Consider the following 240,000-nt stretch of genomic DNA (forward strand, 5'->3'; position numbering starts at 1 on the left):
AAGCAGTGAGTGACGTCCCTAACGCCAGTCAAATGTATCAATACTGCTTCATTACAGCTGGGACCTAGGTCCACACAACATCACACACACACACACACACACACACACACACACACACACATACACACACACACAAACACATCCATACATCTTTGTGCAACTCTACTTGCATTCTTAGCATCCTCTGTGAGGGTATGTCTCTCGTCCAGCCTTACACCCCCACCCGCCACCTACGGTCTTCTTCAGACAACGTCTGGTGGTCCCACCTCTCAAGAGCGCCCGCTCCCAACCCAAGCTCTTCTCCTGTCTGACCCCCAATGGTGGAATCACTTCCCCACCTCCATCCGATATACTGACTGTCACTCCACCTTCAAGAAAAGGCTAAAGACGCACTTTTTCCGGGAGTACAACGGTACTTAAGAAAGATTTGTTGGATCAGATGTTAGTTTATTTCCTCCAAGAACACAATGGCACTTATTGAGGGACTTGCTGCACTTGTTGGATAGTTGTAACTGATTGAACTGCTTGTAGTCACTGTGAATGATATTATTGCTGTTGGCTTTCCTCCAGGTACACTCTGGCCCTTTCAAGGGTCATGTTGTTTAATTGTAATTTGTTTAACTACATCACTTTGGATAAAAGCGTCTGCTAAATGACTACATGCAAATATAAAATAACTAAATGTCTGTGTGTGAGCGTGTATGTGTGTGTGTGGGATTGTGTGTGTGTGTGTATGTGTGCGTGTGTGTGTGCGCGTGTATGTGTGTGTGTGTGGGATTGCGTGTGTGCGTGTATGAGTGTGTGTGCATGTATGTGTGTGTGTGTGTGGAATTGCGTGTGTGTATGTGTGTGTGGCCCCTGACTGTGATCGCCATCTGTGCTGCGACCCTCAGCCCAGCGGGACACACCAGTGGGGGGCTAAACGGGAAGTAAAATATGACCTGAACCCAAGGACAGCCAACCGCAACGTCCCATGCTCCAAGCAGAGCCAATCACAGGGAACATTGTAGAGGATCGGCTCTGGGACAGGAACCTAGCACTTTCAAACCAATACAGAGTTACGTGGTCAGAGAGCAGAGTGTCTTAGAGATGGATTAGATGGATAGGGGAGGTAAGGAACGTGGAGGAAGGTTCATCAGGTCTGGTAGCGGAGTTGTGGTTACTTTGCTGAATGTAATAACATAGGAAATTGCAAATGTAGATCGTAAGTAACATACCATTGGGGCTCTCTTCGTCTATGGCGACGATGGTGGCTGGAGGACCCAACCTGGACAGCTTACATTCTGATGGAGAGAGAACACAGTATCACTGTCTGCTGTGACAAACTCTACACCTGAAAGAGACACAGAGAGAGAGAGAGAGAGAGAGAGAGAGAGAGAGAGAGAGAGAGAGAGAGAGAGAGAGAGAGAGAGAGAGATTGGAGGGAGAGAGAGAGAGAGAGAGAGAGAGAGAGAGAGAGATAGAGAGAGAGAGAGAGAGAGAGAGAGAGAGAGAGAGAGAGAGAGAGAGAGAGAAAGAGAGAGAGAGAGAGAGATTGGAGGGAGAGAGAGAGAGAGAGAGAGATAGATATAGAGATAGAGAGAGAGAGAGAGAGAGAGAGAGATAGATAGAGAGAGAGAGAGATTGGAGGGAGAGAGAGAGAGAGAGAGAGAGAGAGAGAGAGAGAGAGAGAGAGAGAGAGAGAGAGAGATGTAAAGACAGAGAGAGATGTAAAGAGAGAAATACAAATCAAAAGAGTGAGGGAGAAAGATAGTAGTTATCTTTGTGAGAGAGTTAGGAGAGAGAGACAAAGAGACAGCAACAACTACACCACTTGCGGGAGAGATCTTAGTGACACACAGAACACATCTAGAGGCTACATACAGTATTGTCACAGTACATTAAACTGATTATGGATATATACTGGTTAGGAACTGATTATGGGTGCCGGAGATGGTGTGGTTATGAGGTGTCCTGGGGGGGGGAGGAGAAAGAAGACAGACGAATGAGAGAAAGAGAGGAGACAGGGAGGAGAGAGGGGTTGAGGAGAGAAGAAGAGAAATTAAAATGGGGGAGGGGAGGAAAGGAAAGGAGAGGAGAAAAGGTGAGGAAGGAGAGGAAGGAGAAAGAGGGGGGATAGAGAGAGGGAGGAGAGAAGGAGGGAGAAGACAGGGAGGAGGGAGGGAGTGGAGGATGGGATATTTGTGATTGCTGCAGGTTGTTCCCACCCGGGTCACAGGGGCTAATAGAGACCTAGAGTTCTCAAAGACACGAGAGAACGAGAAGGAGATGGAGAGAATGAAGAGGAGAAAAAGAAGGAAAAATCAAAGAGAGTAGGACACCAACATAAGGGGGAGAAAGAGAGAGACAGGGACAGAGACTGACAGACGGTCGGATGGACAGAGAGACAGACGAACATGTGGTTGGCTTACCTTCATACTGCCAGTCTGGAGTCAGAGACAGTCAGCAGCAAGAGGTACAGAGAAAGACAGGAAGAAGGGAAGAAGACATGAAGAGAGTCAGACACTTATAACCTGTCAGAGAAGAGAGGGCTCAAGAGGAGGGTGTGTTTGAAACTGTGAGTGGGGCTGTTGAAGAGCCCCTCTCTGAGCATCTCCCTCCCTCCCTCTCTCCCTCTCTCCCTCTCTCTCTCTCTCTCTCTCTCTCTCTCTCTCTCTCTCTCTCTCTCTCTCACTCTCCCATCTCCAAGATCACCGAGTATGTGTCAAGTCATGTCACACCTCTCTAAGCCTCCCTCCCTCTCTTTCTTCATCTCCCTCTATTCCTCCTGCTCTCTCTCTCTCCCTCTCTCTCCATCTCATTCTGGTTCTCTCTGGCCCTGCCGGTCTCTCTCTCCCTCAAGCCATATATCCAAGTAAGTAACAAGGTACAACTCTCTCACTGTTTCTCTCTCCCTCTTTTTCTCTCTGTCCTATTCTCTCCCATCTGTCTCCTTCCCTCTCTCTCTCTCGCTGTCCAGCTCAGTAACAGCAACCCTCCTTTCTCTCTTCCTCCCTTTCACCTCCTGTTCCTCTCTCCCTCCCTCTCTCCCTCCCTTTCTAGTCATATATCCAGCTCAGCAGCATACAGAGCAGGCCTGAGGAAGGCTGAGGGCTGGGGGCGGAGCCTGAATAAGTGCATGACTGAGTGATTTGATGAACCTCTCTCCAGGTGCCAGGCTGAGAGATCTACTGCTCCATGGGAGTGCATTTGTTACTGGGGTACAGTGTGTGTGTGTGTGTGTATGTGTGAATGGACTCCATCAGTCCCTCCTCCTCCCTTAACATACACGCGCGCACACACACTTTCCCCAGATATTAATGGCCAGTTATGAGAGGACAGACAGCTTGGGATAAATCACCAGAAAAGACAGAGAGTTGGTCAGGGAGAAAATGGCTTTTCATGGGGGGGGCTCCTGCAGGATTATGGCTGTGAGGGGGGTCGTGTATCTCTGTGTGTGTCAGGCTGTGATGTATGTACATACCACGGGGAATATCGCTAGCCTGCTAGCGCCATAGGTACAGAACCTGTGTTCAACTGGAGAAAAAAATCAGCCCACAGAACCATCCGTCTGCTTGGGATATATTACAGCACACAGGCCGTCTTAAAACACATATTCATTTCTCAGCAGACGAGATAATCCGTTTCTGTAAACTGCAGAAATACGATGACCTGTAGCTATTATTGATTGGACTGCTACGGTTGATTTGACCGCTGCTGTTGGTCTGTTGGAGTTATTTTGCAGTGAGCTCAGGTGGAGGGGGGGGTCGGGATCATAGGCTTCCTGCTCTGTCTGGGTGACACCAGTACTGACCCCTGCACGCCTTCACACACAGCCAATCAGGGACCTGTCAGGTCGTGTGAGGTCTGCCCTATTACCTGCCTGTAGGGAGTCTGACACGGAACGCAGGACCTTAATTACATCACAAGGAACATTCTGGAATGGTATGGATCATGGGGTACTGTGTGTGTGTGTGTGTCTGTGTGAGTTTGCGTGCGTTTGTGTGTGTGGTGGTGGTGGTGACGTCAGGCATTTTTTTCCTTCGCTGGCTGATGAGGGAAGGTTGTGAATAAGTAACGACCCAGGGTTCTCTAAGGTTACCTGATCAGCGTCACGGTAACCGCACACCTGGACTCGTGTTTCTATGGCAACCGGGCTCTAACCCAATTACGTTGTTATCGCCTTGGGACAGTTTTCATTTTCTTACAGAAGCCATGACACTAAAAAACACACCACAAAGCGACAGCAACACAACCAAAGCAAAACAGCATTGTATCACAAGATACTGTTGCAATATCTGTTTACAACGTCTTAATGTACGCCTGCCTGCCTGTTTGCTTGTCTGCCTGGCTGGTCGACTGTTTGTCTAGGTAACTGGCTGGCTGTGTAGCACGATCACCTTACTAATTGTATTTCGATTAGAATAATCTAAGCAATTAACCTTAATGACAAATGAAGGTTGTAGTCATAGAAACCCTGTAAAGCCCAAATTAGATTGGACACATTTTAAGATGCCAACGCAACTAGCCGTCAATACTAGAGAAGAATATTAAGATTTAATAAAGTTAAATAATCATTATTCTGATATCAGGGTCTCATCCAATATTAATCCCAGGACTCCCTCTCCCTTATTCTATCTTTTATTTCAAATTAATAAAAGTTCATTCATGGTTAATTTCCATGTAATTAGTCTTGGGAGCAGCAGGATTAACATGTGAGTGATGCAACACTTCAACATAACCAGCGGCTGGAGGGGGGTGCGTGCAGACAGACACACAGACACGCATCATCCACTGAGGAACATCAGCAATGAAACACTGTTAGAACTCCACATTGCATCATTGTTGCTCTCACTCTGATGAAGACTGTACTTTCACAGGCACACATTCAAATGTACACACACGCACATACACGCACACAAACACACACGCACACAGACACACACACACACAGACAAGCACACACACACACACAGACAGACAGACCAGCACACACACACACACAGACAAGCACACACCCACACACAGACAAGCACACACACACACACACACACACACACAGACAAGCACACACACACACAGAAATATATAAGCCAGTTTCAGAGGTCTCCTTTCTGCACAACGACACGATCACCGCACGATGCTCTGAAGCTCGTTGTTGTCTGCACGTCCTTGCTGTTCTCCTCCGCCTCAGCTCTGTGACAGCCCGTCGCCTCGTGTGCACGGGTACACAGGTACCCCACCTACCTCCAGTCTCTGACACAGGTTGCTAACAAAGTAAGTAAGGGGGGCGCGAAGAAAAGGAAGACAGAGGAGGGCTGTGCAGCTTCCCCGTAGAGAGCGGTACAGAGAGCAGCGAGTATTTATTCAACAAATGACGAATGCTTTTTTGTTGTTGTTGTTAAGAAACTTACTGATGATTTGAACCTGTGAGCTCTAGGTCTAGCTGTCCCCAACCCCGAAGGACAGCAAGAAAAAAAGACAGAAAGACAGAGAAGCAGAGAGAGAGAGAGAGAGAGAGAGAGAGAGAGAGAGAGAGAGAGAGAGAGAGAGAGAGAGAGACAGACAGAGAGAGAGAGAGAGAGAGAGAGAGAGAGAGAGAGAGAGAGAGAGAGAGAGGGAGAAGAGAGACAGACAGAGACAGAGAGAGAGAGAGAGAGAGACAGAGAAAACAAAGAGAGGTAAAATGACAGAGAGCAAAGGAGAGAGAAACAGAGAAAAAGAGAGAGAGGGGGGAGGTGCCCTGTAGCTGAAGGGAACCGAGCCTGAGCTGAGCTGACTGGATCTGTCCCCTGAGGAACACCCATCTGTCCCAAGGTCAGACAGTCAGAGACCTGTACCCCCCACCCCCGAGACAGAGGGATGCATGGAGGGAGGGAGGGAAAGAAGAGGTGAGCAAGAGGGGGGGTGTTGGAGGGAAAGATGCGGGAGGAAGGGAGAGAGGGAGGAAGGAAGACAATTGAGATGGAGTGGAAAGGGATGGAGGGAGCGATGGAGGGATGGAACCGAAGGGCAGGGGGGTGAAATAGAGATGGGATGGAGCGAGGGATGAAGGTGCAGAGAGAAGGATGGATGGACCGATAAAGTGTTGAAGAGAGGGAGGGGTGGACACGGAGAGCAATGGAGTGATAGGGCCCCGGAGACAGGACTCCAACTGCATACCTGCTGATTCAAGCTTAACTGGAAAACCGGACTCTAAAGACGCAGTCAGCAATATGGCTAACTGTCACACAGACAACCAGCGCAACACTCATGAACAAACCTCATATGCTAACACGACAACAGAACACTGTGAGTTTGTGCTAACATGACACCATAAAGCTGTGAGTTTGTTATCCTTGAGTGGATATCCATGACAGGCTTCCACAGGGGCTTCAAACTGTATCAAATCTTCTAATCATCAAATCTAAACACCTGGCATAACTCCATATTGTATAGTATTTGGGTACCTCCAGGAGATTTTGCACGGAAAGAATTGTTGAATACAAAACTTTTCTCATCGGGTACACAGCAACTTTCTGTGTCAATTCAAAACCATGAGTGTTTATTTTACTGGTTGAGTGTTTACTTAGGTTCAGGTGTTTCTTTGATAGAGATATCGGCATAGTCTCAGTGTGTGAGAAAATACCTTGACGGGGGCAGAGAGATATGAGCGTGGGGCTGAAGAGAGGCCTCGATAGAAGAGAGATATGAGCGTGGGGCTGAAGAGACACCTACCATCAGAGTCCTGAGCCTGGCTGGCGCAGACCAGCAGCAGGAGGACCAGGCCCAGACTGCTGAGCGGACATGTCCTCTCCAGCATCTTCACCCAACGTTAACACACGCCAACCTGGAGGGGGGGGGGGGGAGGGAGGGGGGGGGGGGAGGGATACAGACCGCGAAGGATGAATAGGGGGGGTAAAGAGAGAAGGAGGGATAGAGAGCGAGAGAGAGGGGTGATAGAGAGAGATGGAAAGATAGAAAAAGAGGGAGGAACGGAGGGAGGGAGAAAATGATAGAGGAAAGAATTGAGAGAAACAGAGAGGGATAGAGAGACAAAGAGAAGGAGAGGGAGAGAGGGAGGGATAGGGAGAGAGAGAGAGAGATGGTGTATTAGTTTACTGTTCAGGTAGCCTGTGTGTGCAACTGTGTCAGTAGAACCTTCTGATTAGGTGATAATCTCAGACGAGCTGCAGAGCCGTGAGTGCACACACACACACACACACACACACACACAGGAATATATGCACACACAAGCACATACTCAAGAAGGAATATACACAAGGAGCCACACATTTTCAAACTCACTTGCACAGATAAGGTTGTGCATGTTTAGAAACAGCGCACACTCACACACACAATCCGACACACACAATCCGACGCACACACACACACTCACACACACACTACAGCACCCAGCGAGAATACCGTAAAGCCCTGAGCCCAGACATCCTTATTACAGTCAGCCAAGTCAACGGGCTGTCACTGTATCTGCTTGTCTAATCTCCTCTCTTTCATCTTCCTCTGCGCTCCCATATCAAAAACAACATTTCCCACAATGCCCCCCAAGGAGAAAACACAATCCTCACAAGAGGATTTGGGTTCCTTGTCCAAATTATTCACAAATCACACCTTATCCCTGGTCTGCTTTCACTCTCTCTCTTTCGTTCCTTCTTTCTTTCCCTCTCTCTCTTTCTCCAACCCAATTTACAACTGTGAGACATAATGGTTGCAGGCTGGCATGGGTGTTCTTTCCAATCTTGTTCTGGACTGTGACGGCGGGTGGTGGACGCTGGGGGGGTGGGGTGAGGGGGAGGATGTAGACGGGGGGGGGGAGGGGGGGGGAGGGAGGGGGGGGGGAGTAGGAAGGTGGGGAGGAGAGTGGAGGGGGAGGATGGGGTACATTAGGAACATGTTTAACCTCTTCCTTTGATGTCCATAGTGAGTATGACGGTAATACAATGTAGTCCTTCCTCCCCCAGATAGGAATGGCAGTAGCAGCCAGAGAGACCTTTGAAGTTCCCTGCATGTCTCCAGACCAAGTCTAATCACTCACCAGAGTCCGACTCAGCAATTCTCAACGCCTCAGTTAACACATGAACACCTCTCTATCCACACACACACACGTACACTTACATGCACACACACACACACACAAAACCCTCCCCCACACACACACAAACACAGACCCACGTCCAACCCGTTGACTGAAAAACAATGGACGGTATGACAGCTCCTCCAAAGTGAAGCCAAAACATCTCGACCGGTCCCTGGTGGCTGACAGTATAGGTCAGAAGTCTTGCCCTCTCAATGTTGGCGGACGGGACATGAGCCAAACGAAAAAATCGAAGAGCACGTCAAATCATTTTTCCCAATCAATTCTGCAGAGACTCTGGCTCCAAATGACATCACCAGCGCAAGATGGCGCTGCTGATGATGCTTCATTTTTGTACAGTGAGAGGAAGAGGAAACCATTCTGTTTACAGTCTATGACCCAACCACATGCACACACACAAAACCACCACAGCCCTCTGCAAGCAATCCATATTAGACTCTGAGAGCTGGGGGGGGGGGGGGGTGAGCAGCATTGACTGACAGGATGTGAAGATCCAGGTGAAAACCGCCAGAATACGATGTCTTGACGTTGCACTGAATGAACATGATGAATGTGGCAGGAAGGGCACGAGACGTTTCCACAGGTCAGGCGTGTTATTCAGAACGTTTTTGGGGTCTGGAGGGCTGCGAAGATGAAACAAAGGCAAAGATGAAGGGAGAGATAGCGAGAAATAGAGAGCTGAAAAAGGATTGAGAGAGAGAGAGAGAGAGAGAGAGAGAGAAAGAGAGAGCGAGAAAGAGCAAGAGAGAGCGAGAACGAGAAAGAGAAAGAGAGAGAGAGAGAGAGAGAGAGAGAGAGAGAGAGAGAGAGAGAGAGAGAGAGAGAGACAGACAGAGACAGAGAGAGAGAGAGAGAGAGAGAGAGACAGAGAGAGAGAGAGAGAGAGAGAGAGAGAGAGAGAGAGAGAGAGAGAGAGAGAGAGAGAGAGAGAGAGAGAGAGAGAGACAGAGAAAAGAGTGTAAAATTACATGAGAAACGAGAGAAAGAGGAAGCGCAGATAAGATAATGTGCCATGTCTTTCCCAGTCAGAGCGGGTTCCTCTAACATGAAGCCCTGGTGGGTGCGGGGGGGGCAGTTGGGGGGCAGTCAGGGGGCAGTCAGGGAGTAGTCAGGGGGCAGTCAGAGGGCAGTCAGGGGGCAGTCAGGGGGGCAGTCAGGGGGCAGTCAGGGGGTAGTCAGGGGGCAGTCAGGGGCTTTCAAAGCCTCTGAGGGATGGAGATGAGCAGGTTCTTTGTTCTCACAGTTGAGAGGCTCTCCACTGACACAAGCCTAATTCCGTCCTCAAGACTGTCAGAGCAGAAACGTGTCTCTGCCTCTCTCTGTTCCTGTGTCTCTCTTTCTTTCCCTGAGTTTGTGTGTCTCTCTTTCTGCACCTCTATCTGTCTGCCTATCTGTTTGTCTCTCTCTGCCTCTCTCTCTCTCTCTCTGCCTCTCTCTCTCTCTCTCTCTCTCTCTCTCTCTCTCTCTCTCTCTCTCTCTCTCTCTCTCTCTCTCTCTACAGATAAAGCAGACAGAGAGGGAGTTGACCAGCAGTACCAAGCAGAATTACACAAGAGAGTTTGAACACAAAGACGCCTGTGTTTGTCCTCATGCAATACTGCAGCCTCTCTGTGCTTGTGTTCCACTCAGGCTGGGAGTCAGCATCACAAACGGGACTTAGCGCAGAAGAGGCTAACAAACAAGCAAGTACTGCATAACACACAGACAAACAAACACACACACAAACATGGATACACACACACACAAATACACCCACACACACACACACACACACAAGCACTCGCTCACACACACGCCTAAACCTACACACGTGGACCCACACACACATAAGCACACATGGGCATACATACGCAAGTACACATACAGATGGACACACACATTTACCCATGGACACACATACACACACAATTCTCAGTCTAATGGATGACAGAGGTCCAAACATGTAGCTGGTTGGCTGGTTTCGTCCATCTTGATGTCAGCAAACTGCAGCTAACGAAGCTTGCTCGAGGCCCATTACTGTGTTAATGAACCGTGCACAACTCTCCAGGATACACACAACCAGGAAGCTGACAGATCCAGGAAGTAACCCAGCACACAACCAGGAAGCTGACAGGTCCAGGAAGTAACCCAGCACACAACCAGGAAGCTGACAGATCCATGAAGTAACCGAGCACACAACTAGGAAGCTGACAGATCCAGGAAGTAACCCAGCACACAACTAGGAAGCTGACAGATCCAGGAAGTAACCCAGCACACAACTAGGAAGCTGACAGATCCAGGATGTAACCCAGCACACAACCAGGAAGCTGACAGATCCATGAAGTAACCGAGCACACAACTAGGAAGCTGACAGATCCAGGAAGTAACCGAGCACACAACTAGGAAGCTGACAGATCCAGGAAGTAACCCAGCACACAACTAGGAAGCTGACAGATCCAGGAAGTAACCCAGCACACAACTAGGAAGCTGACAGATCCAGGATGTAACCCAGCACACAACTAAAAAGCTGACAGATCCAGGAAGTAATACAGCAAACAACCATGAAACTGAAAGATCCATGAAGTAATACAGCACACAACCAGGAAGCTGACAGATCCAGGAAGTAACCCAGAACACAAACTAGAAGCACCAATAGCAAAGGTTGAGACAATGACATAATAAAAGCAGCAGTCTGGATCAGCTGATCATGACTCATCCATCTCTGCCTGGCCCTCTTGCTCTTGGCCACAGGAAGTGGTTCAAGGCTGACATCATTAGGCGGGTGAGGGGACCGATGCGAGGAAGTAACTCACCGGAATAATGGCTTATCATTGGAAGTAATGGTTTCTCATCATGAAAACCATCCACTGGAAACACTGGTGGAGATGTGGAGTGCAGGATGGTTGAACTGGGAGTGAATGATGGTTTCTAAAGGTGCATGTGGGATTATGGAGGAAGGTCTTTCTACTGAATCTTACTGGGCCTTGCTGAGTCAACGTTAATGCTTCTTGACATCCGAGTCCTTACCGTGGTGCCGCTGTTATGGAAATGTGAAGAGCGAGATGAAAACAGTCCTATTACTGTCCCTACCACAGCACGGTGTGTAGTAGAGAGAGAGAGAGAGAGAGAGAGAGAGAGAGAGAGAGAGAGAGAGAGAGAGAGAGAGAGAGAGAGAGAGAGAGAGAGAGAGAGAGAGAGAGAGAGAGAGAGAGAGAGAGAGAGAGAGAGAGAGAGAGAGAGAGAGAGAGAGAGAGAGAGAGAGAGAGAGAGAGAGAGAGAGCTTTCCAACAGCAGTGACATCCCCTCCATGGGGATGGAACCTTGGTCTTGCTTGGAAGAAGAACATGTCACGAGTTATTTGAACTTGAAAACAGTCCTATTACTGTCCCTACCACAGCACGGTGTGTAGTAGAGAGAGAGAGAGAGAGAGAGAGAGAGAGAGAGAGAGAGAGAGAGAGAGAGAGAGAGAGAGAGAGAGAGAGAGAGAGAGAGAGAGAGAGAGAGCTTTCCAACAGCAGTGACATCCCCTCCATGGGGATGGAACCTTGGTCTTGCTTGGAAGAAGAACATGTCACGAGTTATTTGAACTTGAGGTATAATGAGTACCTCGGTATACAACTCCTGTATGTGCGAATCATGTGAAGTACCACACAGTATGTGTCCGAGTTCTGAGGAGACGATAGAAGTGCTGACAGTCTCTCAGATACTACTGCTGAGGAGGAGATGTTCATTCTGGAGGTATTCTTCTGCTGATCTACAACCCCCAGCTTGACCCCCCCCCCATCCCACTGGGGGAGTGAGAGGGGGAGAGAGAGAAGGGAGGGGATGGAGAGACACACAGAAGGTGTGAGAGAGAATAAGAGATGGACACATGGGGGAGAGAGAGAGAGAGAATAAGAGATGGAGACATTGGGGAGAGAGAGAGAGAGAGAGAGAGAGAGAGAGAGAGAGAGAGAGAGAGAATAAGAGATGGAGACATGGGGGGAGAGAGAGCCAGAGCGAGAGAGAGCGAGAGAGAGAGTGAGAGAGCGAGAGAGCGAGAGAGAGAGAGAGAGAGAGAGAGAGAGAGAGAGAGAGAGAGAGAGAGAGAGAGAGAGAGAGAGAGAGAGAGAGAGAGAGAGAGAGAGAGAGAGAGAGAGAGAGAGAGAGAGAGAGAGAGAGAGAGAGAGAGAGAGTGAGATAAAATGAGAGAGTATGTGTGTGTGTGTGTGACAGAGAGAGAAAGATAAAGAGAGGGAGTGGAAGAAACGAGACAATAATTGGTCCGATGTGATGTGTCTGTGGGTATTATAGAAACAAGGCCTTGAGTGAGTCATGTAGTCATTCAGAGATGAATGAGCCAAATAAGGAGAACAGATTAATATAATTACACCCTCTGTCATCTGCATTGGTAAAAATGAATACTGTGATAGTAGAGCTTTTAGTGTTCATCATAATAAAAGAATTGACGATGCAAAGTTAATTGTGCCCCTGTGGCTCCATGCACCCCCTACCAATCAGCTACATCTATTTGTCCCTGGGTCAGTATCGTGGCCTCTCATTGGCAGATTGATGCTACCACTACCAAGGGTTGTTGAGCATGATGTCCTCTAGCACTGTACAGTTACAGCTTTGTGTGTGTGTGTGTGTGTGTGTGTGCAACCTGACCTCATATTTTAGCTGAACCTGTACAGTTTTACGATTCCTGGGGTGTTCCTATTACGCCAAAAACTGTTACAGGGAATACCGCTGGCAGTCTGTTATAGAGTAGTATGTGTGTGTGTGGGTGTGTGTGTGTGTGTGTGTGCGAGTGTGTGTGTGTGAGTGTGTGCGTGCGAGTGTGTGTGCGAGTGTGTGCGAGTGTGTGTATCTGCTCAAAACAGACTAAGAACCATAGGAAATTCCAACTGCACGAAAGGCCAGACCTGGCATGGGCTGAACAGAACCTACTCCAGCTATGATGAATGGGACCACACTGCATTTGTTTCCACTGACAAGCCTCTTTAACTTGCCTCCATCTAACAAACCGTTCAACCATCACACACACACACACCATCCACACACAACCAAAGATACACGCGTTCACACACCTCTCACACACCCCCCCCACACCGAGCATACACCCACGCACCTCCAGATAGGCTGTGGGGGGGGGGGGGGGGGCGCGATAGATTGTAGAGAGCAGCATCTTGGAACAGCTAGTTAGAGACATCTCCTTGGCTACGGAAGGCTTGGATCAGAGAGCCACACCTTGCCGAGGAAAGGAGCAGGTCCCCTCACTGTGTGTGGAGCGACACAGGAGCAAAGCCTCCACACTGCCCAGTCACCTTCCCTAGTGCGCTCCAGCATACTGGAATGAGGGCTCCTGGGATAACCAAGCTCTCCAAGCACAGAAGCGTAGAATCTAGTCCAAGGAAATCAAGTCCTTTTTCATTAAGACTCCCTTTGAAGAGTTTTAATATCTAATCAAAAATTCTCGTCAAAGCTGGTTTGCCACTGGTCTACAAAAACAACTACTGTGTGTTGACAAACGCATTCCTGTGGGGATCTAAAGGTTGGTTCTGGTGTTTGTGAGGTGAACTTCAGGGATCCACGCAGCAGACGATGATGAGAGATGCTTGCTGACCCTGGCTGGGATGAGTAACTGTGATCTGTGAACACCGATGAGCCCATGGCTGTGTGTGCTTGAGCGTTGTGTGTGTGGGTGTTTGTGTGTGTGTCCATGTGTGTGTGTGTGTCCGTGTGTGGGTGTGTATGTGGGTGTGCATGTCTGTGTATGAGAGAAAGTGAGAGCAGGCAAGCAGGCGAGAGACAGAGAAGGATGGAGAAGGGGAGAGAGACAGAGAGAGAGACAGAGAGAGAGACAGAGAGAGAGAGAGAGAGAGAAAGAGAGAGAGAGAGGGGCGAGAGAGCAACAGACAGAGCGATTGGGCATGTCCTGTTTACGTGGCTCTGCTCTCTGTGTGTGATGTTTTGTACACAGATCACACGACGATACATACGGTGTCACCATGACCTCGGCCGCCTTTGCTGAGGAGCTGGGAACCTAATCTCTCTGGAGATGGAAAGCCCCTGGGTTGAGCCCGGCGGTTAGAGTAAGCCCACTTGTCTTCTGTGGACAGAGCACCCCCCTTGGCCCGTGTGATGGCAGAGCATGGGTCTTAAAAGCTGGTACGACGCCACACGAGCTGGGCCACTCAAGTGTGTGATGCTGCTTTGTGAGGTGAGAGAAGAGCAGCACTCCAGCTGAGAGAGTGAGAGAGTGAGGGCTGTAAAACTTTCTTTTGGGTCATTTTTTTCTTTCTATTTTGTCTACAAAGATGAGTAGACCGAAGCTTCTGGGGGTAGGGGGAAGAGACAGACATATATAAAGACAAAAATGAACAGAACTAGACAGGAGAGAGCGGGGTGAGAGATAGACACCAAGAGAGAGAGAGAGAGAGAGAGAGAGAGAGAGAGAGAGAGAGAGAGAGAGAGAGAGAGAGAGAGAGAGAGAGAGAGAGAGAGCAAAAAGCAGAAGGAGGAGTGAACTGAATTCCTAGAGATAACCGCCAAAGAGGAACCTCCTGCCTGGTTCACGGTCCCGTGCCTAACACGCCATGACGTCCCTGACAGGTGCAGGGGCCACAGGTTCACTGCACACAAATCCACCAGCAACTACTCTGAGTCTGAAGTAAAATCTGTAATGTAACTGAATCACATGAACACATTGTAGCTAGCCGTACCGGTGTCTCTGTGCAGCACCGGACAGAGGAAGCCTATAAACAAGGGTTTATTTCAAACCTTACCAAACAAAAAGGCTATAAAGTTTTTCTTGTGACATGGTTTCTACTTGAGCGCTAATACTGAGTAATTGATAAATTAAATCAACGATAGATTTAAGCTTCTGTTCCGAGACGATCACCACGAGGGATAGTCTCGCTACCCGGCGGCTCTTGAAGTCCTCTCTTGAGGCAACAGATAGTTGGAATGACACCGTAATAGGATGACTCTTTACATAATCCCGCGTGCAATTACGTACAAAAGGACAATGCAGTACTGTAATGCTAAATGCAGTGCTATAAAGACATTCGTTTTCAGCCTGGGTGAAAATACCTATACATTTCGCAAGATAAGGAACATAGTGAAAAAAATTACAAGACGAGAAAAGAACAGACACTGCCTATCCTATTTTTTCGTCATCTGATTGACAATGGTGAAGCAGTTCATATGTTTGTTTATTGCTAAGAAAACTGTCAAACCGTAACAAGCTGTCTGAAACAGAAACGTACGGTAACAAAACGCAAGACATGAACCGACTCTCATTTTTCAGGACCTCGGACAGCGCTTTACTGTAGCTCAACGCTGTTCTTCACAAACAACCAAAGATTTAAACACTGAAGTCTTACCATATTTTTCCGAACTAAAGCTGTTGAATTTCCAAACAGAGAGTGTTGCTGAGGACTACAAGCATCCCGACCATCCAATACTCTGCCGCCCTCTGTCTTTGGGCAACCGTCTCAAAGCGACTTCCCAGACTGGGAATTAAACTCTCTTTCCGTCCTGCGTGTCGACAGCTGCCAAGTTGGCCTATCCTGTGAGAAACTTGCTCGAAACGAGACTCGGTGTCAACAGAAACACTACATTCACCGTAGTACTCTGCAGTAGGTTTCCTTCTAATGCCCGGTGTCACCCAGAGGCTGTCGCGACGCTCAGAGAGCAAACGTCCCTGAGGCTGCATGCGCGCTCACACCGGCAGTACTAGAACGGACATAATCGAATTAGGCGCCACAGTAAAAAGCACACACACAGATTACAGACGCAAATACGGTTTGAGTTGCGCCCCGCGGCGGACCGCACACTGCTCAGAGAGAGACAGAGAGAGAGAGAGAGAGAGAGAGAGAGAGAGAGAGAGAGAGAGAGAGAGAGAGAGAGAGAGAGAGAGAGAGAGAGAGCGTAAAATTACATATCAGAGACAAATAACACATTACTTGTGGAATGTGCTGGGGTGAAACATCTACAATTGCTGACTTATGCCGACGAAAACAGAAAAGTGCCCTATAAGAAGGAACAGCGGCAGCTTTTTATATACACAGGCTACAGGAAATACAGTACACAGCGAATGATGCAATTAACTATGGAGAGGAGTGCATCAGAATGAAAAGGTCTCCAGACTCCGGTATTCTTTCACGAGCCGGTCAAAAGAGAGGTGGGGGCGGAAGTACAATTATAGCTAGTTGGCTTTACCCATCTGTCCATCTGTTGGCCAAGGCTAGGGAGATTACTTTAAAGCCACTCTGAGCCGGGGTACTCACTCGGCCGGCATAATGCAGGAATATCGGCCCATCGTTCTCTCTGTAATAAGGCTTGCAACGCTCCGACCACGAGCTGGGTAAAGTCAACCTGGAATGTGTAGATTTGAGAGGCATTGAAGAGAGTGTCAGAAGTCACTTAGGAGATCAGGTGATCTCCTTAGCAGCTAAGATTGAAATCGAAAGTAAATATATCTGGGCATTCAAGCACAGAACAAATGATTTCAACGCCAATTGTTTGAAACTGAATAGAATAGAAATTATTTAACTAGGAGATGTTAATTTCCAGGTCATTTTGCAAAGCAGATGTTTATTCTTTACGACAGACAGACTGTAACAGTTTAATTATTCCTGATTAATGATTGATATCACACATCTGTAGCCTCAAAGACTAAATTCGACTTTACAACCTGCCAATCTAAAAGTGGGCTATCGTTGATCTGTAAAAACGTGAAAAAAAGACAATGACCTACATGTGGACCCAAACACCAGTGCGTGTCACGTGTGAAACACAAGAGACTGACACCAGCCGACCAAGACCGTTTAGAGCGCGCATCCACATCAATAAGCTGGAAGATGCAGACGATCTGTTTACGCTGACACAACACACTACATTGTCGTGCCATCTCCGTGGCGACAAGATGCCTGTGTACCGTTTCCGGTCTGCCTCGTTGCTCTGTCATCCACCCCCCCCCCCTACCCCTTCCCTCCACCCCCACCCTCTCCCTCCCCCAGAGGACTGGAACCTAATCATCCATCCATCTACAAAACGACAACAAATTAAGGCACAGGACAGACTGGCAGCCAATAGCGGAGGACAAATGTGTTCTTTCTCCTCCGGGTTATTTAAATTCCGCAGGCCTGCATGGCATGTAATTGGGTGCAGGGTGTGTCATAGTGATGTCGAGACGAGTGATTGGCTGCTGGGTTGTTCGGATGAGGTGTGCGATTGGCTGCTGGGTGTGTCAGAGAGATGTTGAGATGAGTGGTGATGGAGCCCGGGTTTCAATCAGAGAACAATCCCAGTGTTCTGGACCTGCTATTAGACAACTGTCTCTGGGAGAATTATGGGCCTGGGTCTTAGTAATGAACACACATATGCATCCACACACACACACAAACACATACAAATGTACACACATGCCATTCATCCACACACACATACATACACACACACACACACACACACACACTCCACAATGCACATGTTTTGCATACTCAACAGTCAGTAAGAGAGTGTTCTGTGTAGAGGAGCTTGGAGAGAACACAGGAAGTTCTGCAGAGGCATACATGAGACCTTGGCGTCGATGCCTCCTAAAAGGACACGTGGACATAATGAAGAGCTTTCAGTCCCAGCACTGTGAGCTGCTGCTCATTATCATCCAACACACCATCCGTCTTCCACTGCAGTCCAGCAGAGAAAACGATACGCTGGAGTGTCATACAAACATGTGGTTTGTCTTATTTAATGATGGGGCCTTGAAATGTGTTCACTGGCCTCTGGGCCATCGGTGTTGTCGAAGCCATCGATTTGGTTATTCATTCTCAAGCTTATGTTTGTGTTTCTGTGTCTCTGAGTGTGAGCCTTCAAAAGGTCAAAGGGTCTCAGACGGGAAGAGGCACAGGGAGAGGGTAGGGCAGAACCGAGGCACAGGGAGAGGGTAGGGCAGAACCGAGGCACAGGGAGAGGGTAGGGCAGAACCGAGGCACAGGGAGAGGGTAGGGCAGAACCGAGGCACAGGGAGAGGGTAGGGCAGAACCGAGGCACAGGGAGAGTGTTTTTGGCAACAAACAAGTCTCAAGAGATTCCCCAGGCAACACGTTGTGAGCCACAAATGGAAACAAAAGGAGGATAAAGAGGTAAGACAGGCATCGTCTGTTTCATGAGTAAGAGCAGAGCGTTAGGGGGGACCCTGGCAGGTGTCTGTCTGTCTGTCTGTCTGTCCGTCCGTCCGTCCGTCCGACGAGGACACTGAATGAACATTGTGTCTACCCTCTGTCGCGTTTCTATTATAAGAACTGGACTTAGGACTAAGAAGGCCCAACACACACACACACACACACCCTCACGCACACACACCCCCTGCCGAGGGGTGGGGGGCTCTGAAGGCAGAGAGTTAAATCGGATCAGGGTCTGAGCAGAGCTTGGGTGACCTTTGACCTCTAACCCTGGACCACCTGTCTGATAGACAGGCTCGCTGGCACATGTCGAGCTACTCTCACTTTAAACTCTCCCTCGAGCAGCAGGACCCCACGACGTCGGGTTAAAGGGCCCGTTTATAGTGACAAGCTACTGTATAATAGAGACTAAGCTCCGCGGTGACAAGCCATCAAACAGTGACTGGAAACATGACTGCAGTCATTAAGCTGTGGGGGACATGACCGTGTGACCATGCTGGCCAAAGAGCCCGTGGTCATTACACACCCGGAGTTTCCAGAGCGACGGCCAGTCACTGGATGAAGCCATGAGGAGGAGCGATGGAGGGAAGGAGAGGAAGACGGAAGGAAGAGGAGGAGGAGAGGAGAACAGGAGAGGGAGGAGAGGAGGCTGGAGCGAGGAAAGGAAGGAAGAAGGTTGCTGTGGAAGAGAGGAGGACAGGGGGAGAGGAGGAGAGAAGGGGCAGGAGGACAGGGGCAGAGGAGGAGAAGACAGAGAAAGGAATGCGAGTGACTACACCAGATTACTTCTGCCTGCCCCTTCTACTCCGGTGAGCCCTGCACACACACACAAACACACACACACACGCACACACACACACAGGGCCCCAGCGAGGAGTCCTGAACCGGTCCTGTGAACCAGGTGAGGGAGAGGTAATTAGCAGCTAAGTGGAAGGACAGGCAAGGTCCCCCTCACTCAGGAGGGCAGGGCTGCAGACGGCTGACAGAACCCTCCGGGCTCAGAGGGGCTGGATATTTACGACCCGCTTACTTAGGCCACTTTACAGCCTCCACTCCATCTAAATGGCAAGGCCTGTAAATCCACTAGGAATGCTAATTCATCTTAAGAAAGGACGTTCATTTAGAAGGGGGCGGGGGGGTCTTTGGATCCATTGTATGTCGAACGCGGTGAGGAGAACGTTTGTGAACGCTGGCCCCGGTTCTCTGATATACTGTACCCCTCGCTAGAACATGGGTCAAAACCATGATTTATGTTCCTGGCAGTGGAACTCTAGTTGAGGCGTAGACTGAACCGGTGTGTTTCTCTGTGTTCGTACAGCTTCCAGAACCTCGACCGAGCTCAGGTGCTGACATTAGCTCTTCTCACCAACACCCAGTAGGTGTACGCAGGCCCAGTCAGGACCTGATGGCAAGTGTGTTTCAAAGGGGTATTTGGAACGAGTATTTCCAAGGGGTATTTGAAGGAGGCACTTGAAAGTAGCATTGAAAAGGTTTATTTCAACGGCGTATTTTCAAGGTATATTTCGAAGGGCGTGATTGAATGGAGCTTTGAGAAGTAGGATTTGAAAGCTTACGTGAAAGGCGGCATTCAAATAAGCGCTTGGAGAAGGTGCATTCGAAAGGTGGATTTGGAAAGAGGGGTCATTTTAAAGGTGGGATTGGAAGGCGCATCTGGAAGCTGTGTTTTTTCCATAGTGCGCTCATGTCTCCATGGAGCTCCTCAGGTAGGTGGTTCAGGTCTGCTCTCTCATAGCCACTTGAGAATTCAATTACCATCCCGGCCCGAGCCAGGGGGAGAGGAGGAGGAGGGGGGGGGGGGGCTATCAGATACCACTGTCCCCCGAGGCACACCTCTCTCAACATCCCACTTCACATCCACCCTCCCTCCCTCCTCCTTCCATCCTCCTCCATCTTCCTTCCTCTTCAGACTGGACCTCTTCATTCCTCCCTCACTCCTCCCTCCTTCCATCTTCCTTCCTCTTCAGACTGGACCTCTCCATTCCTCCCTCTCTCCTCCCTCCTTCCATCTTCCTTCCTCTTCAAACTGGACCCCTACCTCTTCCTCTGTCTCCCTCCCCCTCTCAGTCTCTCTCCCTCCTCCTTCCTGCCCTTTTTCAAAGTTTCCCTCCCCTTCCATACCTCTCCTTTCATCCCCCTCTCCCTCCCTCTCTCTTAACTGTTCTGGCATTCTCAGTAGAGCCAGAAGAAGATGGGCGCCCTGAACAGTCCTGTCTCTGCTGTTCTGACACAACTCATGGATGTGTCAGACGAAGAGGAGTGGAAAGTTGAGGCTTATCACAGTTCAGTGTCTGTGATCAAAAAGCTTTTTTTTTTCTTCTCTAGGAACCTGGAAGACAGACATTTGAGGGGAAAAATGTCTGTCTTTGTTTTGTTTTTTTTTCATTTAAAGTTTTCTAAGTTGCTCTGAACTCTGCTAGGTCAAATCTCCACTCTGTAAAAGAGAGGGAAAAAAGAGAGACTTCTGTACAGTTTGCATTTACATTTAGTCATTTAGCAGACGCTCTTATCCAGAGCAACTTACAGTAAGTACAGGGACATTCCCCCCGAGGCAAGTAGGGTGAAGTGCCTTGCCCAAGGACACAACGTCATTTGGCCCTCACCGCTCAGACATCTGACTCCCTTTTGTTTTGTTTGACGGAACAGAGAACTATCCTCGCTTACACCCCCCCCCCCCCCCCCCATCAACCCCCTTCCGCCCGCCCACCACCCCCTTCTGATCCTGTGGCATAAATAAAGGTCATCTAGCTGGCAACTCCCCCCCCCCCCCCTCATCGATCCTGGGGTATGAACACAGGTCATCAACTGGCTACTTCTCCACCGCCACACACACACACACACACACAATCCAAGGGTTGAAGTGTGCTTGGGACAGATAATGCAGAGATATGGTATCCTGAGGGAGGGGGAGGGAGAGACCCGCGACCCCCCCCAGACACACACACACACACACCGTTGGTCTCTGTTTTAATGAGCTGTCAGCGTCAGGCAGCTGTGAGCAGGAGGGATGCCCGTTGATCTGTGGAGCGTTTAACAGCCCTCCTTCCTCTCCTGTGGATGGAAACATCCGCCCGCTCCTCTTTGAAGACGCCCCCGACCCTGAATACGCACTGAGAGGGCTCTGCCGGATGAAGCTGCTGAGGGACACCGCTAAAAGATGTCGACGTCGATTCACCCAGATGTCCGTTGTTGTCTGGCGAGCTTGCCCAGATGGTGTGGAATGACATGCTCTCCCCTCTCCTCCAGTGTTGTCTGGTCGTGTCACGGGGTGCACGGCCATGCGATCCTGTGGTCTTTTGGCCTTCTGCGTCATCTCTCGACCACTCAGCTACCCACAATGCATCTTGTGCAATACATATGTGTAATAACCATTGTAGTGCAGATCTGAACCAACCCTGAAGAGGACTCTGACACCCAGACATGCCCGGGCCCACGCCGTCCCCGCCGATGACATTTAACAGACATTTGCGGTGTGATTGAAGACGCCAGCGGACATCAAATAGTAATAACGTCCGTGATGAGGGCGGGTGATCAGCAGAAACGTTAAGTCTGCTGGAGCCACCAATGAGAACATCGATCTGTCTCCACGACCACTGGACCTGATAGGGCAGGGATGACACACACCTCACACACACCTCGAGTAAGCCTCGCATACACTTTGCACACTTCATACACACCATACACCATAGACACACCATACACGCACCTAAATCACACCATACACACACTATAAATGTCACACAACATATATACACAACGCACACACACTACAGACCTTATATGACCAGAGGCATCACTACCAGGGACACAGCACAATGTGACAGTACCTTTATCCACAGACCCACCACACACACACACACACACCTCCAAGATCTTCAGAAGGACATCCTTGCACTTCTGATCCTTCTATGCACTACATCTACAGTAGACGTTATTTTATTAAAACACTATTATACGCTTTTGATAAGAGTCTGCTCACAGAATAAAATGTCAAATGTGAGTGAATCTTTCCATGTCTGTCCTGTTTAAGAAGTCATGGTTTGCCTGTATTGAAACTTTTTACATATTATGGCATGGTTTGGAAATAAGATGAGTACAGAATTGAAAGTTTTCTCAGGGTCAAAGGTTACACTTATAGAAATAACTATGATGTCATCAGACATCAGAGTGACTGTCTTTACAAACCACATAAGCAACTTCCCACACTTTATTCATCCGTCCCTGGAGTGACTCCCTCCACCAATCAGAACTCCTGCTCACACTCTCCTCACTCCAGTTTACCAAAAAAACTCGTTCTTATTTCGGCTCCAGGACGATGAAAGGCCAGTGACCAGGACAAAACAAGCTATTACATTCCAGGAGGGCTTACATTTGGGCGGTTTCTCAGAGGCACAAATCGTATCCATCCAAATTCCTCCAGCAGGGAACAAGGGAACAGTGGGGTGGAGATTAAAGGAAAAGAAGGGGGTAGGAAGAGGAGGAGAAGGAGGGAGTAGGACTACGGAGAAGATGAGGAAGAGAAGGAGGTAAGAGGAAAAGGAAGGGAGGGATAAGAGGAAGGAGGAGGAGGAGGAAGAGGAGATATAAGAAGAGAAGGAAGAGGGAGGAGAGAAAGAAGGTGGAGATGGAGGAGGAGGAGGGAGCAGAGAAAAGAGGAGATGGAGGGAGGGAGGGTTCCAGAAGCATTGCAGACTGGCTGGCTCTCGTTCAGGGTTAACGAACCGTTGCCAATGTTCCCAGATCAAAGAGAGGAGCTCTGCTTCTTCAGTGGTGGGTAAATAAAGCTGCTCTCCCTTTACAGCATGATATGCTGTCCACACAGACCTGATTAATACAAGACAATGGCATACTGTTTACATAGCTGTCACTTCTGATCTGGCAATGCTCTGATGGCTGGGACCGACAGCTATAGAGAAAGGGAGGAGTGGAGAGAAGAGGAGGGGAAGGTGAAGGATGACGAGAGAAGAGAAGATGGATGGGAGAGGCGAGGGGAGAGAAGAGGAGAGGACATGGTGAGAGCAGTGGAGGAGAGGGGATGATAGGAGGAGAGGTGAGCAGAAAAGAGATGAGAGCGTCAACACTCTGAAAGTTGCAACTCACAGCAATACGGCCGTGCGTTTTGCATCCACGAGTTGGCTTAAGTACCGAGGACCACTTGAGCTCTGAGATCAGAAAATCGTACAGCCCAGTGCTAAATGTTACAATGTCGACCATAACGGAACGACAGCAGTGTTTTAGCCGGGATTCCTCGAGTCTTTTCACGTCGAGGTTTTATTTCTGCCTTCCCGTCCTCCCTCCAGCCCTTACCTTTTTTCTCCATGATGGAAAGTCAGCATCACTACACAGAGGGCTTCACAGATGCCCTTCATGATTGAGAGAAAGCGCTACAGCGAGAAGGAGAAAGAGAGGGAGGAGGAGAGCGATAAAGACAGCGACAAAGAGGGAAAGAGAGAGAGAGCGAGCAAGCGGAATCGAGACAGGGAGGACAAGAGGGAGAGAGCGAGAAAAGAGAGAGTGGAAAGAGATATATCTTCACTCAGAGTAGGCGCAGACAGAGAAAAGCATGCTAGGAAAGAGAGATAATGGCGACCATGGAGAGCTGATATCCAGAACCACTCAGGACATCTCTTTGCTGTAACAAGCACCACGGAGAGACACAGGGCCGACATGGTTCTGTTCTGCTGCATTGTTTTATTTCACCGTATTTGATTTGAACTCATTTAAAAGGGACCATGTACAGTTTAAAACATGAATGTCACCATTTGATGGACCGAAACAGATTACAGCTTTTTAATGCATCTGTAGTCCCATGAGCGCTGTGGTTTATCTACAGGTGTGACCAACTTACACACTATGAGTTGTGTAACATATTCATTTATCAAGCGCTCTTATCTTAAGCGATGTGCGGAAGGGGATTTGAACCTGTGACTTTTCGATCTGCAGGCAAAAGCTCTCGCTCTAAGCTGTACCCATCACCCATAGCCATACGTTTACTCTCCAGACCTCCTACGCAGCACAATCGTGCTATGGGTCCCACCACAACCCTTCATGTTCCATCCCTGCTCACAGAGACCTTATTTTTGGAATAAACAGAAATGTATTTGCCAGTGTTTGTTATTCTGCCAAGCGTGAAGTGAGGGTACGGTTGTAGTAGGGTCCGTGCTAGTGGCTCACCTCTTCTGTCAGTCAGTCAGTCAGAGCCACCGTCCTTATCTCCCTGAAACCCTGGCCACCATCCATACCTCACAATGTTGGTCTGTGCAAGATTGCTTTTATAGGGAAGAGGATGATGCTGTGTGTGTGTGCGCGAGTGTGTGCGAGCATGTTTGCGCATGTTTGTGTGGTGTGTGTGTGTGTGTGTGTGTGTATGTGGACCTGTCTTTTCTATGCAGCAACTGGGAGAAGAAACTGTCAAGGCTGAGAAACAAGAATTGCCAAGAAAGCGGGAGTGACATCCTTCTGCACACACCTTACACTCACAAACACAAGCATCCTCATAGCTGTCTTCAAATAGGTGGACGAATGAAGGACAAAAGCAAGGATTCGTGCCGGACAAATGGCTGAGCGCAAGTCTAATGCTGACTTTTGCTGTTGACAAGAACGTTGGGTGAAATGGATTTTCAGCAGAAGTGTTTTGTATGTCAGTTCCAGAGGATACTTAGATGGACCTTGCTTTTGAGAAAGGTGCCATGTGCCGCCTGAGCACAGACATTGTCTAATATCTCTATATTATTTCAGTGTTCATGGTTCAGTGCCACAGATTTCAATCTCTATGGCAACTACAAGCAAACCTATTAGGATTTTGTGAAACAAATTTGTGTTCAGCGCACCTATTAACCCTCAAGACAGCGTGTGAATTGAAGGGGCCAAAGATCATTCAACGTCAAACTAACATCTATGTTTTCTGACTTGATGCATTGAGCTACATTTCAGTGTTCCGGTTAAGAGCTTTACAGGCAAATGCCTAATAAGCTCATTATGTCGCTTCTGAAAGTCAGAAAGACCTTCAGGCACACAGGTACAACGTTCTGGTGTGATTAAAGTCCAGAACTTGTTTGTAACAGTCCCATACACTCACAATATCATCTTAGCAACCATCCAAATCAAAGAAACGTTCAAGCAGATGTCAAACCCTTCCTGTCACCAGATGCTATTTTCAAACGCTGGCAGCCAATTTCAGGATGCAACACTCCCAGCATCATCAAAACCAATAAATTGCCTTCTTCTACCTATTACTGTTGGTCTGGTTGCCAACTGATGTGAGGTTCAGTACTCATTGGGGTTGGAGGTGTTTGACAGAGCGTATCTTATCCATCCCAGAGAGAAGGGGAGATGACGTCAGGAACCAGAGTGCTGTTCCTTCCAGGCAGATTAAAAGGAGATCAACAGTTTCTGCTGGACAGAAAGTGTCAGGACGTTGTTGTGTTGGTGGTGGAGATGATGACTGCGACAGCTGAACTAGATCCGTGATCGGTACACCACACACATATGCAAAAACACACACGTACACACACACACACACTAAAGGACTTACATCTTATTTCCAAAATTAGAATCACATTGGAGGCTGGAGATAATGACTTCAAACCCCTTGAATCAGCAGTCAAACCTCACGTACATCCATCACATTAGTCAAACAGACCCTCACGAAGAGGGGACTGTTCTGAGCCTGCGATAGGCTACTGCACGCAGCAGACAGCCAATCTGACCACCACACTATCTCGGACATGCTGGAGATGGGGGGGCCCTCAATGAGCCATCGGCAGCCTGACGAGCGCAGCGTGCGTTCTTATTAAGATTTAATAACTCACAATCTGACCTTTGATATTCAACACATTAGCATGCAGGTTCAGTCCACCCTTGCACTTCAGTTCTTGCTGCTGTCTCTCTGTCAGAAAGCCTTGACTGCTACGCTCTCCAGAGACTGACAGGGATGACCTGCCTGTGATGGACACAAAAGTTTTCTCTTTTTTGGGCGGGGGGGGGGGGGGGTGAAGATAGGGGAGAAGGAAGGAGTGGGAGAGGTGGGAGGGGCAGGGAGAGGAAGGGGAGAGTTTGGGAGTGTGGAGTTGATGTGAATTTCTCGCGAGTGGTTTTGAATAAAACAGCAACAGAAATAGCCTTGAAAGGAGTCAAACTAGAGTGTGAATTAACATGAATGAATGTGTTTGTGTTTGAATGGGTCGGTGCATGTCGCGGCGGTAACCCTCGGACCCGGTGGTGGACTCCGGAGGTGAGGGATGCCGTCAAGCTGAAGAAGGAGGCCTATCGGGCTTTATTGGCTGGTAGGACTCCTGAGGCAGCTGATGTGTACCGGCAGGCCAAGCGGAACGCGGCTCTGGCGGTCGCGGAGGCAAAAACCCGGGCATGGGAGGAGTTCGGCGAGGCCATGGAGAATGACTTCCGAACGGCTTCAAAAAGGTTCTGGACCACCATCCGGCGACTCAGGAGGGGGAAGCAGTGCTCTGTCAACACTGTATACGGTGGGGACGGTGCGCTGCTGACTTCGACGGGGGACGTCCTGGATCGGTGGAAGGAATACTTTGAAGACCTCCTTAATTCCACCAACACGTTTTCCGACGTGGAGGCAGAGTCTGGGGACATCGGGGGGGGCCCTCCTATCTCGGGGGCCGAGGTCGCCGAGGTGGTTGAAAAGCTCCGCGGTGGCAGGGCCCCTGGGGTGGACGAGGTCCGCCCGGAGTTCCTTAAGGCTCTGGATGTTGTAGGGCTGTCTTGGTTGACACGACTCTGCAACATCGCGTGGACATCGGGGACAGTGCCTCTGGACTGGCAGACCGGGGTGGTGGTTCCCCTCTTTAAAAAGGGGGACCGGAGGGTGTGCTCCAACTTTAGGGGGATCACACTCCTCAGCCTCCCTGGGAAAGTCTATTCAGGGGTCCTGGAGAGGAGGGTCCGCCGGATTGTCGAACCTCGGATTCAGGAGGAGCAATGTGGTTTTCGTCCTGGCCGTGGAACAGTGGACCAGCTCTATACCCTCTGCGGAGTCCTGGAGGGTACATGGGAGTTCGCCCAACCAGTCTACACATGTTTTGTGGATTTGGAAAAGGCGTTCGACCGTGTCCCTCGGGGGCTCATGTGGGGGGTGCTCCGAGAGTACGGGGTACCGGATTCCCTGATCGGGGCTGTCCGGTCCCTGTACGACCGGTGCCAGAGTTTGGTCCGCATTGCCGGTAGTAAGTCGAACTTGTTTCCGGTGAGGGTTGGACTCCGCCAGGGCTGCCCTATGTCACCGATTCTGTTCATTACCTATATGGACAGGATTTCTAGGCGCAGCCAGGGTGTTGAGGGGGTCCGGTTTGGTGACCTCAAGATCGGGTCGCTGCTTTTTGCAGATGATGTGGTCCTGTTGGCTTCATCGGGCCGTGACCTTCAGCTCTCGCTGGAGCGGTTCGCAACCGAATGTGAAGCGGCTGGGATGCGAATCAGCACCTCCAAATCTGAGGCCATGGTTATCGACCGGAAAAGGGTGGAGTGCCATCTCCGGGTCGGGGAGGAGATCCTGAACCAAGTGGAGGAGTTCAAGTATCTTGGGGTCTTGTTCACGAGTGAGGGAAGAATGGAGCGCGAGGTCGACAGGCGGATCGGTGCGGCGTCCGCAGTGATGCGGGCTCTGCATCGGTCCGTCGTGGTGAAGAAGGAGCTGAGTCGAAAGGCGAAGCTCTCTATTTACCAGTCGATCTACGTTCCTACCCTCACCTATGGTCACGAACTATGGGTAGTGACCGAAAGAACGAGATCGCGAATACAAGCGGCCGAAATGAGCTTTCTCCGCAGGGTGTCCGGGCTCTCCCTTAGAGATAGGGTGAGAAGCTCGGTCATCCGGGAGGGGCTCAGAGTAGAACCGCTGCTCCTCCGCATCGAGAGGAGCCAGCTGAGGTGGCTCGGGCATCTGATTAGGATGCCTCCTGGACGCCTCCCTGGTGAGGTGTTCCGGGCACGTCCCACTGGGAAGAGGCCCCGGGGAAGACCCAGGACACGCTGGAGGGACTATGTCACTCGGCTGGCCTGGGAACGCCTCGGGGTCCCCCAGGAAGAGGTGGTGGAAGTGGCCGGGGAGAGGGAAGCCTGGGCCTCCCTGCTTAGGTCGTTGCCCCCGCGACCCGATCCCCGGACAAGCGGAAGATGACGAGACGAGAGACGAGACGAGAATGTGTTTGTGTCTGTATGCATGCTAGTGGGTGCCTTTTCCTCCGTGCATGTATGTGTGTGCATTTGTGCATATGAGTGTGTACGTGTGTGTGTGTGTGTGTGTGTGTGTGTGCATGTGAGTGTGCGTATACGTGTGTGTGTTCACGGTGCATCTAGACTTCTTGCTCTGAGGCTAAAACAATGACGATCCACCCCTCCCCTCTTGTACAGTTATTAATTCATAGAGTACAGAGGCATAAACCTATTTTACTGGAGTTGTGTGACAACTCAGCACCAATTTGAGAGGAATTGGATCTAGCATTCAGGAAGTTGAAAGTTTTAAGACAAGATATTTTAATTGTGTCTCAACTATCAACTCAGAAATTCCAAGGTTGCTGCATCTGTACTAGTTCAAATTGGCTGACATTCATTAGTTTATCTTACTCATTCTTCTTCTTCTTCACTCCCTCTAATTCCTGGAGGTCTATCCCTTTACGTATTTTTTGCAATTTCTCTCTGTCTGTCTCTCTCTCTCTCTCTCTCTCTCTCTCTCTCTCTCTCTCTCTCTCTCCTATTCAGAGTTTCTGGCTCTAATGACTATGAGAAGTGGGTAGCAGTAGGCTACAAAGTCTCATTGAGTTCAAAAGCCAAATTAACTTTTAAACCAACTCGCAAAGGACTCATAATAATTAATGAATTAATCGTAATTCATGACAATCAGACCTGTTGATGTATGATGAAGAGGTAGACAGAAGGAGTATTGAATGTTACCAAGAATCCAACTCTTATGTCGTCGATTAAACTATAGCATTAATGACTGGGCCAAGAAAGTACATCGATATAAGCAATTAAACAGTATGATACAGTTATTGTAACAAGTTCAGTTCAGCACACAGGCATTGCAAGTAAGACACTGTGTACACTGTGCTCATGAAAACACGCCTGACACGGCCATTACATTCTAGAATCTTCTCAGAATCTGGGTCACAAAGTCTCCGCTATCTTCTTCCTTGACCTTGGACATGATTCCACATCAACAAAAAGCATAAAAAGTCTCTAGTCTCTGCCACCTTCCACACACACACACCCCCCCAAGCACACACACATTCACACATCTACACAAGGACACACGTCCACACACAAGCGCACACACGCGCCCGCACTCCTTCATTTGACAATTTATAAATGAGCACTCACACAGATTCAATGCTTACACAGAGATTTCCCCATTGGTCACTACTTAGCTTGATCCTCTCTGTTGACAGAACTGCGGCCGTTCACGCACCGCCTTCTCCGCCTCCTCCTCTCCCTCCTCTTTCCCTTTCCTCCTCCTTTCCCTTTCCTCCGTTTTCTCTTTCCTCCTCCTCCTCCTCCTCCTCCGCCCCCCCCCTCCTCCCCCTCCTCCGGATCCTTGTCCCTCCTCCCAAATGAAAGGCTGTCTGACACCATGATGCCTACGACACAAAACCAGCCTCTGACGAAACACCAACCAACCCCCGAGGAGAAAGAAAAGATTCCTGTGAAGGAAAAGCAAGAATGATGGAGTGATGGCCGGAGGTCTGCGACGGACTATAAAACAGAATGTTGGTTTGTTAGGATGAGGTATAAAAGCTGTAATGAAGTTTTGGTCCTTAAGGCCTTGTGTGATGGTGATGCTGCCTGGTCAGCGCACATCGATTTAGCATTAACACTGACTGATCGAACAAGGTCCATCATCTCACACTCCCTCATTTATATCTCTTTGGTTTGTTTGGAAATCAAATAAACCTTGAGGTGATTAAAACTACAATGCTGTGTTTGTCAAAGCACTCAGAAGGGATCAGAAGTGAAGACATCATAAGCTTTCAAGGCTATGCGCAATACCACCGGGTAGCATGTTCTCTGGGTAGCAAAAAATGCTCTTTACTGTAAGATAGAGCGCAGGGCTAAAGTGTTGTCTGCTTCTGGCTAGCCTACAGACACTCACCTGGGCTGGACCACTGAAACAAACCAGATCAGCCAACACAGAACAACACGTCTGGGCCTCAAATAGTTGGTAACCACAACAACAACAATAACAGGATTTTGGAGTGAACTCCCTGGCTTGTCCCTGCAGTACCTCCCATGCTTATTACAGTGCACCGGTTACCGTGGTGTCGGAAGCCAACAGAGACACAATAGGGGGAAAAACGAACCTGATTGGAAATATTCCAGGCTTTATTAAAATGACAAATAAGCTTTGTTTGCATACCCCAGCATTCTAATCAAACCTCTGGGTGATATGTGAAGCTGAGAGAGGGGAAGAGAAAGAGAGAGAGAGAGAGAGAGAGGGGGGGGGAGAGAGGGGGGAAAGAGAGAGCGAGAGAGGAAAGAGAGAGAGAGAAAGAGAGAAAGAGAGAGAGAGAGAGAGAGAGAGAGAGAGAGAGAGAGAGAGAGAGAGAGAGAAATATATAGGGTTATCTCTCTCTCCCTCCCTCTTTCTCCAGAGTGGGAGAGACGTAGAGATGGTAATTGACTTCACTGTGATTAAATATGTATTTTCCCCCTGATGATGTTAATCAATAGAATAATTGAAAATTAATTAATTGATATAGGGCGCAAGCAATCCCCTTACATTCGTCAATCATGGATGCAGCCCCCCTTTTTCCCCCAATCAGTGTGAATGTTTTCAATTAAAACATGAATTAACGAGAACCGCTGGCTAGCAAAGCTAATGCTAAGTTGACGAATCAAATCATCAGGACGTGGTTACAGAGACTGCCCACTTAACCACAGGATGCACCTGACCAGATACAGTCATTGTACTGTACACCAATGGAACCAAAATTGTACGAGAGAATTGTTCGATTCTGAAAGAGCACAAAGACCAGATCAAAGGTAGAACAGAAATCCCTGTGTTGGCAGGAAAGGTAGCTTTGCTGGTTTGAGATGAGAGAACGAGAGACTTGTTAGAGAACACGAGAGCTTTCATGTGCTGTCCCTGACATGTTTCCATGGCCTATTGTAAGGAGATGCAACACCCTTGTATTCATCAAATATTTACAGTGAAGATCCAGAAATCTTAATTACAATTCCTCAGCAGACACAGCAACCCCGATAGGAGGAAAACAGTGTATGCTTGTGTCTGTATGTCAGAGATAGAGAGAGGGGAGAAAGCAAAAGGGAGTTGAGAAAGAAGGGGACTGAAATAGAAAGAAAAAGAGCGAGTGAGAAAGAGAGAGAGAGGGAGAGACATTGTTTTTGTGTATTTTTGACGACTACAGTAAGTTGACTGGAGTGATAAAAGATTGGTTGTCTGTGTTTGATATTTCAGACCTGAAGCCTTTTGAGAACACAAACACAGTTCCAAAGGCTTCGCAACAGGAGCTCCATCAGCCCAGCGTGAGACCGTGGAAGTACCGCGTTGTGGACCCGACCTCACACCCGGCTAAATGTCCATCACGTACCCAGGCTTAGCGCCGGGAAACCCTGGGCCTGAAGACCTTAGACGTCTGGAAGCTTGGAGCTGTTATCGGGTCAGGACCGACACCCACAGTTGGCGAATGGCAGCATCCAATACCACAGAGAGGGGTCGATGCCAATTTGTGTAATGGACTCTACACAGCAGATGGCAGAGAACAAACACACACACACACACACACACAGAGCTCTGAGAAGACAACATTTACATTCTTGCTGCTTTAAAGCCAAGTCAATATGTACATCTGGAGTTGAAGTGTGTTCTCTTGGCCTGGTGCCAGTGTCCAGACCATCACTAACAGAACTGGGCTGGACTGTATCCATATCCTGCCGCATGTCTGCGGGGACAGGGCGAATAGACAGCCTGTTGTGTTGGATACCTGTTCTGGCTGTGTAGACAGAGTTGCCTAATCCATTTACAATGTTGAGTCATGAAGACTAAAATTGAGACATCCTTCAGATTCATTGGAATAGATTTTATGGAATAGATAGAGTTCTCCGCAGGGTGATCCGTTTCAGAATTGGAGCTTTTTCAGACCAAGAAATTAATCAGGTTGTTGCAACAGTGGGCAGTAGAGATAGGCCGGCCAAATATACTGTCTTGCTTCAAAGACTATTCCCTTTAATATACATGTAAAAGCCGGGGTAGAACCCAGGTCTCCTAAACTCAACCATTAGACCAAGAGGACCACTCAAAGTAGCCTAACATTTCCTTTACCTAACGTTTGACTAGGGCCTGCATCCAAACCATTTCTGCTCCACCTTGACAATGACATGCGGGTAGCTGAAAAAACATTAATTCCCGTATGCAACAACTTTGAGACTGCTTGTGTTTCTCTTAAAGACACCTTCTGCTGTAGACTGTGGATGATAACTGTCATACAACCGACACTTCCTCCAAAGGAGATTAGAGCATCACACACACAGCCACACACACACGCCCCCCCACACACAAGCACACAACACACACACAAATAAAGACACATACACAAATGCACACACACATAAAGACACACAAACACATTTCCAAAACCTCAGGCCAGGACATCGATAAATAATTTACAGTGAACACATTTCCTTTAGAAGAGAAAGTATTTGGTTTGTTTCGGTTAAAAACACATATAAATGATCATCACATGACCTTCAAGTATGTTCATCAAATAGGATCAATACAGTTATTTATGTCTAAACAAGAGCCCCCTTGTAAACTGTCAGAATGCATAAGACAAAATCGGTCCAATCAGCCAAACAAATGCCTGAACCCACTTTATAAACGGCGAATTCCTAGAATAGTGGGTGTGTTATTGTAGGTGTCAATTGTCCAGGTGCTGGACACCTGTAGAGAGGCTTAGCTCTGCGTTTTACATTCAAGAGGAAAAACTCAACTTAAACATGCCATACATAAAAATGAAAAAAATGTTTGATGTAGGTTTATGTTGGTAGGTCTTATGAGCGAATTATGATTAATCATGACACATAGCTAACCTATGGAACACAGAGATAATTGCAAAGGTTATGCCAACTGCCAATACATATGCCATGATAATGTTATCATAATGTGTAAGCGGATCGATAAGTCTCGGTGCAGACAAATCCTGATAAGTCGACACGTTGAGTTGATTTATCACTGGCTTTTACGATAACCACAATGTTTATATGCTACAGGATTATCATTGATTATGTAAAATAAATTATATAAAATTAGGTGGACTGGGTAGTCCAGAGAAGGCTGATCGGCTTCTCAACTGCCTCTGACTAAGTCATGATATAGTTAAAAATAAAAAATAAAAAAATATATAAACATGCTTACCCCTTTATAACATCTTCCAGTTACCAGCTTGTAACAAACATCCTTCTTTACTGACCATCAGGGAGGGACAGAGAAAAAATACGAACAATCATGGATCGGTATTCCTTCACTTGTTACCAGCAGCTGACTGTTCCAAGTCTTCAGTTCAATCAATGACCGTAGCGAAAATACGGTTCTATGCCTGCCCGTCGCACATGGACTGGCGTTATAAATCGGTTGGCTTGCCTTGTGTTTGTCTTTCGATGCACTTGCAAAGTTTTCCCTCTGCGGCTCCCCTATAGTGCAACCACTTCCTACCCGCTAAGCAATATCTCCAGATATCAGTGCGCGTGTAGGGGTGACTAGAGATGAGCGGCCCTGAAGGTTTTCCTGAATTCTCCACAGGTGACCGAAGGACTTGTGAGCGTTGAAAGAGCAGCACGCCGGAAGATTGTGAGCGAGAGACGAGACAGCGCGAGAGAGAGAGAGAGAGAGAGAGAGAGAGAGAGAGAGAGAGAGAGAGAGAGAGAGAGAGAGAGAGAGAGAGAGAGAGAGAGAGAGAGAGAGAGAGAGAGAGAGAGAGTTTAAACGGAATGCTTTCCTTGAGCTCCAGCGCCACCCTCAGCGGTGAGAATTATAATTCAAGCGGAACACTGACTGCAAAACCTGGTCTAACTGTAGGGGCTTGGAACCCAATATTTGCCATGGGGGTAATCCATTCATTAAGTGAGCTGAACATATATCGCCTGATAAGAATCCTCTTGGGATTCTTAATGTAAACCTCATATAGGCTATTTTTTATAAGACTTATTTGGATACAGTAGGCTATATTTGTTTTCGGAAGTTTCATTTACTAATGAAAACAGTTTTCAGAGTTCTGTCACTTGGGACCATAGGTTTCTTTACGTGTTCATTTACAACCTGCTGCTGCGCACGAGGAGTCAGGGGGGCACGACTCCAGCTAAACTCATATCTGAGCTCGAGCCTTTCCATCTGTTGCGCATTAGCAGGTGGCGCGGCTAATGAAGTACTGTAGGCCCTCACGGAGGGAGAAACCTGGGAAGGGATAAACGTGTGCGACGAGATGAGTGAAAGTGTTGTTGCAGTAATGCAGTTGGTACCCGATTACACAATGTGTTCTGACCAAAAATAAAGATTTCAGTACCATGGACAGTGGCAGACTGGGGATGAAGTTAAACCGAGAAGTTCAACATCTGCACTTAGTAGTTTGTAAATAAATATCCCAAATCCTATGTCGTAGGACCACCTACTGCCAATCCTGATTGAAAATAATCGATCAATATGACTTTGACAGCAATGACATTGTTTCAAGGCCAAGGCGTAGCTGGTATTCAAGCCAAGCTGCGGACAAGTGAAACGGAGGCATCTGAAATCCAATTGGGGGAGAGTGTCGTCTCTTAATCCTGCCGGTAAGACGGTTGCTGTCCCCCACAGCAGATGGCACACACACACACACACACACATTGCCCCTCAGATGTAACAACTAGAAACGCTTTACCTTCTCTACAGTGATCAATTGGTTGGCTAAAGCAGACTAGTCTGTGGCATATGGAAACGTTCCCCTCCAGCTCTCTGGATGCACAGTAGGAGATGAGTGATTGGTTGGTTCTCCTTCTACAGCTATTGAGATGTCATCAGTCGAGGGACGAGCCACAGGCCAATCAATGGCCGGAGTCAGGCAGCAGACCAACAGGGGGGGGTACTAAACACTGAATGATGAGGTGACCTTTGAACTCAGACCCATCAACGGACCAAATATGACATGATTTTGATAGTACTGTGTTTGTGTGTCTGGCAGGAATTGAACCTGGATCTACCATTAGACCAAGAGCACTATCTTTGTGGTGCAGGGTTGTTTTTTTAGTGTACAATATGTGACCTAGACAGGGTGACTGCGGAGTCATATCTTATGATTGATTCACAGTGTCTATGTTCTGGGGGTTTCCCATTTGAAACAATTCCAAAGCAAACAGCGGTTAGTGTAAAATTGAAGGAGGTCGGAAATGATCCTTGTGGGATTCTTCCTTTTTTGTGTGTGTGTGGAGAGATTTTAGACAATAGGTTCACTGTTTGGTAAAGATTTGACGTCAAATACGATAGTTTTGTTTCTGATGTCAGACGCCTGATCATCTCATTGGAATGCCTCCGCCACAGATAGACACAAGACGGCCACAGAGAAGGGCTGACAGGGCCATGGGGATAGCCTGTTAGAGGAGAAGAGATGAGACGAGAGCGGGAGGAGAGGAGGTAGAATAGTGGGAGGACCGAGAGAGGAGAGGAGAGAGGGGGAAATAAGAACATAGACAGAGAGGAGAGAGACAGAGAGGAGAGAGACAGAGAGGAGAGAGACAGAGAGGAGAGAGACAGAGAGGAGAGAGACAGAGAGGAGAGAGACAGAGAGGAGAGAGACAGAGAGAGTGTGCCACCAAACATCAGGGGGTCATATGACTACTCTGGATTATGGTAATGAAAGTTCTTCTTAGAAAAACGGAATCGACTTTTGATGATTCACCTTTCTGCCTCTCACCGCAGGAGGCTTTTCCAGAACAGTCTAACATGTTTATAAGCTAAAGGTCCATCTACATGCTCACAGGGTGCAGAGAAAGGACAGCGAGAGAGAGAGAGAGAGAGAGAGAGAGAGAGAGAGAGAGAGAGAGAGAGAGAGAGAGAGAGAGAGACAGAGGAACAGAGAGGAGAGACAGAGGGGGAGAGAGCAGAGAGAGACAGACAGAGAGTGGAGAGAAACAGGAGAGACAGAGACAGAGGAGGGAAGGACAGAGAGAGGAGAATCCTATAGAGAAGCCCTTTTTACAGCCTGTTCCAGGCAGGAATGTTGCGCCTTGATGCTGCCTCATAGTTCTTTAGTAAAGGTACGAACACGGAATAAGGGATGTTGTTGGATCGACAATAAGCCAGCAGTGGAGGTGGTCACAGAGCCAGATTGCCGTCTGTGTAAAAGGGAGAGCCGGCATTGCAGGACCACATATACAAGCAACAAAGCTGATTATAGAACGCCGGCATGCTATCTAAAGTCACACACGGCGTGGCATTGTGCTGGCTTGGTTTAGTCCAGTGAACAATAGCGTGGACCACGTCATAAAAGGTATTTTTGATGGCAATATTGTGGGATACCTGTTTGAAAGGGGCCAGAGAGACAGAGAGTATTGCATGTGACAGAACAGCAGGTGTTCTGCATTGTGGTAGTCAAAGTTCTTCTTAGAAAACATGAATGAGAGAGAATTTCCTTTCTGATTAACCTTTCTCTCACTGTTTGACCAGATGTGCGTGATTAAATGCTACAAATTAATGGTAATGGTACCCACACACCAGCACACACACACACACACACTCTCACACACTCCAGCACACACACGCACAGGCACACACTTGAACACATACACACACACACACAACCACACACACTCATTCACACACACACTTACTCGCACACGTGCGAAAAACACACGCAAGTACGTACACACCCACACACACACAAAACAAGCGCACACACACTTATACACTCACAAACATGTGTGAACACACAGGCACGTACACACAGGCACGTACACACACACACACACCAATCAGTGGACCCAGTTTTGTATTCCAGAGGAGGAGCCAACTTGGCAGTCCATAAAACGTAATCTGAGAAGAGACTAAGAGTCCTGCCAAAGCCAGGAGCCATGGTGCTGGATATGAACATGGGCTTGGTGCCCTACAGTAGTCCATCTTTTGTCTCCATCCTCCACACTCCCTCCCTGCTGTCCTGACCAGTGCCAAGGCCTCGAGGCTCCATGCAGTCCTCTGACTATCCACAGGCTGCAGAGTGACAATTATACAACTTCTGCTCCAGGGCGTAAAGTAATATGCACGATTACAGGTAAGAACGATATATATAAATGTATCGACCCCCCCGACCTGTTGTCTTTTACCCCTTTTGGGGGGGTCCAAGTCTTAATTAGGGGGGGTCAAACCCCCCCCGAAAAACCTTTGAACCCTGCACAGGCCCCACACTGACACGCTTCACATCGATAGGTAGAGTTCAGCGTCAAAGTATGGGACTGTAGATCCAGAGGTCGCAGGTTCAGTTCCCCCCCACGCGCACCCGGGTGTGCCCATGGACGACAGCCTTGACTAAAGGAACACCTGACGTGGCCGTCCCGATTGATTCCAGCTTCATGACCACACACACACACTCAGAAGTGTGCGTTAGAGTTCACTTACCTCGTCTAATACCCGGACATCGACAAACAGGTCGGGCTCTTTTCAGCTGTACTGTACGGCTGTGCTTGCTGTCGTGACACTTCACTTCATGATGAATTGAAGGGAATGACTTAAGTCTGAGTCAGCCCATTCGAAAACGTTTTACCAATTCAAGGGGCTGTTGAGATGGGCTTGGCTGTAGGCTCGGTCGTCTTTGTGTATTCATCTTAGTGCTTGTGAGAGTTATGGAGGCGAGTGGATTAATGACACACTCCACCAAGGAATGCAAGGGAGAAGTGGGTGTATTCACAAGGACACATCTGACGACAGCTAGCTTCTACTTGTGCCAAAGGGACTTGTTTCAATGATCAACCTCAACACACACACACAGACAAACACAGACACACACAGACACACACACACACTGGTGCAAACAGGCGCACACGTACACACGCTCCGAGACCTTGCTCTCCAGACCATTTCGAGAGTCTGGGATTGTAATTGGGTGTTGCATTTCAGGTTCACGTCACAGCGAGAGGTTGAAGTTCAGGCCCATCGGCTGACAGGGTACAGTAGCTGCTGAACACTTACCGGCCACTACTGGTCTACTCTCTGCACTTTCCATCCAACACTAACTCCATGCAAAAGTGTGTATCATTGAAGGACTTGAAGCCCATACTGCAGATAGTTAAGCAGTGTAAGCATTTACCATTTGGCCAAGAGGATCGAACATGCTCCTGGACTGAGGGCAACAGACATCCTCCTCACCTCACGGGCTACACCCCCGAGACCTTCCCTGTTTGCCAAATCACAAAAGTATCTTAGTCAAACGGGCACTGCACTAGTATTCTCAATTTGACTGCTGCAGCAATATCTTATCTACAACACTGGATCTCTGTACATTAAACTGTCAGCCCAGTTAGTGAGGTAATTACAGTGTCACAAGAACAGGAGCAGAATGGTCTCGTATCGTTCTTCATATAATTAGGCGCACCGTATCCATGCCAACGTTGCTTAAGTCTGTGGCCCTTACGACGGCCAGAGACCGTCCTGCGATGCTGTAACCTCGTCTTCCCGTGACTTTGTATGGTTCTCGCTCCCTGTGTCTCTGGTGCTCTTTAACGGCCACAAGGCTCTTAACATTGTGTACAAGGTGAGAAGTGGCTTCTTTGTGGTGTCAGTTAGTTTCTCTTTCTCTCCCTATCCCTCTATTTCTCTCTCTATTTCTCTCTCTATTTCTCTCTCTATTTCTCTCTCTATTTCTCTCTCTATTTCTCTCTCTATTTCTCTCTCTATTTCTCTCTCTCTCTCTCTCTCTCTCTCTCTCTCTCTCTCAGTCCTACCTGCCTCAGTAGTGTTCTGCCTGACTGTCAGCTGGGTGACAAGCTTAGCTTTCAATGACATCTGCCAAGTGTGCCACACACATACACAAACTTGCTCGCAAACACACACACACACACACACACCTTCACATATATACACTCACACACATACACAAACACACACAGGCACACGCACATGAACACGCATAGACACGCACACAGTCAGTACAGACACACGCACGGAAACACACACAGTCACATGCAGGGAAGGAACTGAGTGACAGCTGTCTGGTACAACACATAATAAAAGACAATGGCTGTTGTGTTCAGCAGGTGCAGAACTGACATGCTGGGCGTGTCGAGGCTGAGGAGCTGCAGGCGACTGTGTCACTGAGTGCCAGCATCTTTATGTCCTGCGTCTCTCTACAATGGCAGGTAATCATCACCCTCGAAACCCGAGGTTCTCCAAGCACTTCAGTCAGCCCATCGCCCACTTGAGAAGCTGAACCAAGCCCCTACACCACGCAACTATTATGATTACACCCTCATTCTATAGAAACATACTTCTGCCTTTATCTTACGTCCCCCTTCCTCCCCCACTCCGAACCTTAAAAATGCTCGACATCTCCACACACACACACACACACACACAGATCGACAACAATTGCTCTAGACAACCTTTTCACCGGAAAGAGAGGACTAATAGGTCCTCTTACAGCTCAGCACGCATTGTGTTCTATTGAAAATGGCAGTGAACACCACAACACTGCCAAATCGACCCCACACACAACCAACTCCCACACACAACCAACTCCCACACAAACAAATCCCACACACAGCCAACTCCCACACACAGCCAACTCTCACACACAACCAACTCCCACACACAACCAACTCACACACAAACAACTCCCGCACAAACAACTCCCGCACGCAAAAAGAACCCCCCCCCCCACCACACACACAAAGCAGAGAGGACGAAACACGCAGCGAGTACAACGCTGTTGACTCACTGGGTTTTGCCCTGTGCCACAGCCGTGTTGACGATGGCTCCGTGCTCTCCAAACTCACGGCTCAGAGGAAGCAGAAGTCATATCGAGGGGCAGCTCGGGTCCAGCTGTGTGGACCGCACCGCACAGCATCTCCACACACAGGCATACTCAGGTCGAGGGTCCACAGGTGTCCCCAGGCCGACGGAGGAACAATTTTCTTGCGACGAGAGGCAGCTCGGGGTGAAGCTGTGCCTGGCTCGCTGCAGCCTGTGTCTGCCAGAGTCCTGGGTCAGACGGCAGGCAGTGTGATGGAGGAGGGGGAGAAAGATTGGGGGGAGGGCCGGGTGTAGGGCTACATGAGCTCAGAGGAGGAGGATTGGTGGAGGGATACGTCTGGGGCCACCTGGGGTTGCACGGAAGGTGATCCAGCTGGATGGAATTACAGCTGAGAGGGGTGTGCTTCTCCCAGGAAAACAATGGAAGTTGTCCCTGGCAACAACAGCAGACACTCGCTATGTGAGGCCCCTTGTGTGTTTGGTTATTATGGGTTGTTTGTAATGATCACCCCTGGTTACAAGCCTGATTGTCAAGTAGATGGCCTATTTTGTTTCCAGTGCCGGAAAAATTTGACTCTATTTAGTTGACACAGTTCCTGCTGTATATGAAGGCAGCAATCGTGAAAATATCAACCAAAAGAAAAGAGTGAAACTTTAAAGAAAGACTGGTGGAGATTGAAGGATACAAACTCATAACAAACTGCCTCTGTGTTAATGCATCGTATTTTCACGCTCAACTGTTCCTGTTCAAAATCCCTCGCTAGCTGTTTGTGTACAGTTGACAACCCTATATAGATCTCTCTCTCTCTCTCTCTCTCTCTCTCTCTCTCTCTCTCTCTCTCTCTCTCTCTCTCTCTCTATATATATATATATATATATATATATATATATATATATATATATATATATATACATATATATATTTATATATCTCCCCCTCCCTCATTTTCTCCCCCCTATCTCTCTCTCTCTCGCAATATATATATATATATATATATATATATATATACAAAAACAAAATATATATATATATATATATATAAATATATATATATATAGAGAGAGAGAGATAGAGAGAGAGAGAGACAGAAAAGGAGAGAGTGATAGAGACACAGAAACAGAGACAGAGAAGGAAACAGAGAAAGACAGGAAGGAAGTAAAGAGAGAGTGCTAGAGAGGCGGCGTGCGTAGAGAACCATTTGTTCTGGCTGGCTGCTTCTGAATGAGTGTTTTCCTCTGGAGACCTTTTCCTCAAGCCTTCCTTACGACACAAGGTCAGAGACACTGAACTGAACACCTATTCTCTCCCTCCTTACCTCCCTCCCTCCCTTGACATTCTCTCTCTTCTCTCGCTCTTTCTCCTTCTCCCCCTCCTCCTTCTCTCGCCCTCTCTTATTCTCTTTCTTTCGCCCTGCTCCTCTCTTCACTCTTTCTCTCCCTTTGCCTCTATGTTATCTTCTACCCCCCACCACACCCACCCCGCCCCCCATCCGCCTTCCCTCCTCCAGGAAGTGGTAGGGGAACAGCTTGGCGATGACACCTCATCTGAAGGTCGTTCACAGATTAGGTATTGATCTGAATCAGGGCGACGCGGAGGTCTGCTCTCATATTTCCTGCTAATTATGGGCCAGGGCCCCATGATACATTACAAGTACAGGAAGTGGGGGACCGGACGCGTTTTCACTCAGACGCACCGGCTGATTGTCTTTTCATGGAGTACCCTGAGGACAGGGGGGGACGGGGTCTGGGGGCAACACCTGTATGAATTGTCCTTCTCTGTGTCTGTGTCGTTGGTGCTCCAGAATGATGGCGGTCAGCCTCTTCCCTGACCCGTATAGATGAAAACAAGACGATGGGCTGTGCTGTACTTGAGATGTCATACGCGTGATGGTCAGTTGAGGCAGATGTGTGTGTTTCAACAGTATTTTGGTGTGTGTGTGTGTGTGTGTGTGATATGTGGGAGGACTGTTTGCACTGTTACTCTGTGTTCCCATCTCCTGTGTGTGTGTGTGTGTGTGCGTTTGTATGTGTGTGTGTGTGTGTGCGTGCGTTTGTGTGTGTGCGTGTGTCCAAAGAGGACTCACCGGTGTCTCTGTCTGTCCCTGGAAGCCCTGTATGAACCTGATGACTGATTCCTCATATAAAGGGAAATCGTGGGACCAGGTCTTTTCATTACTTTTTTTTGGATGAATTCTTTATTACAGATGCACATTCAGAGGCTGCAGGCGTTGTTAGTGAACTCAGGAGACCGTACGCTGGCAACGCTGGTGTTTTCGTCAGCCACGGGGAAATCACTTCAAGGCTCACAGGCCATTACTGATGAACAACATGGGCCTTTGGAAATCATTCCGCTGCTTTATCTGGAAAACAAGCGGCCCAAGATAGATTTGACACAAGCAGCATCCCTCTCCCTTTCCCTCTCTTTCCCTCTTTCCTTCTCTCCGGCACACGGTAGCCACCTATACACTTACACAAGGGGTACACAAACAGAGGCACACACATTTACAAACAAACCCTAATGAGGGGCCAATTGGAAGTGTGCCATGAATACTCTCAGATGTCCCTTGCACCTGGTTCGACTGGAAGCCCATGGCGGAAATAAAAACAACTCGATTACCTGCCCGGCCACCATTGGCTCTATTTATTTGTTTCAGTCACACCAATTAAGGGTTGTTGTTTCTCCAAATAGGCTCTTGGAGCTGGGCATAGATCTAAGCAGGTGGGTGATGTAGAAGGGCCTTAACCCCTTCATGGATGAAAGCTTGCTCGAGCTCTGTTGGAAGGCTGCGATTATCTTTTGGGGTTCGTTTATTTACCTCGATATTCCAAAGCCCGATGGTTCCATTCCTGGCACAGAACACTGTCCCATCGTTCTCTGGAGAGCGTTGTGTACACGGTCACAGCAGGTGCACACTGGGACAGGTGGGTCTGCTTGCTGGGAGACAGCTGCCTGCCGAATGCTTCCCACAAAAACACCACTCATGTGGTTCATCCGCCTCCAGCTGCCGGTTCAACCTTCAACCTTCACCTAAGTGTGTGTATGTGTGTGTGTGTGTGTGTATGTACATGTTTGCCTGTCCACGGAAGCGTGGTAAATCAAGAGCCTGCCGTTCCACAGTGTGCACGGCACGGCTATACACAATTATCACACTCTTAATTGGAATGCATTTAAATGACTGTTCTGAATGTGCCTCCAGATAGACCCTCCAAACCCTTCGTTGAACCCTTGGAAGCAATTAAGGATTTGATTAGTCAGTGTGATTATAGGAGGGTGTGGCCTATGTGTCGACCCTGGCCCTGGGGGTGGAGAGAACTCATCTACTGAAACCTGCTGGAAAGATAACCTACTTTGTATGGAAGCTGTTCAAGACACTACTGATGCGACTAATGTGAAATTCGACACATACATCTTCTTTTGCTGGGTGTGAGTTTCACATGGGTGGATGTGGAAAATACGCTATACTCAGAGAGCACATTTATCTCCTTCAGACCGTTGAAGTATAAGACCTCTCTGCTCAGTAATTCACTCGCTGTTTCTCTCTGTTAGAAAGTCTAACCATTGCTGCTTTTCCTCCTTCTCTCCCTCTTTTGCCCTCTTCCTTTCTCCCTCTCTCACTCTTTTCCTCTCCACCCCATCTACTCATCTCTCCCCCCTTCTCCCTTTCTCCGTCTCTTCCTCACCCTCTCTCCCTCCATCCCTGTCCTCCTCTCTTCCTCTCTCCATCTCTCCGACCGTAGATCGACCTGCCCCCAGACGTCAGGGAGAATCTCATCTCCATCTCTCTATGGAGGAGAAAAACAAAGACCCTCTCCAGTCTGCTCTCTCTCTCTCTCTTTCTCCCTCACTCCATCCCACTCTCTCGCTCCCTCCCTCCCTCTTTTTCTCTCTCTCTCTCTCTCTCTCTCTCTCTCTCTCTCTCTCTCTCTCTCTCTCTCTCTCTCTCTTTCTCTATCTCTCTCTCTCACTCTCTCTCTCTGTCTCTTTTTCTCCTTCACTCCATCCCACTCGCTTGCTCGCTCCCTACCTCCCTCCATCCACCTATCTGTCTCCGTCTCCCTCTCTCCCTCTCTCCCTTTCTCCCTCTCTCTCTCTCTCTCCCCTTCTCCCTCTCTCTCTCTCTCTCTCTCTCTCTCTCTCTCTCCCTCTCTCACACTTCCTGTCGTTATGTCCCTTTATACTGCCCTACTTTATACTGTCTTTCTTCTTCTTCACTCTCTTTCTCCCTCTCTGCTCTATCTGCTCCAGCTCACTGCTCCTTCATCTCTCTGTTCCTCCAGTCTTCCATGTGAAATGTTCTTTCTCTAACCTTTATCTTTTCAGGAAGTTACTGTAAGATACAAATCAAGACATCCCTGCCCCTTAATGCAGCCACATTTCCAGTGCGCATCTCTGTGTGCAATGTTCAGCCTGACACTCCCCATTCACTGCTTGTTCCCTGATGTGAACTGAAGCCACTTGCTGGCCCATGACACAGACAGTAAAGGATGCTGGCCTTGAACCAGTGGATCTCCTTCAGGGGACCAGAGTGTCCCTGTGTAGCAGGCCCCCAAGCCCAGAGGCAGTGCTTGCTTCCTGGGTAGCATGTGGTGGCTAAGTGGGATCTGTGGCTGGAGGAGACTCTTGTCAGCCACAGGGGATTGTCCCTTAAAATGAGTATCTCTCTCTCTGACAAGCATATTGCTCCCCTAACTCTGACCCTGATCTCTTTCTCCCTCCTCCTCCCTCTCTCTCTCTTTTTCTTCCTCCCTCTCGTTTGAACTTGTCTCTCTTTCTCCATCTCTCTTGTTCTCTATTCCCCTCTCTCCTGTCTAATCTAATCTAATCTAGTCTAATCTTTCAACCGCCTCTCCCTCCCTTCCTCCCTCCCTCTCTCTCTCTCTCTCTCTCTCTCTCTCTCTCTCTCTCTCTCTCTCTCTATCTCTCTCTCTCTCTCTCTCTCTCTCTCTCTCTCTCTCTCTCTCTCTCTCTCTCTCTCTCTCTCTCTCTCTCTCAGACACACGCAGACTAACACTCCCCTGGAGCTAGGGGCTGGGGGCGCAATTTCATCCTCCTGATGAAACCAAATCAAAGCGTATTGTTTGCCTCATACAGTCATTCCAGTATCCGATCCAAACACATAATTAAGATAATCAGCACTAGTGAATAGCCCTCCCCTGGTCTCCCTCTTTGCCTTGTTAGCTTTGATTACGCTGTTGTCTTGAAATTTACCATCCAAATCAAGTCAACAGGCTGCATCTGTGCCTGGGAGGGACGATGTGAGGACGCAGTGGGGACCTGGGTGTGATGCTACTGGACGAGCATGGAGGACAGACATCGATGCCAGGTCTGACATCCCTAACGGAGCCATCACGACCGTGCCCAGAGATGTGCTGCTTCCAGATGACCTCACCGTGTCTGCTGGCTGTGTGTTGACTGGAACCTGCTTATTTTTGCATTTGATCTTTAAGTCATCGATATCTTGTTCCTTGTTGTTGTTTTGTTGTTATCTGGTCTTCCTCGTCTCGTGCGTCCGGTTGGAAGCAGGACCCCGGCCTGTCGCCAGGCAGTGGGATGTGTGTTCTGGCAGGACTGCTCCAGCTGGCTGAGTGATTGGCTGGGCCGGACGCCCGTGAATCTGGGGTGTTCCACAGCCATGTCGCTCACACCTCAGTGTGTGTGTGTGTGTGTGTGTGTGTGTGTGTAGGGGAGAGAGAGGGAAAGTGTAGGTTTGGCACCATAGCACCATCTGTTGACTGGGAGGGGGTTGGTGAGGACTCCACTGAGGGGAGTGGGTCAGAGAGGAGGAGGAGGAGCAGGGGAGGAGGGTGGATGTAGGTGGAGGGAGGAGGGTGTAGGTATGTGAAGGGAGAGAGGGATTGAGGAAGAGGGTGGATGTAGGTGGAGGGAGGGAAGAGGAGGGAGGAGGTAGGGAGGAGGAAAGAGGTATGGAGAAAGAGGTGGGGGTAGGGAGGAGGACGCAGAGAAGAGGAGGACGGAAGGTGGAGAACGGAAGCGAACGGAAGCGAATCGAGAGGACGAGGTTGAAAGGAGGGGTAGGGAGGAGGGGGGGATGGAGGGCTATAAGACTGGGCTAAGTATTTACTCATGAGTATTTACTCACAGAAAGACTGTTGTGAGAAGGGCTGTTACTTGGTGCGGTGCCGCATGCAGACACACCAGGCTGGCTGTCTGAGGATGACTTCAGCCTGGTTTAGTTTGAACCAGACTGACAGGACCAGGGTCGACAAGCGTAAGAGTCTCCAGCCCTCAGACGATCCCCTTCTCTCCCTCTGGAGTCAGGGCTGGAAGCTCTGCTCTGCTCTGCTCTGCTGTGCTCTTTCTCTCTCTCTCTCTCTCTCTCTCTCTCTCTCTCTCTCTCTCTCTCTCTTTCTCTCTCTCTCTCTCTCTCTCTCTCTCTCTCTCTCTCTCTCTCTCTCTCTCTCTCTCTCTCTCTCAATCTCTCTTTCTTTGACCCTAGTCTCTATCTCGCTCTCTTCCTTTCTCTCTTATTTCATGTTTTAATCCCAATGAAACTGCATGCTCTACAGATTTTAGGTTGTTTATTGAAAAAAAAGAAAGAAAACCTGTGTTTTCAGTAGAAGTTACAAAAACCCTTTTCAAGACAAAAGTTGTAAGCTTCATCAAAAGGACTATCAGAACACTCAAACCCGAGAGCTTGAACAGATGTTTCCTGGGAATGAAGACAGCTTGACAGAGTCCTCCAGGGCAGGTGGAGGTCCACTCCCAGCTCCAGGGGCTGCCTGGGGCCGTTCAGACTCAGAGCCCCTGCGTGGAGCCTCTGGATCAAGACCCCCTGGCCTGGGGTCAGGCCCATTGCAGAGGCCCTCTGTATCCAGAGGTGGCGTTCATGGGGTCGGCGGAGCAGTGCGACTGTAATCTCGTCACACCCCAGGAGTTCACATGTCACATAACACGCCTCCTCCTGATTAATGGCTTCACGCACCCTAATCTATGATGCGTCGATAGCTGACGGAGGGAATGTGAGCGAACGCGGGGAGACGCGCCGCTGATAATCTCATCGAGCGGGTTATCGATCATCATCTGGATATACGGGATGGCGTGGCTCGTACATCAGCTGTTATCGATGGATAGATCTTCTCCCAGCTCGGACTCCGTCCTCGCTGATGGGGCTGTAGGGGACGAACGCGCTGAAAGGAGAAACCGGGAGGGTTAGCCTTGTTCAATAATACACAAAATCGCTGTGTATCTGACACCCCGGGCTCGGAGTGGAATTCAATGCCTGCTCTGCTGCAACTGTGTGTGTGCGTGTGTGAGATGGTATGTGTGTGTGTGTTAGATGTTGGTTGGGATAAAAATGTGGATAAGCAGATGTAGAGAGGAAGAATGAGGCGGAGAGGGAGAGGGAAGAAAGAAAGAGAGTATTTCAGAGGAGGAAGAGGGTGAGGCAGGAGAGAGAGACTGGGTAACAGAGAGAGAAAAAAGGGAAGTGAGTGAAAAAGATAAGTATAGAGAGAGAGGTGGGAAAATGACAAATGACAGAAGGCAAGAAAGAGTGAGGGTGTGTGGCTGACAGGGAGAGGGGAAAAGAGAACATGGGTGACAGATGAAGAGAAGAAATGATGTGCAGGAGTCACACTCCCCTCCGGGAGAGACTCCCAGACAGGCTGGCATCCTGTCAGAGCTACCCAGCCTGGCATACCTCTCTGTCAGCCACTCCTCGCCTCCCTGCCCCCTGCTGCTCCACAGCCACCAAGACACAGACAACATTCTCCTCACAAAACCCCTTACTGCAGCGACACCCCTCCTCTACACTGCAACCCCCTGCCTCCATGATAACTGAGGCTGAGCAGGGCAGCAGAGCGGATCACCCCAGGCATGGCGGCTGCTCTCTGGGGTGACCTCTCCGTCTCTCTGCCCCAGCAGGTTCAACAGGTTCTGACGCTGTTCTGAATAGAACCGACTTCTCCACCGGTGTTAAACTTCTGACTCTGTCGTTCTCGCGGTTGATACATTGCAGTTCTAGAGGTGACGGCGTGTTTTAGGGAGGGGTCCGTGGAGCTGGGGAGCGGGGTGTAAGTGATATTAATGAGTTTTGCATCCCCCAGCAGGGGGATCTGTTCCAGGGAGCAGCAGTTGGAACTGGAGGGGGGATTAATCATGATGCCACATCACCTGGTGTACCACTCCTGTCCTCCTCCTGCTTGACTTAGCTTCCCTCTCTCCCTCTCTCCTCCTCTTTCTCTCTCGACTTCTCTGTCTTCATTGGCTCGCTCTTTCTCACTGCATCGTTCTCACGATCTCTCTCCTATACTATTTCTCTCTTTTTACCCTCTCCCTGTTATGGTCCCTCGCTCTATCCCTCTCGTTTCTCTTTATTTCTCTCTGTAGCTTGTTTCTCCCTCTTCTCCTCTCTCTCCTACTCTCGCCATGTTTTTCTCCATGAGTTGTACACAGACATTATGCCCCAAATAAGATGTACTTTAGTAAACCTTTCTCTCCCATCCTGCATTTCCACCCCACAGAGTGAGCTTCTTGTGTGTATGTGTAACCAGTCTGTGTGAGTGTATGTGTGTGCATGTGTGTGTGTGTGTGTGTGTGATGTGGTTTTTTTCTAGTGTGTGTTGGTGTGGGGTTGTGTGTTCGGTGTGTGATGTGTTTTTCTCCAATGTGTGTGTGTTTGTGTGTGTGCAAAGTGTTTTCTCCCAGTGTGTGTGTGTGTGTGTGTGTGCACACTGGAGCAAAAAAAAGAACTAAGACGAGTCAGTTAGCTCCCTGCTGAGTTTTAAAGACCATCTTGGTTTAAACATTCTCTCTTGATCCCAGTTGAAAGCAGCTCGATCCCTTCCTGGGTTTAATTGGAAAAGAAATTAAGAAAAATTCTCGCCTCCTCGATCCCTTTTTCCCCTCTGGTAGATTTTTTTTTTACCCTACGGGTAAACAGGCGGCCTACTCTACATTAGTGGGGAAAACTTTAATCAATAATCTACTTTCCTTGGTAATGATGTTCACTTCTATATCAATAGGTGGAGTGTAAAGGAGCCAAGGAGGAGGACCCGTCGGGAATGCGTATTAAATTGTTAACAGGCGCTTCTCAGGGATGTAAGGAATGTCTCCTGTAGACTTATAGCACTCCAATCACCGGGTGTGGTGGTATGACACCTGCGTAATCTCCGTTTGCGCGCGGCTCTGGGGCATCCAGTCTCCCGGGATATCACGGCACGCCTTTGATGATCTCATTCGGCAGCACGGATGAAGAACTTGTGTGAGCGAACTCCAACTGGCTGACTCTCCCAATCGCTGTGGCGAAGTGTTCGGAGTGATGTTTGTCAGACGTTAACAGCGAGCTTCCATTGGCGGTTTGAGGACGAAAAGTGTTTCACGGCTATTTCATCATTGTCACGGTAACCTCGCCCAACCATCCTATCAGACAGGGCCTTCACCGCGCATGGAAGCGGCTTTGTCAGTGTATTCTCTGGGGTGGAGGACGTCCAGTCAACACAAGCACGTCTATTATCTCCCGTCTTCTCCCCGGCTCTCTTTCATGATCACGGGGGGAATGAGAATGAGATGGCGTCCGAGATGAAAAGAGGAGGAGTTTGTTGATTCTACACAGGAAGCCAGCGAGACATCTCCATCTGTCTGCGGAGCTGTCTCTTTCACTCTCTCACTCACGCTGTTCTTCTCTGTGTCTGTCTGTCTGTCTGCCTGCCTGTCTGTCTGCTTGTCTGCCCATCTATCTATCTATCTATCTATCAATCTTTATGCTTTTCTGTCTCTACTTTGCTGACTATATATATATATATATATATATATATATATATATATAGTCTCTCTTTACTTTTTTCTCTCAGTAACAACAGTGTCTTGTCTGATTCCAGGAAGCCCAGACCTGCCTCCCAATCAGCACTGTCCGTCGCTCCTCCAGTCTGTCCATCCAGCCTGTTCACCTGAAGCAGTCCAGGGGGAAAGCACAGATCACAGGGATGATGCAAGACAAAAGATGATTCATCAAAGCTCAGGTATGGGGTAAACAACCCTTTCTGTAATGTTGTTTCCCTTCCTTTGAAAACAACACTCGCTAGACGTGGGGTGACTAACAAAGCGACGGCAGGGCTTGTCCACCTGTGGAGAGAAGTTTAGAGAACCAGATCGGAGGGTCGCCGGTTCGAATCCCAACTCTGGAAAAGGAATAGCTGCATGGCGGTTGGAGTTGAATTTGTTCGAGTCAGCATCCACCATCGCCCTCGAGAACGATAGCTCCTGGGAGTCGGGGTCCCACGCTCCGTTCACAGGCTCCGACATGGGAACCTGAGAGGGGGGGTTGGGTGGTGGAAGCGATGTTGACGAGTGATTCAAACACACCCTCGAGACTGGAACGTGATCTGAGGGTTGTTGCCCTCGCTTGGACACATGATACACTACGTCTGTGGGCCCTGTCTGCCTAAAGAGGTGAGGTGTATTTACAAGTGGGGCGTGTCCGGAGGTGAGTTTCCTGTAAGCGTATGACGTTTACAGTGGTGCGGCATGTACCTACTACTACAACTCTTAAGCAACGCTCAATTAAAAAACGTTTTCTATTTTATCGTGGAGAGCCCCACGCGTGGTTGTGTGTTTTACATGAAAGAGTCCCTCTACGCCCTATGTCTTACCCTCGAGTTTGGAAGAGCGGGTGTTCTCAGTAAGTGGGCTCAGTGAAAACGTTTATTTAAAAAAAGCCAAGGTTTCCTTAGCAAGAGTGCAGCATGAAACAGAGGAATACATTCAATCCAAGCCTGCTTTAATGAAAAGTGCTCACATGCATGCTGCTGTAATTTTCTCTGACATTAAGACTAAATGTTTAGAGACGGAGGGGGGCTAGAAGCCAGGTAGAGCTTTGGTCAGAGGAGGGGAGAGGAGACAGGAGGAGAGGGACAAGGGAAAAGACGAGGGGAGAGAGGAGGGGAGGCAGGAGGGGAGAGACAAGGGAAAAGACGAGGGGAGAGAGGAAGGGAGAAAGGAGGGGAGGCAGGAGGAGAGAGACAAGGGAAAAGACGAGGGGAGAGAGGAAGGGAGAGAGGAGGGGAGGCAGGAGGGGAGAGACAAGGGGAAAAGACGAAGGGAGAGAGGAGGGGAGGCAGGAGGGGAGAGACAAGGGGAAAAGACGAGGGGAGAGAGGAAGGGAGAGAGGAGGGGAGAGAGGAGGGGAGAGAAAATGTAAGGGAAGGGAAGAGAGGTAGGATTAAAGGAGAGGAAGAGGTAGAGAGGAGGGGAGAGAGGAAGTGAAAGAGGAGGGGAGAGAGTAGGGGAGAAAGGAGAGAGAGGAGAGCTGTAAAAAACAACATTAATTCCTCTAACACAGCCTTAGCAGGGGGTTGATGTAATTCAGCATAATTCACAGATGAATTAAGACCCCTGAAGTCAAAACGTTTCTTAGCATTACAACCTGCCAATGAAGAATGTTCCAGAGATAAACCTAATCTGTGGAGAACACAGAACAGGGGTCATCTACCAGGCATGTGTATGTTCCAATATTTTCCACATGCTCAACATAGACATCTGTTCTTTTCAACAATATAATGACATTTTACTTTCAAATCATGATATCTATAGTTCATTATTTAATTCTATTGGTATAAAAATGTCAGTACTTTAGCAATTCGTTTTTTTTTTTAATAATATACCAGTTGAAGGGATTCTGGTCATCTTTTTCCTGCTTCTGTTCTGCTTTTACTGTGACTGGTCCCCATCTGCCCCTGTCGGACTGAGTGAAGGGACTCTAATGACTAGAGGAACGAGGAGAGAATATAAACCTAATGTCCAACTTAGCGTTTGACAGCCGCGAAAATGGAAAATTGATATTCTTGGCGGAAATTCAATTAAAAGCCCTGGGTGCTGATGTGAGGCCATCACATGTAGGACGGCTTCCATCATCATCATCATCGTCATCATCACATCTGGGAGATTTGTGCTTCTGGTCCCCCGAGATCTCATTCATGGATATACACCTAAAACCGATAAGGAACTGAAGAGAATCCAGAAGTGAATGCCACTGTGCAGATGGGCCAGATGAAATATCTCAAACGGGAACATCTCTTTTGTTGTTGTTTTTTTCGCTTTGTATTTGTGTGCTGTTGTAGCTAGTTTGCCAGCAGTACATGTTCTTCTTCCCTCTAAATATTTGGTATTGTTATTTGGGATGTGTGGGAGTCTGTCTGTTACTGATATGTTCTTTACACTCCTCCGACACAGGATCACTCGCCTCACAATATGAACTTTCTGACTTGAATATCACACTCCTTCTCTCCATTGTCATCCCTCTCTCATTCTCTCTCTCTCTATCTCTGTTTCCTCCCTGTCTCTCTCTCTCTCCCTCTGCCTCCTCTATCTCTACCTCTATCTCTCCCCTCCTGCCCTCTCTCTATCTCCCTTCAGCTCTCCCTTTCGATCTCTCTATATTTCTCTGCTCTCTAAATCTTTCTCTCTCTCTGTCTCTCTCTATATGGCTCTGTTATCTTGAATGATCAGAGATGATTTGGGGTTCACTCTGCTAAACTCATTACACTGGAGAAGAAGAGACCCCCCCCCCCCCCACACACACACACACACACACACACAAACTCCTTGGCGCAGATGCTCTGGTCCATCAGTGTGACCCGGGCTGGTCAAGCCTGCTGCCAGCTCCTCTGGTCGCCAGGCCCCTGTCCACCATGCTGCCCACCAGCCATCCAACAACTTCACATGCGTTTCTGACGGGATCACTCGGACAGCCTGGCAGGCCGACATACAGAGAGAGGCAGTCAGGTAAACAGACAGAGTGGAAGTCAGATAGACAGACAGACAGACAGACAGACAGACAGGTTGACAGCCAGACAGGCATGCAGAATAGACAGACAGACAGACAGACAGACAAATTGGTAGTCAGATAGACAGACAGACAGACAGACAGACAGGCAGGCAGGCAGGCAGGCAGGCAAGCAGGCAGGCTGGTAGACAGACAGGCAGGCAGGCAGGCAGACATGACAACAGACAGACAACCGACTGACAGACAGGCAGATCAGGGTGGAAGCTGCTCAGACAGGAAGGATGTGAGGGGCATCATAATAGGCCAGGGTGCCAACACAGCTGTGTCCTCCCTCCCTTATTCCCTCCATCTCGCTTTCCCCTAGCACTTCACCCACCCTCCTCTCCTCCCCAGCCCCCCATTCATCTCCTCTCTCTCTCTCTCTCTCTCTCTCTCCATCCCTCCTTCCCTCTCTCTCTCTCTTCCTCCCCCCTCATTCCCCCCTTTCCACTCCGTCCCTCATTTTCTTTCTCTTCCTTCCCCATGTTTTCTCCCTCCTCCCGTCTCCTCCCTCTCTACCCCCAGGTCTTATTAGCTAGCAGTCCAGCGCTCCATCCCCCGTGTTAAATGACCACAGCACAGCAGAGGTCAAATCCCATACACGCCTCCGACTTACAGAACCATGCACTACACACCCCACTGGCCAGAATGTGCTGTGTGGCTCGCACAACAACAACACCAGAATGCTAAGTGATTGACAATCTTCTTTCCAGGGCCAGCAACAGTTTTGCAAATGGTTTTATGAATGGATCTACTTCTCCATAGAGTGGATGTTTGACCCAGCCAGTTTTGGCCACAACCAGAACTGTGTCATCTGTTTAGTTTTTTTCTCGCTAACTGGATGAGGATTTTATTATTTATCATGGAGGGCTAATCGGGCTGTAATCTTTGTAGAACCCTGCTGTTGTTGGACTCGGTCTGCTGCAGTATTTCTCCAGTTATCTAATATGTGCTAGGTAGGTCAGGTCTGACTGCATTCTGCCATCAAACACCTACCTCTGTCCACCCAGGGAGCCTGTTACAGCAGTGCAGAACACGGGCAAACTTGGAACTCCGTATTCACATTCTAGAACCTCCACTTGTTTACTCTTCACATTCTAGAAGATTCCAGGGTTCCAAAGTGACCCCTGTGGAATCTTTCTGGGCAAACTCGAATTTCACATCTTTGAGTGTAGAGACAATTTGTGCCCTGTGGGTTGTCACAGGTGTGACCTGAGTGAACCTGAGCTTCAAGCATGTTGACCTTCCTGTCTGCCATTAAGCCAACAGGATGTGACTGTCGTCCATGGTTTAGGGTTCCTCTCAGGTAAATGTCGTTTTAGAACAAATAAAGAAATGACAAACCATCAAAGGAGGTAAAAAAAAAAAACGCTGAAACTACACTTTCTGAAAAACTTTCCATTATGTCCATCGCCACCAGCGCTTTACTGTGATATCAAATTAAAGTCAAATTTACTCTGGTTCAAAACAAGTTAAAACCTCAAAACAGAGACTAATGGGTACAGAGATGAATAAAAAAACACATTTGTATGGGGGAAAGATAATGTCACATGGACACAGAATGGAACAACCTTCGACAGAACTCCACTCACACTCAGCACAAAAAAGCAGACATCCTTCTTAAACTGCAATCCCAGTGCGGTCTTGACTGATATACCAATTAACCTGACCACAGAGGAGAGGGCTGCCATGCAAACACAACCACAGAACACAGCCAGGCTCGTTCATCAGATGGAAATTGAAACGGCATCGTAAGTTTAACAAGCTGGAGGGCGAGTGAGGATTCGGTGAGGATATGTATTCACCGGACAGAGTAATCAACCTTGCGGGGAGCCAATGGCCTCACATTAAAGAGGCAGTTGTTTAATTCTGCACTAACCGTGACAGCCAATCGCTTTCATGCGCTTCCGTTATTAACGCGGCCAGAGGAAGGTCACTGGGGAGGAAATGGAAAACCTTTAGAACACTGGCAAGCATCCTGGATGCAAGCTGGCAGCATCTCAGCGTGTGTGTCTGTCTGGAGAGAGAGAGAGAGAGAGAGAGAGAGAGAGAGAGAGAGAGAGAGAGAGAGAGAGAGAGAGAGATGTGTGTGTGTGTGTGACAGATTTCTGTGTGTCCACAGTCTCTGTTTGGGTGTGGGTGTTTGTAATGAGTGTTTCATTAATTCCAGCTGTCTCTGTTTCTATTTGTCTGCTATCAACACCTGGAGTTTTACCAGAACGTCTTTTAAAGTGTGTGTGTGTCTGTGTGTGTGTGCGTGTGCGTGTGCGTGTGTGTTGGTATAAGTGAGGGACAATAAATGTGTTTAGTGTGTGTGTATTTCTGTGAAAGAGAGTGAATGTGTGTGTGTGTAGTGCAGTGTATTATGTACACTAAACTACACTTGATAATACTAAACGCTAACACTTAAAACTGCTGCAGTGGCACCAACACAGCCACCCTTAGCAAGCTGCAACAGCAAATTGATCTGGTTATGCTGGCCTGTAGCCCTCAACCAGGTCACTGTGCTGACCAACAGCAATCCTAGGCAGACAAATGGTCCATCTATTAACCTACATTCATTATTAATGGAGAGTAGGGGTTTAGTATGCATTGTCAGGAGGCTAGCGCCATAAATGATTAAACACACACGTCCGATCAATCAGACAATTGTTACAGTCGGGGCACCTTGGGAGGGGTGGGGGGGGGTGTTGGGTGCGATGCAGGGGGTGGGGGTGGGGGGAGTTGTTCGATAAGCTATCACACCTGGGACAAGTCACAGTTCAACTGTTTTTTTTTTTTTTTAAGGCACACATTAGCTTTACAAAGTTCCCCAAAGGCAGTGCCATGCATCACTGTCAGACTCCTCACCCACTGGAACCACCCACCTGCTTGAACACTGAGAAGGTTGCAAAAGCTACTTTAACACTCTCATACAGTCTCACTCACACACATACATATGTGTACAGTTACACACACATACAAAAACACACAGACATACACGCCTGCACACAAATACACACACACACACATTTCGAGCCCAGTTCTCTGACATCCAGATCAACCCAACCTCTCCTGTGATGATCACATGACTTCCGCCGTGTTCCTGAGCTCCACTGAGCATGATCAGTCCCTCGCAACAGCAGAACCGTCCTCCCTCCGTAACCACGGAGATCTATCTCCTTGGTTTCTCCCGGCCCAGGGCTGCTTCTGCTCTGCAGTTGTGCAATTCAGTACGAAACATTGTTTACAGGCAGGAACAAATAGCTGTTTGAAGCAAACAATGGCACAGTAGCTGTGTTCACGAGCAGATAGATTTTTCTTTATGAGACGTCGTCTTGGTTTCAGTGTTCCATCCTCCACCCATTGCTTATGGCCCTGTTCTGTGCGAGAGAGCTTAGAGTTCTCCAGGCTTATCCTGCTAGCCAGCACAGAGGGCTCTCACATACAAGACATCCACACAAGGTTACAAACATTCATCCTCGTTTGCTCACACACACAGGCTTACACACACACACAGGCACACACACACACCGTCGATACTACTCAGACCCTATTTCCTACAAACAAAATGTTTGCCCTGGCTTTGATAACTCACCTCACGCAATAGACAAACGGACACATGCGCGCACAAACACACACGCACACACACAGACACACACACACACTCTCTCTCTCATGGTCAGTGGAGCGCACGATTGTATTTGTCCTCCTGTGGGTTTTCTAGACAGACTGTGTCCGACCTCCGAGTTTTGCTCTGTACCACTGGGACTGGTGTAATCTACAGTCGTATACGGTGACTCTGTATGTCAATAAAGCTTCGCGTTCAACTGATCCGCCAGTTTCCACCTGCAGAACACGTCTGCCACGGTTAGCATCAAAGCCCGCTCAGCTCTCTCGCAGCCTTCAAAAACCTCACGACGGCGGTAAAGGCAGTCAGGGTCCCATCGACACGGGCCAGACCAGATCCAGGCAGGTCATTCGTAGCTGCACATCCCACAGATAAACGTCCACATCCATCAAACGATGGCATAACGCCCCACCTCTCTCGCCTCCAGATCCGTATTTCCTTCTGTGGCTGTTGTTGGCACTAATGAATCCGGTGGACCATTTGCTACGTCAAAACAGCGTGATTGCAGCTCTGGCTGGACATGATGGTTTGTGTTTCGACAGATGAAAGGAAATGAGCAAAGATGACAACGTTAACTGGGTCCAAAGTGGCTCTGGTCAATTTATTCAGCTCATCATCACTGGCAAGATGACACATTTTGCCAAAGGCCTTTTCCTGACAGACAAACAGCTCCATGTAAGTGTTTCAAATTAGTTTGTTATATGTTGCATCTGCTTAAAACAAAACTGCAGCATTTGCTGAACATCCAAAACCACCAAGCCTGGTCCACATCCTCCTTATTCAATTTGGCGGTTCAACAAAGAGGCAATTACATTGAGTAGTAGTTGAAGACAGTGTGTGTGGACGTGAAGCTCAGCTAATTAGTTTTGCTGCGGAGTTTGGAATCAAACTGTACCTATGGATGCACACAAACAACCTCCGAACTGCCTGCTTAGGCCTTCTACGTATACAACAGACACATGCACACACTGCAAAGTTCATTTCATGTGTAATTAAAGTTATGATTGAATGTGTTTGTTTGGAAACATTTTAAACTATGATGTAATACCGAAAGGCAGTTCAGTATGTATTTACTTGTCAGCATTGTGTCTGATGATGCATCTGCACCTCCTTTGAGCACATGACCTGTCCACAGACCACATGACCTGTCACCAGACCACATGACCTGTCACCAGACCACATGACCAGTCTTGGCTGTCTCCAGCCTTCTTTCTCTCCATGAACTGGGGAACTCTCATGCCAGATACCTACAGTACACACATTAAATCCCAAGCTGAGTGTCTTTACATTTACATTTAGTCATTTTGCAGACACACTTTTCCAGAGTGACTTACGGTAAGTACAGGGACATTCCCCACAAGGCAAGTAGGGTGAAGTGCCTTGCCCAAGGACACAACATCATTTGGCACAGCGGGGAATTTACCGATTACTAGCCCGACTCCCTCACCGCTCAGCCATCTGACTCCTTGTGACTGCTTGTCAGGGAGAGAGGGAGAAAGAGAGAGAGAGAGAGAGAGAGAGAGAGAGATAGAATGAGAAAGTATTTGTGTGTGTGTGTGACAGAGAGAGAAAGATAAAGAGAGGGAGGGGGGGGGGATTAGCTGCGAGGTCAAGAATGAAAACAGGAGATCCGATCTCTCTCTGTTTTTCCGTCTCTGTCCATCCACCCCTTTATCATCCTTCCTGTTGCTTTCCCGCCACAGTAATGACAACTGGAGATGAAATCCATGATAGTGTTTTATCTCTCTCTCTCCTTCTCTCCCTCTCTCGCTGTCTCTCTCCCGGTCTCTGTCTCATCTCCTCAGTGGGTGTCTGTCTTCGTCAGGCTGTGCGACGAGGAGGACAGCAGCCTAAATGAGGACGGGGGAATACTCCTTGTCTCCCCAGCCTGCAGGAAGGCATCATCCCACCACGCTCCAATAAACCATCGTCCCTCTCATCCCAGGCCTGTCAGTCAACTGGATGTGATGAGAAACACAGAAGGAATTCAGGACAACGAATAGATTCAAACTCTTTGTTTCGAAACTTTTGGACGTACCTGGCTCCGGCTTTGCAGATGTGGATCGCCGCGTACACAAGGTTAGGTTCTGAATTGAAGGATCTCAGTTCATCTCATGAGAAGCTGGTGACAAGCAATGTGTCAGAGAGACATGGGGACTTGTCAGAAATAGAACTCATACAGATTACTGGTCTGTCCTGTTAGTTAGCAATGGAGATGGGTCTAGTTAGAGCCTATCCTTTCCTCCTCTCTACTATTCTCTCCACTCCACTCCTCTCTTTTACTCTCCTCCCTTCCTGTCTTCCCCTCTCCTCCTCTCCCCATGATGTTTCTCATCTGAGTTTTTCCTCTGACAGAGATGATAAAAGATGGAGCTTCAAGCTAACAACGGGACCGCAGCATTATACAGGCCAGACATGTGAGGACCACCAAGGAGAACCAGGAGAGAAACCAGCTCTGTGTGCTTCTCTCCCCCAAACCTCTCTCTCCCACCCGGGCAGAAACGCAGTCCAACGAATCACCCTTAATCAGCGTCTAAATGTACCAAGCAACCAAAATGCACTGAGAAAACTGCTTTTACAGTTCACTGCCTCGCACGCCTTACTCTGGGGCACTGAGATTATGGGAGATTTACTTTCCGATCAGGCTAATGAGACACATTATCTATCCACAAGTAGACAGATCAGGCTGGGGAAATTCCACTGGGGGTTCAAACCAATTCTTACGGTTTGACCGGAAAATATTGTACTGAAGGACGTTTTCATTTGATATCTATCTGGATGTCAAATTGATATCAGTCTATCTTTCTGTCGGACTTAAAAGTTTAGAGATGATATTTAGTTTGCTCTAAGATAGACACTGACACACACACACACTTTCTACCTCTGTGTGTGTGTGGGGGGGGGCGGGATTTTGTGTGTGTGTGTGTGTGTGCCTTTGTGTGTTGAGGTTGTTTTTTCTGATAATATTAAAATGTTGACTGAGGATGTATTGTGTGGGTTTAATGCACCAGTCTTCATCAAGACACATACATTGTGTGTCTCACTGTTGGCGCTGCAACAACACACACACATACACAGAGACAGACACTCCTCTTCTCTCACATACACACACACACACACACAGAAACACACACACTGTGCATGTGGACCATGTGGAAGAAGGATCAGATGGTCCATGTCTTCGCTTTGTCTGTCGTCTTCGGGACTTATTGGATGTGCTTCATCACTGGTCCATTACACACTCCTCGCTCATTCTCTATCAGTCTCTCTCTCCCTCTCTCTCTCTCTTTCTCTCTCTCTCTCTCTCTCTCTCTCTCTCTCTATCTCTCTCTCTCTCTCTCTCTCTCTCTCTCTCTCTCTCTCTCTCTCTCTCCTCTCCTCTCTCTCTCTCTCTCTCTCTCTCTCTCTCTCTCTGTCTCTCTCTCAGTCTCTATCTCTCTCTCTTTCTCCGTCATTCTCTCTCAGTCTCATTCATTCTCTCTATTTCCCTTAATTTTTCAGTCTCTTTCTCTCTATCTCTCCCTCTCTATCCTTGTTTCACAGATGAACGGCAAAGTGAAATCTCAGAGTTGATAATTAAAACCTCAGATCCATGAAAGGCGAGTGATAAAGGAAGGTTTTCAGCCCGGCTCATTTGAGGAGACCATCTGCAGAGACAGGCTGCAGTAAGGACAGAAGACATTAGTCTTTTTTTACAGGTCTCTCCTCTATTCTCGCCTCTTCACTCCTTCCCTCTCCACTCTTTTCCTTTCCTATCTTTAATCTCCATGCTCCTCTCTTGTCTTCTATCTCCTCTTTTCTCCTCTTCAAATGAATGATCATTACCCGGCTTCCACAGAGCTTGATAGCAACCCGTTCATTTGAATCAGGTGCGCTGGAGCAGGGAAACATCTAAAACATGCAGGACAGGGATTGCCCACCCCTGCTTTACAGTGTGTTTGGTCGGATAATTAACAAAAATGTCTCATTTTGAGAATGGGCCGTAAAATACAATTGTCAGAAGATTGCTCGAATATAGCATCATCTATTTTATTCTTTAATTTGAGCCGTTTGTGTTCATGGGCCAAAAAACGGTCCTTGAAACTGGGCTGGACGGCAACAAGCACAGGGTAATGTGTCCACAATACTCAACCTTGTTTTGCTAAAGATAGCTCTCAAATACTGTGTGATTGGACTGGTATATGTTGGAGTGATCCCACACAGACAAGCAGGATAAAGAAATGGCTACCGGCTTATTTCACATTTTTACGAGAATCGGCTTGTCGCTGAAGAGAATAAGGATATCTCGGTTCGTTTCGCTTCGATAAGCCACAAATTCCATGTTGTCATTTTTATTTAAGTGGCAAGATTGGATGCAACAGGCTTCATCTGGCAGACAGCGCACAGCAAAGCGCCCCTTCTGTGTTCCTGCTGGTCATGCTCTCAACGAGGTGGTGCTGAGACAGCAGACAGGGTCAGAGGAGGGCTGTGTGCGGAGGGGATTGGTTGGGAGTGGGGGTGCTGTAAGGGGCTGGGTCGGAGTGGTGGGGGGGCTGTGAGGGGTCTTGATTGGGGGATGGGGGCGATGTGAGGGGCAGTGGCGGCGGGAGGAGTGTTTGGGGAGGAGTTGCGCCCCAGCCGGGCAGTTTTACAGCGTGTCATAGATGATGTACGAGTGTTGGTGAGAGTCAGGGTTCCTGACAGCCAGGAGGATGCTGCCCTCAGCGTTGTCCTGCCCAGCCGACCGAGACTCCCCCCGCGAAGCCTGCTGATGGATCACTCCGAGCCCCGCGGGAACAGAGAGCCGTCAGGATGAGACAGTGCCATGTCCACTGACAGGGGACGCAGTGTCTTTGGAACCCAATAAAAACTCCTGTTGTTCTTTCTGGCTCCCACTCTTTTTTGGTTCGCCTCTCTATCCTCTCCCCCTCTCTCTCTTTCTCTGGTCACGTATCCCTCGGTAAAACTCTCTCCATATTTCACTCCCTCCCTCTCTCTCCCTCTCTCTCTCTCTCTCTCTCTCTCTCTCTCTCTCTCTCTCTCTCTCTCTCTCCCTCTCCCTCTCTCTCTCTCTCTCTCTTTCTCTTTCTCTCTCTCTCTCTCTCTCTCTCTCTCTCTCTCTCTCTCTCTCTCTCTCTCTATCTCTCCCTCTCTCTCTCTCTCTCTCTCTCTCTCTCTCTCTCTCTCTCTCTCTCTCTCTCTCTCAGTCTCTCTCTCTCTCTCTCCCTCTCTCTCTCTCTCTCTCTCTTTCTCTTTCCCTCCCCCCTTGCCCTCTCGTCATTGTCCCTCTCACGTGCAGAGCGGAGCTCATCCATAAAGTTGTCTCTTTACTTGCGTACACATTTCATCTTCCCCCTGAATTTTTTTTTTTTTTTACGACTGGCTGTAAAAGTGTGAAAAGTCAGCCAAAGGAGAACTTTGCTGTCGACATAAACGGCAGGCTAACGTACGGCTGGCGGTCCAGCCTTGTTATCTACAGCTAGTGCTTCACTGTCTGAATGTTTGACTCTTCCCCACTGTCCCTCGTGGATAAGAGACCAGTGGATATGAAAGAGACCAGAGCTGCTGTAAATCCTTTCTCCTCTTTTAGGTCCCTGCTAATTAGAACTTCTTTACTGAGAGAGAGAGGGGGAGAGAGATAGAGAGAGAGAGAGAGAGAGAGAGAGAGAGAGAGAGAGAGAGAGAGAGAGAGAGAGAGAGAGAGAGAGAGAGAGAGAGAGAGAGAGAGAGAGAGAGAGCGGGGGATGAAGGGAAAGAAGAAGTGAGAGGGGAGAAGAGAGAAAGAAGTGAGAACAAGGTGCTGTTTAAACATTCTCCTGCAGGCCTTCTCACATATCTCTCTACCACCACCCCTTCTGCCTTTCTCTCTCTTGGCCCGCCCCTCTCTCCTTCCCCCTCACTCCCCATGTCCTCTGCATAACTGTGCTCGTGGTTATTCTTGTGTCACCATGTATTATTCAGTTCTGTGCCAGTGAAACAATTCCGTCCTCCGAGGCTGTGTTCATGGGTAAACTGCTGCTTTTGTACGCTGACAAGTAAATGGAAATGCACACGAATATACAACAGAACGTGCGTTCTTTTAGCGAGACAATGGCTTGTACGCGTCCAATGAATGCCTTCAAGTCGTTGTGCGTCCCAATTGTACGCACACTGGATGCACCTGCTCCCAGAGATGTGCCAGATGTCCATGATTGGAATCGGCTGGCTGGGCTCAGTGTATGGGCCAGCCAGACAGGTTTGACATCCCATTTCAATTTGTGTACATTCCAAGCTTTCATTTAAAGTGGCACACAAATAGTGCCCGTGGAAATTGATTTGACTAAACAAACCTGAACATTTATACTTTCATATCACAGTTCTGCCAAGACTTGACGGGCATTTTTTTTGATGTGTCAATCCTGAAACAATGTACCTGAATGTTGTGCTCTTCTATACCAAGGAAGTACTAAGGCCAAGACGACCTGAAGAAAGAATCCGTTTGAGCCTCGATGTTTCCAGAAAGGTGAGTTTACCGCTAGGCTCTGAAGTCTCTATCTGCAGTAATGACTGTGCTCTCTGAGGCGAACACTGAGCCTCATCTGTCACTGCCTATGAGACAGGACACACACACACACACACACATACACTTTCACTGTTTCTCTTTCTCCTGTCTCCGCAGGGCAGACAACACAAAAATCAACACAAAATAGGAAAATGCCACCTGTGAGGATGGCTTATTGATTTTTGATCATCCTTCCAATGACATTCTGCCTCTATAAGTATCTGGGGAAATTCCACAAAGGCTTTTCATTTTCTAAATGTCATGATCGGATTCCAGTTTACAAGGGAATGTGATGTTATTAATTTTCCAAGACATGGATAGACTGTTGGGTTGACTGAATGCAGGGCTGTGTGTTATTAACCTGGACTATGTAGAAGTGGGGATTCCATGACCCTTCCTGGAGGGATGTGGAAACACACTCATCTATCTGTAATTCCTGGAATCTCTTGGCCCAGTTATCTCATGAACTAGGCATTGTATGAAGTTACAAGTCGGCAGGTGTTTTATTCAGAAACCAAGAGCTTGCAGTGTGACGTTCGCAAAAAATTCTTAGGTGTAGTAATAACTCTGCCGCCGAACCTGCCACTTCCATACAACGGTTGGATACTCCAATTAAGTTGGGCACTGTATGAAGTTACAAGTCAGCAGGTGACTTGCTTAAGCCCCAAGGAGACCGGGTGACAGACAATTTCTAGTTGATTCACTTTCACAAAACAAGCACACCTCAGTGATTTGTGAGGAACAACGACTTTCCGTCTGTCTCTCTGCTCATGCACGTCTCTCCATCCATCATTCCGTCTCCCTCTTTCCCTCTCCCTTTCTTAAGCTCTCTCTCGTTCTTTCTCCGTATTCGCAGTCTTGTGGCATAGGGTTGAACTAGGTTTTATGTGCATTTAGGGTTAGTATAGTGTATTATTTATTGTTATCTGTAATTTAGGAAGTTTTAGTATTAGGGTTAGTATAGTCAAATATTTATTGCTATCTGTATATTTAGGAAGTTTCACTTATTTAAGCTCAGCATAGATGTACATTATGTTCCGTGTACTTGTATGTTAGGTTATGCCAGGTGTTTGCATTGTCTTGTCTTAAGAATTTCAGTGCCCAGTCTGACCTTGTGTTGTTCTGTGTACCTGACAAATAAAAGACTTGAACTTGAAACCCAGTCTTCTCTCCCTCCTTCCGTGTTGGATGGAAACACCTGCTCTCAGCCATTCAGCCAGTCCCACACTCACAATGTTCCAGGCACTGTTCTCCTGCCTTTGTCTGGCCAGGTCCTCATCAACAGGAGACTGGACTGGAATCAATCAGTACCTTGCGGTCCATAGCACAAAGTCTAGGCCCATCCAAATGCACCCAACAACAAACAATCACACGTACCTAGATTTGCTGGCATTCATAAAGATGAATGCACAGGCAAGCAAACGCGCGTCTGTTTGTACTTATGGCGGTGCTGGGTTTTGGAGTAATTGTGTGTTGTGCGAAAGTGTTTGTCTTCAAAGTGGATGGTGGATTGGGGAGGAGTGATGGTGTGCATGTGGGGGGAGATGACTCTGCCTGGGTTTGAACACTGCACATACACAAGCAAGCACAAACATAACATGCACAGTGACACACACACTAGCACAAACATAATTTACATGATAGACTCAGATTCAGATAAACTCAGACTCAGAGAGATTCACAGAGTCAGATAGACTCAGACTCAGAGAGACTCAGAGAGTCAGATAGACTCAGACTCAGATAGATTTAGACTCAGAGACACTCAGACTCAGATAGACAGACTCAGAGAGACTCAAACTCAGATGGATCCAGACTCCGAGAGACCCAGACTCAGATACACTCCGACTCAGATAGATTCAGATTCAGAGAGATTCAGACTCAGAGAGACTCCGAGATATTCAAAGAGACTGAGAGAGACTGAGTAACTCAGAGACTCAGAAAGACTCAGGGGGAGGTAACCATGACTAGACATGGGATCCACTGAGACCAAACCCAAAGAAACAGCCTGATCCACCTCACACAACCAGACTCCTGCCGATGATATTGATGACTGACTAACATCAAGCTGACGGGTCCAGACTCCCTCTATCCGCTCTGCATCCAATAATAAATGATCTTTCGAGGGGCCTGGGACCGTAGCCACGGCGATAGGCGTAGGAGGGGGATGATAATGATGTATCAGTTACAAGTCAGACTCGCTCACCTCTCGATGGCATTGAGGGAGGAGGGAGGGAGGCGGGGGGGGGGGGAGTGGGAGGAGGTGATGGATGGCGGGGGGGGGAGGGGGGCGGGGGGGCAGAGGGAGGCTGGAGGATCGATGGATACTAACGCTGATGTCTTGTTTCTCCTCAGGACCAGCTGTGGACCGGGAGGGGGGGGGGGATCTCTCTCACGCCGTCAAATGGGTCTCCGGTTGGACCCTGGTGGTGAACGGCTTTCACGAACATGGGGAAAAAAGACTAGGTTGAACTTTTTTTCGAAACGTCGGGGTCACTCTAGGAAAAGTAATCAAATGTCAAGAGGAAGAAAGGTCATTTAGGAGGAGTTTTTTTCTCCGCTGTTGGGTCATTTTTTTTCTCCTTAAGACTTCACAAGGGTTCACAAGGTGGAAGAGGGCCGGCTCTCACTGCTCTCACTGCACAGCAGCACAGCACCTCTCTCACTGCACAGCAGCACTTCCACATAGACACAACGCAAGGACGGCCATATGGAGACCGGTCGCAGGCTGACACTGGCACTGACACAGGGGGATTTGATTCGACGCCACCGGATTTCATTAAAAGCAGATCAAGGTCTCAGTGAAGGGGTCTGTTGCACGGCAGGCTCGGACCTATTTCCTGTCATTGTCAGTTGATTGACAGGTGAAGAGAAACCTCCTGGGCCGGTTCCAGGGCCAGTTCTCTCATGACCGGGACATTTTGTCCAAGGCCATCTAATCACAGCCACCGAGCTTTGGAACCCTGGCTGCATCTGTCATGATGCTGCGTGCGAGACAGAGCTCTGGGGACAGGACGTAGGACTTATGCTTCTGGACAGGAAGTGGAACTGACGCTTCTGGACAGAAACGGCCAGGCAGAGCATAATACTGCCGAGTCTGGCCTTCATCTGATACATGTGGATGCTGTCATGTCACATCATGTCACACACACACACACTCTTTCTCTCTCTCTCTCTCTCTCTCTCTCTCTCTCTCTCTCTCTCTCTCTCTCTCTCTCTCACACACACACAAACACACTTATTCACCTACAAATACACACACACTCTCTCACACACTCACAAACACGCATTCACCTACAAATACACACACACTCTCTCACACACTCACACACACACACACGCTGGCACAGTGAGACAGAACGAAACCAGTCAATGCAATACATGCCCTAATGCTCTGCCCAGTTCTTCTCCAGCTGTGTCCTGTTGGCAGACAGACACCGCCCTGTTGTTGGCTACATTCGCGGTATGCCTGAGGATTATTCAGCCACTGGTAGTTCCAGACAGTGTGCCCGTCCCTGGCCTCGCGTATGGTGTTGCTGTTTTGTACCTGGCAATAAACTCTTCGTGCATACAGACATGCAGTGGGCCATGTCTTTTTTTGTGATGTTTCACCAGCGAAAGACTTCTAATTGAACTTCTTGGTGGCACGCCACTGGCAGAGCCAGTCTCTCTGTGTCTGCCCCAGTTCTGTTCTCACCACACCGGTCACAGTGTGTCAGCCTCCCAGGCAGGCCTCTGGGCTCTGGCTGTCCTCTCCAGGATCTCCTCCAGGACAATGAGGACAGGTGACTGACAAGTGAACCGCCCACAACGATTACAAAGTCTGACAGGAGCCGACACCCGCAGCCCCCTCCTCCCCTCCTCCACCCTCTACTTTTCTCCTCCCCCCTCTCTTGTTTTCCTCCACCCTCTCTCCACCGTGTTCCCTCCTTTTCCCCCTGAGAGCAAGCGCTCCCTGCCCTGCTGTCGCTTTCTGGTGTCCCCGGACTGCATCCAGACCCTCCAGGCTCCATACCCTCCCTTTCCCCTTCCCCCCAAGCTACCTCTCACCCTGGCCTGCAAGCGACTGAACCTATCTGCCCTCCTTGCCCCCCTGCCCCCCTGACTTCTCCTGCCTTCCCCCCTCCCCCACACACCTACACACAGCTGCTCCACTCCGTCTCTCGTCCTCTTCCCCCAGCTCTCACGCTCCTTCATTCATCTACCTCTTCCTCCTCCATCCTCATGTCTCACCATCTTTCTTATTCATTCGTATTCATTTTCCCCCCTCCACCCCCTCCACCCCCTCCACCCCCTGCTGTCCACAGCCCCCACCTCTCCTAACCCCTGGGGGAAGCCTCCGGCCTGCTCCGCCTAACCCCCTAACCCTCCCATGGTCAGTGTGGTTTATTCTCTGGCTAAAAGCCTCCGCTTCCCAATGAGGTTATCCAAGGTCTCTCAATATTGAGAGAGACACACACACACACACACACACACACACACACAACAATGCCAGTATCGGTGCAATCCCAGCATGTTACTGATGGAAACACATTTGGAAGAAAAGAGGGGTGAAGAGACAGAAGGAAAATGGGAGAAAGATCAATGTCTTTTTTTTTTTTTTGCGCAAGTCTTGTCTGAGGCAATCTTTTTCCAGATCGATTGGCAGGCAGGCAGACATCATCCATCTGCATCCATAAAAGCTTCTTTGCTGTCTTTCCTGGAACATTATTTTCATGCTCTGGGGCCATGTAGACCAGTCATTCACCTTCTGTTTCTGAGGTACCTTGCTAGTTTACGTTGGTTTGAGATGCTCTGGTGCCATCCAGAGGCCAGTTTCTGTACTGTTGTGCTGTTGTCCCCAGATAAGGTCAGGTCTGTCTGCTTGAGAGAAAGAGAGAGATGAAGGTATGGAGACAGACAGACAGACAGACAGACAGACAGACAGACAGACAGACAGACAGACAGACAGACAGAGAAAGACAGACAGAGAGAGAGAGAGAGAGAGAGAGAGAGAGAGAGAGAGAGAGAGAGAGAGAGAGAGAGAGAGAGAGAGAGAGAGAGAGAGAAAGAGAGGGGCTTTTAGCTTGAAATTTGGTTCAAGAAAAACAATCATTAAGTTGAATCACATAGTAGACGCTGTCAAATGGCACTGCTTATGTTTAATTCTGCTGAAACGTACGACCAAAACACAAATGCAAAGCTCAACACCAAAGTGTTCATTCAGAGAGCACTATAATCAACTTGTGTCTTGTTGCTGCAGTGCCTCTCATCATGGTCGCAGAAAGCTTGTATTACTGTAAGTGAAACTGAGGTGTCAATTCACTCAAAGCTTTCATATGATTTTCTTGAAAAGAAAATTGTTGCCTTGATCTGGTAATGCTGCTAGGCTGGAGTTGAACAAAACCCTGGAAGGCAGACTCGATAATCATGATAACCACCTCTGATTGGATGGACATGTCTATTGATGCCGAGAATTAATTTACATTTGCATATAGTCTAGTAGTGTAGTATTATAATAATTCAATAGTAGTACTAGTAGTAGTAGCAGCAGCAAAAATAGTCTGACAGTATAGATAGATGAGTTTTACAGATCACATAGACTTGATTATAGTAGATTAAAATGTGTTCTTTTTCTTTCTTTTATTTTGTCCCTTTGGTTTTATTTAGCCCAGCAAATTCTATTTTTAGTTTGTCAACGCATTCCGTCGCCAGGGGGAGTTCTAGCGCTTCCCAACGATAAATACAACGCTTCTCCTTTTTCCCACGCTGCTGGAGTTGACTCTATGAGTTGACAGCGATCCAGAGGCCGAAGCTGCGCAAAAGTGGCGCAGTTCTTGTACCCTCGAGTAGCTTGACTAGACTTTTGAGGCGTCCAAATGACGTCACGTGTCATGTCGACTGTCAATGTGCGCCATTTTGGATAGAAAAAATCACGGGCATTTCTGGAAGCCCTTATTCACGAGTCTAATCACTGTTTCACTGTAGTAGCCTGCACTGAATATCAATCTTATCAATTCAGATTGCGCTCGGAAGACCTCCCACAGACGCCAGTTCTGTTGCAGAAAGTGGCAATGGCAGGTAAGACAGGAAACTTTGTAGGCGGGGGCCCTGCACTGCCCCCCTAAGCATCAGAGCGGCCTAATAGCAAGATTCCTATTTAGCAAGCAGGCTAAGATAGCTTACGCTATCCAGCTATCGTCTGACCAATGACAGCTAGCAAGCTATGCTAGCGTTCCTGGCTAACTGACAGCTAAGCTCAATGTTAGATAAATTGAGCCGCTAGGGAGAGTTCCCTCCTTGCTGCCGCTTTGGAAGCTAGCATATTGAACGGGTGCTCACTCATCTGCGGAAAGTCTTAATGGACTGATCGCTATTTAACCATCTCCTATTTCAACTGCTAATTATTTCCATGTTTTCCCTAGGTGTCGGAGGAGGGAACGATTTCCAATGGTGCTTCTCCCAAGTCAAGGGAGCCATAGACGAGGATGTGGCCGAAGGTAAGTGCCGATAGTTCTACTAGCTGGTTATCTGGCAAACGTGAAACCGCTATAATTTCTGTTCAAACACTTGTAATGCTGAAACGTATGTCAGTTTACACAACAAAAGTTGTTTATCTAGCACATCAACATCAAACATATAAATCCGTATTGATCATATCGCCAAAACGGTAGCTGCATACCGGATTGTACGGTTAGTCTTCTTGACTAGTAATACTGTGGTTACAATCATGCAGTGAAATGTCAAAAGTATTGCTTAGTGTTTTGTCAACATTCATGGAATGCTCTACCACGCACCTCCAGGTGTTCTATGACGACCCCCCCGCTGTTCAGTAATTATACTAATCCTGTATCTGCATCAACACTGTTAAAGGCAGTTGGCTTTTCGTGTGTGTGCGTGTGTGTCATGAGATAGACACAGAGAGGTATACTTTTGAGGGAGAACAAAATAGTTTGTGATTAAGGTCAAGAACAACTACTGTAATCAGATGGCAGCAGTTATCCCTGGTTCTTGCCATCATATTGAATGCAGTTTCTAATGATACTCAAGTCTGAAAAGCTCTTTGCAGCTCCCTTAGCTGGTGGATACAACCCAGTAGATTTATGAATGGAGTCCTTTCTGTCTTGTCCTCCCCTTGCTTCCTCTTCTTCCTCTGCTACCTCTCCCTTCCGTCCCTTCTCTCTCATACATCCTTCTTTTCCCACCCTTCTTTTCCCAAATGTCTTCCTTCCTTCTCTTCCTCACCCCCTGTTCCTGTCTTTCCTGCCTCTAAGGGCATTCTCACATGTTGCTGTACGTCAGGTGACTGGACAGGTGCAATGCATGTTGGGTGATTGACCGGTCTGTTATATGCTGGGTAATTGGACCGACCTTTTATGTTGTGAAACTGTTTAGATCCGGTCAAAGCCAGTGCTGATTCTGTCCCATTTAAAGGCTATGAAAGTGAAGCACTCACTCTGGGTTGAAAGTGGTCGTAAAGACACACTTAACCCTACATCCATGCTAAGCTAAGCTTAAGCTAAGCAAAGACTTGTGTCTCGGACACCGTTGTGGTAGGTTGAACTTGACCGATTTTAAACCTGCAAGCCTTGTCCGAGTTCCTGCCGTTCCTCCAAGCCCTGCTTTGAGGGTCGTCCTGCCCACAGCTGTGCCCGGCATGTGCTGGTGTAGATCAGCCAATCGCAGAGCGCCCCGCGGGGGGGCTTCTCATCGCTCGGGGCACGGCTGGGGCTGTGGCGTGTCGCACGCTGGGACAGGAAGGATGCTGCTCTGTGGGGCATGCCGGGAGGTGAGGCCGTGGTGAGGCGCACGCTGGCAAAGCGGCTGTTGTTAGCCTGTGTTGCCAGCGATTTGTTTTGGACGGACCAAAGCTGTGGTGCTCGGAGGCGATGGTCGCCTGGAGTACGTTGAGCTTCTCGGGAGAAGATTCTGACCGGCTTTCTCGGAACTGTGGACAGTGGGTTAGGGTTAGAGATGTCTGAGGGAGGAGAGAGGAGGGTCAGGCCTCTCCACAGTGGCACTTTACCAAAACAAGCAGCCATCACCTTGAAGACCAGGAACCAAGTTCTGTGACCCAATGGAGGCTACTTCAGTGGCCCCCCAGCCAATGAGGAACCACGTTGCTGAGACCTCTGCGCTCAGGTGCCCTCCCTCCTGTGCTTGAACCGGTCCTGCCTCTCAGAGCAGGCGATGGGGGGTCTCAGCAAACAAACAGCAGGGCTCCCCTGCACACAGCACACTGATAAATAAGTCATACACATGCTGGGCTAAATGCTAGCGCTAGATACCCCTGAGGACATGGAGAGTGTGTGTGTGTGTATGTGTGTGTGTGTGTGTGTGTGTGTGTGTGTGTGTGTGTGTGTGTGCGCGCGTGTGTGCGCGTCAGGGGGGAACAGTGGGTGATTAGAGTGGCGTTTATGTTCTGCTGAAAGTGCAAAGTATTTCTCAGGCTAGTCCCTGTACACCAGTATGACCAATCCCAGGCCACCAGCCTGGGAGCCTTGGGTCCGCCATGTTGCAGTGTCCATGACCCCCGTATTCCCGATGGGTTCTCAATATGTTCTCCATGTGCTCTTGTGTTCCAGCGGACATCATCTCAACGGTGGAGTTCAACTACACGGGAGAGCTGCTGGCCACGGGGGATAAGGGGGGCCGTGTGGTGATCTTCCAGAGGGAGCAAGAGGTCAGCCTACTTCCTGTACTCAAAGAGCATCACTTCCTGTTGTCGGCTGTTACTCGGCGCTCCAACCTCAAAAGACCTCTTTGTGTCGCGTTCGCCGTCTCGGGGGGGGGTCGAACTTGCGTTCCGCTCCAACGTTCTCTATACGTTCCCATCCGTCCCCGTTCCGTTGATGTTCTCATCACGTTTTCCTCTCGTTCTGTCCGTGTGTCCCCCCCCCCTCACGTTCTCCTCTCTCCCCGCAGAGTAAAAACCGTCCTCATTCCCGAGGCGAGTACAACGTGTACAGCACCTTCCAGAGCCACGAGCCCGAGTTTGACTACCTGAAGAGCTTAGAGATCGAGGAGAAGATCAACAAGATCAGATGGCTCCCCCAACAGAACGCCGCCCACTTCCTGCTCTCCACCAACGGTGAGAAGCCACGCGGCCTGTCCCGGCTTCCTGTCACACGGCCGGGACTCGACTGTGGCCGTGCACACACACACACACACACACTGTCCCGGCAGGCTGTCACATCAACAGGCTGTCACACCCCAACTCCTGTCAGTCTTGAACATAGGCCTTTTGGTGTCAACACACCGAAGGCTGTCATTGATATCTGCTGCGGCTCATCACTCCAATGTCGTGATGCTGCAGGCGTTACACCGGAGTGGAGTAGATAGTCTCTCTCACGCACACACACACTTGTCGCTGCACCGTCGTGTAGCTGAGGACTGTACCCGGGGTGGCGTAGAGCGTCCCATGCTAGCGGAGTGACGGTGGTTATCTTGACAGACAAAACCATCAAGCTGTGGAAGATCAGCGAGCGAGACAAGAGGGCGGAGGGCTACAACCTGAAGGACGAGGACGGGAGGATGAGGGACCCTTTTAGGATCACCTCCTTACGGGTCAGTGTGTGTGTGTGTGTGTGTGTCTGTGTGTGTGTGGTGCGTTATGCTCATGTATTATGCATAGACTGTAGGGGGGGGGGGGGGGGTGTTGACGGTGTGTAACGGTACAAATGCAAAGGGGGGTTATGCGTGTAATATGGAAAGTGCTTTGTATGGTGTCGTGCTAACGTTGCAGTTTAATTGTCTGCCAATGTTGCTGTAATGTTGCCGTAGCGTTGCCGTAACGTGGTTCTCTTCAGGTGCCTGTGCTCATGCCCATGGACCTGATGGTGGAAGCCAGCCCTCGGAGGATATTCGCCAACGCACACACATATCACATCAACTCCATCTCAGTAAATAGTGACCACGAAACATACCTGTCGGCAGACGACCTCAGAATAAATCTATGGCATTTAGAAATCACAGATAGGAGTTTTAGTATCCTTCAACCATGGGAAAGGATGACCGAGAACACATATTGTGTGTGTGTGTGTGTGTGTGTGGTGCGTCTGACAAGAGTGTGTGCGAAATGAGGAGGAGAGCGCGTGTTTGTTGGAAGTGTCCCAGTGCCCATGAGGGACAGACAAAGTGCTTGTGTGTGTGTGTGTGTGTGTGTGTGTGCGCGTCACTGTGTGTGTGTGTGAGAGAGAGAGTGCGAAGCTACAGTGTGTGTGTCTGTGTGTGCGGTGTTTGCCCCTCGCTCCTGTTGGGCTCCTTGACCCCCCTCCCCAGACATCGTGGACATCAAGCCAGCCAACATGGAGGAGCTGACGGAGGTGATCACGGCCGCAGAGTTCCACCCGCAGCACTGCCACACGCTGGCCTACAGCAGCAGCAAGGGCACCATCCGCCTCTGCGACATGCGGGCCGCCGCCCTCTGCGACAACCACAGCAAATGTGAGGCGTCGCACACCGTAGCCTGGGACTTTTATGTGCTCTTCGGTTCAATCCAGTCTATCCTGTGCTCTGTGCTCTGCTGGCTCTGTCTGTCTGTGCTCTACTGGTTCCGTCTGTGTTGTGTGTATCTCTCTGGTGCTGTCCGTTGGCGGTTGTTTAGTAAATAATCTCTTGTTTCCACTGTCAGCAGAGTCTCCTGTTACTGACGCATGTCTTTACGCTGTCGCTGTACCGAAAGCTAGCAGAACAAACACTCCTACCTCACCTAGTAGAGGGCAGAGTGTACACACGAGTAACTGCTGATCTCATGGGTGTGTGTGTGTGTGTGTGCGCGTGTGTGTGTGTGCCAGTCTTTGAGGAGCCCGAGGACCCCAGCAGCAGGTCGTTCTTCTCTGAGATCATCTCGTCAATCTCCGATGTCAAGTTCAGCCACAGCGGGCGCTACATGATGACCCGGGACTATCTGTCAGTCAAGGTGTGGGACCTCAACATGGAGAACCGGCCTGTCGAAACCTACCAGGTACCTTGTCTGTGCGTGTGTTACAGAAACGTGTGTGTGTGTGTGTGTGTGTCTGTAAGTGGAGTGTGTGTGTGTGTGTGTTACAGAAACTGAGTGTGAAAGCAAGTGTGTGCGCTCTTGTGTGTGTCTGTAAGGGAGTGTGTGTGTGTGTGTGACAGAGTCATCAGCTAATCTCTCCTGCAGGTGCACGAGTACCTGCGCAGCAAGCTGTGCTCGCTGTATGAGAACGACTGCATCTTCGACAAGTTTGAATGCTGCTGGAACGGCTCCGACAGGTGAAACCTTGACTCCTCCCTCTTCATCTAGCTCCTCCTTCTAGTTCCAACTCCCCCCCCCCCCCCGATTCATGTAACCCCTCCCACTGTTAACTCCTCCCCTCCCTGATTGTCCACGTCATCAGCATATACCACCACCATCAGCCAATCCGCTTCTGGTTGTAACCCCTCCCCCTGCTCCCGTCTCCTCCAGTGCCATCATGACGGGCTCGTACAACAACTTCTTCCGGATGTTCGACCGGACGTCCCGGCGCGACGTGACCCTGGAGGCGTCGCGGGAGAACAGCAAGCCCCGCGCCGTGCTCAAGCCCCGCAAGGTGTGCAGCGGCGGCAAGCGGAAGAAGGACGAGATCAGCGTGGACAGCCTGGACTTCAACAGGAAGATCCTGCACACGGCGTGGCACCCCAAGGAGAACGTCATCGCCGTGGCCGCCACCAACAACCTCTACATATTCCAGGACAAGATCAACTAAGCCCCCCGGGGGGGACCCCACTCTTGTTCTCTTCCAATCTCCCCTGGAACCCCCCCCCCCTCCCCTCCTCTTCCCCAGGGCCCCACCCCCTCCACCCAGTCTCCCCTCCACCCCGCCCACTGCCCGACCCCCAGCCACCGTACCATGGACGGACAGAAATGTGTACTTGCATAGTTAAGTCTAGTCGTTATCTCTGTCTAAAGAAGCAACGGCCTTGTTGCCCTCTGGGCCTGTTTGGCTGTGTAAACGGGACACAGACCAGCAGACAGACAGACTGTTTCTCCACTGACGTGTGCGTGCGTGCGTGCGTGTGCCTGCGAGAGCGGCCGTGTGAACGAGTGCGTGTTGAGGCTGGAGGCCCGAGTTGGAGGCCAGCACATGGTAGACCCCAACCTGAGGCCGAACGTGTCGACAGTTATTTATTCTGAGCCTTTTTTTTGTTTGTTTGTTTCGTTTTGTTTATTTGTTTTTCTCATGATTTGACGACCAAAATGATGGAACCTGGGTGCGGCAGGTGAGAGGGCTCTCCTCCATACTGTAAAGCCTGGGCCTGTGAAGAGCAGAAGCAGATGGCGATGATGACGACGACGATGATGCCTGATAACATTCCTCCCGTGGCTTGGCGAGGCGGCCTCTGGCGCCCCCTGTCTGGTCTTCTCAGCACTTACAACCGGTCTGCCCAGTGGACAGTTGGTTCTTTCTTTTTTGTTTTTTCTCTCCTTTTTTTCTCATGCATAATAACATTTACTCACTGACTGTATCTATATAACCGCACCGTCTGGTGTCAACCACTTAATAAAAGTAACAAAAACGACATGAGGAGGTGTCGTTTCTCTATTCAGGCTTCCGTGTGTGGGTGTGTAGCCCTGGATAAAGACCTGACGCGAGGATACTATCACAAAAGTTCATTCGTCACATTAAAATGCCTTTTATTTGTACAAAACCACGTTTTTCAAATCAAACCACTGATGTGCTGAAGTGTTTATGGAAGACCAGTGGACATGCCAGGAGAGCAGACAGCAGCTACCGTCAGTCTTAATCTCTCTCTCTCTCTCTCTCTCTCTCTCTCTCTCTCTCTCTCTCTCTCTCTCTCTCTCTCTCTCTCTCTCTCTCTCTCTCTCTCTCTCTCTCTCTCTCTCTCTCTCTCTCTCTCTCTCTCTCTCTCTCTCTCTCTCTCTCTCTCTCTCTCTCTCTCTCTCTCTCTCTCTCTCTCTCTCTCTCTCTCTCTCTCTCTCTCTCTCTCTCTCTCTCTCTCTCTCTCTCTCTCTCTCTCTCTCTCTCTCTCTCTCTCTCTCTCTCTCTCTCTCTCTCTCTCTCTCTCTCTCTCTCTCTCTCTCTCTCTCTCTCTCTCTCTCTCTCTCCTCCCTCTCTCCCTCCCCCCCCCCCCGCTCTTGTGTATCCTTGAGGGCTCATTCAACATTATATGAAGATATAGAATACATCAACGGTGCACATACGGTGTATATATGAATGACCTCCAACACATTTGTGGTTCTGCAGCTGTTTTGAGCTTTCCACTGTGAGACAGATAAGGCTCTTCTGGTCTTGGCTTCAGCCCAGCTCCCTCCACAACTCCCGGACACCGTTCTCCATCCCATCTCACTGGCAGAACCAACTCACATCCCATCATGCACTTGTCTAATGTGTCCCTCATTCCCTCTTGCATCTCACACACCTGAGACCTGAGCCCCAGTCAAAGGATAAATCAGTCAGCCAGCAGGCCAGACAATGAGTCAGTAAACCAGTCAATCAGTAAACCAGTCAGTCAGTAGGCCAGATTGTCAGTCAGCAGGTCAGATGGTAAACTAGTCAGTCAGTAAACCAGTCAGTCAGTGAGCCAGATTGTCAGTCAGCAGGTCAGATGGTAAACTAGTCAGTCAGTAAACCAGTCAGTCAGTGAGCCAGATGGTAAACCAGTCAGATAGTGATGGACAGCAGCAGACAGTAGGAAAAATCCCAGCAGGACAGAAACAGGTCACAGGACGGAAGCACCTATGCATCTAGGAAACATCACTTGGAGGCCAGCAGCGGTGATGACGATGACGGTGGTGAGGAAGGTGACCACGACGGCTCCTCCGATCAGTATCAGGTTCAGAAGGAGCTGGAGGGAGGGGACAGTCGCCTGCCAATGTACACCCTGGGAAGACACCCCAAATCAAGGTCAAACACACACACACATTATGAGGGGAGGCAGGGAAGTCAGGGGGAGGCGGGGGGGGGGGGGGTATATTAGGGGGGGCGGGGGCGGGGCTCACCCCAGGCCGATGGCGAGGACGTGAGACAGGAGCAGGGAGGGCAGGAAGACCTTGACAAAGTCTGCTGAGAAGATCCCTCCTTTCTTCATCACACGCGTGTTCCTGATGCTCAGGGGCGTGGCGCGTTTAGGGTGCTTCAACAGGAACTCTCTGGACACACACACCCAGAGACACACACACACAGTCCACAGCACACACACACACAGGGTAAAGATTTAAACCCACTCACACAACGGACAACACACTGGGCACAATGCACGAGAAGTTGTTTATTACTAAGCGACACTGACTTGGGTGGGAGATTCTCTGGTCGGCTGGACCAATCCCATATCCAGTCTGCGTTCTTCTTCATCAGATTCTCCACCTCACGCCTTCGGTCCAAGTAGTCTTCCTCAGACTGGAGCAGAAACACACCTGTTTAGAAGCAATTGAACTCCGAAAATTCTCTCAGCCTGGGTGTGTGGTGTGTGTGTGTGTGTGTATGGGAAGGAGGGAGCAGCTCAGAGGTACAGCATTTGACAGGTCACAGGTTCAAATCCCCCCTGTACTGCTTGCCGCTCTGGATAAAAGTATCTTCTAAATAAATAGATTTGTATTATTATCATGTTTACCTGTGAGCTATTTTTCTCAGCAGAACTAGGCACCTCAGAGCCACGACGCAGGTGCAAAGGAGTCTGGGATCTTGGTGGACTGTTCATACATACGTACATACATACATACATACATACATACTGGAACTTTCAGTAAATATACACACACAGGCCCACATTTCAATATATCGAGGTACTGACCAGTATATACACGTATAGATACGCAGGCCTCTAAATCAAGACATTGAGGCAGTTTTAAGAGATACTGTACCTGTCACACGGCACACTGCCCCTGGAGCTGCTCCGGCCAGACTCGTGCTGGGCTTCCAGCAACATCTTCTCCAGGTCCAGACCCTGGCTAGCAGCCTGAGTATCAGCCTGGGTATCAGCCTGGATATCAGCCTGGTCCAACCCTGGAACCTGCTCTCCTCCCTGGACAGACCCAGAATCGTTGTCCCCGTCCAGTGTCAGGATAGATCCAGATGCTGGCTCCCCATCCAGGGGCGAACCAGGGACCCTCTCATCTGTTTCAGCAGACCCGGCGATGAGCTCATCTCCCTGGGTAGACTCTGGAGCATCCTCCTTCTCTGCCTCCTGGCTGTTGGATAGTTGTGTTGCGGCGTCCCCTGCAGGGCTGCCGTTGAAGTGCAGCTCCACCCAGGAGCCTGCGGAGAGATGGGGAAGACACAGACTGGATAGTTAGGGCTCTGACCAGAGCAAAAAGCAGGTGGACAGACAGGGAGACAGACAGTGAGAGAGACAGGTAGACAGACAGGGAGACAGACAGGTTGTCACAAAGAGAGAGGTAAAAGAAACAGAGAGAGCCAGGTAGGAAAGTGGATGGTCAGACAAACATGTAAACAAACAGTCCCATATGAATCTGCCCGAACCCAGTATTATAGACCATGCAACCTAATATTGTCAGTACGACACGTTTGTGTGTGTGTGTGTGTGTGTGCGCGCGAATTCTTTAAATAGCAACTGACCAAGCGTGTTCTCTGTTCTTAGAAATGTATTTTTTCATGCAGTGAGAGTGTCTGTCCAATGAGAGAAGGTGGTGGTTGGTCCCCTCCCCCTGTTGTGTTGCATAATCCACCGAGCAGGAGCGCGCGGTCCGAAGCTTGTTTGGTCCCCTTATCATAACTGGAACGCTATAAATATTTCACAACACAATGGGGAACATGCGTTTCGAGTTCTGAAGTATGACGGACCAAGGTCATCTGTAGTGCACGGCGGCACCGTAGGACATTCATTGTTTAGACAGAATGGGGGGCCTGGCGTGCGACCCATTTCAGACCACACTTGGTACTATCACCTACTAGGACAACCACTGTCACGTGGAAATAGCTTTCTTAAGGTATTGATTAGATAATACTGCATTTATGCTACAATGATACTATAATAATAGTAAGCCATGACCCAAAACACCACGTCCATCTATCATAATCGACTACAATACACCATTGAGACTTACCCTGTAAATTCTCCTCGCCACTTCTCTCCGACATGATCAGAGACGTAAACAACCAGAGATGGAGACCCACCCGCTAATGATCTGGGTCCAAATCTTTGAAAGGAATAACGATCACCGATTCATGTATAGGGTAACAAATGGAATCCAAAATGTGTCGTTGCTCCCTGTTTTAGTTATATTCCTAATGGCGGACTGAAAATCCGCACTGTCGGCTATTTAAATTAAACACAAGGAAAAGGTTTGCATCAACAATAATCACGAGATACACATACGCAGACCAACACTGATTTATGTATCAAAACTGGTCAGTGACGTGCTAGGAGCTGTTGACCTAAAGTAAGGTTGCGCGTGATTGGTCCAGCGCGATGCAGCTAAACAAAACAAGAGCACGCCGTCCTCCGGTTGCTGTGTTTCTTTGAAGCCTTTACGCCCGACCGTCTTGCTCAACGTAGAAACGAGCAGTTGCTTGTAGTCTACTGCCCCTCCCTTACTGGCATTTCACCCATAGGCTACAGCTGGTGTCGCACTGAAGAACATCATAAGGGAACAACAATGGAAATAGTGTAACTGGTAGGCCTATTATAGGCTAAATAGCGTCTGTCTGTATGACTGCCATCACTACCATGTTCATTTCATCCAACTTGGATTCCAAGTGGCCAAACTTTCGCCGCGCAAGCAAATGTACAACAATGTACCCCAAATAACGACAGCCCACATGCACAGAGTAAGCGAAATGTTTTATTTATATTTACAATTATAGAAGATAAAGATTATACGGAGAACTACTTTACTTAACGGCGGGGGACGGAGCTTTCTCCAGCGGGGGACCTCCAAGGGAAACGGAGGAGCAGACTTCCTGGTGACATGCAGGCACTAGGCTTTTTAATTTCAAACCATACATTGACACATCGATACTATTTCTGTACATGAAGGTACAGAACATTTGCCAAATGGCATAGTAACATCGTAATCAAAAATATACATTTTAGAATACAGAACGGATTACAAGGGAAGTGAAAAGGAAACAAACAAAACAATAACAACAACAAATCATATATTACATCAATTAAATAATATAACATAAGGGAAAGTTCAGTTCAATTATGTTTCGTTGACTCTGTGGGAAAGTGCTTTAGCATCATACAATTATTGTGCTCATGCAGGCACTATAGCCACTGTGAAAGATGAGGCTAGTTGGAAAGTTTACAGGCCGGTTATTTAGGGCATATCCTTAGTACATTAAGTCAGCTTAAATCAGGAGCCCATTTTAGATCAACTGCAGTTGCTTTTCTATATCAATGGCCACGCTTAGACTCATACGCCGGCCCTGCGCGTGTATATCTATGTGTCTGTGTTCAGTTTCCGTATTGTGTTATTGTCCATCTGTCCGGTCTGTGTCCGTAGTGTGTGTGCGCGCGCACGAGCGCGTGTGTGTATGACGCAGTATGAGGACATGGGTGGCTGGTAGTGTGTTCGTTCGTCCACTAGGGGAGCCCGTGCAGACAGCAGAGAGCCTCGCTGGGCGAACAGGGAGCAGCCGCGTCGCCTCACATCCGCACGCACGGCTCTTGACTCGGGGAAGCAGAGGCACGCACGCATGTGTGTGTGTGTGTCGTGTACGCGGGCTCATGCAGCGTCCTCCTCCTCCACCTCCTCCTCCTCCTCTGCTCCCTCTCTCCTGCCGGGCTTGATCCTGTCTTCAGCAGGGAGGGGGGTGTGTTCACGGTAAGCCCACCATCTCCTCATCTCCTCTCCATCCCTCTTTTCCTCTCCGCTTCCCCATCCTTCCTTTTTGCGCTCGCTCCCATCCTTCCTGCTCTCTCCTTCCGTCTGCTCGCTGCTGTTTTGATGATTCATCCTGCCAGGCCTGCCGTTTCCCGGGCTAGTGGGTGCGTGCTGTGATGTTCCCAGCCAGGGCTGGGCGCAGCGGCAATGTTGTTACTTCAGGCTGAGGCTGCAGGAGCAGTATTACTGGGTAGAAGGAGGTGCACCAGGACCAGTATTACTGGGTAGGAGGAGGTGCACCAGGACCAGTATTACCGGGTTAGGAGGAGGTGCACCTGGACCAGTATTACCGGGTTAGGAGGAGGTGCACCTGGACCAGTATTAACAGGGTAGGAGGAGGTGCACCATGAGCAGTATTAACAGGTTAGGAGGAGGTGCACCATGAGCAGTATTAACAGGTTAGGAGGAGGTGCAGCAGGACCAGTATTACTGGGTTAGGAGGTGCACCAGGAGCAGATTACTGGGTTAGGAGGAGGTGCAGTGAATGATCTGTCTGGTGGGAGCTGTATTGTCAGAGGGAGCGTGGGGTAGGGGTGCGAGGAAGGGAGAAGAGGAGAATGAGTGTGAGGATGGGAGGACATGTGGGTGGCAGGACGTGAGGAAGAGTTTGTGGATGAATACTATTCAGCATAGAGCTGCACAGACAGACTGACAGGTTGGACCATGTTTACAAGGTTAGTGGTGTGGGTGGGTGGGTGGGTGGGTGGTGGGGTTCTGCAAATATTGTTTCGGTATGTCCGACTACAAGAGCTGTTTATGGCCGCTAATCTGACTGGTGTGAATGTTATTGAATAGACCTCTAGTCTGCTGACAAGTGTAATGTACGTGAGTGTTAGTGTGTGTGTGTGTGTGTGAGGGCTTAGCTGTAAGTTACGGTGGTCGATAGAAACAACAGCAGCTGCAGCACCTCTCATCTAAACAACATGGAGTCAGTACTGCCTGTGTCTGCCTCCATACACACACACACACACACACACACACCATGATGTCAGTACTGGCCCGTGGAAGAACAAGCCTGTCATTTGTGTGCTAGCCTGGACCTACCACACTCTGAGACCTCCGCTGTGCACCAGTGTGCATGGAGGAGGTTCCTCTCTCTTGCAGTGATGATACTGGAGACAGGTGGACATGTCCTCCAGAGTAGAGGCAGTGGGATATGTGTAGGACTGAGGTCATGAGGCAGTGGGACTCAGTACAGGAGAGGTAGAGGGTGCTATGTGGTCTTGAGGCAGTGGGACTAAGTACAGGAGAGGTAGAGGGTGCTATGTGGTCTTGAGGCAGTGGGACTAAGTACAGGAGAGGTAGAGGGTGCTATGTGGTCTTGAGGCAGTGGGACTAAGTACAGGAGAGGTAGAGGGTGCTATGTGGTCTTGAGGCAGTGGGACTAAGTACAGGAGAGGTAGAGGGTGCTATGTGGTCTTGAGGCAGTGGGACTAAGTACAGGAGAGGTAGAGGGTGCTATGTGGTCTTGAGGCAGTGGGACTAAGTACAGGAGAGGTAGAGGGTGCTATGTGGTCTTGAGGCAGTGGGACTAAGTACAGGAGAGGTAGAGGGTGCTATGTGGTCTTGAGGCAGTGGGACTAAGTACAGGAGAGGTAGAGAGTGCTATGTGGTCTTGAGGCAGTGGGATATGTGTAGGACTATGTATGGTACTAAATGAAGTATTCAGTATGGGTAGAATGTTCCGGGGTTTTGCTTGGAATGTAGGCTGAGCACCTGGTGTGCTGTGATTTGTCATCGCTGGTTAGGTTGGCGTGTGGTGATCCATATTGGTGACCAAAATTAGACCAATGAAGAGGCTTTGTGCATGTTTGTGTCTCTCGGTGTCTAAGGAAGTCTAATAATGGCCACTGGAACTGTGGGACATTGATCAGTTTGGGGACTGCTGTGTGTCCCTATTTATTACAACAACTATGGATTTATTGATCGGGTGCTCTTTTGGTAGATTCTGAAATCTATTCATTTGGTTGATTCCATTGCTGTGTCTTGTCATTCTTACGTTGTTGAAGGGGGTTGGGGTGCTATTGTTGATATTGCTGTGTGTTGGTATGTTATTTATGTTGTGTGTTTGTACATTGTTTTTGTCGACACTGCAGTGTGTTGTTAATGTTGTTGTATGTGTGTATGTTGTTGTGGACATTGCTGTATGTTCTCATTCTTATTGACGTTGACGCTGCTGTGTGTTATTTAATGTTGTTGTTGTTGACATAACTGTGTTGTTATATTGTTGTTGACGTTGCAGGTGTCAGAGGCGATGGAGCAGGAGCTGAGGTGGTGAAGGAGTACGAGGGCTGACATCAGTGAAGCTCAGGCTGTTCCCGTGGGGTCAGGGGTCAGGGGTCACCTCACCATGTCTAAGAAGGGACCTGGGGGTCGAGGCAGATCGGAGAAGGTTGACGCCATGGCAACACTTCAATCCGCTAATGAGGAGCTGAGGGCTAAACTGACGGACATCCAAATTGAACTGCAGCAGGAGAAGACCAGGGCGAGTACACCACCTACACTACAGTACAGTAGAGACCACCTACACTACAGTACAGTAGAGACCACCTACAACAGTACAGTAGAGACCAACTACACTACAGTACAGTAGAGTCCACCTACACTACAGTACTGTATAGAGCACCTACACTTAAATAGAGTATAGTAATACTTCACCTAGAGTAACTTCAGTAAATTGTCTGGTATAAACCAGCACAACTCTAGATTCAATCACTGAAATCATGAAATGAAGTGTGCGTTATACAACATGTCCTGGTCCTGGTCCTGGTCCTGGTCCTGGTCCTGGTCCTGGTCCTGGTCCTGGTCCTGGTCCTGGTCCTGGTCCTGGTCCTGGTCCTGGTCCTGGTCTAACCCCTACCTGCCGTGGTCCCTGTGTTCCTCAGGTGAGCCGCCTGGAGCGTGAGAAGAGCCAGGAGGTGCGCCACGAGCAGAACCGCTCCACGGTCGCCACCACGGAGCTGCGCGCCAAGCTCCACGAGGAGAAGCTCAAGGAGGTCCACGCCGTCCGCGAGTCGTTGCTGCGGCAACACGAGAGCGAGCTGCTGCGCGTCATCAAGGTGAAGGACGGCGAGATCGTGAGGCTGCAGGGGCTGGTGAGCGCGCTGCGCGACGGCGCCTCCGACAAGGAGAAGACGGCGCTGGTGCTGGAGGCGCGGGAGGAGGCGCGGCGGAGCTACGACGGGGAGAGGAGCCGGATGCAGCAGGAGCTCCTGGAGATGAAGGGGGCGCGGCGGCACATGGAGGAGGCCCTGACCGTGGCCCTGCAGGCCGACAAGACCAAGGCTGCAGAGATCCGCAGCGTCCACCACTTCCACCAGGAGGAGATCACGCGCATCAAGAAGGAGTGTGAGAGGGAGATCCGCCGGCTGGTGAGACCCCACGCTGCTGTCTCTCTGTCCCCCCCCCCTACCCCCCTCAGCCCCAACCAGTCCACACACACACGCGGACAAAATCACACGTTACGCCATCGCACATAGGCACACACGCACGTTACTCGCGTCCGTTTTGACACGCGCACACATGTCTTGTTGTGTCAGGCTTTCTGTTTAAAAGCAGAGGAACGGGAAGGTGAGAGAGGGGAGGAGGAGGGGGGAGAAGAGGAGGAAGGGTGGGGTGTGGGGGGAGAGAGAGGGATGTGAGCAAGAGGAAGGGAACGACCGCGTTGGAAAGAACCCCGTCAGGGAAAGCACGCCAGGGAGACCATTCGGATGAGCTCATCGATAAGATGGGGCGGGATTCACAGTTAGCCGGGTTCCCATGGTAACAAGGCAGCTGGGCAAGCGGACCTGTGCCCACACAGCAGTGTGGATCTCTGTGCGTCGCGTCCTTGCATCTGTGTTTGTCCCCTGCGTTTGTGTGCATGTGTGCGTGCGTGGTTGGTGTGTGTGTGTGTCCTGTAGATGGATGAGATTAAGGTGAAAGACAGAGCAGTGTGTGTGCTGGACAAGGCGTTGGGGCTGCAGGCGGGCCACTCCCAGAGGCTCCAGCTGCAGAAGCAGGCGGTGGAGCAGCAGCTAGCCCAGCTCCGAGACACGGACAGGGGCCTGCAGAGCCCCAGAGCTGGCCAGGCCTCAGCAGAGCACCCCAACAGCCCCGTAAGAACATCACCCTCCTCCCTCCTCCTCCTGCCACGAATGATACCAAACTGTAGCTAGCTCCTAGTAGCCTACAGTTGCTTCTGCCTCCCTCCCTCCCCTCTTCCTTCCTTCCTCCCTTCCTCCTTTCTTTATTTCTGCCTGCCTCCCTCCCTCCATCCCTTCTTCCTTCCTTCCTTCCTCCCTCCATTCTCCTACATCCCTCCCCTTCCTCCTCCCTCCCTGCCTCGTCCGCACTCCCTCTTCCTCCCATGCCCACAGTACAGTCGCTTCTCCCTCTCTCCCTGAGGTTTCTGCCTCCAGCCCTGCATCCCTCCCTCCATTCTCCCTCCCTCCAACTTCCTTCCTGGTATTCTCCCTCCCTCCAACTTCCTTCCTGGTATTCTCCCTCCCTCCAACTTCCTTCCTGGTATTCTCCCTCCCTCCAACTTCCTTCCTGGTATTCTCCCTCCCTCCAAATTCCTTCCTGGTATTCTCCCTCCCTCCCTTTCTTCATCCCTCGCTCCCTTCCTCCCTCTGCCCGACCAGGGAGGAAGTGGTAGTCCAGCTAGCCAGGTGTAGCCAGAGGGCAGTGGTCTTTGCAGGTCACTGTTGTAGGACACGCCTGCTGTACAACCCCTGACTGTTGAGTTGCATTTGTCTTTTTTTTATGCATGCTGTTGGTTTCGATCAAAACTGAGCATGACACGTTTTGCTTTGAAGATGGGTGAGGCAGTGCCTGAAACCGCCCAATCACAGCCTGAGTTGTTTGTGTTTTCTCCAATCGCAGCCATTGGTGTTGGATGGTTTCTGTCTGCCTACTTAGTGTTCTGGCGTTGTGTGCCCTCTCTGTGGGACTAGTAGACTACACCAGACCTGGCACCAGAGGAGACGATCAGCATGTAGCTATCCTCTCCTCTCAGCTCCTCTCCACCCTCCTCCTAAACCAGGACACACACACAACCGAATCGACGCACACACACACACACACACACAGAACCATAAAGAACCCGCATGCAAGACAGTGGAGGACGGACACACACTGGAAAGTAGAGCAGATACACACACAGGAAGTGCAAGCCCACACACATGCATGCATACACAAACACACCTGGCTCTCATTTGCATGGCACTGTATGAAATGAATGCTGTCGCGTTTTTTTGTTCATTGTGAACGCGTCTGCTTGAACGTGCTGACATTCTTATGTATTCGAATCAAGTCTGCAATCTCTTGGTGCCTCAATTGGTAGGTCTCTGTGTATGCCGTGTACGAATCAGATCCATACTGGGCTATGGAAGGTTCTGGTAGGTTAGAGGAGGTGTGTGGCAGGTGTTTGGGGAGCAGCTCCCTGCTGATGTAGGGATGGTTTGTGTCGGAGCAGCAGTTGGATGACAAGGACGTCCGGCGTTTCCAGCTGAAGATCGCCGAGCTGAGCGCCATCACCCGCAAGCTGGAAGACCGCAACGCCCTGCTGTCTGAAGAACGCAACGAGCTGGTGAGGACTGCTGTGTGTGTGTGTGTGTGTACATTATTGTTGTGTTTTGTTTCCACTTGGACTCTTTCCTCTTACTGCACCTAAGTCCTCGGTTAATGACTTCAATAGACCATAGGAATGACCCTGCTGTTGTGAAAGACTCGGGACTGGCACACATTAGCTCAGTATTTCATTTTATTTCCAAGTTGAGATAAAAAAAAAAAAAAATCACACAAATTCCAAAGGAGATAGAGATATAAAGGTCCAGTATTCTTAACCACATTTTAAGACTCCATGCTACAAGGCCCTCCCCAACCTCTCCGTCAGGAGCACATGACTCTAGAACATTCTCTAATGTGTTTTGGAAAAAACCCCACATCAGCAATTTCACTGTTACAGTAAGACGTCCCTTCTTTCCCAGGTACACTGTATCATTAAATTAGAAGTCAGCCTTCCCTGTCTGCCAACAGAATACCAACTCCACCTCACAACTCTCTCCCCCCTCTACAGAATCACCTTCTGGTCTTCAACATATCCTTGAACAACCATGCTTCTGCCCCAGCTTGTTCTGACTCTTGAGTTAGACTAACTAAAATCATCTCATGTCACTAAACGCACATAATATTTCAGTTCCTTCATAGGTCTTGGAGCCACTGTCAATCCTCTCTGACCCCGGTTGTGTGTGTGTGCGCATGTCTGTGTGTGTGTACGTGTGTGTGCATGTCTGTGTGTGTGTGTGTGTGTGTGTGTGTGTGTGTGTGCATGTCTGTGTGTGTGTGTGTGTGTGTGCGTGTGTGTGTGTGCGTGTGTGTGTGTGTCTGTGTGCAGCTGAAGCGTCTGAGAGAGACAGAGAGCCAGTTCATGCCCCTGCTGGACAAGAACAAGAGACTGAGCAGGAAGAATGAGGAGCTGGATCACGCCCTGCACCGCATGGAGAACAAGCTGCGCTTCGTCACCCAGGAGAACATGGAGATGGTACGACCCCTGACCCCCCTGAGCTACCGACCCTCAGCCTGAACCAAAACAAAGTTTTGCCACCTGGGAAAAATAGAAGTTAAAGTGTAGAGGCCCTTACACTTTCAACCCTTTCACCGAGGAAGATTGGATTATATGTTTGGGTTTAACCCCTTAATCTCTTGGCATGGTAGATTACAGGTTTATACACGTTCAACCCTTTAATCCCCAGACCGCTTGAGTGCATACCTGTTTAACCCTTTAATCCATAGACAGATTGAATGATATGTTCTCCGTGGTTAACCCTTTCCTCTCTTGACTGACATGTTTCAACACGTTTAGACCTTCAAACCTTGGACAGATTATGGTGGTGTGATTCCATGTTTGACCCCTTCCTCTCCAGAGGGAGAAGGCTGGGACCATCCGCAGACCCAGCTCTCTGAACGACCTGGACCAGAGCCAGGAGGAGAGGGAGATAGAGTTCCTCCGACTGCAGGTGCTGGAGCAGCAGAACATCATCGACGACCTGTCAAAGGTATCACTATGACTCTGTCTCTTTCTCTCTCTGTCTCTTTCTCTCGCTGTCTCTCTTTCTCTCCCTCTCTCTCTCTGTCTGTGTCTGTTCCTCTCTCTCACTCTCTTTCTGTCTCTGTCAATCACTTTCTGTCTGTTTCTCCCTTTCTCCCCCTCTCCCCCTCTCTGTCTCTCACTCTGTCTCTTTGTCTCTTTCTTTCTGTCTCTCTCTCATTCTGTGTCTTTCACTCACACCCCCTCCTCCCCTCTCTCTTGATGTCTTAGTTGTTCACTGCCAGACAAACTCTCTCTCTGTTACTGATTTGCTCTCTCTGTCATCTTGTCAGGGTCATTACTGTTATACAGGGCTGTATGGTTTGTGTGTCTGTGAATCTGACATGTGCCGTGTTTGTGATTGATTTCCAGGCACTGGAAACTGCTGGCTATGTGAAAACGGTCATTGTAAGTTGGATCTCTTTGTCTCCAAGCTCAGTGCAGAAACACGCTCTCTGGAAAGTTGGACTTGAATTATGTATTATGTCATGCAAATGAACTGCTGCATTGATGAATATTCATGAACTTATCTTTGTGTCCTCTTGTCATTCCACATATTCCTTTGTGGTTTTCTCCCTCCCTCCTTTCTTTCTTTCTTTCTTTCTTCGTTCCTTTCTTTCTTTTTTCCTTTCTTCTTCTTTTCCTTCTCTTCTTCCTCCCTCCTGCCTCCCTCTGTGCTGCTGTGCTCCAGGAGAGAGACATGTTATTGAGGTACAGACGGCAGGACTCTGGCCGCAGGAAGAAAGGCTTCCGAGCCTGTAAGGTGGGAGCCCACAGTAGACAGACAGTAGACAGACAGTAGACAGACAGTAGACACACCGGGAAACTACATTAAAACCACAGGAGACCCCAGTAGAAACCCAGCAGAACCACAGTAGAAACCCAGCAGAAACACATTAGAAACCCAGCAGAAACACATTAGAAACACAGCAGAAACACATTAGAAACACAGCAGAAACACATTAGAAACACAGCAGAAACACATTAGAAACAGCAGAAACACATTAGAAACTCAGCAGAAACACATTAGAAATCACAACAGAAACACATTAGAAACACAGCAGAAACACATTAGAAACACAGCAGAAACACATTAGAAACACAGCAGAAACACATTAGAAACAGCAGAAACACATTAGAAACACAGCAGAAACACATTAGAAATCACAACAGAAGAGAAGACAGTAGAAACACACACAGTGGAAAGAAACTATTCAATTAATATGAACAGGTGTTACAGAGTCTGGGCTGTGTCTGACCTGGCTGTGTCTGACCGGGCTGTGTCTGACCTGGGCTGTGTCTGACCTGGGCTGTGTCTGACCTGGGCTGTGTCTGACCTGGGATGTGTCTGACCTGGGATGTGTCTGACCTGGGCTGTGTCTGACCTGGACTGTGTCTGACCTGGGCTGTGTCTGACCTGGGCTGTGTCTGACCTGGGCTGTGTCTGATCTGGGATGTGTCTGACCTGGGCTGTGTCTGACCTGGGCTGTGTCTGACCTGGGCTGTGTCTGACCTGGGCTGTGTCTGATCTGGGATGTGTCTGACCTGGGGTGTGTCTGACCTGGGATGTGTCTGATCTGGGATGTGTCTGACCTGGGGTGTGTCTGACCTGGGATGTGTCTGACCTGGGATGTGTCTGACCTGGGCTGTGTCTGACCTGGGCTGTGTCTGACCTGGGATGTGTCTGACCTGGGGTGTGTCTGACCTGGGGTGTGTCTGACCTGGGATGTGTCTGACCTGGGCTGTGTCTGACCTGGGATGTGTCTGACCTGGGATGTGTCTGACCTGGGATGTGTCTGACCTGGGCTGTGTCTGACCTGGGGTGTGTCTGACCTGGGATGTGTCTGACCTGGGATGTGTCTGACCTGGGATGTGTCTGACCTGGGATGTGTCTGACCTGGGGTGTGTCTGACCTGGGGTGTGTCTGACCTGGGATGTGTCTGACCTGGGATGTGTCTGACCTGGGCTGTGTCTGACCTGGGATGTGTCTGACCTGGGATGTGTCTGACCTGGGCTGTGTCTGACCTGGGGTGTGTCTGACCTGGGGTGTGTCTGACCTGGGATGTGTCTGACCTGGGATGTGTCTGACCTGGGCTGTGTCTGACCTGGGATGTGTCTGACCTGGGATGTGTCTGACCTGGGATGTGTCTGACCTGGGCTGTGTCTGACCTGGGGTGTGTCTGACCTGGGCTGTGTCTGACCTGGGCTGTGTCTGACCTGGGGTGTGTCTGACCTGGGATGTGTCTGACCTGGGCTGTGTCTGACCTGGGCTGTGTCTGACCTGGGCTGTGTCTGACCTGGGGTGTGTCTGACCTGGGATGTGTCTGACCTGGGCTGTGTCTGACCTGGGCTGTGTCTGACCTGGGATGTGTCTGACCTGGGCTGTGTCTGACCTGGGATGTGTCTGACCTGGGCTGTGTCTGACCTGGGATGTGTCTGACCTGGGCTGTGTCTGACCTGGGCTGTGTCTGACCTGGGATGTGTCTGACCTGGGATGTGTCTCCTAGCAGCCAGTGATCGAGACGTTCTTTGGTTATGACGAGGAAGCGTCTGTGGACTCTGACGGCTCGTCCGTCTCTGTCCACACCCCCTGCACCCCGGACGAGGACCCCGAGGAGGTGAGGAGGACGACCCCCTGACCTCTGACCTCCTGCCTCTATCACCCTCAAACCCCTCAACCCTGGTGCTGATGTGCATGTGTTTGTATATGTGTGTACGTCTGTGTGTGCGTGTGCGTCTGTGTGCGTCTGTATGTCTATGCGTCTGTGTATGTGTGTGTGCGTTCCTCTGTAAGTGTCTGTGTGTGTGTGTGTGTGTGTGTGTATGTGTGTGTAAAGGCATGTGTGTGTGTGTGCTGCAGGGTATGGTGCGTGAGGAGACCGAGTTGAGGTTCCGTCAGCTGACCATGGAGTACCAGGCTCTGCAGAGGGCCTACGCTCTGCTGCAGGAGCAGGTCGGGGGCACCTTCGACGCCGAGAAGGAGCTGAAGGTGAGGACTTCCTGCCTGCCTGTCTGACTGTCAGTCTGCCTGTCTGACTGTCTCTGATCATGTCTCCTCTACCCCGCAGATCAGAGAACAGCTCCACGCACAGCTGCTGCGCTACCAAACCAGGATACAGGACCTGGAATGTTCTCTCTCTCAGCAAGGCCTGGTCAGACCACACACACACACAGACAAAAACGTATAAACACACATAAACACACACATAAGCACACACACACATGTACACACACAGACACAGGCAAACATACGCACAAACTGCATGTACATACAGCTCACACACAAACACAGGTCAGATATTCTGCGTTGTGTCTGCAGGATGTGAAATGGATCGAAGAGAAGCAGGCTTTGTATCAGAGGAACCAGGAACTGGTGGAGAAGGTGAGGAGTGGAGATCTCTTGGAATGTCGATCTCTGTGAATGTCGATCTCTGTGAATGTCGATCTCTGTGAATGCATCTCCTAACACAAAGAAGATTTGATTGGATACCGTAAGAGCCTTCGCTTTAACCATGGACACTGTTGCCACGTTGCGCAGGTCAAGCACATGGAAACGGAGGAGTCCCGGCTGAAGAACGACATCCAGGACGCCAGAGACCAGAACGAGCTCTTAGAGTTCCGCATCCTGGAACTAGAGGTGACGTATCCCTCTCCTTCACACACACACACACACACACACCCTTCTGACACCCTTCGCCCTCACACACCTCCCCCTCACACACACACACACACCCCCACACACAGTGTGCGTATTGAAGTCGGTGTGTGAGTGTGGCTAGTGAAGGTGGTGTGTGTTCTGCAGGAGAGAGAGCGCAGGTCTCCGGGCATCAGTTTCCAGCAGATCCACTTTCCTGAAGGCCTCAGTCCTCTGCAGCTCTACTGTGAGGCTGAGGGAGTCCATGTGAGTCCAGAGCTGCACCCAGCACACTAGACCACTAGACCACTACACACTGCATACTACACCATACACTCTAGACCACTACACACTGCATACTACACCATACACTCTAGACCACTAGACCACTACACACTGCATACTACACCATACACACTAGACCACTAGACCACTACACACTGCATACTACACCATACACTCTAGACCGCTAGACCACTACACACTGCATACTGCACCATACACACTAGACCACTACACTCTACACCACTATATACCCTCCCCTTGTCTCATCTCCTCCTCACTCTCTCCTCCCCTCTTTCGCCTCTCTCTTTCTCCCCCTCCTCCCCCTGTCCCCTCCTCCTCCTCCTCCAGGACATCATCATCTCTGAGCTGATGAAGAAGCTGGACATTCTGGGGGATAACGCCGTAAGTGTATGTTGCTTTTCCTAAGTACATGTGGCACTGTGTATGTGGGTGTATGTGTATTACTGTAACATGGATGTGAATTAACATAGATGTGAATTAACATGGATGTGTACATGTGGACACAGTGATTAAAAAGACTGTCAAAAGGAACCCAATCAGGCTGAAGGTTACGGATAGACCTTAGAGTTCAGGCTGAAAAAAATCGAGGTTCCAAATACAACCTTATGGATCTACGGGTTCCGAAATGGTTCTATGTGGAACCTCAGTAGTCAGTGTGTGTTTGATCCTGAACCCTGGTACTTTCCCCATGTGCCCTTGCACCAGAACCTGACCAATGACGAGCAGGTGGTGGTGATCCACGCCAGGACTGTGCTGACCCTGGCTGAGAAGGTAACTAGCGGCAACATGTCACCATGCCAACCCTCCCCCTTGGCTCACGCTGTCCCTGCCCTCCGACAAACTATCTCCTCCTTGTAGTGGCTTATCAATAAACTATCTCCTCCTTTCAGTGGCTTGAGTCTATAGAAGTCACCAAGTCAGCTTTGCAACAGAAAATGCTGGACATTGAAAGTGAGAAGGTAATCTGGCTGTTGACTTCCTACTGCATGTGTCTACTTCCTGTTGGTGTTGCTACTTCCTGTATATGGCTGAGCTCCTGTGCAGTCTCCTGATCTGTATCACATAGCCAGTAGAGCTCACATAACCCAGACATAACCGTAGTGTGTGTGTGTGTGTGTGTGTGTGTCTTCACCAGCATCTATTTAGTAAGCAGAAAGGCTACTTGGATGAGGAACTGGACTACAGGAAACAGTCGATGGATCAAGCTCACAAGGTGTGACCCCCAACCCTTGACTCCTGACCCTTGACCCCTGAGCCTGATTTACTCAAGAGGATCTCTGTGCTAAGCTCTGACAACATACAAATTATACAAATCTAGCTGGACAGGATATTTGTGCCCTCTGGTGGCCATACGAAGTAACTGGACTTTTTGCCAGCCACTCATTCCTCATCCTCTCTTCCTCTTTCCACCTTCTGTACCAATCCTTTCCTCTTTCTTGATGCATTCTTATTCCACCCCACTTCCTCCCTATTGTCCTCCTTTTCCTCTCTCCTCCTCTCTCATTTTCCTCCGCCTCCGCCTTCCCCTTCCTCCCATTCTCCCTCCTCTTCCTCCCCATCCTTCTACCCCTTCCTCTTCTCTCTCCCTCCCTCCTCTTCCATCCCATTCTCCCTCCATCCATCCATCCATCATCTCCCCGATCCTTCCTCTCCCTCCCTCCCCCTCCCTCCCCTTCCTCTCCATCCTTCTACCCCCTTTCTATTCTCCCTCCCTCCTCTTCCATCCCATTCTCCCTCCATCCATCCATCCATCCTCTCCCCCTCCCTCCTCTCCCTCCCTCCCTCCCCTTCCTCTCCATCCTTCCCCCCACACCCTTCTGCCCCCCATCCCAGAGGATCCTGGAGCTGGAAGCCATGCTGTTTGACGCCCTGCAGCACGACGCGGGCGCCAAGCTGGCCGCGGGCCTGTCAGAGGAGGAGAGGGAGGGTCTGCGCGGGGCCGTGGAGCAGTGGAAGAGGCAGGTGCTGAGCGAGCTGCGCGAGAAGGACTCCCAGATCCTCCGGGAGCGAATGGACCTGCTGCAGCACGCCCAGCAGGTGGGTGCTGGTCTGGACCACGCAGCCTCCATGGCTGCCTACATGTCTGGAGCCTGGCCGCTGTCGATGATTTAGCACTCTCTCTCTGCTGCTGTGTGTGTGTGGCTCGCTCTCTCTCTCTTTCTCCGCCTTTCTCATATCTCTCTTTCTCTCTCCTCTATCTCTCTGGCTTTCCCTCTGTGTGTCTGTATCTCGCTCTCTCTCTTTAGGTCTCTGTCACTCTTTAGCATTCTTTGTAGAGTCATCTCTCGTGTGTCTCTCTTCACTGGACTAATTTAATATGTGCTGATCCTTACAGAGAATCAAAGAGTTAGAGGAATGGATCGAAGCACAGAAGCGACAGATCAAAGAGCTGGAGGAGAAGGTACATTCTGATAGAACACAGTTTCCAGGCAGTGTGACACAGACGAGATGTCAAAGTCTCCACAGTGCTGCGATGTGAACCGAAAGCAATTGTGCTTGATCTGAACAACAATCCTGATGAGATCGCTCAGCCCTTTGACCCGTTTGTGTTTTCTCTTTTCTCTCTCGTCATTTCCTTTTCGTTTCTGTGCCTCGGTTCAGTTTTTATTTTTATTTCTATTTTTCTCTCTAGCCTTTATCCTGTGGTCGTAGCTGTCCATGTGAGCTCCTGTCAGGTGGGTGGGTTTAGGGCCTGTCAGCATAGAGACCTTCCAGTACTTTCTCTGAAGGTGTAACCAGCCATCTCACTGTCATCCACAGCTCTCCAGAGATGTCTCGACACTTCCTCCCGGAAGACAGGATGTGACACCACTGTTCTGCCAGCCATCGCCAGGGACGACCAGCGGTGGCGGCCGCCCGCCGGAGGGGGGCTGATGTGTGTGTGTGTTTTTCTCCAAGACTGTGGACTGTGTTTCTACCGCAGTGTGACCTCTGTGACCTCTGCCCGGCCTGTGTTGGAGTGGTGTGTGCGTGTGCGTGCGTGCGTGTGTGTGTCGCGCCTGTCTGTGGAAGACTTCCGTGGACGTTCAGGACATCGAAGTGTTTTTTTCTCCGTTTTCCCTGCTGAGCAGGTGGTGCTCTGCTTCCCTGTGGAAGCATGACGAACTGAGAGATAGACGTTTCCCCTCCCTTTCTCTCTTCCCCCACTCTCTCCGTCCGTCCTGCCGATCCCCCTCCCTGCCAGCAGGCGTCCCCTTCCTCCCTCCTTCTCCAGCCTTTCCCGCTCCCTCCCTCCCTCCATCCTTCTCCAGCCTTTCCCGCTCCCCTCCCTCCCTCCCTCCATCCTCCCTTCTTCTTCACGTCTCTGTCTGTCACTTTTCACTTTTCACTCCCTCTCAATCTCGCCCTCCCTCTCAGCATTTCCCTTCTCTCTCAGTCTCTCCTTCGCTCTCAGTCTCTCACCCCCCCTCTCCTCACAGCCCTCCCCCCCCCCCATTAGAGCCCCATGTCCCCCCACCCCCTCTCTCTCACCCCCTGGTGTTAACTCTGACTGCCCGGGCTGTGACACCCTACCCTAACCCCCTTGGTCCCGCTCCCCCCGTCCCCCTGGTGTTGACTCTGGCTGTCCAGGCTGTGGCCGGGCTGTGGCCGGGCTGTGGCCGGGCTGTGGCCGGGCTGTGGCCAGGCCTCGGGGGCCACCAGCTCCTCAGTGTTTCTAATGCTCACGGCCACCCACTCTGGCTATACACTCGTCTTTTTGATGTAAAGGGGCAATATTTGGAATAAATTTTCTCCGAAGAGACATGCGGAGGATTGATCATTCTTTCTTTCTTTTCGTCGCCTTGCGCTTTTCGCGCCGGTCGCCGGAGGCCACCGACGCGATGTGTGTTGGCGCAGCGTGCGCCAGTCAGTCATGCGTGACACGTTGGAAACAGATATGATGTGTGTTCACGGGTGCATGTGAACACGCCTGGTTTGTGGAAGGCTGGTTGCTTGTGTCCGTGTCCAGACCAAGGCCCTGGAGACAGGCCTTCACTGCTGGGGGAGGATGTGAGGGTGGGACGGGATGTTTTCGACAGCCAGACATGTCAGCCTGTCTCTTTGTTTACTTGTTGGAAGTACCAGTTTGGAACCCAGTCAAAGTGTGTACTTCAGAAGGGTTTGGGAGGGTTAGATAGATTATACTTCCTAGGGCACTAAATGCTACTACATGACAATGTACCCTACATCCTAGGGCCCTACATGCTACTACGCGACAACGTATCCAACATCCTTGGGCACTAAATGCTACTACACTACAATGTGCCCTACATCCTATAGGGAACTACATGCTACCACACTACAATGTGCCCTACATCTTATAGGGAACTGCATGCTACCACACGACAATGTGCCCTACATCCTAGGGAACTACATGCTACTATACTACAATGTACCCTACATCCTACACCCAATCTAAGGTTTTATACACTAAGTCTACACAAAGCTTTTCTGAGCATTTCCCACTAGAGAGAAGTGAAAATTCCACCGGTGAAATGGGCACAAATAGCACCAGTCTAGTCTGGAGTGAAGATCTACTGTCAGGGTGGGGGTGGGGTAGTTCAATCTTGTGATAGTGACTGAAGGAAGCACATTTCATGCCGACGTGCACCCAGCCAGCCCCCGGGCCGCCTGTCTCTCTCCGGTCCCTCTCCCTGTGCGAAGTCATGTGAAGGTTTCAGCACCACGCCCCACTGGACAGCTCCCGTTCACAGAAGTGTCCTCGACTGAAGACCGAGGTCGACTTGGTTTGGAGAGCTGCCACCACGGAGATTAACTCAGTCTGAGGGTACGATAGTACTTCTTAGGTTAGATTTAGGGTATTTTTTATGTTTCTACATTTCTCACTGTCCTCTAAAAGAAGAACGTCTGGCGATGGCAGAGAGGAGAACGATGCCCAGGGATGATGACGAAGGATCTTTGCTGTCCAAACTGGGGACCGACAGTCCAAAGCCCAGAGTCAAGTTCGGTGGAATGTTCTGTAACGTGGAGGGCGCCTACGAGAACAAAACATTAAATTTCGAGTCGTTCAGCCCAAATACCCAGAGACGGCATGTCCGGACTCGCCAGGAGGACAGGTGCCACTCGGACACTTTCAGTGACACCAGCAGCGTGAGCAACTTCTCATCAGTCAGTGAGAAACCGAGTCGAGCATCCCGGTTCGACGCCGTCTCGTGTTCCCGGGGCCAAACCATCGTTTATCCCACTGGACACAACCGCACCCACAATGGCAAGCGAGAGGTAAATTGTATACGATGAAAGATTGTGTTTTCATTTTTTAAATTAAAACTTTGTATATTTTAATAAAGTAAAGATTTACTTTACAGACCGTCAGATAGCTTAATGACGTTTTGGGGAACACACTCATATTGAATGTTATTGATTTAATTTTAACACCCACAGCTGAAGCTTTGCCAACAAAGACGAGGATTAAAGGGTTTATTCACTCTAGAGTCTAAACAATACGGCTGCGTCTCCCTCCGGCGTGGATAGTGCAGGCTACTATCAAATCAGTGTTGAGAACCAAGCCTTTTGAGTCGGTCCCGCCTCGCCCCCAGAACGCGTGTAGAATATTAACGAGGCAGATGGTCAGCGGGGAGACACAACGGAAGGGAGGGGGCTCAGTAAGCGCGAGGACTGGTGGCACAGCCCATCCAAAATAAACGGAGAATACGGTAACGGTGTCTATTGCTCTCGAGCTGAGTTGGCAATACTGTGAGAGACGTTTAACGTTAGCCCTGAATCCCACCACCAGCAGTGCACACGCGATACCGGGTAGCCATTCAATCTCGTGGCTCTAACGTCGGAAATCACAGGTTCCGCGCACCGGCCGGCATGTCTTTCCAAGGCAAGAAAAGCATCCCTCGATTGTCGGTAGGTAACCGTGCAACAGTCCATGTATGATTTAGAGATTGTAGTGGCAGTGCAAATGTAATGAATTATCAAACATCTCTGGCGGAATATGTTGTCCCATATCGAATAGGCTATTGCAACTGATCATGGCGGCACTCCTAAAAGAGCATTGTTCGTTCAGTGGCTCGTCAGTCATAGTCATTTGAATGGAATGCATTTTTTTTAACCTTTTTAAGCATCTTCGCTAGTCAAACATCGGAGCTGCAAGCTGTAGTCGGAGGCTATTGCAATGTCACGCTTCTATTTAGTCTGAGCGACGCAAAGACAGCAGCACACACAGCGCTATTCCTGCAGCGTCTGACTATCTCGTGGCCTAGACAGGCAGCACGGGGCCGTGCCGGCTAATAAGGGCTTGGCTCGTCTCGCAGACGCGCCGGTTCAGCCAAGCGGAGTACAGTAGTGTCTTGCCCGGGGACTGGGCGTAGTTATCACGGGGAGGCCCAAGAACCGATTCCCTTCCACTCAATTTGGCACAGTGGCCTGCCCCGCTCATCTACCCGGGTGACCCACTTTCTTCTCTACCGGAATAAGTCTCTCTTTGTTCGGCGCGTATATGGGCCTATTACCATGCACTACCGAAACCACATCCGACCTACGTTGATGAAAAAGCCTAACCCCATCTTTAACAACTCAAAGAACTATAACGATGTGCAATGTAATTTAATGAATCTCTGGACGTTTTAAATCGTTGAATTTCAAATCCAGATATGTCCTATCCACTCAAAATTTGTTCTACAGAATACTTTGTTACAAAGTGAGCAAATACCCAGAACTCCTGCCGTTGCACAGTGTGCAGACAGAGCTAACCTAAGCTTCACCCATGCTTTAGAGCCCCCCTGTAGCCCATCACATCACCCCCCCCCCCCCCAGCTTCCCAAAACTGTCCAACCACATTCCTCCGGTTCTCCCTCTTCCGTGGGCGTCTGTCGTTCCTCCTCGCATCTTAATCCATCACCCTCTCAGCATGGCCTCAGGAACCACAGCACAGCCCTGCCACAGGACCACAGCCTTTTATGGACTCAGCATCTTGCACTGTCCGCAGTGAGTCCATGCTCCTCTGATGGAGCAAACGGGTGTTTTAATGCATCATCAACAGCCTCTTGTCTTTGCACTGCGTCTCTTTATTGACACTACACATCTTCACGATCATGTGACCTTATACTGACCCGCCTCCCAGGAATCACTCGCCACCAAGGGGATCAGCCTAGCTGTCGATCGCCATGACAACAACCTCTCCTCTCCCCTGCTCCACCCTTCCTAACTCAGTCCAACTCTGTCGTTCCCCCCCCTCCGTCTCCAGAATGATCGCCTCATCATCAAAGGAGGCAAGATCGTCAACGACGACCAGTCCTTCTACGCCGACATCTACGTGGAGGACGGTGTCATCAAGTAGGCGTCGCCCTTGTTTCACTCTCCAATCACGCTACACTTGGTGTTAGCCTTTGCATACATGAATACATACATGAAGAATACAACAGTTGTAATACACTCTAATATGTCAGTTGTAATATATTATAGCAGTTGTAATAGACTCTAATATGTCAGTTTTAATATATTATAATAGAGCAGTTGTAATAATACATCAATTGCAATATACTTTGATACAGCAGTTGTATACAGTAATAGACTCTATAACAGTACTTGCAATAGACAAAAATACAGCAGCTCTAATAAAATACAAGACAGCAATACTATAGACTGTAACACAGCAGTGAATCCACAGGCAGATAGGAGAGAACCTGATTGTTCCTGGGGGCGTGAAGACGGTTGATGCCTACGGACACATCGTCATCCCGGGTGGCATCGATGCCAACACCAGACTGCAGGCTCCACACCTGGGCATGAGCCCCGCGGACGACTTCTACCACGGCACCAAGGCAGCGCTGGCCGGAGGCACCACCATGATCCGTAAGACCCTACTGAGCCCTGAGCCCTGACCTTGTGATAAAACCTAGCCCTCAGCCTCGTCCCAGCATCCAACCTTAAGGGTGTTCTAGGACTGTGTGGGTGACCATAGTGTACTTGAGCTTTGGGGTTGATTGACCGGTGGTTCGACCGAGTTCGCATCAATGTACTAACTAGATCATTAGTGTGCTTGACCGGATTGTGTCCTCTCCTCTCTCCTGTCCTCTAGTCGATCACGTGCAGCCTGAGCCAGGCTCCAGCCTGCTGGTGGCCTACGACCAGTGGAGGGATATCGCTGACAAGAGGTCGTGCTGCGACTACTCCCTGCACATGGATATCACGCGCTGGCACGAGGGGATGTTTGAGGAGTTGGAGAGTTTGGTCAAGGACCAAGGTGAGTGTGTATGTGTGTGTATGCCTGTGTGTGTGTATGCCTGTGTGCATGTGGGTACGCCTGTGTGTGCGTGTATGCATGTGCCTGCATGTGTGTGTGTGTGTGTGTAGACACAGGCTTCTCTGTGTGTAACGAGGGTGAGTGAGGCTGAAGGGACATCTCTGGGCCACACTAAGATGAAGCTCAGTCTCTGTAATCTACAGAGACAGGCTACCCAGCACAACATGGGCCGGCATCTCTGCACCCTGGCCCTTATCTCTCCCTCTACCCTGCCACCCTCGCTCTCTTTCTCTCTGCCCTCTCTCTCTCTTTCTTTCCCTGCCTCCCGCTGTCTCTTTCTTACACTCTCTTTGTCTCTTTGTTGTCCTTTCTCTTGCCCTATCTATCTGTCTCCCAGTTTCTTCATCTTTCCCTCTCTTTCTCACTCTTATTGATCTATCTCTACTATCACGACCAGCAATAGCAGGGTTGTAGCATGTTATAGCAGTAAACAGAGCTTTAGTAACACACCCTGCAGCAATGACATTGATGACCAGCAAGGATTTTAAGGACGCCCTTTTTAGGAGGGATGGGTTTGAGACCTTGAAGAAGTGCATGCATGAAATAATACACTTCAGTGAAAAACATAACCTCGGTAAACCCACCGTAACCTCGGAACCATGATCTGTTGCAGGTGTCAATTCCTTCTTGGTCTTCATGACGTACAAGGACAAATACCAGAGCTCCGACTCCCAGGCAGGTTCAGCAAACACAACATAGACCTCTTTGTGATATGACATTAACGTACCATGTGATAAACAGCAGAGGACAATACTTCTCACTGTTGCAGATGGAATAACAAGAATATTTCCCATTTAAACTGCACCATAGCCACACGGCCAAGGATGTTGTACAGAGGAATATAAAGAAAAGGAAAGATGGATGATCTGTTCAGCAGAATGACCTGTCCTCACTGTTGCAGATGTATGAGATGTTCAGCATCATGCGTGATCTTGGTGCCATCGCTCAGGTCCACGCGGAGAACGGAGACATCGTTGATGAGGTGGGGATCAAGCTCTCCTATCATGTCACCCTTGACCCCAACACACTAGCTGCTGTCTGGATACAAGAGTCTCTCTCTACAGTCTTTCCTGTAACCCATTTCCCCTTTTCTCTCTCTCTCTCTCTCTCTCTCTCACTCTCTCTCTCTCTCTCTCTCTCTCTCTCTCTCTCTCTCTCTCTCTCTCTCTCTCTCTCTCTCTCCCCCCCCCTCTCTCTCTCTCCACATAGGAGCAAAAGAAACTTCTGGAGCTGGGTATTACTGGGCCCGAGGGACACTCTCTGTCTCACCCAGAAGAGGTAAGAACAACCTGGCCACCCCTGACCCTTGACTGCTTTACTTGGCCTCTATCTGACCCTGACGCTCTGATGATGCTAATATCCACTAGGTGGAGACAGAGGCTGTGTATCGTGCCATCACCATTGCCAAGCAGGCCAACTGCCCTCTCTACGTCACCAAGGTGATGAGCAAGAGTGCTGCTGATGTCATCGCCAAGGCTAGGAAGAAGGGTGAGACTTCTCGGCCGTTTATTATCCAGAATTCAGCTTGAGGTATTCATAGAATACCTAATCACCAAATTATAACTAATTTTAGTTTTTATCTTATGTATTACATTTGCTATGGAAATGAGCATTTGAGTATAACTTTGTTCGAGAGGGATTTGGAGTAATGAGAAGGTCTGCTCTCCTTGCATTATTTCCAGGAATGGTTGTCTATGGGGAGCCAATCACAGCCAGTCTTGCAACAGACGGTTCACACTATTGGTCTAAGAACTGGGCCAAAGCTGCTGCCTTTGTTATGTCCCCGCCCCTCAGTGCTGACCCCAGCACCCCAGAATACCTCAATTCCCTCCTCTCCTGGTAAGAAACTCCACAACCCACCGTCTGTTGTTCATAACCCAAAGCCCTAACCTAAAATCCTGAGCCAGAACTACTCTCTCAACTTTCTCATTTCACCCTAACCTTGCACGAGCACATGGTGGACCAGCCCTGAGGCTGTGTCCTTGTGATGTCAGTCTGTAACCAAGACATGACTAATAACACTTCCTGTGTGTCTGCTGGTTGCTAGCGGTGACCTCCAGGTGACGGCGAGCGCCCACAGCACCTTCTCCACGGCCCAGAAGGCCGTAGGCAAGGACAACTTCACCCTCATCCCCGAGGGAACCAACGGCATCGAGGAGAGACTGTCTGTGGTCTGGGACAAGGCTGTGGTATGCCGGCAGACACACGCACACACACCGAAACACACACACACACACACACATACAGTTGTATCACTCAGTAATCACAAGTCAGTAGACATGTTCAAATTGATAGTAGTGACATGTGTTTCCTATCCAGGCCACAGGTAAAATGGATGAGAACGAGTTTGTGGCAGTGACCAGCACCAACGCCGCCAAGCTCTTCAACCTGTACCCCCGGAAGGGACGCATTGCTGTGGGCTCTGATGCCGACATCGTCATCTGGAACACCAAGGAGACCAGGACCTTCTCTGCCACCACCCACAACCTGGTTAGTGTCTGGTTAGCCTAGCATAACAACCTGGTTATTTTTTTCTTTTTTTTCTTCTTAGTAACCATTTTAGCTTTACTTCCATAGCAAGCGGTAGCTAGCACTTGGTTAGCTGAACAACCTTCTTTGTTTAACCTGCTTTTCAGATGAAGGGGAATCAATGTTATCATGACTCAAAGAAAATGATTACAAAAGTGTTTTGTGTTGTGTGTGTGTGTGTGTGTGTGTATTGAGCAGACGGTGGAGATGAATATCTTTGAGGGAATGGAGTGTCGGGGGGTGCCCGTGGTTGTCATCAGTGGGGGCCGGATTGTTCTGGAAGGTGGAAAGCTGAACGTCACTGAGGGCTATGGACGCTTCGTCCCCAGCAAGGCCTTCCCCGACTATGTTTACAAGAGGATCAAAGCCCGTAGCAAGGTATGACCTTCAACCCCTGACCCCTCACCATGACTCCTTCTCTGAAGTTGACCCTTTGACTGACTTCTAACCTTAACCCCTAAATCCTCATTCCTCATCTCTCAGTCTGACTCTTGTTGAACTTGACCCTTACCCCAAAACCCATACATTCTACCTCTGAACTTGACCCTGAACCTTGCTCCTCTTTCTTGACCCATGACCCTGAACCTCACTGAGAGTCTCCTCCACTCAGACCTGATGCCCTGTGTCTCTCCAACAGATGGCTGATGCCCGCGGTGTTCCCCGCGGTAACTACGATGGCCCGGTCCACGATGTCATCAGCATGACCAAGTCGGTGCCGCCCACCCCCACCACTAGGGGGCCCCAGGCCCCAGGGAAGGTCCCCGCTGGCCCCAATAGGAACCTGCACCAGTCGGGGTTCACTCTATCTGGTAAGAGCTGCTGATTCTGAATGCTTGCCGTGTTTATGAACTAAATATCTGTGCAAAATTCTTAGGCACCATATGATGGGCATTGATCATTCGCATATGAAGTGAATATTGTCTTGAATATTAATTATTTTTTTGTCTTCTGTATTTGTGTGTATAAAAGTGAAAATGTTCTGTAGTTTATTAATTTCATTATTTATTAAAGAATTTTTACTTGTAAAATAGTGTGTATATAATAATATGAAAATATGTATTCTTAGTATGTAATTTTAGTTTATATACGCTCTTCAAAAATCTGGCTTGAGCCATGACCCTAGTTCTGAACCTAACCTACTCTCATTCTGTCTCGTACCATAGCTCCAAATCTGTCCATAAGCTTTGCCGTTTAGCTTTTTCATCTAGCTCCAATTTCCTGGCCTAACTCTTTGACTCTTCCTCTTCTTCTCATCTCCAGGAACTCAGATAGACGACCACATCCCACGGCGCTCTACCCAGCGCATCGTAGCTCCCCCTGGTGGCCGGTCCAACATCACGTCCCTGTCGTGAGTGGTGAACATGAGGGAGGCGAAGCAGAAACAGCCCTTCACACTTGGCTTCCTAAACCGTCCTCAAAGAAATGCAAAAAATCCCAGTTACACTCTAAAACTGTACATTCCAACAGGTTAAAAACATTAAAAAATAAATACAAATATGGTACTTTTCCGTCAAGTGATGGAAACATTACTATAACAATACCTACACCTATTGTACGCAGAACCCAAGTCCAACCACATCTCATTGCAAAACAATAGATCCATCCACTAAATCCATTAAGTCCATCCTAAGACCATTCAACAGCTATAGTAGATCTCCATAGAGCTGTTCAACCTCCATATAACTGCTTGATGTGCATTGCATGCAGCTTCAACCTCCAGAGTCCCCTCGTCCTCTGGTCATCTTGTGTCCAGCTCCAGTTACCTGGTGGTGACGATGAGCAGGACGTAGGAGGGTCGCCTTCAAGACCTCTGAATGCCTCTCACACCGTAGTAGTCCTGCTTCTTGACACTTTCTCTCTCTCTCTCTCTCTCTCTCTCTCTCTCTCTCTCTCTCTCTCTCTCTCTCTCTCTCTCTCTCTCTCTCTCTCTCTCTCTCTCTCTCTCTGTATCCTCTTCTGTTCTCTTTTCTCTTTGTCTCTCTTTCACTTTCTCTCTCAATCTGTCTCTGTTCTCATTCCTCTGGCACTTAGGCTGCCCCTCCTCTTCTGCCTCCCCTCCATGAATGTTCTCATTAGGTAGTACGAAGAACAACCATACTTGATAACCTCATGCTTAAAGGACTTATGTCATTGCCACATGTGTGTGTACCTTCCTGTTACCATATAAACGTTAACCTGGAGAGAGACAGAGGCGTCATATGCTAGTGCTGTAACCTTGCCGTTGTCGTGTCAGTCAGAAGAAAAGTTTCATCAATGCTCCAACATGTCTGTAGAAATACTAGAGAGGCTTAAAACAGTGTTCTGGTCTTAGTCCTGATCCTGGGCCTTGACCCTAATCCTAGTTCTTAGTCCGAGTCATCAGCTTTTTCCCCACACTGTGTGTCTTAAACACCCAATCTCTGGTGCTCAGAACCCTCACGTTCTATCCAACCCCACCCCCTCTACCTAGTAACCACAGTGGACCACAGTGGTTCTAACAATTTTTTTAACAAGCTGTCTGTCTAGTTTGTAAGGATATCATTTGATAACATTTTCATGTTTGTACTTTGTACTTTTACCGGTTCAGAAAACGGCCATTATTTTGTAGCCCAGAAACCAACAGCATTAGTAGTGTACAGTTCTCCTGCAGTGTTGTTAGTGGAACCCTGTTTGAGTGTGTCTATAGTTATCACCTGAGGCAAAATGGTCCAGTAACAGTCTTTTTCTATTGTCTCAGTGTAACATTGTAAATATTTAATTGTGTCCCGAAAGCATCATGAAGAGCATGTCCTGAATAAAGTTTGAGGGGAAATAAGTTCCTTGTCTTTATTGACGTTTAGTCATAACAAAACTGAATGGTGTTGCTCAACTTTTGAGGCCTGCAGTGTTTTGAAACGCTGCTAGTCTAGTTTCCTCCTAGCAGAGGGAGGGGCTAAGTGGAGGATATTGTTGGTCCCACAGGGATTGATAGCTGTGGGGTGGGGGTGTAAGGTGGGGTGGTGGTGGGGGGGGGGGGGTAGGGGTTGCTGGAAGGGCTGTTATTGAAAGGTTAAAAACATGTTTCTGTGCCAACATTCCATGGATCTAGAGGGAGGGAGGGAGAGAGGGGAGGGAGGGAGGGAGGAGGAAAAGAGGAAGGGTATCTAGTTCCCTGGGGAAGGCCATGTGCTAAATGCAGTCGAGTGCAGATGGACAAATTGTTGACCAGAATGACAGTCAGAAAAGTGCATTTCAATGGGACTGCACATTTATTTGTAGCGTTACATGAAATACAGTGTTTGAAACATTAGACATAGAAAATCAAAATTGTTTCACTAAAGAAAAATATCTTCATGACTTTAAACTATTATGTACACAGCAGACGATATACAATTGAGTAGCTCTGACCTAAAATCTGATTGGCTGACAGTCATGACATGAACTTATCAACAAATAAAACCTTCCAAGATCTGTATAAATATATTTCAGCCCCACTGGCTTGCTCGTTTGAATTCTTGTGCATGTTGTCTGTTACTAAGGCAGAGCTAGCTTGTAGAGATACCACATGCCTACATTTTTACAGGACACCTATACACATGAAACATCACTATAAGACACAGATTAATGGAAACAAATTGGATGAAAGCATCTTCTAAATGCAAATGCCAAATGCATTTATAATAATAACAATGGATTCATTTAGCAGACACTTTCATCCAAAGTCACATATAATACCGTTGGGTTTTCTACTGTCCTTGGTATCTCTCCACATTTCTCCCAGGAACCCTGTCCGCTACTCTGCCGAGACAGACACCCTCCCAGCAGAGATGGTCAGAGGGTGTCGTCTGCAGCTGGTGGACAGGTAAGGGAACACCCTCCTGGTGAACCTGTGTTTAAACGAGTAGATGATGGAGTTATCGCTGGCGTCCGAGAAGGTGAGCCTGGCCCGTTCCCAGTCCAGATGCACCCTGACTCTCTGGGTCTTCCTCTTCAGGGTGAGGGGGGTGCCGGTAGGGCTGCAGGCCCGGTACTGCCCCCCGATGAAGCAGACCACCCACAGGCCCTTCTCTGGGTCTGGGGGGAACCACTCCTTCCTGGGGAAGTTGTCCTGGGCCACACCCAGGGCCCAGCAGCTGTTCTCCCCCACCTCCACCTCCCACTTGTGGGAGCCGGAGCTGTAGGCCTCGGAGCCCAGGACGCACGCATGGTAGCGGAATCTCTCGCGGTTGTCTGGGAGATGGCGCTCCTCCTCCTCACTGTAGCGCACGCTGACCAGGTTGTCGGACACGCTCAGGCATGTGTCGGCTGTGTTTGGGTCCAGAGTCACCGGCGCTGGGGCATTGACAGAGAGGGAGTGAGGGAGGGAGGGATGGATGGAGAAGGAGGAGCGAGGGAAAGAGAGAGTGGGAGGAAAGGAGAAGGAGGATGACAGAGGGTAGAGAGGGAGAAGCAGAGTAAGGAATAGAGACAAAGAAAACAGACATGGCTTGTCAGAAAGAAAGAATAAAACAAGAATAAATAAACCAACAACCAATACAAGGAGAAAGGACGACAGATGTCTATAAAATCAAATAAAAAGTAAACAAAAAAGGTGGCGCTGACGTAATCGTTCATCGCTGGGCCTGCACTTACTGTAGTGCACCAGGTTCTGCATGTTCTCCCAGGCGTGGTACCGCATGCAGCCCAGGTGCTGGGCCAGGTCCAGCAGAGACCCAGACACCACCTCTGGTTCCTCCACGCTCAGCTGGGTCCTAGTGCACACAGGGTTAGCGTGGCCAGCTTTAGTTCACACAATGTAGGTTAAGCATAGGTAGCCAAGCTGACATGTCTGTGTTGAAAGCAGTACTGAAAATGACTGTACACAGACAGGCATTATCTAGCTGAGTATGACTCGGTTTACATACAGAATAACCCAGAGATTGGCCTGAATGACACACCCACCTCTCAGAAGTCTTCTTGAAATTCTGTAAGGAAAAGAACAGAATAGACAGTTGCAGGGTATCATTACAGGTAGACCCTGTCTGGTTAGCATTTCTCTCCCGATAACATGGGAGAGGTCATTGTACCTGTAAAGGTAGGGTACTATCCCTTTAAAAGGGGGACCACTGTACCTTCAAAAGGGTGGGACTGTACCTTTAAGAAGATCACATCTTCAACAGCCATGGCCTCTTCTGTCTCCCTGATGGCGTCTGTCAGACACGCAATGTCATCCATGATTCTCTCCATCCTCTCCTTCATCTTCCGGCTCTTCTCCTCTTCCTCCTCTTTTATTGAAGACATCAAAGCCGCCTCTTCGTCTCTGAGGAAATGGTGCAGCTTCTCAAACTCCTCCCCCACCACGCGCTCCGCATGCTCTGATTGGTTCTACAGGTGGGCGTGGAGACAAGGGGGAGTGGCACAGTATCCTAGGCAATCGAGACTGCCTCTGTGTGCCAAACCGCCAGATGTTTTTGGGAAGCCATCTTGTTTTCAGCAAATGGAAGGTGTTGTGTGATCCATGCCTTGAGGTACTGGGCTATAGTCTTGCTAGTATGTGTTTACCCAGCTATTAAGAAACATAACTGACCTATAACGTCCCAAAAAGGCTGTGACATTTAGTACACTCTGTAAGACCTTAAGGAACGTTACAAATGTGTTAGGTACGTTTCTTGTACATCATGACATTTTATTTGAGGTCATGCACATAACTCCTCATCCTCGTTACTTACAGTACCAATAGGGGATCTAATTGTGTGTACGTTCAGGCAACGTTTATAACATTACTAAAAGGACGGCATTAGGACATTCAGAGGCCCCCACATTTCTATGTCCTGAATAGACTCGGTGCATGACTTTGTGGAGACTAAAATAACACACACGTCATGTCCTGGAACTTGATTTTGTTAGCTGGGTAGTACCTTGATATGCTGGGCTATGGCCTGGCTGGTGTGCAAGGCAGTGTTCAGCGAATCCAGCTTGCTCTGGAGAGGCCTGAGAGATGACCGCAACTCCCTCTGAGAAAAGAAGAGAGGAGAAGGGATGACAGGATGTAAGGAGACGAGATGACAGGAGAGGTTGATGATGGGATGCAAGGAGAGGAGGTGACAGGAGAGGAGATGATGGGATGCAAGGAGAGGAGGTGACAGGAGAGGAGATGATGGGATGCAAGGAGAGGCGGTGACAGGAGAGGAGATGATGCGCAGTAAGGAGAGGACATGACAGGAGATGATGGGATGCAAGGAGAGGAGGTGACAGGAGAGGAGATGATGGGATGCAAGGAGAGGAGGTGACAGGAGAGGAGATGATGGGATGCAAGGAGAGGCGGTGACAGGAGAGGAGATGATGCGCAGTGAGGAGAGGACATGACAGGAGATGATGGGATGTAAGGAGAGGAGATGACAAGAGAGGAGAGGAGCATGAGAGACAGCATGAGAGGTCAAGACTGATCCTTTCTCTCATCAATCCTTTTCACTCTTTCTTTTCATCCATCCATCCATCTACTGTCTTACCTTGCAGTCCAGCACCGCGTCCTCCACGGAGCAACATTCGTGCTCCTCGTGTTCCTCCCTCTGACACTCTGAACACACCAGCTCCTCCTCCTCCATGCAGAACATGCTGAACATCTCCCCGTGCTCTGGACACTGCCCCCCAGCCTCCCCGGACCCCCCGCCCCTCCCTGGCCTTCGGGTCTGCCCCTGGAACAAGGAGTCCAGCAGGCGGTTGAGGACACAGTCCAGCAGGTTGCGTCCGTAGCAGACGGTGCAGCCTCCCTGGCCTCCCAGCTCTCTCTGACACAGCTCCACGCAGACCTGGCAGAGACGGTGTCCGCAGGGGAGAACCAGAGCCCCCGCCGCCTGGCAGCCCGGGCACACGGACTCCGACACCTCCAACCCCTGCTCCTGGGGATCCAGCCCAGGCTGTGGCCCACCCTGCTCCTGGGGATCCAGCCCAGGCTGTGGCCCACCCTGCTCCTCTGGGTCAGCATGCCCAGGCTGCTCACCGGGACCTCTCTGGTCTGCCTTCTCTGCCATGGACTCTGGATTATGGAATTCTGGATTATTTGTTCTGGAACTGAAATCTTGAAGTTTGATACTGGATGCTACATCACTGGACCAATGTTCGTGGATAACCAACACAAATAATTATTAGATTACATAGTCAATGGATTACCTTGTCTCTGGTGTGCCCGTCTTCTCACTTCTGTCAACTGGAGGTTAATTTCACAACCTCTAGTGCTGCCTGTCTGTCTGTTTCTCTGCTAGCCTGTCTGCCTGTTTAAATGCCTGTCTGTCTGCCTCGATACAAGTCTGCCTGTGTTCCTGCCTGTCTGCCTGTCTGTCTGCCTCAATAAAAGCCTATTCTCCAACCTGCCTGTCTACAAGTCTGTCTGTCTAAATGTTTGCCTGTCTTCCTGTCTAAATGTTTGCCTATGTGCCTGTCTAAAAGTCTCCCTGCCTGTCTGCCTGTCTAAATGTTTGCCTGTCTGCCTGTCTAAATGTTTGCCTATATGCCTGTCTAAAAGTCTCCCTGCCTGTCTGCCTAGTAGCCTGACTGCTTTCCAAAGTCCCACCCTCTACTGACTATTAATAGAAGTCTGTTTACAGTCCAGCTCTGCTTGTACCTGCCAGAAAAACAGGCTGAAAGTTGAGAGTTGATACATACACACACACTCGCACACACGCACACACATTCATGGACAGTCTCATGGATACACACAAAACCACAAACACACACACTTGTGCACACAAACACATGCACACACACACACACACGTGTGTCCTGAAAAGTAAGTACAGGGACACAACGTTGTTTGGCACTCAGCCAACTGACTCCCTTTACATTATAGAGAACATACGTATATGTTGGTGTTCTGATGGCTTGTATCAGGTAAGACACTGCCAGTGCCTGACACAAATAGAGAGAAACACACGCAGGAAAAGCTACTCAGTAACTGAGTCATTTTTTCTTCTAGGGTGGGCGATTATGCTAGTTGTCTAGCTGGCATCTCCAGGGGAGGTTTGCCAAGTCCTGGCCTCACACATGCTTAACCCTGCGGGGGCCCAGGGCACTACCCGCTGCCCAGGCCTACCTGGGCCTACAGGGACCACATTTGGTTTGCAGTCTCTATTTCTAGAACATCATAGTGATTTAGTAATATTCATTAGCTTTTCCATATACACAAAGAACCAAGTGCATTTACAACACTACCATCTCTCTATTTGGACTTTTGCCACATTTGCTTTTATTGTTTTATAGTGTATGAACAATCAATGGAACTGTAATGGCAATTATAATCAATATGTGTTGTCTCCAGTTCGTTGTACAATACCTTATCTTTAGCCTTACGTGTTAACAACCAGTGACATCTAAATGTTGACATCATTCAACTGAGGACAGATGACATCATTCAACTGAGGACAGATGACGTCATTCAACTGAGGACAGATGACGTCATTCAACTGAGGACAGATGACGTCATTCAACTGAGGACAGATGACGTCATTCAACTGAGGACAGATGACATCATTCAACTGAGGACAGATGACATCATTCAACTGAGGACAGCACGGGGATGGAGCAGTGAAAATCATCTTTAAAAAGGTTTTGATGGCACGTTGTGAATATTATCTCTCTTTCCCCCTAGTAATTTCTTTTTGAGGATTTGGAGGTAGGTTATTAGTTTTTGATACGTTTTAACTGTATTCATCATGGGTCACATATACTTCATGTTTACAAAATTTGTATAAACTGTGATATTAGTTTTTTATTTTATTACTGGACTGCAGGTTACATTTCTCAGCATGTTAAGAACAGTTCATTAATCATTTAAAAACATTATTACATATTGACACTGGGTTTATTTTTATTTTTTTATACTTTAAGTATGATAAACAAATAGTTTATGTAGTATATACATCCAGTGTATCAATATTTTATAAATTAAGCTATAAATCAAGAACAATAACAAAAGTAAATATTAATACCTTTTTACAGCTCAGTTGTATACGAATGTATGAATAATGTTTCATTAAATTGATTTGAAGTCACAATGCTGACAAATTAACTTATATACCACATGGATTTTGGACACTTTCGTAGTGTTAAAGAAAGACCTATTCTTAATCTTTTTTAGTTTTCTGTTTCCTGCATGATTTGAAACAAAAAAAGCGAATAGATCCCACTGTAATTGTTGCCAACAGAAACAAAATAGCCAGTAGGAAACTGATTGCATCAAGGGAATGATATGAGTACCAAGGCATCTTATGAGACCCTGTACGCAAGTGGGCAGCTCCTTTGTGTCTTATGACATATTCAATCCAATAGAGGGCAGTGTCTAAAGGATGCATAGGTTTATCCCGATGAAGACTAGAAAGTTGTTGCATGTTGTTCTTGTAGGAGGGGTCATGTAGGACATCTTGAATAGCTTCTAGAAAGTTCTGGCTCGTGAGCTTAGTGACTTCTAGCACCTTAGCAGCACCCCGTGTCTCCATTCTTAAGAGATTTTCAAACTGGTCAAACAGAAGTGGCAAGCCTACAATTGGTACTCCATGATACATGGATTCATAGACCCCATTGGTTCCACCGTGGGCCACAAAGACCTTGACCTTTGGGTGGCCCAGAAGGTCGTTTTGGGGAATCCACTTCATTAACATGGTGTTGTTACCTAATGTCGTTGGTCGCTCACCTTGATGCCTCCATATGACCTTCTGAGGAAGCTGGGCAAAAGCTGCAGCAATCTCATTGGTTATTTCCAAAGGCAAGCCTTTTACTAGTGTTCCCAGGGACATTAAGACAACCCCATGCTCACCTGAGCTCTGTACGAACTCCTCAAGCTCCTTTGGTAGAGGTTTGGAGTCCTTGCACTGAAAGCCACCGATGTACACTATGTTAGGCATTGTAGGTCTGGGAAACTCAAAGACAAAGTCCACCCTCATGAGCCAGATGTCTGTGCCTTGCAGAAGATGGTAGAAGTTAGTTCCAGGCTCAAAGTACTTCTCCACCAACTTATCATAATGAGGACTAACCACAAAACTATCAATGTACATGTTGAGGAAGTAGTGGAACATGTTCTTAGCCCTCTGGCTGAAAGTCATTTTATCTGGGACTGCACATCCCGAGGTGGGCACATAGGATACTGGTGAGGGGGCCACCACAAAATGTCCCTCTCCACTAGTGATCCACCTCACATTAAAGACAGTGGGCAGTTTGAGCTCATGGGCTACTAGTACCCCGATAGGTATACCAGGGTCCAAGAGAACCATGTCATACTTGGTATCCCGAAGACTCTGCATTAGATCTTTGTTTTCAAACATCTGCACCACCAACTGGCTAGCTTCCTCGTGCGTCTTTGACAATGCAGTCAACATCTCAGAGTAAAAGGATAAGAACGCCATCACTGATGCTCCTTCCTTCTGGATCTCTAACATCCTAACCAGGAAGTTCACAAGGAAGTCTTGCTTTTCACTGCTTTTTGCTTTTGGCGTGGTGATAGTGATGGAACTATAATGTGGTGAATCCTCCTTGATGTACCAGCTATTGGACGTGCGGATCACTGTGACCTTGTGACCCCTGGCGTGAAGCCCCTCAATCAGCAGTTTCATGTTGACCCAGTGGCTACCATCCACAGGGAAGACCAGTATCTCACCTCCATGAGCTCCAGGACCTCCCAAAAGAGCAAAGGTCACAGCCAGGACCACACAGGTTAGAGGAAGACACTTCATATTCCAACTCTAGAGAAATTACATACATGTCAGTTAGTACGGAAATTATTAACTTAATTTGAAACCAGTAATATAGTTTACATACATTTGCTCCTGACAGATTTACAAAATACCTTTAATAAATACTAAAACTTGATTAAACCAACTTCTAGACATTAGAAAACACAGAACTAACTCCAGTTCACTTGATCTTTCAATTAAAGAGGAATGTTTGGATGCATGGATTAGAACAGTTAAAAACTTCCCATTAAAATTCTAATCATTTAAACTAAACACTAAATGTATTCATTGCTGCAATTTAGCCTTGTCATTTCATTTGAAAGTCCAGAGACATGCATGGATCATGGCTCATCTCCAATAAAAACCATTAACAGTAATCTTGACAATGCTCTCAGTGTGAGACCACACACTTCAAACTACCACTGCCATTTGCATTGATTTCATTTACATGCATTAATAAACAAAAAACAAATATTTTGGAAACGTTTCCTGGAGAGAGCTGTAACCAAACAAAATTCCCAAATTCTCACATTCCTATCTAAAAAACAAATATTGCATTCACTTTCAAGCAAAATTCAAATCATTTAGTGAATAGAAAATTAACACAATTGTTTGTAGTGTTTTAATCTGTCGAAGTTTGAGAGTTGTAGAAGCCTACCTCAAATACCTGTGCAGCAACAAACATATTACAGACTGTGGTTTCCTAGATTGGCTATTAAAGAAGTAAAGTCCAAACTCCAAATCCTAGTCTTTATGTTGCATCATCTGGGAGAGTTTATTCAGAGTAAAAGTTATATTCATATTGGCAGCAGATGTGTGGGTATGTGGGTATGTTTGTCTGTGTGTTACAGAGAAAAAGACAGGAGGCAGGGTTGTAATCCAAACCTCTTGTTAGACTCTCTTCCCTCACTACTGCCACAGTTTCTCCCCCATATTCTAATCCCACTCCCTCAGTATTATTTCTAAACAATAACTGGTAACATTTTGACCTTAGACTTACTCTCTAGTGTCACAGACATTTCCTAGTCACATCTTGCAAAAACGTTACTTATGGCTATGCAGGCATAAGCAAGCTTTAACAACAGCATAATGACAGTTTACGTGATACAAGCATCATCATTTATAGGTATATTTCTCTTCTAAACATGACCATGGGTCATGTTCTCATGAGCTAATATAGCAGGGTATAGATCAAACATTGTTTATTATATCCAGAACATTCAGAACAGTATAAACGTAATAAAGTAATAATTTGTTGTAATCTTTAATAATTGTTAATGGATCAGTGGTTGATGACAGACCTCTTCAACACACACAATGGAATGTAAATACATTATTGGTGAATGTAAAACAATTTAACCTGTCAAATAACATCACTATCGTGTTTGTCTAACAGTCAGCACAAATACTGTTTCTACAATGTAGAAATGGCAACATTATATATATATATATATATATATATATATATATATATATATATATATATATATATATATATATATATATATATATATATATGTACACACACTGTATCCACTATATGCATACCATTTATTTAATTGTGGAAAAAAAGCCCCCTAAGGCTGGCCGACATGATTGGACCGACGGAGACCGGTGTAAAAAGGAGTAGACGTGCAAATTGGAATGTGGCTACTCGACCAAACAACCCCAATCTTATCTGCTTTCGGCACCCTAACCAGCACAGGCCTTGGCCGAGACTGCAGCAAGACTTCTCTTGCATTCCCTACCCCCTTCCAACAGACACCTGAGGATTGTTGTCTCTGTCTGGGACCTGATCAAGGCTGTCTCCATGGCAATACAATCTGCGAACTGAGAACTGTCTAATTGTGGCCTAGGTGATGGCGACAATCCAGGCCTACTCATACACAAACTTTCGCTTGTGGATTGCGTCTCTGTCTTGGGTCCTGACCAAGGATGTCTCCATGGCAATATTAGCTGCGAACAGAGTATGTGACTGATTGTGGCCTAGGCGAAGGAGCCAACCCAGGCACACTCATACACACCCCTTCCCCCATCCAATGCCTTCGCCTGCTTGTTCCCCCAGTATGGCTGGCGGGTCTGTGACCAGCGCCTAGTATGGCTGCAGGTCCAGATGCTGCTTGTCCATACCCCTCCCCCCTCCCCGATGCAAGTCATGTGGTTCTGTAATGTCGTACAATGTGCTTACATGCTGAGGTGTTTTTTGCACCTCAGTACCGTACTCCTCTAGGAGTATAGTCTGGGGGTTGCCTTTTTTTTCTCCTCTCTCTCCTCATGTTTGAAAATGTCTTCCCGTCCTGTCTGCCCCCTTGTCATGTTTGTGTATTAGAAACTGCAAGTGGCAGCTCGGATCTAAGACAGATTCGACAGACCGCAAATAGAGTGCGGCTAGTTAGATCAACACTTGTATTATTGTTGTTGATTTTATGTAAGGCACTTTGAGCTGCAATTCTTTTATGAAAAGTGCTATATACATAAAGTCTTACTTACTTACTTACTTACTTACTTACTAATTTCACCTCACAGCCACGGCAGTGACCCAGTCATTGTTTATAGTCCAGTCATTTTATGAAAAACGGTAGGACAAATTGCAACAGAAGCAGACTCAACTGGGTTTCTATACTCAATATGTCCTGAGTAAGGAAAAAAAGCCCCAAAGAATCCCATTAGGGGAAAGTTTAGAAAAAGACCCAAATACAGCCTATTCATCCACCTATTCACATGTATAAGGTAAAATGTTAACCTTTAGATATCACTATGAAAATTACTGAGTTGGTTTCTCACATCGAGACAAATCCAAAATGTATAACTAGTAAAAAAAAAAAAATGGGAACATGAGCAAATGCATACATAATGTATGCGCTAATTTGCATAAATACCACAACATAATTAAAAGTTGGATATAGCCAGGTGAAAATGTCTTGTAGAATCCTGTTGATATCTTACAGTAAAAGACTATAGAGGCAAACAAATTTCACCATAAGGGGCAGAGATTCAGTCATTCATTCACGGTCCACTCAACTGTCAATCAACTATCACTAAGCTGTCACTTAGGTAAGAAAGATATCCTGTTGTTTCTCCTATATGGATTATTCAACCTACATTAGTAAAACATACCCGGTGATCAACTACAATTTCAACAAAATCTACAAATGAGCTGCACAAACTGAGATTCTCTAGTGGTGCATTGTGTACGTAATTGTTTGATCCAGCCACTATTTAATTTACCTACCTTTTGTCTTCCACATTTTCCTTACCCTTGTCTCCTGTTCTTCCCTTAGACTCATCCCCCAGAAACAGTCCCACGGACCCAGCCCCAAACCTCGTCTCTACAATAATAATTCATAAAGGCTGGTTTAAAGTACTTCTTCCTGCCTTTATGTTTTCATGCTCATGGGTAGCCTAAATGGGTTCCATTCAGACCTTAACATTAAGTATTTCACTGTTGTCAACAAGTACTGTATATAAGTCTATGATGGTGACTTGGTCAGCGAGAACGCATCTGATTTCCCAGAAGTCATTGCAAGAACACACGCATCTCAAATTGTTCTCCGTCCTGGGGGTCTTGCAAGACCGTTCTCACAAGACGCTTGGCAAGAACGTTCTTCTCAAGAACTCAAGAAGTACGTTTTTGGCATTCTTAGGATTGATAAACAGCCATGGAAATAGTATTGACTTTGGCAAAGTGGATGTATCCAGGTAAAGCGCTCCCTACCTATAGCATTAGCAAGCAACATACATAGACTATGAGGCAGGGAGCAAATAGAGAAATAATGCCCTGTGATGGACAATACATACAGACAACAAGGGGGAGACGGGCATGGTGGAGGGTGGCAGCAGCACAATAATACAACAACTGGGAGTGACTGTTTGCGTACCTTTGCAGCCTTATAATCCTGCCTTATCGGACGTAGGCCCATGGGCTTGAAGTAGGCTAACACAGGTGTAGTTAATGAGTATAATGAAGCACGCTGCCCGAGTGCCATGCCTGAACTAGGACTCACTCATACGCTGCTTCAGAATGGGATGTGGGTAAGACCTCGAAGAAGGTCTTATAACAAATGATGTTACCACGCCTCAATTGAAAAAACAGTTGTCACATCTATGAGAATGAACGGGTCCCCAAAAATAAGAACAACAGATAGCAATAAATAATCGACTATACTAACCCTAATACTAAAACTTCCTAATTTACAGATAACAATAAATAATACACTATACTAACTAATGCACATAAACCTAATTCAACCCTATAACCTATTCTAACCTAAGTGGAGTACAGCACAATAGTGCAAAATTGCAGATCAGTGACTATGTCAATGACCATACAGAACAAAGCATGCAGTTTGCAATGTGTGGGTTGTTTAAATTAATTTTGAAGTGTTTCCACACCTTTTAGGCTGACATTGTGTCACCCTTGAGGCCGACATTGTGTCACCCTTGAGGCTGACATTGTGTCACCCTTGAGGCCGACATTGTGTCACCCTTGAGGCCGACATTGTGTCACCCTTGAGGCCGACATTGTGTCACCCTTGAGGCCGACATTGTGTCACCCTTGAGGCCGACATTGTGTCACCCTTGAGGCCGACATTGTGTCTGCTGCTGCCGCTGCTGTATGTGCACGGAACATTCTGTCAGTTATGTCACGTGAGGTATCGGTCTTTGGTAAAATTGGACCCACAACACCACAGATGTTACTTGTCACTTGTGACTTGATATAGCATGTCTTCTTTGAACATCCATGTGACACACAGTGTGTCACACACGCGGATCCACATCCGCCGACTTGTCCTGTTCAATCATTGTGTCAGCATGGTGTTGAGTACACCAACAGGTCTCACAGGACACAGTACACACGCAACCAAACAAGGAAATTGTAAAGAGAGTAGGTGTACAGTTGGAGACAAACACCTTTTAGGTCGTTATGTACGCGGCACATTCCATGTATATTAGTTCAGAGTTCCTGGTTCCTCCTACCCCTGTGTTTTCTGTCTCCCTGGGTGTGTTACAGCCCTGGTCTTGTCTTTCTCTCTCCTGGCTCCCTGCACCACCTGTGTCTCTTTTCTAATTACCCAGCTGTTGTCCCACAGCTGAACAGCAATTCAACATATATTTCCAACCAGATGCAAAATAAGGGAGTGAATGTGTCTTTTATAAAAAACGGTCTTAATTAGTATTAGTGTTGTACAAAGTGTACTTTATTGAGAAGTTAGAACTATCCAACTAAATTGCCCTATGACCCATTACAAATTGATTAATAAACTATTCTACCACATGTATTCTGGACAGTTTAGTAGTGTTAAAAATTACCTATTCTTAATCTTTTTTAGGTTTCTGTTTCCTGCATGATTTGAAACAAAAAAAGTGGATGGATCCCACTGTAATGGTTGCCAACAGAAACAAAATAGCCAGTAGGAAACTGATCACATCAAGGGAATGATATGAGTACCAAGGCATCTTATAAGACTCTGTACGCAAATGGGCAGCTCCTTTGTGCCTTATGACATATTCAATCCAATAGAGGGCAGTGTCTAAAGGATGCATAGGTTTATCCCGATGAAGACTAGAAAGTTGTTGCATGTTGTTCTTGTAGGAGGGGTCATGTAGGACATCTTGAATAGCTTCTAGAAAGTTCTGGCTCGTGAGCTTAGTGACTTCTAGCACCTTAGCAGCACCCCGTGTCTCCATTCTTAAGAGATTTTCGAACTGGTCAAACAGAAGTGGCAAGCCTACAATTGGTACTCCATGATACATGGATTCATAGACCCCATTAGTTCCACCGTGGGCCACAAATACCTTGACCTTTGGGTGGCCCAGAAGGTCGTTTTGGGGAATCCACTTCATTAACATGGTGTTGTTACCTAATGTCGTTGGTCGCTCACCTTGATGCCTCCATATGACCTTCTGAGGAAGCTGGGCAAAAGTTGCAGCAATCTCATTGGTTATTTCCAAAGGCAAGCCTTTAACTAGTGTTCCCAGGGACATTAAGACAACCCCATCCTCACCTGAGCTCTGCACAAACTCCTCAAGCTCCTTTGGTAGAGGTTTGGAGTCCTTGCACTGAAAGCCACCGATGTACACTATATTAGGCATTGTAGGTCTGGGAAACTCAAAGACAAAGTCCAACCTCATAAGCCAGATGTCTGTGCCTTGCAGGAGATGGTAGAATTTAGTTCCAGGCTCAAAGTACTTCTCCATCAGCCTATCATAATGAGGACTAACCACAAAACTATCAATGTACATGTTGAGGAAGTAGTGGAACATGTTCTTAACCCTCTGGCTGAAAGTCATTTTATCTGGGACTGCACATCCGGTGGTGGGCACGTAGGATACTGGTGAGGGGGCCACCACAAAATGTCCCTCTCCACTAGTGATCCACCTCACATTAAAGACAGTGGGCAGTTTGAGCTCATGGGCTACTAGTACCCCGATAGGTATACCAGGGTCCAAGAGAACCATGTCATACTTGGTATCCCGAAGACTCTGCATCAGATTTTTGTTTTCAAACATCTGCACCACCAACTGGCTAGTTTCCTCGTGCACCTTTGACAATGCGGTCAACATCTCAGAGTAGAAGGATAAGAACGCCATCACTGATGCTCCTTCCTTCTGGATCTCTAACATCCTAACCAGGAAGTTCACAAAGTAATCTTCCTTCTCAAAGCTCATTGGTTCTGTCATGGTGATGGTGATGGAACTATAATGTGGTGAATCCTCCTTGATGTACACGCTAGTGGATGTGCGGACCACTGTGACCTTGTGACCCCTGGCGTGAAGCACTTTAATCATCACTTCCATGTTGATCCAGTGGCTACCATCCACAGGGAAGACCAGTATCTCACCTCCATGAGCTCCGAGACCTCCCAGAAGAGCAAAGGTCACAGCCAGGAACACACAGGTTAGAGGAAGATCATTCATATTCCAACTCTAGAGAAATTACATACATGTCAGTTAGTATGGAAATGATCAACTTTACTTGAAACCAATAAAAGTTTATATACATTTGTTACTGGCATATTTCCTAAATACTTTTAATAAATAGTTAACCTGAATTAACCCAACTTCTAGACATTAGAAAACATGGAACTAACGCCAGTTCACTTCATCTTTCAATTAAAGAGGAACATTTGGATGCATGGATTAGAACAGTTAAAAACTTCCCATGAAAATTCCAAACTTTTAAACTAAACACTAAATGTAGGTTATTCATTGCTGCAATTTAGCCTTGTCATTTCATCTGAAAGTCCAGAGACATGCATGGATCATGGCTTATCTCCAATAAAAACCATTAACAGTAATCTTGACAATGCTCTCAGTGTGAGACCACACACTTCAAACTACCACTTCCATTTGCATTGATTTCATTTACATGCATGAATAAAAAAACAAATATTTTGGAAACATTTCCTGGAGAGAGCTGTAACCAAACAAAATTCCCAAATTATCACATTTATACATAAAAAAACAAATGCTGCATTCACTTTCATGCAACATTCAAATCATTTAGTGAATAGAAAATGAACACAGTAGTTTGTAGTGTTGTAATCTGTTCAAGTTGGAGAGTTGTTGAAGCCTACCTTAAATCCCTGTGCAGCAACAAACTTTAAACAAACTGTGGTTTCCGAGAGTCTAGCTGTGAAGAAGTAAAGTCCAAACTCCAAATCCAAGTGTTATTCTTAATGTTGCATAATTTAGGAGAAATTATACAGACTAAAAATAATATTCAGATTCACAGCAGATGTGTGGGTGTGTGTGTGTCTGTGCGTTACAGGGAAAAAGACAGGAGGCAGGGTTGTAATCCAAACCTCTTGCTACACTCTCTTCCCTCACTACTGCCACAGCCCCTCATCAATTTTTTAACTCCACCCCCTCAGTATTGTTAAAAAAAAAAAGACTTTACTCCCATTCTAGAGCACGTACCGTAAATGCTCATGCCTCTTCATTCACATCTTGGAGAACACTGAAGAACAGTCTTGTTTAGTCTTTAGATAGGGCTCCTAAATATGTACTTGACATTTCTTCTATTTTCCATGTTTAAAGTTACATGGCATTATACACTTTGGTAACATTTTGACCTTAGAGCTACTCTCCAGTGTCAGAGACATTTCCTAGTTGCATCTTACAAAAAAACAAACTTGTGGCTGTGCAGGCATAAGCAAGCTTCAGCAAACAGCATGATGCCAGTTTATATGATATAGGCAACACAATTCATAGATAGGCATATTTATCTTCTGATGAGAGTCATGAGCTAATATAGCTCATAGCTGATGATATATTGGTTATATGAATACAGCTAATATAGCAGGGGTATGGGTCAATTATTTTCATTTTTATATTCAGAACATTCAAAACATAAAAACAATAAAGAAATGATGCATTATAATCTTTAGTTATTCTTGATTGATCAGTGGTTGAGGACAGACCTCTTCAACACACACAATGGAATGTAAAGACATTATTGGTAAATGTAAAAACAATCAAACTTGTCGAATAACATGTCCAACAGTCAGCACAAATAGGCAGATACTGTTTCTACAATGTAGAAAAGGCAACATTATATACAAAATATATCTTAGGCAACATAAAGTGTGCACACACTGTATCCATTGTATACATGCATATAGTTTATGTTTTACTAATGTATTGTTTTATATTTCTCTATTTTCTTACAAACAAGCAGACCTATGGTATAACAAGTCTTGTCAAATCAGGGAGCAATTCATCATTATAATTACTTAATTGTGTTTTCTTTTTACCTCACAACCATGGCAGTGACCCAGTCATTGTTTAATTCAGAGTTCCTGGTTCCTCCTACCCAAGTGTTTTCTGTCTCCCTGGGTGTGTTACAGCCCTGGTCTTGTCTTTCTCTCTCCTAACTCCCTGGGTGTGTTACAGCCCTGGTCTTGTCTTTCTCTCTCCTAACTCCCTGGGTGTGTTACAGCCCTGGTCTTGTCTCTCTCTCTCCTAGCTCCCTGGGTGTGTTACAGCCCTGGTCTTGTCTGGCTCCCTGCACCACCTGTGTCTCTTTTCTGATCACCCAGCTGTTGTCCCACAGCTGAACAGCCATTCAACATATATTTCCAACCAGATGCAAAATAATGGAATGAATGTGTCTTCTCTCCCTATGAAAAACGGTCGAGTGAGCATTAGCTTTAACTTGTACAATTAATGGAACTGTAATGCAGATTATAATAAATAAGTGTTGCCTCCAGTTCGTTGAATAATACCTTATCTTTTGCTGTACTAGTCAATAAAAAAAACAATGAGAACTACATGTCAACATGGTTCGACTGAGGACACATGGGGAGGGAGGATTATTGATTATTGACATACAGTAGCTAAATATAATTTAATTGAATAAACACAGTCAATAAAATTATATTTAAAACACTAATAATGCAACAAAGCATTTATTAATTCGAAGTCAAGTGTACTTCATTTAGATGTTAGAACTATCCAAATAAATTGCCTCATGTCATGACCCATTACAAATGTATTAATAAACTATTCTACCACATGTATTGAGGACGATTTAGTAGTGTTAAAAAGGATTCATTCTTAATCTTTTTTAGGTTTCTGTTTCCTGCATAATTTGAAACAAAAAAAGTGGATGGATCCCACTGTAATGGTTGCCAACAGAAACAAAATAGCCAGTAGGAAACTGATCACATCAAGGGAATGATATGAGTACCAAGGCATCTTATAAGAATCTGTACGCAAATGGGCAGCTCCTTTGTGCCTTATGACATATTCAATCCAATAGAGGGCAGTGTCTAAAGGATGCATAGGTTTATCCCGATGAAGACTAGAAAGTTGTTGCATGTTGTTCTTGTAGGAGGGGTTATGTAGGACATCTTGAATAGCTTCTAGAAAGTTCTGGCTCGTGAGCTTAGTGACTTCTAGCACCTTAGCAGCACCCCGTGTCTCCATTCTTAAGAGATTTTCAAACTGGTCAAACAGAAGTGGCAAGCCTACAATTGGTACTCCATGATACATGGATTCATAGACCCCATTAGTTCCACCGTGGGCCACAAAGACCTTGACCTTTGGGTGGCCCAGAAGGTCGTTTTGGGGAATCCACTTCATTAACATGGTGTTGTTACCTAATGTCGTTGGTCGCTCACCTTGATGTCTCCATATGACCTTCTGAGGAAGCTGAGCAAAAGCTGCAGCAATCTCATTGGTTATTTCCAAAGGCAAGCCTTTTACTAGTGTTCCCAGGGACATTAAGACAACCCCATGCTCACCTGAGCTCTGTACGAACTCCTCAAGCTCCTTTGGTAGAGGTTTGGAGTCCTTGCACTGAAAGCCACCAATGTACACTATGTTAGGCATTGTAGGCCTGGGAAACTCAAAGACAAAGTCCACCCTCATGAGCCAGATGTCTGTGCCTTGCAGAAGATGGTAGAAGTTAGTTCCAGGCTCAAAGTACTTCTCCACCAGCTTATCATAATGAGGACTAACCACAAAACTATCAATGTACATGTTGAGGAAGTAGTGGAACATGTTCTTAGCCCTCTGGCTGAAAGTCATTTTATCTGGGACTGCACATCCCGAGGTGGGCACGTAGGATACTGGTGAGGGGGCCACCACAAAATGTCCCTCTCCACTAGTGATCCACCTCACATTAAAGACAGTGGGCAGCTTGAGCTCATGGGCTACTAGTACCCCGGTAGATAAACCAGGGTCCAAAAGAACCATATCATACTGGGTATCCCGAAGACTCTGCATCAGATCTTTGTTTTCAAACATCTGCACCACCAACTCGCTAGCTTCCTCATGCATCTTTGACAATGCAGTCAACATCTCAGAGTAGAAGGTTAAGAACGCCATCACTGATGCTCCTTCCTTCTGGATCTCTAACATCCTAACCAGGAAGGTCACAAAGAAGTCTTGCTTCTCAATGTTCATTGCTTTTGGCGTGGTGATGGTGATGGAACTATAATGTGGTGAATCCTCCTTGATGTACCAGCTATTGGACGTGCGGATCACTGTGACCTTGTGACCCCTGGCGTGAAGCCCCTCAATCAGCAGTTTCATGTTGACCCAGTGGCTACCCTCCACAGGGAAGACCAGTATCTCACCTCCATGAGCTCCAGGACCTCCCAAAAGAGCAAAGGTCACAGCCAGGACCACACAGGTTAGAGGAAGACACCTCATATTCCAACTCTAGAGAAATTACATACATGTCAGTTAGTATGGAAATTCTAAACTTCACTTGATGGAAATAATAGTTCTCATTTCTATTAGAAAACATGAAACTAACACAAGGCATATTTCAAACACAAGCATTTTATGCTTGCATTAGAAGACTTAAAAACTTCCCACCTAAATTCTAATCATTTAAACTACACACAAAATGTGCGTTACTCATTGCTGCAATTTTGTCTTGTCATTTAATCTTTCATTTAATACATTTTATGTAAATACAGGACAACATTTCGATAACTATGTTAACAGCAGACTTTTCAACTAACCAAGACATGTTGTTAATATTTCGTAGTTTTACAAGAGCGCTGTAAACCAACACAATTCCAAACTCACATTCATGCATAATAAACTAATGTTTTTACGTTAAATAGATCCATTCACCCATTTAGGTTTTGTGAATAGAAAAGTAAACACGTTTATAGTATTGTAATCTGTTCAAGTTTGAGATTTGTTTAGCCTACCTCAAATCCCTGTACAGCAACAAACGTTGAACCCACTGTGGTTTCCTTGAGTCTAGCTATTGAAGAAGTAGAGTCCAAACTCCAAATTCAAGTGTTAGTCCTTTTGTTGCATAATCTAGGAGAGGTTATCCAGAGTAAACGTTATGTTCAAAGGGACAGCATATATGTGGGTATGTGTGTCTGCGTGTTACAGAGAAAGAGACAGGAAGCAGGGTTGTAATCCAAACCTCTTGTTAGACTCTCCCCTCACTACTTCCACAGCCCCTCACCCATTGTTTTAACTCCACCCCTTCAGTATCATTTCTATCTCAAAACAAGGAATTTCCTCCCACCCTAGAGCACAGAATTCTCATGAATCCTCATTTATGACTTGTTAACAAACACAAAGACGAATGCCAGGACATTATGGGTGAATACAACATTTGCTCAAATGTGTCTAGTAAAATCACTATAGCGACATGTCAAACTGTAAATACAAATACAAAAACAGTAGATACAAACTATCTGTACAATGTAAAAAGGCAACAAACTATACATACATGTTACATAAAATGTACACACACTTTATACATGAATTTTGTATTCTTTAAACACTGTATTCTTTTATTTTTAAATTTTTTGTACAAGCAAGCAGACCTTCTGGCCACTCGTTTCATACTGTATCTGGACAAAATGTCAGCTTTCTGGACACCGGCAATTCTTTTGATATTACAGCTCTGAAAAAATAAGAGAACACTGCACCTTTTTCTTTCCTTTTCAAAAACGTTTAGAAGGAACATTTTGAGGAACAGAAGGGATCAATTTAAAAGGCCACTGCAAGTTGAACCCTTCTGCTCCTCATTCTAAAGTTTCCTTTATTGGAAAGGAAAGAAAAAGGTGCAGTGGTCTAACTTTTTCCAGACCTGTATATCTGGACAAAATGTCAGCCTTGGCATGTACACCCATTTTCAACTTATGCATCAAATGGGGCGGAAATGCCACTATGAGGTAAGCCTGTGTTATGAATATAAATCGTAGAAATAAAGTAGTAGTATTAAAAACAAATGTAGTTATACATATGTCTGTATGTGCTTCATTGGATCACGGTTGAGGTAAGGTTAGGTAAGGTTAGGTAAGGTTAGGGGTTCACAGTTGGGTTAGGGTTGGAACATTCCAGTTGAATTATTAATATAACTTGTATCCAATCCGACAACTTGCTTTTACAACTTAAATCCTATATTCTTCTGTATTCTGGTGCCTCCAGTTCCTGTCTGAGTGCTTGATGTTATCACTTCTTTGATTGTCCATATTTGTTATTTCAAACAGTTCAGTAATCAACTGCGGTAGCACAAAACTACAAGACTAACCCTAACCTTAACCTTGCTTAAACACTGCAAATCTTGGGTCATTTTACAGTTAGGATATAATGTTGAGACAGCCCTCACTCTGCGTATCATTACTCTGACAGTCCTCTCTTCCTACATTCTTTTTCCTGTTGCCAACACAAGTTTCTCATGGTTGTAGGCTCATCAGCTTCCTTCCTTCTCCCCCTCTCTGTGCGTGTCACTGTGGCTGCCCATGACCTCAATATGCTTATATTTGATACTTGTTACTATTGGTTTCTCCATTTTAAACTAGTTTGTTCCCCGTCTCTTTATCAGATTGTTTTGCAAGACTTCAGTGACTGCAGGGTTGGTGTCAGACTCCTTGTGTCTGGATTATTATTTGGAATATCCCAGAGCTTTCAGTTTGTTTGCACTTATTTTTTGGGATAACCTAGAGCTTTCATTATTTTGATCCCAGTTTGGATTCCTTGTTTTTGTTCTCTCGAAGACCTGATAAAAAATAACTCTTATTTTTGACATCCTCTGCATGTAATTCCTTCCACTCCCATTGACACTTTTTCTGTGGCGTTAAATGTAGACTGCTTATGTTTTTTTGAAAATCAGATTGACAAACGGCAAACTTCCTTTTTCATTGAGAGTCACATGTCTTTAATAAGGAAGCAAGAGTGAAAACAACAACAAAAAAACTTTGTGTCACATGTTTCAACGTGTCGTTTTTTCAGTCTATAGAGCAGCTACAACATACATCCTCGCTAGGTTACTCCTATAGTTCAGCATTAGATGGTTCATTGGACCTTGTGTCTTGAGAATAGGGGAAAAATAAGGACCACACCATGGGTTTTACCCTTCTGACTTTGACATGTTTCTGGTCCTTGTGCCTAGCTGATGTTGGTGAGTTTACTCCATGTTTGCAGTTCTTCTACAAGTCCTGGCCACCAAAAGGGCTCCAGGGGACCCCTATCTGCCAGCGCTATGGAAACATCACTCACTTTGCCACGTTGTACTGCCGACCACGCCGCTCACCTTGGTTCTCTGGCTACGTATTCACCCAACCATACGGAAAGAGGCCTTCATCAAACTGGAAGTTTGAGCCGCAGGTAAGGAACGCGAAACTGCTCAGCTCTATCGTAGCAAGATGTAGTAGCTTATATGGACATGAGTAACATTACATCCAAACAAGCATTTTAACAAGCTGTAAAGCAGAACCTTCTGATGGTAAATCCCTAATAACATTCTGCACCAAATAACTTGTATATTAAATTTTGTACAGAAGTAGTGCAATAGTAGTTGTAGTGTATGCTCATTACTGTAGTTGACATGCCTGTTTACTGTTGAATATCAACAACAAATTATTGCAATGGCGCAGTGGAGTTTATGTCATTATAATGGGGAAAAAGTTTAACCCTCTTTTCAGCTGAAAAGAGGAAGTGTGCTTTAGAAAGATGACAAAAGATTAGTCAGCATATTAACAACTCATTCAGATAATAAATGGAAATGGAAATAAAATAGTCGAGAATTATATATAGTATGTAGTATTTATTCTGTATATTCATTGATCCATTATATTATTACTTTATATTTGTCTTGTAAGTGTGTTTAATTTCACATGCAGAACTACAAGAAATCTTACAGGTGTAGGATTTTACAGGTCCAACATTTCTATTCAGACATTCTCAGATACTTTCCAAGTCCAAAGAGTATAACTGAATTGAACATTGAGTTTACTGTTGACAAGCTTAGGGACATGTTTATGATATCACTGAGTCCTCTCTCTGTTTAACCCCCTCAGCTAGCCAACAGTACAGCCGACGGTAACATGATATTCTTTCCTCCCGGGCCACTGGATCACAACGTGGTGGAGAGCCAGGCGGTCGAGCCTGACTACATCAATTCAACATACACACGTGGTCACCTCAACCCCTCCCTCCACCACCACAGTCACGAGGACCGCTCTTCCACCTTCACCCTGACCAACACTGTGCCGCAGACCCACGGCTCCAACAGTGGGCCTTGGGAGGATCTGGAGCAACACGTCAACCATACAATGAGCTCCTACTGCCTGGGCGAGGCTTTCATCGTGACGGGCATAATGCCGTATCAGAAGGAGGAGCACTGGCTCAAGGATCATCGTGTGGCTGTGCCAGAGTACCTCTGGTCTGCCTACTGCTGCCTCAACTTCAGCAAGAGTCTGCCCGGGAACCTCACCGAGACGTTTCCCACCTATGCTGCCATTGGACGGAATGACCGGAACAGCACAGAGGAGATGGTGCCTGTCGATAGGGGAGCTCACAAAGACGTGTTGGGATATGATGTGAGGAGAATGCCATTGGATACATTGGAGATGTACTTGATGGAGAGGTTTGGTTCTGTTGTGAGTGTTTTCTATGAGAAGTGTTCTAAGTTGGAATGAAAATGTTCATATACTCAATATATTGTATTTGATTGAGGATTAATGGGGAGATAGCTAGAATATTCCATACAGTTAAATTTAACTTAATTCAATTAAATTCACTTTATTTTTAAAATGTTCATTTTGATTTAACGTTTTGTTTGTAAAATCGTACATAAATGCATGTTAACTTACTCAATAACAAAACGGTTGAAGTGCTCAGACTCTATACTGTTGTTCACCACTAGAGTGCATCCTTCTGTCGTGCATGTCATGGAGATGGCATGATAGAATTAACTTGTTGAAGAATGACTCAGAAAACAGAAGGAACTTAAGATGTAATCATTTGAAGAAGTACTGTATTGTTTTTGATCATTTTTCTACACATTGATATTACAAATGTAAGAAATTTGGTGTGTATTTTTCTGGTTAATTTTAGTTTTTTGAAAACAATGTTCTGTCGCAAAATGAATGCCCAGAAACACTGTAATGTAAGACCATCTCTTTTATTGTCAGTATGTTTGAAATCAAGACAACGCAAAATAACAAATGAATCTCATCTTTCAGATGATGCAATAAAACATTCTTAACATGAGTGACATGAGCGGTGCTCTTACGTTGATGGTAGTGTTTAAAGTGACTGCATTTAATACCAGTGATCAGTATTGCTGACTGAGTGAAGGGGTGAAGAGCTTGTCCCACACTTCCACCTTCATCATGGCTCTGCCCATAGGAGACATGGTGGCTTTGATGTCCAAGTAGCTGCCTACATAGGTGATGCTGGAGCCTCGCGCCTCCTCCCTGACAAAGCCCTTCTGCTCCTTGTTGTAGTACATCTCTTTGTACAGAGCCTCGTTGCACTCTTTGCCTTTTCCGAAAATGCCGACGGCAAACCAGTTCTTGTACACATTGTAGTCGTAGGGCACGGAGAACATGATGGCCACGGTCTCGATGTAATCGTTCCGTGTCTTCTCAAAGAGGTCATAGGTCATGACACCCACGCTGCCTGTGGCTTTGGCAGTGTTCTTGCTGAAGTTGCACACCTCGGTCTTCAGTGGTCGCACTGTGGGCTGTGGTGGGCTGTGAGTGGATCCATTCTCCAAGAAAACTCTTTCGGTAACAGGAAATACTTTTTGGATTAATAAGGGAATTCAATTGCCACGGGGGTTTGTTTACACATGTCAAGTTATTTTTAGCTGAAGACATTGATGTTTTACATTACATTGTTATATAAAAAGTAATGTATTACATGTAAATAATAGTTAATGATCGTGGACATGCAAAACAGGCTTCTACAAGAGAAAACTGGTTTATAAAAGTGATTTTATCATCCCAGTATTTACTGTAGAAGTATTCACACAGTATTTCACAATGAGGCTGTGCTTACTTTGGGTTTAGCAGACAGTAGTTGCTGGTGAGGTTGGTAATTTCAATGGTAACGTTCCTGCGACTGGTCACATTGGCAGCCAGAGACTCCGCTGATTCACTCATGTTTGTAAGGAAGAGAGGACTAGGACATGAAAGAAATGGCACAAGAATGAGCTTTCAACCTGCAGTAGAACAGCTTTGCCACGATTGCAATAAGATCATTCTTGCTGTCTATTCTGACGTTTAATGCTCCAATGAATACTCTGTTAAAACATGATTTGAAGTACTGTACAAGCCTGTGAAAGTCGCCCAGGTCAAAATTTTTTATCAAACTGGAAAAATTATTAACAGAGGTTAAACTCACCTGATCAGCCTTACTAGTATACTGCTCCTTGGTATACCGCTTTGAAGTAGAGGAATCACTCCTGAGATTTTCGTTCCAAAACTGTCTACACCCATAAAACGCCTTCTCATCCTCTGCGACCCCTCCCTCCATTGTGTAAGTACATACCTGTCGTGCAGGTAGGACATTTGTTTCTTTTGCATCAACGTACACACCACACCTAAAAGTTTGTGTGTGAGAAACCTCACGTAATAACAGATACATTGAGAATGGATGGCCATTACACACAAACTTAAACTCCAGAGATGAAGGCTTTGTTTGATTATTATTAGTCTCAAAAAAAATTTAAGCAAGACATGCTGTAAAAATATATGATTTTATAAGTACACATATACATAGGTAAATTTGCAACACATGTCATGAACTGAGATAAATATGATATACTTGTGTGTATACAACATAAGGGAATAATTTGTTTTCTGTTCTTCATGAATAGCTTTAAATGCTGCAAATACTTCTGGTTTGTGCAGGATTTCTACAGTTTGTGAAGTAATTGGAACCTATGCAGCTTGTTTGTGTATTTTGGACTTGATTTACTGTATTTGTCAAAACACAAGAACACAAAGAAAAAGAACACAGAGGCATATGTTCGTTCCACCAAGTTTTTATTTGTAATACACAGAATTTGAACAGAACAAAGCAAAGTGCAATGCATTTGACAATCTAGCAGGACAAAACGTCTAGGCAACCCTGTAGGTCTGTTTAGCAATATCTTCTTTGTTTAAAATAATGATGACTTCTGTGACATCTTGTTTCTCACACCATTCACCTATCTACCCATCTTGTCGTACAGCTCCAGCTTAATGATAGCCTTGCCTATGTTGGACATGGTTGCCCTCATGTCCACCACCCTCCCTGCATAGTGCACGCCCGAGCCAACGGCCTCGTGACGCTGGAAGTTGGTGAAGTCTTTCTCATAGTACATGTGTTTGTAGAGTTTCTCATCACAGGCGCGAGTGTGCTCAAAGAAGCCCAGCCCCAGCCAGTTCTTGTAGACGTTGTAATCATAGGGCACCGAGAACATGACGGCCACCAGCTCGTTGCAGCCGCGGGTGCGCATGTCGAAGAGCTCGTAGGTGAGCACGCCCACGGCGCCGGTTGCTGTGTCGTCGTCCTTGGTGAAGGAGCAGACCTCGGTCTTCATGGTCCGAACGGTGGGCTGAGGGGGGTTATAGGTGTAGCCACTGGACATGTAGACCCTGTGTGCGTGTGTGTGTGTGTGTGTGTGTGGGTGTGTGGGTGTGCGTGTGTGTGTGTGTGTGTGCGTGTGTGTGTGCGTGTGTGCGTGTGTGTGGGTGTGTGTGGGTGTGTGAGTGTGCGTGTGTGTGTGTGTGTGTGTGCGTGTGTGTGTGTGTGTGCGTGCGTGTGTGTGTGTGTGAGAGAGAGAGAGAGAGAGAGAGAGAGAGAGAGAGAGAGAGAGAGAGAGAGAGAGAGGAATGACAGAAAGAGAAGGAAAAGTGGCAAACACATTAACAACACTTACATTCACTGAAGCTAGTGAAAGAGAATAATAACAGAGATTTTATTGAATCATAACTGTAAAATAGGTATGTCTGTCCTTAACGTAAGCATCATAGCCATATATTACACAGAAATTAGCTCTTACTTAGGGTTCACCAGACAGTAGCTGGAGCTAACATTAGTGATCTCAATGGTGCAGTTGCGGTTGGTGGTTAAAGTAGCAGAATGGGACTCTGCAGTTTCAGGCATGATGGTAGCAGTTGGTGTATGTAGCTACTGTGGACACACACACACATGTATCAACCAAATGGTAAGGTCAAGATAAAGGAATTGACCACAATACTGATCTATGCTGTCTATCAGTCTGGTAAAAGTAGCAAATACTGTACATAATGTTGTAATTATAGTAATTACAGAACAGGTGACAATCACACAAAGATACATAATATATTAAGTATCAACTACATTATTAATGTTGGTTTGTGCCGTTCAGCTTGAGCATTTTATCTTTAGATCTGTACATCAGTGCACATTACTTGCAGTAATATACTTTACCACATATGTATTGTTAAATTGTCTCACAATGTCCAACACACTGTTCTAACATATGGTGGTTAAGCCACTGCAACAATCCAACATGTCATATAACAATCGCTAAAACATCTAGAAGAGACTTACCTTGCCAGAAATGTCTCTGAGATAATGCAGTCCTCTGAAAATATCCACAGGCGAGACCAACTTGTCAAATCTTCAGTCACACCCACACTTATAGAACACACCTATAGGTGTGCTTCAGCAGACTTTTGAGATTTTAAAAGCCCACATCGATACAGAATTCTATCTCGAATGCATTTTAAAAGGTTACTACAGAAGTAAAGATTACTGTTAGTTAAATATAATTCATACATTTTACATAAATTGTAGCAATTGTCAGAAATTGTCTATTTTTATGTACTTTCCCTGAAAAACCAACACATAAAACACATATACACATAAACAACAGTACATTTCTTTATTTAATTTGCTGAAGGATAAACAATTACATCAATAACAGCTTATTGGTTTGATTTGAGTATGCATACGGATTTTGTACTGTAATTTATAAAGAGCTTCCCTCCAAATACGTGTTGTATGTTTTACAAATTCATAGTTTCAGGTAGTTGCAGAAGGAAGAGGCAAAACCTTTTAAGCAAGTATAAATTACCAAAATGTGAGACACATAAGTTGTGCAATAAAGTGGAAAAATACTGCACCCAACCACAGACACTGATGAATCTAGTGTATTGCAGTGGTTACCAGGGGATAAACCTGAAAACCTAGTTGCATATTTGTCCATTGCCTAACAAAACAAAAACGTGTTTTGTCAAGATAGGTTGTGGTCACTGCAGCTTCCCTTGAGGGTGGGAAATGAACCAGCCTTCATTCATCTAATGTGCTCCAAATAAAGGAACTGTTATGAGAGAAGAAAAGTGTATGGTGTCACCACATAATAGAAATCAAACACACCTAACAGAGTGTGGTGTGTGTACTTTGGAGACAGTGGTAGTATCCACCCATAATTCAACGTTTTTACCAACAGTCCTGATTTAGCTGGTCCCTGTTCACGTTGTTTTCAGATCAACGATTTGCGACACAGGAAATAATCAGTTTAGCACCCTGTTAGGATACTCTGTGGAATGTAACATTTTCTAAAGTAAGTCACTTCAACAGACTGACTGTCTCCCTGTGCTGTTCTCTTGAATGACCACAATAGCAATCTGCCTCTTACTCAACTGTAAACCTGACAATCAGACAGCTGTCTTTCACTGCCCAACTGCCCTAAACATCCAAAAGAATAATCTCACATAGGCGTAAGCATGCAGGATATAAACCCATCTTGATTGTATGTGGGTGGGGTGGGGTGTGGTGTTAAAGGTTTTGAGGGGGATGTCCTTTGCCTAGGGACTACGTTATCCTTCTGGAATCCTCCTCTCCACTCCCACGCGTCTCGTCAGGCCACTGTGTTGAGTCAACCAGCGCTAGCTCCTTGCTGGGTCTCAAACTCCCTCCAGCGGTTGACACAACCTTGCTTTTTGGTCCCGGAGCTGCAGAAACCAAGTCACTGTTTCTTTACTTACACAGCTAAGAGAAGTGAGAGATATGTCTAATCAAAGACGTGTAACATGAGATGACAGCATTTTGAGTTGGTTGTGTATTTGGATTTTTACTGATGTTTCAGTGGTTGTGTGTCTTTTTGTCTTTTTGATGCATTTGAGATGTATATTGTTTTAACAGGATCTTTAGTATGCTATCACTTTAGAATTCACTTTCCCCTTTTGGGAGGCCTCCAGAAGGTTCAGTTAGGCTTTTCTTTGTCTATTTGCACAAAACTTCTTTCCCAAGCCTTTCCTCCTTTGGACATTGGCATTTATCTTGTTTCCTCTTTAAGTTGGTCTGCCCTCTCTTGCCCCTCTCAGGCCTATTTATCAATCACTCTCACTCACTCACTCACTCACTCACTCACTCACTCACTCACTCACTCACTCACTCTCTCTCTCTCTCTCTCTCTCTCTCTCTCTCTCTCTCTCTCTCTCTCTCTCTCTCTATCTCTCTCTCTCTCTCTCTCTCACTGGTCATCCCACATTTGTCTTTAAGTTCCCTCACATTGACAAGAACATGCAGGGTGTAAAGACATCTTCTTTAGTTTGTTTCCTCTGTAGATTGTTACTTTGCTGTCGTTACTTAGTATAGTATATATGCTCTTCTCCTCTTCTTTGTTTTTTACATTTTAGAAGACGCTCTTATCCAGAGCGACTTACAGTAAGTACAGGGACATTCTCCCCGAGGCAAGTAGGGTGAAGTGCCTTGCCCAAGGACACAACGTCATGTGCCCCGGCCAGGAATCGAACTGGCAACCTTCACTAGCCCGATGCCCTAACTGCTCAGCCACCTCCCAGATGACTCCCAGATGATTGAAGGGTGGTTTGATACAACAACCTAAAAAGGGAGTCTTCTGAGACTAAATCTCCTTGTTCTATTATGCAACAAACAAATCTGTTTCCAGTCTCATCCCCTTTCTTGCCTGTGTATTCTCATTATCTCTCTCCTCCCCTCTAGCAGGACCCTCCCTCCTTCCCTCCCTCCCTCCCTCCTTCCCTCCCTCCCTCCCTCCCTCCCTCCCTCCCTCCCTCCCTCCCTCCCTCCCTCCCTCCCTCCCTCCCTCCCTCCCTCCCTCCCTCCCTCCCTCCCTCCCTCCCTCCAGTTGATGGTATTGTGCTCCCTTTCTCTTATCCTACAGATACCTTATGTTCTCCACTACATCTATATTAAAGATATGTTTCATAGTAGTTGAAAATTATTTCGAATTGATTTAGGCCAGTTTCCTTTTCATTGGAATATAAAACATGCAATGGCTAAATGAAATGGTATTTTTACAAAGCTGTACTAATGCAGATACAAAGGCGATACTAAGGCTTTAAAAACCTTCAGAGAGAGGCAGTTTTAATACAGAGCATTGTATTACAATCAAAATCTGTACAGGACACACCAGTGTACTGGCTAGTTATACTGAGGGTTGGGGTTTGGACAGCATTGAAGGTTCCAGAAGGTTGCAGCTATGAGACAGACCACTGATCTCTGGCATTGCTCCAGTATAGTCTCACCCCAATGTGCAAAATAACATGCAGCCCTTGACCTTGACTTCACCAAAATGTGGTAACACTTTATTAGACTGCCCAGTTTTTTATTGTAATTAATATGAGTGGATAGTATTTATTGAATCATATTGATTATGTAAGTACTGAATAAGAGATAGGTATTTACTTGCACCCGTACTCAAAAAAGAAATGTACTCTTGTACTGTAGATTTAGATCATCATTTTAATCTAAATCTAAAATGAAGCAAGCACTCGTCACCTGATCCTTGAGACTAGTAAACCAGAATGACTCCAATTCCAGCAGTGACTTTAAACTCATTCTTCAGTATCCATCCTATCTACTGTGGAGAGTCATTCTTTGATTTTAATGTAGTAGACGTAATAGAGCAAAACCTGAGAAAAATAAAATCTTTATAGAAAATTGCATATCATTGCAAGAAGGTGAGACTAAAGAAATCAAATAGCTACAAAAATGTTTACATCATTTGAAATGCGGTATGTCCCTGACACCCCATCAGTTTGAATGATATCATTTGAACAGTGAAGGGTCACTTTACCCTGCTTGATTGGCTCCTTTGATGATTGAATTTCAAATATCTCCCCCCTCTCTCACTCTCGCCCCCTCTCTCTCTCTCTCTCTCTCTCTCTCTCTCTCTCTCTCTCTCTCTCTCTCTCTCTCTCTCTCTCTCTCTCTCTCTCTCTCTCTCTTTATCTGTTTATTTCTCTCCCTCCCCGTCTCTCCTCTCTCTCTCTCTTTTTCTTGCTTTACCCCCATTCCTGAGTCATATGCATTCGAGTGAGGCACTAGTGCGAGCGCATGTTAGCCCTTCTCTCTTCTCTTGCATACTTCCTTTTTTCTCTCTCTCTCTTGCTCACTCCACCACTCACCCACCCCCTCTCTCTCTCCTTCTGATCACTGTCTTACCCGCCTTTCCTCCCTCTTTGCTCGTCTTCCACTTCCACACACACACACACACATACAAACAAGCCCTGCACCCACTCACTCCATCACACAGCGCCCGCTCTCTCTCTCCCCGCGTCTCTCCAGGCTCCTCTCGCGTGTCTCCTGATCACAGGTGGACATTGCAGCCACCCACTCCCAGCAGTCACCATTTCCGCCCCGGAGAGCTCCACGCTGGCAGCACAGCCCCTTCCCCGGCTGAGCATTGGGAGGAAGACCCTGGTGGCGGCCGCCGTGGGGGTCATGCTGGTCCTGATCCTTGTGGTCCTCATTCCGGTGTTGGTCAGCTCCGTGGGGACTGGCGTTGCGGATGCCAGCCACTATGAGATGTTGGGCACCTGCCGTATGGTCTGCGACCCCTTTCTGGACACAGGCACGGGGACCGGCACAGGTGCAGGAACTGCCACGGCCACCACAGACCTCCAGGCTGAGAAGGCAGACAACAACGCCCTCGGCGACCACAGCATCGGACCTCCGTTGCCTACCTATGGAGCCAATGGGCCGCAGGGGAAGCCAGGACTACCGGGCAAACCAGGACCCCCAGGACCACCTGGAGAGCCAGGGCCACCTGGACCAAAGGGCCCGCCAGGGGACGCGGTCAGGACAGGGATACTCGGTCTAGGGGGCAAGGGGGCCATCAGTGCGGCCACTTACAGCAACACGCCTCGGGTGGCGTTTTTTGCCGGACTGCGTAACCCGCAGGAAGGCTATGACATCCTGCGCTTCGACGACGTGGTCACTAATCTGGGGGATAACTTTGTGGGCTCGACGGGCAAGTTCACGTGCAAGATCCCTGGCACCTACTTTTTCATCTACAATGTGCTAATGCGAGGAGGAGATGGCACCAGCATGTGGGCGGACCTGATAAAGAACGGCCTGGTGGGTGATATGTGCACTACAATGCACACGTTTTATACTTGCGTTAAATTGCATGAAATTTGTTATCGAGCATTGTCAATGTATATCATTTTTTTAACTTTTGTTTTTCACAACAATGTACTTACGGAGCCAGACAACAGACATGACATATTCGAATTGAATCTATTAACCTTTAGTGAGTGCCGTAGAAAACTTCTGACACAAGCTATTATATTAGGTCACGAGTCTGGTATCTCTACATTCTGGTTTGTGGATCAATTTCCTTTCCTTTCAATCAATTCAAGAGGTTGCCTAATTTGAATTCAGGTTATGAGTGGAAATCATGCTCAGTGGCCTTTCCCTCAACCTAATTTCAAAAACCAATTAACTAATATGATTACCCATATTAGAAGTGACCTTCACCCTGAAACTCCTATTGAAAACAATCAAAGCATTTGACAAGTACTGTATAATATTGTGGAATAGTGACACGTTTCACATTCATCGGGTCGTGAACGAAACCATCCATGTCATGATTCCGAGCTTGCCCGGAACTCCGTTACAGTTGCATGCAATGACAGTGCACAGCGGCAAGCTGCCAACTCTCGCGTCTCGATGTGTTTACACATGGATGAAACTCACTAGTCACCATGAAGTGAATATCAACAGAGCGCTACTATCTCAGCTCCACACACATCAGAGAACCCCCCCCCAAGCACAGTTCAGTTCAGAGCAGGTGCTCTTTGAAATGAACCATAATCGGCTTCACGTGCTGTCAGGATATGACCCGTGTCTTATGATATTTGCAACCTTTGATTTCCAGCCAGTGGGGTTCTCATCTTCCTCCACGAGTGCTCCTGAGTCGGCTACTGTACTCACAGACCTTGTGACTTTAAGACAGTCTGCTGTATGTAACCTGTATGATTATCACCTGACATTATAGTCAACTAACCATTGTGCACACAATGTCTCTTGTAAGTCACATGTAAGGTAGGCTATCAGCCTACTACAATTTCAGTCACAGCGTTGGGCTCAAAGGCAGTAGACAACCACAGAGGCAGGGGACGCTGAGGCATCCCTCGCATCCCTCTCACATCCATCACCATCCATCATCATCCATCATCATCCAATCATCCTGACAACAGCCCCCTTAGACCCCCAGGCCATGTGACATTTTACTTTCTTACTCACCCGGCACTAATTAAAATCCCATGCCGCCATTTTGCTTCTCACTTTGATGACACCCTAAGACTCTGGCTTGAGGGCAAATAACAGCTTTCTTTGAGTCCTGTGAAGTTACAATGCGGGACTTCTTAAAACTTGGAAGCCTAAATATTGCATTAGCCCAGACTTCTTTTGGTGCCTCTCTGGCTGGTTCAAGCTCCCTTCCAGTCAAAGTGTCACTTTTGTAGTCTCAAATGTGTGAAAGCAGTTAAGGCGGCTCCCAGCTCTGGATTTAGCCTGGCTGTGATTTGAACTAATTAGACTACTTTGACACGTTCTCCTTCGTGTCTGATGGAGATTTCCTAAGTTCAACCTTGAGACGTCTGACTGTAAGGAAACAGGATTAAAGCAGAGGGGGCAACTCCAATACAGCGGCCTGACTCAGTCTTACGTCTTCACTTGAGTCATAGGCATTATTCACCATGGAAGAAAATCATGGGATTTGCCATAGGGGACAGTTTTACACAAATATCCTTGTTTTTCTACTACATGTTCAGTCCACAACCCCCCAAAAATTGTTTATGCCAACAACTAAAAATGCCCCGCAAATGTGTGGCTGTGGTCATAAGAATGGAAGAAAACTGAATGATTATATTAGTGCTTAAGTTTCAAATTGCTTACTGAACGCATCATGCTTTTAAAACTGTAGCCATGTCTGATTGTATTCTTATTATTTGGATACTTTCCTTTTAAGGGTCTAAAAATGTTGTTTTACGTTGTGAATATCAACGTAACAGAATTGGTTGTGGCTTTTTGTGTCTCACCACCACCACCCCACCCCCCCACACACACCCATCACCTACTCCCCCACCCCACAACCTTATCGCTCATCTCTTTTTTTCCAGGTCAGGGCCAGCGCCATTGCCCAAGACCAGGACCAGAGTTATGACTACGCCAGCAACAGTGTCATCCTGCATTTGGACGCCGGAGATGAGGTGTTCATCAAACTGGACGGGGGCAAGGCCCATGGGGGCAACAGCAACAAATACAGCACCTTCTCAGGGTTCATCCTCTTCGCTGACTGAAGACAGGAGGATGTGGGGGTCAAGGGTCAGGGCTGGAGGGCATTCACTTCCTGTCTCTCAGTTGTCGCCATCATGGGACAGGTAGATGTTGCCCCTAAGCACTGATACAGGGTCAGATTTATTTCAAACCACTTCATGGATAAGATTAGGTAACTGGTCCTAGATCTGTGGTTAAAGGCAACCTCCTACCTCAAGCCAGTGTTATTTTTCTTCCATAACTGCATTTGGGAATGGGTCTGCATATTGTCTTTGTGATGAATCAGGGATTCACTTAAGAAGGATGGTGTAATACTTATACCATATGTTGGCTGACATGACATTGCAAAGTGTAAAGAAGTAAATGTTTTTGAAAGTTATGACGGAGGTCACTTATGACTGCATTGTATACCTGCCAGATGCTACTCTACAGTGTACATAATATTTCAACCTTGGCCGTTTTCCAATAAGGTGATGTGCTTCAAGAACTCTTGCCACAGTTTTTTGCTTTGCCAATGTAGTGCCAATTATGTTGTTTTTATCACTTGGAAAGAAAGACTTGATTTGAATCCGAGCCTGTTAATTCTTTGTTGTCTGATGAATTCAAAATGTTGTTACATGCCATAGTATTTGGCTCATTATTAGTGTATAACCTTGTATATTGAATATTTAATGTGGAACACCATGAAAGCAATGTTTGTTTGTATGTTACTTGTTCAGTGTATATTGAAACTATAGCCATCAAGATATTGACGTACTAAGATGTTGTCACAAGTGAGTGAACCAAATTGATGTGCAAGCGATCCATCTCAAAAGATTGTGATTGGCCCATGCATGTATGTTTATTTTCATCAGTGTTGTGCATCTCAACTATGTTGATGTCAGTAAATGAACAACCAATAGATGGTAGCAAGCATCAAGGGGCATTACTGTTTGTTTTTATAATTCGTGCTTTAATTGTCCATGACTTTGGCAATAAATCTGATTGGATTTTCATTTGTTAGCTATTCCTCTCATGTGGCCGAGTTAATGTCACTCCTTTCATTCATGTGGTCTGACTTATCGGTTCGTGGGACGGTCTCGTCGCTCGACCTCTGTGGTTGGCATTCACTCAGGAGGGGGATGATAAGAAAGCACAGCGAGGGGCAATCAAACTAGGAAATGGAGAGAGGAGAGAGGGAGCCTCACAGCTGTGTTAAATGCCAAATGACTACAGAGATAATTGCTTCTCACAATCAAAGGGGAGGGTGTTTTTTGCTCTTAATAGCTGTGGAGAATACGTGTTGAGATGCAAGGAGCGAGACAGAGGGAGGGACAGTGGTTAACAAGCATTATGGCACAACTTAGATCCTCATTTATGTTATCTGAGATGGTAAATTAGACAGTGATGCAACTTCGGAAATAATAGTTGAAGACGGGAGCTGCCTAAAGGCTCCAGTTGTAAACTCTAATCTTTGGTGTTGTTGCATGGGCACTTTGGGTTCTATAACTTGACAGTGAGTAAACGCACACCATAGGTACAGTATATCAAGTGTTGTTTGCCACATCCATTCAAAGGGATGTGCACTATTTCACTTATCTAGCTATTATGATGAGCACTTGTTTAATGTACTCAGAGTTTCATCCTTTGAATCATTGTCACTTTACTCTTTCTAATACTAAAACTAAAAAAATCGTAAGAAATCTCCATTCAAGTCTGAATGCAAAAACAAATTCTTAGAGAGTTTTAGTATGCTCTGTTTGTATACTACACACATACTGCAGTATGAAGAGAGAGGCTGAGAAGCCTCCAGCTCCAAGCTGCATCCTCAGTCTAAAGACAGCAAAATTCCTCTGGACACAATTAGGACCGAGTTTTTTTTTCCATTGGAGAGGTCACATGACCCATCGGGGGACCCAAGACTGCAGAGACCTCTATCTTCTCACGGGGCATATGAGCACATCGTCAAATTAAAGACTTTATGTCACGATGTCAAAGGCAAATGCCCCGGGTCTGCCAGAGTAGCTTTTATCCCTGAAAGCATTGTAGCTGAACATTGGTGGCAAGCTGGCAACATCTGTACTTTTATGACTGCCTGCAGAACTTTGCTGATCCCTCTACTCCAAACTGTGGGCTATTGTCAGAGAACGAATATGTCCAGCTACTTCACACATGCACACACACACTATACATGTCATAGATTATCAATACAACAGTCCACTGGCAGGTCTAACAGTAATAGAATGTTGTACGTAATCATAACACTGCAGTGTCTTCTTGCTGGCCCAGTACAGTAATTAGCAAGGTTACCAACAGCCTTAGCAGTTGCTGCAAAGTCTTTGCAACACTGTGACCAAGTCTGACTAATATGCCTAAGAGAGAGGAGAGAGCAGACAAATGTAATTCCCTTGGCGGGCACCATCTTGGTCTCCCCTCGCCAAAAAGGAGGGTATTTAATTCTGACAGGCTATTGTTGATTACACAGCAAAAATCTTCCCCTGAGCTCTTAGTGATTTTGGTCTGTAACATAGCTTAACCTCCCTAAAGTCTGTCCGGGGCCATTGTTTAATTTATTAATTAAACAAATCATGTTTGCGGTGGTTAAACTTTTGACTTTTATTTACTGTTTTAAAGTGTATCTAAATTGCCACCTGGTCCAGACCAATCGGCTTGCCAAAATTGGTTAATTGTTGAGTTGCTTTTTCCATGTAGTCATGGTTAAAAAGATGAAATTGTTATTGTTGGAGAATCTCCTTCCATAATCCATGCGAGATTAGGATGATTAAATGTAATTCCCTCATTGAATGCAGGTAATCTCCTTTTACATGGAACTACACTCGTTGGATACGAAACAGACATTTGTTCATTCCCACCCACTCCTTGTCTTTGGATGGGAATGGTTGGAGTTGACATTTACAGCGGCAAACAAGTCAAGCTTTGAGTCTTATCAGTATCAGCCAGACCCTGAAGTGTTAGTGGGGCTTCGTTTCCAGAAGGCAACTGGGTGCTGGGCTTGAAACCGTTCTGTTGCCATGTTAATAACCCCTTTTGTGTGATGCTATCTTCAGAATCCCTACTTAGCTCACTAGGGGAGGAGGAATCACTGTTAAATGCAGACGTCTTCAACTCTCTCTCTTTTTCTCCCTGCTTCAACCTCACACAGGTACAGATACAGTCCATCCTCCTCCTGCTCAAACTCGTATCCACAGCTGGGTGCACAGAGGAGCATGCATGTGCACACACGTGCACGCATGCACGTACAAACATCCACAGAAACAGGAGCACGCACATTCCTCCTTTATCTCAATCCCACGCCTCCCACCTGACACATGCACAACTTGATAGATACATGCTTGAATAACAAACATCCCACACATCTCACCATCATACATGGTCTAGCATCTCTCCAGTGTGTCTGTGACTCAATAAAAACAGACAGACACACACACGCGCGCGCGTACATACAGCTGACTGATCCCAAGCTAACAGGCAAAGACAGGTTGAGTCATCCAGTGGGACTGTCTGCCATGTTGGCTGTCTTTTCACCTCTGCATAGTCTTGTGTATGCGGTCTGACAAAGGGCCTCCACACACTGCCTTTCACCCCTCCAACCTCCTTTCCTTAGGGTTACATAACAGAAGCCTTAAAAAGACAACTCGGGTTTCTAGTAGAGGTTGCTTCCGTAGTTCATTTGTTGTATCGCAGGTGCCCATTATTATAAAAATGTGAAAAGGCTGCGTACATTATTTACCCCCGAATCCAAAGTGCAAAATATGAACTTAATCGTACTGGCTCCTTTTTATAACCTTTACTTGCAATTAATTCCAGAAACGTGAGGTTTATGCTACCGTCTGTCTTTGTTATTCCTAACAGCGTTACCTCCTCTGAGTACAGCGGGAAGCAGACGGATGAGAAACCACTTGGACAGGAGACTACAAGTCTGTGCACTGTGCTGCCCATAGGCTACACTTTCAGAACAAGCTGCTGTGACTATGTAACTCCTTGCCCCCTGCTAGGAGACAATTATCTGGTTTACTCTGGAACAGCCTGGCTGTGTGTGTGTGTGTGTGTGTGTGTGTGCATGCTAGTGTGTGTGGCCCTCTATGTACAGTATGGGTGTCTGGGTAATGTGTCTGCTTGGGTGTCACTCCTTCCAGGAAGTTTACAGGGGGAGAGCAGGGGGGCAGGGGGGGGGGGGAGGGGGCGGGGAGTGGAGATGCAGAGAAAATCTGGCTAATTATACTAAAACAAATACTTTTATTTCCCTTGACTTCTAACAGGTTCACACTTTATAATCCATGCATCCTTCTCAGTCTCAACGTTGAGCATATCAAGTTACTGTTACAGAAACAGATTGAAAGAGACACTTGGAATCTCCTCTAACCAGCTGGCTGGTCAGTACTGTCAGTAGAATGCCCTCTGGTTCGAGCAGAAAAAAAATCATTAAGAATAAACAGTTCCTCCCGTGGCAGCGACCAGTGAACAGCTCAGAGGTGATTTCGTGTGTCAGTGTGGGTGTGAATGTGAGAAAACATTGTGCATTATGCATGTGTGCGACTGTGAGTAGCCAGCGTTCGTTAACTGCCCTCTGGCCCCCTTCACTCCACATTAATTCTGCAGTTTCTTGATAAAAGAGGAACTCATACCAGCAGCTACATTGGACAGAGCCAAGCAGGCCACCCCAGGTCCGCGTGCCCAGGAGAACAGCGGCACGGTGCAGTTGTTCTCTGGTGCCACTCCCGCCAGCCTGAATCCTGCCAAAGAACTCCCACACAAAATGACAAGGGCTAGCAAGATCATGCAATAAGGAGGGCACTCTCACAAGGCTGTGTCTCAAAAGTCAATCACAGCCGGGAAATGGCATTAAAAATCTGGAGATGGTTCCTCCATAAAAGATTTCTCATGTGATTTGATTAGAAAAAACGTCGAAAGTCGCAACATACAGTATTGGAAGGCTGATTTGTGTTGGTAATACAAACAAAAACATGTAGTGTAGGGTGTAATTATTTTAATAAAAAAAGTTAGTGTTCCATGTGACATATTGCAATTGTGTTGGATGACAAGTGAAATAGCAGCTGATCTAACAAGTAAACCGTTTTCCTCATGTACAGACCTTTAAAAAACTACTGTTTTATTATTTACAGAAAACATCTTCAAGTGTAAGAAAAGACACAGTGGCATGTTCAAAATCTTCACATCAACATTCTGACAGCATGTAAGGTAACTTTTGTGTAAATAAGCATTGCTTGTTTGTTTAAAGTGGACTGTCAAATACGTTTCTTTACTAGATTCAACAGTGGCAAAATCCACCAAATCTAAAACATGAATAAAAGGGTAGATATTTAGTCTTTAGATATTCTACCAAAATTACAAATTCTGACTGTATTATGAATAGTACAGTTCCATCTAACCAACAAAATGATTTAACACCATAGCAGTGTTTTTCTTTTTTTGTAAATATAATTGCGATACTTTTTGCATTTTAAAATACTAATAATATATTTGTTTGCTTTGACGTCAATACATTCATGAATTCTTCCAAATGTATCTGTTAGCTAGAGTATAATAAAATATATTTAAATTCTAATTCTAACATGATCGTGCACAACACACATCAGATTTGTCCTATTCTTCTTCATTCCAATCATACAAACCATGTTTAGTGATTTGGGGAAAATCCTCACACACTCAGTATCAGCAGAACAAAACACATTCATGTATGAACATTCTCTAAGTGCTAAGTCTTTCTCTTCATTGAAAAGTGAATTAAAGTGAATTACAACAAGTAGTAAGCAGATATATCCCCTTCAATTCACTGTAAAATAAGGATACAAAGTACTCTTTTTGTTGTACAAAATATTACAGTGAAGTCGATTTTTTACTATTGTTATTTGCTAGCTTTGACTGCATAGAAAGCTGTTGGTATATATTCTCAACTGTTTTTTAACCAAAGTGGGGATCTAAACATTGGTAGACAATGGTAGACCACGCTGTCAGTGCAAATTGCCAGCGTCAAATTTGTAGCATCAAAAATTATGAACATATTAACCAGAGGACTTCTAACCACACTCTTATTGTAGCTGACCTGTGGTGCTATGATATCAATCTTCGATTTACTCAAACCCCCAAACATCCTAGTGTCCCTCCTGCATGTGTTATGAAATCAACAACTTAGTGGCATAGAGAAGAAATCCACCGAAGCCGGCGGTGGCTGCTATGGCAATGACCCTGACCAGCAGGAACTCCATGGAGTCCTCCAGCTTTGTGTGCAGCCGCAGGACCTGTCTGTGGGTGTCCTCACGGCTGCCCGAGTTCTCGATGACGTGATTAGCCAGGCCGCGCTTCTCGTTGAGGGGCATCTGGGCGGCGATGCGCTGCTCAGCCTGCTCCTGGGTCAGCCCGTCCCTATGCATCAGGCGGGAGAGCTGAGTGGCGGGGTCGCTGGAGAGGAACAGACGAAGGGAGCAGAACGCTTTTTTCTAGGAAACGTTAAAAATAACCGTCTAGGAATAAACGGTTTGTCTAATTACACTTCAGAGAGGTGATTATAGGGGTGGTGCAGGATGGGTAATCTATTCCACCCTCGCACACTATGTTTTTTGTTTGCCTTTAACTTGTTGAGGCATATCTCAACAATCAAAATCACAGACAGGCATACAGAAAAAAAAAAAAAAAGCTAATAATACAGCTGCAAAACAGACAAGCAGCTGGAATTTTATACGTAGATGGTGATAAATGTATGCGGGTCAGAGCCTTTACCAGTACACAACCACAGTGTGGTTGAGGAAGCGTGTTAGTCGCCGTGTCTCAAAGAGCAGGGGCACGTCTAGCACCACGTAGCGATACCCTGGAGGGAAAAGAAGGACTGCACTCGAAAATAGTCTACCATCACTTTTCACTTTTGGTCGAGTTAAAAGCAGTGTTAAAGGGATTTCAGTATTATTTTCAGGAAAGTGTTTCAGTTATTCTTACTACAGTTATTCTTGAGATTTAACCCTGGAAACGGAGGCCAATGGATTCACAGACAGACTTGTCTTAAAGTGGCTAAAAACATTTAATATATATTCTAATGAAACGCACTATATAAATAGTGCAATATCAAAAACGTTTGATTTGATTTACTTCTAACAACTGTGAATTGAAGTGTTCCTACACTGTGCTGATATGAAAGTAAGTGTGTAGGCGTGTAAACCAAAGACAGTGCTGAAACTGTAATGTATGTTCTCAAATTATAACAGAGGGAAACAGTTCACATATGAAGAATTAGTGTGAATAGTAATGCTTTACTGGGGGTTACACCAGTATGTTGCTTAATGTTGAACATACATATATGTGATATACTAGGACAGAAAATAGAGGACAGTATTAAAAAGACACAGACCAACTGACATGCCAAAGGGGAACAGACTATTTTTTTCTGATGAAAATAACAAGCCAACAGCACATCAATAGGCAACAGTAAGCTATTCTATGCAGAACTGGACCCAAAGGATTGACCCCGTAACCGAGAGTCTCTAACCTCTGAGGAAGTAGAAGAGGATCTGTTTCAGCATAGCTTTGTGGATTTCAGGGTGGGTGATGGAATTAAGCAGTCGGCGCTTTTCTTCACTTGCGAAGATGAGCTGGCCCAGCTTCTGCCTGTCAATCTCCCCATTCTCTAGCAGGATCTCTGAGCCAAAATGCCGTACTATCTTGCAAAAGGCCGGACTGTGGGGCTCCACCACTGCAATAGAAATAGAAATAAAGTTGGATGCAGTACCATATCATTTTTTTCTCATTCTTATATCACACATATTATTGGTGAGTATAGTAACTCATAGGTTAGGACTTATTTATTCTCGGTTTGGATTACTTATTAGTGTTTTAGGATACTAGTGTGGAAGAAGAGTTCTGTCCGTCGCAAACCAGGGATTGTATTTTGGAGTAGGACCAAATCATAATGATAATAAAAATAGCAATAAACTAAACAAATAAAATACACCTCATGTTGAAAGTATACGTCACCAGTATGCTGTTAAAGAGAAGGAAATCAAGGGAGAAAGATAATGATAAATAGAGCAGACCATTGTTGACCGGCCCAGGTCAAACCCAGGTCCTGGAGACCCACCTTTTCTAGCCACCACATCAGCATCAATGATGGGGCAGCCAAGCTCTCGCAGGATGGAAGACACAGTGCTCTTGCCTGAGGCGATTCCTCCAGTAAGTCCCACAAGAAACATTCTAGTCACAGAACACAGTTGGTCAGTGTGGACTTGATTTGCCCTTAATTTTCGTTCATTTATTTTGTTTGTTATTTACAGTCAAAACCAATTCCAATACCAAATTGTAAGCTGCAATACCAGTGCTCATCTGCATAACAGATTGGTTTAATTGTATATACTAGCCTACATATCCTTCTGGGCTTAACCGGTTTTGAATTTGAATATATATTTTAGATTTTTGTATCGGCAATTTATTCCTGTAAATAGAGTAGTATATGTCAACGTAAGATCCGTAATATGTGATTTCAGTGTTATTGTTTTATACGCCACTCCCCCTACTCCACGCACACAGCAACAGATGAAGCATGCAGCTGATGTATTACCTTAACTGACAAAACATTTTACACTAACATTAGTTACACATTTATTGGCTATATGACATTAGCCACATGACATTAGCACGCTGATGGCGTAGCAATGTACAGCAGCTTTAGGCGAAGGCTGACTACCTAGCCTTGCTAGTACTGTACTTTCAACAATAACAATACATAAACAGAAACATGCTGTCATCGTCATTCATACAAAAACATGAACTTAAACTAGCAAGTTAGTTAATGGAATATATGCACGTCATCCAATACCTTTGTTTGGTTCAGTCAATTAAGTTCAGTCGACTAGATCTGACCCAAGAAAGATCACAACTACTGTCTGTGGGAAAGCTAGCGGGCCAGTAGCAAGCCTAACGTTGCAATTAGAAATTGATCCCAGATATTTGCGAAAAGTACAAAGCAAAGCCAATGTTATCTAAGTCACAAACATTATGCATATATAGTTAAGTGACTAACACAGTGCAGTCAAATTGCACATCCAAATACGTTATGTTATTGTCATTTAGCTAGAAAAACTAGCTAGCTAAGAACTGACAAGTGCATCAAGAACAACCTTCCGGCAGACCTTTGAGATGGAATAACGTTCCACAAATAGTTTAAATGCGTTACTCGTTGAATATCATATGGACGTACTGATTCCATAAGAACATCTTAAAATATTCCCCTGTCAGATTAAAATAAAGAGAAAGTTCAAAATGAGATCTAAAAATGTTTTTTTTTTATTCAAAACAAAATGCCCTATAACACAAAAGCAAGGATAGTAATTAAGGCAATGTCTAATTTCCCTTGAAATTAATCCTGTTTGTCATTAGTGTCACAATTGGATGACACGTCCTTGACAACTGACATATGAGGGGAGTTGTGGGAAAGCTTTGACCTTTTGCCCCTGTGCACCAGTTCACCTCCATTTTCCCCTTCCTCGCGTTCAAGCCTGCCTCGTTTAACAAAATGTTCTATCCTGGACTCTAAGCTCTCGCAGCATGGACGTTCTAGTAAAGGTTTGTAATTCTTCTGTCTAGTCCCCTCCATCAGCCAGCAATGGGTAGATGAAATGCCCCCTGTGGATGGAGACAAAATGAGAGGACATGAGAGGTCAAAAGCCATTACAGATTTGTACCCAATGCGAGTGTAGCAGAAGGATTGCAGATCCTTGAGATGTATTCCAGGCATGTGGGTACAGAAAGCAAGTTACCCTCCAATCCATTTTGATGAGTGGCTACTACTAGTGACACAGTGAGTCAACCCTTCTGACTTCCTCACCTGCGTGTCCAAGGCCTTGGACCATCCCATAGAGGACTTGGGTCTTAACGGCACTCTGTGTCCAGTGATGCTGCAAAGTCCCCAAGGTATGGCTCACCTCTTCAGCCTCACGAAGCCAGCTCAGACCCTCAAAATGGCAGTCATACAGCACAAGGGGGAAGTCCACTGCCATGCTGGAGGAGTAGCAGGTAGGGATCATTCATAACTGCAGTACATCGTTACGACAGGAATGCCGTTGTGACATTTTATATTAATAGCAAATGTAACTGTGATGTCCACGCAGATTTTTTTATAGAAAACATTTCTAGCAACTTCCCTGTATATTCTGTTGAATTTGTTATTGTCTGTTAGACTGACCTGTACTGTGGTTTCCTGGGATTGTTGTCAACATCCATGAGTTGATCTATTATATCTGGGGTTTCCAACTTTTGTCCAATGAGGAGCAGGATAGCCATCATACAACGCACCTGTTGGAGAACAATTCACCACCTAAGTTTAAAGCCACTTCTCATTCACCTATGCAGGCTGTTTCACAGCCACATTCTATCAAAACCTCTTTGATTCAAAAAGCTAACTTGTCTGTCACAAAGTGTAACTTAACACATAACTCCTAATTTTTTAGGCGTTTTAAACCTTATGGTTAATACTCACAGATGGCTAAACTAATCAATCCTGGTCTTGATTCTGACACAGGATTATTTGGTGATAAATCGCTGATTGGACCTACAAAAAATGTGTTTCTGAAAACCGACTTCAAAGCCAAACTCCCAGACCTAGTACAGAAGCAAAATCCAAATTGAGCTGACGTACGTAGGAGGGCAGAGCCAGGCTAAGGTATGAGTGCCTTTCCGAGGTTTTCTGACACATCACAAGAAGGAGTTAAATTGAAAAGGTGGGATGAGGCTGAAATTGTCACAGTTAGTTCCACTTGAACTTACTGTTCAGTGTGTGGTATTCAAATTTGATTTCTAGTGCCCTTACATTGTAAGCGCCAAAACTCAAACCATCAAGATTCTACGGTCAAAAATGGTATATTGCCACACCTGGTGATAGAGAAAGGCCAGCCCTTTAACCTCAAACACATAGAGGTCATGTGACCCAGTGCTGGACACACTGTGTGGCTGTACAGGCTGGATAGTTGCAGACAGGATGGTCCTTTGGAACTGCAGGACTCCGTTACCAACATCCATCTTGCAGATGTTGCGGAAGTCATGGGTACCCTCATAGCTGTGGGGTAAGGGGAGAGATTCAGTTAAACAGTTACTCTCACAGTAAAGCTCAAAATATGGACTGATTTATACATTACAGAGTGTTGAGAATTCAAAGCAGCGCCCTGTTTTTCAGTTATGTGGCAGAGTTCAGAGTACATAAACTCACCGTTTGGCTGCCTCTGACATCAACAACACATTCAGAGCTCCGCAGGGAAAGTAGTACCGGTAAGTTCTTGATCGACAGTCAAAGCGTGCACTGAATTCCACCGCAACAGGTGCCCAGTCAAGGATTCTGATGTCTTGAGGAAGGACTCTGTTCAGCATCTTTACATAAGGGAGTTCCACTGCATCTTCTTTGATCTTAGCACCAGTTCCAACATTAGCTGGGAGGGTCACCCCAAAGCCTCCACAAAACTGATTGGATCGCAAATCTATAGATATGACCTTGAGAAAAAACACAAATGTGGAAGGATGTACGTGAATGTCTTATAATTGGTCCACCGTTTACATGCTCCAACATAGTGAAAATCCAAATTCAAGTATTTGAAGATGGCGTGGAAAGACAAATCAGGGGCGATTACTGCTTCTATATTTGAATATCTGTTTTGAATAACAGCAGTGTCAAAACTGACCTGAGAAAAGGCGCTGACCCCCTTGTCAGTGCGTCCACACCGGTGATAGTTGGAACTCTGGCGATCTTGGATCAACTTGGTCTTAAGAAAAGCCTCAAACAGCCTGGCTTCGACTGTGTTGTCTGTATTTTCCTGGACAGCAAAGCCCTGATAGGACCAGCCAAGGTAAGCCAAGCGTAGGGCAACATGGCGTCGAGGATGTGTGGAAAAGTCAAATGGTCTTTCTTGCCTCTTTTTCTTTCCCTTCTTCGTGCCCCCAGTAGTATCAGGGTGGTTTACCCTCTCAACCAGACTGGATTTGGTTGTGCCCTCCATCTCATTTGCAGGCATATCCTTCTCTCCAAGCTGTGCTTTCAGTCTCTGGACCTCTGCCTCCAGGTCCCTGACTCGCTGTAACAAATCCTCTGACATGGCTAACGAAGTTAGGGCATTGACGACGGAGACTTCTGGAAAATGAATCTGGGGATTTAGGAAAGCAATCACCAAAATACAGTTTAAAGTGATTCATTTGGACTGTATAATTGCTGCGCATACAGCAAAGTGAATGATAATATTGCTGTATTTCTGCATTAGCGTTATTCATTAAGAAACGACATGCACACAACTTGCTATCTAGATAGCTTGTAGCACCCCATGGGTGTCCGTGTCTAGCTCGCTAAACCATGTCTGATACATAGCGCTATAGTTGCCAAATTTCAGTAGTCACAAATGGCTCTGCAACCCACATGTCAGTGTATATGGCAGGTCAGTAGACTAGGCTCACCTTTGCTTTGACGTGCCTTGTAGGCGCAAACCAAAACTGCATTCCCAACTTCAGACTCCAAACTCGGTAGTTACATCTGACATGCTTGTTTTCTACATTTTCAAAATAAAAGCACCTAAAAATGATCAAACGGAAGTAACTTGAGTTAGACATTTAGGTTATTACATTTATCAGCCAGTATGTTAAGAGAGCGAGGTGAAGTTAGTTTCATATTCGACATTCGTCTCACACTCGGAAGACAATACTTTGCAGTATTAAAACATCACCTCAGTTGTTCACCGTGCTGTACAATGGCACTGACGTGATCATTGCGGTGGATGCATGTAGGAAGCAATTTAAAGAGGAAACTATTGAATTTGTGATCTATAGGATGTGCAGCATGAAAGACGATAGGATTTGCAAGGCATTCATTGTTCATTCATTAGAACACGTATTAGACCACTTTCACGAATGCAAACAGACTGTTTTTCAAATAGTTAAAACATCTTTATTCTGAAGAAATAACCCGGAAGTATGTCATAACTTTTCCTGTCAATTTGTGTGTCACGGTTTAATCTGCCCGGGCTAACCATAGACATGATAGAGGGGCGCTGTGCAGAGTTCTTCAATGCCTGGATAGGCATAAAGACATGGGCTTAATCATTGTATTCAGATCGTATAATAGCCGCACACACGGTGTTCTTAACAAACCGGATATCGCCACTGACACTGCAAGCATGGCCGACAAGACACCGAAGGAGCAGTCTGAGGCTGCTTTCGCGAAAAGGATAGACCCAACGAAAGACGACCTTTCAAATGAACAAACGTACTTTATAAGACAAGTCGAACTTGCACAGTGGAAGAAGAAAACGTCACATCTAAGAGGCCGAAATGTTGCAACGGGACTTGCCATTGGAGCTCTAGTGATGGGCATATGTATCCTTACCTAACTCAAGCTAGTAGAACACACTGACACACACAAGGTGAACTATGTAATGTAGCTAGCTACTTAGCTTGCAAGGTTTTAGCGGAGAGCCAGCGAAGTTTAAGCAGTCATTGCGATGGAAGGATAGCTGTAAATAGACGGGATTGTAAGCGTTTTACACATGTATTTGTCTATTATTCATCGTTAACAATTTGTGTCGGGAATTCCACACAAATTTAGCTAATTAGGTAGCTAGGTTACTAGCAAGACAACTGCATTTTCTAGCTATTTTAGCTGTTTCAGAATCATCTAGCTACTGTCACCTTACGTTTGCCTTGACCTTAGTTCCTAGATGGCTACACGTTTTACTCGGTGTCACAGGAGAAGATAATGGACGAGTTGGATGCAGAAGCCAAAGTTGCGCGACTGAGAGGGCCAAAGACGGGGGCTAACTGAAATGGACTCAGCTACTGGAGTGATGTTCCTCTCAGCCTGACTTCTCACTTGCACTGGAAAGGGACTCTTTTCTGACAATTATGGCAGTATCTGCATCATATTCCACAGCTAGCTACTGTTGCTATAGATGCACTCTCGGACAGTTTAGAATTGGTTGTGTTTTGGGTTGCTGACAAAATTGTCCATATTATGATTGACATTTATTGTCAGTGGAATGCGTGATCCATTGTTGCCCAAAACTGGAAAGTTTCAGTAAGCATTATACCATAATATTGCCATTAAAAAGGCACTGGTTCCAGTGTGTAAAATAATTAAACAGTCATGGTAAATCCAGAAGATGAAGAGAAGTTATTCAACTACTTTAAAACTCTTTTTACAGTGGCCTTACTTGGCATCATTAAAAAATGAAAATGTATACATTATGAAATGTTAAAAATGTATGATAGAATATTGAGTTGTAAACTGTATTTTATTTCTTTCTAATACAAATTAAATCAATGTGAGGCGTAGACGTATCATTTGAGTCATGTAGATCAAATGTAAAATATTGATGTTTATTGATGGTAAATGACAAAAAAATGAATTAATCTGAATTGTATTATAATTTGTATTTATTACATTTTTCAAAACAAGAATTACTTAGTGAGGGAATTTACAATGAAGCAACATAATGTAGCCCTCAAACCTATAGAGTAAAAATAGCAAATAAGACATTGGAAGGAAAAGGCACAGATTCACAGAGGAAGGACAGCAGCTTCATAAAGAAACAATCATATACATTCATACATTTTGGATTGTACTCACATTTTTATCAATATATTACACATTTGAACTAGTCATACATGAGTATCAATTTCTAGATAATTCAGTGTGTATATATAAGGCAACTACTAAAGGTTCACAGTTTATTGATTCATAACACCATCCAGAGGAAATACCATCTTACTGTTAATGGTTGTGTGCAAATGTATAAAGCTCAGAGAAGGAGATTAACTTAAATATATAATTTCTTAGATGTGATCTATTGACAATTACTCTGCCAATAACAGACAACATTTATGGAGTATTGCATTTTTCACTGGGGAAAAAGAGCAAATAGTGTCAAATATGTTAACTGAATTTTCAAAGAGGAACTCATTGTTATTTTTTATTCCAAAATGAGTACTTAAGTAGACTTAACTAAAGTGCAGAGGGTGCCTAATTAGCGTCATAGAATATTACTTAAGTTTGCATATGATGAAGTTGAGTTGCCAAAACAACATACTTGACTATCTGTAAACATCTAATGGTACATGTAAATATTTACACATTTACAATAAAAGTTAAAGCCACTCAGTCACTTAACTGTATAAAAAAGTGTGACATAATAATGAACCAGAAGTAGTATTTCAAAATCTAATGTGGCTGACCTTTTGGCAATACCCTTTGAATGAGAACATACCACCGAAGTAGTTTGTGGAAGTGAAAAATCCTTCTGGTTTGTTTGTTCCCCACTTTATGTTTGTAACTGGATAATCATTTATGTTATCCAATTGACCAATAACAATGATATGGCTACTCTGCGGATTGACAAGGTTTAGTCAACAGGTGGGAGATACAGTGCAGAAGTAAATGAAAACAAGAACTGTCTGAGAAATACAAACATGAAGAAAACCCTGTTAACTTTTTGACATCTGTTGTCCCTCAAGATGCCGAGTTCATTTACAGAAATATACATTTGAAAACAAGCATACAATAACTATGACAACACCTTTGGACTTCTGTAGTCATAGTGTGGAGGGCAGTGAATAGATATGTATCATGACCAGGGCTCTGACACATCAACGGATGGCAGACATTGTGCACATGAGTGACCAGAAGGAGATGATGTCTCGTAAGTAGTTCAAAAACAATAGATAAAGGTCACTTTTCTTCCTCCATGATATTATGACTGATCTGGCCCTCTGGCTATGAGGCTAGACCCAAGCACATCTCAGGAGTTATATTTAGGGCACTGCGTAGCAGGGATTGGTGCAGTACTGTACCATTAACTATATGAACACTCTTCCCGGTGTATGATGTAACTTCCTCCAAAAGAACGGGCACAATCCACAGTCACACTTGAAATGAGGTAGTCTGGATGTTCAGCAAACATAGCTGAAGATTCTTACTGTAAGAGATAAAACACAATACATGTACAAACAAGACTCACTTCTGAGAATGTTGACGGGGAGGATTGAGATGCGTTATGTTGAGCGTGTGCAGGGTAAGTCACCATTCTACTGTCCGTGGAAAACGTCACACCCTTGCTGCGCTTCTCCTGGGAGCTGCTGCTGCTGCCGCCCAGAGAGCTCCTCCGTATGATACCTGGAGTGGAAATCAAACGCACCCTTGCAGTTAGTTGCATTTTCAGCATTCACACTATGGACACAGTATCAGGGTAGGTACGACCCCAGTGGAGAGGTCTGTTTGGTTCTCGCCACTTGAGGGCACCCTTGAGGTATGAAAAATACTTCACCTTACTCAAATTGTTAGTTGATATTAGCATTTATAATACAAAAAGTAGTATTATATTCAGAAGAAATATTAAATATTAAAAAAGGCAGAGTTCAAACTATGATGCCAAAACTTATAGAATGTTAAAAGAGAATTAGTTTTTTAAACTGGACTCTTTTTATGGATTATTATTTCGACACATATAGCATGATCAGTTGATGTACCATATGGTTTCAACTAACTTCTCTTAAAATTATGCATGAATAAATGAAATGACCTTTATTATTCTTTGAATAATCAGGTATCAATAATATTGTTTAGGCCCACATGAACCCACATTAAATGTCTCCCTATTTGAAAGGTGCCACCCATGGCAAAAGACAGTGACGTCTCTTCATGACACTGTGAGGTGTTCTCCATACCTTGCGGTGGCAGCATGTCCGGGCACTGCAGGCTGTTTCGGCGGGAGGAGCTGTAGCCCCCCCCTTTGGAGAGGCGGCGCTGGCGGTTGGACAGCATGGCAGCCGGAGAGACGATGCAGAGAGGAGGAGCCTTACCCATCTTCTCATACAGCTCTTCTATCTCCTTCTTCTGAGTGGCTTGGAGACTCTGCACCTCTGTCATGTGTCTGAGTGAACAAGAGAGGCCTTTAGTCAGGAGGGAAGAGCGGACCACGTACGCTTACGTGCTCCTGCGTGTATTCTTTGAACGTTTTTGCATACGCCATCAACCTATCAGGGACTACAGGTGAGCATTGGCCCGTATGGCTAAATCAGACTATTTACACGATGGACACAAGTGCTCATGTTAATTAAAGTTCATTGTCCCTTCTTAAATACATATATAACCAAAGCTCCCCATATCATTCAACGAACAAATGTGGTCGCTCACTTCTCCCTGAGCTCCTGAAGCTCCTCCAGGATGTCCGCATCCTCGCCCTCGGATTCGTCGGTGCTCACGTAAGAGGAGCTGCGGGTGTAGCTCATCATCCACAGGTGGTGGAGGGTGGAGCCGTACTGGGCGCCCGACGCCCCTCCCTCCCGCAGCCTCGCCTCTGGCCCGCCCGCCGTCACAGAGAGGCCGCCGTCCCCCGGCGCCGCCGCCGCCCCCACGATGCTGAGGCTGCACATTCGCCTCCGGATCCTCCTCCTCGCTCTCTCCTCCTTCCCTTTCTCCGCCCCCTCTCCCTCCTCCTTTTCCTGCCGATTGTCCGGGTCTTGGAGGGCCCCGGCGGGGGGGCCGTGGGGGAGGGGTGGGGACACGGCGAGGGAGGGGGTGCCCAGGCCGGCCTCCGACTCGGCCTGCTCCTGCTCCTCCGTGCTGCTCTCCGAGGAGGAGCTGCTGCAGGACCCAGGCCGAGCCACGGTGGGCACCGGGATCTCCATGCTGGGTGTCACGTGGAAGCGTCCAACGGTGTGGCTGGAAGGGTGGGGCTCTGAGGAGAGATGGGTTTCAATGTCAAAATCACAGCAACCACGCGTGTAGCCGGAGCCAAACCCTGACAAACCAGGTACAGTCATCTTCCAACTTCAAATGTGTTTAGCTAGGCTGGAGTCTCCAGTCTTAAGTAGGCTACACTTCGTAGACTTAATAATGACATCTTTGTGTGGGCCTACTTGTGGAGGCATGAGAGAGTGATCAATTAATCAGGGAACAACAGTACTCCAATCTACGGTTGGTCTATAGGATCTACAGCCCATCAATCGGATGGATTCTAGTGATTAATCAAAGAAAACCCAATCATCCCATTCATTCTGCTCAACAGGCACAGAGTTAGAAGCCCCTGCTCTAAGGGCAGGGGGAACCCTTCTGCTGCTCCGGAGCTTGTCCCACACAGTCGATCTGCAATATGGAGCTTTCAGGGATGGGTGTGCAAGGGCCTAATCATGCGAGCATTTTTACGTCTCTTTTCAATAAAACAATAGAACCAGATTTGATTTTATACAAAGGCTCCCGTCCCGAGGCACTAAACATGGCAGCCAAAACCAAGTTTGGTATGAATCCAAAGTTACTGAGACCGTTTTGATGAAGGCCAAGGGCATAACACAACAAAGCATGGCTTTGTACGGTGTCTGCCTGTCAGAAATGTGTTTAGAAAGAACTCTTTCTGCAGAGCAACATTCATGTCTCTCTGTCCAGCCCACTGCAAATGAAAAGGAACAGCAGAATTCAAAACGCTTACCGGTGGAAGGTATATTCATCTTGGCAGAGCTGGAAGTCATCTCTGGCATCGTGGGGCGTACCCTTGGTGAGCCGAATGATGACAGCTATTGGGAAGGTGGGACAGCGGCGTCATTTTCATCATCACATCACGTTATTTACACGTTACGACGAGCCGGGTATGTTTCGTGACTGTGGGATATATTTATTATGAATGAATCGGGTTTGCAACTGTTCACGAGACTGTTGATGACTCACTGTGCTTTCCGGCGTGTCTGGGGGGGACGGGGACAGCTCTGAGGACGGGCTGGAGCTGTCTGATCGCTCACAGGCCTGGGAGGGGTAAGGGTAGCCATGAGAGCGCTCCTGTGGCAGGCTGGGAGGATGGAAGGAGCCCGTCTGCTGGGTGGTCGTCTGGTGGCTCCGTGGAGGAGTGGAGGTCATCACGGGCGGAGGCATGTTAGGGTGAGGCCAGCTGTGGTGGTACCCGGATCCAGCCCCATCCCTCTGCATCTGGGGTGGGCTGTCTGGGCTGTGGTAGAGGCTGTGCTGCCCAGGCATCCCCTCTGGGGAGTAGGAGCCATCCACTGGCTGGTATTGGGGGGAGTAGATGGAGGGGTAGCCTCCTGGGGAGACTAACTGGGGGTGGAAGCCAGCCATGGAGGCCATTCCCTGGGACGCCAGGCTATTGGCTGGGATGAAGGAGTGGGCCATGCTCATCGCCATGGAGATGACGTTGGCCAGGGAGAAGAGAGGCTGGCTGTGGTGGGGCCACATGCCAGGGTGCTGGGTTGCAGGGGGGGACAGTGGGTTGCCTTCGGCGTTGCCTGGGCGGGGGGGATCCGTGTAGGGATTGGGGGAGCCTGGGGCTGGGGAGGGGACGGAGGGGAAGATAGGGGTGCTGGCCACTCGTGTGAGGGGTGGGTGTGTGCCAGCTGGTTTAGGGGAAGCAGGGTTGAGCGGGTAAGGGAAGGGGAAGTGGGTGTGGCCCATGTAGGAAGGCAGGTGGTGATAGTGCTGGGGGGGCGTGGCCATCCTGGGGTCAGAGGCGTTCCCCGCGACAGAGGGATGCTGCTGGTGATAGTAGGGAGGCCCTGAGAGAGAAACAGCACAAGACATGTCTACACTTTGAAGACATCTGAACTGACACTTTGATATGTCCAGTTTCTTTGTTAATAGCAAAAACACTCTTCTGTAATTTCTGATATAAACTGGTATGTCAGAGCAATGTTTACTGTAACATCAATACTGTGCTCATATGTCAATATATGAACATATATTGACATATGAATATAGCATATTATGAGCTCCCATATTGGTTCCTAATCTAACTATGAATAAATTACTGATGTAAAACATGTTTTTGGATAAAAGTAAATCAAGTAATTTAACAGTATGTAAGCAAATGGGGAAAACAAATTGATGGACATTTTCAGACATAATTGGAAGTGCTTTTCACTTTGTTCCAATTATTGTAGAATTCTTTACTCTAATCTGACTTGTGTTACAGACATCTAAATCCATCCCTTCTGAGCAATAAAAGACTGATAAATAGGCTGACGAGACAATCACATCACAACCCTCTGCTGGATTCAGAATTAACGTGAACATAAACCCCTTAAGAAGAACAGCATGGTACACTCGGATAAAGTAATCATGTAACCAACGGTGATAGCTGCCAAAGACAAGCAAAGCAAGTCCTGCTCAGGATTAAACCTTAATGGAGCAAGGAAGACTTTGTTTTCAAACTCAAAATAGCAGAAAATACGTCTTTTCAGAGTCCCCACTGTACGTGTTTCAAACGAGCGTTGTTGATAACTACTCAGGGAATAGCCAAATACGACATACCCCTACCCCATCCACTGATTCGATGTTTTACTTAACAATGGGTCTACAGTTATAAACCAACACGCCTCCTGTCGATGAGGTAAACCAGCTACTTCCATTTCAGCGCAGATGGAAATATAGGCTGGGCAACACATTAGAAAAGTGGTAGTGGGCCAAGAAGTGTTGCGAAAGAAGCTGTCCTGTGCGTCTGCAGCAGAGATCAGGGGAGGGGTTTGAGATGGCTTGTGATGTCTTGTAGCTTGGGGGAGGGGGAAGTCTGAAGGGGTGTGGTGTGTTTGTGTGTGTGTGTGTGTGTGTGTGCAGGGGGGGGGGGAGATTTCTTGGAAAGAGTTTGAGAATGCTGGCAAACAGATGTTTTGCAGTGCCTATGAGAAGTGTCTACGCTTCACAGTGACAGCATTCACGCCCCTGAAAAAGGTAGAATGTGTCCTTCAGGTGAGGTAATTACCCAAGAGGCCCTGTAGCAAGGCCAACACAGACCAGGGCTTTGAGGGGCTGGAAAGGTGCTTGGCGCCATGCAAATTCCCTGACAATACTTAGAAAAAGAAATGGGAAGGGGCGGGAAGGGGTGTCCTCTGGGTTTTATGGGGTTTTGAGGCCGATAATGAGTTTTCTTCCCTGCCAAAAGACTGTAAGGGTGTGCTGTGGTAGACAGTGAATGATACCAGTGTACAGACGTTCTCAGTTTACTCTGTGAGAATGGGGGGGGGGGGGGGGGGGTGCGCGTTGCATTTACCTGGGCCGTTGTGGAAAGACTGGGAGCGTAATAGAGGTCGCCCAGCTGAAGTAACGTCTGCGTTGAACCACTCTGCTGTGAGGCCTGGGGGAAAGGCTGGCGTCCCCGCAGCGGGCCCTGGCCTACTGACGTCTGAGACACACAGGGCGACAGGGCGTGTTCACGGGATGAAACGCGGCAGGAAGAGTAGGCGTATTTGCGATACAAACATGACAACAGTAACTTAAGAAGAAGCCTAGAGGTGATTTGGAGTAGCGATGTCTTACCAGGAAGAGACGAGGAAGACTGTGTCCGAGCCAGGTTATGACTGTGGAGATTAGACTGTAAAAGAGACAAATAGTACAGCTTGGTTTTATAGAGGCATTGTTACAACTGAAGGTTGGTTTTATTGTGGTAACAAAACAGGGTTATTAGACTTGGAATACTGTATTTGCTGATCTAAGGCTTATGCTGCAATCAAGACCATTCACTGCAACCTATCTCAGTGTGTGAGGAACAGCCCAGGATTAGTTAGACCACTCCTGCTCCCAAGAAAGGAGCAAAATATCAACATCTATCATCACACAAACCAATTCGTAGAACCAGCGCAAATCACAAGTAACAGGAACAGGACACAGTGCTGTGGTCGCGTTCTTCCAGACTTCCCTCGTTAGAAGCCTTTGAGAAGGGAAATAAATATAGCCAGAAAGCACAGCCATCGGGGGTCTAGGAGATGAGGTCGGCCGCCTGGTTTCAATTGATTCCTGATGTGTGTGTGGCGAGGGAGAGACAGATGCCTGCAGCAGCCTGAGGTAATTACGTACCTCGGGGAGTGCAGGCAGGAGGTACGAGAAGGGGGTGAGGGGATTGTGGGGCCTGGTGTAGTTTTTCCGGTCTCCCATCCCACATGAAACAACACATTGTTCTAAGCCCTCGTATTCATGGCCATCTAAAGTCCTATTCCTGGAGGGCAGCAGGAGATTGTGCTCTGTGTGCTGTGTGGAACCGAATGGTCTACCCCCCTGCTCCTCCATCTGAATGGACCGAACCTCAACTGTGTGATTATTGGGCCCTCTCTGTAGCTACTTTAGGGTTTGGGTGAGGAGAGAAGGAGAATGTTAGGATTGTTGGGTTATACGGGCATGCAGTTTAGTAGCGTTCTGCCCTGTCTCTGCGCTCACTCTCACCGTAGCACCTTCAGCTGGGTTCTAAGTCTTTTTCCATGTGGTCTAAAGGCAAGGTTACACTGTTTCCCCTATCTACTGTCAACTCCACCTTTCAGACTGACATATGAGCTGAACTTGGTAAGCACATCTAGCCAGGGTTCTATTTACATGACTTCCGTCTGACTTGAAGACATGGTTGGGTGTTCAAGAGGAAATGTCTGGCATTTTAGGACTTATGTCCCTGCTGTCCCAATGGACACTTGAAGCTGGTAGTGTGGCTGGTCTGGGAAGCGTGGGCTGACGACCAACCTGAGAGGCAGACATTGTGCTGGCTGCGCTGTGGTAGGCTGTCCTGGGGAGGCCCTGGCCCCCAGCGTGGACGGAGGGCTCCTTCCCCATCAGAGCCTCAGCCCGCTTGATGATGTCACTCAGGCGGTGGATAAAGCCCTCCTTCTCGGACGGCAGAATGAACTCATTGTGCACCTGGGGAAAACACACGACTCGTCAATATCTGTTCAATACGTGTCTGCATGTACAGGATGTTTGACTGTCCGACTTGCCATCTATTCATCTGTTTATCTGTCCATCCATCTTTCCATCCATCCTGTTCGATATATTACCCTTATTTATTGCTGAGTACTTTGCTTACTGTTTCAGAAATCGGACATACGAGTGATTCAATAATGGTTGCTTGTGCAACATATTCAGTATGATCATTTGTTTGGGAGGCTTGACTTGAGTACATATTCGGGCGGTTTCTGGGCTGTGAATTGGGTTTGGGTGTGTCTCCTTTCAGCATGTTTTAATTCAGCTCACATATTGCATTAATAACAACAGGGGCTCTTATAAGAGTGAGGCCCCCACTGTGCCAAAACTGGATAAACAAAAGCCCACTGTATTTCACTGGTGAAACAAACAACACGCGCTTCATGAACGAAAACTGCAACCCGGACAGCGGTAAAGAATACAGTGCCACTTCTCATCTGCTGCACGCCAGCTGTCCATATCCCTCTGAAGCACACACGTTTGTGAAGAAAGCCACATGAGGCGCGTGGAAACTTATCTGCCGCCACCGCTTTCTGATAACTGTGATAAAAGGTCTATGAGACGTAGAAATGACAAACACATTTGTCACTGTAGGACGCATAGTCTGTACTGCTGGGTAAGATAGGAGTGCGTGTGAAGATAAGTTGTGAGACCTCTATTGAGAGACCCCAAGCTCTTCAGAATGTTCTATGCCAACACTGATAATGCATATAAGCATGGGTTACATAATGTCAACATAGTTAGATAAATACGACACCATATCCATATGCACGCACCATTCCAGGAATTCAAAGACTATCACTGTAAAAAAGTTCCTTAATTGATCGACCGTGTGGGAGCAGTGAGTGCTCAGGTAGACGTGACAAGTTACCATGACAGCAGAAATGTCCTCGGGGTTATCTCCATCCAGGTCAAACTTGAAAGTCACCATCTTGTCATTGTGAGTCTGCAGCTGACACTCCACCACACGGTCGACTTTATCAGAGAGCTGCAGAGACAGAGTACATAAGCGGGCTGCAGACTAGGCCCGGTAACACAACAGGGACATGACATTGGCCCGGTAACAGAAAAGGGACATGACATTGGCCCGGTAACAGAAAAGGTACATGACATTGGCCCGGTAACAGAAAAGGTACATGACATTGGCCCGGTAACAGAAAAGGTACATGACATTGGCCCGGTAACACAACAGGGACAAAAAACGTGTGTGTGTGCGCTCCCGTGTGCTTGAATGTGTGTGTGTGTGTGTGTTTGTGTGGGTGTAGCGTCTTGTACTTTCTGAGTGCATGTGGGTAAACACGGCCTGTTTGTTTCTGCTTGCAGTCTATACACACTCATTGCCGTGCAATGCCACCGTGTTCTGAACTCAAAGGAAGCAGGTTGGTATGGCAACATCATCCCACCTGTATGGACACTAATTAGTTTAAACTTTTGGTGCCTAACTGTGCAGAACATGACTGGGTGTAACAAATCCCTTTACTAAGAGACGTATTTTACCCCAGTGATACGCAGTCTCGAGCGAGTCCTTCTCCTGAACAGCTTCCCCGACGTACGCCTGACAGGCGACTTGGAGCTCTTCTCTGATAGGCCCTCGTAGCCGTCACTCAAACCCGAGGTCACGTCAGAGGCGTAGCTGTGAAAATGAATGATCTGTCAGGAAATCAGGGTCAAACTGTCAGGAAACAAGCAATGTGTTTGATTGGCAGGAGCAATGCCATTAACAGAAGGAAATGACAAACAGCTCATGAGCTATCCCAACCCACTTATAAAGGCTTCATTATACTACTGCTAACATTTGTGCTGAAATACATGTCAAGTCGTTGATCAGCGATCCAAATCACAAGCTAAAGAAATGGATTCAGAGTCGCAGTAAGTAAACAGCATATCCATGTGATCAGCTCTGTTTGTCCACATGAGAATTGGCCAGATCCAAAGGTTAGGACAGCATGCAGTATATTTATAAAAGTTCTGACTTGAGCTCTTTAAGACACATTTTTAGTTCCGTGGTCACATCAGCTTCTCCTTCAGGGCCAGCAAACATTTACAAGCCGTCTACCGGTTGGCAGTGTTGAATGTGTTTCCAGGGTCTCCTTACCAATCTCAAAAGTAACTTTGTGTCACAGTAAATCTTGTTTTTCAGTACTAGTAGGACATAATAAAGGATAACCAGGACAACCAGAATATATAAATAAGGCAACAATTTTGTTGTTTAGCTTGCTGTTCATCCTGTGACAGATTTGCATGTATTTATTCGAATGTTTTCTAGTGTTCACCTCCCTGTGTGAGCTCCTCTAAGGACAGCGTGTTCCGTGTTGGAGCTATGTGTTGGTTACAGGATGGTTCTGATGACTGGATCAGACACACCAGCCAGCGACTCCTCCCCCACAGAGAGCAAAGCCACTCCCTTCACGTGCCACTGCATGGAAAACACAGCCTCTACCACATCTGATGCTTCAGGGTCCAGAGACCGAGAACCAGAGATCCGGCAATCTGAACGTTACAAGTAAAGGCTTGTCCCTCTTGGGGCCCTCAGACAAACACACAACACAAAGAGGGGAGATTCGTGTATATTTCAACAGTACTGGTCGACTGTGGTTCGCTTTACATCGGGTTTGAGAGTGCATAAACCTCATTTTTTACCCGAGAGACAACATTGTGCCTCAATTCTCGTTGGAGCCCGACAGACAGGGGGAGAAGAGCTGAAGATGTTACCTGTCCACTGGAGAGTTAAACCCACTAGGAGGTCCGGAGTGGTTGCCTTGCTCTGTGCTACTCGACACGGCGATACTCTGAAAAGATGAAACGGGTTTCTGCATGAGTACAGCAAGTCACCGCGAGAGACATCAGCGCAGTTAGACATTCATCCTCAAGGTCACCCATGTACTGTGCTCCGCTTCACGTCAACAACATCCACAAAGAGGACACTGCTCGTCCCCTGGTCCCTGATGTTTTAGACTCTTCTCGCAAGTCGGTTAGGCAGAACACCCCCCCCCACTCACTGAAGGGAAGCGGAGGGCTGGGATGGGGTGGCTGTTGGTGGCCGGGTTGTGGGCCCGTGGGTTGGGAGGGCTGGAGGGCCCGCTGGGGGTGAGCCCCTCCAGGGTCTCCTGCATCCCAGAGGAGCTGAGATAGCCGTCCATCTCACAGTCAGCTGTTACAACAAAAAAGACGAGCGGCGTTAATCATGTGACTGACCCCAGACGGGCCGACTGACACACGGGCACACAGAGAGAGAGCTTTCCATTGGATTAGCTCGGTGGGGCCAACGGGTGAGGAATTCAGCTTTGTGTATTTATAGAAGATTGATAGGAATTATTGGGATTTACAGGGATACAGGGATTCATAGTCTCGCCTTGCGGTTACTAATAAACACACATGCATTCACACCCAAACACACACACACACACACATAGTGGGATCATCAGGAACTAAATTATTCAGTTCTCCTGAGTTTCACATTTCACTGTTAGGCTACTCTACATTTTCCAGTCCGAGCAAAGCCATTCCTTACCAATGGTTCTTAACCAACAAACATTTCCATGCACTGCATAGCTATGTCTTAGGCATAAGTGGAAATGTCACACACTAAGCTCTCAAGCTGACTGTAGTTTGCTTGAAGTTACCCAGAACCCTCACCCCTATAAACGCGGTCATATGTTGAAAACGACATTAACGAGTGACTGTGGAAGGCTCACAGTTAACAGAAGAGCAGCTGGTGTGTCTGATGTGGAAGTGCTGGTGTTGGTCTGCTTCTGGCTCCTCCGGCTCAGCAGGGAAGCTGGCGTTGATGCCCGAGTCTATGGATGTGTTTACGGGGGACAAGACCGGGCCTGGGGGGGGCTGCGGGGGCTGGGTGGGAATGGCGGCCGACACCCATGCTGTGTCATCGACCTTGGGAGAGGACGGGCCAACCGGCTCTTCCTCCACAGCTTCCTCTTCCTCCTTCTTCTTCTTCTGCTGCTCCTCCGCTTGCCGCCGCAGCTTCTCTCGCTGGCGTTTGATGGCCGTCACCCTGTCCCGGATGGCCTTGGCCACCAGCTTGAAGTCGGCCTCGCACACGAAACCCAGCACAACCTGGGTCGGGGCACAAAGTCATCCGGTCAAAGCGCGGCCTAATACAAAGAGGTCAGCAGAACTGCAAACCAAAAACATAGTTAATGACATCATACTTATTGCATTGACCAACTGCAGTGTGAGAGGTAAAGGTCGGACACAGTTAGAAAACTGCGTTTTAGTCTGAAACAGTTAGAACATCGTGTTCTGGTCTGACACGGTAGAACATAGCCAGGAGTAACACACGTTCTCATCATTCTCTCAACACATATTTGGCTTACTGGAAATAACCCAGACTAGATGTCCTGAGAATGATAAAAAAGAAAGGCAGACAAGATGTCCTGTAGATGATCAATTTGATGGTGATGAAAAGGAGGTGGGAACAGGTAGAGGAATGCAGGAGAGATTTCTCATTAAAAGTGACCTCTGATGGGGCAGTCGGGGGTCATAGAGATCTGACAAGGCCTTGAGAGACTATAGATTCCTGCTGGACTATTGCCATCCCTTTTCACCACCGACAACTCAAAGTTAAGTCCTGTCACTTTGCTTCCGTTTACAGTGCTAAGCGTATGCCAGTGTTCACGCTTCCAATAAAATCCTTAATTGTTCTCTCTATTTTCTCTTTGTCAAGACAGTGCCCCCCCTCCTTCCCCCTCTACGTACAAACACACAAACAGAAATGTTTTATGAACTTCAAGAAACATTGTTCCAATTAAACAAGTAGAGTTTAGAGGGGCTGAGTGTAGCCAACGTGAAGTACGTATACAAGCCACCCTCGCCAGCAAATAGCTAGCTTTTTGTTGGCGTAGCTGGTAAGGAGTGGCACTTGCAAGTCAGAGGTCCCGAGTTCGAGTACCAGTGAGGGGTGAGATGGGGAGGGCTGACGAGCAGGGCGACTCCCCCCCCCCCATTATATCCACAGCACACAGGTTTACCATTTCCTGGGCCACCTCCTCGGGCACGTCCTTGTAGAGCTCGAACAGGAACTCGATGGCGTTGTTGTCCTTGTACTTCCCGTGCAGCTTCTTGGTGTCGTCCATGCGCAGCCACAGCTTCAGGCCCGACTTGACCGTGTCGTCCTCCTCGGCCAGCTCCACGTGGACGCCGTTGTTCTCCTGGAAGAAGGTGTGCTCCAGCAGGTCCTGGATGGTGTACCTGGACAGCGTTTAGGGCTAAGGTTAGGAAGTCGCTTGAAGGAAGCGGACGGTTTAGGTAAGGAGTTGATGAAGGGGGGGGTGCTGTTGTGGAGATGATATAAGGATGTGTTTTTGTGAAGGAAAAGAGTTGATGGAGGGGAAGTGCACTGTTCAGGAAAGGAGATGATAGAAAAAGGAAGTGCACTGTTTAGGCACTTGTTTTCATGCACAATGCCACCGATACCTTTCATCCTTATCCATCCGTATGCATCCTTCAATGATCTCTTTGAGCTCCGGAACTTTGACTTTGTAGAAGCTGTCTGGTTTCATCCCCTGGGAACAAACATGATAGCAGATTAGCAGCTTTCACTGGAGCTGTCCTTTCAAGCCAAAACCTTGAAAGAGAACCGTCTCGTGTCTAGTCGGCTTGTATATAGGCATCTGAGGCCAGACAAACGGGTATCTAATTGGACATTATCGTGTGGTTTTCTCATCTCCAGCATGACAGATCCATGGTCAACACTGAAACGCTCCGCCCATAACCTAAGTGTCGACGGAACCCATAACAGCCCTCCTCAGGGGTGGTGGAGCCCTGTGGAGACAGGTGACGTCTGCCACCAGCCTGCATGGCACTGGGGCTCTGAGTCCACATCAACACAGGCCAAAGAACGCACGGGCAGTGGAAAATACCAATTCTCCATTTGAAAAGCACAGGTGGCTGTTTCCAAAGGAGCTGATTTGGGCCTTTGCTGTTCCTGTGTAATGCACCCCCACCTAACCTAACCTGTACCCTATTCTGTCGTGCTACTGCTGTTGCTGAAGTTAGCGCTGGCTACGGTGCTAATACTCTAAATGCTTATAGTACGTTCGTCAATGATCATTTATGGCTGTATGCACGGTGAAGGACAATACAAACATTCACCCTATTAAGATTCTTCCCTCCAACTTTGCGGGTGAACGTAGTGTTTCAACAGAGTGTACTCTGTACTGCAAATCAAAACACATCAAATTGTCCCTTTTAATAGAAGTGCGCTCAAAAGACCTATTTACGTGCGTACTGTGGCAGACGGCAGGGAGAGGTGAGGGGAGTGGTGGTTGAGGGCAGGTATATGGCAGCCCGTGGGATCCACCCCCGAGCCGTGTAGGGACTTCCTGCTTCAACGAGACAGGCTGTGTCTCGTTGAGAGGTTGGTTGATTGTGTGATTGCTTGTAAAATGGTGTATGTGACAAATAAAGAGGCCTGTGTATGGAAAGTGGACTGTGTGCTGAGGTTTTTGTTCAGCTTGAGATTGTGAAAACCCCACAGCCCCTTGACCTGCTACAGTACATTCTCTTGGCTTCGATATCTGTTGGTAAATATTATATCCCATTATTTCGGAGGCACTTTATGAACAACAGCAGTGCCAGGTACAAGCCCGAGACAGCCTTAACTAACGAGGCCCCTTAAGCTCTAAATGGAACATTGACTTTATTGATGGCTTCTGATCTGAGACACGTATGCCAGTGTTCCCTGTGTGAGCTGGTGAGTCATCCACACCAAGACTCCCTCGTTTGGCTTTGGCCCTGTGCTTCACTCTACAGCCCCTTAGAAGCCCTCTGTTTTCTTTCTGTCTGTCTCTCCGGGGCGAAAGCGGGCACTGTTTGGGGACTAGAGGGACGTCATTTCGTCAACACATAACTCTACCATCGCCTGGCCATGCCCGCAGTGGCGTCATCGCTTCTCTACAGCCCAAAGACAGAAAACACAGGTCTCAATGTGGTGGCACCAGCCTTTTACTGGAATCGACTGGGCTGCTTCACACTGGTCAGACTCTGGCCTGTACATTCCGTGAGGCTTACTCTAGATTTCTTATGATAAGGGTGTTCAAGGAAAGGTGATCTTATCAAGTTCTTGGCTTTAAACTGAACTCTTAACACTAGATCTACGAAGAAGTGTCCTGTGTAGAAAGGAGAGGTCTCTTATGCCCAAGAACAGTGCATCTGTTTACAAATTTAACTGGGATTAAGTTAATTGTACACGGGAATGACCTCAAATCAGGGTGAAATTGGTGAGCAATTTAAAAAGACATTTACAAACAGTCCCCTCTTTAATTTAACTCATCTTAACAAGCCCCTTGTCTTGCCTGGAGAATGTGAGAGCCTTAAAATAGATCTCATTCTAACCATTATCTTACAGAGGATGGGCCACAAGAATGACCAATCTGTAAGTCAAATATTCCTTGAGATCATGTTGTGGCATGCGTCGTGGCTTGAGATATGATGTTATAGTTTCACGGTCCTATAGGCACTGTCACACCATAACGTTCTGGTCAACGTTCTCTGAACGTTCTAATTGTTCAATTTCGAGCGTTCTAGGGCGAGGTGGACACATCTGGCGTGACTAACGAGTGACTATAACGCATAACTAGCGTGGGACTGACGCATGAGGAGCATGTAACAGCAACCAAGTAAGACACCCCTGAAAACTAAATTATTAACGTCATGACGTGTCACTGGGTCGCGACGACGTGACGAAAGCAAATGATGAAAACGACATTTGCTTTCGAGATGAAAGCAAACGACAAATAACAAACAAGTAACGCTAGGGTAACGACTGACTAACAATAGCCAAACGCGTGCAACGTTAGTCAAACGTTATGGTGTGACGGGGCCTTATCATCCAAACCACGTGAAATTGTAGTCGAAATGATGTATTTACTGCACTGTGTCTGATGAAAGTACACCACCGTTCCCCAGCACTAACCCTTAAAGCACTTTGTGAACCTCTAATGGACTAGGTGGAGTTTTAATCACGTACAGCTTTCCTTCCACGTCAAAGTATAGCATCTCGACGCCTATCCAGGTGGCCCTCAGCTTCTTCCTCATGGCACGATAGGAAGGAAAACACATGCTGACCATTACACGAAACCCCAGGAAACGGGAGAGCACTCACGCTGGTGACCTTGCGGTAGATCTGGGCGGCGTTCTGGCACTCGGAGTAGGGGTACTCTGAGGTGGCCATCTCCAGGATGCACATGCCGAAGGCGTAGACGTCCACCGCCTCGTCGTACTTCTCCTCGTACATCTCCGGGGCCATAAACTCTGGCGTCCCTGTCACACAGACACCGGGAAGGGGACTGTCAGAGCCACGCACACACGACACCGGGGAACAGAACTCGTGTCACGGCAACGTATTGCCATTCGATGGGTAGCATTGGTACGAATGGGGTCTTTGGAGCGCTCAGTTAGATATAGGTTTATCTCAGTGCCCATGTCTTGCCAGTCTGTGGAAGCCTAGGAGAAGTAGAAACTATTTCCAACCGTAAAGCCACGGGTTCATCTCCATGTCTGTCTTCTATGCCCAACCCACCCGACAAGTGACTCCTGCTCACCCCTCCGCTTTCCACTTCAGTGTTTGATCGGATAAAGGGGGAGACAGCACTCTGGAATATGCTGGAATATGTGTATCATATATTGAGGCTTGTGTCCTCTGGAGGCTTGCTGGCCCTGTTCCCTTGTATGCCCACACCCTTGCATTCCTGATTAGCCAGTTCTGTTGACCTATAACAATGCACCTGTCGCAAATGTTGTGTTTTTCCTTCCTGTTGTTGCACTATTCACTGGATTCCACTATGGGAGCAAGCAGTGGGCAGTGACTAGGTATCCTTCATGACATGGCACAACAAAAGTTATTGAAACTTACTTCCAGAGCAGTCAAGGACTGTACTGACACAGAACCATAACTAGTCAAATCTAGATGACAAATGAAGGTCACCTACCAATGACACTTTTTGCAAAGGAGGCACTTTTGAGCGTGGCCAGGCCCAGGTCCCCTATCTTGACAGAGCCGGTGGGGCCAGTGATAAAGATATTGTCGCACTTCAGGTCCCTGTGAATGATAGGAGGGGTGCGCGTGTGCAGGAAGTGGAGGCCTTTGAGGATCTGATGACTCCAGCGCTGGAGCAGTTTCAGCTTCATCTCCTTGAACCTCTTCAGGTACCTGGAAGCAAAAGGACATGACGATGACATGACGAAACCTGTGACGTGTTTTTCGGTATGTCAAAGTTGGCCCTCTATTTGTTCAAACTGCAGATATGGTTCGTGGGCAATGCAGGACGAGGGCAGCTGACTCACGCCTGACGACAACAACTCACGTTTTGAGGGTGCCCGAGGTCATGAGCTCAGTGACCAAGAGGATACACTTGTGTCCCTTCACCGAGGACTTCCAGGAGTCGTAGAAGCGGACGATGTTGGGGTGCTGCAAGCCTTTCAGCATCTCCACCTCCTCACTGAAGCGCTGCCGCTCCACTTTGGTCAGCTTGAGGGTCTGCGGGAACAAATAAACACGCCGTCATACGTGCTGCCGAAACAAATGGAAACGTGACCAAACTCAGTGTTTGTGCAAGTGTTTCAGCAAAGAGTAATAGGGAAAAATGCTTCTCGATTTAATGTCTTTGTTTTTGTATTGTTTCTTCGCTAATAGAAGGAAACCACAGGGTCATCTCTGCGACCCAACGTTACTTAATCACATTTTTTTTGGGAGCTGTGACTTGACACCTTCATAAAGGAGGTTTCCGAAAGCTGTGTGAAATCGAACTACCGGTACACACAGCAATTACGTTGGGTGGACAAAGCCATTTCTGTGCTGCGTGCTGCATGAATGTCTCGATTTATCCTCAGTCTCAGTAGCCTGGCGTGTTGTGGGTGGTGGGTGGAAAAGTCCCGAGAGACCTGCTAACCATGAATCCTGCATTGAGGTCTTTCTGGGGGAAAAAAAGCACTGTGGATGTGTTGATGTTTACAACTGGCTGACCACTACTCCTTCCCCTTTCTCCTGCTTTGCCCCTAGGACATGTCAACAAGGGGTGGGGAGTGGGTGTGTGTGTGTGGGGGGGGAGTGAGAGATCAATTACAAAAGAGGCTTCACCCATATGTCATTTTGCATTACGGCAATAGGAAGTCTTTGAAAGTCATCTCTGGATAAATAACAATGCTGCTTCCATCTGTTGTGGTGCATCCACAGACCCGTGCTTCACAAGTCCTTTCCCTCGAGCTACATGAGATAAAACACTGCAATAACGTGCTGCACTGTGACCATAACAGATTGCTACACAGGCTATTGAATAAAAGAACACAAATACGTTTGTGTGTGTTAGTGTGTGCATGTCCCTAATCAGAGCCCCCTGTGAGCGCCCATCCCTCCTGACAGAGGATGTGACAGGGCTGGTTATGAGCAGGCCGTTAGCAGCACAGCGGTAGAGGACAGGACACTGGCTTCTGGCATGGCTCGCGCCCTTCCTGTTTCAAATCGTTTCACCTGCTGAATTTACCACAGAGATCACAGCGCCACATGGCTACCCAGCTCCTTTACAGGTTAAATGAGAGGTTGCGTGAACGTACTGTGCAGAGAACTGACCTGTACAGACATGACTGGACCAGTACAAGTGAGAATAGAATGGGAGGCTCCCAAAAGCTTTCTCCAAAGTGTGGCTGATATAAGCTAACTAAGGTAGACCATTTCAAGTAGTCTGCATTATATAAAGCGCTACGGTTGGGTAATTCATTCAGGAACGCAATGCAGGGCTGATTTGAGAATTATTAACATAGTATGTTGACAAATATCCAACATTACAATTTATTTCTCGTGATACGTTTGTGTCAATTTTATCTGAGGGTGATTTAATATAACTTACCATATACATTTAAGTTGTGGCTCATTTCTGTGATGATTTTTAAGTACATGAACGGATGGGACATTCTTAATAAACCTTTTCTACTCATCTTTACTGTAGACTGGCAAAGTCATCACTGGTTAATGATCACAAGCAGCATGTTATTTTAGTAATGCACAACCTTGGCCAGTGTCACTCTCATGTAGCCTCTGGAATTTCCTTGGGAAAGATTACAGCATTGAAAGAGAATCTCCATGGTCTTGTTTGCCATTCCAGTATGTGTTTAAACAAACCTTCACTCATTTAACAGAGACAGACAGTTAGCAAAACCCTTTGCACAATAAATACAAATGTTTCCTCCTTTCCTCCACTCCTGAATGCAAGTAACACCAAACAAGCATATAGCATATATCCTAATTGAACGTATTGTTGCACCACTTCACTGTAAATGTGTCTGTTTTGACATGGTAGAGGACTTCATTCCTTCCTGCACATCACCCTCGCCTATTTTTAGGCACTGGAAGGTTAGGGGTTCTGCAAAGCCTATCTGAATGATATCGGTACCACAGATGAGGAGTTGCATAAGCAGTGTTGAGGGTAGGAGCGCTGATATTAAGTACTGCCTGTCAGCACCCCCTATTATGACAACAGGGAGAGGGACAAGGCGTGCCGGACTACATTTACACTGAACAATCCACGTGGCTTTGCTAAGGGTGAGTTCTGTAACCCTTATACCGCCAGCTCCATGTAGCAACCTTTACAAAAACATTTGTTACACTTTTGTTATGATCCTCGAGTCATATTGTGGAGGTGGTGAAAATAGAGATACCGAGCCTGGGGTAATCGAGAACATTATTCCCAAATCATGCATTGACCTAGTGCTTAATAAGGTTAAAACAATTAATTGATTTGTCTATCGGTCAACAATGATGTGATTACTGGGGAAAGAAGAAGGAAGAATCACCATGTCTGTGGAAAAGAGCAGAGTATGACAGTGGGTTAGTGGGGGTTAAATGTGCTCTATCTGAAACAGTGATGTCGAGGATGGCTGATTTAAAGATTTGGGTTAAAAACAGGAAAAAAGCAGTTTGACCTCAGGTTCCGTGCCTCTGATGCCAGTTCAGGCTGAGTTCAGATCAGGTGGTGAAAGTCTCCAAACATACACTTAGTAAACATATGCAGCAGAACACACACACACACACAGTACGCAAAACACATATACACTTACACACAGCAGAGCATTCAGGCTCTGAGTTCAGAACTAAGGCATTAGTGTGCCCATTCCAAGAAAAACCTAACTTGGACTCTAAACATGGTAGCGTGTAGACGTTAGCCATTCATCTAATAAGAAACCACCAGTGAAGCCACCTTCGCAGGCTGCTAGCATTCTGACCGACGCCTGGCGCCTATGTCATTAACTGCACCAGCAGTTTATTTGGTCATTTCACTATACCTTTAAGTTACATTTTATGAAAGAACATTTTAATCTTTTCGGGGACAATTCTTTGCATGACTGCATGGGTAGAATCCTGGTTGTCCTTGGAACTGAATTGAGTTGTTTCTAAAAAAGAAAGACGTGTGTCAGCTCCACTCTTTCCCTGAGCCATGCCACTGGAGACACGGCTATTTCTGCTCTACCTTTTTATTCTGGAGCAACACTGATTGTACGGTGTCACGTGGATCATGTCCAAATTGTATGCAAAATGCAACCGCGCAAAAAGTGGTTTCTCAAAAATGCACCTGTCGTTTATCCAAGCTGGTTAACTTAGACATTCTTTGTTTCACATTGCAAAGTTAAGTATACTGTGATGTAGCAATCTATTCTCTGTAAGAGCATTTCAAGAAACTGATAACGCTGACCACCCTTCAGACAGCTGGTCAGACCCAAGGTTATCTCTGGCAAGACGTGAAATGACATTCTGCCTCTCACCAAGGTCCGATAACACATACAAGTGAAGAAGTCCCAAAAGTTAAATCCATCTGATTCATCCCCAGAAGACAGCAGGTTTCCATTACATGTAGTAGTCATGCATTTGATGAGTCGACACAGTGCATGTGTTGTGCTGCAGCACTCAGAACAGGGATCAATGTTGAAGTAAAGTAGGTACTGGCTTGTTTTCTCAAAGTTTGAGAGAATAAGGGAGATAACAAAGCACAAAAACAAGGTTTTAGGATGCTGAGAAAACCTACAGCCAGCAGAGGCGTTGTTCAAAAAGAATGTTGCGGTTCAGAAATAAATGATGTGTGGTCCAAATCAAACTTAATTAACCCCAACTTAAATATAACATTAATTCATTGAGTGCATTTCAGGCTCAAAAAGTGAGTTTCGTCTCCAGCTTTCCTGTACTGAGGAGTGCTACTCAAAGTTCTGAATTCTGATATGAGTCAATACTTGGCTAAACGAGAGGAAAATTTCAGCATATAAACTATTTTACCACCCTAATATCCATTGTGTGTGACTTCTGGTTGGTAAAATATTTCCACTTGCCTGAATAGCACATTTGATGAAGCAAATGTGTCACAAACAAGTAGTGTGTCAGTAATATGTAATGTGTCATAGTATAAGGTGTACAGCGCGCTGCCAACGAACACTTAACACATTGTCATGTTTCTTTGGCGGTAATGTGAGTTTTAAAGGGCTCTACAGGGCTGTACTGTAGGCCAAGTACACTTACACACAAGTTATTTTTCCAAATGCAGTTTATTTCTGTCCGTACTGTATTATGGAGAATCATTCTTAAACTAATTTAGTAACATTATGTAATACACCGGCATTCCTCAGAATTTGATCATTTGATGATCATGTCATCATCATTATCCGTTCATTTTAAAACATGCTTCAACACAGCCTTTAGTCAGACCCCAAAGTAATAGTTCTTTAGGATTCCCAAAGAGCAATGCAAACAGAAGCCTTCCTGTGCATCAGGGTAATAAGGACTAATGTCCAACTCTCTTCCTGGAAATCAATCTACATGTCTTATCTCCAGCTCATACTGATTCAGACAAACATGTCTCGGGAGCTACAATATGCACTACTCAACAACAACCTTCAAGGTCTTTGTCAATGTCCCTCTAATCTTCTGCACTACACTGGCTGCCTGTGCCATTTCGGCCTGGTTTTAAGATTATACTCTTGACTTTTCAAGCAGTGGATGATCAAATCCTTTTCAACGAGGCACACGTCATTTCAGACCCAGAGCAGTGCTCTGTTGTCAGGGAGTTGGTGTAAATAACTTGAGAGTGGAACATTCTCTGGTCATGCTCCCCTGTTGAAGAACTAATGGTTCTGTCCGGCGAGAGGAACCAACATTGAAAGATAGTCAACTTTGTACACCTAACACGGTCTTTTGAAAAACGATAAAAAACTACATATTTTTCAACATTGTTAAGCAACACATACACGTTATATAAAGATGTCAGGCCATATCTGGGACAAACGTCATGTCGGCCACACCAAAGAGCAATACATGGCTGGATTTACATGGCTACCTAAAGCTTGTTTACAGTCCCAACACCTTCAATTTGCTTCCCTTACAATATAACCAAGGGTTCTGGATGGAGCAGTTCTGCCAAAACACACATTGCAAATTATTTCTAATTCCAAATTGATTTGGACACGCATGACCAAAGGAAGAATGGACACAGGATTAGATGTATTAGATAACATAGCTTGCAAATTGGTTGTTTGAAATAATAACATAACAAAACCTTGCTTTCCAGAGCTCTCAAACATGAACTAAGACACTATACAAAAACAAAAAATCCAGTTTCATTTGAAAATTTGGAGTATTAATCACTCAATAAAATGTAAGTGACTGAAATACACTATTCTAATACAATTATAGGCTGGAAGCCAATGGAATGAGTCCTGGCCTGTTTAGTAAAACCTCCCACAAAACGTTTTTATACAGTTTCCTGTAATGGAAGTGAGTCTTGGGACATAACTATGCCAATGGAACAGTGTGTAAAGTATGATACTGTAGCTCAATACTTGCAACTGGCAGATGGAGATTTCTGAGCTGTTATTTCCATTAATTAATGCATCCTGCTCTGTGTGGTTGTGCTGGCATGAATGAGGCTCTATCTTAAAGGGAGAAGCATTACACCAGCATGTGGGATGAGATCAGTAAATTCACAGCATTGTTTCTCCATTTTCTTGTTGCATCAAACAGAACTGGAAAACTTAGCATTCAAGACTACAAAATGAATCATTCAAAAATGCTTTAATGGAATATGACCTATGATTTTACTTTTCAACATTGATTAGTTGTCATAATGAAAACATTTATACCATGAGAAGAGGGGTTTTCCAATTAGCAGCAGCAATGAAACAGCAAATACTTGTTCAATTGAATACATTGTTTTACAAAAATATAAATATAGCAATAGCATATATCGTTATGACTAAATGCTTAAAATATATTGCCCAAAAAGTCTGAGTCACTGAATATTCTACTACAGAGCAAGTGAGCATGTCGGCTCACGTATCCTACCCTCTCGACCGCTTAAAAGGAACAAATAACAAACAAGGTGGCCCCACATTATCATGACATGCTGACATCTGCTGTGCGGCCTATCACTGAGAGCCCCTACACTTTCCCCTGAGAGAGAATGCATCCATGAGGCTGTGGCTGATAAGCTTGGTCCAGCAGGAGTGTGGGCTTTCAGAAGACAACCACTGTGGATGTTGGCAGCACAGAAACCACTATGAGAACTGTAGCTTGTGTTTGGACACTGAGGTTAGTCAAAGAATATGGGATGTTGGTGCCAACTTTAGACTGATATCTTGGTTTTAACTGTATCTAAGTTAAAAGGCTTTAGGAAACTGACATATTTGGGCCCCTACCCAACAATGTATTTGAACCCTCCACTATTAAGTCCAGCACAGGTGACGTAAGCCCTTCTCCTCATTGCTCAACACACTCATTTGCGTCAATTGAAATAAAGCAATTTAATGGGACACACATCCATGTTGACCAAGTGTATTTGCAATCAAGTATTCATTAAAACCCACTTAAAAATATATGTTTTTAAATTCAGACCTGCCTGTTTTTCTAAAGCATAACAAATGAGCTGGTGTGCTGGTTCCAGATAAAGGTGCAACAGGAGAGCATTCCTGTTACCATTATCAATTTGTAATGAAGGTTAGAGGGGTGGAACTCTACTCTAAAATAAAAATAATTCAACAGTGTGCTAATCAAGCCCATGTTTAAAAAAAGAAAATTGCATCTGAATAACTGTTATTATTATTATTAAAAGGCACACTGCAGTTTAAAACATGCGAAAGTTATATGACTTCTTTGAACCACTTCTTTGTTATTACTGTCAACAAAATGAAAAATGTACAATATATAAGCTACAGAGTATTTTAATAACTGTGTAGCATCCAAACACACCCCTTGTAATTTATGTTGCAACTTACTGGTTAACCATTTCCTGAAGCAATGAAAGGGGATCATACCGGAGGTCCTTCATTATTAACAACACAGACAATTCCTCACATACTCACTTCACAATAGCATAATCTAGTCTACTTGTAGCGGAAAGCTGTCTCCCTTATCCTCCCCCCAATGCAATTTCCTCCAACAGAACAGTGTTTCCAAACACAAACCTTTGACATTTTGTTCTGTAGGCAATTGGTGTTTGTCAGTATAACCTCATAGATTACACTTTCACATTTTGTATTTCTGCTCTCAATGAAATGCGGTCTTTGATTGTGAGTTAAAGAACAAGGCCATGGCCTGAAACAAGGTGCAGGCTGGGTCGCAATGCAACACGGGAAGTCTCCGACATTAGAACACAACCGACCTTCCTGGCTAGTGCCACGTTAAAGACGTTTTGGAAATAGCCTCGCAAGATCTACACAAGTCTGGCTGACCAGCTGCCATTTGAATCCTCGTCACGTTCTGTGCATTGGTTCTTAACAGCCTCCAGATTACAGCTCGGGTCCTCTAATACATAGTTAATTGGGATTTAGCCTTCTCTGTCTGGATTTGTAATGATGATGAATCAACTGATTTTTGTTGCCTATTATCGGCTTCATACTATTAAGCTACGAGGAGCTACATTTGCAAAAAAATATAAAAAATAAGAACTTATGGATGACCTGCATTAAGATAAAAACCTGACAGTCTAACATCAGCCTGACTGAGTTTGAGGTCAGTAACCACATCAACCACTTTTTAAGCTCATTAAAGGGCGATTAGGATACTTAAAGCCCATGAAACCAGTGACAGAAAGCCAAGGAGGGGGTAACAGCACTCTGGCCTTCTAACCTAGATATAGGCCTGTTAGTACTTAAGCAGGAATCGATCAAAACCCTTTAGAGCTCATCACGGAACCAGGTAAATCGTGTGTGTGGGCTGTAATGACCGGGGTTAGTACAGTGACTGGCGTTAGTACAGTGGTCAATGTGACATCAGGGGCTCTCAGAGCCTAAGAGAACCAGAGTTTCTGTCCTCCCCGACGGTTCACCTGTCGTGGATCGACAGCTGGAAGCCAGTGTCACACCTGCTGCTAGAGCTTGGGGGTAGATTCACCTCTCCCAGGTAATCCTTTCTCTTCTGCTTGGGTTCTCAGGAAGCCACACAGTTCTCAGGAAGCCACACAGACACTGCTCAGATCTGAGGGTGATCTTTGATTGTGTGGTGCGACACAGAGGATGGCTGCAGCACCCTGGCTGGTTAACAACAGCTAGATCAGAGGAGAATAAAATATTAAGATATTATTGTCCAAAAAGGTGGAAATGTTTCTTTGGCAGCCATAGGGATAGTTTAAGGCTTCTGCAAGTCATCGTCGCAGGCACTGTCGCGGGACATGGTGCCAAAGGGAATCCACTGTCCTCTCAGTTTTAATCCCAAAGTTTTCAGTGTCACCTAAGGCATGTGTGCTGAAGTCCTGTAGTAGTTACTCGAATGTGACATCATACAAGTTCCCTGAAGTGCTCACTAAGTCCCTCAAAGACTATGGTCCTAGACCTTTATATACTGTATAATTCTTGCCTATCATTATAATACAGTTTAATTAAGTTAACTCAACTTCAAGTTGAGTTAACATCAATTGAAGGAGTTGCCTTTAATTTCTTGGTTAACAGTTAACAACCACTGGTTGAAGAGGTGAAAGAGTATATAGGGCACACAGACTAACTCTTGGTCACTGACAAGATGACCCCACACACTGGACCTTACACAATCCATGTCAAGGTCAAAAAGAGTAAGGACAGCCAACTTCACAAGACTGTGACTAAACCCGGAGGTCGGTAGGTATAGGTGTAAGTTTAATCAGGCTTAGAAATTCAAACACACTGAGCTCGACTGAATAAACCTTCTCTTGACTGACGGTTTTGTACTTGGTTGACTGCCATTGAGAACAAGCCACAGCTGTTGAGATACTATTGTTATCAAGGATCAAATGATCAAACTCACAATAATCCACATGCCCCATTTCCACTTTTAGGCAGTCAACACACATATTGCTATCAGAAGTAACCTTAGAACCACTTCCAAAAGATAGCAATGGTCTGATCCTGGATATTTACAGAGGATTAACAATAAAAACATTGCATGCATCTGTTTGACATTTCCCTACTCAACATTTGATCTGAGAAAATTAAGTGTGCGTGGAGTACATACGGTGTAAAGTACAGTACGATTAGGCCCATTTGTGTGAGAATAAATACAAGCTGACTGAAAGGCAACGAACTCACCTGTAGCTCGCACCATGCCACCTCCACGGTCGTTTCTGTATCCAGTCCTTTGTAAACAGTCTTGAACGACCCTCTCCCAATCTCGATGTTGAATTTCAGATATCTTCCATCAGGGGAAGTTGCCACAGCTTTCGTCTCAATGTCCTCTTTCTCCTCCTGTTCCCATTTGCTTTCAAATGGAATGCGAGACAACACTTTGTGCTGCTTAGTTTGAACCTGTTCATTTTCGGAGTCCGAGCTGGCATCCTGTGTGTTTGGGACAGTGCCCCACTTCTGTGTTGGAGAAGCTAGTTCTGCGTCTCGGGTGCATGGGGACGTGTTGGTGCTCGAGCCAGGGCTCGAGGCTGGAGATGGAGACGACGGAGAGTAGGTTTTCTCTTCCTCAACAGATAAACTCAAAATATTCTCAGCAGACCACGATAAAGCCTTTGAAATTGTTCCATTGTAAAGCTGTGTGTCAATACCCATATTAATCTTATGAAGTCCATAGGAGTTTCTTCTTGCACTCAAAGTATTGTTCCGCAATATAGATGGGACATGAGGAGATAAGCAGTCATCGTCCATAGGAAGACCTGGAAAGCCGCGTCCAGCTATTTCCACTTCTGCGTTTGACATCATGTAGTCTGTTTAGTCTTGGATTGGAAAATCAAAATGTATTAAATTAAAACGCGTTCACAACTTTGATTGCCATGCTTTGACATGCCTCGTAGCTGTTGTGTTCAAAAGGAACTGGCATGAATAGGCGTACAAATTGCATTATTAAATACAACTTTAAAAAATTGCATTTTATGCCACAAACGCGAATGTACAGAAAGTAGCCTTTTTCAGCTTTTACCTCAAAAAGTGTTCAAATTCCAAAAAAGCATAGTGCTGCTGCAATAGTACTTGTGCACGTTCCTCGAGCTAGGTGGTCATTATGAAAGTAGCCAGCGATAGCCTCTAGTGGGCAGAGGCAAATAGTCCATTATAGACTGCATTCTGCGGGTGCGCTCATTTACTTCGTGCTTCTAACTCCGCCCCACACTCGCTACTGTAGTTTACAACTGATTTGAAAATAACTAAGTTGTTTTAGGTATGTTTTTCCATGCCTGATCTGCTATAGTCTAAATGATGGAGTAGAAAAAAGTAACAGAACATTTCCCTTCTAAGGATTGATTGCCCATCAACTCTTAACATGGTGTTGTATAGTGTAGATAGGTAAGTACTTTGTGTTCTTTAGTAGCCATAATAATGTGCGTAACCAATTAAACAAAACTGTGGAAATAATCCATCAGGGGGGATAATGTCACAGGGACACAACACAATTTCCCAGAAAAACATTAACTGGATATTTCCCATGCTCTATCATTGTTCAGTCTGGCATAATCTGAAATGTATGAATTGGCAAAAACAAGTGAAATGCCAGTGTTTTATGAAAATTATACATTTGTGTTCATGTTTTGTAATATATTAGTCCTTATGCAATGCTATAATTGAAGAGGGCAGTGCATGCTCTAGGTACGTAGCGTTACACATTTTTGTGCAGAGGTCAAGGCAGCAAAGTGGGGACCTCTAGAGGGCACTTCTCTCCCACAAGCTGACGCAGAATGCATGTTATCTCCAAGGCCACAGTCAGCCCCACCTGTCACCAAAACACACTTACTGCCAGTTATCAGCTGGCTGCACCAGCCCTGCAAAGACGTGCCACATGTTTAGTGTGTAAACTATCAGCTCATCATACCACATGATTAGTTAGTAAACCAGCTCATTATCCAGGTTTGTGTATGAACCTTGTTCGCCCAGCTGCTTACTGTAACTAGGTCACACACCATTCTCCCAAAAGGCATGCCTGGGGATTCAAAGAAAAGAGGCACTACTAATGCTGCCACTGCATGTCCCTACTGTCTTCACCTACTGTCTTCTCATCGCCCATCATACATCAACTGACATCGTCTGAATAGAACTGACTCTGAGGCATTTACACAAGACTGCAATGTGTCCAAGTGACCACAACTACATTATGTTGATTAACAAGCATACAACTGAATACTGAATAACACAATTGTAAGTAAAATACAATTGGGAGTAAACTTTTTCCAAAAGGACTCAAACTGTATAAAGGCTTTTCAAGTACTCATAAGGAAAATACAAAATAGGTAGCAAATTTCTCTCCCTGTTTATTTTTTTTTCACTGGTAAAAAAAGGAGGTTGAATACAGAGAGACAGAATGACAGGAGTGTCACAGGTACTGTAAGAATAGGTCCACCACCATCACTATTACAGTTGAACTAAACCATGATTTATCTTTAAGAAGCATTTCAAACCCACACAGTGTCTCTAGGATGTAATTTCTGAGGTTTCTTTGGGATTTCAAGTGGTAAAGAGGAACACCCATACAGCAGAGAGGTATGCACACTACATGTTATCAGGTGGACTTGTTAATTCAGAGAAAAGAATAAAACATAGTCATATGTACAAAACAGAAAGTATATCAAGTCTAAGTTAAGGATTGAGGGAAAGGTATTTCTCAAAGAAAACCTAGAAAGAATGGATGTGAATCCCTTGAATGATGGGCATCAGATGCCTAAAGCAAACTTTTACTTATTAGGTATTAGATGGAATTGGTTCCCTTCTAATAAGAAAAGGCTCAACATTTGGGTAAGCCAAACAAGGCAACTTTCTAACCAGACAATGACTATAACCAAACACTTTGCTGGATGCTGAGGTGCCAGAGACAAACTGAAACAGCAGACTTTTACAGTTTTCCAAACTTTAGCCAACATTTCACTCCATTAGTCTCTCAGAAGAACTTGACTCCCTTCCCGTCATCTATAGTGATGATCTCTGCCTTGCCGTCTGTCTGCAGGGCTTGCAGTGACCGTAGAAGCATCCACTCTTCCAGACCATGGAACTCTGGAGGACGATATTGACATGTATTAAGAAAGAAGCATGTGCAAATGCCTTTGTCTGTTGATACTGCAAACACAAGGCAGTCGGTGCCCTATACCTTTCTGTTCGTTTACTACACACATCCACACAATGTTCGATGTTTCCATACCTTCGCTTTCCGTATCCTCGCCGTTGCACAGCTCGTACAGTGTAAACACTGAGTTGACCATTCCGCTTTTAGAGACCTGGTCAAATGGAAAGAGAGGATGAAAGGTTCTCGTTGTGTCATCAATGCTTTAACAGAGGAACCGATGCTACAGAGAAGTACACATTAATTACAAGAATTATACTTACATTACATTTAAATTTATGCATTTAGCGGACGCTTTTATCCAAAGCGACTTCCAAGAGAGAGCTTTACAAAGGAGCATAGGTCACTGATCATAACAACGAGGTAGCCCCGAACTTTGCAAGCAGCCAAAACATGAAGCATACATTGTGAAAAACCAAATAAGTGCCAAAGGGAAGAACCATAAGAGCATGCAGTTAAACAACTTACAACTACAGTACCTTAGGTTTAAGTTTTTTTTATTGTTACAGTTCATGTCGTGCTATGTTATTTTTAGAGAACTAAAAACGTGGTCGAAAGTGGGAAACATACATATCAGATTATATATGTTTTATTTCTACAGCTGAAAAGCCGAAACGGTAATGAGTTCCTGATCCTACCCGCAATGTTTGGGGCTATCTCATTGTTATGATCAGTGACCTATGCACTTTTGTAAAGCTCTCTCTAGGAAGTCGCTTTGGATAAAGGTGTCTGCTAAATGAATACATGTAAATGTAATGGACTGTATGTATACTGTACTATTTTCACAATTAGGATGAAAACATTATGTATCTTGCTAAATCAACCACATTGATAGACAAAATGACTAAACGCATGTTTACAACTAGTTGTCACTAATCGTATAAGAGACTGCAGTACAGAAAAAGTTGAAAAGAAAAACACTCACCCACTGGTATATCAGCTTGCCCCATTCCTCTGGTCGCCTCCACATGACCAGACACCGGGTCTTATTCTTGTCCAACCATTCCAGGTTGCCTGTAGATACAAGTTCAACATAATGGCAATGTTGTTGTGAAGGCAATCACAACTATATATATTTGCATTGCATGTATTACACGTATATTTATACACATACTAAAAAATGCAAGACCTGCGCCTGACAAAAACATATTTAATAAGTCGTGTTACCTTTTTTTCTCAATTCCTCAAATATAACTTGAATGGCTTCCGTTGACAGTTTTCCTTAATACCCAGTTAAGGTATAATGCTGATAGAAATATACACATACTGTTATTAATTTATTCATTTATGGTCTAAATGAACTTTAATGTATGTTAGTAACATGTCTGACAAAGAAGTACGACTGAGTTTGACTACTTGATGATAGCTTCCCTTGTACAAAGACTCTGGAAAGCTAAGAAAGTCAAAATATTGAACATTCAGGTATAGCAATAAGGATACTTTCTATTTTCTTGTTGTTGAACACAGGGCTCTCCTGGGCTTCCATGACGTCCAATGTATAGACCTTGTGATGACGGCAATAGGACAGTGCAAGGGAACACCATGCCGAAAGTTGTTTCTGTCTTGTGTCAACATTGGGCTGTAACCTATCAACACATTTTTAAGTATCTACAGCAATATGGAGCTTTGGAAATATTTAAAGTTTATTAGCAAGAGGCATAGATTAGAAGCTAGCTACTAAACATCAATTTCCCTAGCGGGACAGTTACTGTAGCTAGCTAGCAATCAAACCAACTTGTAAGTAAATTGTTATAAGCTATTTCAGCACACTGTATGAAAACGTTAAGTACTATAAGTACAGTAGCATTTGTAGTTGTGCAAAAAGCCATGACTTACGTAAAAAACGGTGGGAAATTATATTGCCAGGGCCACTCAAAACTCATTGCAAAATTGTTGACAGCTGACGGTTTCCGGAAGTACAACATCAAAATAGTTCCCCCGATCCTATGCTCTCTGAAAGTGTCCACTTTCGCCGCAAATGAAAGACGAGCTGCCCTGTAAACGTATTATTTTCCTGTAAAAAAAAACATGATTACTGTCCATTTCCGATGGTAATACATTTAGGATCTAGTTTGATGTCTTAAAGAGTGGAATGAGCAACGTGTGTGTTTGTTGGCGAAGACCGAGTCAAGAATTGTCCCTGTCAGTGTTTTTAAATAAGTCTAATTGAATTTATTGTAACAAGTTACAAGTTAAATTAATGCCTTATAATTATCTAGGTTTATGAGTCAAACACAACGTTTTTGTTAAATGTATTTTCAATAAAACGATTTTTTGTACATATTTAATAATAAAAAATGCCAGCTATGATTAAATGTTAAATGCTTGAGTGGATGTATTTTGCCTAAGTTGTCGCATTAGAAATATTGGAATTCGACAATTGAAAATCATGCTTGAAAAGCTTAAAGAATAAAAAAAAAACTGTTGACTAGTCAGTACTTGCCTACTAAAAGTACAACTTCCCAACACAGAGTGAAATTACATTTTTACAAAGTTATTTTATTTAAGGATGTGCTTTTCAGTAATATACAGCATAAATATATGCTATCTATTTCTATGTACAGGTCATAATCTCAGAACCAACTGCCGTAATTTTGGTCTTGTTGTTAGGGTCTAGACTATTAATGCTAAGAAGAAATATTACTGAGATACATTTCATTCATTATTGCCACAAAATGTGCCTCTTGGAAAAGTGCCGTCTCTGTAAACTGTACAAGGATGTCATATGTCTAACTCACAGCAGGTTGTTGGTATTATTCTCTTTTGTACAATTCTATATTACAGTAACAGGCAGTGTGGTTAATCTTAAAACGGAGTCAAACATTTGCATGAACACAGAACTTCATTGTGTCAATGTATTTAACAAAACATAAAAAAATCAAATACTTATTTTATCATTTAGAAAATATACCAGCAATGATAAATCCAGGTCTGCCTTTCTGGCGAGAGAGGTTAGGATGATATCTAACAATGGTAATGTGAATGTAATCTAATTGATAGTCAAGATCTACAAGAAGGCATTCAAACAAGTTAAATTGCAAAAAGTCACACAGCCGGTTGGTGTGACGAGTCACAAATCCAATTCAACAGCAGGATGTGACGGAAATCTGAGAGTCCCCCCTACTGTGGTTAGCTAGCTCACTCAGACTACATATCCTGTGTACTGTGCTTTCTGATCCTTGCAATACGAGCTGTGTTGTGTCATCCTGCCTCTGAGAGAAGCGCCTGATGTGTTTAGCTTGAGTGGAAGATCTGCTCGTATTTGTTCAGGATGAGCTCCACGATCTGGTTCTGGAACACCATGTGCATGGTGATGTTGGCTGACTCCATCTCAGGCCTTAGCAGTGTGGGTCCAAAGACGATGGCCACGTTCTGCACAGTCATCCTGTTCTCTTCCCCAAACTCGATCACTCTGGAAATGACAAACCGAAGTCGGACCACACATCCATTAGGCTGGATCATCCTGGTTGCACCTATCGTGTTCTCAGCTTCTATCTTTAATCTTTAAGATGAAAGAAGAGTGGTTCAACTAGTATTTACATATCATGACTATGATGTGAGAATTATGTACGGGACATACTTCCGTAAATGTCCAAACAGAATTTCCATCGTGTCATGGTTAGCCGGAGGAAGAGACTTGACGAGATCACACATGTAAGACACTTTCAAGTTATAATCAGCGGTTCCTGAAACGGAAAATAGAAGTACGCAAGGTTACACACGTTTTTGCCGTACGCTTTGCCAAATGATTTGCAAGTCACATCGGTAGTAACTGATCATTCACGACCAGAACGGCCAACAAAACTGGTCGTTGGTCATCGTTAGACGATGACCAGAATGTGTCAGTGAGAACACTGAGGTGATGACTCGCTCCTCACGGATGGCTGCGATGAAGCTGTTGAAGTGGCTGTAGGGGAACAGGGGCTCAGGAAGCTCCCGGAAGAACAACTTGAGGGCCCCTGTGATGACATGGATGTCCTCCCACTGACCGTCCTCCAGATCCAGCTCCTCTGCACACCAGAAACACATCAACAGCTGTCAAGGATTTGAGGGGGAACATTGGCACGATGAACATACTCAAACAGCTAAGTTGACATATCAGAGTATGCTCATTTTCTGATTATATTGTAGATGCACTGCATTTAAAGCACATACTGTCCGACTGTTCCTAACCACAGTAATACTGTTTGAATGATGCACTTCTAGTCTTTGATTAGTTGCTGTCCTTGCTTCATGCTTTTTTTGTATATTGCTTTGGGTAAAAGCATCTCCTACGTTAATAAATGTTTGTGTTTTGATGGCACTGGGTGTGGCATCACCGTGATCGGCTTTGAAGCGTAGTTTCTGAATGACAGCCAGGTTTCCACTGACCCTGTAGATCCCATCTATGTCCAAACCTGTCAAAACATCCACCGGCAGTGTGCTCAGATGCGTACTCCATGACTGCATGTTTTACAGCGTCAAAGGACCTTTTATTTGGATGAGTAATAAACTGTAAATGTACCTCTCCTCTCAACTGCCCTGATGCATTTCTCAACAAAGCTGGGAACAGTGTTCCGTTCCTGAGCGCAGAGTGCGGCCAGATGACATCCAAACACGTTGTCTGAGGCACGGGTGGTGGGACGGGGTGGAAACAGGTTGGGTTTTTTTTAGCATATGAGGACCAAAACAACATACATTTACAGGGTTTCATAGAACCTCTTGGAATGAATTTTGAAAAGTCATCGCAGAACCACGAAAGGCAACACGTGCCCGGGGGAACAGCAGGAAGGGCCGTCGGCACACCTCGGAAGTATCCTTTCTCCTTGACAGACTGCAGCGTGGGCCGTTTCATGAGGAACTTGATCAGCTTGGTGCGCACCTTCTTCTGGTCTGTCTCGCCGTGGGCCCTGACCTCCACGGACCTGGCTGGGGGCAGAGAGGATGGGATTCTAAGCGTTCTCCAAATGTCAGCGACACGTTGCGGTTCATTTTCCCCAGGGGGGCCGTCCGTGGGTGAGACCTCGAGGCTCTACTCACACATCCTCCTCTTGTCCAGGGCGCCCGGGGATCGGTCCCCTCTGTCCGTGCTTGACGACTTCTCGCTGACTTCCCCGTCCTCCTCCTCCGAGTGCTGCTCCCGTTGTTCCTGATGCAAAATGAGCAAACGTAAACCACCCAGCTCATCGGTACAGTGTACAGATTCCAATGACGAGACAGGATTTTTCACTGGGTGGACGCCATCTTTAACAGCATGAAAGTCTAGCGTTTTGGCTTTGGTGTCAGCATGCAGTACATTGCCATGCGCACAGGAAACTCAAGGGACTTACCAGCTGTCGGATGGTGTCGCCAAGAACTTTGTGCCAGTCACTGATGATGCTCTCTGTGTCATACTGGATCAGGAACTCAACACCGTTTCGGCTTTTCAGCTGTAGAAATCAAACATATATAATCTAATATGTATGCTTCCCACTTCAGACCACGTTTTTAGTTCTCTAAAAAATAACATAGCACTGCATGCTCTGTAACGATAAAAAAACGAAACCTAACGTACTTTAACCCATAGGAAATGCATGTGAAGTGCTTACACACTGCATGCAATAGTAACACATTCTTCACACCTCTAAAACGTTCTTTTTGCTAGATTTGTCCTTGGGGGCCCAGCCAATCACAGCCCCTCGAAGCTCCACTGTGACCTCTGGGACAATCTGATTGATTTTATTCTGTTGAGAAAAGCATGGCTTTTATATAATATAAAACTGACAGCAATGCGTTCCAAAGAAAACATTTAAATAAAGCACTGGCTGTTTTGTTAGACTCTGAAGGTTTGTCAATGGTACATTGCATTGTACAAACATACACCACAGGCACATAATTCTACAAGTCAAGTATGACAATATGAATGATTACACATAGGCTTTTAGTCGATCCACTTTGAAGCTAGGGTGCAAGTACATGATGCAATCCTCCTTCCTCCCCTCAGAAATGTTCACGATGCACCCTTCACATGAGGCGGAATGTACAGTACAAAAATGCAGAGTCAGGTGAGTGAGTTGCCTTGGCGATCAGTGCAGGTGGAGTTCCTACCAGAGCTACCGGAGCTGCAGACTTTGGGTCTTTGTGGAATGTTAGAACTCCTCCGTGCAGAACAGTCCAACACTGGGCCCAGTTCTTCCTGAATCAGAATCGGAATCAGAAAGGGTTTGAATCGCCATGAAAGTTTGCACAGACAAGGAATTGACTTTGGCAGGAAGGTCCTAGAGGCCACACGAGTATGGAAAACATGATGATTTAGAGAGCCACAGGGACATGGAGGACACACTGGGCCTTGTATTTGAATAAGTAGGAAGAATTCCATGGCTGTCATGTGCCAAGTGAAGGGGTGAGGTCCAAATTACCTTACTCTTTTGCCGTTCTCGGACACTTTTGTTTTGTTGAGGATGCCAGCTTTTTCTAAGTTCTGCACCTTTAAGAAAAGGGTTCAAATACAAACTTGTTTTCAGCACGTTTTCTTTAGAATACCCTGACTTGAGGTAAAGCATGCTCCTCTTGGCGTAACAGTTAAGCAAAGCTAAGCAAGTTTCCCGTAAACGCGCCAAGATATTTTACAATACAATACACCCAATGAACCACACGAGGACAGTGTTTGACAAATCACGACATGGAAGGATTTTGTGTGGTCCCATCTATTAACATATGATTATGGACGTGTACAGTTTTGTGCAGCCATGTACTGCCGCACACCATAAAAGGTATGGGCATACAACATTGTGGTTTTTTTTCTAAATTCAATTGATACTTAGCAACGCTGTGAAGGTTCCGTTGTGCACGGAATGGGATGTCCTTTTTGTGACAAAAGGCTCAACAGGGAAAATCCCACCACACCAGGAAATATACAGTTGGCCAGGGGATATTTGATTTGCACTGACTCAGCCCCAAAGCAAACATACCAGAAGTGCACACACTTCATAGACGAATACAATATCAGCCAGTTCACATGAGCAGCTTTGTCTCACTATATATTGCACTTATCAACCCCCATAGATAACATGAACCATGTATCTATCAGGTTGGTGTTCTAAACATTAAAAACTAACAGTGTTCTGCAAGAACGTTGGGGTCAAACAGTAAGGGTTTCTCCAGACCTTCAGAGAGAGAGACACACACAGAGACACAGAGCACCATTGAAAGAGGCACAGGACAGTTCACACACAGTATTCTGGGCCTCCATCACAGACAGTGCTGGAACAGAGCTGTCATTTTCAGCTCTGAGGCTGATGCAGTGTAATCAGTATCAGCAGACCGGCCACTCACGTGATGCTGAGTCTCTGGGGAGTTGGCGGCGCTGGAGCCCTCACTGTCGAGGTCCGAGGCGTTCCGCCTGTGTGTTGGGAAGAAGAACTTCTGCTCGAAAAAACGGGAGACATAGTTGAGTACGGTCATTATTTGTTTTCGTTCCCAGTCAAATCAAAAAAGTTTACCCACGCCTCTTCAAATGATGTACACGATAGTTCTCTTGGCCACAAATACGACATGTGATACAATCATGAATGCAAAACCAACAAGGCTTTGCATGCAGGCTAGGATGTCTTTTTTCCACAACAACAAAGGGTTAATAGAGAACCATAACTGAAAATGCCTGCGTTGTTTCTATTTCCTGTTTTTGGAACCAGGAGCCTCAGTTAGGGGCCTCGGTATGAGAGCTGTCAGGCATTTCCAGACTGCTTCCCAGGCTTTCCTTTCTGCCTGACGAACCCCTCTGATACAGGCAGATGCCGCAGACCCTTCACTCATTATACCCCCCCCCCCACCCTACCACATCAGGTTCAAGTTCAGGTGACTTTATTTGTTACCGTAGGTAGATTTGGTCTCCGGTGGACCAGTTCACACATAACACAAACTGTGAACATTCAATGATGATAAAAGATTGACCACATCATATTGACACGGATCAGATGAGGTTTGTGTGTGTGTGTGTGTGTGTGTATATGCACATGGAAACTGGGATGCAGCACTCACCCCACCCTCCTGGGCTCTGCTGAGCTGAGCAGGGCACATGGTGTGTCTCCAGTTCACCTCCACGCCGTTCCCCCCATTGGAATGGCCTGAGGCTACAGGGGCCTAAGAGGGTCAAACCATGAGGGGTGACTGAAACTGGATTAACAAAGAGCTTTGATCTAAAAGTCTAACAATAGCGTCAGTGTCTTACATACAGGAAATGCTACCTTAACAGCTTGATACTAGTAATAGAAGTGCAAGTAATCTGGCTGTCTATAGAATGTGGAGGAGGAAGTCAGCTAAACAGTGGGGGTCATGCTTGTGTAGCAGTAGATAGAGCTGCACATGCAGTCTCTCGCACATTCAGCAGTAGCAGAGGTTGTCCGTACCTCAGGCAGGTTCCACTGGGATATGGAACCATCTTTAAGGTAGTAGTAGGTCTTCCCTCGGTCATCCAATGACTTGATCCACTGTCGCAAACCACACAATACAAAACATGTCTTACTCAGCCTCAATGCCTTTTTGCCTACGTGGACCAGGAAACCTCTTTAAAATGTAGTTACCTCGAAACATTAAGTATTGTCTGTTCATGTTTATAACCAACCTCATAACGTACAGCTTTATTGTCAACAGCAAAGGGTGTCTTCCAGCTAGCTTCCCACACAGACAAGCCGAGAACGCCACTTCCCAAACCACTACACGCTAAAAACCATGTACCCAGACTGGCCTATCTGACCAGCTCCAAGTACCTGCTCTTGGGAGTGTTCACAAGTAAACACCCACGTTCCATCAGGGTCCACCAGGAGCTTCCAGCCCGGTGGGGCACTCCGGTCCAGATTGGCCCTGGGGAGGAGCGCCCGGGCCACAGGGTTGAGGGCGTAGTCCGGGGAGAAGTTGACTGGAGACGGGGGCTCATGCTGGACGTCGGCACAGTCTGCCGATGAGGAGTACTCCTCTGCTGGGTAATCTTCTACTGGTAAGGGAGGCTGGAGGAGAGAGGGGGTGCAGGCACACACACGTACATACACACACACACACGTGTGTGAACACAAAGTCACATCGATATAAATACACACACACAGACAACATGGCGGAAGTGGTGGATACCGCGTAGCATAGGCATCAGACTGCGTGTCGGAGCTACTCATATTTGCAGAAAAACTTTGCAGGGTCGGACACATGCGAGTATTGATTGGACGTCAACATGGTGTCATTTAAATCACAATCAGGGGCATTGTGAAACCACAAAGAATGAGGCAAGTGCATTGTTAATAATGGGGCTCAGACAGCTATGTAGGTGCAGGGGCTTTCAATCCATTAAGAGCACACCATAAGAGTGTCGTATTTACAGACCTCCCCTGGGTGGAAACTAAATTAGGAGCCAAAGCGGCAGTAAGTGGAGCATCCAGCCCTTACCGGCCTGTCCTCCTGTGGCGTGTGCCCACCCAGAGGCTCCATCGGAGGGGGAGACGGGCTCAGCTGCTCCGGGGGCTCCCAAGATGTCGCCCCCGACGCTGGGTTGTAGAAGTACAGACGGCCGCTTGTCTCATCCACCAACTGCTCCCAGTCTGACGCCCAGGCAACAGGGGGGGAGGCAGCGATGGAAGACAGGCCGGGGGACTGGGAGAGCGAGAGAGAAACAAGGTCCTCCATGGGTGCTTCAGGGTCCATGGGGGGCTCTAAGGGGTTGTCCCAGGTGGTGCGCCCCGTGGCGGGGTGGAAGTAGTACTCCTGCCCGCTCTCTTGGTCAGTATGGACCTCCCATCCCTCGGGATCCAGATACGGAGAGCAAGGAGGGGACTCGGAGATGCTCTGGCAGAGGGCTGCTACATTGGCGTACACGGCGTCGTTGGTACTGTCATCGTCCGCCTTTGGAGCAACCAGAGACATTGGGTTTCAGATGTGAGTCAGCAAGTACTGCCGATAGTGTGACCACTGCTTCCAAGACCAATGCAGATTAAAAGAATGCTGTTATGCAACAAAACGAGTCAGGCCTCAAAGCAGAAAACACTTTTTTGTGTCACCACTCAGTTCAAGGGTAGGTACAGTAGAAGTAGATAATTCCTGTATTATATAATACATATATATAATATATATATATATATATATATATATTATATATATATATATATATTATATATATATATTACACATCTATATACATATCAGAAAGAGAAATAGAGTCTTTCTTTCGGAGCACTGTTAGCACAGGAAGTTACCAAAACTTTTTTTTTGTTCATGCTTGCACTCCAGACCACAGACAGGTTCCTCCTCCTTTTACAAACATCGCCCACACTCTTATTGATCATTGGTCGTTGACACTTGTGTTACTAACTGTGTTACTGATGATACACTATCGAGACGAGTAGAGTCAAAAGGGCAAGGATTCAAACCAGGCCAAATATCTGTGTTCATTCTTACTCAAATTGCACGAAGGGACTTTTAAACACTGTTCAAATCTCTTCTAATGTCTTCAAATACACAGATCCTTAGAGCAACACTAGCTTTCTTCAGCTGCAATATGATCTCATTACAACAATCCTTTCTTGATTCCTTGTTACTTTCAGCGCATAAAACACGCTCCGAGCACTCTAGAAAGTGTGGTACAACTGTGATACAGTTGGTCATCGCATTTTGAAAAAGAGATGGATTCCTAATGTTCCAGAGGTAAAACATTGAATCCTACCTGCATCCCAAAACAGCTTTTCCCTCTGAATTGAAGACTCCTCGGAGATATAACCGACAGCCCTGCATATCCAGCCATCTTGTGCACTGGGGGACAGACGCTACTGACTCTCTCTCACTCTGAAGAACACTACCTTCATGTAGGTCTTCTCACCACTCCACAGCAGCCAAGTTATATTTAACAATGCGCTGTGGGTGGGGTGGTTGAGAGCAGGAACTACTCTGAGAGAGACTGATGTCCTTTATGGTTATCCGTGATTATGATCGTTGTAGCTAATGCCTGATCATTGCCCCATGGTAATCAATGCACACGACCAGACAGCTGACCCCGACAATGGCTTGATTGTAAAGACAAAAGAGACGAGAGCATGATGGAGATCAATGAACCCAACTCGCATTTCGTTCGAGTAGATGTGGGTTGAATGCCCCTGGCCTCTGGAGAGACTCACCAAAGGGACCACACACAAACCATCGGGGAGAACTTGAAAAGGAACAGATTTCACGTGGAGGAATACCAACGTCAATGAGCGACATGGAGTCATTTTACGGTTTAAGCTCCCCACTGAGGTGTGTACAGCTTGTAATGATCACGCTTCAGTTAATGCAGCCAAACACTCTAGAGCTGACTTAATATCCGTGTCTGGCCAAGCAGGAAGCTACAAGTGTGAACAAAACAAGGCACAAAAAAGACCACAGTTGTCCACAGCTGTCGATATATAACCTGCATTCTCTCGTGATAGGACAGGGATAGGTCATGCACACTGTCCTATTTACAGCTAAGCACAGGAATAGTTGTGGGTCTACCTGAGTTACCACTGGCAGAGTCAAGTCCCTCCTGGAGCCAAAACCGGGCTGGATTTTGGAGTAAAGATCCGCCATGTTGATGTCATTCCAATTATAGCCATAAAGCTAAATCGAAAACAGCTGCACGGCCCAACATACTAAGCTGGTTTACTGTCTAAAGATAAGGCAAGCTGACACATCCTGGCACAGACAACACCCTTTCAGCAACACATCCTCTCAAACAGCAGCTGCGGCTGCTGGCAGCTAAGGACAGTTGCAGAAACTCTGAAAGGAGAACTGCCTACTTGGTTACATTGACAAGGGTTGTGTGTGTGTGTGTGTGTGTGTGTGTGTGTGTGTGTGTGTGTGTGTCTGCGTGCATGCGCGTGTGTGTGTATGTGTAAGAAAGAGAGTGAGAAAGCATGAGACAGGGTGAGGGGGAGGAGAAAACAATTTCGAGTTCAGGTCATTTCCTCTTACTTCCTGTCTGCCTTGACAACAATGAAAAGGTAAAAGTCGACATGGATGTTTCAAAGAACCTTTAGTTGAGTGATAAATGAACTAGCAAGGAAGCTGTGGCAGAGCAAGATGTGAACCTGCATATACTGACCATAGAGAGTATTTTCAGTTTCCATAATTGATTGTATAAAAGTCATAGACAAATATGAAGTTTGTATTTGGGTGTGTGTCAGTAAAATGACAACTTTGTCAAATTACCGGTATGTTTGTTAAATCTGTTATCAAAAATGAACTGCTAATGCATATTGCTACCGCACTGTTTTGCTCATTTTGCATAAGGAAGGATGATGATGTAAAACGATTGCAAATGCCCAAAAGAATCTAGAAAATCATATAAATAAAATGTTGATGCAATCCATTTACCTGTTAATCCTCACTGCTCAAATTGACAAAGACACCAAAAAAGGTACACAACGTGGAAGTACATTTTACAGTACAAGACTATTAGGAGCCAAGGTTAGCTGGGCTTCAAACAGCAGAGTTGATAAATTCCTCAGACAGGAAGCTTTGAAAGTGGATCATTGCTCAACCACCTCTTCCTTCCAGATGCTGTACCCTTCTGGCTTTGAAAACTTAACTAACCCTTGAACAGTCTGACCTTTCATAGAGCCTCATGGCAATGGCACTTTGGTAGGCGTTAACTAAAGGGTGTGGGAAAACACAATTTCCCTGTTGACTAGATTGCAAAATAGTCAGTTTTTCTCATTTTCTGTGACAGTGTTCTAATGCATCTGATATGAACTGTGGTGTCACACACGGTGAATGATTACACTTTTTGTTTGATTACACTTTTTGTTTGATTACACTTTTTGTTTGGTACATGTTTTTTCACTGAATGTTATTTCTTATACTGATTTCCAAGTGGAAACTAATTTGTTGTCCAAGTTTACAACAATAACTAAGGTTGGGTCTGTCAGAATGAAAATAAATTCAACCTGCCCGCATGTGAACTAATGGGTGACATTGTTATCACCAGAAACTGGGTTTTGACATTTTGCATATTGTTTATTTGGATACATGCTGCTGTGGCTGGAGTGTTTTTGCCTAAAGGTGAACATGCTGTCTATCCTCTTTACATGGTCAAGTTATTCAGTTCCTGGAACAGCCTAGAAATCTCCCTTTCAAAAAGTATTTTGTTATTCAATGAGTCTGGGAATACTACGGGCTGTATGTTACTACGACATACGTGGTGTATTCTGGTACAGAAGGCCATGGAGATTTGACCCTTTGCTCAAGCCTTTTCTAACAGGTCATGAATGTCCTCAGTTAATACATTGCTAATCACGCCAGAAGCACTGACAATATATGTTACTACAGGGTACTGGATTCATCTCAAGAGACGGAACTGAACTGAAGTGGAGATTTCTCAACACACAGGTGAAACAATAGACCAAAAACTAAAATGCTTACATCTGGTAACATCTGTGGGTACTTTTTTATTGAGTATTGGATCTGAAATTACAAGGGGTGGAGGTACAGACTTTCATGAATAGCCCTCTCTTGAGGTACTGTTCACCCTGACTCATTAGCTGGAGGCTGGGGCCCCAAGACTAGCTCAGACACCCAATACAAAACTAACCCAGTTAGTTTCTAACACTAGCTGTGTACATGTCAGTGCACCAGTCATATTATCCATCAAGGACTTACTTCCACAATTACTTAGTTTGCAAATATGTACAGTTTCCTGACAATTTCTTGATTTAAATCACTTGTGACATAATTAACAGAATTGAATTAAAACAATACAGATATATCTTAATCTATAGTTTTCTTATATTTTGAAGCCTATCACTCAAAATGGAATAGACATCCCCCACTGCGTAGACCAAAACTCTAGTTGATTACTTAACCACATTAGCAACCATTCAATCAAACAATGGGGGAGCCAATTGGGGCCCAAATCACGCCACAAAACACACAGTCGGGCTATTGAATGAGTCAGGCTCCACCCCCTATTACATAACTCCTCATGGCCCAGAATCGAGTAATACCCCAGAGAATGCATCCAGAGGAATTCTAATTATTCCATACTTACCTAGGGCTTCTGTTTTCACACTTTTCTGCATCCCAAATTGCTAATCTAATATCAACAGACCGTAAGAGCTCTCAGTCTTTAAGGACATAAACCACATCCATAGTCCAATCCTTCAAAAAAAGATCAGTGTCAAACTATTTGGCTCTAAATGTGAAGTGTTTTATGAAAATAGAAAGGAAAACCAATCTTGGACACTCAAAGCAAAATTATAATAATCTTATAATGTATAAGTGTATAATAATACACTTGAGACAGTTTATCAGAAGTTTATCAGAAGTACAGGGAGACATGCGGGACCCCTAGAGAAGATAACTAACAAACCTGTCGATCACCTTGGAAAAATGTAGGCTTTCCGCCTCCTACTGTCAATGGTATGTAAAATACTTAATATGTATGCAATAGCGCAGTCAGTGTGGATGTGTCTCACCAGGGGATGAGCAGAAGACATCAGAGAACTTCCACCAACACACACTTGGTGTCAGATCAATATGTTCAGAGCCTTGCTGAATGACGCGTTTTCCAATTTCAAGAGTTCAAGTTCAAGTCTTTTATTGTCAGACCGCACAGACCAGCACAGGGTCAGACTGGGCACTGACATTCTTAGGACAACACACCGCAAATCAACCTGGCATAACATGACATATAAGTACTCAGAACAATTTTACATCTATGACAAGTTAACATATAATATAATAGACCTTCAAGCAGTAGCATGATTATTCCACTTCTAATGTATTACTGCAACTAGCTTAATGAAGCTACACCACATCCCATGTCCGCACAGATTCCACAGCAGCCAAAAGCTTTGAATATGCGAAGCGCTGAGGGGGAACCAAGTAGATAACATGCCACGCAACTCACCTGTCAATCGATGAAACTGTCGTGTTCCAACAGAGCGCAAACAGAGAGCGTCAGTGTTGCAACTGCCACAACCTCTCAAACGACCTGTTTGAGCAGTTTCCCAGCACCTGATTTGGTTATGAACTCCATAGAGCTGCTTGCTCCTCTGATGTCACCAGGGACCGTGTCTCTCTAGAGCCTCGTCTGATTACAGCATGGCAGAACAGAACAGATACTGTTAGCTGAATTGTAAAACATGGGAAAATATGGCAAGGGGTAGAACCACAAAACGAAGATCTGCCCCTTTCTCTTCTCTTTGTTAGTTATTGGGGCCATGGGACTGACTGAAGCATTTGGACCAAATATTTTGGGATTACCCAAACAGTTGTAAATACTGTGATAATGCAGACAATTTGTGAATGCACATACAACAGATGCATGTCGCTCCTATCAAATTGTTGCAATCCAATCAAAAAGCATATAAGTTGAGTAGAGGTAAAAATAATGTTTATAGAAAAACGATTTATCAGTTCAAAGTCAAATACAACGACTAAAATCTGTTGTCAGCACTCACGTTTCCAGGGCTCAAAAATGTTTGCCTTTCTCAGGAATTTGTAGCACATGGCAGATCATTAAGGATCCAGAAAACATGGATGTCTTGTGTCACTCAGTATAACACTGTACAACCTCTGTTTTAAATTGGTAGTCTTACACAATTAGTCTCAGGAATTCGTCAATTTACAGATTTGTCAAGAATTAAGGAACACTATTAGTTGCCGTACATTCATTTCATAATACACAGTGGTGTTCAATGCCAGGAAGACCAGAACAGCCAAAATCTGAGGATGCCATATCTAGGGGCTGTTCAATCACCAGTGACTATAACTCCAATGCTAGACGTTAGTCGAGTCAAACACACCTAGGGGGCTTCACAGAACAACTGTGCCATGTACATGCACACTCGATAGAGTGACGTATATATGGACTAACTACTAGTAAAGACATTGTAGGACCCACACTGTGCCTCTCAGTTAAACCCCCACACATCACCATGGAGACCTCCCCTCCATTGTAGGGAAGCAGGGCTCCACTTGAGGGGTCCTGGCACGTCCAAATAAGGCTCAGCTCTATCCTGACAGTTAAACGAAATAAAGGACCGCAAATTCCCAAGAGAACAGGAAGTAACAAGTCCTGATTTAAGTAAGTTAAAATACAGTTATAAGATTAATAATACGCTTATTATTATTATTATTATTATTAATAATAATAATAATAATAATACACATTTGAGGATTTAACGTGCTCTTCTTACGTAATTTTCAATGCCCTACAGCTGAGTCAAACTCAGACTGAATTGAAATGAGCAACTAATATCGCTAAAATATCAATAAGGCCCTAGCCGAAAAAGTTAGTAAATGTTCGGCCTGACGTCACTCACTTTACCTTGTAACAGTTGAAAAGCAGCTGTAGATGTCTCAGGTTTCTCCCTCTTAATTTTTTTGCTATGGTGAAAAAACAACGCTTTCGTTAGCAAAACTTCATAAGGCATTTGCCATGGTTTTGTTTCTCTGCGCAGACATAACATGCTCGACGTCATTGGTGCTCTGGCAACCAGGTAGCAGCTGGAGTCAGTCGTTTGGGAGTGGTCGAAGATTCAGATTAACTCTTTCATTTCTGTGTCGACTCGCATCAGCGGGTGAAACCTGTTTAAAACCTGTTTTGTTGGGCTCATCAAGGTTCCACCGGCCTGAAAGTTTTCCAAAATGTTACATTACGGTAAATAGTTTGGGATTTTTCAGAAAACTTTGTAATGTGCTCGCATGTGCAAAGTAGACCACAATAAAATCCATACACACCAACAAACGAGTCCCTCTGAGCCTTGTTTTAGTTTCTGTAAGTTCCACCGCCTTGTTTCTGTAAGTTCCACCGGTCTGAGAGAACACCAGCTGCACTCTGTGCAGTATTCAAGGGGCACTCTTGCCTGGCAAGCACAAAAGGACGACTGGGCATTCATACGTAGATGAGCTGGAACCGCTCCACCATGGTGTCCGGACATCTCAAATGGCAATTTTGGGAATTTGTCTATTACATAAACAAGAACTTCTCTGTATTCATGTCTAAAAAGTGATGTTGCGGATACTGTAACAACAGTGTGGCTTTCAGTGACTGTCATACACATACCTTTCAATTCACAACATACAGGCTAAATCACACAAGTGACATACATCTTTAATCCAGATCACAAGCCCCACTCAAAGCATCTTTTGCCTCATATATTTACAATTCCGCCAACAGTTTCCCCAATGTGATATGGTTGGTTGGGGCTTCTTTTTTCCAGAGCCATACTGAACACATAACCTGACAGAAGTACAGCTCATACTTTTCCTCCTTAACTATTTGGGTTGTTCTGTGAATCAGGGAAAATATCAGACCTCTCCTATCTGTAAATAAACACCGGTGAGTCTAGCGTAATGGAGGCTATGATGGTAGTTCCCCTCTCGTTCTATGTATGTTTTTCATCTTGTATGCCTACGTTTTTACACACATTGTTGTTGTTGTTGGCCCAGAGCCTCTAAAAACTTCACAAAAGGGGACAATTCATATTTAGGGGTTTTCATATTTATCTAGCACAACCAATAACTCAGCTATGCAAGTATTCCCTTAAAGCTAATATGTGGCTTATATGTTTCTGTCGCTTAAAAGGGGTGATAATAAGGATGCAAATACCTTCTCCCCAATCCATCAAGGAGTGTCTGATACTGGAGGTCTCTCTTTTGCAAAATGATTGATACAAAGAAATCACACAAGTGCCATAGTTTGGAGCGACTCATTCCACTTGATTGGTTAAAACGATTTGTATGTTTCCACCATCTTTATTGTACTGTACTAATGTATGTATGTATGTATGTATGTATGTATGTATGTATGTATGTATGTATGTATGTATGTATGTATGTATGTATGTATGTATGTATGTAAATATATATATATATATATATATATATATATATATATATATATATATATATATATATATATATATATATATATATATATATATATATATATATATATATATATACACACGTGGTGTACTACACATATACAGTGTGTATACATATTTTTCAAAGGGTTGCAAAAATAACAGGGGAGTCCAAATGACTAAATAGCACCCTCTGGTGCCCTATTATAATAATATCAACAGGGACAATGATCATTATTCAAAAACAGACCCTAAGATCAATAAAATGTGAAAGTGATAATCTTACCTGTGTTTTTAGAAGAGGTACTGTGGCAGGATTAATGCTTTGAAACTCGCTCAGTTGCTGGAACACTTGAGTTCCAGTTGAAGCCAGAGATGTAGGAAACACTGGAGGTGGAAGATCCATCATGTTTGGGGACTTTCTATCTGATATGATCTCATAGATGTCTGAATCTTGGTATTCGGAAGGCTGCCCACTAGGATCTCCTTGCGTCATATGCCCTTCAGAACTTCCCAGTTCCACGAACAAAAGGGTTTTGCTAACTGACATCATCTGGGGAACTTCACTTGGGTCTTTGGATACCATATGAGGTGACTGGTAGGGCTGCTGTGAGTCACTGACTCCAGAAGGTTCTGAAGTGAAGGAGAAACCTGCAGCCACACTGCATCTCTTCGGATGATGTTGGACATCCCCGGATTTTGCTGACGCCAGTTGTCCAAGCACAGGCTGTGTGTGATCCAATGTCTTAATGCCATTGCATTCTCCAGGGCAACCAAACGTGGACATTGTGAGAGAATCATCCGTAAATGCCTGAACCCTTGTACTAGCTGACCTTGCGCATGGTTTATTTTCTGGTTCTCTGCCACACAATGGGTCAGAGGATGTCTGGCTTTTAGAGGTAGAGTCTATGAGTGACTGTGCAGCTGAAGGGAGCTCTCTCACATACTTGGCAGGAATGTAAAAGGGCTTTGTCTGGAGGTCCTTGCGAACATGCCACCAGATTTCGTTGGTTTTGGTAACCAGGATGTACGTCTCATTGGGTTTGATGGACACCTGCCTCCCATTTCGTGCAATGTACTCAAATTCATAATCCACCAATACAAGGTTCATCTTTTCCATGCAGCCACTGTCTGTGTGGGAAACAGTTAGCACAAAAGACTGGTGATTGGAGTGCTGGAAATAGAGGAAACACTTAGTGAACTACATGGAATATGTGTATGTATTTGATTTCATATCAAAACACTTTTCTGAGCCAGAGTCACAGGATTTGGTTGTATTAAATTCAATCAGAATATGTTTGGTTTGCGACCTGTTACTCATGACAGTAATAATTTCTGACCCCAGTTATTTGGGGTATGTTATTTGAAGGAAGAACTAATGAAGAGGTTGAAGAGGTAAACTTTGTGACATTCAATGCGCATATGTTTGTTATCACCAACTTCCACTTTTTATTTTTCTAGCAGCATTGGTAACTTCTGCCTGACATTATCTACAAAAGGAAGGCAGGCTAGCCAGAATATAATATAGACTTCAGTTCATGCAACATGCAACAATGCAAAGGCACCTGCAAATGTTCTGCCATACACTCAAACAAGACTGTGCCCACAGAACAGGAAACCTGCACAATCCTGAGGTAAACATCACCCTGGCTTTGTGCTGCACTCTCAGTTTCCCATGAGAGGACTTGTAAGACCCCTGCTTCGCAGAATCACTTCCCCATTCCAACTTCAAGTATGACAAATTTAACACGAAAAGCAATACTTAAAGCTTGTCACTCTATTATGGAGAATATGTTTATGTAAAGCTTGAAAAACATGTTTTCATGCAATTGAAAATGGCAATTACTGTCCATCTCAATGCTGCAAACCAAGTAAATTGAACTTTCGTGCTTACAGTACTCATAACAGTCATTAGATTCAACAACTGATGGTACATGATGTTTTGTTAAGGATTTGAGTAACTTGACATAGACAATAATAAAAAAACCTAGATCCAAAGATTGAGACTAGATAGACAATGACACATGATGTGTAAGCCTGTAATATGACTTTACTGGAGAGGAAGTCTATTGTCAGATACAACTCACACACTGACATTTAAATCATTAGACACTCAATATTTACATTCAAGATGTTAATAATCACGGATTGTACCTTCGGTTCGGAATTTAGAGGAACCAACTGTTTTCAGTGTAGGTCAGGGCATCAGTGAGAGGCTGGAATCTTCCATTTACTTCAGCTTCAAATAAAAATTCAGACTATCCTTCATTGTCTCCCGTATAATACAATTCCCTTCTTCTAAATAACACCAGTACCTGAGGTCCAGTTAGACTCCACTATCATCCACTACATGGGTCTTCTCATGTGCCTCTCTCATTTCCTGTTTTACTCTGTCGTGCAGCTATTTGCAAAGTAGGGTTGACATGGAGACAGGAAGATGAGTAGTGCTGAGCTATGAGACATGGGAGCCTTGACTTGCACAGCACACACATCAACAACTTCCTTAATACTGAAATACTGACTTGATGCATGTATATTGAGACTGATAGCAGTGAGTTTCAAAACTGTGAGTTTATGTGATTTTCAAGGATTGTTTCAGCCATAATAATTATAGAAAAAAATACAAGTGTACAGGGAAGGGTGAATATAGTTTTTGGATGAAGATTTGGGACCGACTAGGATTAAGGTATGGTTAGCTTCAGTGTTGAAATAAATTCACTGGTAGTTGTACTGTCCATTTAAAATGAAGTGTGATTACTGTTTGTTTTTTTATGTGCTTTTAGTCCAAGGTTATTTGTGATTTGATCATTGATAATTTTTAACATGGCATTGTCCAAGGTCTGCATTGATTAAAGACTGAAAACCATTTAGTACTATGGTTTTCATAACTTTTGAAATTGACTGTCAAACTAAAAACAATTATACTAATTTGTACCCCATCCTCATATGTTGTAGCCTACACACAACTGACATAGGCCCAGTCGTGTTGGTTGCCATGTACAAGAATCTTGCTCAGTGAATGAATAAAATATGAATGAGTGAATATTCGACACGCCCCATTGTCATCTAAATGACGCAATCACGTACTTTTACGTAAAGCTGGCGCTCCGGTTTCCTGGCGGAGAAGATGGCGGCTCCTGGACCGGGGGAGTATTTCAGCGTCGGGAGCCATGTCTCTTGCCTCACCTGTTTGGGCCAGCGTCTGCAAGGAGAGGTGGTGGCTTTTGACTACCAGTCCAAGATGTTGACTTTGAGTATCCTTTCTAAGTGTTTGAGAGCTATTGAATCTTCGGCCTCTTGTCTCTGGCTGGAAGGCCCTGTAGGGTAGCCAACCGAAATATGTCAAATAGTGATCCGCGCAGGCGTAATTGGAAGTAGTCGAGTTGTATAGCTATCTTTGTCCCATTTAAATATTTTTTAATCGTCAATTTGAATTGCCGTTGCGCAATAAGGTTTCAAGATGATCCATGAATGGGTATACATCGTTGTAAATGTACTAAAACCTTAGTTTCAGGCTTCCATGTGTTGAGATTCCACATTGTATTGCTAGTCCTCGGCTAGGATCACTATTTGGCAGAACCTTGTAGTAAATGGCATCATGGCAGTTTCACGGACTTGCTGCTAACAAGCAAACTAGCTAGCTAGCTGCCTAAAGCCACAGACAAGTGTCACAGTGACATTTAGGTTTAAGTCATGTCTGTCACATAATCAGTTGATGCAAGCTACGTGTATGTATTGTGGTAGCTTCTTAAACTTTGAGAATCTGCTAGCTATACAGATGGGCAGTCGTTTTTTTTCTCGCTAGTTACAGTAGTCGTTAGTTAGCTAGCAAGCAGATATTTAGTAGCTGCTATTACAATAGCTAGGCCTAAGGTTTAATCAAGCAGTAAAATAATTCATTTGGAACGGTTAACATTCACGCCATCTACGGTAGCAAGCTATAGCTTTACTAGTATTTTTTTTGTCCCGAGTCTCGTGATGGAAGACAACCATCATCTGACATGTATGTAAATAAGAAAAACTACCTAGCAATAAGTGATTATTCGTTTATGCAGACAACCCTGCCCATGCATATTACTTAAAAGGGAATTAGACCTGTTAACAAGTTTCATAAAAAAAAAAAAATGTCCATCAAGATTAGGGTGTCACTCATTCATTGGACTGTCAAGGCAGTAAATCCCATGTGATTGTCAATTCGAATTTTAAGGTACTCGGCATGCATAAGCTTAGATTTTGTCCAGATCTCACCGTCTGTTCTCCGGGACTTGTAAGGTACAGGTGCACTTTATCAAATGTGTAAATGGTGTTTCTGGGCATATCAACGCTAACCTTTAAATGTTTTCCTTTCCTGATTCGTAATCGATGTATTTTATAAACTTGGCCTGAGCTACTCATTTAACATTTTTTTAATTTAGCATGCTGCTATCCAAAACAACAGAAGTCAAAGACAGCACTTCTAAGTATTAGATTTAGCTTTGTGAGCCTGGCAATATGGTGCTCTATTGGTGCTTTGCTTATCCATGGTTACAAAGGTGGCAGCATTGACCCTGGTTGTGACTGCTGGTTGCTGCATGCGTTGTCTTTCTTAATGGTAGGTAACAGAGGAAAGGGTTTCCACAATGTGATCATTGTGGAAAACAATGTTTTCTGTGATGTCAGGTGCCAGCATGTATTTGGATGTTCACCTTGACTTCAGATCCTTCCAGAATGCGCTCCTTCCAGTGGAAAGCCGAACCTCCATGACGTCATTCTGATCAACTTAGCGTATGTTTCTGAAGTGGACATAATAAACGATCGCACTGAAACTCCTCCTCCTCTAGCATCTCTGAATGTTAGCAAGGTAACGCCATTTCCATTCCCCGACCTCCACCTTGCATGTGCAAAGTCGCCCACTAGAACACATCTTGTAGAACACGAATTGTCTCAAACTCGCTCTGCCGGGTTATTCAAACATAACCAAAGTGGTCAGAACTGGTTTTAGTTGACCAAGGCACACGGAGAGGGGTTGAAAACTTATCTTGTCTACACCACATCCACTGGAGATCTTCAGCCACATTGTGTGTCTTTTTGTCCTGGTTTGTTATTGTGATTGCGGCTAGTGCATGGGGTTAGGTGTGATGGGACTAACACGAGGTGGGAGGGCGCAAGGAAAGGGGGTGTGAGTCAGGACACGGTGCTCTGTCGTATGTACTTCAGTTCACAATTGCTTAACAGTGGTTTTCTGTGGTGAATTGACACTGTCTCGTTGGATTACCCCTAGATATTAAAACAGTTTTCTTTTTCATCTCCTCAAAGCTTGCCAATCGGGCAAGGACGGAAAAGGAAGACAAGCTCTCCCAAGCCTATGCAATCAGTGCTGGGGTTTCTGTGGAAGGCCAACAGCTATTCCAGACTATTCACAAAACGTAAGCATTTCCACCAATGGTACATAACTGTCAGTAGCCTGACTAAGGGCCTCCAATAAAAGTCATGGTTTATTTTGGATTGATTTGTTTGAGATTTCTGAAGCAAACTTTGCAAAAGACCCAACTGTAAATATGCATGTCGAGTGGCGGTGTTTAAAGGAGATGGCAGCTGTCAGATGTTTCAGGTCTCTTTCTAATGATTTCTTCTTGTTGAAGCATCAAAGACTGTAAATGGCAGGAGAAGAACATCATTGTGATGGACGACGTCGTAATCTCGCCGCCTTACCAGGTTGAGAATTGCAAAGGCAAAGAGGGAAGCGCTTTAAGTCATGTACGCAAAATAGTAAGTATTCAGGCCCGCAGAGTTGTCTGTTTCTTGGTGTGTGGATAGTCCTGTCTGTAGGTGCTCGAACTAGAGAATGCAGCAATTGGGTTGTATTAGTGAGGTATTACTGACAGCAGTTTACGATGGGTTGAAAATGTATTGATTTTGTCATTGGGATGTGTGTGTGTGTGTTTGTGTATGTATATATATATATATATATATATACCAACTTCAAATGGATGATCCAAATTGTGTTACTGTATATATCTCAAACATGATCTTCTCCTTGTAGGTTGAGAAACATTTTAGAGATGTGGAAAGTCAGAAGTCCATGCAACGTTCACAAGCACAGCAAACACAGAAGGACTCCACTTTATCATCTTGAGTCGCCTGCGTAGGTTGACTGGGGAAGGCGACGCGGGCAGTTTGGTCCCACTGCCAGATGAGGTCGGCATTCCTTGCCCTCAGTCCCAAGACCATGAGGAGGAGCGCTGAGGGCCCTGGGTCCGGAAGATCAAAAAACATTTAAGAAAAAGATAAAAAAAGAACGAGGAAAGAGTAAATCTTAAATTAGACTTTATAAAGATAATTTAAACATGAACCATAAAGCATCCATAGTTTCCTTAACTAACTTGTTTCATTCTCCCCACCCACCCCACCCGAACCCTTCCAAACAGCTTCTTTTTCATCCCTTCTCCCTTTGCCTTCAATTCCATTTTCTTCAAAAAGAAAAAAAACTCAAGCAGTCAGAAAGGCTTGTTAGCTTTATTTTCTGTCATTTTTTTTTTTTTTCCTTTTTGCTGTATCCATGTTCTACAAGTGTCTGTATTTTCTGTATTTTAAACAAAATGTGACTTGAAATGCCACACTTTAAAAAGGACATTTTCTAAAATAAAAGAAACAAAAATTCTGACTGTAATACTGTAATTTCCACACCTTTTTGTGGCATGTTCATAGCCCACAATGTTAATTTGAAAAGGATGTGGACTCATGGATTAATATTATGTTCCTTGTCTCATTCAGTAGGTTTTGCTGTCTACATCATGGTCGATACTGCCATTTCAATGGATTTTGCTAATAATTACATTAACAATTGTCTGATACCTGATATGATATCAAGTTAATCATCTTGGCAAGACCAAATAGTTGAAAGAACATCTATATTGGGCTGCAGTGTAATTGATTTGTTATTTAAAATTCTGTTTTGAGAAGCAGAAGTGCTTACAGGTCATTAATGACGTTGCAAACCTCTCCTTTCAATGAATTATTTACGTCAGGAAGGCTTCCTGTTTTTCACGCAGGTTGCCAACATTTACACTGTACTCATGGCTCTCTTGGAACACCTGCGAAACAACTTGACTAGCCCTATTAAAATTAATTTATACATTTATGGCAAATGAATATTTGAGTGTATTAAAGGCATATTGACCACTTGCTCTAGGAAAAATCACCAGTGGATTGGTGAAGCTTGTGATGGTGACCTTCAAGTGAATTAAGGTATGTCTTCCAAAATACTGTCTTGTGTTACTCTGGGCATGTGACATTCAGCACTTATTTCTCACTGAGTGGTCTACAATTGGAGGGGATATGAGGACAATGTCCTAAACTATCATTGCAAACATAAATACTTGGTTTTGGTGGTGTTCTGGAAATGTCTGGACTTGAACCCAGAATTTTGATGCTAATGCGCTTTTTGTCTTCTTTTAATCAGGTATATTCCATGCTTACTGTTAAAGAATAGTAAACAATGTGCACACGCTTATTCCAGTGCTGCTCTGCCATTTCATTTAACAATAGAATGAGTTACATTCTGGGGATTCAACTTCTGAAAATGCGGCAAGCCGTCTCCCAATGCCATGGCAGATGCCCAGACCACCACGGCAACCTGCACAGCTTGTAGAAAACAACAGATATTTCAACATGCCCTGTTATTGCCCTGGCCATGCTTTCTGCACCTACTTCTAATCAGGTGAATGACTGGGGGTGTCAAACTGTCAACTCCACTGCCTCTGCTATGAACATTCTGACTCGGTGGACTGTAATTCTCGTTGATCAACTCACATTCCTCATGGGATCTCCCCATGGTACCTGGCTGCTGGACCTGGCTCTTTTACAGGGCTGTGGTCACTAAGGATCCTGATACTGGCCAACAGCAGCCTCCAGGCTCTATAGCCACAGGTAAGCACCAACCCCATTCACATGCTCTACTTAATTGTACATTTGTATAATCGCTCTTTTATTGAGGTGGATCTGTAATATTTATGTATATACATACAAACACACATTATGCTGTAATGGTAGTTATATATTATAAATATATATAATATATATATATATATATATATATATATCTTGCGCCACAATGACAGTAATTGTATCTTCCAGGCACTGTCATCCCTGACGTTTCTGGAAAGATTGGACTTCAGTTACAACCAACTGAGATGTGTTCCCCACACTCCTCCCAAGGCCTGTCACCCCTCCAGGTGCTGCAGCTGGACCACAACCTCTTGGGGCAACTGGACCTTCCTACCCTGGAGCAATTTGACAACCTGAAGAAGCTGGAAGTCTTTATTACACTTAACGTATTTGGACTTGCTGTTATGTGTCTTAGTCAAATTGTGAAATACAGTATATTAAATTAATAAAGGGATTTTGGATATTTCAGCAATATTTTCTGCCAGCATGCATTACAGAATAGAGTGGATGAGTATTTGTAAATAAGTTTCAATTTCTTTCACAAATATTTTGTTAAAGGCAGAGTAGGTCATGTTGAGAAGCACTTATATTTGGTTATATACAATTCACATCTTAGAGAATCTCAGAAAAGAATATTAACAAATGTGTACAGCTCTTTTTACTTCCCATATCATAAAGGGCTTTAAAGATGTCAACACCCTAGAGCAAACCTACACCCCCAGAGAAGACAAGGAAAACAGAACTTCAACAAGCATAAAAGTGAAAATACATGTAATACAAAATGTTTTTTATTATTATTACGTTAAATGACAACCTACATGTATAGGAATGCCTTGCATGAAACATAAAACAAAAGTATACAAAACAACCATACATTTGAAATATTGGGTCTGAAATAATCCTATTTCTGGATTGTTATTCAGTGGTACAGATGGCAAATTTCAAGTTACTCTGACAATATATTGTAATAAGTATTCAATGATAAAACCTTAAAATTTTCTTCCCAAATACTTTGACAAATTACAATCTACTAGTGTTAAATCTTATTTAAGAGTCAAGTTTCAGAGCAAAATGTTAAATAGAAGAAAAGATAAGAAAGAAATGTAAACATAATCCTAGAAGTTTAAAACCTCAAATGGAGCGCATTTATCCGTGGAAGCAAAATAAGAGTTTGTGCAGGACAAAGACGACCGAGACAGCGTTCAGGTACCAGCATCCAGACAGGACCGACTGGACGTGTGCATCATTCCTGAGGAGCCATCGTAGACCATGTCGAAAGGGCCTCAAATCTCATTCCAAATATAAGTAGTACTTGTATTTGGGGCAGCTGTCAAACAGTCCTGGGTGTTTGTTCAGCCATCTGTGGCTAGGATCAGCATAGCCCCAAATATGCCCACGTTATGCCCAATCAGTTTCAATTGGTTCCAGAACTCCACCCGGCAGTTGTTGTGCCAGTAGCCCAAGTTCCCATCGATGAAAAGCAGGACCAGGGGCAGGACTACGGCCAGGACCTGGGCCGCCAGGCGAACGTAGCAGCCGGAGAGGAAGGCCAGGGCTAGCACCCCATACATCACCACCAGAAGCATCAGCATGATCTCTCCACCAGGAATGTGGTTCAGGTAGGCCAGTCTGTCCTCTTTACTGTGTTGCAGTGAGTACACCTGGTGGTGGGAACAGAATACTGCATTTAGATGCAGTGCTTTTTCGCTTGGCAGTCTAGACTCTGGACCAGGCTCTACAATATTTCCATTATGTACAATCGATAGGACATAGGACACTTTTGATGAGCAGACAGGAAACCTAAGCCTTATATATCTAACCCAACTGAAACCATTAAACTTGGCTCATTAATTGCTCTCGTCTAATGGATTCTATATACACATACACACACACTCACGTATGTTCTCATCTTCTATATTTCAGGTTAATTGACTCCAAGTAGGTCTATTGCACCATGGGTGGGGGAGGGGGATTCACACAGTCTCCTTTTCTAGGTCGCACTTCCGTAAAGAGGAAGGTCTTACCACACAGATCAGGTAGACACCGAGGAAAACTTGTCCAGTAGATTGCAAGGATCTGGTACGAGGTTTCTGTCTGTAAACTTCACCTGCACCACTGGCCATAATCAAAAAACCTCCAATAATGGCCAGAACTCTGGAATACATCCGTACCTGCAGAAAAGTCCACAATAAAAGTCCTTGTATAATAACCATCAAAACAGATAAGCATTAGTTGACAGGAAGACATCTTAACAAAGTAACTCACCTTTAGCCAGTCAGTGTAGTGCACGTGTTCACCTATATAGGAGACATAGGTGCTAATGGCCAGCTGCATGGCAGCTGCCAGCGCAAACCACCTCCTCTTCACCCCAAATGACATGAAACTGGCACAAAGCACTGCTGCTCCCATGTCGACATACAAGTAGGGCACCTGTATGTCAGGCTTCCTGGAAACAATAGGACTTTTATTTTCTCAAAATTATACCGGACACTTATCTACTGCAGAGTAAATGCAGTAGTAGTCTATTTGTCAAAAGTGCCATCAAGTCATTTAATTGGCAAGCTTAATCAAAAGGAGATAGCGAGCTCATCATGGACTCCTGTTAAATTACAAGGTAGTCGCTTGCTTCAAATTAAAGACGACGAAAATAACTTTCATCTTTAACTAACTCAATCCAGATGACTCGCTTGTGATGTCCAGAAAGCAGCAAGTAAGTTTACAATACCGGAAACTGAGACAGTATACAACCAAGTACATTTTTAATCAAATTTAAGATGCACTAGTTGACTAAAACGTGATGTTAAACTACAATATACAGAATACAATTACGACACTTTATAATTACGCGAACTTTACAGGTTATATTCGATAGCTAGCTAGGTACTATTTGCAAATAGAAGGTACTGTAAAGCATTCAGGTAGAACTTACCGTTTAGCATCAGCACGCTCTGCGAAAAGCATTAGCATGCTGAAGCAGTTCCAAAACCCAAATCGGGTTAGAATAAACGCTCCGAATTGGGAGAGAAACCTCAAAACTTGCTTTCTGCTAGGGGCAGCCATGATTGCTGGAGTGACAGATCAGCAGCAAAACGCAAAGTAATGTCAGCTTCCTGTGTCGACGCCTGTAAAATGTCAAAGTAAAAGCTTTCTGTGTGAAGTGAGATGACCACACTGCTGTACCATTAAGGACACTAAGGAATAGTATACTAGTAACGTATTTTAGATTTTATATATGGTATTATGTTAAACACGAAATTAAAGCAAGAACTATAGTTACCTTTTGTCATGATCGTTTAGAGTCTTTAATTCTGGTGACAGTTTTTAAAGCTTCGGGGCGCAACGTCGTTCAGATTGTCCATAAAAGGTGTACTATTGCCACCTACTGGATACAAGTTTGAAGTACATACAGTACAAATACATTATTTTGGATTTATACCTTTGATTAATTCAGACGCTTTCTTCTAAAGTGCATGTAGAGAGTACGGCAGAAAAGTCGAGGATCAGAAGGTCATAATTCTAAATATATTTTTGTAGTTGCAGCCAAGGAACATTTATTTCACCAGACACAGTGCAACAATATAACATTATTATAAACTTATTACGAAAGTGATTTCGTACTATTTATGCTGTGCTACAACAAGTACTCAAATACAACATGCAGAAGAGGAAATTAAACTAATTATTGTAATACCCCAAAGATTTGAGCATTGACACTTCAATTGGTTAATGTGCCTAAAGAGGTCAACCTACAAAGATTCTCAACACATTTCCACCAAACTGTTATTGAGAGGGGAAACAAATGTGATAAAAAGATCATTGATAAGAAGAAATATATGTAAAGACAGTAAGGTAGACAAAAGAGGTATGATAGATGATAGATAGGCTACGTAGATACATAGATGGATAGATACATAGATACATAGATGGATATATACATAGATACATAGATGGATAGATACATAGATACATAGATTGATTGAAGCACGGTTTAACAAAATAATGAGCTAAGTCTAAATTGAATCCTTCTTTTCACCCATTAAATTGAGACTAGACTCAATTATACTCATCTGAGAGTCTTAATGCAGGATACCAGTAATGCCCTATTATCTAATGTGTGTTTGGTTGTCTGCATGAAATCACGTGTTTGTGCACGTGTGTTATGTGTGTGACGTGAGTGCTGTGTGTGCCGTGATGTTTGTGCTTTGAAGTTACAGGCCCCCACTGCGTTTGGCCACTCATGCAGAACTCATTCATAACTTCTAGAGTTTATATTAACCTCAGTCAAAAAAGTGTTTGAATCATTTAAAACACCCCAACCAGAATGCATTTAACGTTGTAATGTTAAAATCGGTGTTCTCTACAGTCAATAGCCAGTGCTAGGAGTTGTCAGATTCTCTTGGTTGTTCACCACTTACTGAGGCTGATCTAGAAGTTTCCAAGGAGACACTTGTTAATCTTGGGCGATGCGTCTCTTTGGCTAATCTACATTAGATGAGACTAACCTAGATTCTGGGAATGGCTTACGGGTGAAAAAATCCATGTGAAGGATTATCCAGGGATCAATCACCATCTTGTCTCCACCCTGGCCTTTAACTTTGAGTGAGCGCTCAACAAAACGGGGTATTGGAACCTTCAAATGATAGAAAGTGTCAGTATTGCACATTGACTTTTGATTCAAACACATACTAAGAAAGTACAAGTTATTCAGCTTTCTGTCTAGACAGAAAATTGCCTCTTGAGATATTAGGGCTATTCATCTGGGGCTCTTCTTCTGCATTTAAACTACAGTTTGCTGCAGGAATGCAACTGCCTACTAAAGCGATTGGTTCAGGGGAGTACACTTCTGAAACTGCATGATAACAATAAAGCCATGGGTTGTGCTATTAAGTAAATGTTCAGCTAATCATTGTTCAACTATACTTTTATTTGTGCGGTACTGTTTGATGCTACTAAGCTTTGGACCGTTAACTGAATGACGTGAAGGATCGGATCACCTTAGTGCTGGCCAGTGTCCTTGGCATGGGAAGCAAGTGAAAACACGATTCTGATGCAGGGATCAAGGATTTGCAACTCGTACCCTCTTGGTGTGGGGTGCTTTGCACCCGCTGTCCTTTATGTATGCTTACACTGAAAAATATGTCAGATGAACATATACAGGAGATGTACAGGCTTGAAACCATAAAAAAAATACTGACAAAAAAAAGGACTCGTCTACACAATTTACCTAGGGTAAATCTGTCCATCTTGTTCTGTTAATCTCAGTGTAGGTAGTACGATAACTGTCACAGTTACATTTTAATCATTTAAAATAATGTTTGATTTAAAGTTTAATAGTAGAACATGGGATGGTGGGGGTGAGTCAGTAACCAGCCAGCAGGCAGTAGCACGACCCATGGCTACAAACAGGATTAGGTTTAGGTGGATTTGTTTTGTCAAAGTTACTAGGTTACAAGGTTACAAGGTTAACACATTTTCTCCCAAATATGGACACTTCATCAAGCCCCTTATTGGGATATTTCTTTTCAATACCAAACTTGGCCCTTCGAGTCAGTGTATGTATAGACACGGATGTTCGGGTGTGTATGGGTGTGCATGGGTATACATACAGCAATGCATACGTGACAGTGTATACACATGTTTCAGTCCCCTCAGTGCCAGAAGGACAGGACCTCTGTTCTGCTCTATGCCTGTGCTTCTTCCAGCTTTTTAAAGAAACTTGAATGTATTAACAGGCCCCTTCTCTTCCTGCTCAAGGAGAGAGGGTTTGTGGGTTTACACCTCTTGATTGCTTAATAAGATCAGGACGGATTGGTGACATCAGTCCCAAAGCCTGCCGGGTCACAGAAAAAGAGGGGCTGTGGGATGCAGCTTCAGCTGTCAGTGCAGAGAGAGATTCTAGCAGAAAGCAGCCCTAGATGAGCTCTTAGGAGCTAAGAACTTTTCTCTGACTGTTGGACGTCCCACTATTCAACAGGTAAGACCTGGAAGATTTCTGAATTGAAGTTATCAGTTTGCTTCGCTGATAATGTTATTATCTGGGAAGATTACATTTTTTTTTATTTTGCTTCGAAAATGTCATGACCAAAATGTTATACGATGTTGTGGTAAAAAAATGAGCACGGCAATAGGGCAGATAATTTCCTAACAGTGCTCTAGGAATCTCAATTATAGACAATTTAGATTGTATTATTGTTTCATCAGTGTCATTGTCTATCTATGTATTTGCGCAAACCTGTGTGACATGAGCAGTGCCTTGTCCCTTCTTTGTAGAAAATGTGGCCATAAATCTTTTTTTTTTGTCACTTTAGCCAAGATGGCTCGGGACATGTCAGATAAAGAGATCCTGAAAATGGAGCTTGATCAGCTGAAGAAGGAAGTGAACACTCCTCGAACCCCGGTGAGAACCTGGCATACTCTGCTCCTTGAAAATTCTACAATATAAGATAACATTTGTGTAGAAAAAGGTGTTTTGGTAGGATCAGTCTGTCCTTGAATTATCGCTGTGAAAAGAAAATTACTTTACCACCGTCAGGGAAATACATTCCAAAGGGACTTTATTGAACATGCATAAAAGTCATGATGTCAACGATTGCTCATTCTTCTTCCTTTGCTAATCTTCCTTCATCTTTTTTGTTCCTCCTCCTCCTCCTCCTCCTCCTCCTCCTCCTCTTCTTCCTCTTTTTCTTCTTGTTCTTCTTCTTCTTCTTCTTCTTCTTCTATTGTAAAATCTCTCCTTGGCAGGTTGGAGTAAATGTCAAGGAAACAATTGACTTTGTTGAGGGCCTGGCACCTGAAGACCCTCTGATCAAGGGTGTGCCTGAGGACAAGAACCCGTTCAAAGAGAAGGGTGGCTGTATAATTACCTAGCACAGACATCCAGAAGAAGTAACAACGTTTTTTATGAGACAGTGTGTATATATTCCAACCACATACCTGGCACTGTGTGGATGAATCTTCTAGAGATTCATTCTAGACAGACAGTACGGAGAGAAAGCACATCAAATGTGTCATGATGTCATTATTTTGAGGCAGGCTTCCACTTCCTATTTCTGGATAATATGTGTTGCTGTAATTATGTACTGTATCTGTGTCAATTTGTAATTAAACACAAATAGCTGTACAGAGATTTGACCTTTTCCTGTTTTGTGATTTTATTTACTTGTAGGATTACCTTGTGACTTGTGAATATTTTCAGTGTTTTATCTGCAACATCTAATTTTTTTTGTAGAATGTATCCATTTTAAAAGCTTCAAGTTCTATTCCTTCTAAGGGTAAATTTAAAGTGGGCCAATAATCAGCATTTGAACATTTGCACATTTGGTAAACGTGGCAATATTCCTACCTCTGATCAGCAAGATAACTTGTCTGTCTCCTTCATCTTGAGCTCTGTGATTTGACAAAACCATTGCCGTCATGTCAGTCTTACAGTAATGTATAATAGGATTTCTGGGTTAGAAGAAGCTGGGCCTTTTGGCCTTTTGATAAAGTACACAGCTGCTTCCTGTGTCAAAGTCCTTAAGCTCATTCCTGAGACTTGAGCTTAGGATCCAATTCCAGTACATGTACAGCCCTCCCCTCCCCAACACATGATATGATATTACTATGACAAGTTTCAAGATTAGAAGAAGGATGAACATAAACTCATCTTCTAAATGAAAGCTGCAACAATTCTTGTAGTCTTGTAGAAGGTTGTTGGTTTGATTCCCGGCCGTGCAAAATGAAGTTGTCTCCTTGGGCAAGGCACTTCACCCTACTTGCCTCTGGGAGAATGTCCCTGTACTGACTGTAAGTCGCTCTGGATAAGAGTGTCTGCTAAATTACTAAATGCAAATGGTAATGTCAAGGGTGTGTTTTCAAAAGGTGAAAAAAAGTCTTCAGTCTTCATATATATATATTCTGGAACAGAATTGTCTCTATCGGCATGTGTACTTGTCCTTTTGAGATAACATAGCTCATCATGGAATCGCTGGACTAAACATTAACAAGTAGTTGGCTCGTTCTATAAAATGAATGAAAGAGAATGTTGCAGAAAGGCGTGAAGTGAAGCTGTTTCGGTTTAGCCTGGCATAGAGAGCACTGAAACCAGCCAACAGGCTACAAGCTGTGATCCTGTAATTGGTGTAATTAAAATACATAGGTCACAAGTTGCTCTTTTATTTTATTTATTTTAATGTAGCCTACCTATTTATTTTGGTACCTCTGCTCATTTTCTACGTATTGGTATCAAACCCATATACAATGTACAAAAATGTAATACAAGACGTTGTCGCCTGTTGTATTTGTCCCCAAAGTAGACCAGAAAGCAGCTTGCCAATCAGGCATATCATTTACCGCCGGGTTGACCCACGGATTATTATTACCTAGGCTACACTACAGCAGCGTGAAGAATAAACCTGGTGCGTGCTTGCATACAACCAATGTCCAGCTCGCCATAACCAGAATCCCAGACGTAGATAGGCTATAGGTGACAGCTCACCTGCAGAGAAAACTCAATTATTAGAAATAGGAAACACCTGTTCAGTTCAGGGGGCATACCCCAATGGAGGGCAGGGTTCAGCCTTTCATGTTTGCATTACATGTGTTCAGATTCAGTTAACTGCAGTTTTTAGTTAGTCTGAAAAGTATTGTTTTGGTGAAGGATTTTGTCCAAAGAGAGAACTGTCTGTGTTGTCCTTGAAACAAGGTGAAGTGGACATAATAAGTGCTTAAACAATGAATGTTTACTTCTTATTGTACATGTTCAAACATTTTATTGATTGGTTAAGAAACTTAAATAAGTTGTGGATTTTCAAATTAATTATTTGCATTGATAAAAGGTTATGGAATTGAAGGATTCATTTTTTGGTGAGTAGGAAAGCTAGTTAATTCCACAGGTTCCAGTTATTTAAAGTATTTTATAGCTATTATCACTTCACTTGGGTAATGTTTATGTTATTCAGGTATGACGTTCTACCCAAATTTCTACCTTAAACATGACTAGAAGGCTTTGTTAACTAAACTAATGTAACAAATCCATAAAAAGACGTATGTGTATAAAGTCTATGGAGGGTTTGCACAATTCCTCACTATCTTAATTACCTTATCTGATAACACTAGTTACACAAGTAATTTAAGACTGGCAGATAACTTTTGTTTTAGTGGTATGATTATGTGGCTAGCCTACTACTAATTTCAGCATTATATTTGAATGTATTCAATAGTTTCTTTGTCAAGTCTTTTTTGTTGACACTTCAAAGATAATATTTTTCAGCTTCAAAGTGCAGTGTCCATCCAGCACTGTGGTGCTTGGGCAACCATTTTGTGTAACCATCCTCGCAGAACATCCTCGTAGAACATACCTCATGCAGGTGTTTTATCTTTATTGCCCGCTATTACATGATAATCCTATTACGGCTAGTGCGAAGATAATCGTCAGTTACACAAACATACTTTCTCGTCCTTCCAACCAGACCTTTGTCACTCAGTACGATAAAAGGGGCTTGATGGGGCAAGGCAGTTTCAGAATCAACAGGTTTTAAAGCTGCAAACTTGGTTTCCTTCTCCACAGGCTGTAGCTGAACTCTGATCATGTGGCTGTTGATATTTGTGGTCTGGTTGGTGATGTGGGCTGCAGGGTCATACTGGTACCTGTTTGGCAAGCCAAGTCCCTTCTCTATAGAGTCTGTGAGACCACCGGGCCCCCGGGAATATGACCAGAAGAAGAGGGACAAAGTGATCAAACAAGGTAAAGATGATAAACATGTCTTCCTGTCTAGCCTATGCTTCAGACATTCAACAGTTGTGCTGTAGTCATCTGCTACTTTAATTTAAGTCCAATTTGCATTTCTAATGATTACAGATATGGTGTCCAGAGGGTGATTTTCTCTATAGTCTATATACTGTGTCACGCTATTCTGTATCAGGCACCCTGTTTCAACACAGGAAATCAGAATTTGCCGACTGTATGATACAATACATGTTCCAAAATGCTAATTTTGTGATTGATCTAACCTTCAGGTGGGTTTCTCTGTGTGACTCCGTCTATAGCTTTAACACTGAGCCAAATGTCAGGTTTAGTTAATTAATATAGAGAGAAATATAACATTATTATTTTAATTTAGATAAATATTATGGGGTCCGCATTGTGACCCAAAGCTAATGGGTGTCAGTATTTTTTAAGGGGGATTTAACTGTTGAAGTTCCAGTCCTGTTCATCTCCATATGCTGTGCTGTTTATCTTAATTAGATAATTACTGATTGATGATAGTAGCGGTCCACAATACTGTTCAAAGACTGTTTACAGCTTCAAAACAAAGACAACAACTGCCAGTTGTAGTAATAAGATATCTTGGGCCAACCTTCAGACTTTTGCCTCCAAATAACATGACCTGCTTTCATTTTTTACAACTTGAATTGTACACAGATAAGATGCAAGTGTTCCGATAAGAATTGTGATATCTTACCTTTTGCAGGTTTCAGTGTTGACAAAGTCCCCAAAGACTTGGATGTCATTGTCATCGGCAGTGGCATCGGAGGCTTGACGGTTGCAGCCACGTTGGCTAAAGTGGGCAAGAAGGTCTTAGTGCTAGAACAACATGATCAGTCTGGGGGCTGCTGCCACACCTATGTGGAAAAAGGATTTGAATTTGATGTCGGTAAGAAGTTGTGTTTGTGAGAAATAGGAGGATGTGTACTTTTCTGAATGTAAGCACTTGCACTGAATTGTCATGATTTCTCCTGAAGGACTTCATTACATTGGCCAGCTCCATGAGAACAGCCTTCTGCGCATCGCCTTTGACCAGATCACCGAAGGCCAGCTGGAGTTTGTCGAGCTGGACCAACACTTTGACACCATCCAGATTGGACTGGGAGAGGAGAAGCGAGAGTACACTATCTTCACTGGCAAGACCGAAATGGAGGCTCACCTCAAAAAACAGTTCCCAGATGACGTTGCCGCCATTGAAACCTTCTTCAAAATCATGAAGGTATTTGATGAGTCGAGGGTGTTTTTTTTGGGCATGTGTGACTGTGAGCAAGGGAAGCACAATTTTTGACTCAAACTAACCCGAACCCTTTTCTCACAACTGTTCTCAAAACGTTTCCTTTTGGCAGGTGTCAGCTAAGAAGACTCATTACCTGGCCACGTTGAAGCTGATTCCTAAGTGGCTGGCCCTTTTCCTGGTGAAGACGCGGATTGCCCACCTATTTTCCCCCATATTCACCCTCTCTGGGACTGGAGCAACAGATCTCGTCAGCACTCTCACCAGCAACAAAGACCTCCATGTCATCTTCTCCTACCTCTTCTATGGTGACTTACCTTTTTATCTCTTGGTTCTCTATCCCAGATCACTGGTAAAGCACTGGTTAACTAAACGTGACTTTTCAGTCACAAAGCTTTTTTTTCTTGACATGCTTTTCTAGGTGTGCCACCTAAGGACTCCAGTATTGTCATCAATGCCCTCCTGATTCACCACTACAAGAGAGGAGCGTACTACCCCAGGGGAGGGGCCAGTGAGATCTCTTACCACATCATCCCTGTCATCCAGAAGTCTGGAGGCAATGTCCTGGTCCGAGCACCCGTCACCCAGATCCTGGTCAACAAGGAAGGGGCTGCTTATGGTAGGTCAAAGTGTGTCTGCCCCCACTGCTTAACTAACTCCGATAGCCAAACCAATTCCTAACTTCCTTGTTCTTGATCATGTGCAGGTGTGAAAGTGAAGAAGGGTCAGGAGGAGGTGGAGGTGCGTGCACCTGTGGTGATTTCCAACTGTGGCGTCTTTACCACCTTCCAGAAACTACTGCCTCCAGAGATTAGCATGAAGCAAGGTAACCTATGCTCAGAATGATGTTCAGCCTCCGAAGTCCGAACACACTTACGTAGCTTTGGTTTTGCAGGAATAAAAAATATTTTTTTCCCCCAGATGTTCAAGATCGACTTGACATGATGAGGCATGGCCGAGGATCGTTCTTGGTTTTCTCTGGTTTCGATGCCACCCAGGAGGAGCTTGGTATTGTGTCGACCAACTTCTGGCTGTTCAAGAATAATGACATGGATACTTCGTGAGTCAAGTTGATTACTGTTGCCTTTCTTTCATCACTAGGTGGTGGTATTGCCTAGATATTAACTCCTAAGATTTTCAGAAACTTGGGGTTGGTCGCTATTGAATTCTCTGGCCTGTTGTAATGCAACATGTGACACTGCATGTATAAACAGAACATCCAAGTTGATATCATTCCTGTCTTTTTTTAGGATGGATGAGTTCTTTGCCCTGAGCAAAGAAGACGCACCTGAAAACATTCCCATGATGTTTATTACATTCCCCTCTGCCAAAGACCCAGAAGCCAAGAAAAGACACCCAGGTAATGAAAATAGTATCAACAGTACAATGTCATTGTATCTTTGGATGACATTGCATGAAGCAGAGGCTTAAAATACTTGCCCAAACTGTGACACCCACAGGGAAATCCTGCATGACGATACTAACCATGGTAAAATATGAGTGGTTTGAGGAGTGGAAGGACACTGCAGTGAGGAAAAGGGGGGATGAATACCACAACTACAAAATGAGATATGCTAACCAACTCTTTGCCTGGGCCTGCACCATTTTCCCTAAACTAAGGGAAAAGGTATGAATGTCTCCTTTCTGTCCAATTGTCGGTGTGTATGTTAAAGAGACTGTTGAGAGAGTGTGTGTGTGTGTGTGTCACATAAACACACTGGCCCATACATCTCAAGAAGATTTTTCAAGGATGTTTCTGTGTTGTGTTGGTAGCTGGTCTTCCAGGATGTGGCTACTCCTCTCACCAACATGCACTACCTGGGAGCCCAGCGAGGGGCCATGTACTCAGCTGAACACAACCTGGACCGCTTCCACGCTGAGGCTGTAGCCAGGAACAGGTGCAACACTCCAGTCAAGAACCTCTTCATCTCAGGTAAGATTTCAGCTATATAATAACCAAATATAGCAAATCAAAATGTATTTGTTTTTACAAGCGATGTCACAGAGGGCTTCACATATGCCTATAGAACTGCCCCTCAGTCAACCTAAACCCTCAATGAAGACAAGGAAATATCCCAGGGAGACTCATGAGAACAAAATTAAAGAAACCTTAGGAGCAATATATAGAGGATAGAAATGATTTTGATGTATCTACTAATATTTACATTTACATTTAGTCATTTAGCGGACGCTCTTATCCAGAGCGACTTACAGTCAGTACAGGGACATTCCCCCCGAGACAAGTAGGGTGAAGTGCCTTGCCCAAGGACACAACGTCATTTGGCACGGAGGGGATCTGATCGTGTGTTGAGCTGTGCACGACAGTCATTCCATGTCTCATGCCTTTTGTGTGTGTGCTTGTCCGTGTGTTCCTGTATGTGTGTGTGTGCTTGTCCGTGTGTGTTCCTGTGTGTGTGTATGTGTGTGTGTGTGCTTGTCCGTGTGTGTTCCTGTGTGTGTGTGTGCGCGCGCGCGATACAGGCCAGGACGTTTTCAGCTGTGGGATTGCAGGTGCGCTACATGGAGGCCTGCTGTGTGCTTCCACTGTGCTGGACCACATTGTCTACATCGACCTTCTTTTCCTCAAGAAGAAGCTAAAGAAGCAGAAGGCTAAAGAGCTGGCCCTGCTGGCGAAGAAGATTGAGTGAGACTCTAGCTCCCCTACAGGACTGTGGCATAACTGCATGTAAAAAAAAAAAACACTCAAATGGACCAAGGCCTGGAAGACTAGGGACTGGAGCATACACATTATTGTGGCTCTGAAATCAACTTCAGTTAAAAAACATTGGGAAGAGCAGGCCCCTCTAGAATCTGATACTTGTTGACCTTAAACAAAAGTGATATTTTGGTTTATTTATATATATATATTACACATGGGGTATGTTTCCGGTAATGGGCCAGTAAATGAGGTGCAACACTTTGAACGAATGATTCTTAAATATGGATGCACAATCCTCATACATTTCTGGATTCCATGAACTCATCATATGGTCCCAATATTTGGACCAAACAGCATATTTCAACGAAGAATTTGAATCAAAATGTGTTCATGAACACTTCTCCGTAGTTTCATTTAATAGCTTAGATTTGTAAATACAAAATGTCAGTAATATTGGATTGTGGTCAGCCTGTCTTGAAATGTAATTCAGTATTACAAATTATTATAAATGATAAAACAGTAATTATTCATTTGAACTCCCATGCGATCAATAATTAGCCAAACTATGATTTTGATAAGTCAAAGCATACAACTATTTGGCTTAATACATTTAAGAATGTGTTTAGACTTTTATTCCCATCATTAAAATGTATAATATTGTGCTTCTTTTTCTAACTGAAAACAATTGTTGTTTATTGTCTGATGTTATGTAGATAATACATTGTGTTCACAATTCATGTATAGCTAATTTATTCAGAATCCATGATGGAGGCCAGCCTTAATGGAAAATACACTTCTAAACTTTCTTCTAAAAACAAACATAAATGCAGTTAACATGAGCAAAGGATGTTTCGTTGAAACAAATCAGTCATATTTAAATAATCAGAGGCTTAACGTTTATCCTAAATTTACCTGACAGACCCCTTGTGGGTCTCCATGTTTTCCCACCTATGTTGTTCTGACCTGAGTATCCACCCCGTGCTGTTTGGACAAGAGCTGACATCTAAAGGGTGAGGAAAACCTCAGACTTCCTGAACTAAGTGAACATTTCCTGTGAAGGCAGAGCAGGTTGGTTGGCACGCTGTGGTTTGTAATGGAGGACCTGGGGGATCCTGAAAGATGAATGCCCCCTCTGTCAGGGTGCGCTGTCTAAACGTGCACCTCCATCCCCCTGCTGGATGAGCCAGGACCTCTATCCCCCCTTCTGAATGAACCAGTTCCCCAAGTTTCTGGACAAAGCATTAAGAAAATTGGCCCGCTCATGCTTATGTTCAGATTTCCCTTAAATAATTGAATTTGATGTGCATAAACTGCACACAGACTTCAGACGGTTTTGTATATTGCCATGTTTCATTGAATACCTGATTCTTACTGTACCTGTTGGATGTGTTCAGTACAAAAAGAGAGGTTTTGACTGAATGAGTGTGGACACTGGACCAGACTGGGAAGGAATAAAGTTAATTACATTGCCCAAGCCTTCATGGAAATCCAGCCAACCAGCATATATAATTACCAGCCTGTAATGTGCACTTCTTCACCAAAAATAGAGGTCAGCAATACGTCTAATTCTTACTTTTCTACAGCCTCTCTGACTCACCAAATGAAAAAAAAGAACACGAGGTAAAAGTCCACCAAGTATTTTTCAGGGCGTGTTGCATTATTTTCTCTCGACGGACTGTCCTGAAGCTGTGAAAGTAATCAACATAGCATAGGGCTTTGACTTCTTCTCAGGCTTCTAAAAACAAGGACAGTGTGGAGTAATTGAGGCAACCTTTTCCATGCATACAGTTTTAAAGCAAAAGCTGTATCTCTGTGAGGTGAATTCCAGGGGCGCATGGGTCTCCTCCATCCCACTCTGCTTTTGTGGGTGGTTTGTAAGGCACGTTAAGGCTTGCTCTTCTATGACTGTCAGAGGCCCAGGAGGGAGTTGCTCTTGAAGAGTGTCCGGTATCACCTCTCTTTTATCAACCCCTCTAATAAACAGTTAATGAATGTTATGAGACTGTAGTTCAGCTTTTCATCGTCATACTCCTCCATGATTAACATATTTTCTAAAATACCGATTTTTTCCGCAGAAGGTGACAGGCTAAAGCAACCCTCCCCCATCAAGCTGAGCAACACGGTGAGCTCCTATTGGCTCTGTGCGGCGGAGGAAGGACATGTTGCTGGTCTCCCTTTTGTTCCAGCCGACTTTCTTTTCCAGATGTTGCTCCTCCCTTGGGCTCGGCTTGGCAGGCTGCTCCTTTGCAGACTCTCCGAGCCAAAACCCACAGCTGGTTTCCATCTGAGGGTTCTCTAAAAGGGTCGTAGCAGACAGCCATGACCAGGAGAAAACAGTCTGAACAGGGAGCGGTAGACACGACCAGAATACGTATACAGGCGCAATGCCGTGCGGAGGAAAGGGACATCAACCAGAGCCGGGAGTGTCACACAAACCAATACATCCAAACTTTCTATCCAATCCTTGTCAACCAATCATAATCGACCTACCTATCTACCTCATTTTTTACTTCTTTTTCTATTTTTCTATTTCTATCTGCAAAATGTAACACATCTTGAAGGAGTTTAGTAGCTGCACACACGTCTGTCTGTGTGTGTGTGCACGCGCATGTGTGTGTGTGTGTGTGTAAACTGCCCTCCTTGAGAATGTGAATATGTTATAAATAAAGGGGAGCAAACACAGATTTCTCCATGTCTGTGTCTCTGTAGAGGAAACCAAACCAGACAGGGCTTTTTCCATTTAACTCTGTCTCTATGTTTGGCTAACCATCTGCCACGAAATAATTAGAGAAACTGATTTTTAAAATCATTCTCTACCTTCTCTCCCATTCCTAAAAGCCAGTAAATGTAAAACAGAGCTAAAAATATATCTGAATTATACATTTTAATAAAAAAATTATGTAATTACATTTCTGATTCAACAATGCATTACCACAAACCCCCACATGATTGGATAGGTATTACCACATTAGTTTAAGCAAGGTAAAACCCAGAGCAGTTATGGTTAACTGTTCGGGTTAAAAACAGCTAGCAGGTAAAACACAGCTCGTTGTTTCACACATTGTTCAGCTTGGTTCTGGTTTAGTGGAACTGAAGATTCTCAAGCAGTGAGACTGTCTTACATATCTCATACACTATATTTGTTTGTTGGGCCAACCATTTGCATATTCCCATGTTGCAGCACACAGATCTTCTACCAGTACGTCATCTTATGGACTAGCTGGATGGCTCAGAGATCACAGACATATAATTCAGCTTCTATAACAATCCAATCATAACCATCCTTCCATCATCAATGAACAGGGACAGCCTGTACGATTCACATTTCAGTTTCAATGTTGTAAATGAATTAAAAGCATTACCACTGCAGAGACTGAACATTCTAGGTTCCAACTGTTCAAGGCCGAATGACCCATGTGGGCAGACTAGAAGTTTCCAGATAAAACTGCAAGTACGCTCAACCTCTGTGATGCTACCTTCCCCGACGGCCTGACCTGGGTGTGAGGGTTTACAGGTTACAGTGTGGTCCTAGTAGGACCGGCGTCTCTCCTGAGCGTGCCTCGGAAGCAGGAACGTCTGAGGAATGCCTCCTGGCAGGCCACAGCTCTCCTTGTTCAGCAGCCATGTTTCCTGTGGGACTGCGACGCAGGTTTTACTATGAATTAGACTGCACGGCCACCTCAGACAGCCAGGAGAGAGGGAGGGGGGGAGGCTTAGAAACAAGCTGTGGAGTTCCACTTTTGGACACCTCTGAACACGTTTTTCTGTCTATGTTCCGTTGTCTTTGTCAGTTTTCTTTATTGATTCATTCTTTCGGGCAGTTCTTAGTTTATCTAAGCTGTGGAGAACTACTGTTACTGAATTCATGCTGTAAAGACAAGAAGGATCTAGGAAAGAGCACGAGCATGTGAGTAAGACATGACCGGAGCTCCTTAGTTCTCTTCATCCGCATCTGTGGCTCTTCATGCAGGAGCTTTGTGCACCTGGCAACAACAAACATTTGACTTTTGACCTCAAAACCGAGCCTAAACATCTCTCTGGAATGGGGAGGAGGGAGGGGGGAGGGATCTCACTGGTCATCAGTAACAGTACGGAAAAGGAACGACTGCCGTACTGAGCTTGCACTGCCACGGGCAACATTTTCTAGTCTAGCCACATGGCAACAATACTAATCACTACCTGCAAAACCTCCAACCACCCTTCATTGTATAGCAACAGCTCTCTGGGAAGCAGAAGGCTGCACGTCTGTAGTCTTACTCAAGAGCAGGGGAAGGCTCCTGACTGAACAGATCGAATAGAGGCATGCTAGGCATTCTGCTCATCTTCTACAATAACGACATTTGTTTTCTCTTTCCATAATGACTCATCCTGCATGCTGAATGTCTATGTCTCACTCACTCTCTCTTATGATCTCCTCAGCCCCATTAGATAACACTACCAGTACAGTATTTTTACAGTATTAATAGCATTTGAGCAGCATGTCGTTCCCATGCTTGCTGAAGTCATCATCCAGAGTTTCGTATTCCTCCATCAATCTCAGTTCGAACTTCCCATAATGCCCCTCCCCTCCACCCTCAACGCCCAATGAACTCTCCTCCACCCCCAGAACATTAACGTCAGTTTCCCTGCTTCCTCTGTACAGCCAGAAGCTGCTGTTTCTTTGGAAGAGTATGAGTCCTGAGGTGGACAGTATAGAGTACATACTAGAGGGGGCCCTTTCATACTAGGAATCCCAGCTGGCCTTACATGGACACTAGTCTTCTCCAATGGGCTTGGAATTACAAGTCATTGTCTCATATGTGTAGACAGAATGCTATGTTTTCTTGTGATTGGAAACAGACTGCTTTAAAATGTGTTACAAGGCAAGAAAAGGAAAAAAGTTCAGCACATTTCTGATAAAGTACTCGTAAAGTCTTGTTTAGTTTGGGTTCTGACTTGACTGAATGCCATTTGAATCTGAGTTCATATCATGGAAAATAATCCTCCTCCTTGACAACTAGGCGGACACTTGTTTTTAGAAGAAGTTATTTATTTGAGTGTTTCATATGGGGAGCGATTGACCAGGAGATGGCAGACTCTAATCCCTGTAGGAGGACTTTTCTGCACCTCTGAGGAGGTTCCTCACTTTGTCACCCCCCACATCTCTCTCTCTCTCTAGATGGAATGTGAAGTTCACAGACAATTCCAGTCTGAATCACAATTCAAACCTCAAGCATAATTAACATTTGAACATAAATATGGCGATCTGGTGGGCACAAAAAACTGACAAGCCAACTGCTATTATGACAGGCAGTTGTCAAGAGAAGTAAGAAAGTACGAATGAAACATTCCCATTTCCCATGAGAGGGGAGGGGGGGAAACACAGTCCGGGCTGAGTCTGTGGTGGCTCAAATCCTTTCTTCAGCAGCGTGACACTAGTTTTTGAGTCTTCATCTCCGCTCAAAAGAGCGCAGGCTTTTCTCTCCCGGTGGGAGGGCGTGTTTTCTCTGGCAGCTCCTCCGTGTCTCCAGGTCTGTAGAGGAGGGCCCTCGCAGCTTGAGGCCGGAGGCCGCCCGAACATGTTACACAGAGAAAGCGGCCATGTCGACAGACTGACCCTTTCACACGTGTCCTCGCAGCTTAGACTGGACGGAGGTGTGATCGTAGACGGTGTGTGCACACTGCTAATATGACCACATTTTGGTTCGGTAACTGTGGATTCCGGTATGACTGCAGTCCTTGTTTTGAGTGATCCATGGCTTCTCAACAGTTACATGCCAATTATATAATGGTATATTTCAGCATAAATTAAGTACAGTAGTCCTGTCTGAGCTATGGACAAAATACATGTCAGTGTACTGTCCCCCTCGGTGTCTCCTCTAGACAGATGTGGAAGGAAAGTGGATGGGGTGGAAGTTCTTGTTGAACTGTTGCCTGTCTGGGCTCTCAGTGTGTTCTGGCTCATGATTCATCCTTTCCACACTCAACGATTGGTCTCCAAGCAGGGTGAACGCTCCCGTCTCTTCTTCTGACACGAGACCTATTCTGACTTCACAAATTATTTTTGTATACTTTTTCCCTAAAAGCAATTTGTGGGGTGATTGTCAACTATTTTAAGAAATACTTTACTTGGTAGTGGCGGGTTTATAGCCAAGGTCTCCCATGCAACCTATGGTATCCTATGTAATGAGCCATCTTTCACAAGCCCATAAGTCTCATAGCCCATTTAAAGATCTTTCACTAACTGACAATACCAAATTCAGCACATTAGCCAGATCAGATTCAGGCAATCCAGAGATATCCATATAACCAAAATGAGTTTGCATCGTTGAATGCTTGACTGACGATAGCTTATTGTTCAAATCCACAACCAGTTGTTTAGCTAAAAATGTAGAACATGACAACGTATACAAGGGTTCATGCTGCAAAATAGCACGAGGACACTGGCAGCATACCAACATGAGGCCAGTAGCTATGTTCCATAGTGACCTGTCAGTGACAGCTCTCCTCAGGCAGATAAGGACAGGAGTCTCGTGTGGGCTTGAAAAAAGCTTCATGTGCCAAAAGGTTCATGTGCCAAACCACATTGCGGATTGTTGGTTGCCAAATTATCTAAACAAGTGCATTCAGGGTTACTGACACATATCTAGTCAATTATTTGGTAAGGTGTTTTGTCTCTGCCTCACACACGCTATCTGGTAGACCTAAAACAGCTGACATGGGATATCAATTTGAACAAATACAGTATGTTGATCGTTTTTTTGTTTCTTTCCTCTTGAGAGACTGGAACGCAGCTGCTTTGTGCACCTTGTGCTCATGTTGGGTTTAGCACTGGCTTCATTTTTATATGAGTTCCGGCATGTATTTTACTGTGGGGTAGTTCATATTAATTGTTGATTAATATGTCCTGTGACCACGCAAAACAATCATTTGAATAGTAAACCAGGTTTGTTGCCGTCCCACACAACAGAGCTAGGCAGAGCAAACCCAGCTCCGTGGAGCCAAAGTGAATCCAGATGCTCGCAGAACTCGTGAGAGAACAAAAAGATGTCCCCCTTTTTCTCTTCTCTGTTTCCACCAACAGGCGCTATCTGAGATGTCGTTCCACTCATCCGTGGCTGACGCTCCTGCATCTCCTTGGTAGTGGGAGGTGTTTTTTCAACACAACCCACTGCGGTGAACACGTGGATGGTAAAATGACTGTTTGAAACCATGAGATCGAGTTTCATGAAAACGAGATGGAAAAAGTTACTGTAGAGGTACTTCTCCAGCAGACAAAAATGCAACAAAGTCAAGCAGCCTGTCTGGAAAAGGGTGGAACAATCCGAGGACCAGCATTTGTTCTCAAGCTTGCTTTACTGGACCCCCTCCCACACATCCTCTTCATTAACAATCACATGTTCATCGTACTGCATGTCCTGTTGAAGACAAAACTGTTATTTGAGCAAAGCAGGGATGAACTGCATGCTATTGATATCATTGTACCACCACATACAGTAACAGCATCACTTTCAATCCAGACATTATCATACGAGTCATATCATATGCAGTTTCCTAATTAGGACCTTGAGAAAGTCTGGGTGGGGCGGGGTGGGGCGTGTTGGGGCGGGGCAGGGTGGGGCGTGTTGGGGCGGGGCGGGTTGGGGTGGGGCGTGTTGGGGCGGGGCGGGGCAGGGTGGGGCGTGTTGGGCGTGTTGGGGCGGGGCAGGGCGGGGTGGGGCAGGACAAGGATGAGTTGGGACTCCTTAGGTATTCGCTTCTTGTCCTCCTAACAGTTTAATGATGTTGGAAGGAGGGCTGAGAGACTTGAAGGAAATTGAAGAACTCGAGTAATGCACAAGACAAGCACAGACAGGACAAGAATTAGCTGAAGAGAAAAAGAAAACATGACAGAGAGAGAGAAGAGCTCGGTTTGAGTCAGGTATACACAGCTAATAAAATGTATGCTGCACATTATTGCTTCTTTGGCTCTCTTCTCTGGAGTAGATTCCCTCAAATGTGTGAAGCAGATCTAAAACTAAGAGAAGAATCAGGTCACATTCAATACGTTCACTCGGTTTACACAAGGTTATGTGATCTCTCAATAATCATGCATTGACACTGGAGTCAAAGTTAGCGGAACTGATTCCATAAATTTGGCTAATAATCACTCTTTTTGGAGAGAGCTTCTCCTGTATAAATGTTTTGGGAAGAATGCGTATGCTCAATGTCTTAACATGCTGAGAGGCTGCAGACAAGGAAGACTGCAGCCTGCTTGAGTTGGACAAAGCCACTTGTAGTGATCAAGTATTGTTCATGCAAAGTCTACTCATACTGCAAACATACTGTTTGGAAATGTTGTTTTTACATCATAGAAAGAAATATTCAATGGTTCCAGATGCAGTGGACCCAAGCCAGTAAGGTTTAAGAGGAACAGTTTTTACCATGCCTAAAAGGGTTCTTTCAGTAACCTTAGACTACTGTAGGTCTATCTTCTGTGGGTTTATGTAGAAAATGGTCATTCACAGCAGACCTTTTTTGGCCTGTGAACTAATGGGTGTTATTTGGGCCATATCCATGTTGGAATTGTTAGGGGTCTTTGAAAAGACTGGATTATGGGGATTGTCATTGTCAGATAAGTATACCCATCAAGTCAACTAATGACAAGGCTCTCCAATTGCCAAACGCCTGTTTTTAACACATTCAAAAATTATTTTGGCTTCCAAATTTGCTGTTGATAGATAAATGGTCCAGTATCCTCCTATAATCGCCAACGGGTATTGTTTACAAAGGCAACCCTGTCATTCCAAAATGACATACAACACAACTCAACTTTTACGCCCATGCTCTGTAGAGACACTCATATGCTACCTTAACTGTCAGAGACTGTATGTCTGCATAAAGGTTGGTCATGTTGATGGTTGTGGGTTCAGAACAGTCTCCCTTTCACTGACTTCAAATACATGATGAACTGCTGAGTGGAAGTATTGCAACGTGACTTCCATCGTACATCCAGTTTTTTTCTAATCTAATGTCATCTAATCTTGTATTGTTACTTTTGTATTGTTACAATTTGTTACACTTGCATTGTTATATGACTATTAATGTCAACGCCACAATTCGAAAAGGATTTAGGAAAAATCGAAGGAGGGTCAAGGTCATTGTTTTCAGTACCATTCAGTTCTGAGCATAAACATAATGTTTTCTGTCTTATCCATCTGATTTATAACATACTTAAAGTGAAGGGACTGAAATAACTGAAGGAACTCTGTCTGTGGTATAGCTCCATCCAATCACAGACGAGTAAATGCTGCTCTGAGCGAAAGGAGTTTGAGGGTGTGTACTCCAGCACCCCCGTCCTCACTCAAGCTGTGTTAGTGCTCCCTGCCCCTCCCACTGCTTTACTGCATTTTTTTTGTCTGTAGTTCGAACTGAGGACATCACTTTTTTTCTATTTGCAATCCAGCCAAGGTTTCTCCCTGTGTTGATGTGGCAGGCCTGGGAAATGATGTGTTGCTGCTATCGTGTTAAGCAAAGCCCCTGGAAGTAAAAGCCCTCTTCTCTTCCGTGAAGAATATCCTTACTGAAGCATACAGGACTTGATCGATCCCATCAACGGTTTTATAGGACATTGTATCTTTGTGGTATCAACCCATAAAATAGGTCCCTATTGGCCTTTCAGTAGATGACTTGGATGACAGGAGATGCCATGGATGACAAAGTTTGAAATCAAAGTCAAGGTGGGGTTTCAGATTCAATATGTCATCAACCCCAGACAAGTATAATAATCAGGACACAGTACATCTTTTTCAGGTTTATTCAGGAGACCTGTATAATCTTTATACATACACACACACCAGTGCACGCACACACACGCACACACACGCACAGACACACACACACACACACACACATAATGCTGTGTTGGTGGGCTAGAGGAGGAGCTCCATTGTAAGTTTCCATTAGGTGATGTGGAGGAGAGAGGAAACTGAATCCAGCTGAACACCACTGAGCATGGAGACCCTGCTCATCTAAATATGGGCATCCACCCATAGCCAATCAGAGCACTACAATGACCTGGCCCGGCCCACTAGTGTCTGCCTTCTACCTTTCCCTTTTTTCTTTCTTCTCTAGTTGAACATGTGACGTGGAAATCTCAAAAGCTGACAATTCTCTGTAAAGGTTTTTCTTCTTTATGGGTTTTTGGCTCAGTCGTCTGCCTGTATATCTCTTCTTCTGCTCTCCCCTTCTGTGTATCTGCCCTGGTATTTCCTCTGGGGAACTCAGCACCGATCTCTGTGTTCCAGCTGAAACACTGAGGCTGTTGGCCGGTCGCATGTTAAAGGATGTTTGCAGTTCGCTGTAATGTCTGTTGGAGGGACCCTGTGCTGCATTTACACTCCCAGATATGATCGCTAACAACTTGTCCTAATGCTGTAACTCGCGGTCTTTTGGCATGATCACTAGTCTATTTAACGCTTTAAAAATTTAAAAACTGATGCTCCACGACCCCAAGTCCGAAGAGAAAGCATTGGATTTAACCTCAGACTTTCCGTGGTCACGGGTGACATAATGTCTGTCGGTCAAACGGAAAATGGTGACGGAAACAGATGTTGAGCACCACATATCTTTCTGTTTGTGGGGGGTTGGGGAGGTCGGATGGGTTAGATAGGGGGGTACAAGGGTAGGATAGATTCAGCTTGAAGTTTGGACTTTCTTCCACCCATTGTGAGTGACTGGGAGGAACTGTGCTTCGGTTGCTAACCCATAGAAGGCGTTTCAACTTGCTGTAGCATTTACAGACAGTGGAGCTTTGATGTGAGACCAAAAAAAGGCCTCTCCCCCTTTCTCCGTGAGCACGGCCTCTGTCCATCTTCTTTCCCCTCACCATTTGGGATGATTCTAGATCCTTCCAGATCAGGACACCTCACCTCTCAAGCAGAATATGTCATACCTTCATGAAGCACTGAAGAACGTTATCAGCAGCTCTGCATGGCATTAAGGATCCAGTCCATGTCAGCGTGCTGTGAAAAGTAATTGCCAGTAAGGTTTTGCTCCCCTTTTTGAAGGTGTTTTATAGTGGGTCCCCCCAGGTGCGTAAAGTGGTAGGGGGCTAGGTTTACAGATACCTGTTTTCACTGACAGGCACAAGTTTACTTATATACTTTCAAGCCATAAAAAGCCCCCACCCAATCACAGGTAGCCTTTTACCTGCCACATGCTTCCCATTAGGATGATGGAAACAGAAGCAACTTCATGGTTGCCTCTCCCCAGGGAGCCAAGAACTGGCTGGGATCTCCTGAGTAACCTGAAAACGTCTAATAGCGATAATCAGCACCTGTCACATGTGTTTCAGAACACACAGTTGCCCAGTTATGCAAGAGGCCAAACATGACAAAAATAGGGACCCTTGTCATGTTTCATGTTTAATATACCTGCCTGGATTTCAACTTCATACGATACAAGGTACGCAAGATAATCGAGTCACAGACACACACACAAACACACAGAGACCTCCCTTATAATTAGAAAAATACAGTAGACTCGACAGATCGACTCCACCCACTGCAGTCATTCTCCTGTGAAGAGTTGATTGAATCCAGCATGGTCAGTGACACGTCTGCATGTAGGAAACATTTCCAGCAACTTGGTTCACCCTCTTATGACTTGGTGTATTTACAACACCCCTTTCACTTTTGACATTGAATTCTCATTTTCCACTACCATCATGGCTACTTGGCCTAAACTAAGGCCTTTGAGCACCTCAGCTACTTAAAATACAATCTGCAGCAATGACCACAAACTGGGTCCTGACTTTTTATCAAAGCAGTAAAGGACCCAGGGCTATTGTAAAACACACAGGGGGCCAAACACACCTCGATAAAACACCCCTTGATCTTCTGAGATAGAAAATGAAGCAGGCAGTAAAAAGGACTGCCGTAATGGAGGACCTGCTACTGTGAGGACCCCGGTATATGAATCTCAATTTACGCTTGTTAACATTTGAATAGACATTACCTTTGACTCAGGAAAAAAGAACCTGTTCTTTGATCCTGTGTTATGAAGTTCATAAAGCCAGAGGATGGTGTTGTCATTATGAAATGTAACTGTCACTTTGGGATGGAATGATAAAGAACATTGCAAATCAGGAATTGTACTTTTAAAATAAAATAAAAATACTTTGTTTTAGACACACTGTAATCAACAGTTTGACTTTGCTTTCACAGTAAGGTGTCTTAGCGGTACAGGCAGGACACATTTCAGGCTTCATAGTAGTTGGCTGAGGTGATCAGAGAAGATGTCCTCTCAGATTGCAGTGCTGCAGTCCAACAGCCATCTGGTTCCGCCATTTTTCAGAATTCAGTCAATGAACTCATCCTACAAGACAGGGACTGCAAAAGACATTAGGCAGACAGCGAAAGAGCAAGGGAGAGAGAGAGGTGTGTGAAACTGGAGCACATACAAATGTTTGACACTGAGTAAGGATTTCTTTGGCTGTTTTACACAGTGTCCAAACTAAGACAGTCTGTCAACCTTTTGGCATTGTTGCCATACAGATAGAAGGCAAGTAGCTGCTCTTAATTCAGTCAATGTTTGTAACCTGTTCAGGTCATAGGGAGACCGGAAGCATATCTCAAAAGACTTTCCTCAGATCCTTGTCTGGTCTGTAACTCTTTGGTAATCATTAAGTGACCTCTGAATTATCAAATGCATGTAGGGTCGGGGTTAGGCACAGGATTAAACATTTGTGTCTGTAAGATATAAATATATAAACATATATATGTATAAACATAAATATATATATATATATATATATATTTTTTATATATATATACTGTATATATTATATTTAATTTGAATACTTGCTTAATTCAAATGAAGTTTAGCACCTTTTACAAAATGGCTGTCGCTTAAGTAAGAGGAAGATTGCACCTCCCACAATTTCCACCCCAACTGTGTCAGCCAACCCTCTGTTCAAACACTGGCTAGATCAGACAGAGGGGTGAGGCAGGAAGGGAGACAGGCAAGGAGTGAGAGAGGCAGGGAAGGAGGGAGGGAGGGAGGGAGCCATATCCACATCTCAGCCTTTCTCTCCCATCTCTACCTGGCAGAGAACCAGGAACAATACCAGACAGAAGAAAAGACATCCAATGCTACAATCTGTGTGGGGTCAAACAAAACCAGTGCCTTTTTAGGAGTCACAGCCTTTCATTAGAGATGTATTTTAAGAACGTTTATTGAGCTTGCACTCTGCTGAGTCAGAAGAACTTGAGTCAATGATTACTTGGAGGCAAACATTGCTTTATTTCCTATTCCATCTACCAATCTATATGAATTAATCCATGGTGACTTTAAAGTGAAATAGCATTTATTGACAAAGAGCACACGTTATTTTTAAAAGCTAGTACCCAATGAGCTTGTCAGAATCATGATGTGGATGGACAGATGCCTGACTGAGTTGGGGAGACTGCAGTCCAACTGTCCAGTCAATATATACAAAGCGTTAAAGATGTGAAAGAATTATTGTTAACCACCTTTCAATCGGTGTCTTGCCATCCAGTTAGCACCCAGTAGCTTATAAAAAGAGAGGAAGACTGTCTCGGGAACGTGTGCAGTGAAATGACGCCTATTCTGTCTTTATGGGGCATTTTCATAGCAGCAGTTAACCGGTGAATTATAGGAGGCCAGTGAGGCACTGTTCACATTCCACTGGGCAAATGGAACAGAGAGACATGTATAGAAATATAACACTTGTTTGGTTCACCTGGTTTTGGTGCCATCCAGGTGTAAGTGTGTACATGCATGTATAAGCGGGTCTCTTTGCAGGTGGATCGACCCTGAGCAGGTATTCCAGTTCCCTTTTAATAACAGCACATGAAGAAAGGCCTATGTATTTACTGTCACTAATGGTAAATTATCGGATTTAGTGTCACCCATTTTCAAATGTTGCTGTTGAAAGTGCTTCAAAGAGTTTTCATCTGAAGCCTTTCACTGGTTTCTGCAGGCGCGGGCCACGAATAAGGAACCACAAAGGCACTGTGGTACAAACTAATGCTCTGGGGTACAATATAAGGCATGGATATAACACTTACAAAATGACCATTGTTTGGTATCTTGACCACGTAATGAATCCAGAGGTCGATTATACCATTTCATAGTACCAGAGCACATTTAGCCTCTGCAACTGTACTGCAACTGTCACTCGTCTTATCCAAATAAAATATCAAAAAATACAATTTGGGGCCTCTGTGGCGATAGTTAGGGCTGTATATAAACCGTATATAAAAATATAATTGTTCACAATGGAACACTAGTGTTTACAGTAATCCCCATGCCTGCCCTAGGTCCATTTAAAGAAGTACTGGCATGTCAATACGATTATGCTGAGTTTGTGCTCCAATGCATTGGTTTACAGCAATGTGCATTGACATATATGGTTTTCAGATGACATGGTGACTATGCACCAGTCTGATGCAATGATCACCTTCGACCACTTGATTTAACTCTCCAAAAGCAGTAGAGGTCAGCTGGTGAATCTTGGGCAGCATTTTCATGTTGATCTGAGTTCAGTGAAATAATGACGGAAAAATAACCTCAAGACATCCTATTCCCACAAGACAGTATCAGCTGAATGCATCCATAATAGTTTTTTCCGTCAAAGCTTTTGTCAAGAAAGATGGAGGACAAAGAATAGATGGCCTAATACCTCCGCCAACATCTGAAAGCTGTTAGCGCAATGTTTCCAGGGTGACACAGGAGACAAGCATAAATCTTGCTCCTCCCCCACCTCTCTGCATTAGAACATGTGGCTGGCACAAGTTGAAAACAAAAAAGAGCTAACAATTCTCACAGACATTCTATGACCAAATATCAACCTGGGGAGCTGTGATGGGGATGGGGCAACTGACTAGGGTGCTGCAGTGATGAAAAGGGCATAGCACAACTGACCCGGGTGGAGCAGTGAGGAGAAGAGCATTGGGTAACTGACCAGGTCAGAGAGAGAGAGAGAGAGAGAGAGAGAGAGAGAGAGAGAGAGAGAGAGAGAGAGAGAGGGAGGGAGGGAGGGAGGGAGGGAGAGAGAGAGAGAGAGAGAGAGAGAGAGAGAGAGATAAAGAGAGAGAAAGAGAGAGAAAGAGAGAGAAAGAGAGAGAAAGAGAGAGAAAGAGAGAGAAAGAGAGAGAAAGAGAGAGAAAGAGAGATAGGAGAGAGATAGGAGAGAAACATAAAATTGGAGAGAGAGAGATACAGACAGACAGACTGACATACAGACAGACAGAGAGAGAGAGAGAGAGAGAGATAAAGAGAGAGAGAGAGAGAGAGAGAGAGAGAGAGAGATAAAGAGAGAGAGAGAGAGAGAGAGAGAGAGAGAGAGAGAGAGAGAGAGAGAGAGAGAGAGAGAGAGAGAGAGAGGAGAGAGACATAAAATAGAAAGAGACAGACAGAGACATCAAATCAGAAGAGCATGTAACGTGGCAAAATGAGGAATATCCACCCCAACAAAACAAAAGAGAGATGGGGAGGGAGGAAGAGAGGGAAGGAGGAAGAAAGTGAACGACTGCGGCTGTCTAAATGGCAGAAGGCATATTCCGTCCCTCCACTAAACAGTGGGTTAAGAGAACGTTTGCCTGCTTGACTTGAATGTTAGGGGAGGGAGAATAGACCGCACTGCATTCTTTTCAGTTGAGGTCACTTTCTTCCCTACCATTCTGAACTACTCAGCGAGCCATGAGCCTGGACTACAAAATGTAGATCTCCTACACATACTATGACGAGTGCTGCTGTTCCCTCAACAACCCACCCTCCCACCGCCACCAGAGCTGCTCTCTCCACAACCCACCCTTCCACTTCTACCGGTGCAATTCTGTCTATAGCCCAGCCATCCATATGTTTACTCATGATACAAACAACATGTATAAAAAAACAAGACATTTATACTATGGTGAAATGTGTTAAACAGTCTCTACATTATTGGCAAGTAGAAGCATTGTTTTTAAACCGAGGGGAGACCGAACAAAGCACAAAAGCAGTGTTTGAAGTGAACACATCCAGATAGATCCTCAGTGAGATCACTAGATCTGCCCCACTTCCTGCCTGGTCCAGGAGACAATCCTTAGTTACTCACTCCGAGTTACGGGGCATGCTTTCATCAATCACTGCCACACACTGACAAATCTGCAACCTTCAGGGCTGGGAGTTAAAACAACACTGACAGGAAGTGGAAAAATACATTTGGTCTGTGAAGATGTAGCTGTGGCCATGTGGTACACTGTCAAGTACTTATGTAGTTTATCACATCGTTCACACATTTGAACTTACTATTTGACTATTCATCTATTACAGAATTAGCATAAAGACGGAATATATAGGACGTAGTGCAAGGGGAGAGAGCAACTCACCTCGACACAAATTAAGGGAGACAGACATACAGAGACAGAGGGGGTTGGGGAGACAGAGATTAGTGTAATTGTGTGTGTGTGTGTTTGTGTCTTCATATTTATGTGTGTGTTATCGTGTTAAGACTTCCCTCTGGCTGGCTCAGGTAAGTTCGCCCTTTCCGTGGTGTAAAAAAATGGATACAAGGACAGCAGTGTGTGTGTAGGTGTGTGTGTGTGTGCGTGTGTGTGTGTGTGTATGTCTGCATGGTCAATGTGTGCCAAGTAACTTGATGGACTTACCTGCTTCTCTGTTGTCTGGACAGTTCCATGGAAACCAGATAGGGAGAGAAAATCTTACAAGGTTCTGTTTGCCAAGTGCTGTGATAACATGGGAGGGCTTGATATT

The 240,000-nt window shown here is 45.7% G+C and overlaps 20 protein-coding genes, 1 long non-coding RNA gene and 3 pseudogenes across 38 annotated transcripts in view; 10 read left to right on the forward strand and 14 right to left on the reverse strand.

Annotated features, from left to right (window-relative positions):
- Positions 1-6,781, reverse strand: part of pcdh15b (protocadherin-related 15b) — a 63,958-nt gene extending 57,177 nt beyond the window's left edge. Inside the window, 3 exon segments of the mRNA XM_084670507.1 lie at positions 1,218-1,283; positions 2,412-2,426; positions 6,697-6,781. Coding sequence (XP_084526633.1) covers positions 1,218-1,283; positions 2,412-2,426; positions 6,697-6,781 — 166 coding nt within the window.
- Positions 6,782-69,007: 62,226 nt separating this feature from the next.
- Positions 69,008-75,921, forward strand: ppp2r2d (protein phosphatase 2, regulatory subunit B, delta). The gene is made up of 10 exons (XM_084669585.1): positions 69,008-69,179; positions 69,524-69,598; positions 71,684-71,781; positions 72,024-72,189; positions 72,553-72,665; positions 72,908-73,085; positions 73,380-73,544; positions 73,895-74,064; positions 74,248-74,339; positions 74,533-75,921. Exons 1-10 carry the CDS (start codon positions 69,173-69,175, stop codon positions 74,810-74,812), a joined length of 1,344 nt encoding a protein of 447 aa, XP_084525711.1. The 5' UTR covers positions 69,008-69,172; the 3' UTR covers positions 74,813-75,921.
- A 267-nt stretch (positions 75,922-76,188) lies between these two features.
- On the reverse strand, positions 76,189-79,522 carry LOC146259996 (BCL2/adenovirus E1B 19 kDa protein-interacting protein 3-like). The gene is made up of 6 exons (XM_084669600.1): positions 79,132-79,522; positions 77,929-78,322; positions 77,679-77,757; positions 77,358-77,464; positions 77,068-77,217; positions 76,189-76,949 (listed from the first exon to the last, which is right to left on the reverse strand). Exons 1-6 carry the CDS (start codon positions 79,163-79,165, stop codon positions 76,904-76,906), a joined length of 810 nt encoding a protein of 269 aa, XP_084525726.1. The 5' UTR covers positions 79,166-79,522; the 3' UTR covers positions 76,189-76,903.
- A 108-nt stretch (positions 79,523-79,630) lies between these two features.
- Positions 79,631-95,370, forward strand: jakmip3 (Janus kinase and microtubule interacting protein 3). Of its 8 annotated transcripts, none has more exons than XM_084669593.1 (24): positions 79,631-79,855; positions 80,536-80,856; positions 83,159-83,401; positions 83,802-84,287; positions 84,819-85,013; positions 86,375-86,488; positions 87,296-87,442; positions 87,825-87,956; positions 88,361-88,396; positions 88,680-88,751; positions 90,499-90,606; positions 90,849-90,977; positions 91,057-91,140; positions 91,308-91,370; positions 91,527-91,625; positions 91,791-91,889; positions 92,256-92,315; positions 92,634-92,699; positions 92,819-92,887; positions 93,064-93,141; positions 93,762-93,965; positions 94,264-94,329; positions 94,530-94,603; positions 94,689-94,826. In XM_084669593.1, exons 3-23 carry the CDS (start codon positions 83,267-83,269, stop codon positions 94,578-94,580), a joined length of 2,493 nt encoding a protein of 830 aa, XP_084525719.1. In that variant the 5' UTR covers positions 79,631-79,855; positions 80,536-80,856; positions 83,159-83,266; the 3' UTR covers positions 94,581-94,603; positions 94,689-94,826. The 8 variants fall into 8 exon arrangements, with proteins under 8 accessions (XP_084525719.1, XP_084525720.1, XP_084525715.1 ...); XM_084669594.1 differs by having other exon boundaries at positions 92,256-92,309; XM_084669586.1 differs by having other exon boundaries at positions 79,633-79,855; positions 94,561-94,603; positions 94,689-95,370.
- Positions 95,369-104,260, forward strand: dpysl4 (dihydropyrimidinase like 4). Of its 2 annotated transcripts, none has more exons than XM_084669595.1 (14): positions 95,369-97,148; positions 99,121-99,209; positions 99,544-99,728; positions 99,955-100,119; positions 100,793-100,854; positions 101,081-101,161; positions 101,389-101,457; positions 101,547-101,667; positions 101,862-102,018; positions 102,227-102,368; positions 102,499-102,669; positions 102,907-103,086; positions 103,346-103,517; positions 103,969-104,260. In XM_084669595.1, exons 1-14 carry the CDS (start codon positions 96,783-96,785, stop codon positions 104,058-104,060), a joined length of 2,052 nt encoding a protein of 683 aa, XP_084525721.1. In that variant the 5' UTR covers positions 95,369-96,782; the 3' UTR covers positions 104,061-104,260. The 2 variants fall into 2 exon arrangements, with proteins under 2 accessions (XP_084525721.1, XP_084525722.1); XM_084669596.1 differs by lacking the exon at positions 95,369-97,148 and adding an exon at positions 97,484-97,781.
- A 1,637-nt stretch (positions 104,261-105,897) lies between these two features.
- On the reverse strand, positions 105,898-110,157 carry LOC146259999 (E3 ubiquitin-protein ligase TRIM39). 2 transcript variants are annotated; one of them, XM_084669597.1, is made up of 7 exons: positions 109,816-110,157; positions 109,155-109,681; positions 108,564-108,659; positions 107,800-108,030; positions 107,608-107,630; positions 107,299-107,417; positions 105,898-106,998 (listed from the first exon to the last, which is right to left on the reverse strand). In XM_084669597.1, the coding sequence occupies exons 2-7, from the start codon at positions 109,674-109,676 to the stop codon at positions 106,460-106,462; spliced, it is 1,530 nt and encodes a 509-aa protein (XP_084525723.1). In that variant the 5' UTR covers positions 109,677-109,681; positions 109,816-110,157; the 3' UTR covers positions 105,898-106,459. The 2 variants fall into 2 exon arrangements, with proteins under 2 accessions (XP_084525723.1, XP_084525724.1); XM_084669598.1 differs by having other exon boundaries at positions 109,155-109,716; positions 109,816-110,142.
- A 1,305-nt stretch (positions 110,158-111,462) lies between these two features.
- Positions 111,463-113,366, reverse strand: LOC146260000 (UDP-glucuronosyltransferase 1A5 pseudogene; annotated as a pseudogene).
- Positions 113,367-118,682: 5,316 nt separating this feature from the next.
- On the reverse strand, positions 118,683-120,284 carry LOC146260001 (UDP-glucuronosyltransferase 2B20 pseudogene; annotated as a pseudogene).
- Positions 120,285-120,317: 33 nt separating this feature from the next.
- Positions 120,318-125,257, reverse strand: LOC146260002 (UDP-glucuronosyltransferase 2A3 pseudogene; annotated as a pseudogene). The gene is made up of 2 exons (XR_014729440.1): positions 125,039-125,257; positions 120,318-124,535 (listed from the first exon to the last, which is right to left on the reverse strand). The product of XR_014729440.1 is annotated as a UDP-glucuronosyltransferase 2A3 pseudogene (transcript).
- Positions 125,258-126,703: 1,446 nt separating this feature from the next.
- LOC146260003 (endonuclease domain-containing 1 protein-like) lies at positions 126,704-129,176 on the forward strand. The gene is made up of 2 exons (XM_084669307.1): positions 126,704-127,460; positions 128,153-129,176. The coding sequence occupies exons 1-2, from the start codon at positions 127,197-127,199 to the stop codon at positions 128,771-128,773; spliced, it is 885 nt and encodes a 294-aa protein (XP_084525433.1). The 5' UTR covers positions 126,704-127,196; the 3' UTR covers positions 128,774-129,176.
- Positions 129,177-129,239: 63 nt separating this feature from the next.
- On the reverse strand, positions 129,240-130,549 carry LOC146260004 (DELTA-stichotoxin-Hcr4a-like). The gene is made up of 3 exons (XM_084669308.1): positions 130,485-130,549; positions 130,140-130,262; positions 129,240-129,862 (listed from the first exon to the last, which is right to left on the reverse strand). Exons 2-3 carry the CDS (start codon positions 130,241-130,243, stop codon positions 129,412-129,414), a joined length of 555 nt encoding a protein of 184 aa, XP_084525434.1. The 5' UTR covers positions 130,244-130,262; positions 130,485-130,549; the 3' UTR covers positions 129,240-129,411.
- Positions 130,550-131,111: 562 nt separating this feature from the next.
- LOC146260005 (DELTA-actitoxin-Aeq1c-like) lies at positions 131,112-132,713 on the reverse strand. Of its 2 annotated transcripts, none has more exons than XM_084670438.1 (3): positions 132,663-132,713; positions 132,130-132,260; positions 131,112-131,722 (listed from the first exon to the last, which is right to left on the reverse strand). In XM_084670438.1, the coding sequence occupies exons 2-3, from the start codon at positions 132,231-132,233 to the stop codon at positions 131,293-131,295; spliced, it is 534 nt and encodes a 177-aa protein (XP_084526564.1). In that variant the 5' UTR covers positions 132,234-132,260; positions 132,663-132,713; the 3' UTR covers positions 131,112-131,292. The 2 variants fall into 2 exon arrangements, with proteins under 2 accessions (XP_084526564.1, XP_084526565.1); XM_084670439.1 differs by having other exon boundaries at positions 132,130-132,257; positions 132,663-132,685.
- Positions 132,714-136,805: 4,092 nt separating this feature from the next.
- LOC146260006 (C1q-related factor-like) lies at positions 136,806-139,687 on the forward strand. 5 transcript variants are annotated; one of them, XM_084670162.1, is made up of 3 exons: positions 136,806-136,971; positions 137,020-137,459; positions 139,508-139,687. In XM_084670162.1, the coding sequence occupies exons 1-3, from the start codon at positions 136,824-136,826 to the stop codon at positions 139,685-139,687; spliced, it is 768 nt and encodes a 255-aa protein (XP_084526288.1). In that variant the 5' UTR covers positions 136,806-136,823. The 5 variants fall into 5 exon arrangements, with proteins under 5 accessions (XP_084526288.1, XP_084526287.1, XP_084526286.1 ...); XM_084670160.1 differs by having other exon boundaries at positions 136,819-136,971; positions 137,074-137,459; XM_084670158.1 differs by having other exon boundaries at positions 136,819-136,965.
- Positions 139,688-144,753: 5,066 nt separating this feature from the next.
- dcakd (dephospho-CoA kinase domain containing) lies at positions 144,754-148,797 on the reverse strand. Its single transcript, XM_084671156.1, has 5 exons — positions 148,486-148,797; positions 147,751-147,863; positions 147,163-147,366; positions 146,403-146,490; positions 144,754-146,084 (listed from the first exon to the last, which is right to left on the reverse strand). The coding sequence occupies exons 2-5, from the start codon at positions 147,860-147,862 to the stop codon at positions 145,799-145,801; spliced, it is 690 nt and encodes a 229-aa protein (XP_084527282.1). The 5' UTR covers position 147,863; positions 148,486-148,797; the 3' UTR covers positions 144,754-145,798.
- A 132-nt stretch (positions 148,798-148,929) lies between these two features.
- Positions 148,930-152,655, reverse strand: pus3 (pseudouridylate synthase 3). Of its 2 annotated transcripts, XM_084671154.1 has the most exons (8): positions 152,366-152,655; positions 152,100-152,214; positions 151,337-151,795; positions 150,871-151,148; positions 150,537-150,720; positions 149,851-149,960; positions 149,494-149,666; positions 148,930-149,291 (listed from the first exon to the last, which is right to left on the reverse strand). In XM_084671154.1, the coding sequence occupies exons 1-8, from the start codon at positions 152,515-152,517 to the stop codon at positions 149,026-149,028; spliced, it is 1,737 nt and encodes a 578-aa protein (XP_084527280.1). In that variant the 5' UTR covers positions 152,518-152,655; the 3' UTR covers positions 148,930-149,025. The 2 variants fall into 2 exon arrangements, with proteins under 2 accessions (XP_084527280.1, XP_084527281.1); XM_084671155.1 differs by having other exon boundaries at positions 152,100-152,464.
- Positions 152,656-152,660: 5 nt separating this feature from the next.
- Positions 152,661-153,974, forward strand: coa3a (cytochrome C oxidase assembly factor 3a). The gene is made up of 2 exons (XM_084671159.1): positions 152,661-153,014; positions 153,356-153,974. The coding sequence occupies exons 1-2, from the start codon at positions 152,729-152,731 to the stop codon at positions 153,457-153,459; spliced, it is 390 nt and encodes a 129-aa protein (XP_084527285.1). The 5' UTR covers positions 152,661-152,728; the 3' UTR covers positions 153,460-153,974.
- A 78-nt stretch (positions 153,975-154,052) lies between these two features.
- wnk4a (WNK lysine deficient protein kinase 4a) lies at positions 154,053-181,842 on the reverse strand. The gene is made up of 20 exons (XM_084671152.1): positions 180,916-181,842; positions 171,693-171,865; positions 171,318-171,538; positions 170,492-170,649; positions 167,803-167,891; positions 167,358-167,577; positions 166,065-166,443; positions 165,369-165,520; positions 165,082-165,158; positions 163,867-164,002; positions 163,241-163,357; positions 162,133-162,306; positions 160,945-160,999; positions 160,679-160,810; positions 158,353-159,188; positions 158,117-158,201; positions 156,826-157,369; positions 156,357-156,562; positions 155,714-155,805; positions 154,053-155,608 (listed from the first exon to the last, which is right to left on the reverse strand). Exons 1-20 carry the CDS (start codon positions 181,531-181,533, stop codon positions 155,606-155,608), a joined length of 4,467 nt encoding a protein of 1,488 aa, XP_084527278.1. The 5' UTR covers positions 181,534-181,842; the 3' UTR covers positions 154,053-155,605.
- Positions 168,875-171,917, forward strand: LOC146260011 (uncharacterized). Its single transcript, XR_014729630.1, has 3 exons — positions 168,875-169,081; positions 171,424-171,534; positions 171,631-171,917. It is a non-coding gene; the product is annotated as an uncharacterized LOC146260011 (long non-coding RNA).
- A 1,205-nt stretch (positions 181,843-183,047) lies between the features above and the next one.
- vps25 (vacuolar protein sorting 25 homolog) lies at positions 183,048-185,850 on the reverse strand. The gene is made up of 6 exons (XM_084671158.1): positions 185,711-185,850; positions 185,315-185,460; positions 185,042-185,095; positions 184,800-184,888; positions 183,953-184,028; positions 183,048-183,807 (listed from the first exon to the last, which is right to left on the reverse strand). Exons 1-6 carry the CDS (start codon positions 185,797-185,799, stop codon positions 183,695-183,697), a joined length of 567 nt encoding a protein of 188 aa, XP_084527284.1. The 5' UTR covers positions 185,800-185,850; the 3' UTR covers positions 183,048-183,694.
- A 502-nt stretch (positions 185,851-186,352) lies between these two features.
- Positions 186,353-204,055, reverse strand: arhgap27 (Rho GTPase activating protein 27). Its single transcript, XM_084671153.1, has 18 exons — positions 203,851-204,055; positions 201,983-202,827; positions 193,268-193,720; positions 192,601-192,837; positions 192,241-192,321; positions 191,873-191,974; positions 191,168-191,257; positions 190,252-190,319; positions 189,941-190,028; positions 189,475-189,576; positions 189,184-189,282; positions 188,894-189,002; positions 188,660-188,782; positions 188,379-188,477; positions 188,194-188,271; positions 187,753-187,884; positions 187,455-187,560; positions 186,353-187,286 (listed from the first exon to the last, which is right to left on the reverse strand). Exons 2-18 carry the CDS (start codon positions 202,814-202,816, stop codon positions 187,109-187,111), a joined length of 2,979 nt encoding a protein of 992 aa, XP_084527279.1. The 5' UTR covers positions 202,817-202,827; positions 203,851-204,055; the 3' UTR covers positions 186,353-187,108.
- A 729-nt stretch (positions 204,056-204,784) lies between these two features.
- Positions 204,785-208,336, forward strand: lsm12b (LSM12 homolog b). Its single transcript, XM_084670616.1, has 5 exons — positions 204,785-204,950; positions 206,403-206,536; positions 206,992-207,101; positions 207,318-207,444; positions 207,719-208,336. The coding sequence occupies exons 1-5, from the start codon at positions 204,824-204,826 to the stop codon at positions 207,809-207,811; spliced, it is 591 nt and encodes a 196-aa protein (XP_084526742.1). The 5' UTR covers positions 204,785-204,823; the 3' UTR covers positions 207,812-208,336.
- A 2,046-nt stretch (positions 208,337-210,382) lies between these two features.
- On the reverse strand, positions 210,383-212,726 carry tmem101 (transmembrane protein 101). Its single transcript, XM_084670614.1, has 4 exons — positions 212,552-212,726; positions 211,888-212,068; positions 211,647-211,793; positions 210,383-211,283 (listed from the first exon to the last, which is right to left on the reverse strand). The coding sequence occupies exons 1-4, from the start codon at positions 212,680-212,682 to the stop codon at positions 210,975-210,977; spliced, it is 768 nt and encodes a 255-aa protein (XP_084526740.1). The 5' UTR covers positions 212,683-212,726; the 3' UTR covers positions 210,383-210,974.
- On the forward strand, positions 212,084-216,708 carry gngt2b (guanine nucleotide binding protein (G protein), gamma transducing activity polypeptide 2b). Of its 2 annotated transcripts, none has more exons than XM_084670618.1 (3): positions 212,084-212,332; positions 215,931-216,019; positions 216,364-216,708. In XM_084670618.1, exons 2-3 carry the CDS (start codon positions 215,936-215,938, stop codon positions 216,487-216,489), a joined length of 210 nt encoding a protein of 69 aa, XP_084526744.1. In that variant the 5' UTR covers positions 212,084-212,332; positions 215,931-215,935; the 3' UTR covers positions 216,490-216,708. The 2 variants fall into 2 exon arrangements, with proteins under 2 accessions (XP_084526744.1, XP_084526743.1); XM_084670617.1 differs by lacking the exon at positions 212,084-212,332 and adding an exon at positions 215,472-215,596.
- A 1,565-nt stretch (positions 216,709-218,273) lies between these two features.
- LOC146260017 (inactive all-trans-retinol 13,14-reductase) lies at positions 218,274-223,918 on the forward strand. Its single transcript, XM_084670264.1, has 13 exons — positions 218,274-218,305; positions 218,873-218,969; positions 219,170-219,346; positions 220,074-220,256; positions 220,345-220,586; positions 220,714-220,909; positions 221,023-221,220; positions 221,308-221,427; positions 221,523-221,661; positions 221,852-221,961; positions 222,062-222,228; positions 222,375-222,534; positions 223,083-223,918. The coding sequence occupies exons 3-13, from the start codon at positions 219,190-219,192 to the stop codon at positions 223,247-223,249; spliced, it is 1,839 nt and encodes a 612-aa protein (XP_084526390.1). The 5' UTR covers positions 218,274-218,305; positions 218,873-218,969; positions 219,170-219,189; the 3' UTR covers positions 223,250-223,918.
- Positions 223,919-240,000: the final 16,082 nt, after the last annotated feature.

This window comes from Hypomesus nipponensis, chromosome 13 (assembly GCF_054491055.1).
Source record: "Hypomesus nipponensis isolate SF chromosome 13, ASM5449105v1, whole genome shotgun sequence".
NCBI lineage: Eukaryota > Metazoa > Chordata > Actinopteri > Osmeriformes > Osmeridae > Hypomesus > Hypomesus nipponensis.

Bases quoted from the DNA above. Each gene is read 5' to 3' on its own strand.
- arhgap27 (XM_084671153.1), bottom strand. From the start codon at position 202,816: ATGGAAAAGATGAACCTTGTATTGGTGGATTATGAATTTGAGTACATT. The intron at 192,838-193,267 runs GTAAGGGCTGGA...TCTCTCCTCCAG, and splicing joins CGCCACAGGAGGACAGGCCG to CCTCCCTTACCAGTAGAAGA. The intron at 189,577-189,940 runs GTAGGAACTCCA...TTTTCTCAACAG, and splicing joins CTGCAGCTCCGGTAGCTCTG to AATAAAATCAATCAGATTGT.
- dpysl4 (XM_084669595.1), top strand. From the start codon at position 96,783: ATGGCAGAGAGGAGAACGATGCCCAGGGATGATGACGAAGGATCTTTG. The intron at 99,210-99,543 runs GTAGGCGTCGCC...GTGAATCCACAG, and splicing joins GTGGAGGACGGTGTCATCAA to GCAGATAGGAGAGAACCTGA. The intron at 101,162-101,388 runs GTGGGGATCAAG...CTCTCCACATAG, and splicing joins ACGGAGACATCGTTGATGAG to GAGCAAAAGAAACTTCTGGA.
- LOC146259999 (XM_084669597.1), bottom strand. From the start codon at position 109,676: ATGGCAGAGAAGGCAGACCAGAGAGGTCCCGGTGAGCAGCCTGGGCAT. The intron at 108,660-109,154 runs GTAAGACAGTAG...TTCTTTTCTCAG, and splicing joins ACGCGGTGCTGGACTGCAAG to AGGGAGTTGCGGTCATCTCT. The intron at 107,631-107,799 runs GTACAGTCCCAC...TTTTCCTTACAG, and splicing joins AAGATGTGATCTTCTTAAAG to AATTTCAAGAAGACTTCTGA.
- vps25 (XM_084671158.1), bottom strand. From the start codon at position 185,799: ATGTTGTACTTCCGGAAACCGTCAGCTGTCAACAATTTTGCAATGAGT. The intron at 185,461-185,710 runs GTAAGTCATGGC...ATGTGTTGATAG, and splicing joins AATTTCCCACCGTTTTTTAC to GTTACAGCCCAATGTTGACA. The intron at 185,096-185,314 runs GTATCCTTATTG...CTGGGTATTAAG, and splicing joins CAACAACAAGAAAATAGAAA to GAAAACTGTCAACGGAAGCC.
- LOC146260004 (XM_084669308.1), bottom strand. From the start codon at position 130,243: ATGAGTGAATCAGCGGAGTCTCTGGCTGCCAATGTGACCAGTCGCAGG. The intron at 129,863-130,139 runs GTAAGCACAGCC...TGTTACCGAAAG, and splicing joins TACTGTCTGCTAAACCCAAA to AGTTTTCTTGGAGAATGGAT.
- lsm12b (XM_084670616.1), top strand. From the start codon at position 204,824: ATGGCGGCTCCTGGACCGGGGGAGTATTTCAGCGTCGGGAGCCATGTC. The intron at 204,951-206,402 runs GTATCCTTTCTA...AGATCCTTCCAG, and splicing joins GTCCAAGATGTTGACTTTGA to AATGCGCTCCTTCCAGTGGA. The intron at 207,445-207,718 runs GTAAGTATTCAG...TTCTCCTTGTAG, and splicing joins TAAGTCATGTACGCAAAATA to GTTGAGAAACATTTTAGAGA.
- LOC146260006 (XM_084670161.1), top strand. From the start codon at position 136,824: ATGCTGGTCCTGATCCTTGTGGTCCTCATTCCGGTGTTGGTCAGCTCC. The intron at 137,460-139,507 runs GTGGGTGATATG...CTTTTTTTCCAG, and splicing joins ACCTGATAAAGAACGGCCTG to GTCAGGGCCAGCGCCATTGC.
- LOC146259996 (XM_084669600.1), bottom strand. From the start codon at position 79,165: ATGTCGGAGAGAAGTGGCGAGGAGAATTTACAGG. The intron at 77,758-77,928 runs GTACAGTATCTC...ATGTATGAACAG, and splicing joins GGCAGTGTGCCGTGTGACAG to TCCACCAAGATCCCAGACTC. The intron at 77,218-77,357 runs GTCAGTGTCGCT...GTGTGTGTCCAG, and splicing joins CCAGAGAATCTCCCACCCAA to AGAGTTCCTGTTGAAGCACC.
- tmem101 (XM_084670614.1), bottom strand. From the start codon at position 212,682: ATGGCTGCCCCTAGCAGAAAGCAAGTTTTGAGGTTTCTCTCCCAATTC. The intron at 212,069-212,551 runs GTAAGTTCTACC...TATTGTTTCCAG, and splicing joins GAGCGTGCTGATGCTAAACG to GAAGCCTGACATACAGGTGC. The intron at 211,794-211,887 runs GTGAGTTACTTT...ACTTTTCTGCAG, and splicing joins ACTACACTGACTGGCTAAAG to GTACGGATGTATTCCAGAGT.
- pus3 (XM_084671154.1), bottom strand. From the start codon at position 152,517: ATGAACAATGAATGCCTTGCAAATCCTATCGTCTTTCATGCTGCACAT. The intron at 151,796-152,099 runs GTGAGCCTAGTC...CTAAATCCCCAG, and splicing joins CAAGGCACGTCAAAGCAAAG to ATTCATTTTCCAGAAGTCTC. The intron at 151,149-151,336 runs GTCAGTTTTGAC...TTTTTTCTCAAG, and splicing joins GGGTCAGCGCCTTTTCTCAG to GTCATATCTATAGATTTGCG.
- coa3a (XM_084671159.1), top strand. From the start codon at position 152,729: ATGGGCTTAATCATTGTATTCAGATCGTATAATAGCCGCACACACGGT. The intron at 153,015-153,355 runs GTATCCTTACCT...CTTAGTTCCTAG, and splicing joins AGCTCTAGTGATGGGCATAT to ATGGCTACACGTTTTACTCG.
- jakmip3 (XM_084669587.1), top strand. From the start codon at position 83,267: ATGTCTAAGAAGGGACCTGGGGGTCGAGGCAGATCGGAGAAGGTTGAC. The intron at 91,141-91,307 runs GTCAGACCACAC...TTGTGTCTGCAG, and splicing joins CTCTCTCTCAGCAAGGCCTG to GATGTGAAATGGATCGAAGA. The intron at 92,700-92,818 runs GTAACTAGCGGC...TCCTCCTTTCAG, and splicing joins TGCTGACCCTGGCTGAGAAG to TGGCTTGAGTCTATAGAAGT.
- wnk4a (XM_084671152.1), bottom strand. From the start codon at position 181,533: ATGATGTCAAACGCAGAAGTGGAAATAGCTGGACGCGGCTTTCCAGGT. The intron at 165,521-166,064 runs GTGAGCCTTCCA...TTGTTGTAACAG, and splicing joins CAGCTGCTCTTCTGTTAACT to CTGACTGTGAGATGGACGGC. The intron at 163,358-163,866 runs GTAAAATACGTC...CTGTCTCTGCAG, and splicing joins CGAGACTGCGTATCACTGGG to CTCTCTGATAAAGTCGACCG.
- gngt2b (XM_084670618.1), top strand. From the start codon at position 215,936: ATGGCTCGGGACATGTCAGATAAAGAGATCCTGAAAATGGAGCTTGAT. The intron at 216,020-216,363 runs GTGAGAACCTGG...TCTCCTTGGCAG, and splicing joins TGAACACTCCTCGAACCCCG to GTTGGAGTAAATGTCAAGGA.
- ppp2r2d (XM_084669585.1), top strand. The intron at 72,666-72,907 runs GTCAGTGTGTGT...GGTTCTCTTCAG, and splicing joins TTAGGATCACCTCCTTACGG to GTGCCTGTGCTCATGCCCAT. The intron at 74,065-74,247 runs GTACCTTGTCTG...TCTCTCCTGCAG, and splicing joins GGCCTGTCGAAACCTACCAG to GTGCACGAGTACCTGCGCAG.
- dcakd (XM_084671156.1), bottom strand. From the start codon at position 147,862: ATGTTTCTTGTGGGACTTACTGGAGGAATCGCCTCAGGCAAGAGCACT. The intron at 146,491-147,162 runs GTTAGAGACTCT...TTTTCCCTCCAG, and splicing joins CCTCTTCTACTTCCTCAGAG to GGTATCGCTACGTGGTGCTA. The intron at 146,085-146,402 runs GTAAAGGCTCTG...GTTCCTCTCCAG, and splicing joins CACACTGTGGTTGTGTACTG to CGACCCCGCCACTCAGCTCT.
- LOC146260003 (XM_084669307.1), top strand. From the start codon at position 127,197: ATGGGTTTTACCCTTCTGACTTTGACATGTTTCTGGTCCTTGTGCCTA. The intron at 127,461-128,152 runs GTAAGGAACGCG...TAACCCCCTCAG, and splicing joins ACTGGAAGTTTGAGCCGCAG to CTAGCCAACAGTACAGCCGA.
- LOC146260005 (XM_084670438.1), bottom strand. From the start codon at position 132,233: ATGCCTGAAACTGCAGAGTCCCATTCTGCTACTTTAACCACCAACCGC. The intron at 131,723-132,129 runs GTAAGAGCTAAT...ACACGCACACAG, and splicing joins TACTGTCTGGTGAACCCTAA to GGTCTACATGTCCAGTGGCT.
- LOC146260017 (XM_084670264.1), top strand. From the start codon at position 219,190: ATGTGGCTGTTGATATTTGTGGTCTGGTTGGTGATGTGGGCTGCAGGG. The intron at 221,662-221,851 runs GTGAGTCAAGTT...GTCTTTTTTTAG, and splicing joins AATAATGACATGGATACTTC to GATGGATGAGTTCTTTGCCC. The intron at 222,535-223,082 runs GTAAGATTTCAG...CGCGCGATACAG, and splicing joins CAAGAACCTCTTCATCTCAG to GCCAGGACGTTTTCAGCTGT.